The 288,358-nt window shown below is 40.0% G+C and overlaps 9 protein-coding genes across 17 annotated transcripts in view; 6 read left to right on the top strand and 3 right to left on the bottom strand.

Annotated features, from left to right (window-relative positions):
- The first annotated feature begins 87,964 nt into the window (after positions 1 to 87,964).
- On the top strand, positions 87,965 to 131,059 carry jak2b (Janus kinase 2b). The gene is made up of 24 exons (XM_047382122.1): positions 87,965 to 88,489; positions 90,444 to 90,679; positions 91,196 to 91,319; positions 91,412 to 91,529; positions 97,299 to 97,444; positions 97,642 to 97,933; positions 98,629 to 98,748; positions 98,865 to 99,022; positions 104,044 to 104,155; positions 104,924 to 105,110; positions 107,891 to 108,015; positions 108,140 to 108,274; positions 111,522 to 111,609; positions 115,021 to 115,148; positions 115,329 to 115,467; positions 115,836 to 115,987; positions 119,448 to 119,598; positions 120,075 to 120,208; positions 120,493 to 120,682; positions 124,894 to 125,018; positions 125,113 to 125,285; positions 125,571 to 125,688; positions 129,927 to 130,040; positions 130,468 to 131,059. The coding sequence occupies exons 2-24, from the start codon at positions 90,448 to 90,450 to the stop codon at positions 130,573 to 130,575; spliced, it is 3,369 nt and encodes a 1,122-aa protein (XP_047238078.1). The 5' UTR covers positions 87,965 to 88,489; positions 90,444 to 90,447; the 3' UTR covers positions 130,576 to 131,059.
- Positions 131,060 to 132,269: 1,210 nt separating this feature from the next.
- Positions 132,270 to 143,785, top strand: zgc:114041 (uncharacterized protein LOC574425 homolog). 5 transcript variants are annotated; one of them, XM_047381086.1, is made up of 6 exons: positions 132,406 to 132,546; positions 132,632 to 132,685; positions 134,025 to 134,270; positions 134,363 to 134,506; positions 137,765 to 138,550; positions 141,458 to 143,785. In XM_047381086.1, exons 3-6 carry the CDS (start codon positions 134,069 to 134,071, stop codon positions 141,664 to 141,666), a joined length of 1,341 nt encoding a protein of 446 aa, XP_047237042.1. In that variant the 5' UTR covers positions 132,406 to 132,546; positions 132,632 to 132,685; positions 134,025 to 134,068; the 3' UTR covers positions 141,667 to 143,785. The 5 variants fall into 5 exon arrangements, with proteins under 5 accessions (XP_047237044.1, XP_047237043.1, XP_047237042.1 ...); XM_047381085.1 differs by having other exon boundaries at positions 132,407 to 132,546; positions 133,978 to 134,270; XM_047381088.1 differs by lacking the exons at positions 132,406 to 132,546; positions 132,632 to 132,685 and adding an exon at positions 132,270 to 132,382.
- A 1,025-nt stretch (positions 143,786 to 144,810) lies between these two features.
- Positions 144,811 to 173,317, bottom strand: gldc (glycine dehydrogenase (decarboxylating)). Its single transcript, XM_047381083.1, has 26 exons — positions 173,183 to 173,317; positions 169,421 to 169,970; positions 169,182 to 169,260; positions 164,513 to 164,648; positions 163,978 to 164,142; positions 163,732 to 163,809; positions 163,417 to 163,564; positions 162,697 to 162,893; positions 162,508 to 162,604; positions 162,259 to 162,364; positions 160,719 to 160,858; positions 159,187 to 159,267; positions 158,932 to 159,029; positions 157,238 to 157,322; positions 157,111 to 157,152; positions 155,900 to 156,042; positions 153,886 to 153,961; positions 152,414 to 152,539; positions 151,821 to 151,970; positions 150,836 to 150,948; positions 150,514 to 150,655; positions 149,147 to 149,258; positions 148,977 to 149,072; positions 148,719 to 148,891; positions 148,518 to 148,598; positions 144,811 to 145,716 (listed from the first exon to the last, which is right to left on the bottom strand). The coding sequence occupies exons 2-26, from the start codon at positions 169,727 to 169,729 to the stop codon at positions 145,576 to 145,578; spliced, it is 3,114 nt and encodes a 1,037-aa protein (XP_047237039.1). The 5' UTR covers positions 169,730 to 169,970; positions 173,183 to 173,317; the 3' UTR covers positions 144,811 to 145,575.
- A 9,801-nt stretch (positions 173,318 to 183,118) lies between these two features.
- coq2 (coenzyme Q2 4-hydroxybenzoate polyprenyltransferase) lies at positions 183,119 to 193,363 on the bottom strand. The gene is made up of 7 exons (XM_047380264.1): positions 192,910 to 193,363; positions 191,154 to 191,320; positions 189,120 to 189,241; positions 187,093 to 187,178; positions 186,864 to 186,997; positions 183,634 to 183,822; positions 183,119 to 183,557 (listed from the first exon to the last, which is right to left on the bottom strand). The coding sequence occupies exons 1-7, from the start codon at positions 193,205 to 193,207 to the stop codon at positions 183,396 to 183,398; spliced, it is 1,158 nt and encodes a 385-aa protein (XP_047236220.1). The 5' UTR covers positions 193,208 to 193,363; the 3' UTR covers positions 183,119 to 183,395.
- A 1,211-nt stretch (positions 193,364 to 194,574) lies between these two features.
- Positions 194,575 to 211,914, top strand: LOC124878026 (zinc finger protein 462-like). 2 transcript variants are annotated; one of them, XM_047381756.1, is made up of 11 exons: positions 194,575 to 194,705; positions 195,009 to 195,069; positions 195,164 to 200,301; positions 200,391 to 200,677; positions 200,935 to 201,053; positions 202,256 to 202,393; positions 202,501 to 202,747; positions 202,953 to 203,095; positions 203,184 to 203,407; positions 205,213 to 206,422; positions 211,270 to 211,914. In XM_047381756.1, exons 2-11 carry the CDS (start codon positions 195,060 to 195,062, stop codon positions 211,395 to 211,397), a joined length of 7,644 nt encoding a protein of 2,547 aa, XP_047237712.1. In that variant the 5' UTR covers positions 194,575 to 194,705; positions 195,009 to 195,059; the 3' UTR covers positions 211,398 to 211,914. The 2 variants fall into 2 exon arrangements, with proteins under 2 accessions (XP_047237712.1, XP_047237713.1); XM_047381757.1 differs by having other exon boundaries at positions 194,620 to 195,069.
- Positions 211,915 to 214,344: 2,430 nt separating this feature from the next.
- On the top strand, positions 214,345 to 223,688 carry mfsd10 (major facilitator superfamily domain containing 10). The gene is made up of 13 exons (XM_047380436.1): positions 214,345 to 214,502; positions 215,955 to 216,127; positions 216,368 to 216,464; positions 216,596 to 216,699; positions 216,823 to 216,981; positions 217,158 to 217,349; positions 220,176 to 220,278; positions 220,370 to 220,481; positions 220,572 to 220,680; positions 220,763 to 220,853; positions 222,767 to 222,814; positions 222,910 to 222,999; positions 223,156 to 223,688. The coding sequence occupies exons 2-13, from the start codon at positions 215,978 to 215,980 to the stop codon at positions 223,257 to 223,259; spliced, it is 1,359 nt and encodes a 452-aa protein (XP_047236392.1). The 5' UTR covers positions 214,345 to 214,502; positions 215,955 to 215,977; the 3' UTR covers positions 223,260 to 223,688.
- A 1,605-nt stretch (positions 223,689 to 225,293) lies between these two features.
- On the top strand, positions 225,294 to 239,006 carry LOC124877979 (selenocysteine insertion sequence-binding protein 2-like). Of its 2 annotated transcripts, none has more exons than XM_047381672.1 (18): positions 225,294 to 225,480; positions 225,844 to 225,995; positions 226,089 to 226,206; positions 226,322 to 226,391; positions 227,068 to 227,276; positions 227,405 to 227,471; positions 227,583 to 227,677; positions 229,875 to 230,018; positions 230,091 to 230,177; positions 230,249 to 230,350; positions 230,470 to 230,602; positions 230,686 to 230,852; positions 231,979 to 232,105; positions 232,185 to 232,362; positions 232,456 to 232,676; positions 234,252 to 234,406; positions 234,514 to 234,706; positions 235,675 to 239,006. In XM_047381672.1, exons 1-18 carry the CDS (start codon positions 225,472 to 225,474, stop codon positions 235,785 to 235,787), a joined length of 2,340 nt encoding a protein of 779 aa, XP_047237628.1. In that variant the 5' UTR covers positions 225,294 to 225,471; the 3' UTR covers positions 235,788 to 239,006. The 2 variants fall into 2 exon arrangements, with proteins under 2 accessions (XP_047237628.1, XP_047237627.1); XM_047381671.1 differs by having other exon boundaries at positions 227,053 to 227,276.
- Positions 239,007 to 247,803: 8,797 nt separating this feature from the next.
- prlrb (prolactin receptor b) lies at positions 247,804 to 264,050 on the bottom strand. Of its 2 annotated transcripts, XM_047382565.1 has the most exons (9): positions 263,949 to 264,050; positions 260,219 to 260,382; positions 257,875 to 258,007; positions 254,318 to 254,487; positions 252,017 to 252,180; positions 251,428 to 251,569; positions 251,237 to 251,333; positions 249,899 to 249,977; positions 247,804 to 249,807 (listed from the first exon to the last, which is right to left on the bottom strand). In XM_047382565.1, the coding sequence occupies exons 2-9, from the start codon at positions 260,277 to 260,279 to the stop codon at positions 249,013 to 249,015; spliced, it is 1,641 nt and encodes a 546-aa protein (XP_047238521.1). In that variant the 5' UTR covers positions 260,280 to 260,382; positions 263,949 to 264,050; the 3' UTR covers positions 247,804 to 249,012. The 2 variants fall into 2 exon arrangements, with proteins under 2 accessions (XP_047238521.1, XP_047238522.1); XM_047382566.1 differs by lacking the exon at positions 260,219 to 260,382 and having other exon boundaries at positions 263,949 to 264,041.
- An 18,081-nt stretch (positions 264,051 to 282,131) lies between these two features.
- Positions 282,132 to 288,358, top strand: part of malt1 (MALT paracaspase 1) — a 22,540-nt gene continuing 16,313 nt past the window's right edge. The window contains exons 1-3 of one of the 2 annotated variants that reach the window (XM_047382701.1): positions 282,132 to 282,468; positions 287,296 to 287,462; positions 287,788 to 287,909. In XM_047382701.1, coding sequence (XP_047238657.1) covers positions 282,320 to 282,468; positions 287,296 to 287,462; positions 287,788 to 287,909 — 438 coding nt within the window. In that variant the 5' untranslated portion in view covers positions 282,132 to 282,319. The remainder of the gene's footprint in view (positions 282,469 to 287,295; positions 287,463 to 287,787; positions 287,910 to 288,358) is intronic. The other variant, XM_047382700.1, reaches the window with a different exon arrangement.

Here is a 288,358-nt window from a genome sequence, read left to right as displayed (position 1 = left end):
CGACATACGCTTTCTTTTCTCTTTATTGTCCAAGGAAACATCCCCATTTAGCTATTTCTCTTAAAATTATGTTGAATTTTTAAACGGTAACAGTTAATACACTTAGACTGACTAGTTTCTGCACTTATGATGCTGGTCCAATTGGTGGCGGGTATGCATAGAGTTAAAGGTACTGTTTAGTTTTTAAATCCAGAGGTTCCAAATTATGGTAAAAAACAAAAAACCTTGTTTGTACAACCACTGTTAAGAACCTGTAAATGACCTTTCATGAAGATCTAAGTGCATTTATAGTAATCTTTAAAGCGATTACTGCCTGAATTTATTTACAATTATATACAAATCAAATTTTTGTTTATGATGTTTAGTATGAATTTAGTTTGCATACTAGCAAAATTTGGAAAAATTGGGCCTAACTTCAAATGCTCCCAATACTTTCCTTCGTATGTGTAGAATATGCATCAGTCAGCATTGGTGGCATACGTCACCCTGGCTGCATTAAGACTGAAGTAGTTTGAGGTGAATTCATGACAATAGTTAACAAGGTTTTAAGAGTAGTATCCTTTTAGCTGTAGTTGATTTCATTCTTGCATGTAGTTGATAAATTTATTTTGTTACACAGCCATTTATGTCCCTTGAGCCAGATTATGGCACCAGGAATTAAGCATACGCAGAAGCCAACCGTCGCCTGTTATCTGGTTTACACTGCCACTAACCTTGCCTACCCAACCTGCATGGTGGGGGACCCACATGCAGAGGTCCTCCTGATGTTCTTTCAGACTAAGCCTGGCCAAGCCCAGGAGCTCAGGCTCAACCACCAGGTGCTAAACAGTGAGTTCACATGGTAGCTTTGGCTATGGCGCCCTGGCCATCCAAATCTGAGAGAACTTTGATAGTTTCTGCGGTCTTCCTTTATCAAGAACCTCAAATTGTCCTTAGTCAAACATCTTCTAAGATCATGCTATCATGGGAGAACCTACAATAGCAGGACAACATTGATTCCAGGATCAAAATGGGCTCTTAAACCCCTCCAACACACTGAGGTGGTAATCATGTGGAGGGGAAGAAAGAGCTGAGAGATAAATGAGCTTCCTCCACAGGGTAGCTTCAGCCTTAGAATTTGGCAGCTGTGTGGACAAAAATGACTGATATGAGAGGTCAGAGGAGAATGAGCGGACTGGTTTTGAGAAGTTAGAAAGGCAACAGTCACTCAAATAATCACAACCAAAGTATAAAGAATACCATCTCTAAATGCTCACCATCAGTCTTTTAGCAGGTGGGCTACAGCAGCAGAAGACAACACAAGGTGCCACTCCTGGCAGTTAAAAACAGGTAAGGCTGAGGTTGCCTGGTCTGATGAGTCTTGATTTCAGTTGCAACATTCAGACGGTAGGGTCAGAATCTGGCACAAAAAATGCCTAAAAGCATGGATCTGTCCTGCTTTGAATCAATAGTTAAGGCTGGTGGTGGTGTAATGGTAAGGGGGATATTTTCTTTAAACTTTGTGCATCATTTAGGTCTCACAGCCTACCTGACATTTTTACTGACCACGCCCTTTCCTTTGTGACCACAGTATACCTATCTTCTGCTGACTGCTTCCAGTATCTCAAACTGGTTTTCTGAACTTAAAAGTGAGATCACTGGACTCGAGTGGTCTCCACAGTCACCACTTTACAGTCCAATATAGCATTTTTGGGATGTCAATGGACAGTCATGTCATGCTTGTGGAGACAATAAATCTGTGGTAACTGTGTGATGCCATCATGTCAAAGTGGTCCACAATCTCTGAGTAATGTTTTTGACACCTTGCTGAACCTATGCCACAAAGATTTTAGGCATATTTGAAGTCAAAGGTGGGTCTAACTCAAGTAAGGTGTATCTAATAAGTGTCCAGTGAGTGTATGTCATTCCTCTGTATCCGATTGCTGTATTTACAGGATGATCTGCAGTTAAAATCCCCTTGATAATGTCATGATTTTTACAGCCGACTTAACCCACATGCAGAGACTCTCAGAGAACTTTGTAAAAGGAATACGTTTTTATTGAAAGATTGATCAGGAACAACAGGAGCGACGAGTCTAATCTTCCTTACTGTGAAAGTGAAAACACAAAGAGAAAGGATAAATAGCTGAACCTCAGAAACATGAACCAACATAAACGTATCTTACTGGAGATTCCGGAATAACCCGCCAGGGAGAGAATAAATGTCAGGAAAGGAGTTCAGCTTGCCATGCACAGACTAGATCAGGAAGTAGCCTTAGCCACTACGGAGGACTGGAACATATCAGGTAGGATTCACAACTGGAACAGGTAACAAAGCAAGTTAGAGTTCGCAACAACAGATCCTTCAAAAGATATCCATGGTAAAAATCATGCAAAGATTTCAGAGCTGGCCAGAAATTACCACGGAGGCAAAAACACTCAGGCGCCGAGGTGTTGGCAACCTTCCTCTCCATGCTTCCCAGCTGATGAGTAGATGCACAACACCTGTCGCCTCAGGTACACTCCTACTGGCGGCACCTAGTGTCGAAAAGGTGTAAGCAGCAGGCAGCAGAACTCCAAATCCTGACACCACCTCCCCCTCAACGGCCGCCTCCTGGCGGCCCAGAAGACGCTGCTTGGTGTGCCCGGAAATCCCGGATCAAAGAGGGATCAACAATGAAGGAACCCGGAACACAGGAGCGATCCTCCGGACCATACCCCTCCCAGTCAACGAGGTACTGATGTCCACGTCCCCGTCGTCGAGAGGCCACAACAGAGTAGACAGGGTGGCCCTGAAAGTCCCGGGCGGGCGGAGGGGGCAAGGCCGGAGGGCAGAGCGTGCTGGTCTGAACAGGTTTCAACTGAGAAACGTGAAAAACAGGGTGAATACGGAGACTAGGAGGCAGACGAAGGCGAACAGATGCAGGACCCACAAGAGAATCAATTACATAGGGTCCGATAAACTTGGTAGAGAGCTTTCTGGACAAGGACTTGAGTGGAATGTCCCCTTCTGACCAGGGAGGTAACTAGGAGCAGGCAGTCCTCGACGGTCTGCATAGCCCTTGTTTCGGGCAGCTGTCTGGTGAAGCGCCCAGCTGGCGGCGTTCCAAACCCATTTACATCTCCATATGTGGTGTTGTACAGTAGGAACCGTGATGTCCTTCTCCTCCGACGGGAACAACGGAGGTTGGTATCCCAACAAAACCTCAAAAGGTGAATAACCGGTGGCTGAGGAGACATGAGAGTTGTGTGCATATTTGATCCACCCCAGGTGGTCACTCCATTCAGCGGGGCAGGTGGACGTCACGCACCGCAGGGCCACCTCCAACTCCTGGTTAAGGTGCTCCTCCTGGCCGTTAGTTTGGGGATGATGACCGGAAGTTAGCGCCACCTTCGCCTGTAGGGCTTCACAGAAATGTCTCCAGACACGGGAAGTAAACTGAGGGTCCCTGTCGGACAACAGGCAAAAGGGGATGCCATGCAGGCAAAAAACATGTTTGACCATCAATTTAGCAGTTTGGAGGGCCGATGGCAGCTTTCTGAGAGGAACCAGGTGGCAGGCCTTGGAGAATCGGTCAATAATGGTCATAATAACAGTCATTCCGTGAGAACATGGTAGACCTGTGACAAAGTCCAAGGCCACATGGGACCAGGGTCGACCAGGGATGCTGAGAGATTGAAGTAAGCCTGCAGAGGGTCGATTAGAAGACTTACTTCTAGCGCATGTGGCGCAGGCCGTCACGTATTCCTTGACGTCTTTGTGAAGGGATGGCCACCAATAGCGTCTGGTGATTGCGGCAATAGTCCTACTGACACCAGGGTGAGCGAAGAACTTGGACGAATGAAACCAGCCAATCATTCTGGATCGCACTGATGCTGGAACATAGGTCCTTCCAGGAGGTCCAGTTCCTGGCCCAGGATCATCAGGGAGAGCTCACCGCACCAAGTCCTCTATTTCCCAGGTTAAAGAGCCCACGGTACAGCTAGGCGGCAGGATAGACTCGGTATGTTTCTCTGTATCTTCAGGTTCAAATTGGCGGGATCTGGTTTGATGTTCTTGGAACCTGGTCTAAAAGAAATAGACAGATTAAATCGAGAAAAGAAAAGAGACCAACATGATTGACGTGCATTGAGACGCTTAGCTGACTGAATGTATGACAGATTTTTATGGTCTGTCCAGACCAACACAGGATGTTCAGCACCCTCCAGCCAATGCTTCCACTCCTCTAGGGCCAACTTAATGGCCAGCAACTCTCTGTCTCCAACCTGGTAGTTTCGTTCAGCAGGGGTCAATCGACGGGAGAAAAAGGCGCATGGATGAAGCCTTCCATCCTGATCAGAAAGCTGGGAGAGCACCGCTCCCACCCCAGTATTCGAGGCGTCTACTTCCAGGGTAAACTGTTTCATAGAATCTGGATGGATTAGAACAGGCGCTTGGGAGAACAGTCTTTTCAGCCGGGTGAAGGCGGTCTCAGCCTCCGAACCCCAGCTGAAGGTCGTCTTTGTGGAAGTTAGCGCATTCAATGGGGCCGCCACCTGGCTGTAATTCCTAATAAATCTTCGGTAGAAGTTGGCGAACCCCAAGAACTGCTGCAACTTCTTCCTCGAGTCAGGTACTGGCCAGTCCATTACTGCTCGGACCTTTCCTGGGTCGGCACGAACCTGTCCCTCTTCCAGAACAAAACCCAGGAAACTGATGGTTGACTGATGGAAGTCGCACTTTTCCATCTTAACAAACAGTCTGTTTTCAAGGAGATGCTGTAGAACCTGTCTCACATGGTGGCGGTGTTCCTCTAGACTCCTGGAAAAAATTAAAATATCGTCCAGGTACACAAATACAAAAATATTCAAAAAATCTCTCAACACGTCGTTGACAAGAGCTTGAAAAACTGCTGGGGCATTACTTAGGCCAAACGGCATCACCAAGTACTCGAAATGCCCCAGAGGAGTCTTAAATGCTGTCTTCCACTCGTCTCCCTGGCGGATTCTGACTAAGTGGTAGGCATTTCTGAGGTCCAGCTTAGAGAAAACAACAGCGCCATGTACAGGCTCAAACGCAGAAGCTAGCAGAGGAAGAGGATATTTGTTTTTAACAGTAATAGTGTTCAAACCCCTGTAATCTATACAAGGGCGTGAACCTCCATCTTTTTTCCCCACAAAGAAGAAACCTGCCCCTAAAGGAGATGAAGAGGGACGAATAACCCCAGCAGCTAAAGACTCAGCAATATATTTTTCCATCACTGTTCTTTCCGGCCCGGAGATGCTGTAGAGTCGGCTGGAGGGTAAAGGGGCACCAGGAAGAAGATTAATGGCACAATCGTATGGTCGATGAGGCGGTAGAGACAGGGCCCGAGACTTGCTAAAGACCATCTTAAGATCATGATACTCGGGGGGAACTCTGGTTAAGTCTGAGAGTTCCTCCTCCATACCTTCCTCACCAGGGGTTGTAGGACAGATGGCTGACTGTAAACATGAATTGAGACATCCCTCAGACCACGCTTCTACCCGTAATTCTGCCCAATTTATGTGGGGATTATGGCGCTGGAGCCAGGGAAAACCAAGTACTAACGTACTCTGAGCTATGGGAAAAACAAAAAAAGATACCTCTTCTCGGTGATTACCGGACAAAACAAGCTCTAGAGGCAGTGTTTGATGGGTGATCTCATGAAGAGATAAACCATCCAAGGCCAAAACCTGACGTGGCTGGGTCAATCTTTCTGTGGAAATCCCTTTCTTTGAAACAAAATCAAAATCAATCAAGTTCAGATCACAACCTGAGTCAACTAGGGCAGATAAAACCTCAGAGTGATGGTTCACATACAAAGTAGCCGGTAACGTGAAGCGTAGGGTCTTACTACTGGAGGATCGGTCAGTCGGTTGCCCCATCACAGCCGACGGACCCGCCCTTCTGGCCGAACCGGACAACCGGAAATGAAATGGTCGGAAGCATCACATTAAAAGCACTGGTTGGCCTCTCGATGTCTTTGTTGTTCTCCAGGCGGAAAGCTAGCTCTGCCAATCTGCATAGGTTCGGTCTCGGGGTGGCTGATTTGAGGCCCTAATGACACTGGTAATGGGGACGGTTCGCTCCAACGCTCTCTCGGAGCGATTCCTCCTTCTTTCCCGTAGGCGAGAATCAATGCGGATAGCTAAATCAATGTACTTATCTAATTCTTCTGGTTCATCTACAAGGACTAGTTCGTCCTTTATGGGCTCGTTCAAAGACTGGAAAAACGCTGCCTTTAACGTGCTTGCGTTCCATCCTGAGGATACAGCTAATGTACGAAAATCGATAGAAAAGTTCGCTAAAGGACGATTCTGCTGTTTCAACGCCCACAATTTGCAGGCAATACAGGACTGATATGAAGCTACAACAAACGTCTGTTTAAACTATTTAATGAAATCCTCATATGACAACCCGAAACCAGTGCAGTTGGAAAACATTGCCTCCGCCCATCGGAGCGCCCTTCCAGTTAACAAACTCAAAACATAAGAAATCTTACCCTCATCATGCGAAAAAGCTCGAGGTGACCGGTTAAACACCAACCTACACTGAAGTAAAAAACCACGACATCCACCCATCTCTCCAGAAAACCTCTCAGGATGAGGAGAAGAAACATCTCGAAAAGGTGGTGGATGTTGGGCCTCCAGTGGCTCAGCAGCACCCCCAATGGGTGCGCCAGACTCAGAACTACAAGCACCTTGAAACAGTGATGCCAAATGCTCCAGCTGCTGGTTTGTTTGCAGCTGTCTTTCTAGGAGGGTTTGGAGAGTAGAACTGTGCATATGAATTTGCTGACTATGTTCAGCTAAAGTTCTCTGAAGGTTCTCCGCTGGGTTAGGCTGGCCTGAGTGTTCTGTCATGATTTTTACAGCCGACTTAACCCACATGCAGAGACTCTCAGAGAACTTTGTAAAAGTAATAGGTTTTTATTGAAAGATTGATCAGGAACAACAGGAGCGACGAGTCTAATCTTCCTTACTGTGAAAACACAAAGAGAAAAGATAAATAGCTGAACCTCAGAAACATGAACCAACATAAACGTATCTTACTGGAGATTCTGGAATAACCCGCCAGCGAGAGAATAAATGTCAGGAAAGGAGTTCAGCTTGCCATGCACAAACTAGATCAAGAAGTAGCCTTAGCCACTACGGAGGACTGGAACAGATCAGGTAGGATTCACACCTGGAACAGGTAACAAAGCAAGTTAGAGTTTGCAACAACAGATCCTTTAAAAGATATCCATGGTAAAAATCATGCAAAGATTTCAGAGCTGGCCAGAAATTCTCAGGCGCCGAGGTGTTGGCAACCTTCCTCTTTATGCTTCCCAGCTGATGAGTAGATGCACAACACCTGTCGCCTCAGGTACACTCCTACTGGCGGCACCTAGTGTCAAAAAGGTGTAAGCAGCAGGCAGCAGAACTCCAAATCCTGACAGATTATGAATAAGTCTAAAATTCAAATACAGTTTATAGTTTTTGTAAGTGTGGGATACAACCAACAACAACTCTGAACAAATTCAAATGGTATTAAATGCCATTTTGACACTAAAAGCCTTTTTTTTTTTTTTTTTAGATATAACAAACCTTTGTAACAGGGCATCATTATGAAGTGTTGAAACATTATGACATCAGTGTTTCTAAGGCACTGACCTGGAGAATCAAGCAACTTAGCTACAGTTATTGGTGTAACTGTTACTTTTTCTCTATTTTGATTGTTTTAAAGGCTGTTGAAAATAGATTTCAACCTGAATCTGAAGTCAAACTGAGCCATTGAGACACACAACCACACACTCACACACACACACACACACACACACACACGCACACTCACACACTTTGGTAAATCTCAGACAGACAGGGCTTTTAAAGGTTTAGGAGTGTAGAAGCACTTAAACAGATTACCTCCATCTCTTCACTTTAAAGGTTCTCCAACCCCCCCCCCCCCCCCCCTACACACACACACACACTCAGAGTCTCCCTAACATTCAATTACCTCTATCTATTCACTATACAACTCCGTACTATCACGCACACAGAAAGAGTATATGTGCACACCAGTGTCAATGAAAATCAATAAAGTCTGATGTAAAATTATGTGTGTGTGTGTGTGTGTGTGTGTGTGTGTGTGTGTGTGTGTGTGTGTGTGTGTGTGTGTGTGAGCCCTCAAAGAAGTGGAGTTATGTGGGTTTGTCCTGCATCGTTTTGGGAACCAGAGTAAGTGTAGAACCTTCTGACTGAGGACCTTTTCAATATCTGCCACATTTTACCATGCCTTTGAGAAGCTTTTTTTTATTGTGTGTATTATTACTATTAAACTTGGCAAAATTTTTCAAAGACTGATGCTACTAAACTTCAGTGCTGTGCTGAAAAATTATAAGGAAATCTAAAAAATGTGAAATAATACGGTCTTTAGTTTCTCACCAACTATGCTGAGAATGTTGATGAACAATTAGTAGTTAATGTTCCTGCAGTCTAGTCTATGTGAGGTCACCTACCTGGCAGATGTTGATATTTTTAGACTTTTATGGAAGATTTCTGCATTATTCTTTGTTCCAAGACATTTTTAATATTCATAGCACTGTATTCAAAGTCGGAAGAAATGTCCTTCTTAAGCTGCAACAATCTCATAAAATCCTGGTAGACGTTACGCCTGTGAATTTATAGAAGTTTTAAATTATAATTGCAATCACAGAATCATCAGTTGTAGTTTTACTGTTGAAAATAAATGCACTTTATTTTTGCAACAGGATCTTTTCTCCCACACAGTAGTCAGGGTAGGCACTGCTTAGCCTAGGCTCAGTTTTAAAAAAGGGCTCACTAGCAAGAAGACATTTCAGCTACAATTGCCTTTTTCAATTTTAATTTAAAGAATCAATGGACAGACATATAGGCTTTATTTTTCAACAAAGTAAGAAATATATCTTTATCTCAAGGCATCTCTCAGAAATGGCCCAGATTGTTATGTGCCACTTAATAATATTTTTGTAAACTATTAGCAGCATCTATGTGATGTTGTCACCAGGGCCACAGGGTGGTTTCTGTTCATTTTAGCTGATATAGGGGGACAATGTGTGGATGGCATCAATTAGGAGGAAGAGTTGTTGCATATTTAAATCAATTTCTTATGCTTCATTCTTTCTGTGCTTTCTCCCTCTTTAACTGAAACTGTATTCTGAGATGTAGCATTCATGTTTGAGTTTTGTTCATTTTTAAACTTGATTGATGCCATTACTATGACCATATAATGAAGGTATATTTGTGTTACATTAATGTAATTTTTTTGTGCTTCTGTATAAATACTTAGTAACAGAACTGCTTGTCTGCCACTGGTTACTTGACTCACCACATGTCACATGCTGAACAAAACAACAGTAAACACCTCTGTAGCAGATGATAATCCATCAGACTGAGCTGTTTTAAATTTCTAAAATAAGATAAGGAGAAGGAAATGTCTTACTACCTGCAAACCTTTCACGGTTCTGAAGATTTCTTCACTTTTCTACATGGCTGCACATGTTTCTACTACTGTCTATAACAGGTCAGCAAATTATTATTGATATTATTTTCCCAGATCTTCTGGAAAATGAAAAAAACCTAAAATAACCCAGTTGCATAAATGGGCACACCTTTTAAGGCAGATTTCTAGGAGAAGATATGTCGACCCACTTAAGGTGAAGATGGCAGGACATTGGTGTATGGCAGTGTTTCCTTCCAGGTTGGTGAAGAGGACTTGTGGCGCGTTGGAGGGTGGAGAGGCAAGTGAGTGAAGTGAGGATGGAGAAGGCAATCCAGATAGCTGTTACCAGGAGGGCTGCCAGGAGAGCACTGTAGGGGAAAGGACCACTGGAGCCTAGGACTCGGACATCAAAAGTCTGTTTTCACCGGAAAGACAAGGGACTTCCTTGTCCTTCCAACCAAAACCAGGGGTATCAAAGTTTCAACCAATGAAGAATACAAGATGAGAGCTTGATTACCACTCATGTGAGCAAAAACATCTGACATTTGCCTTAGGAATCCAGTTCCTCTTTAAGTTCTCCTGGTGAGCCTTGATGAGCTGCAGCTCTGGAACCTGCACCCGCTGGTCACACCCTAGAAAGAGAGGAGAAAAAGACGACACAAAAACACCGACCTGCACACAGTTATGTGGATATGACAATAACATAATAAAACCTACTGGGAGAAGGTGTTAAAATTTGATGAGTTCAAACATGAAGTTTTGAGCCATAATTTCCAAAGGTATGTTTGGCACAAAAACAACACTGTCTCCCCAAAAGAACACCATTCCCACCGTGAAATGTTGTGGTGGGAGAATCATCTTCTGGAGGTCTTTTTATTCTGATAGAACTGGAAGTTTTTTCAAGGTGGATGAAATTCAGTCGAAAAATCTGCGAGTTTTGATCCAAAACCATTAGGTGTCTGCTAGAAATCTAAAAATGTAGATAGATACAATTTGTCAGTATTTAAAGCTAGTTATAACAAGAGAAGAGCTTTACCTGGGTCTTTACATTTAGGGTTTAGATTGAGTTCACAACTAAATATGACAGAAAATCAATGGACTCACCTGAAGACGGCTGTGGATAAGAGATGTTCATACCATCTGACATACTTTTGGGGGTGGGCTAGGGGGTGCAAGGTAGAGTGGTTAAATATTACCATGTGAAGATGTGATATACTGATAGACTGCTACCGATGAAAACTTAATGCCGTTTTTTAAATTAAAAAAGCTGTTTTAACCCCCATGCAACATGATTATTATTTCCTATACCAAAGAGACCGAGAAGGAACAAAAAGCTTAAAAGCAAGAAAGATTCAAATATTCATCTTTACATATATAAACACCTGATACATTCTCCCTTTGGTTTTATATAAGATTCATTTTTCATTAAGACACTTAAGAAAATCATCAAGTTACACCAAATAAGGTGTAATAAAGTGATTATACAGCAGCTCTTCCACAAAAACACACACACACACACACACACACACAAGGCTTTTATTCCTGCACTTCTATTAGGATTTACTGTCATGGAAAGGTGTTGGGGTACAATAGTAGTCTGATCGTAATAGGAGCTGGTAACTGTCCAATCTGTCTTGGAAGGCTATTACAATCAAGTGTGTGCGTGTATGTGGGTCATTGCTCTCAAATCAGGTCCTGCTCAGCACCGCTTTGATTTCCCTACTGAAATCACCAGCTGTACCTGCTGAGTAGCACACACTTGCACACATATTGTGTTTAATTGTAATGGGGCTTTTTGGGAGCCACATAACGCAAGCTGTCCATTCTACCATCACAGCTCAAATGAAGGGGGAAATCAGATGTCAGCGTGTGTGAAAAGAAGTACCCATCTCTGCTGCATCAATGCCTTCTTTCTATCGCTCAACTTTACTCTGCTCTTTTCCTGCTTTCTGGATCTTTTTCACCACAATATGCATTATAAAAACTCTCTGTTGCCTTAGGAACGAGGGATTTTATTGAAAGTCTGACATATGTGAATAATAAAGTCTATTTCTAATTCCCACCATGAGAATATTTTAGACCAACATAAATCAGTGCATCATAGTGAAGTGAAAGACAATAATATGTAGTGCCATCAGTTACCTAGAGGTCAGGAAAAAAGTTGCGGAGAAGCAGGCTTGTGTTATAAAACTACACTCCAAGCTTTTAACATATCACAGAGCCCATTATCCAACAACAGAAAAAGTATGACACAACTCAATACTTACCAAGACATGGCTTTCCACCTTCCCTGAGCTAAATCAGATAAGCAGTCAAGACGCCGAAGTTAAGTCTCAAGGAGCTGTTGAGATCTACAGCTCAGGTGGAGAAATCTGTCGACCGGCCATTTATTAGTCCACAAAGCAGACCTTTATGGAAGAGTGGCAAGAATAAATAAGTTGCTCAAAAAAAGTCCCAAGATTTTTTTTTGTATTTGGCCAAAAGCCATAAAAAGTACTCAGTAAACACATGGAAGAAGGCACTCTAATATGATGAAGCAGAACGTCTTGATCAATGTGGAAAACTCCATGAGAAGGGAAAAACAAAACTGTGCAATGCCATAAACACACATTGCCCAGGGTGACACATAGAGGTGGCAGTTTATACTGTGGGGATTCATCACATCAGAAGCAACACAGACACTGGTCAGGGTAGATGAGAAGATGGATCATACTGTACAGGTCCTTTTCAAAAAATTAGCATATTGTGATAAAGTTCATTATTTTCCATAATGTCATGATGAAAATTTAACATTAATATATTTTAGATTCATTGCACACTAACTGAAATATTTCAGGTCTTTTATTGTCTTAATACGGATGATTTTGGCATACAGCTCATGAAAACCCCAAATTCCTATCTCACAAAATTAGCATATTTCATCCGACCAATAAAAGACAAGTGTTTTTAATACAAAAAACGTCAACCTTCAAATAATCATGTACAGTTATGCACTCAATACTTGGTCGGGAATCCTTTTGCAGAAATGACCGCTTCAATGCGGCGTGGCATGGAGGCAATCAGCCTGTGGCACTGCTGAGGTCTTATGGAGGCCCAGGATGCTTCGATAGCGGCCTTTAGCTTATCCAGAGTGTTGGGTCTTGAGTCTCTCAACGTTCTCTTCACAATATCCCACAGATTCTCTATGGGGTTCAGGTCAGGAGAGTTGGCAGGCCAATTGAGCACAGTGATACCATGGTCAGTAAACCATTTACCAGTGGTCTCCTGATAGCTAGCTGCATTGACCATGTCCTTGATAAAACACAGTGGACCAACACCAGCAGCTGACACGGCACCCCAGACCATCACTGACTGTGGGTACTTGGGACCCTTTTAATGATATGCTAATTTTGTGAGATAGGAATTTTGGGTTTTCATGAGCTGTATGCCAAAATCATCCGTATTAAGACAGTAAAAGACCTGAAATATTTCAGTTAGTGTGCAATGAATCTAAAATATATTAATGTTAAATTTTCATCATGACATTATGGAAAATAATGAACTTTATCACAATATGCTAATATTTTGAGAAGGACCTGTATTTCTTGTAATCTTTGTCTTTATAGCTTACAGACAATGAAAATCTGAAACTCAGTGTCTTGGCAAACTAGAATATTGCAAAAAAGTTAAATATTGGAAACTCATTCTGCACCCTTATCAGGTAGTTCACTCAAAACACCTGCAAATGTTTCCTGAGCCTCTAAAGGATCTCTTAGTTTGAGTCAGTAGGCTATACAATCATGGGGGAGACTGCTGACTTGAGAGAGGTCCAGTCAGGCATTACTAAAGAAGCTGATTATTTACAGAGTGTTGGATCTAAGCATATTCATAGTTGAGTGGAAGGAAAAAATGTGGGAGGCACAGCTGCACCAGTATCAGGGATAACAGCAGCCTCGAGAGGATTGTCAAGCAAAATCCTTTCAAGAATTTGGGGGAATCCTATACATGGGCTACAAGCGTCTTAACTAGGCTACGGAGAGAAAGAACTGGACTGATGCTCAGAAGTCCAAAGTTCTCTTTTCAGATGAAAGTAGAGATTGAATTTCAATGAAAATAATGAACTTTATCACAATATGCTAATGTTTTGAGAAGGACCTGTAGATGCTCTCCATCCAGTATGAATGAGCATGAGGTATCTGACAAATGAAGAATGGACAAAGGTTTTGGTCTTACATGTGTAAAGCTGGTAGAGACTAAGCAAAACACTTGAAGCTGTTATTGAATTGAAAGGGGCTTCTACAAAGTTTTAACTCTTGGAGGCTTAATTCAAATGCAAGACACACTTTTCTGATTTGCTTAAAGGATTTGAAAGCCATTTATTTTTTTTTATTTTTTTTTGCCAATTTTGCACCACTTTATGTTGGTCTATCACATGTAGCATTTGACCTAAACAGGATGTTTTCTCTCCAGCTAGCATTGATTCATGCTGCCAGTAAAGTCAGAACAGAATTTTTTCAGTTAAGGCTCATTACAAACACGGTTTGACATTTTTCAGTTACCTGGAAAAGTGCAATTTAAAAACTAATACATTTGTTTTGGAGTGCCAAATAATTGCTTTTATCTCCATTGTTCTTGCATACACACTGCACAATATTGCTTCATAATTTTATCCTTAATAGTAAAATATTAGAACCAGATTTCCTTGAGGATCCCTCCAACACTACACACCTGCCCACAATGTCTCAGCAGAAGATGCACTTCCTTCAAGGAGACATGCGTGTTTGAATTCCCCTCTCCATCATCACCTTTTAACAAAGCCCCCACAGAGGGCGTCCTGACAAGCCGCATCACATCTTGGCAGGGCACTGCTGTGCAACTAACATGAAGACTCTGTAGTGAGAATTGTCAAGAGAATCATCAGGGTCTCAACTTTGTCCTTGGATATAATTTTAAAGGAGATTTATAAGAAGAAATGGCTGTGTATCTTTTCTTCTTACATCCCAGCCATGGGCTCTTTCATCCCATGTGGTGGGAGATATGACAAAACAATTACAAAGAAAAACTATAATGAGAAGGTCAAGCTCAGGCTAATCGCCACTCTGAAAAATAAGATAAAACAATAAATGTTTCAGAGAAGTTACATTCAATCACCGAATGGAATAAATGCAACACCTTCCACATTTATCAGCACCTCTGATAAAGATGTGTTAAAAGCACTAAAATGAAATCACACTTTAGCATAATTTAGTGTAGTACTACAATTTCACACTGAAAAATGTAGAAAAATCCAACCAATAAACTGAGGACATTTACAGGTCCTTCTCAAAAAATTTGCATATTGTGATAAAGTTAATTATTTTCCATAATGTCATGATGAAAATTTAACATTCATATATTTTAGATTCATTGCACACTAAATATTTCGGGTTTTTTATTGTCTTAATACGGAAGATTTTGGCATACAGCTCATGAAAACTCAAAGTTCCTATCTCACAAAATTAGCATATCATTAAAAGGGTCTCTAAACGAGCTATGAACCTAATCATCTGAATCAACAAGTTAACTCTAAACACCTGCAAAAGATTCCTGAGGCCTTTAAAACTCCCAGCCTGGTTCATCCCTCAAAACCCCAATCATGGGTAAGACTGCCGACCTGACTGCTGTCCAGAAGGCCACTATTGACACCCTCAAGCAAGAGGGTAAGACACAGAAAGACATTTCTGAACGAATAGGCTGTTCCCAGAGTGCTGTATCAAGGCACCTCAGTGGGAAGTCTGTGGGAAGGAAAAAGTGTGGCAGAAAACGCTGCACAACGAGAAGAGGTGACCGGACCCTGAGGAAGATTGTGGAGAAGGGCCGATTCCAGACCTTGGGTGACCTGCGGAAGCAGTGGACTGAGTCTGGAGTAGAAACATCCAGAGCCACCGTGCACAGGCGTGTGCAGGAAATGGGCTACAGGTGCCGCATTCCCAGGGTCAAGCCACTTTTGAACCAGAAACAGCGGCAGAAGCGCTTTACCTGGGCTACAGAGAAGCAGCACTGGACTGTTGCTCAGTGGTCCAAAGTACTTTTTCGGATGAAAGCAAATTCTGCATGTCATTCGGAAATCAAGGTGCCAGAGTCTGGAGGAAGACTGGGGAGAAGGAAATACCAAAATGCCAGAAGTCCAGTGTCAAGTACCCACAGTCAGTGATGGTCTGGGGTGCCGTGTCAGCTGCTGGTGTTGGTCCACTGTGTTTTATCAAGGACAGGGTCTATGCAGCTAGCTATCAGGAGATTTTGGAGCACTTCATGCTTCCATCTGCTGAAAAGCTTTATGGAGATGAAGATTTCATTTTTCAGCACGACCTGGCACCTGCTCACAGTGCCAAAACCACTGGTAAATGGTTTACTGACCATGGTATCGCTGTGCTCAATTGGCCTGCCAACTCTCCTGACCTGAACCCCATAGAGAATCTGTGGGATATTGTGAAGAGAATGTTGAGAGACTCAAGACCCAACACTCTGGATGAGCTAAAGGCTGCTATCGAAGCATCCTGGGCCTCCATAAGACCTCAGCAGTGCCACAGGCTGATTGCCTCCATGCCACGCCGCATTGAAGCAGTCATTTCTGCAAAAGGATTCCCGACCAAGTATTGAGTGCATAACTGTACATGATTATTTGAAGGTTGACGTTTTTTGTATTAAAAACACTTTTCTTTTATTGGTCGGATGAAATATGCTAATTTTGTGAGATAGGAATTTTGGGTTTTCAATCATCCGTATTAAGACAATAAAAGACCTGGAATATTTCAGTTAGTGTGCAATGAATCTAAAATATATGAATGTTAAATTTTCATCATGACATTATGGAAAATAATTAACTTTATCACAATATGCTAATGTTTTGAGAAGGACCTGTATTCAATGTGGAAAAATCCAAAGGAAATAATTATTTTTTACAAAATCACTAGTCCTACAATTACTGGCACCAATGGCAATTCCTATAAAAAATAAATCCAACTGAATCCCTTTTTAATGCATACTTTATTTTTTTTATGTACAGCAGAGTGTGGTGTAGCGGTAAAGCGGATGCACCATGTATGGAGGCTAATAATGTTATGATTTGGGTTTGTTTGGTTTTTTGGTTTTGGGTTTTTTCTTTATGTTTTTCACAGTTAAGGTTTTGAATTATTCTTCTGTTTATTATTATTATTATTATAATTATTATTATTCTTGTTAGATTTTTGAATCATGTTTCTGTTTGTTTTTCTGGTCATGCTTTAGTTTTGTCGTCTCATTCATGTTTTGTCAAGTTTGGTTTTCGGATCTGGTTATGCTTTTGTTTCATGTTTTTCTAGTTTGTTAGTTTGTGTTCAAGAGTCTCTGTTTTGCTCCAGCCACGTTTTGTTCTTCTGTCAATTAACGTTATCCAGTTCACCTGCACCTAGTTAATCTGTCTTCTTGTTTCACCTGGTCACACTCCATATATACACACCTGTCCTGTCTATTCCTCACGGAAACATTCTCAGATCATGCTCATTTCTTGTTTTGTGGATCATGCCAAGCCTGTCCTGCCTGTCTGTTTATTGTTTTGTTCCTGCCTCTTCTGAGAGTGAGTTTTTTTTTTTGTTTTTTTTTTTATTAAATCGTTTTGCACTTACCGTCATGCTGCCTGCTAGTCTGCATTCCGGGGTCCTCTATCTCGCAAGCCATAACAAATAATATTTGATTGACCGTTGAGTTGAGGGTTCGATTCCTGACTGTAGAATCTTTGCTGCATGTGTCCTCTTTCTCTTCCTACCCATTCCCTGTCTAACTACTGTTAATGAAGTCCACTAGTGCCACACTATCTAAAAAAAGGCTGAATTAATTTGATCAGAATCAGCTTAATTGGCCAAGAACAGGCAAGTTTTCATGCAAACCACATGAGTAATTTACCCATTTTTTCACTGTCCTTTCCTCCCAGTTTTTAAATAATTGTGTCCAAAAAGTATTTTTATTCTTGTACCTGAATTGAACATCTCTTAACCTTCCATTTTATGTGAGCATTAAATCTCTTATAAAGCCTGGTTTTTGAAATCAAAGAGTAACTTATACCAATAACTGAAATCTTTGGGAAACTAATTTAATGTTGAGCATTAATGCTCATTAGCAGGAGGACAGTTTAAATTTGTCAATGGGCTCTTTAGTGCTCACGCATTCCAGTAAAATCAGACAGCAGATTTAAGCAGTCACATTTACACAATGTTTTACTAATACTGTTTTAAAAATATGTTTTACATTTTGTTTTTATTTAATTAGTTTTATAAGGTCACAAAGATTTTTAAAAACATTGAATTTGATTATTTTTAAATAAAATCCATCCATAACATGACTTTTATATGTGTATTTCATCGTTTTCACAACTGCTAAGATTTCCTGCACTGCATATTTCACACTTAATCATTTTTTCTTGGTCGCCTAAAGATATGTAATATATTAGACTTACATTGCATACAAAAATTTCAGACTACTTATGCTTCAACTTTGATTTTACTCTCGAACTCCAGATAAAAAAAAATCCAATTTATTTTGTGAAGAAATTTTAGGTGTACTTGATTATTAAGGCTGAGGTGAAAATGAGGCCATAATGCAGCATTGCCAGACACAAGGGAGGAGTTGGATGATTGGTAGTGGTGACAGTGAATGTGCTCTGAATTCCGGAGTTACTCAAGGTCGTAAACAGCTTTTTGTCGCCCTCTTTTTAAAACTTACTCACATGAAAGTGGGATAGAGAGAAATGAGTGAAGAAGGAAGAAGCAAGAGAAAAAAACTCACTCTGAGCTGCAATATTTACTCAAATAATGTCCCACTCAAATGCCTCTCAGTGTTCTTCACAGTTGTTCTGCACAAGCCTGAGCAAGCCCCTTGGTTTATTAACTTGTTTATTTATTATTTTTATTGTAGGCATTACAAAACACCTGAAGGTGAAGTAGTCAGGCGTTACACCTGGATCCAGTTAAAACCCCTTAGATTGTTTTTGCCTCTGTCCTTATGCTGTTACAGTATGTAGCTATGCCTTTATTTTGTATTCTCCCAACAGATGGGACAAAACGTAACAGGAGAGCCAGGGGAGAAAAAGAAGAGACAGGCAGGAATCTGAAGGATGAAAGAAGAAACAGCTTAGAAGACAGAGAGACATAAGAGAGGACAGCAAAGCCGCCTGGAGAAAACAGAGGCAGAAAGGCGAGAAAAGAGCTCAGCTTTGTTTATAATGTCCTCCAGCTATTGTTAGCGGGGAGCTTCAGCTGCCTCAGGTATAATTTTGCATGCACTGGTGAGTAGCAGTACAACCTGAGGGTGTGTGTGTGATTGAGTGTGAGCTTATGTACAAATAATTGCTGGCAGAATAGTGTTAAAAGAGCCTTAAAAAGGTTGTGAATTTACTGCATGACCTTCCCAGGAGGGCCACTCTCAGTATGTATTCCTCAATCTATTGCATCTGCAAAGACTTCTGCCTGTTGGTCAGTGTTGGCATCTTTTTGATCTCTGGGTGTACGCCATATCCTGTAGAGAGATGTGAGGTGGAGAGGACAAAAGGCAGGATGCACATTTGACAGGATACCTGTAAAGAGATGACACAAGGAAAGACATCATGAACACTAAACTAGGTTCGTATGGTGATGCCTTTCCTGTTGTTAGGTTTGCAACACTCCTTTTAAAATATGGAGCTATCCCCTGTTTGAAAATTAAATTCACCCAATTTGTAATAAACACAAGATGGAGTTTGTCCTTTATTAACGAACATTTTTCTGTCCATGTTTTCTACAAAAGTGCTTTGATATGCTAGCATTATGAATCTGAGAATATTATTTAATATTTAATATTCATATTTTAATATTTTATCAAATAATATTTCGGTCTGTTAAGGGTTGTCCTGTGAATACCAGCCCAGTAAGGCAATGGTATTAGGACAAAATAGAAAGGTGTGAGACAAGCTCTGACATTATTGAACAGCATAAACTCTGCACACACATGGAATGAATTCACACAATTTCTTAAAATACAAGAATTTATTAACAAAAATAAGTCAGCTCAAAGTCAAACATATTTCAATCAACAAACTCTTTACTATGCTAAAACAATCCAACTAAACTACCAAGCAGAATGAAAGAATAATGAAGACTAATGGGCTATGTACAATATAAACAAGTTGATTAAAGATGATTGAAAACCATGACCAAAAGAGTGATGCAACATTACCATGCAATGTTTATGTTTGAGAACCAAGGATTATCTTGAAGAATCTGGAAGTGAAGTTAAGTTAGTCTTGGAACCAACTTAAGCAATAATCAGCAAACGTTTAGACAACCACTCACAATGCAAGATCAGATAAAATATTATTTTAATAAAATAATGTTTTAAATAATGATCTGCTGAATAAAACCAACCTCCTGGATGACTAATTCTCAACGGTGTCTAATTAGCCGCTTTTATTTATTGACATAATATTTGAAGAAATATTATTAAGGGAGTATTTTGGAAAAGAGCCAAATCTTTCTGGAGAAATGGGGCTTAATGGTGTTTACTTAGTTATCAAATCTAGTAAATGATGTTCAGGGACTATTATTCACTAGCTTGAAAACTAACAACTTTTCTGTTAAATACTCTTTAGTAGCAAGCACGTGTTCTTACCGGTTAGCAGTTGAGCTAACAAAGAAGCGGATAGCTTAGCACCAGAAACAAACAAATACCTTTAAAGTACCTCGGTTAATATAAGGGTTAAAATGCATAAGCGCGGACGGCGCGTTATGATCAATGTTCTGTTTAAAATCATCCTTTAAATAAAGTTTGTCTTAACTTTAAAAACATACAAAGAACACAAACCGGCACGTGTGCTGCAGATAGCCTGCTAGCACTAAAATAGCCGAGTTTCACACAAACAAACCAAACTTTATAAAATGACAAACATTCAAATCATTCCATCCTAAAGCTGTCTCTGCCCAAAACACTTAACCTCATGAACCGTGGTGAGGAAACGTTGTCCAAGGGCGACGTTTGAAGAAAGTATCCACAGTCAACAAGCGGTTAGCTCGGTAGCTTCGCAGGGGGTTGAAGGTGCGTTCGCTCTGAACAAAAGGGTTAGCTTTGGAGCTGTAGCTGGGCGGCCCGTCCTGTTCGCTCCTACAGGGCTTGGAAAGAAAGTCAAGCAATGCTTGTACCTTAATTAGCTCCATTCATGAATGAAAATACCGGATACACAGACAGTATTTCATTCGTACTTATCTTTGCATATGATTGATGATCGTATGACACTCTTGGATCCAGTTTGAAGAGTTTATGTCTTTTTGCCAGCAAAGAGACATCAGCGCGCTGGGCCTTCCCTGACCGGTCCCACTAGAGGCCATGTGAAAAGAGGGCGGATGTAGCAACAGCTGTGCTTTTATTTGGGTAGTGGCGTCACAGGAAGTCCGCAGTTATCCCGTTTCCTGGCTGTGCCGGAAGAAGGTTAATGCACTTTATTTTGAAAAGTTCCAGAAGAGCTCGTACCGGAGTTTAATGTTGAAATCCATGGCTGTGGGTCCCAACACATAAAAGGGCTGTCCACTGTTGCTGTCAGTGGGAAGTGAGTAGGAGGATTAAAATGTGGAGTTAGAAAGTTTGAGTAACTAATTTCAAGCAAACTGTAAGGTAAATCGGATGTTATTTATGACTGGCCAGTGGCAACTCAGTGGCGTATTGTCTTTGTGAGTTAAAGAACTAAATATTTTGTGAAAGAGGCTTTTTAGTTTCCTCAAAGTGAACATGCTAAGAGAGCTATCAAATAATGCCTGATTGAGCTTTCTAACACAGCCCCACTTCAAAACATCCTAAATAATTCAATTTAATTAGTTTTATTTATATAGCACAACTTATATTCACAACTTATGTTGTCTCAAGACACTTCACAAAGGGTTTAGAATGGTGTAGGGTTATTGGGGAGGTTACAATAAAATACTGTGTTAGAGTTTGGCCATTTTAGAATGGGCAATGTGTAGGGGTACTAAGTAAAATAAAAAACTGATAAAGTTTGTCCATCTAGAGCCCACTGGTGGCCATTATTATACTAAAAACCACAAGGATTGTGGGTACCTCTCTCTGTCAGGCTTGTTATAACCACTGGAAAAGAGAAGGGGTCGCACAGGTAGCAGAAATGGAGGGTGTGTTTGCACCTCAACCATAACTGAGCCGGTTTAGGCTAAACCCGACTCCGCCTTACTCCATTCAACATGGAGAAAGGAAGGCAGTGGTAAAAATAATTTGCAAGTGTTGTTTCCTGTTGCATTGTGTGAAAGGTGGGTAACTTTAAAATGGGCTAAGTCAATTCAGTCGAATCATACATATTTCAAGTCAGGTACATATATTCCAATTAATCCTAACTATCGAACAGTGCAGTCAGATTCAGCTTATTATTCAAATTGGTTAACAAGTTTTTCTGTCTAAGGAAACCCAGAAGATTGCATCAAGTCAGTAACTTGTAGCAGTCACTCCTCCTGGATAAGGATAAGGAGTACCTTCTAAGGGAAGGAAAAGTAAATGTTAATGGATGTAGCTCTTTTAGTGGTTTCATCTGGGAAGAAAAAACAAATAAACTCTGAGCCAGTTTTCAAGTTTAGAGCATGAGAGAGAACACATACAGTTAGTCACAGTAAAGGCTTAGTCAGTAGCTACGTCTAGGAGAAAAATAAGGTTAAACACTGAAAGACAGTGCCAAGTGTATCATCGGTAGAAGGTGAGCATTAAGTTGTTGGCAGCAAAAGCTTGGACGATGCCTCCCCTCCAAAAAGGTGTCACGGGTAGACACAGAGTCAGGCCAGGTGTAGCTTCTAGGAAGAGAAAAAGAGAGAGAACATAAGGTGAAAAGCTGAAATAATAGCAAATATTGCAAAATTGGAGAGTAGTATGAGAATGTAGCAGAGAGAGTAAAAGTGGTCATTATGTCCTCCAGCAGCCTAAGCCAATAGCAGCATAACTACAGAGATAGCTCAAGATAACCTAAGACACTAACTATACGTTTTATCAATAACAAAAGTTTTAAGCCTAGCCCTAAAAGTAGACAGGGTGTCTGCCTCACGGACTAAAACTGGGAGCTGGTTCCACAAGAGAGGAACCTGATAACTAAAGGATCTGCCTTCCATTCTACTTCTAGAGACTCTAGGAACCACCAGTAAACCTGCAGTCTGAGAACGAAATGCTCTGTTAGGAAAATATGGAACAATCAGATCTCTGATGTATGATGGAGCTAAATCATTAAGGGCTTTATATGTGAGGAGGATCATTTTAAATTCTATTCTGGATTTAACAGGGAGCCAGTGAAGGGAAGCTAAAATAGGAGAAATATGATCTATCTTTTTAATTTTCATCAGAGCTCTTGCTGCAGCATTTGTAATCAGTTGAAGGGTTTTAAATGCATTTGGTGGACATCCTGATAGTAAAGAATTACAATAGTCCAGCCTTGAAGTAACAAATGCATGGACTAGTTTTTCAGCATCTCTCCTGGATAGGATACTTCTAATTGTGGCAATATTTCGGAGGTGAAAGAAGGAAATCCTAGAAACCTGTTTAATATGTGATTTAAATGACATGTCCTGGTCAAAAATAACACCAAGGTTTTTTACTTTATTACCGGAGGTCAATTTAATGCCATCCAGGTTAAGTGATTGACTAAGCAGTTTCTTTTTCAAAGACTCTGGTCCAAAGACAAAAACTTCTGTCTTGTCTGAATTTAGAAGCAGAAAATGTAAAGTCATCCAAGTTTTTATGTCTTCAAGACATGCTTGTAGTGTATCTAACTGGTTGGGCTCATCAGGATTTATGGATAAGTAAAGATGAGTATCATCAGCGTAACAATGAAAATTTATCCCATGCTGCCTGATAATTTTACCTATTGGAAGCATAAAAATAGTGAAGAGAATTGGCAGAAAGTACTGAACCCTGTTGTACTCCACAATTAACCCTGGAGTTTGAAGATGATTTATCATTTACATGAACAAACTGGAATAATGAGATTTAAACCAGCCTAGTGCTGTTTCCCTGATCCCTACAGCATGTTCCAGGATTTCTAAGACAATATTGTGATCGACTGTATCAAATGCAGCACTGAGATCTAACAGCACAAGTACAGACACAAATCCATTATCTGAGGCCATGAGAATGTCATTAGTGACTTTCAGCAGAACTGTTTCAGTACTATGATGAGCTCTGAAACCTGAATGAAACTCTTCAAACAGATTATTGCTGTGTAAATGCTTTCACATTTGATTACCAACCATATTTCTCAAGAATTTCAGAGAAGAACAGAAGATTGTATATATGTCTGTAATTTATTAAATCATTTTGATCAAGCGAAGGTTTCTTGAGTAAAGCTTTTTTTAGAGCTACCTTAAAAGCCTGTGGTACATATCCATTTACTAATCGTATCTAAAATGGGGCTGGTAATCAGAGGAAACACTTCCTTAAATAATTTGATTAGGATTGGGTCTAACATACAAGTTGAAGGTTTAGATGAAGCTAATATTTTTGATAACTCAGGAAGCTCCACAGGATCAAAACAGTCCAAACACAGATCAGGTTCTGCAGTTATTTCCAATGTTGTCTCGCTTGCTGAGGATGAAGTAATCATCTTCAGGAGTATGCCAATGATTTTGTTTTTAATAGAATCAATTTCATTTAAAAAGTATCCCATAAAGTGATGACTCCTGAGAGCTAAGGGAATGGATGGCTCAACAGAGCTATGACTCTTTGTAAGTTTAAGAACTTTACTAAAGAGAAACCTTTGATTATTGTTCTTCTCTTCGTTGGGACCCACAGCCATGGATTAAAACATCAAGATGCGGTACAGACTTTTCTGGAACTTTCAAAATAAATTGCATTTAACCTACTTCCAGCACATTTGGAAAAGGGGGGTAACAGCGGACTTCCCATGATGCCACTGGCCGTATAAAACCCCCAATTTTCCAATGGTCCGATCTCTTCCACGCCGGTGATCATCGAGACAGGAGAGAGCGCGCTAATGTCTCTTTGCTGGCAAACAGACATAACTGTCTGTTGGGTGTCATACGATCATCAATCATATGCATTAAGTTAAGTACGAATGAATCACTGTTTGTGTATCCGGTATTCATTCATGAATGGGATAATTAAGGTACAAGCGTGGCTTGACTTTTCTCTCTGAGATTTACAGAGATTAACTGTTTCTAGAGAGTTCCCAGCACGACGCCGAATGGAGCAGTTTTCCAAAGCCATGACAATGGAACGCATCACCGTGGTTATGGCAGTTAACGTGCATTGTGGTCAGCGGACAGAGCGAGCCGCCCCCAGCCACAGCTGCGGACGTTAGCTGTAGCTAACCCTTTGTTCACAGAGTTTCTTCAAACGTCGTCGTTGCCTGGACAACTCCTCCTCAACACGGTTCAAACGAGGTTAGGGTTTGGGCAGAGAGATTTAGGATGAAATGATCTAATCGTTTTTCATTTTATGAAGTTTGGTTTTGTTTGTGTTGAACTCAGTTATCTTGGTGCTAGCAGGCTATCTGCAGCACACATGCTCAGTTTTGTATTCTGTGTTTGTGTGTTTTTAAAGTTAAGACAAACTTTATTTAAAGGGTGATTTTAAACACAGAAAATTGGCCATAACACGCCATCTGTGCTTATGCGTTTTAACCCTTTTTTAACAGTATTTTAAAGGTGTGTGTTTGATTCTGGTGCTAAGCTATCAGCTTCTTTTGTTAGCTTTAACTGCTAACAGGTAAGAACACGTGCTTGCTGCTAAAGAATATTTACCCAAAAAAGTTGTTAGTTTTCAAGCTAGTAAATAATAGTTCCCTAAACATTATTTTACTAAATCTGATAACTAAGTAAACAGCCCCATTTCTCCAGAAAGATTTGGCTCTTTTCCAAAATACTTCCTTAAATATTTTACCATTCCCTTAATAATATTTCTTTAAATATTATTTTAATAAATAAAGGCAGCTAATGAGACACCATTGAGATTTAGTCATCCAGATGATTGGTTTTATTCAGCAAATCATTCTTCAAAACAATATTTTGTTAAAATAATATTTTACCTGATCTTACATTGTGAATGGTTGTCTAAAGGTATGCTGATTATTGCCAAAGTTGGTTCCAAGACTAACTTAACTTAATTTCCAGATTCTTCAAGATAATCCTTGGTTCTCAAACATAAACATTGCATGGTGATGTTGCATCACTTTTTCGGTCATGGTTTCAACCATCTTTAATCAACTTGTTTATATTGTACATAGCCCATTATCCTTCCTTATTCTTTAATTCTGCTTGGTAGTTTAGTTGAATTGTTTCCATAGTGAAGAGTTTGTTGATTGAAATATGTTTGACTTTGAGTTGACTTATTTTTGTTAATAAATTCTTGTATTTTAAGAATACAACATCAACATCTTCTATTAATGATGAAAAATAAGCTGTTCTGGCTTGGCTCAGATTCATAATCCCAACAGTTGTATAAAAAGACACTTCGCCAAGCCAGAACAGCTTATTTCTCATCATTAATAGAAGATGTGACTATGAGTCTGAATATATTATTTAATATTTAATATTAATACTTTAATATTTTATCAAATAATATTTTGGTCTGTTAAGGGTTGTCCTGTGAATACCAGCCCAGTAAGGCGGTGGTATTAGGTAAAAATCGAAAAGGGTGAGCCAAGCTCTGACATTATTGAACAGCAAAACTCTGCACACACATGGAATGAATGCACACAATTTCTTAAAATACAAGAATTTATTAACAAAAATAAGTCAACTCAAAGTCAAACATATTTCAATCAACAAACTCTTCACTATGCTAAAACAATCAAACTAAACTACCAAGCAGAAAGAATAAGGAAGACTCATGGGCTCTGTACAATATAAACAAGTTGATGAGAGATGATTGAGAACCATGACCAAAAGAGTGATGCAATATTACCATGCAATGTTTATGTTTGAGAGCCAAGGATTATCTTGAAGAATCTGGAAATGAAGTTAAATTAGTCCTTGGAACCAACTTAGGCAATAATCAGCAAACGTTTAGACAAACATTCACAATGCAAGATCAGATAAAATATTATTTTAATAAAATAATGTTTTAAATAATGATCTGCTGAATAAAACCAACCTTCTGGATGACCATTTATCAACGGTGTCTAATGGTGTTCTTACCGGTTAGCCGTTGAGCTAACAAAAGAAGCTGATAGCTTAGCACCAGAATCAAACACATACCTTTAAAATACCAGGGTTAATAAAAGGGTTAAAATGCATAAGCGCGGACGGCGCGTTATGGCCGATCTTCTGTGTTTAAAATCACCCTTTAAATAAAGTTTGTCTTAACCTTAAAACACACAGACAAAGAACACAAAACTGAACATGTGTGCTGCAAATATTCTGCTAGCACCAAGATAGCTGAGTTCAACACAAACAAAACCAAACTTCATAAAATGAAAAACATTTAGATCATTTCAATCTTAATTACTTCTATATTATTCTGCTCTGCCCAAATCCTAACTTCTGACCATGCTGAGGAGTTGTCTGGGTGACGACGAAGTTTGAAGAAGGTATCCACAGTGAACAGTGGTTAGCTACAGCTAACCTCCTTAGCTGCAGAGGGGTTTGAAGGTGCGGCTCATTGTGTGAACAAAAGGGGTTAGCTTCCAGCTAACCTCCATAGCTGTGGATGAAAGACGGCTCGTTGTGTCCGCCAACCACACTGCACGTTAATACGGTGATGCGGCCTCCTTTGTCCTCCTTGGGGAACAGCTGCACTCGGCGTCGTGCTGGGAACTCTCTGGAAATAGTTCACTTCTGCAGATCTCAGAGAGAACAGTCAAGCAATACTTGTACCTTGATTACCCCGTTCATGAATGACAATCACTGGATACGCAGACAGTGATTTATTTGTACTTATCTTGTGCATATGATCGCATGATCTTATGACACTCTTGGATCCAGTTGAAGAGTTTATGTCTGTTTTACCAGCAAAGAGACATCAGCGCGCTTTGTCCCCCTCCTATCCCGATGAACACCGGTGTGGAAGAGGTCGGCTTGTTGGAGAGGGGGTGCTCTTATTCAGACAGTGGCATCATGGGAAGTCTGCCGCTACCCCCCTTTCCTCAGTTGCTGGAAGTCAGTGAAATGCAATTTATTTTGAAAGTTCCAGAAAAGTGTGTAGCGGAGTTTTAATGTTGTTTCCATAGCTGGGTCCCAACAACAACAGTAGGCTATTTTTCCAGATTAAGTAGAACTCCTCTAGGTGTGTAGAGAGCCATTTTCTGTCCAATTTTTTAACATTGTGTTTTAAAGTACATAGCTCTAAATTAAACCAGGGAGCTAGCCTCCTATAAATAATTACCTTCTTTTCAAGGGGGCTGCATTGTCTAATGCACCACACAATGAGGAAGTAACACTATGAACAAGAGGATCAATTTGTGAAGTGGAAGAAACCAAAGTATTGCCCCTATCTGTGTTTTTCTGTGATAATGAGGAAATTAAAAGTGGAACAGATTCTTTAAAGGTTGTTACAGCAGTCTGATAATGATCTACTATAATGAAATTTTCTGTCAGTTGAATTAAACTCAAAGGTTATTAAAAAATGGTCAGGGTTATGAGAAAATATTGTTATTTCTTTACACTCAATGCCATATGTCAGCACAAGGTCCAGAGAATGAAGTCAAAGGTGGGTAGGTTTACTAATGTTTTGAGCAAAGTCAATTGAGTCTAAGATAGCATTAAAGGCTATATTTAGGCTATCACTTTCAGTGTCAACAGAAGTGGTTTTAGTGCTTTGCAATTTGGATGAGGAAGACTAAGAATTAAATATTCAAAAGAGTTGTAGCTATTAATTGGTCTGGGACTAATCAATAAATCTGACTGAACGAAGGTTGCTACTCCTCCTCCTCGCCTAGTATTTCGAGGTATGTGAAAATTTAAATAATTAGTAGGAGTTGACTCATTGATAGTAACATAATCCTCTTGCTGCAGCCAGGTTTCTGTGAGACAAAATCAATCAATCAAATATAACTTTCAACATCATTTCTAACTTTGTAAGGAAATCATTGCCCTTTCAGTAACTAACTCTTAGTATGCCTAAAAAAATAAAAAGAAAGCTGTCACATTTTCAGATCCTCAAGAGTTAAAAAAAATGTCATTCAATGACCAGATTTAGAGGCAGAAGGTACATTTTATCTCAGGCTCAGACAAGAATAAATCCTGTTTCTTCATCTTTATATCTTCTATCTTTAACTTCTGAAATGTACATTAGATGTAAGAACAGCAAATTATTCTTTTCTGTTCTTTTTTGGTTCCAAACAATCATCAGGCAGCATTTCAACTAACTAAAGAAAGAAATGAGCTCGTCACTGCGGCAAACAGGGTAGTTTACAATGCCAGCTATAGAAGATTGGTTTTTACATTTTCATTTCACTAAAACAAAGTAAAAATACACAAAAGAGAATTGTGTCAGCTTTAATAAGGTAGATATATCATTAATTAATTATTGTTTTAATATTCCTGTTCCAACATATAGTACTAGGCTACCCTCAGAAATTTTATTTTTAACTTCTCTTTTTCTCCTCATGTCAGTCAGACAATCTATTCTGATTCCAGCTATTGATTGTGTCACACTAAATGAATACAGTTAAGCCTAAGTTTCTTCATTCTCCTGGCAGATTTAGACAAATAAATCAATAATAATTCATCCATTTCAATTAACATTTTAAATGTAAAACATGATATTTTGAAAATTACTTATACACTTCTGACTAATCATTGGAAAAATCATTGCTGTCATTGCAGCAGGCTAAAACTCTTCCTATAACCGGCTTGGTATTTTCATGAATTACCTTTGGCGATGAGCTCCAAGTTTTTTGGGTTGAAGGCCTCTTTGCCATCACTCCAATCTTTAGCTCCCTCCACAGATTCTCCACGCCATACAAATTAGGGCTGAGCAGCTCCAAAACTATAATATTACTTTCATGTTGGTACAATTTGAAGATTAATTACACCTAAATCTGCCAGAGGCACACAATGATACATATAAAATCTAATAATTTTTTTCCAACAAATTATTTTTTTCCACACTGAATAAATGTGCCAAAATTCAATGTATGAGGTTATAACGGCTATAAAAAATATTTGTTTGTTTTAGGGCTTTTTATACACCCTTACCAGGGTCACCAAGAAATGTGGCCAATAAAGGTGTTATTTCACTGCACAGTAGCTATTGCACTTATTGCAAAATACAAGACAAGTGTTGTCTTACCACAAGGATTCGTTTGAAGACCCTTATATTTTAGTAGCGTTATGTCTTTATTTAGGTAGAAGAGAAGAGAAGAGAAGAGAAGAGAAGAGAAGAGAAGAGAAGAGAAGAGAAGAGAAGAGAAGAGAAGAGAAATATCCTTTATTGTCCCATATTGTCCCACATGGGGGAAATTCAGGTGTGGCTGCAGCAACAGAAAAGACAAATGAAAACAGATACAAACGTAAAAACCGAAAAAAATCTGAAAAGTAAGAGTAGACTATACATTTTACAATTTCAGTTACTTTTATTGTCTAAGAGCTAACCTTGAGCAGAAAAAAGTTTAATGTTTTCACAGAAAAGAGGTTAGGAAATCTGTTACACAGTAAATTAGATTGAAATTATTCTGCAAGTATGAATTAATATGAAAATGTGACAAATATATTTTTGCAGACAAACCTTCAGTATTGTAAATTGTGGCTTTTAGAAGTTAAAGGAAACCCGGATAAATGCCACTATTTGCTACTTGTATCCTGTAAGTACCTAAAAACACTGTCCTTGCTTTTATAATTTTTCAGGGGCAGTAAACCACTCCAGCCTTTCTATGCTTCAAATGAGTAAAATGTGCAGGTGCTGAACTTTTATTCAGAGCAAACACAAAACATTACACCCCTCCTATTCTGCCTGTATTGGCTCCCGGTGAAATACAGGAACGATTTTAAATTAAACTGCTTTTTAAAGCTCTAACTAGACTATAGTTTCACAAATCTTTACTGATTTGTTAATGCTACATTCCGCCTCAGGGTCATTGACAACTCTCCAGTCACTCTATGCTACCTCAAAACCAATAGCAACATAATTTAAAACACTCCTAAATTACCTGGTTTTTTTGGTCATTTTAGTTGCCTCAGGCCTCGTATGCTCAAGTCCTCTCTTAATTTGTTTATGTCCTAGAACTTGTTTTAATCTATCCTACTTTGATTTGGTTTTCAGTACTTGTGCGTCCTATTATACATTCCCTTGTTGTACTGTATTAATTCATTTTATTCTGATATTTTACACAAATATATTTTATTTTTACGTATGGTGATGATCTTCAAACAGTGCTGTGAAACATCCCTCTTACAAATTTCTTTTTTTTTTTTTTGTCAAACCTAATTGTTTAAGATCAAACTAATTTTAATATTGCTCTGGCTGTGCCATGTTTAGACATAACAAGTGCTATGAAGTGTTAACTGATAATGAGTGTTTTGCATAGCTGGGGAGGAATTTCGGCCCATTTGTTGCAACATTGATTTATTCAGGCACATTGCAGCTGTTTCAAGCAAAAACATCCTGTTTAACATCATGGCACAGCATCTCAATCAGATTTATGTGTGAACTTTGACTAGGCCACCCTAAAACCTTAATTTAGCTTTTTTCTTTTCTTATTTTTCTGCTAATGGGCTTTTATACTTTGTATTGGTGCATAATTCAAGCACGCTTGAGCTTAAAGTCACAGCTGATGGCTGGATTCATGGTTCAATCATGGCAAGTGATCCAGATTCTGAAGGACCAGTCACCCCAGATTGTTGCACCACGACTATCATTTTTGACTGGCAGTATGATGTCCTATTTCTGAAATGTTGTAATAGTTTTACACCAAATGTAGGATTCACACTTGCTAAAAAAAATTATTTTTTGTCTCATATTTGAAGATCACCAAAATGCTTTTTATAAAATGTGAACCAGGTCTTTGTGTCAGTTTGTCTTCAGATTGGGACATAATGTGTTCCTGTTTGAGGTCTTCTTGTCTACTTCCTGCTTTGAAACAGGTTCTATTTGTGCCAAATTTTGATTCTACAGGTCTTGCAGTAATCAGAAATAGGTGTGGCAAGTGAAATTGAACTCAGCTTTCCAACAAAGTTGTTCATCAAAGGTCAGTTTAAAAAACTTTTTTCCCTTAATGTATAGTCATCGTTTTAAAACAGACTTTAATTTTTCCTCAGCTTATCTTTGTGTGATATTTTTTTTTAAATCTCCTGGGAAGGTCATGCAGTAAATGTAAGTGGGACAAAGCAGAATAAAATTTGTAAGTAAGCAGACTTTTTCACTCTACTGTAATGTTAATTTCTTTTTATTTATTTGTTTTGTGTCATTTTGATTTCTAACATACTGGTTTGGTTGTTGTTGTATTTTGTGTTCAAATAATAATTCATCTAATTTATTCTCCCTCAGTTATTATAATATTGGATGCCTACATCCAATATAATAAACATACAGCCCAACCAGGATGCCTGGACCATGATGTAGTGTACCACAATTGTTGTTTGGAACTGCTCATGCGGTGCATTAGGACTGTTTTCAGGCAGCACTAATGTCCAATGATTACCATAAATATTATGTCCGCAGGGCCTGTCAATCTATCAGTGTTCATAGTTTCAGTGATTTTACATTTTGCCTTCATGTTTATACGCTTTTAATTGCTTGGCTGTTTAGAAGCAGCAAAAAGAAAGCTTTGATCAACAGGAAAACGACAGTAAAGGTAGCTTCAATTCTAAAAAGTGTGAATTAACCAACATCTTTGCCTTTATCAGATTTTTTCCATTTCTTTTTACTACCTGTCTTTCAGACTGTTCATCGGTCCTCTTACATCTCTATCTATTGTTTGACTGATCCCTTTTTTAGTTGCTTTGCCTGCCTCAGCTTGATCCCCTTGTGCTTGTGACACCTCTTGATCCCTCATCCAGTGGCACACATCACAGGAGCCAAAGTTGAGAAGAATAAAATCAATGGTTCACCTCCCATGGCAATTAAACTTTAGCATTGTCACAACTAGCTTCTTAACCATCATAATGAAAACAGTGTGAGGCAACAGAAGAAATAAAGAGGCAGGTGCAGAAAAACAGAGCAACACCATCCAAACAGAAAGTATTTTTGTTAATAACATATTTTAGTGCACATATTTACCATTCACATATGCAGTTTTGTCAGTGCCTGTATGGCAAATGAGTATCTCAGTGGGAGTTTATGTGATTTATTACCACAAAGTAGTGCATCACTGTGAAATGTAGGGAAAAGGATGAAGGGTTTTATTTTATTTTTATTTTGTTTTACAAATAAAACTCAGAAAAGTATGGTTTGCATTATTATTCATCCCCTTTAACTCTGATACTCACAAATAAAATCCAGTGGAGCAAGCTGTTCTCAGAAGGCACCTAATTATTGGCGAGTACACTTTTGTGTATTTCAATCTCAGTATAAATCAAGCTAATGAGGAAGCGTCCAACAGACTGAAGTCGGATTGCCGACTGATCCAAATCCTCAGAGGAATCAGCTGAAACTGTGACAGGAACACAAAGAGCTGTGATTGTCCTCTTGACAATAATTCCAGGCGGACTTGAGAGCCAGGCGGGCTCAGGCTGAATAAACCAGTGGCTAGGCTGAGGCATAAATCTAGGGACAGAAACAGGGTCGAATTCCAGGGCTAGAGGGGTCAGACAAGGGGCAGGCAGGCAGGCAAAATCCGTGAGGCAAGGCAAGGTCAGAGAACAAGATCAGTCAGGAAGGAACGCTGGATAACTACTCACAAATGTTTTCGAAAATCTGGCACCGTCTGCCTGTCAGAGGGCTGTATATAACTGCAGCTCCACAGAAGTGTGGCATGACGGTGATTGCGCAGCAGCAGACAGGTGAAGCAGATGAGTTGATTGCATGAGTGAGAGCAGAGCAGGCAGACGGGCCAGAATCATAACAATATATGGTTGAATTCATGGTACATTCTATTATGGTGAGCTGACCAGGTCTTGCTGCAGCAAAGCTTCCTCAAACCATGGCACTTCCACCTCCATGCTTCATGGTTGGTATGGTTTGTTTTCCCTTGAATGCTGTATTAGGTTTATGCCAAATTTGCCCTTGTGTTTTTGTTCCGGTTTCCAAATAATTCCGTTTTTGACTCATCTGTTAAAATAGTATTCCAGAAGTCCCAATCGTGGTCTACATTTCTCTGGCAAGTGTGGGCTTCTGTTTACTGCAGCCTAGCTCGCACCATTTCTTGTTTCTCCTAATTACCTGGTCTCTTTTTTCATTGGTTCTCCCTGCATTTCCTGTTTGTATTTAAGGTCCTTAGTTGCTTTTGTTCCCCGCTGTGTCCTGGGTCGTACTTATCTCTGTGTCATGGTCGTACCTGGTCGTGTATCCTATGTCCTAGCCTGGTTCTAGTTTCCCTGCCTGGTCCGTTAGTGAGAACAATAAATCTCGGACTTTCCATCATTCATCTGACTTCTGGCATCTCCTTTACTTCTCTTCACTTTACTTTGGTCCTACCCACAACCGCACAGCATGACAGCTTCACGTTTCTTGTAGATAGCAAATGTTTATTTCTTGCACACCTCATCAAAGGTTAACTTGTTCACTTTCTGTCACTTTCTGATTGTACAGACATTCACTTTTAACATCAAGCGTAGCACAATCCTGATTTAGGTCCTGTGATGACAAATTATGTTCTAATCATCTGAATGTAATATTGTTTACAATTTATGTTTACATAAATTATGCAGTTTTAGCCATCTTCAGTGGGAATGTATGTGGGGGTGCACTATTTTACTTCAACCAACAATTCTCATGATCCTTGTCATGATCCTTGAGTTTTGGATTTCTGTAGATGTCCGTTCTTTCCTTGTTTATATTCTCAGTTATACTATTTTAACTCACCCCATTGTTTACTTATTTCTTAGTTTGTTCTGTACATTTAGATGTCCTCTGTTAGATTTCTGTTCTGCTCCTGACCATTTTCTCTCCTCCATCAGTTCTCTCTCCCTTCATTGGTCTCAGCTATTTCTCATTTCTTCCTTATGCTCCCACCTGTTTCGACCTACCTTGCTCCACTCTTCCCGGTGTTTATAGTGCCTGGTGTCTAGTTCATTACTGGATTCTACTGTTTGCCTGCCCGTTCCCTGCCTGTCTTATCGCCCATGTTCCGTGTCCTGTTTACGCCCTGTAGGTTTACCTGTTTTATTTAGCATTAACTACTTTAACTCACCATGCGGCTCCAACGCTCCTCTTTGTGCTTTGGTGCCATAAAACACCATCTTTCCTTAACAAAAAAAACATTTTTGAGTAAATTTTACATAAAATGCTAAAACTCTTTTTTCTTCCTAAAATAAAATATCCTTATTTCCAACTATGTAAAAAAAAAACGCACACACAGGCTTTCATTGAGTGTCCTATGTTTTTCACATGACTACATTCTCTTTTTTTTTTTTTACTTATGTAATCCATGCTTGAGCTTCTTTATTTTCTATTCATTGGACTTGATGAATGAACGCCAAGCAATTTAAAATAATCACTATCAGGATTTTAAAAGAACCACACAACAGTACTTGCACATTAATTATTCAAAGACAATGTAACAAACAAATTGGAGAAACATCAGCATGGCCACTTATCATCTTTTAATTAAAGGGAACCAGTCAGCCAGCTAGTGATTCTTTTTTTCTTATGCGGATTCTTTTATTCTCAAGTCAGCATTGCCACCAAGCACAATGCCCAGGCTTCTGTCTGGCTCAATGGCTCTGACTTTCTCCTCTGATCCAACAGTTTGCTTTTCTCTGTCAGTTGTCGGCTTTTTTTTTTACCTCACCACAAGTACGAGCCAAGGGAAGCGGATGATCACATGTGTCTGCAAAATATTAATAACATTTGGTGGAGAAAAGAGCATGTATAAATAAAGATTTCAGTATATTTGACAGTAGAGTCAAATAAAACTATTGGATCGATTTACTGTTAAGAATATTTTTCCATGTATGCATTTTTCATTTCATGAGATTATGTAAAATACATCTTCGTTTTCAAGACATTTGTATTGTGGTGTGACTGTGGCTCAGTAGGAAGAGTAGTTGTCTTGCAATCAGAAGGTTGTGGGTTCAATTCCAGCTTCCTCCTGCCATAGGTCAATGTGCCCCTGGGCAAAGCACTTAACCTCAAGTTGCCTACTGATCTGTGTATTGGTGTATGAATGTGTGAGTGTTAGTGAGTGTGAATGTGGCTCTAGTGTAAAGTGCTTTGAGCGGTCTGTATGACTGGAAACGTGCTATATAAGTTCAATCCATTTATCAACAAAAGTCCAAAAAATGCTAAAGGGACACAGACAGTTCTGTTTGGTTTAAAAGGCATAATAAAGGAAAAATAAAACATTTTTCTCTTCCCTTTCACATCTGTTGTGTTTGTGGCTGAAATGAAAACAACTGCAGCCTGATGTAAAAACTGTTGCATCTGCTGGACTTGATGGAAGGGACTGCTCCTGCATGGTTTAGTACTAATTATTTTGTGAATCCAGAGCAAAATAAATCAATTAGCAGCAGCAAAAAAGCTGCAAAAAGTTTATTAGATTGCACTAATTTGTGAATTTTCTCCTGAGTCCATTATGATCTCTGCCTACTACATGTAAGATACTGACTACTGATAACTAGACCCAAGGACCCCACTTTTAGGAATCTCTAATCTCACATTCAAATTGCACAAATGTAAATGTTAGCGCACTTTTGTAAATAAACTTGTCTTTGCGTCAATAGTTGTTAAAACAATCTACAAAGTGGTACGTTTTAAAAGGTTGATGAAAACGTATTGCTGTTTAGGTGGGCATTTATTGCATCGTTTATCATTTATCATGATAATATTTTTTTATTATTGTGACAACAAATAATTCCAATTCATGATATTTGAAAACTCAAACAGCTACCTGTATTGTTGGGTTTGTTACTTTTACTATTTTCAATCAATCAATAAATATAAACAAAATAAACAATATTATGAAATTAAGTTGCTATGTGCAGTTTAGTGATAAAAATCACACTCCTTTATGTAACTGGGCTGCTGAAGAAGCCTATTTGAAAATGGGTATATTTTTCACGAGAAGTATTTGTGTTTATGGTGCTATGATTGCTGTGACATGCAGTCACAGCTGTACAGTTACATAAAAAAGACTGAAAAAGTTTTTATCATCACTCTTTTCATTATCACAATAGTAACACAAAATATCATAATAAAACTTTCCAAATTGTAGCTTGGTTGAATTTTGCTGATCCACACCAGGTAATGTCAGTGTTCTTGGTTTTAATTCTGCAATATGTCAGACAGATGTGACAGCTGGTTAGAAATAAAGTTTGTTAAAGATTTCTGTTTGCTGGCTGACTGACAATCAGTTTGGCACCATGAGTAAGATCACCACACGAACCCACAAACTCACAGGCAAAGAATCCTAAATTCACAAACATGGCACAAACTACAGGTCCTTCTCAAAATATTGGCATATTATGATAAAGTTCATTTTCCATAATGTAATGATGAAAATTTAACATTCATATATTTTAGATTCATTGCACACTAACTGAAATATTTCAGGTCTTTTATTGTCTTAATACGGATGATTTTGGCATATAGCTCATGAAAACCCAAAATTCCTATCTCCAAAAATTAGCATATTTCATCCGACCAATAAAAGAAAAGTGTTTTTAATACAAAAAACGTCAACCTTCAAATAATCATGTACAGTTATGCACTCAATACTTGGTCGGGAATCCTTTGGCAGAAATGACTGCTTCAATGTGGCGTGGCATGGAGGCAATCAGCCTGTGGCACTGCTGAGGTCTTATGGAGGCCCAGGATGCTTCGATAGCGGCCTTTAGCTCATCCAGAGTGTTGGGTCTTGAGTCTCTCAACGTTCTCTTCACAATATCCCACAGATTCTCTATGGGGTTCAGGTCAGGAGAGTTGGCAGGCCAATTGAGCACAGTGATACCATGGTCAGTAAACCATTTACCAGTGGTTTTGGCACTGTGAGCAGGTGCCAGGTCGTGCTGAAAAATGAAATCTTCATCTCCATAAAGCATTTCAGCAGATGGAAGCATGAATTGCTCCAAAATCTCCTGATAGCTAGCTGCATTGACCCTGCCCTTGATAAAACACAGTGGACCAACACCAGCAGCTGACACGGCACCCCAGACCATCACTGACTGTGGGTACTTGACACTGGACTTCTGGCATTTATGGCATTTCCTTCTCCCCAGTCTTCCTCCAGACTCTGGCACCTTGATTTCCGAATGACATGCAGAATTTGCTTTCATCCGAAAAAAGTACTTTGGACCACTGAGCAACAGTCCAGTGCTGCTTCTCTGTAGCCCAGGTCAGGCGCTTCTGCCGCTGTTTCTGGTTCAAAAGTGGCTTGACCTGGGGAATGCGGCACCTGTAGCCCATTTCCTGCACACACCTGTGCACGGTGGCTCTGGATGTTTCTACTCCAGACTCAGTCCACTGCTTCCGCAGGTCCCCCAAGGTCTGAAATCGGCCCTTCTCCACAATCTTCCTCAGGGTCCGGTCACCTCTTCTCGTGCAGCGTTTTCTGCCACACTTTTTCCTTCCCACAGACTTCCCACTGAGGTGCCTTGATACAGCACTCTGGGAACAGCCTATTCGTTCAGAAATGTCTTTCTCTGTCTTACCCTCTTGCTTGAGGGTGTCAATAGTGGCCTTCTGGACAGCAGTCAGGTCGGCAGTCTTACCCATGATTGGGGTTTTGAGTGATGAACCAGGCTGGGAGTTTTAAAGGCCTCAGGAATCTTTTGCAGGTGTTTAGAGTTAACTCGTTGATTCAGATGATTAGGTTCATAGCTCGTTTAGAGACCCTTTTAATGATATGCTAATTTTGTGAGATAGGAATTTTGGGTTTTCATGAGCTGTATGCCAAAATCATCCGTATTAAGACAATAAAAGACCTGAAATATTTCAGTTAGTGTGCAATGAATCTAAGATATATGAATGTTAAATTTTCATCATGACATTATGGAAAATAATGAACTTTATCACAATATGCTAATATTTTGAGAAGGACCTTTATGATTTTCAGGGATTTTGTTGGACAGCTGTCCATATTTTTACTGACAGGCACTGTGGCACTAATATTTTTCCTGAAACCTCTGAAATACAGAATTCTCTGGGCTTTACTATGTAGTTTTCTTTCCCCCAAAAATCTTTTTTCTGAAGCTTTTCGCAGTGACGATGACTACAAACCCTTCGAACCACAATCTAAGTGATTTTAGATACATTTTCCACAGGGCACCAATAACGCCTGTGACACATCTTAGCCTTTGGTATAAAGTTATTAGTATGATTATGTAACTATGTAATAAAGCAGTTATCATCCCTCAGAGAAGACAAAGTAAACAGAGAGACTGGGAAAAGAAAGGAATTTATCCATTAAGATACGAGTTGCTCCTGCTCCTCACACATGGGAGAGGCATAGACAGGAGGAAGAGAAGGAGGAGGAGGAGACTGATAAATGAAGAGAGGATAAAATGAAATGAGAGGACAGAACAAATAAGGTGGCTTTCTCTGATCAAAGTGTGAATATTCTCCGCACCCTCCTCTCCAAGACTAATAACTAATAACTCTCAACAGCTGCTCAGTGAGCTTGCTAACCCTCATTAACACAGTGTTCTACATGTGTACCGCTTTAGGAATGCAGATATTCATTGCTACTCAAGATGTTCACCAAGAGGAAATTAAAGCAACAACTTCAATAATTCCTTCAGGAAAACTAAAAACATTATTACAAATGTTCTGTGATAACTTTGAGGAGACTCCGATGAGACTTCCAAATAAGTATTTATTAAGAATTTGCTTTGCAGCTATTGGTTGTTATGCAGCTGAACGGTGGCACAGTTGGTAGCACTGTTGCCTTGCAGTGAGAAGGTCCTGGATTTAACTCCCGGCCGGGGGTCTTTCTGCATGGAGTTTGCATGTTCTCCCTGTGCATGCGCGGGTTCTCTCCAGCTTCCTTCCACAGTTCGAAAACATGATTTAATTGGCCTCTCTAAATTGCCCTTAGGAATGAATGGCTGTGTGCATGGTTGTTTGTCATGTGTTGCCCTGCGATGGAATGGCGAACTCTCTCCTGCCTCTTGCCCATAGACCACTGGAGATAGGCAGCAGCTCCCCCACAACCCTGTGCAAAAGAAGCAGGTCTAGAAAGTGGATTGACGGCTGTTATGCAAATCTTTCATCTGCATTTCTCAGATGCCTTGACCAGCATGGGAAAGGCTTAATAAAAACTGTGATTATATTTATAATAGTAACACTCCAATCGATAAATCCACCTCATTCCCATTACCCATGGTGCTTTGCATAAATTATGCTTGTGACTTCTGGACCAGCATTCTTAAATAATCCCACACAGAGAAAATGCACATAAAAACATATGCAAACATCTACTTTTACACCTTTAACATAATTATCATGCAATCATATACAATCTCTCAAAGTGCAAGAAGATGACCTAAGGAAATAGACTATATAGAGTCTTAGCATACTTAACTGTTTCTTTTACTCCATTTCTATGGATGGAAAAGCAAGAATAGCCAAAAAAGCTTTAGGCATATCAGTACTTTCACAGTAATAAGGTTGGTCCCATTCTTTTAAAGGAAGTCTTACTTACACCAAGTCATGCACTTCAAAGCAGATGTATATTGCCCAGACAGCGCCTTAACATCAGACATTACTGGGCTTAGTTTCTACTGTCTTTGCCAGAAGAAATAGAGATGGCTGGCTACTCCTGTGCTGTCAGCCCAGAGCGATCTTACAGCCATGCAAATATTACATTATAAAAGGTAGAAATGTATTTTAATATGTTTTTTCTTCTCAGATTTGAAATTAGTCTACATTCCATCAATGACTTCGAAAAAATAATTTTTCCTTTTTTTGTCAGAATTACAGCAACTTTCTGTGAGCTGGTCTTGATAAATCAGCAATTCAGTGGCTGCAAGCTGTAGATGACGCTGCCGCATACCTTCCGACAAGCACTTTAAGCTATGGTCACATCACGGCGGTTCTTTCCTCTGTCTGTACTTGGCTTCATGGTCATTTCAGGATCTAGTTCAATACTTTATTGCTTGTTTTTAAGAGTCTTAATGGCTTTGCACCACCATTTTTGTCTGTTGCACTGAACTGTTGCCCCTTTTCACTTCATTCAGACCTTTAATGTCTACAAATCAATTGTCACACACTCCCAGATTGCAGCTCAAAAGTAAAGGTGACCAAGCTTTTTCAGTATTGCCGCCTAACCTCTGAGATTACCTGCCTTTGCCCAATAGAGCTGCAAAAACTGTTGATATTTTAGGGCTCTTTTGAAAACCAACTTCTATACCCATGTCTATGAGTCAAATAGAATATTGAGGCTTTTATTGAGCTAATTGTAATATGTATTTAATCTATTTTGCTACTCCTTTTACTTTGTTGTGTTTTAAATATGTTATTTAATTATTTAAACTACTGGTGTTTTTTTATTTGTGGAAAAGGTTTGGTCTGCTATTGTTTGTTTTTTATTTTAAATGTACTATAAAAATAAACTTTACCCAACTTGACATGTAAGAAAGTAAACTATATTTATTAAGAACCTTTCAAAGACAAAAACCACAAAGTGCTTTGCAATAACATAAAAAGCAAGAAAGAAAAAAAAATCAAACCATAAAAATGTAAAGGACATACAGTATAAAAGTAAATCAATTACAAAGTGATAAAAGCTTGTCTGATTGAAATGTGGCATCATTTAAAGGGAAATAAACAGGCGCTCCTTCTATTAGATTTGAGATTATCTCACACAGAGTAAATGATATTTATTGTCAGTAAGCATTGTTGCTTGTCTTTTCTGCTAAGTTTAGAAGCTCCTGTGAACAGAAAAACAGGTACAGGGACATCAATAAGTAGATGGTTGTGAGAAAAGAGGAAGAAGAACTTAACTTAAATTGAAAGATTTACTTTAAAAACAGCTCACTAAATTTGGTTAGCTATGAAAACAACAGAGACTGAGAAAGATTTGGCTGTGGATTTGATCTCTGATAAAGCTCCTAAAAAAATAATATTTTAGTAGAAAGATATGACAATGTGCCTCAATTATTGCCGTATTTCTCTATGTGAGACTTCAAAAAAAGGGATCAAGCCTGCAGATTAACTCCATAGTGTTCTGGACATAGGAGTTATTAGGCCTGCCAAAGACGTTGCTGGAACCTCTAACAGCTAGACCTCTGTCTGCCAAACACCTAACAGCAACAACTCTTCTAGGATGCAATCTTGTATTCTCCCTATCATTCTTGCTCTTCTCAATTCTTGTCTTCTTCTCTCCCTTTTAACTTTTTGCCCCATCACTCTCCCATTCTTTCTTCTTTTTTCCCCATTCATTTCCATCTTCGTGTCCATTGTATTTGAGAAAATCCCAAAGCAATTTGCAATAAAGTTTTAAATATATTCTTGTTGGGACCACAGCCATGGATACAACATGAAAGATGCAGTACAAACTTTTCTGGAACTTTCAAAATAAATTGCATTTAACCTAGTTCCGGCACAGCCAAGGAAAGGGGTAACAGCGGACTTCCCATGATGCCACTGGCCGTATAAAACCCCCATCTTCCCAAGGAACCGATCTCTTCCACGACGGTGACCACTGGGACAGGAGGCCCAGCGCGCTAATGTCTCTTTGCTGGCAAACAGACATAACTCTTCAACTGGATCCAAGAGTGTCATATGATCACCGATCATATGCACAAAGTTAAGTACGGATGAATTACTGTCTGTGTATCCGGTATATTCATTCATGAAAGGGGGTAATAATTAACGTACAAGCATGGCTTTACTTTCTTCTCTGAGGGCTACAGAAATTACAGGGAGTTCCCAGCATGACGCCGAGTGAAGCAGTTTCCCAAGGAAGGACAACGGAACGCATCAAAGTGGTAACATGCAGTTGGCCGGCGACAGACCTGCTCCGAAGGGTAGTGTGGACATATATTATGTGTGTGCATCATTATTATTATGTTCATAACCAGTGTGAGAAATGAAATGTATAACCTGTGTTAGTATAAGACATTGTGGCCTGCAGAATTGTTATTGCACAAACTTGGCCTTGAGTGTGATGAAGCAGAAAATACTGAGAGCTGAAGGAGTGTGTGAAAAAGTAGAGACTGACTTACTCCCTGCTTATATCAGTAGATACGAGTGCAGGTGCCGGAACAATGACTGTCTAAATATGGTAAAGCCGGAAAAGTGTATATGTGACTATATGTGAGAAAATATTGTAATCAAGGGCGCTGCCCATTTTAATGTGTGTTTTAATAAAAGCAATGTGCCCAGTGAGAAGCTCTGAAGTCGTCTCGGTGTGTGTCCTGATCACATGAGAGCTTCCCTGGTCCAGGTACTTTGAATAACATACAGCTGTCTCCGTGTGATTTATTCTAATGTGTGTAAATTCCTCCAGGTTATGGTGAATAAACGAACGTGCAGAAGGCCTCTGTAAAGAGGTTCTTCAACAATTTGGTGACCTCCGACGTGGACAAAAGGAGAGTGTGACAGACAGCAACTTCTGAGACCAGGTCGCCCGTTGATTTTAAAGGTGAGGTAGAGCCTATTTTATTAAACTCTCCGATTGAATTTATATATGAGCTAAATTAACCAGGTCTCAGTTGATTCTGAATGTCATTTTACTCTGCAAAACTGTAAAAGACTGTGCGTTAACTGGACGTGTTAAAATGGAGTCAGATGAGATTTGCTGAAACAGTCTGCAAAATAAGCCAGCTTTAAAGTTTGTTTAAAGCTGATAAAAGGTTAAAGGCCTTCAAGGTTAAAGTCCTTATTTGCTGAGAGTGGCGTCTCCACTTATTAATTGACGGATTAATAAGAAAAAGCTAGGTTCAAGTCCTATAGTTTGGCAAGCTATAAAGTTTATAAAAACTGAGAGGTTAAACGTCCTCACAGAAAAGAGTTAGAGGCTCTTCTATAGGGTTAGAGTCCCATCTAGTGGTCACACGGAGAAATTACACAACTGACTGAGAGTGCAGTCAAATTTAAATCTTTGAACACACATTCTGACTTAAAAATGCGGTTGGATGTTTTATTATTTGAGCGAAAATGAAATGCATTTATTGAATATAGGGTGAAGTGGCTTGTAGTGGATTGTTTTTGCATATTTGTGCATATTTCCTGTGTGCGAGTGTCTGTCACTGACTGTTGTGTTGAATTGAGGAAATATGAGCTGAAATGTGTGTGTTTGCGACTGACGCTGGATGATTATTTGGGATAAAATAAAAAACAAAGTACTACATATGAGTATCTGTTGTGCGGATTATAGAAGAAATGTGAATGTTAACTGTTTTTGCTGATATTACACGGGATTGACTGTCACAAGCGCTGACTGTGTCTATGTGTATGTATGTCTGGGTGGCAGCCACCATTGCGGATTGAATAAAAGCACTGTGTTGTTAACAAAGGACAATACAGTGATAAGCGGATTTTATATGCATATTGTGAACCGTTATTTGAACATTTATTTCACAGGATTTTAAACAACATGGAAGGTAAATTTCCGGACACAACAGCATGGGTGGATTTAGAAACACAATTAAAAAACATACAAACACTGGTTCTCCAAACCAGGGGTAAAGACGAAGCTGAGAAGATTAAAAATAACATCGAAAAAAAGGTAAGACAAACGCATAAGGCAGATGGAATTAATTTGACGGACAAGTGCGATTTAGGTGATTGGTTTAGAAAGAAACTGAACACAGCGAAGAAGAACAGACAGGAAGCACAAAGTAAGTTGAATGACGCTTCTGTCTGGTCCAAAGGTAAGCACAACACAAACATACATAAATATGAAAAAGACGAGCGATTTTGGGGAGATATTCTTTTGATTTACCAAGGAGGAATTCACACGATGCAGCTGAAAAAACCCAGAGAAGGAGACAAGAAGGAGGGGTCAAAATCAGCTCAGGGGATGGGCCCAGACACGCCTCCTCCGTATGCACCCTCCTCCAAGTACAGCTCCCTCACTGGTGCACCCACACCGCCCCCTTGTGGATTGTACCCCATATTGGAAGTAAAAAATGGAACACTGGTAGTGCATGGATTGGAAATTCCAAAAGAGGGGAATGAATCTGTCAGTGGAACTTCTGGATTATCTATGCCAGCATCTAATGGGTCATTTCAGGATGCAGAAAAAGCAGCCTTTCAAGACAGAGAGGTAAGAGAAAGATGAGAACAACATCAAAGAAGCCTGAGCAAGACAAATCCCTTTCGCTCACCCCCACAAGAATCATGTCTAATTTCAGAGGCTGGGGCACCGGGGCCAGGCTCTGGCTTACAAGGAGCAGGGACTGATCCGGAAGGTTCAGTGGCTTTAATGCTAAGTGGATCCTGGAGGCCAGATAGGGTTTTGTGTCCTAATCCTTTTCTCACGCCCACACCTTGTTACACCTCTACCCCAGCTGTAGAGGTGCAGGTAAGCAGGCACAGCATGCCACAGGAAAGTGGAGAAGACAGAGCAGATCCGCAGCAAAACCATCCTGAGGACGGATCCCCAATACGTAATCACACAGTTGGACAATTAAGGGAACATTTACCCCGCAAAGCTGCAGCTAAACCAGAAGGCTTTAGTTATGCCCCAAAAACCAATTATCCCCTTTTACAGCAACAAGGCTCCGGAGCCCCCTGTAGGTATAAACCTTTCTCTTTGGGCGACATTACGGCTCTCTGTGACAAACTGCCCCCCGTAACTGAAGGAGCAGCAGTGTGGCTCCAGACTTTAGACACCTTGACGGCAGGCACCACGCTAGCATTGGGAGATTATAGAGCAGTGGCAGGACGGTGCATGCCACACCACACATGTAGAGAGATTGAGACTGCTGCTTTCACCTCAGGAGCCCCGGATTCTGACCTCTTCACCCAGCATGTCCACTGGCTAGGTGATGCATTGAGAAAAGCATACCCTGTAACCAGGGGACGCACCATTCCTAAGTTTGAATGGGACCCTAAAATTAACCCCAGGGAAGACCTGGACCAGTGCAAATCCATGTGGCAAACTCAGACAGGAACTAACCCAGCTAATGAGGGGGCACAGCGAGACTGGTTCAGAGATGCTGTCCTTAAGGGACTGCCCCAACAGGTGAAGGCCAGTATGGACGACAATCCTGACATGGCTGGAGCGGACACTGGAACTTGGGATCGCCATCTGATTCACCACCTGTCCAAAATAAGAGAGGACCATAAAAAAGATGAGGAGGAACTTAAGACCCTGCAGACCCAATTGCTAAAAATGCAATTAGCCGAAGCAAAGCAGAAAGCAGGAGAAAAGAAGAAAGACAACAAAACTCCCAAAATAATGTATGAAGGTGCGGTTTCTCAGAACCCCCAGACTCCTCCCTTTCCTGGCCATCAGGACACGATTGCACTGAGGTCTGCAACCTCTGGTCCTTATCATGCACAACCAGGATGGTTCAGGGGCACAGGCGGGCCAAGGTCAGCAAAGCCAAACTACAAATTTGCCGGAAACAGGTGGATTTCTTAGGCAGGGTAATCTCTCAGCCCGGGACAGGAATGTCCCCTTCACATCAATCTGCAGTCCTTTCTCATCCAAAACCGGTGCGGGTGAAGGACATGCTTTCCTTCTTGGGACTCACCGGATACAGCAGGTCATTTATTCCAGGATACACTGACCTGACTGCCCCACTCCGCAACTTAGTGAAGGAACAGGGCATGCGCCATTTGACAGCGCCTCTAGAATGGACAACAGAAGCAGAGGAAGCATTTATTGCTCTTAAAACCAGCCTTTCCCAAGCTGCTCACTTGGCACATCCAGACTACACATTGCCCTTTCACCTGGATGTTTCTGTAACAGCACATACCGCGAACGGAATGCTGTTTCAGAAAAAAGGGGGAGTAAGAACAGTGCTAATGTATATTAGCGTGATGCTTGACAACATTGAACAAAGACACCATGAATGTACCAGACATGCAGCAGGGTTGGCAAAAACAATTAAAAAAACAGCCCATGTGGTGATGGGACATCCACTACACATTTTAACATCACATGGGGTAGTGGCATTTGTCAATTCCAAAACTTTCACACTCTCACCATTGAGACAACAGAGATTGAGTAAGGTGCTGGAGGCGCCAAATATCATCTACAGCCATGAAGGGATCAACATGGCAGACAGAATGACAGAAGGAGAGCCCCACGTATGCGCCGAAAAAGTTGAGGTAAGTGAGAAAATCAGACCAGACCTACAAGGAGAATCACTGACAGAAGCAAGAAACCTGTACAAAGATGGCTGTTGTTTTAGACATGACACAGAGGGTCTGAAAGCAGCCTATGCGGTGGTGGAAGACACAGGAACGAACTTTGTGACTCTTAAGGCAGAAGGGCTGACAGACACCCAATCAGCACAGAGAGCAGAGGTGCTAGCAGTAATAGCAGCCCTAGAACTAGGGGAAGGACAAAAGTGAACATCTAGACAGACTCAGCTTATGTCACGGGAGCAACGCACGTGGAACTGAAGCAGTGGATGAGAACAGGGTTTAGAACAGCAGGACAGAAACCCATTAAACATGAGCCAGAAATGAGAAGATTAGCTGAGGCCCTACTACTTCCCCAAGAAGTAGCGGTCATAAAATGCAAAGGACATGATAACAGCTACACTAGGGTGGCTCAAGGAAATCAAGCTGCACACCAAGCAGCCAAAACCAAAGCTGGATATCAGCCCATACACATCTTGATGAACTCTGAAGTTGAATGGACACCAGAACCGACTGTGGAGGAGGTGAGTAGACTGCAAAAGGGGGCCTCACCGGAAGAGAAATCAGTCTGGAAGGCAAGAGGGGGAAGAAAATACCAGGATGAACTATGGAGAAGTCCAGACGGACGTCCCATCCTACCCCCAGGGTTGACCACAACAACGCTGGAAGAAGCACATGGACCGGGACATGCAGGAACTGCACAAATGATGAAGAGTCTTGAGCACTGGTGGCATCTATACCTGAAACAGACGGTAGGTCATTGGATAAGCTCGTGTAGCACCTGCCAACAATTCAATGTGAGACCCATTCTGAAGCCTGCACCAGGTAAGTTCCCTGTGGACCCGGTAGCAGGTAAGGAAATCATCATAGACTACACAGACATGACTGAGAGAGTGAATGGGTTCAGATATCTTTTGGTGTGTGTGGATGCGTTCACCGGTTGGCCAGAGGCCTGGCCAGCAAAAAAAGGAAGACAGCAGAACAGTGGTGAAGTGTCTGATTAATCGCTACATCCCCAGGCACGGTTTTCCTGCAAAAATCAGGTCAGATAACGGCACACACTTCAAAAATGAAGAACTTAGAGAGGTTGAAAAGTTCCTGGGACTGAGACATTCCTTTGGAATAGTGTACCACCCCCAATCTCAAGGGAAGGTGGAAAGGATGACCCAGACAATCAAAACCAAATTGGCTAAGATCTGTGCACAGACCAAAATGAATTGGGTCACAGCATTACCTTTAGCTTTGATGTCAGTAAGAAGCTCAGTGAGCCAGAGACATGGGTTGACGCCCCATGAACTACAGACTGGAAGACCTTTCCCAGGCCCAAAAACCAAGTTACCTTTTTTGACTGAATGTGAACAATCTATGTCTCACCGTGATTACTATAGATCTCTCCACAGCTTGGTTGCAGCATTCTCAAAACTGGTGGCTGCCCAACCATCCGAGGCTCAAGCCACCACCTCAGACGCGGGGTGGATCCTTCTGAAAGTCATCAAACGGAAGTGGTCAGAGCCCAGGTGGACGGGTCCATTCCAGGTCACAGAGAGAACCTCACATGCAGTGAGGGTCAAGGGCAAAGGAGACACGTGGTATCATAGGAGCCAGTGTGCAGCAGCAGAGGCACCACTGAGATCGCTGCCAGAGGTCCAGCAGAACCTGAGGGACAACACCAGCACACCAGAAGACTTTCACCCTAGGGGATTATTCTGCCCCTTGGATTGGGTGAGAAAGCGTTCATTTACACCTAAAGGTTAGTCTACACCTTAGGTGCACCATCAGATCAGTGGTCCCACCAATAGGGGCAGAATAATCCCCTGGTGAGACCACTTAGCTCCAGGTCAGTCTACACCTGTGAGTGAAGACCAGGACATCACACAGAAGAGGCGGATGTGATTGAGCTTTCCTCTCTTTCACTGGTGGTCGTAGCTGCACTCCCACCGAAGAACTGAACTGAACACTCTGAACTTTCAAAAAAAAAGAAACAAAAAGGTATTTTGTGTTTCACCATATTGTTAATCCTTATCTTCCTTTGCAGGTACCTTTGAAAAGGATGGGAGGTAAAAATCTAGGACCCAGGCCCCTTAAGGGTTGGGTCACGGGAGGTATAGGTGTTTTAGCATTTTTCATTGTCACATTGATTCTAGGTTTGTATTGTGAACTTCCATTCCAGACATGCTCTGACAGCCGCCAAACTGAGCAAATGTTCAAATGCGCAACCAATAAGGGAAAAGCAGACTGGTGCCTGGCTAAATACGAGGGGATAGAGCTCAATTATGTTTGTGGGGCCACCACCACCTTTTCTTTTGACCTCTGTCTGGTAGTGAATTGCGGGAATGGCGGAACCGGGTGGGAAGGTTATGCCATTTATTTATGCATGGACGAAAGATGGTCTAAGCACTGTAAACAATGGGGGGACTCCTGGCCCATACCCCTACCATGTGGCTCTTGGAGCGGGGTGACTAGTTGGACGGGCTCGGGATGGACTCCTGATAAAAAGGCAGTACCCGGTAATTTGACAATTATCAGCATCCAGCGCGGCACGCCAGGTGGAGCCATTACCAACGGACGTAACCCCCTTATGCTCTCCATGAACGTTAACTGCACTCGACCCTCTGTAGAGTATTTTACTCTTGCAGTATGGCAGTCAGGAACAGACACATGGGGACCAGTAAAAATTAATTTTCGAACACCGTCTGTGCACCAGGACAACACAATTACCGTCCCACCGACAGTCAGGCCAAAAAATAAACCCCAGGTGATGGAACTTGATTACTCCAAATTGAAACCTATAGAGGTAATCCAAATGGCCACAGGATATACCGAAGATAACCTTTGGCTTCAGTGGATAACACAAACAGCAAAAGAACAAAGTAGAGCTGAGTGTGTGGCCTGTGCCTTGGCCCGACCACATCTTACCACAGATCCCACCCCTCTGTATCCAGAGGACACGTGGGGTTACAATTGTATGATACAACTAACTAAGGAGGCCACACCAGCTAGCTGCGCCACACTAGCCAGCATTTTTCCTCCCATTCCCAATAACACCAAAACAGGACCATTTACCCCTCAAAAAGGGAATGGTACTTATACTTGTTTTAATTTTACTGCTCAGAACCCTAGAATCAATGTGGGACAGATCCTCTTAGATTGGTGTAATAGGACCACTTCAGGCGCGGGCATTGGACGTTGGGCAAGATCAGGGCTCTACTATTATTGCGGAGACCATAAACTGCTCACTAATATCCCACAAGAGACTGTAGGATTGTGTGCCATGGTTAGGCTACAGGCACCACTGGTCCTGATAGGACCTAATATAACATCTGCCACTACCACTCATGATAAGACCAGGGCATTAACACGTAGAAGAAGAAGGCACGTCATGAAAAGGAGCGCAGGAACCTTTGACCTAAGTCAAGGCTCCCCCACTTACATTGATGCCATAGGAGTACCTCGGGGAGTGCCAAATGAATATAAAATCGCGGATCAAATCTCAGCAGGTTTTGAAAATATTCCAATAATTGCAGCCTTTTTTCCGGTGACCCCAAATAAAAACGTAGACCGCATCAACTACATCCATTACAATGTTTTACGTCTAGCTAACCTAACCAGGGATGCAGTAGAAGGCCTGTCCGAACAATTGGCACCAACCTCCCTCATGGCTGTGCAAAACCGAATGGCATTAGATATGTTGTTAGCAGAAAAAGGGGGCGTCTGTTCGATGTTTGGGGATATGTGTTGCACGTTTATTCCCAACAACACTGCACCTGATGGTTCCGTCTCAAAAGCTTTAGTAGGGTTAAAAACACTTTCAGCCACTATGCATGAGCACTCAGGTATAGACAATCTGTTCGAAGACTGGATGACGGGCATGTTTGGACACTGGAAAGGGTTGATTATGTCATTGTTTATTTCCATTGCTGTTTTTGTAGCTATTATGGTTACCTGTGGATGTTGTTGTGTACCATGTATAAGATCTTTGATTGTTCGCTTTATTACTACAACCATTGAAGGAAAAAGCGCACCTCCTCCTTCCCACAGTAAGTTACAGGGCGTCTGATATGTATTACTGTCTAGGGAGCAGAAGGATAGTAGAATATTATATTGGCATATTTTGACAGACTATGAAATAAAGCACGGATAGACACCCTCCAGTTAGAGGGGTCAATACTCCCTGTCAAGACTTAGAAGGTTGTAAGCATCCTTGGGACTACAAAGGCCGGACAGGCAATAGTCCCTGGGCACATGGCATGGCACTGGAGTCAGGGTCAAATAGCATGATGACAAACATTTCCTTCTGCTCCACAGGTTGTAATGACTGTTCAAATCTTTTATGCAGTATCTCCAATTAGTGGTGAAGTCTTAGGAGACTTCAAAAGGGGGAAATTGTGGAGATATATTATGTGTGTGCATCATTATTATTATGTTCATAACCAGTGTGGGAAATGAAATGTATAACCTGTGTTAGTATAAGACATTGTGGCCTGCAGAATTGTTATTGCACAAACTTGGCCTTGAGTGTGATGAAGCAGAAAATACTGAGAGCTGAAGGAGTGTGTGAAAAAGTAGAGACTGACTTACTCCCTGCTTATATCAGTAGATACGAGTGCAGGTGCTGGAACAATGACTGTCTAAATATGGTAAAGCCGGAAAAGTGTATACGTGACTACATGTGAGAAAATATTGTAATCAAGAGCGCTGCCCATTTTCATGTGTGTTTTAATAAAAGCAATGTGCCCAGTGAGAAGCTCTGAAGTCGTCTCGGTGTGTGGTCAGATCACATGAGAGCTTCCCTGGTCCAGGTACTTTGAATAACATACAGCTATCTCCGTGTGATTTATTCTAATGTGTGTAAATTCCTCCAGGTTATGGTGAATAAACGAACGCGCAGAAGGCCTCTTTAAAGAGGTTCTTCAAGAGTAGCTGAGGCTAACCTTCGTTCAAAGTGGATGTTTCTTCAAACTTCGTCGTCGCCCGGACAACTCCTCCTTAGCACGGTACATACGAGGTTAGGGTTTGGGTAGAGAGATGTGATTTAGGATGAAATGATCTAAACGTTTTCATTTTATGAAGTTAGGTTTTGTTTGTGAAACTCTGGTATCTTGGTGCTAGCAGGCTATCTGCAGTACACGTGCTCAGTTTTGTGTTCTGTGTTTGTGTTAAGACAAACTTTATTGAAAGGGTGATTTTAAACACAGAAGATTTATCATAACGCGCCATCCGCGCTTATGCATTTTAACCCTTTTATTAACCCTGGTATTTTAAAGGTATGTGTTTGATTCTGGTGCTAAGCTATCAGCTTCTTTTGTTAGCTTTAACTGCTAACAGCTAAGAACACGTGCTTGCATACATAAGCCCATTTCTCCAGAAAGATTTGGCTCTTTTTCCAAAATATTTCCTTAAATATTTTTACAATTTCCTTAATATTTCTTTAAATATTATTTTAATAAATGAAGGCAGCTAAAGAGACACCGTTGAGAAATGGTCATCCTGAAGGTTGGTTTTATTCAGCAGATCATTCTTTAAAACATTATTTTATTAAAATAATATTTTATCTGATCTTGCATTGTGAATGGTTGTCTAAACGTTTGCTGATTATTGCCTAAGTTGGTTCCAAGACTAACGTAGCTTCATTTCCAGATTCTTCAAGATAATCCTTGGTTCTCAAACATAAACATTGCATGGTAATGTTGCATCACTCTTTTGGTCATGGTTTTCAATCATCTTTAATCAACTTGTTTATATTGTACATAGCCCATTAGTCTTCCCTATTCTTTAATTCTGTTTGGTAGTTTAGTTGAATTGTTTTCATAGTGAAGAGTTTGTTGATTGAAATATGTTTGACTTTGAGTTGACCTATTTTTGTTAATAAATTCTTGTATTTTGAGAAATTGTGTAAATTCATTCCATGTGTGTGCAGAGTTTTGCTGTTCAATAATGTCAGAGCTTGTCTCATCCTTTTCTACTTTGTCCTAATACCATCGCCTTACTGGGCTGGTATTCACAGGACAACCCTTAACAGACCGAAATATTATTTGATAAAATATTAATATAAATATTAAATAATATTTTCAGATTCATAATCACAACATTCTAATAAAGATTTCATTGAAGTGAAAATATTAAATAACAAACAAATTTTGCCATTTGGCTGTTTGTACAATTTCATAGTCACTTTACAAAGTAATATAAAATGCTCATTCTACAAGGGTTTGGCCAATGTCATGAAGTATGTATATTCTAAAATAGCTTCCCCCGAGTGTCTTTGTTAATTCTGTCTAAACTTGCTTTCTTAGACACAATCACACTGCAGATATTGTCTCCCACCCCCCTGGTCCTTTTCCAGCAGCAGTATTCTGTCTGTGTCTGGTGGTAGCAGCGATTGTGAAATGTCAAGACCGTGAAAGCAAATTAGATGGGCTGAAGAAGGAGTTTAATGTTCTTCTGCCAGACAGGTAACATGGTTAATAAATGTCTTCAATAGTCACTCATTTTAAAGTCATTAATTCATAAAAATCCATACATGAAAGTTCAGATACAAATTTATTCAAAATGTATACCAAACCACAACTAAGTAGTTTTTAAGGGTTAAGATGATATAATCGGCACTCTAAATTAACTGCATTGAATGTTCAACAAGGTGATGAGCTTAATTAGTAAGGGATTTCTATAATAATAATGGGTTTCCTTAGATAGAAAAACGTTTTATCCAATTTGAATAAGAAGCTAACTCCGACTGCACTGTTCAATTGTTAGTATTAATTGAAATGTACAGGTCCTTCTCAAAATATTAGCATATTGTGATAAAGTTCATTATTTTCCATAATGTCATGATGAAAATTTAACATTCATATATTTTAGATTCATTGCACACTAACTGAGATATTTCAGGTCTTTTATTGTCTTAATACGGATGATTTTGGCATACAGCTCATGAAAACCCAAAATTCCTATCTCACAAAATTAGCATATCATTAAAAGGGTCTCTAAACGAGCTATGAACCTAATCATCTGAATCAACAAGTTAACTCTAAACACCTGCAAAAGATTCCTGAAGCCTTTAAAACTCCCAGCCTGGTTCATCACTCAAAACCCCAATCATGGGTAAGACTGCCGACCTGACTGCTGTCCAGAAGGCCACTATTGACACCCTCAAGCAAGAGGGTAAGACACAGAAAGAAATTTCAGAACGAATAGGCTGTTCCCAGAGTGCTGTATCAAGGCACCTCAGTGGGAAGTCTGTGGGAAGGAAAAAGTGTGGCAGAAAACGCTGCACAACGAGAAGAGGTGACCGGACCCTGAGGAAGATTGTGGAGAAGGGCCGATTCCAGACCTTGGGGGACTTGCGGAAGCAGTGGACTGAGTCTGGAGTAGAAACATCCAGAGCCACCGTGCACAGGTGTGTGCAGGAAATGGGCTACAGGTACCGCATTCCCCAGGTCAAGCCACTTTTGAACCAGAAACAGCGGCAGAAGCGCCTGACCTGGGCTACAGAGAAGCAGCACTGGACTGTTGCTCAGTGGTCCAAAGTACTTTTTTTGGATGAAAGCAAATTCTGCATGTCATTCGGAAATCAAGGTGCCAGAGTCTGGAGGAAGACTGGGGAGAAGGAAATGCCAAAATGCCAGAAGTCCAGTGTCAAGTACCCACAGTCAGTGATGGTCTGGGGTGCCGTGTCAGCTGCTGGTGTTGGTCCACTGTGTTTTATCAAGGGCGGGGTCAATGCAGCTAGCTATCAGGAGATTTTGGAGCACTTCATGCTTCCATCTGCTGAAAAGCTTTATGGAGATGAAGATTTCATTTTTCAGCACGACCTGGCACCTGCTCACAGTGCCAAAACCACTGGTAAATGGTTTACTGACCATGGTATCACTGTGCTCAATTGGCCTGCCAACTCTCCTGACCTGAACCCCATAGAGAATCTGTGGGATATTGTGAAGAGAACATTTAGAGACTCAAGACCCAACACTCTGGATGAGCTAAAGGCCGCTATCGAAGCATCCTGGGCCTCCATAAGACCTCAGCAGTGCCACAGGCTGATTGCCTCCATGCCACGCCGCATTGAAGCAGTCATTTCTGCCAAAGGATTCCCGACCAAGTATTGAGTGCATAACTGTACATGATTATTTGAAGGTTGATGTTTTTTGTATTAAAAACACTTTTCTTTTATTGGTCAGATGAAATATGCTAATTTTGTGAGATAGGTATTTTGGGTTTTCATGAGCTGTATGCCAAAATCATCCGTATTAAGACAATAAAAGACCTGACATATTTCAGTTAGTGTGCAATGAATCTAAAATATATGAATGTTAAATTTTCATCATGACATTATGGAAAATAATTAACTTTATCACAATATGCTAATATTTTGAGAAGGACCTGTATGTACCTGACTGTTGTGAAGTGCCTGAGACAACATGTGTTGTGAATTGGCGCTATATAAATAAACTGAATTGAAAACTGACTTGAATAGTGCTTCATAGGAAGCAAATTTCAAGCTGTTTATCTTAAAATATTCATAAATCTTAAAACATAAATGACACTCTCACACTTAATGTTGTCTAGTTAAAGCAGATCCTTGCGTCAAGTCCTGGAGGGTCAGCTGTGCTCAAAGAATATGAAGAAACCAGAGCACTGAGTGACAGTAGAAGGCAGATAGTTAACATGCTTGCAGCATACATGGATGAGGCTGAAGGGTAAGTTTATGAGTCAAATGCTGTTAAACAGCTATTTGGGTTTTTAAATTACATTCCTTTCAAATATTCATAATTTTTACACAAACTTGGGTTTGTATGCAGCATGCAGTGGATTTGCTGTTTGTTTTGCTAGTAATGTTACTTGTAACTGGATAAAGTTATTTTAGCTGGATAATGGATTGATGAGTTAACCTTTTTAGTTCTTCTACAGGAGAATCCCCGAGTATTAAACTAAAGACAAATATGCACTGGGGGTTGTTACCTTGTTCCCTGCATTGGAGGATCCACTTTCCAGAAAAGGAAATCCAAGTTCTGACAACACATCTTGACTCACACAGTTGTTTGTCTTGTTTACTGTTATGGTTTGCAAGAAATAGGACCCCAGAATGCAGACAAGCAGGCAGCAGGATGGTAAGTGAAAAAGGTTTAATAACAAAAACTCACTCTCAACAGGAGGCAGAAACAAAACAACAAACGAGCAGGCGAGACAGGCATGGCATGATCAAAAAACAAGACATGATCTGAGAAATGTTTCAGTGCCGAATGACAGAACAGGTGTGTATTTATGGAGTGTGACCAGGTGAAACAAGAAGACAGATTGATAGGTGCAGGTGATCCGAATTAACAGAACAAAACGTGGCTGGAGCAAAACAGAGACTCTTGAACACAAACTAACAGAAACTAGAAAAACATGAAGCAAAAGCATAACCAGATCCAAAAACCAAACTTGACAAAACATGAACAAGATGACAAAACTAAAGCATGACCAGGAAAATAAACAGAAACATGATTCAAAACTTGAACTGTGAAAAACATATAAGGAAAAAACCTGAAACCAAAAACCAAACAACCCCAAATCATAACAGTTTACTATGTTCATTTTGATTACAAACAAACACAAACTGGATTTAAATGACTCTTTAAATTTTCTAACGGGAAATCTTATGTTCTGTATTCAGGAATGTCATTGTGACTGCCAAAGCAGCTCTGGATTTCTTTCACAGAAAGACAAAACTTGTAACCAAGGAACTTAAAATGCAGACACCTGGAGGAGGTGGTCCAAGAGAAGAGAGAGAACTGCCTCAGGCCAATTTTCATTTTCAATTTGTTGGAGTGTTGTAAAGCAGCAATATCCTTAATGAAGCTCACCAACAATCCGGAAATCATCTTGCTGAAGATGAAGGAAACAGACACAAAGTACAGACACTGTCTAATCCACATGAATCGCACAACATACTTTCTGTGTTTATAAGGTTTCTCAACACAAATGGACTGGTATATACTGTATGGGTATGTACTTATGAAACCATATTTTGTTGTCATTGCATTGCTTGTGATTATCAAAATCTCATTGTTGCTGCAGATATTTCAAGATTTTACACTTCTCTTTGGACAAGAGAAGTCTACCAAACTGCTGAGAAGTGGCATCATGCCAGAATTTGCTCAGGTCTGTCAGAAATCATGATGTAGTATAGTTGAATCATCAGAATACCTACCAGGATTGGTATGAACAGTATTTAACTCATCTGGTCATCATGCCTTTAGGAAAACAAGAGAATGTGGCCGGCAGGCTATGATACATAAGGTTTTTCCTTTTAGTTTTGTCATTTCTTTCAGAGTTGGACTGCAACATGGCATAATTTTTGCTGCTGCTGCATATTTTGCCACCTCAGCCTGTTAAGAAGAGATTGCATAAGATCAGTCCTGCTCAGCCAATGAAGCATCTTGTTGTGTTTCACAAGGTAAATGTGCAACTGAGTTTCATTTTGTTGCATTACATTTGCATTATGTGGTTTCTTGGTGCAGTTGTGTAAGAGCTTCAATGAACACCTTGTGTTTCAGGAAAGACAAAGTCCACTGTACAGATCTATCCACATTCAAAACACATCTTGATTTTTTTAGTCCTGTGTTTGGAAATGTCTAGTGTGATGTATTTAGGTGTTTTTCTTTTATGACTTTGTTTGACGTACTTAAGAGTTTTGATCTTGTAATTTAGTTGACTCCTGTAAAGCGTCACATGTACACTTTTCAACAGACAACTGCCTATGGCGTTGGTATTGATATCCGTATGCAATGGTTAGGTATGATGTTGACAGCACAAAAAAGTCAAAAAATTGAGGGGTTAAGAGCAAAGTCCATGATCAGGAGATAAGAACCAGGTTCAAATCTAGTGTTTCTGTTAAACCTGCAGGATAATGGATTGTGAACAAATTCCAGTTCAACACTTTTTTGTTTTGGTCAACAGTGGGAAACCTAATAAAGCAAGAATGTAAAAAATGCATAGGTGTCATATTTGTAGATCCACAATGCACCTAGTGCATTAATCTGGCATATGGGTTATAGCCAGGCCAAAAAAATGTTTTTCTTTGTGCCCAATATGAATGTTTATTACAATTAGCATGTTTTGCAGGTTTTAGAAAGCATTTAAATAGTTATCACAGTATTGCCAGCAAGTGAGGTATGATTCAAAGAAAAACAAAATATCTGGAGTAAATGAACAAGTTCCTGTAAAAAGATACTTTTGTTTATGTACCTCACTGTAAAACAGAGTTTATTTTCAAATATTCTGAAGTTTGCTGTCAAATGAATAAAACATCAACTCCAGATAACTTGCATAAGGATTTTTGTGTGTTACAGATATTACCAACAGCACCCTTTATTTTCTAAATGCACAGGTGCTTTAGAAATTGAAGTTTTTTATGATTACTTTAAAACATCAAATCTCTTGGGGTCAAAACAAGGTATTCATAAGCTTGGATGTTGGTATTTTACAATGTGAAACTTCCCAGCAAGTCTATATTCCTCATTGATGAACATACATCCAATTTCTTTGTTTTATTTGCAAGATGCAAAAAAATAAAATAGACAAAATACTTACTGCATTGATAGATGATGTCAAAGTAGTAGAACAGAGTGATAATGAAGTGTCATTTATTCAACAAAGTCTCTTTGGCACCATTTCCAAATAACTGGAGATAATTTAGGTTTGAACTCAATTCTTGGTTATGTTGAATCTGTCTCTGCAAACTACTACTGCAGAAAGTTTATGCTCAATCATTTTCAGTGAAAATGATCCATGACTGAAGTTACATACAAAATTAACTAATGAGGAGCACTATGGACGTCTTGTGGACAAACGCAAGAGCATCCTTGACTCCTTCTTTTATTTTATGGTGCTATTATGGTGTCCAATCTGTGGACTTTTAACAATAATTTTGTGTATTTTTAGAACTCTTCTGTTGTTGATATTACACACCACAGCACTGTAGTTTTAACACTTATGGGTTTAATAATGTAAACTCTTTCGAAAGTGTCAATTTAACACTTTAGTAAGGGTTCCCATTTAAGCCCTACATGAGTGTTGATTTTACTCTGATAGGTTTAAATATGCACTTTCAGGTTTGCTGTGTGAGCACGCAGGCAGTAGGATCTTTACTGTATAAGACACAGTTGTACCAGCCAAAGTTGATCTCGCTTCCTTGGGGTTGAGAGACTCGCAAAAACAAGGCTAATATTCTTTGTCATGTTTCATGCATAACTACGGGTAGTCAAGAAGTATGATGGTTCGCTCCATCTCCACTAAGTGATCCACAGTAGACGCAGTGTTGTTGAAGATGGTGAAGGGAGGAAGTGTGAGAGGAGTTCTCCGGTAGTCCACCATCATCTCCACAGTGTTGAGCGGGTTAAGTTCTACGTGTTTGTGACCTCATCAGTGGACCAGCTAATCCACATACTGTGTCTATATTAAGTTTATATGAAGACTCGTCACTGTTATGGAACAGACCAATGACAATCGTTTTAAATGCAAACTTCAGGAGTTTCACAGACAGATCCGCTGAAGTGCAGTCATTTATGTACAGAGAGGAGTGGGTAGTGATTATTTCCAGTTATATCAACCACGCAAAGTCCTTTTACACAAGCATTCATGCATCGATATGAGGATCAGTAGTCAACATGCCCAGGGGCACATCGACCTACAGCAGGGGAGGAAGCTGGATTATAAACTAAACAATTTTCCCATTGTGTCACAGATTCCCCACAGAGCTCCACATAACTATGCAGCAACTCTTTGTCTTATCTGATGCCATCTACAGATTTGTCTTCCAGACATCAGTCATAACCAGGGAATTCCAACCAAAACACAAAGCAATGTGTAGCCATTCAGGAAACAGATCACCAAAGCCATCAGTCATTAAAAACATCCATATATTATGAAACCATTTAACAGTGTTAGCCATTTGTGAGAGATGCCATGTAATAGGCAGCTTTTTTTACTTAAAAAAATAAGTACATAATCTTTTCTCCAGATTTTCTTCAAATAAACAGTACAGACCAAAGGTTTGGACACAACTTCTCATTCAAAGAGTTGTCTTTATTTTCATGACTATGAATATTGTAGCTTCACACTGAAGGCATCAAAACTATGAATTAACACATGTGTAATTATATACTGAACAAAAAGTGTGAAACAACTGAAAATATGTCTTATATTCTAGGGTCTTCAAAGTAGCCACCTTTTGCTTTGATTACTGCTCCGCACACTCTTGGCATTCTGTTGATGAGCTTCAAGAGGTAGTCACCTGAAATGGTTTTCCAACAGTCTTGAAGGAGTTCCCAGAGATGCTTAACACTTGTTGGCCCTTTTGCCTTCACTCTGCGGTCCAGCTCACCCAAACCATCTCGATTAAGTTCAGGTCCGGTGACTGTGGAGGCCAGGTCATCTGGCGCAGCACCCCATCACTCTCCTTCTTGGTCAAATAGCCCTTACACAGCCTGGAGGTGTGTTTGGGGTCATTGTCCTGTTGAAAAATAAATGATGGTCCAACTAGACACAAACCGGATGGAATGGCATGCCGCTGCAAGATGCTGTGGTAGCCATGCTGGTTCAGTATGCATTCAATTTTGAATAAATCTCCAACAGTGTCACCAGCAAAGCACCCCCACACCATCGCACCTCCTCCTCCATGCTTCACGGTGGGAACCAGCCATGTAGAGTCCATCCGTTCACCTCTTCTGCACCACACAAAGACACGGTGGTTGGAACCAAAGATCTCAAACTTGGGCTCATCAGACCAAAGCACAGATTTCCACTGATCTAATGTCCATTCCTTGTGTTCTTTAGCCCAAACAAGTCTCTTCTGCTTGTTGCCTGTCCTCAGCAGTGGTTTCCTAGCAGCTATTTTACCATGAAGGCCTGATTCACACAGTCTCCTCTTAACAGTTGTTCTAGAGATGTGTCTGCTGCTAGAACTCTGTGTGGCATTGACCTGTTCTCTAATCTGAGCTGCTGTTAACCTGCGATTTCTGAGGCTGGTGACTCGGATGAACTTATCGTCCGCAGCAGAGGTGACTCTTGGTCTTCCTTTCCTGGGGCGGTCCTCATGTGAGCCAGTTTCTTTGTAGCACTTGATGGTTTTTGCGTCTGCACTTGGGGACACTTTCAAAGTTTTCCCAATTGTTCGTACTGACTGACCTTCATTTCTTAAAGTAATGATGGCCACTCGTTTTTCTTTATTTAGCTGCTTGTTTCTTGCTATAATACAACTTCTGACAGTCTATTCAGTAGGACTATCAGCTGTGTACTGTATCCACCTCCTGCACAACACAACTGATGGTCCCAACCCCATTTATAAGGCTTGAAATCCCACTTATTAAACCTGACAGGGCACACCTGTGAAGTGAAAACCATTTCAGGTGACTACCTCTTGAAGCTCATCAACAGAATGCCAAGAATGTGCGGAGCAGTAATCAAAGCAAAAGGTGGCTACTTTGAAGAACCTAGAATATAAGACATATTTTCAGTTGTTTCACACTTTTTGTTTAGTATATAATTCCACATGTGTTAATTCATAGTTTTGATGCCTTCAGTGTGAAGCTACAATATTCATAGTCATGAAAATAAAGACAACACTTTGAATGAGAAGGTGTGTCCAAACTTTTGGTCTGTACTGTAAGTCTACAAAATAACTTTAGCCATGACCTTTGCAAGCGAGCCCACATTTCAACTCAACTATAAGATTATTTAGGCATCATAAGAGTCAGTTTAAAAATGTATGCTGCCTTTCTGCATACTTTTTACAAGTCTTCCTAACAGCTTCTGCTGCTCCAACAAATCTGTAGTATAATACGAGATGCAAATGCACAACTTAGCTGCGACTGGCTGAGTTAGGCTATTAAGTTACACATAACTCTAGGGAGCATTCCCTGCCTACCTGAAGTGTACGCCACTCCTACCAAATGATAGAGAACACACAAAAATTAAACCTTGCTTGCAGCTTATATAGTTCAAGTACAATGTTCTGGCCTGTTTATTCCGAAACACATGTCACACTGGACAGAAATCGCACTGAAATCTTCTATGAAGATAATCAATTCCCCTTTTTTGTTGTTTGACCCCAAAGCAGTGGAAAGAGTAGTTTCCCAAAAAGAGGTATTTAATGAATAACAAATCAAAAACTTTGATGGGGTATCCTCAAGGGAAGCAGGAACCACCAGAGAACAAAGAAGGCAAGACAATAGCTGACGAATGTATTTAATAGCATAGGAAGCTGTGAAGGAAGTGCACTGTGCTGAGTGGAATTGACTAACTTAGGAAGCAGCTAAACAGGCTAAGGTTCTAAAACCCAAGGACCAGTTTTAGGACGGGAATCCAAACCAAATACACAAAAAGCACAACACAAGAAACAGCCAATAATAATCCAAATACCAAAACAAGTGACACCCAAAACACAAAGACATTTGAAAAGGCTGTATAAACATTTAAAATTCTATATAATCAAGAAAATTTTTAAATCCCCCAATAATACTGAGGCATTTTTATACATTCCTCTTTAGCATAACATTGTTAAACACAATAACCTAGGTGTTATGTTCAACAACTTATAGTATGTCAGGAAAGGCTCTTGGAGTAGGAACCAATTGAAATCAGGCAGGCGCAAGTGGCACGGTGAGTAGAAAGGATTTCATGATTAAAGAACAAAGAAACGTACAAAACAGGCATGAGAACGAGGTTTGGGGCAAGAGCAAAAAAGCAGGCATGGGAAGGCTAGACATGGACAGAAATGGTACAAACCAGCGAGGAGCAATGAGAAATGGGAAGCAAGAAAACTCCAAAAAATAATGAGGAGTGGAAAAAAACAAAATAATGCAATACTTAAAGAGCACACTAACTCATAAGGGGGAAAAGCCAAATAATTACACTGAAAGAAAACCAGAATATCAAAAACCTCCAAATCATGAAACTATATTGCCAAAAGGATTGGGTCACACCACATTAACAGCTGTGGCACTTTTATTGGTAGGGACAAAACATCACCGAAATGCTCTATATTGGCTATAACTTGCCCATACCATTAGCACAGCTGCAGAACACAGTCAATCTTAAGCTTGAACAACAGTACATGTGCGGGGGAGGGGTGTGAGCAGCGCGTACACGAGTGTGAGTGAAATTGCTAAATCCTCCTGGCTCTGAATTGTTGCTTCTGACCGGAAGTGGTGTATTTCTACAAATTGCAGTAGAACCGCTGGGAGGAGCCAGATGAGCTTAATTTTTTCACAGATAATTTGTCTTTTATAATACTGTCAGGACATAGCGACACATTTAACAAATACACTACTGGTCAAAGGTTTTAGATACACTTTCTCACTTAATGGTTCTATTTAATTTCATGACTGTTTAAATTTTAGATTCTTACCAAATGCAACAAAGCCATGAATGAACACACATGTAATTAAAAGTGGCTAAGGAATCTAAAATATAAAACATATTTAAAGTTCTTTTACAATTTTTTGTTTGCTACATAACTGCAAATGTGTTCATTCACTTTTTTGATGGCTTAAGTGAGAATCAACCCACAATGGAAATAGTCAGAAACATAAAGAAAACTATAGAATGACAAAGGCATTCTGAAACTTTTGACCGGTAGTGTATGTAAAAAAAAAAATATTTAGAAAAAAATACCCACTGCAGTTTTTTTTTTCTGTTTGTTTACTTGTCCTGTCCTGCAGAGTTTCACTCAGAATTGTTGTCGGAGTGCCAAGAAGAAGCATAACAGATTTACTTTCACAAGCGCAGCATTACGGCTTTTAGACCTTGAACTTGATTTACTAAAGCAAACTTTGTTTTCAACTGAAATGTGAAATCCAAAATAACTTTCCTTTTAGTAATCATGCATGAATATATTATGGTCATTTTGTGCGAATTTTATTACCTGTTGAGAGCACTTAATATCCAACTAAGTAAAGCATCTCCTAATCAGAATTTGTTCTAATGCCCCGATGTTCAGAATTGCCCTAACATATAAACAACAGTAAAGGAGTGTAGCAGATGGCGAGGGTGTGTGTGAGACAACTGCAGTATGCTTTAAGGACCAGAATGAGCAGACTAAGACCATGTGGATAAAATATCTGACAACAGCAAATGAAGTTCGAAACAAAATTAATGAAGGTAAAACAAAGGCAGCAAACAGCATTGATAAAGTTACAAGGACACCTAAAAATGTTGTTAATTTGTCGGAAATAAAAAAATTTTGTCTAAAACGTGTGCTCCCACTCTCTCTGCCAATTTATCCAACTGAATTAGCTGCTTGTCATGCTGTTGTCCATGGCTGTGACACGTATCCTGAGTGGATAATAGCTGCAGAGCACATCGTTTGAGCATGTGTGCATCTCAGCTTGGCACATCTTGTTTGTTGTCTGTGCGTCTTGTAGTTGGGCAGCACAGGAACTGGTGGTTAATCAGTGCAGCAAGTCTTAATGGGCTAAAATGCACACACAAATGCACTCCAAACGCACGCACAGAGGCACAGCATGAAGCATAATTGCCTATGATTGCGTTTGGATACCCATCTATACTCATGATGATTAGCTACGCGATGCTAACAGAGAAAATGAACTGGTGAGCAAAGGAGGGATGGAGACATAGGGAGAGGATGGGAGCAGAAGACTTCTTAACTAGCACAGTTCTCTCTATATTACCATTCAAGAGAAGTTTTAAGCAATTAAAAGTCAGTCTGAATCCTCTAGACCAGTGATCCCCAACCTTTATATCACCGCGGACCGGTCAACGCTTGACAATTTTACTGCGGCCCGGGGTGTGGGGGGTTGAACCGTCATGTTGGTGTGCCCGCTGAGACTCACAAACTCAACAACATGCAGCTGCTCTGTTCTGTATATTTCTGACGTTTTTTAGGGAGAAATATTATTGTGAGAGCCAAGAGCAGCTCATTGTACACAGATTTTGCGGCCTTCTATTTATACTTTTGGAACGGCGTCGACCAATGCGTGCTACAAGCAAGAGATGGCGTTCCCTCCCACAATGTGTTGCTAAGCAACGCCCAGCTGAACAGGTATGATTTTATAACTTTATACACCTTTGATACCAGCGACAATGGCTTGTTAAGTTCAAAGAGAGGATGGGGACCACTGCTCTAGACAGCAGATATTTATGCTGATGGTAAATAACCATAGTTACTGTCAGATTTACAGATTAAATAAAGCTTTAACCATTTTAAAAGCTTTTTTTTAATACCACAATTCTGAGGCTCAGTAAACACCAATCACAAAATTTTAAAGCATCATGTTAATCAATCATCTGTCTTTAAATTTAGCATCTTTAAATGTAGCTTTAAACATATCACAAGGATAACAAATGATTTTAATATGGTTTGGGTGTGGTTGGATTAGCGTTGATGTCATTTGCATTTATTATGTAAAAGAATAACATTTTGTAAGATTAGCTAGACCACAATTGTTAACACGACCAAATATTTGCATATTTGTCTAAGAAGACCAAATAATAAGCAAGAGGGGAAATCCAAAGGGACATACTATCACACAGGAACATAAACACATGCAAACCTTTCTCAAACAGGATTAACAGCAAATTCAGTACAGGAACCTGCAAGGATTTGCCCCACATTAACTGGCCTAGTCCTCTAAGTGTGGTTTTATGTTTGTTCTGTTACAACCTCAGACTTCAGCCATTACGGATTGTTGCTGGATTAACTTTTTGAAAATGCTTAACAAAAACATTTGGACGTAGAATTTAAATGAAAAAGAAAGATACATGTTTTTTAAACATTTTACAAGCAAAAAAATCAAAGCTGTGGCATACATTAGTATTTCACCCCCTGTACTTGGATACCCTTAAATAAAATCTATTGCGACCCCAAGTCCCATCGGAAACAAAGCCCAACTCTGTGTGATTTATATTAATCTAACTCTAGGTCTGGTATAAAGCTATGGAGAAGTTTGAGCAGCAAGAGGACTATGGTAATTCTGGGTTAGCTAAAAAATCCATAGCTCAGGTGGAAGAATCGACAGAATGTCGACAGAACATGCATTCCACAAATTTGGCCTTTATGGAAGATTGGCATAAAGAAACCTGTAATAAGTCAGATTGATAATTTTCCACAACCCAAGTAGGAGATGGAGCAAACGTCAGAAAGAAGGCCCTCTGGTCAGATGAGCTAAAAAAATAAACTTTGTGTCCTACTTGCAAAATGCCATGAGTGGCACAAAACTAACACTGCACATAACCCAACACAACATCCTAACTGTGAAACATGACCGTTGTTCTCTGGGGATACTTTTCTTAAGCAGGAACAAACAAATTTGTGAGTAGATGGAAAGATGGATAGAGCTAAATATTTGACAACCAAGGAAGAAAAGCTGTTAGTGGCTTAAAATGACTGAGAATGGAGCAGAGGTTCCGCTTCAAGGACAAAAGCACTAAACGTACTACTAGAGTGGTAATGGGATATTTGATGGATCCAGTCAAAGTCCAGACCTATCTCAATTCTAAATCTCTGGCAAAACTTGAAAACTGCTGTTGAAAGACATTTTGCCATCCATTTTGAAGAATGAACACAAATTATTGTCTCTACATGTGCAAAGCTGGCAGATACACACCCCCCAAACATTGCCGATGTAACTGCAGTGAGAGGTGCTTTGAAAATCATCTCTCCCTTTGCTTCCATCTAGTAATTATACTCTACTTTGTGTTATAACACAAAATCCAAATGAAATACATTTCAATTTATAATGTAGTCAAGTTGTCAATACTTTTGCAAGGCACTGTAAAAGGTTAAAAAAAATAATGCAAGGTATCAAGGTAACTTTAATGCCAAACAAGACAACAGGAAGCAAGCAATTAGACAGTTTCCTTGGTCAACTAAAGAACCATGAAAGACAAAATAACATCATGGTAGATGCCGGGCAGAATGGTGATTTATTTTTTTGTGTTTCACAGTTTCACAGTTTTTCTCACTCTCAACCTGCTGTTGATGGTTACATCACAAATAAATCTGGCAGGCAATCCAGCCTTCATATTCACCCAAATTAAATCGTCAGTCGGGTCCTGGGGGTTCATGTCTGAATGTGAGAGGCATATTGGAATGCATCATCAAGGCAGATTTAAAGCTAATTATCATTAATAAGCAGATCCTGCATGTCGCATTTCTATGAAAAGATAAACATTTTTCCCCACAGTTACTCATAGTGGGTTGCATGAAAAGACTCGAGATGTCTCGTTCTTTGAGACTATGCAGATGGTGCAACGCAGGCGAATGAATGAGAGAAGGGGTAGGATCGAAAGGAAACAGGAGAAAGTGGAAGCGAAAGGCATGAAGATGAGAGTTAGGATGAGAGGAGGAAGGGGAACATCGAAGATGAGGTGAGAAAAAAAAGAACAGACAAAGAAGTGGGAAGAAGAGAGTGAACGGCAGCCTTAATATGTGTGCATGAGTGACAGCTGTGTGCAAGTATTGACAGTGTGACTGCACAGCACAAAAAATGGGGGGTGAAATAGCTTGTTAACCAGGGCCCTAAATACTGGCAGTATCATAGAAATGGCTGTAAGGAGTGGAAATAGAGAGCAAGAAGAAGCAACCACAAAACTCACAGAAAACATGCTGAGAGCGTGGGAGGAAGAAAGTAAGAGAACATAAAAGTACAGGAAAAAAAATTTGCTTTATTGTTTTAGGAAGAACAAGGAGAGAAAGGAGGACTGAGTGAAATCATTTTTCCAACTGCTGTTCATTGTCCTGGATGTCATTAGTGTTGGAGCATCACTAACACATTTATACTGATTTTCTTTTATTAGGGCTCAGAGTAGAGCCGCTGCTTCTCCACATCGAGAGGAGCCAGTTGAGGTGGCTCGGGCATCTATACTGGATGCCTCCTGGATGCCTTCCTCGGGAGGTGTTCCAGGCACGTCCCACCGGGAGGAGACCCAGGGGACGGCCCAGGATACGATGGAGGAACTATGTCTCTCGGCTGGCCTGGGAACGCCTTGCCCCCCAAAAATGAATCCACCAAGCCAAAGGAATGATATTATCTCACTATTACGTCCTAGGTCCAACCCGAGTCGTCCTCCCAATGGGTCACCTCGGCAACATCTCCCCTCAGAATATGTCCAGAAGGCATTTTCCCAAGTTGCCAAAATGAGTGTTTAAAGTGGGTCAAATTGCAAAGCTTGACAATAGAATAGCAGGTTGTCTTTTGTGTGGAGTTTGAAAAGTAAAGAAGATACAAAAACTGTGATTTAAGGGGTTTCGGCTTAGGTGATTACGTTTGTGAATATTCTTTTAGGTTTTCATATGTTTTATATATTCATACTTCATATAATTATTTCAACAACTAATATATAGCAAACTTGTAGCATAGCTCTTTCAACATAATGTTTTAGATATCTTATATAGCATCTCACTTTATTAGGTCAATGATGGTGTTGTCTAATGGCAAAATATAATATAATCTTGGTGTTTATTTATTATTATTATTTTTGTCTTCCACAGATTAAAACTGGCTTTTCCTTTTATCTCATTAGTTTGTTTTGCTCGTTTGTTTTAAACCACATTTTCTTTTGGTGCCACCAAAATCTGGGATTTGAGAGTGTCCAAAATGAAATCTTTTAAGACCACTAATTTTCACTTAATTATCAACATTTGTGAATGCTTTTCACAACCAAAATATGCCAAGAAAATTTGTCAATGGTCCAATACCATAACAATGGTGATCACACACATCCAAAAGGATAATTTTTGAGAGGAGAATAGAAGAATTTATCAGCTAAAACAAATAAAAACACTTGTTGAAAGAAAAGGGTCACCAGAAAATCCTTCTTTGTCTGAGTTTCAGTAATTTATTTGAACTTGTTTAACAATACATTTAAATACTTCTGAAATCTCAAATAGTTCATTACATTCAACTAAACTAATACTTTTTTTATTGTTCACAGAATGTCTGACAGGTTTTTGGCACTAAAAAGTGCTATTTTCAGCATCTTAAACTTATTTTTGTTAATATGGAGTTTTTTTCTCATTACTCTCAACCAGTTTCTGGCAGTACTACAACTGTGATTGGGCAGTGTTGTACCATGCTAATAGAAAGTGGCTGCATACCCACTTTGGCTCCATGTCACATATTGACAGAGCAGAGGACACTTTCTCAAATTCTTGCTGCAGGACTTCTTCTGGCAGAAGGAATTAACTTTCCAAGCCAGACAAGCAGACACACACACATGCACACACGCACATACGCACACACACACACACACTCACACACACACACACACACACATTTGTATGAGCAAAGTGACTCAAAAAATGTGTGAGCAGAAAGAACAAATGAGACGCAGACTTCATGGGGGTGGGTGGTTTATGTGTGAACATGTAAATGACAGGCGTATGGGCAAGAATAACCAGCCAGCATGTCCCTCTGTTTTCTTCCTCTATCATCCTCATGAATAAAAGATTGACAAGGCTTGTTTACATGCATGCAGATTGATTTAGTCAAATTACATGTGAAAGATGATGCACCTAATTTAGAGCTTTTCGATTCTACATTTAGTCTGTTACGTGGTGGGTACTATCAACCACCCCACCACCACCACTACCCACCCATTGGATGTCACACTAGAGCTCTATAAGCAACAAACCTGAACCTGAATTGAAATCCTGAAGAAGGTATTAATTTTACTACTTATGACTTGATTGGGGCTTTTGAGTTTACCAAATAATTTCAGTGTGCACAGTGAGACATTTATTGCTTTCTGGTGAAATCATGTCATTCATCAAACCTATTTTTCTTCCAGCTCTGCAATTAATTATTCACAAAGTTTTAAAATGTTACCTACTGATGCTCATAGACATTTAATCAATCTAAAATGGACCAAAATGTGTGCCCCAAAGTGAGAAGTGAGTTTGCATAATTTGACCAGGAGATAAAATTGTGCAACCACATGTGAAAACACAGATGTGGCACATGTTTCATCCTCCTGCCAAAAGTCATGTCTTTCTAACAGACCCAGATGTATGCCAAAACTGTCAAACTACTTTCCTATTTTGGTTCATTGAAGCCTAATGAAGTGATTCAGTAATTCACAAACCCCTCTTCCAAACCTCGGTGATCTGGAACCATATATTAATCAACATGTTACAAATTTTGTTGTGACCCTGGATTCAAGTTTCAAGTTCAACAAATAGGTCAGCAGTGTTTTCAGAAAAGTTTCTTTCAGTTACGTGAGGTTGACAAATTCACTTTCTAGGATCAATCAGGCCTCTCTCACCTTAAGCTTGTTTAGAATGCTGCTGTTCATCTTTTAACCGGTACACTCAAACATGAACATATTTATCCTGTTCCATCATCTCTCCACTGCTGCCTGTGTGCCAAAGAACTGATTTTAAAACCCTTCTCTTGTCTTTTAAATGGCCTTGCGCTGCTGTACCACTCTGACCTGCTTGAGCCATGTTTCATTTTAGATTAGTTGATTAATCTAAACTAATCTAAGCTTCTGTTGGTTCTACCAAAAATTAGGCTGAATCTCAGATGAGATTGGGCTGTCAGGGCTCTACAGTTATAGAACAAACCATATGCCATGCCATTAAATTTTAGACAGGCTAATTCTCTTGCTGTTTTTAAGTCTCTCTTAAAACACATTTATTTTCAGTGACTTTTGATACAGTGTGAGTCGGTTTGTTTTTGTTTCTCTTTTTATTTTACCACAGTCTTTGTAGTTTCTTTTTATTCTGCATTCATTGTGTTTGCTATATTTTATTACCATCTTTTGGAAAAACAAATTGTTTTTTTAAATGTGCTATATAAATTAAAGGGATTTAAATGTGGAGGTGTGGAGAATGACATTGCATACCGGTGTATTAATCAGGAGATAACCTGAAGTGGATGGTAAGCAGGGGAGCTGAGAGGGAGAGACTCATTAACAAAGACACAAGGACACACTAGAGAATGGGGAAAAGACAAAAACTAAGGTGAATAAACTAGAATACACAGGAAATGGAACACAGGAATAAACAAGGGAATAACTAATAAGGCAAGAATACAGAACATAATATACAACAGGGAATAGATGAAAATAAACACAAATGGGAAACAAAAGCTAACACCTAAGTGTCCAAAACCAGTTAAAAGCGGTTATAAGACCTAAGAGGTTTGTTAAGGAACATTATTAAACATCCCAGGGTCCTGACCAGGAAACGGTCATAGTTTAACACACCTCTCTGCAGCTTCTCTACTGTTTTCACATTCCTCAAAATACTATACAGGAGTCAGATTTATGGATTAATACTAGGCCAATTGATAGCCGCAATTCTGGTGAATATTTATTCCTTCGTTTTTCTCATTCAAATTGCTAAAATATTACTAAAACAGGGTTTCCTACATGTAATTGATGTGGCGCACCTCCACGTCACACCTTCACAAATAAGTTTTTTTTTTAAATACACACACAAACACATATATATATATATATATATATATATATTCCTGTTCTGTTGTTCCGACCGATGGAGCGTCTCCGTTGTTTTGTTAATTAATGAGAACGGTTCCACATTCTCCGTGACTACTTCGAACGTCACCGTCAGCGGACCCGCTCTCCGTCGTTCTGCGTCAAATTACGGAACAACTCCGATTTTCTGTTTCATTCTGCTTTCTTCGGGCTTCAAAGAACTTGTAGCGGCATATGTTGCATTTGAATCACAGCAATCTAGACAACTAAATACTTTACTTTTTATTGTACCCCGAGATTACTTGCTGTGAATTGGCGTTATATAAATAAACTGAATTGAACAAACTGAAGACGAAAGTAACAGAGGAGACGGGTCATGGAGAAAGTAGAGAAGTTTAAAACCGGGTTAGCTTATAAAACAATATCCCAGCCTTTGAACATCTCCAACAGAACTGTTCAATAAGAGTATGGGACAAACTGCAAACCTACCAAGACACTGAACTTACACAAACTGCTAAGTAACAACACAATTAATCAGAGAAGCAGCCAGGAGGCCTATAGTACTTCTGAAGGAGCTGCAGATATCCACACCTCCTATTAACTGGGCTCTCAATCAATCTGTTCCTTATTAGAGTATTGGGAGTAAAGTCATTGTTGAAATAAAGTAATAGCAATTCCCATTTTAAAGAAAGGTGATCTGGTCAGATGGGACTGAATTTTGAACTTATTGGCCTACATACAAAATGCTATGTGATAGAAAACTAACACCACACTTCAACCTGAACATATCTACAACATAGTGACAAATGGATCATATAAAATCTCAGTTAAAGACAATAAATATTGTGGTTACATTATGGGCATGAATACATTTGCTTGACAATAAGTGTTCCTATAGTGTGTGCTCTATATAGCTCACAGAAATGTTTCAAGTACACATAGTTTTGCAGAACTCTGTCACTGATAATATCAGCGATGGTATGACATTTCCAAGTAGAATCCAAAAGGCAACAGATGATGTTTAAGCAGATGTTTGAGAGCCATTTCTAAAGAGGAAGGGAAGGAGCAGAGAAGAAACATGAAAGACAAGATGAAGGAAAGTCTGTAAAAAAGAAAGGAGGTGAAAGAATTAGGTAAATCATGGGGGAAACAGTGCTAGAGCACAGAAGTAAAAAAAGACAAACAGGCAAGGCAAAACAGACATATTTTTTATGGAAGTAGCCTGCTTCAAGGAGCTTATAGCTCATATGATAATCATCACCCAATTTAAATGGCTAGCAGATAGAAGGTCAAGATGGCAGCTACTCATAATTGCACCTCCCAGCTCGGCCCAACTGAGCCGTTTCAGGCACACAGGTATCACTTCCATCTCTGTGTGTGTGTGTGTGTGTGTGTGTGTGTGTGTGTGTGTGTGTGTGTGTGTGTGTGTGTGTGTGTGTGTGTGTGTGGCAGTAGAAATCTGTCTTTATGAGGGCTTGTTTGAATTTTAGACTTTGATACATGGACACTAAAACTGACTGCACTATTGTGTTTACAAGTATATTGATGAAAAAATATCTGGGTGCATGAGAGTGGCATAGATATACAGGGGTTGGACTATGAAACTGAAACACCTGGTTTTAGACCACAATAATTTTTTAGTATGGTGTAGGGCCTCCTTTTGCGGCCAATACAGCGTCCATTCGTCTTGGGAATGACATATACAGGGGTTGGACAATGAAACTGAAACACTTGTCATTTTAGTGTGGGAGGTTTCATGGCTAAATTGGACCAGCCTGGTAGCCAGTCTTCATTGATTGCACATTGCACCAGTAAGAGCAGAGTGTGAAGGTTTAATTAGCAGGGTAAGAGCACAGTTTTGCTCAGAACATTGAAATGCACACAACATTATGGGTGACATACCAGAGTTCAAAAGAGGACAAATTGTTGGTGCACGTCTTGCTGGCGCATCTGTGACCAAGACAGCAAGTCTTTGTGATGTATCAAGAGCCACGGTATCCAGGGTAATGTCAGCATACCACCAAGAAGGACGAACCACATCCAACAGGATTAATTGTGGACGCAAGAGGAAGCTGTCTGAAAGGGATGTTCGGGTGCTAACCCGGATTGTATCCAAAAAACATAAAACCACAGCTGCCCAAATCACGGCAGAATTAAATGTGCACCTCAACTCTCCTGTTTCCACCAGAACTGTCCTTCGGGAGCTCCACAGGGTCAATATACACGGTCGGGCTGCTATAGCCAAACCTTTGGTCACCTATGCCAATGCCAAACGTTGGTTTCAATGGTGCAAGGAGCGCAAATCTTGGGCTGTGGACAATGTGAAACATGTATTGTTCTCTGATGAGTCCACCTTTACTGTTTTCCACACATCCGGGAGAGTTACGTTGTGGAGAAGCCCCAAAGAAGCGTACCACCCAGACTGTTGCATGCCCAGAGTGAAGCATGAGGGTGGATCAGTGATGGTTTGGGCTGCCATATCATGGCATTCCCTTGGCCCAATACTTATGCTAGATGGGCGTGTCACTGCCAAGGACTACCGAACCATTCTTGAGGAACATGTGCATCCAATGGTTCAAACATTGTGAGTAACTACCACTGAAGGCTAACATTCGAGCGCTGACATGCTGGCTGCCTCCTGCTTAAATACTCCAGGACTTATCATTGGTGAATGGAAAACACCTGTCTCACCGCTCATGCTCTCCAGCGCCCTCTAGAAAACCAAACACAAACAATACAAGACACAGAGATCTCCAACCCCGACACTATTGGCAAAATTAGACATCTCAGGAATTGGTTTTGGTTTGTGAAAATTGATTTTTTTTTTCACATGTTTTGCTCAGTAAAAATAAATGCATTTCTTATAAAACACTATGATAAGAAAATAGAGAAAATTAAATGACTAGGTATTGACAAATTCTATAGGCACTGTTCTATATGTTAACAAAAAGAAATTACAAACAGCCACAAGATGAGAAGGTCTTCTATATTATTAGAAACCAACTGATAGAGCGCAGAAAGGGGACAGGAGTTTTCTGTCTGTTCCCAATTTTGATGGAATCGTTTTTGTCTGAAAGAAGACTTTGACTGACACAAAAGCTTGATGCTGCCCTCAAGTCTCCAATAACTCCAACAAGTTATTTAAAGCTCTTGGAAAATAAAATGGCACAAATGGCGCTGCAAGTGTGTTTCTATCTGTTCGTGTGTGTGTCATGTATGTGTGTGTGTGTGTGTGTGTGTGTGTGTGTGTGTGTACTTGGCTGGGAGAAAGAGGCGCAGGTGGTGAGTTACAGGCAAAGAAGGCCTTTGGAGGCTCTGTTCAAACCATCAGGGACAGAAAGACAGAAAAATGTTGTACTTCTTTTTTTCTAGCTCCCCATTACTCCATCATTTCAACTTATGTATTTGTATTTAAAAAAATTTTTATCATGTGCTCCCTCCTTTTCTCTCACCCTTTTCTCTCTCATCCCCTACACAAGTTGTGTACAATTACCTCCATCTAGTGGTAAATTCTGTAAAAAGCACTTTTCTCCCTTGTTAAATACCTAAGACACTTGCACAGTCTACCCAAATTTGCAAAAAAACATTTTAAAGCAGTAAATGTACAAGATACGGTACAAAAGTATTAATACCCCTTGAGGTTTTTGAGTGCTTTTTAACATTTTGTCACATTGCAATAAAAGAATAATTTATTTTACTTGAATTTTATTTGATAGAGTAACACAAAGCAAAACATAATTGTGAAGTGGAAACAAAATAATACATGCATTAACATTTTTTACAAATAGAAATCTGAAAAGTATGGCATGCATTTGTCTCAAGCCTCCCTTTTACTAATTACCAATTACTTTTAGAAAATACCTAATTAAGAGTCCATCTCGAATACAGCAGAGAGGTCAGGGACATGGTTGTGAAGAAGTTAAAAGCAGGGTTAGGTGAGAAAAAAATACCCCAAGCTTTGCACATTGTACTACAGCAAATCTATCAAGACATGGCCACCAACTTAAACTAACATGATATGCAAGATCAATCAGAGATGTAGGCAAGAATTCTATGGTCGGGGATCCACCAAACAAGTTGGAAAGATGTTTTGGTCAATTGAGACCAAAACTGAATGTTTTGACCTACATCCAAAATGATATGTTAGGGGGTAAACGAACACCCTGAAAAGCCTGTCCCCTCTGTGTAACATGGTGGTTGTAGTATCATGCTGTGGGGATGCTTCAGCGGGGACAGGGAAGCTAAATACAGGGCAATCCTGGAATAAAACCTCTTATAGGCTAAAAATTACTTGAGGTATGGGTGGAGGTTAACCTTCCAGCTGGACAACAACCATAAACAACCATGAACTTGATGTTCATAGACAGCTACCATGCAATCTAACTGAACTTTGGCTATTTTGCATTGGTACATGGGGGGAGCATTTCAGTTTCTGGATGCACAGAGTCAAACCCTTGAAACCTCTAATTGAAGGGTGGAGTGGTAATACAATGTTTTGACTCAGAGAAGGCTGCATTTTCCAGATTTGTGTTTGCAGAAAAATATGTAAAATATGGAAAGTGTTTGCTTTAACAGATGCCATTCAGAAAGAAAGAGGAAATGTAAACAATTAAGCAAGAAACATGTCTCACTTGACCTATTGCATTCATGTGAGTCATGCCAGATAAAATTTTATAACAGACTTGACATGAGGGTTTTGGTGTCTGTGGTATTTGTGCAAAAGCAAAACAAAGGCAGTCAAAGCTGATGCTTTCACATGTGATAAACAGTGGAATGACATGTCAGCGAAAAAGGTAAGGCTTTTACTGTTTATTGACAATGTTTACAGACCTAAAAGCCATAAACACTAAGCTTTCTTCAGGCATGAAACTTTAAAATATCTAGCCAAGAGATTACTATTTCTTTCAAATTTTTTAAATAACAGTTTACTCCCCTACTTTTGGAATTAATTATGTTAAACTACTGATGTCAAGAATTAGGTGAGGATGCAAATACACTAAAGGCCAAAGTATATTCATCGTAAATCATCATGCAGAATTTTTTTAGTATCTTTCTCTTGGTCTTCTCTTCCAACTTCCTTTTCTTCCACCCCCACCCTTGTTTTCTCCAATTGTGTTTCTTTCAGTTCCTCTTCCTCAATATTTCTCTTGTGCTTTCGTTCCCACCTTCGTCTGCCCCCCCTCCCTCTCTCTTTTTCTCTTTCCCTCTCTGTGTCTCTGTATCTCATTTTTCTCCCTCAGCCACTTCTGTCTGCCATGGGCAAACTGGCTGTGCTGCTGTTGTAGATCCACCGCGGGAATAAGTGCTGGAGCAGAACAGGCTCTGCTGTCCCTATAGGAGTGTGTGTGTTTGTCACCTGAATGCTCCAAGACCATCCAATTCATCCCAGTGTGTGGGAGGTTTTATGTGTCTGTGTTAGGTGCTTGCCAATGGGCTTTTACTAAAATAAATGCATCCTTGCTTGACAGCAGGTAGGTGACTCTGTCTGTCTTTCTGTCCAACCTGACATCTAATTGCTGCCATTACTTTAGCATTATTGCTGCAAACCTTTGGTTCAATATATGTAGGAATATGAACCCTGCAAAGGTGATATTCATATCCACTTTTTGTTATAAAGGAGAAAAACAATTTGGTTTTTAGTTTCATAATAACTTTGCTAAGGCAATCATTGGGTCACACATTAAGAACTCTTGCAAACAAATAAACTGGAAGATTACGTTTTGTTCTGTTACTTTAATGAAACTTTGCCATGCTGGTTGAAACACTGGCTGACCAAAAAGCAACTCAAATGCATATCCCACATTTGCCAAAATATCCTGATGATCCCCATAAAAAATATTCTGTAAACTGAACAGACAAAAGTAGCACTGTTTGGAAGGTGTGTGTCCTCTTATCTGGTGTGGTGGTGGTCAGATCTTTGTCAGAAAACGCTGAAGGATGAATGTTCGGCCATCAATTTAAGGTCTAATTGTACACACTAAAAAAGCAAAAGTAAAATTAATATTTTACAGTGGCCTAGTCAAAGTCCAGATTTAAATCCAGTTAAAAGAAGGCTGTGGTATGACCCTGCAATGTGGTTGAATCACAAAATAACTGCAATGAAGAGTGGGTGAAATTTCTCAACAGAGATGTGACAGACTCATTGCCAGTTACTGCAAACATTTGATAGCAGCCGTTAACGCAAGGATGCAAGCATGCATTTTGCATTTACTCAGTTTGTCATTTTCTGTTCTTAAAATTTGTTTGACAGTCTGAAAAATTTAGGTGTGACCAAAAACGAAAATAGATTAAATGTGTAAGGAGTAAATAGTTTTTTTTTTTACAGCATTGTGTTTTTATCTTTTGTTTGAGGAGATTGAGGGCTGTTTCTGACCGTCGATTCTTATGTTGCTCAGGACTGTGTGTCTGAAAGCTGAAAGCACATACAGCCCTATATTTAAGCTGATTCAGGAGAGGGAGCAGCATAAAACTCAACCTGGCACATAAACAGGCGCACACAGTCACAATCACACATTCGCAGCCTCATGCATACACATAAAAACACTCACATCCACACACCCCACATAAAGACACACAACAATGGACGTCGCACACTCACTCACGCTCCCCATACATAATCTATACTCCCAGGTCCAGGTCCCAAAACCCCAAAGGGGCAACCAGCCCCCGGACCCAGGAGGTGGTCCCTTCATTCCGGAGTGGAGACAGGCAGACCATCCCAGCACCAGCCCAGACTACTGCTGCCACTACCTGAACAACCCCGGCCCAGACCCCAACCCCCTGCTCCGGCCCCAGCCCCCATCCGGAGAGGGGGCCACGAACAAAAGCGGATACTATCTGGTCCAAATGAGCCCACCAACCAGAGCCGCCCCAGGACGAAACAGTCCAAATCCCCCAATAAATTCCCATCTCAGCCCCGTGAACCCAAACATGAATTTCCCCACAGGGCCACACCCAACAAGACACAGATCAGAATCAGAATCAGAAAAGCTTTATTGCCATGTACGTTTTTGGACATACAAGGAATTTGTTTTGGCGTAGTCGGTGCAATACAGTACAAATTAAACAATATAAACATATCTACAATATAATATAAATATATGTGCACAGTTTTAAGTGAGTGAGAGTAAATATAGAGCAGTATAAGATGCAAGAGCAATACAACACAGTGCAGGTGATCATTGTGCAAGTATGGCAGTGCAAGTAAAGCAGGAGTCCGTGCTGAGCGTTAATGTAACGCATAGAGTTACAGGTTACAGGTGTCCTGTCAGCAAAAAAGGGGGGGGTGTGGGGGAAAGGGAGAGTGTCAGGGTGGTTTCCGGGCTTTGTTAACCAGGCTGGTGGCAGATGGGGAAAAACTGTTCTTGTGGCGTGAGGTTTTGGTCCGGATGGACCGCAGCCTCCTGCCAGAGGGGAGAGTCTCAAAGAGTCTGTGACCAGGGTGTGAGGGATCAGTCAGAATCTTCCCTGCCCGCTTCAGGGTCCTGGAGGTGTACAGTTCCTGGAGCGACAGTAGACTGCAGCCAATCACCTTCTCAGCAGACCGAATGACACGCTGCAGCCTGCCCTTATCCTTGGCTGTAGCAGCGGCGTATCAGATGGTGATGGAGGAGGTGAGGATGGACTCAATGATGGCTGTGTAGAAGTGCACCATCATAGTCTTTGGCAAGTTGAATTTCTTCAGCTGCTGCAGGAAGAACATCCTCTGCTGGGCTTTCTTGATGAGGGAGCTGATGTTTGGCTCCCACTTGAGATCCTGGGAGATGATGGTTCCCAGGAAGCGGAAAGATTCCACAATGTCAATTGTGGAGTCACAGAGGGTGATGGGGGCAGGTGGGGCTGGGTTCTGCCTAAAGTCCACAACCATCTCCACTGTCTTTAGAGCGTTGAGCTCAAGGTTGTTCTGGCTGCACCAGTCCAACAGATGGTCCACCTCCCATCTGTACGCGGACTCGTCACCATCAGAGATGAGTCCGATCAGGGTGGTGTCGTCCGCAAACTTCAGAAGCTTGACAGACTGGTGACTGGAGGTGCAGCTGTTGGTGTACAGGGAGAAAAGCAGAGGAGAGAGAACACAGCCTTGGGGGGAACCGGTGCTGATGGTCATGGAGTCAGAGACGTGCTTCCCCAGCCTCACGCGCTGCTTCCTGTCAGACAGGAAGTCAGTGATCCACCTGCAGGTGGAGTCGGGCACACTCAGCTGGGAGAGCTTCTCCTGTAGCAGAACTGGAACGATGGTGTTGAAGGCAGAGCTGAAATCCACAAACAGGATCCTGGCATAGGTTCCTGTGGAGTCCAGGTGCCGGAGGATGAAGTGAAGGGCTAGGTTGACTGCATCGTCTACAGACCTGTTGGCTCTGTAGGCAAACTGCAGGGGGTCCAGGAGGGTGTCGGTGATGTCTTTTAGGTGTGAGAGCACAAGGCGCTCAAAGGACTTCATCACCACAGAGGTCAGGGTGACGGGTCTGAAGTCATTAAGCCCTGTGGTCCTTGGCTTCTTGGGAACAGGGATGATGGTGGAGGACTTGAAGCAGGCTGGCACATGACATGTCTCCAGTGAGGTGTTAATATCGAACACATGCCCTTGAACCCAACTGTGAATCCCCTCCCCACAGGGGCGCACTCCCACACATGATCTCCACCCCCGAAAAGCCGATGAAGACACACCACACAGTGCAAGCTTCACACACAGCCCCGCTCCAAGCACCCCGCCACTTCCCTCCCTCCACCACACAGTGCTCCGCAATGGCAAGGCAAACCCACCCAGCCTCCGCCCACAAGAGCAACAGGGCAGACACCCCCGAACACGGTACTTACAGTGGACCTCCTCCAACTCCACACCAAGACTGGACAAACTCACACAGCAAGCAGTCTCCAACCAGTGGCACACACCCAGGGCCGACGGCCCCCACCATGCCTCCCTAGAACCCTCAATGTCGAGGTGGACAAAGGCACCACAGGTGAGGCTAATAAAATACACTCTCTTCTGGATGCCATTAAGCGTGCCTACCCCCAAGGCCGTACATGTGAGGGTCATACAATTGCTATAAGTGAGAGTGTCTAAGTTGTACATAAAAATTTGGGCTCAGGGACCACGGAGATGGAAAACCCTCAAGGCACTCCAATAACGCACCCACACCCCAAGACCCTACATAAGTGGTAGCGTGATGGAGCGGGATGGGCAAGGAATGACTGGGGGCAAAGTGCTCTCCCAGGGAGCCAGCTCCCCGGCTGACCACCATAGCACCCCATTCGTCGTGTTCCAACAATGGAGGGAGGCACAGGCACATCCACCTAGCACAAGGGATACCCACAGCCCCCCTGGAACCACTCAAACCCTCAAATTCCGATCCCCAGCCCCGACATCCTTTCCCTCGACTGAAGCAGCCACCGACGGATCAAGACTGAAATGCGCAGCAACAACTAAGAACTCCAAAAAAAGAGCAGACGCAACCTAGTGCAACAAGAATACCCACACAAAAGAGGGCACACAATCAACATTCCCATCCACCCCCGAGCCCACGGCGCAGAGCCAATAGGCCACACCCGACCCAAAACTAACAAACAAAATAGGCACACGCACCCCTTCATAGCCAAACAAACCACAACCTCCAGCGCCAGCCAGGCAGCCAAGCAGACCCTGCAACGCACCATCCAGCAAGCCAACAATAAAGCCAAGCCAAGCCGCAGCAACAGCGGAACCACAAATCCTCTCAAATGTCCGTAGGGACATGATGAAAACCACCAACAACAAGCACACACCACCCACTAGGATCCACCCAGCAGGCAAGCAAACCACACCCCAGTATAAGGCCGAGAAGCCCGATGCAACTGCGAAGCCCAGTGATGTCCGCCCTGCAGCACCCACACCAACGGCCAGAGCCGCACCGCACATGACCACCACCCCACCACACTATATAGCGGAGAACAGTATGCAGCAAAGAGCACCCAAAGCAAAAGCCATGCACAAAGCCCACACTGCACAAATGTGGCCCCACCAGCCTCCCAAAAATAAAGCTCCCCGCGAAGATGACCCACAGCACCCAACCCCAAGAACACATGCCCGACACCATACACCAGCCAGAAGCATCCACACAAGAAAACTCACACCGAAGCCCACAAGAGATAGAGAGCCTACAGAGCCAAAACCCCAACCCACCGAGAAGCCTAGACCACTCCACCCCAAGAACAACTCCAGCCACCCTTCCCGCCAAACCATGCAAACCCCTACTTCAGACAAAAACAATTGTCAAGTTACCAATGTGTTGCAGTTAAGTTTGGGCTCAGTTTAATTAATTTGGTTAACATGAAAAAGAATTCCTAAAGTTATCCAAATAAAAACTGTGCAACCAGAACAAAATCCACTAGTTTATTTAGTTTTGTCAAAAAAAAATCATAGACATTTCTTACTGGTGTCAGTATGAGAACACAATTGTTTATAAGTACACATAGAGGTCAGAGGAACTCATTAGCTCTGACCCACGATACTGATAATAAAACAGTACTCGTACTCGTACTTGTCGTCTTCCTAAACCTAAAAGAATATTCACAAAGGTAATCGCCTAAGCCGAAACCACTTAAATCACAGTTTTTTTATCTTCTTTCCTTTTCAAACTCCACACAAAAGACAACCTGCTATTCTATTGTCAAGCTTTGCAATTTGACCCTGATAATAAAACAGTACTCATACTCGTACTCGTACACGTCGTCTTCCGCTTTATCCGGGACCGGGTCGCGGGGGCAGCAGACTCAGCAGAGACGCCCAGACGTCCCTCTCCCCAGACACCTCTTCCAGCTCCTCCGGGTGGAGCCCAAGGCGTTCCCAGGCCAGCTGGGAGACATAGTCCCTCCAGCGTGTCCTGGGCTGTGTCCTGGGCCTCCTCCCGGTGGGACGTGCCTGGAACACCTCCCGAGGAAGGCGTCCAGGAGGCATCCGGCATAGATGCCCGAGCCACTTCAACTGGCTCCTCTCAATGTGGAGAAGCAGCGGCTCTATTCCGAGCCCCTCCCGGATGGCCGAGCTCCTCACCCTATCTCTAAGGGAGTACCCGGCCACCCTACGGAGGAAGCTCATTTCAGCCACTTGTATCCGGGATCTCGTTCTTTCGGTCATGACCCAAAGTTCATGGCCATAGGTGAGGGTAGGAACGTAGACCGACCGGTAAATCGAGAGCTCTCACCACAACGGACCGGCACAGCGCCCCCATTACTGTGGCAGCCGCACCGATCTGTCTGTCGATCTCCCGCTCCATTCTTCCCTCACTCGTGAGCAAGACCCCGAGATACTTAAACTCCTCCACTTGAGGCAGGAACTCCCCTCCAACCTGAAGAGGACAAGCCACCCTTTTCCGGTTGAGAACCATGGCCTCGGACTTGGACGAGCTGATCTTCATCCCAGCCGCTTCACACTCGGCTGCGAACCGCCCCAGTGCATGCTGTAGGTCTTGGCTAGAGGGGGCCAGCAGGACCATCTGCAAAAAGAAGAGACGAAATCCTCTGGTCCCCAAACCAGATCCCCTCCGGCCCTTGGCTGCGCCTAGAAATCCTGTCCATAAAAGTTATGAACAGGACCGGTGACAAAGGGCAGCCCTGCCAGAGTCCAACATGCACCGGGAACAGGTCCAACTTAGTGCTGGCAATGCGAACCAAACTCCTGCTCCGCGTGTACAGAGACCGGATGGCCCCTAGTAAAGGGCCACCGATTCCATACTCCTGGAGCACCCCCCACAGGGCATCACGAGGGACACAGTCGAATGCTTTCTCCAGGTCCACAAAACACATGTGGACCGGTTGGACAAACTCCAATGAACCCTCAAGTACCCTGTAGAGGATATAGAGCTGGTCCAGTGTCCCACGGCCGGGATGAAAACCACACTGCTCCTCCTGAAGCCGGGGTTCGACTATCGGCCAGACTCTCCTCTCCAATACCCTGGCGTAGGCCTTACCAGGAGGCTGAGGAGTGTGATCCCCCTGTAGTTGGAACACACCCTCCGGTCACCCTTCTTATGAAGGGGGACCACCACCCCAGTCTGCCAATCCAAAGGCACTGTCCCCGTCCGCCACGCAATGTTGAAGAGGCGTGTCAACCATGACAGCCCCACAACATCCAAAGACTTGAGGTACTCAGGGCGGATCTCATCCAACCCCGAAGCCTTGCCACCGCGGAGCTTTTTAACCACCTCGGTGACTTCAGCCTGGGTGATGAAAGAGTCCAACCCCGAGTCCCCAGCCTCTGTTTCCACCAGGGAATGCGTGATGGCAGGATTGAGGAGATCCTCGAAGTACTCCTTCTATCGGCCGATAATGTCACCGGTCGAGGTCAGCAGCTCCCCACCCCCACTGTAAACAGTGTTGGCGAAGCACTGCTTCCCCCTCCTGAGGCGCCGGACGGTTTGCCAGAATTGCTTCGGGGCCAACCAGTAGTCCTTCTCCATGGCCTCACCGAACTCCTCCCAGGTCCGAGTTTTTGCCTCTGCCACCGCCCGGGCTGCGGCACGCTTGGCTCCACGGTACCCGTCACCCGCCTCAGGAGTCCCACAAGCCAACCACAGCATCCCTTACTGCCGGTGTCCACCACCGGGTTTGGGCATTGCCGCCGCGACAGGCACTGCAGACCTTACGGCCGCAGCTACGGGCAGCAGCATCGACAATAGATGTGCAGAACATGGTCCACTCGGACTCTATGTCTCCAACATCCCTTGGAATCTGGTCAAAGCTCTCCCGGAGGTGAGAGTTGAATACATCCCTGGCCGAGGGCTCTGCCAGACGTTCCCAGCAGACCATCACTGTGCGCTTGGGCCTGCCAAGGCTTTCTCCTCCTCCAGTGGATCCAACTCACCACCAGGTGGTGATCAGTGGACAGCTCAGCCCCTCTCTTCACCCGAGTGTCCAAAACATGCGGCCGAAGGTCTGATGATACGACAACAAAGTTGATCCTTGACCTCCTGCCTAGGGTATCCTGGTGCCAAGTGCACTGATGGACACCCTTATGTTTGAACATGGTGTTCATTATGGACAATCCGTGACTAGCACAGAAGTCCAATAACAAAACACCGCTTGGATTCAGATCGGGGAGGCCATTCCTCCCTATCACGCCTCTCCAGGTGTCACTGTCGTTTCCCACGTGGGCGTTGAAGTCCCCCAGCAGAATAATGGAGTCCCCAGGAGGGGCACTATCCAGCACCCCCGACAGGGACGCCAAGAAGGCCAGGTACTCCGCACTACCACTCGGCCCGTAGGCCGAAATGATAGTCAGAGACCTCTCCCCAACCCGAAGGCGCAGAGATGCGACCCTCTCATCCACTGGGGTAAACCCCAACACGAGACGGCTGAGCTGGGGGGCAACAAGCAAACCCACCCCAGCCCGCCGCCTCTCCCCGCAGGCCACTCCAGAGTAGAAGAGAGTCCAGCCCCTCTCAAGGAGATGGGTTCCAGAGCCCACGCTGTGCGTGGAGGAGAGCCCGACTATTTCTAGTCGATATCTCTCGACCTCCCGCACCAGCTCAGGCTCCTTCCCCCCCAGCGAGGTGACATTCCACGTCCCTAGAGCCAGCCTAAGCATCCGGGGATCGGGCCGCTGAGGTATCCACCTTCGTCCGCCGCCCAATCCTCTTTGCACCGGTCCCTCACGGTCCCCCCTGCAGGTGGTGGGCCCACTGGCCACAAACAGGGTTTTTTTCTAATGATCTCTTTCATATAAAAACAATTGTCTTCAATTATTTGAACAAAATTCAAAAAGTGTCTAAAAAGAGGATAGAGAAAATATTAAATATAAAAAATAACAACACAAAGGCTTATTTTACAATCTCCACAAAACAGTTAATTGGTTACAAAGTTAATATTTGTTACTAAACTCTTTCAGGTCTAAAGAGATAATCTACTTTCAGGATGTGTTTGTTTTTCTCCCCTTTGTTGCTGCTTTGTGGTAAATTGTGCAATATGCACCCACTCCAGTTTCGGTGGCTGGTTGTTGGTCACGTTGGTGGTTTGTTTTTCAGTGTGAACATTTTCTGTGACAATGTTTCCCTCCTGGCAGCTTTGTTATTTAAGACACAAAACTTGTAGTCATTATGTTTTTACTGCCTGTAATTCTAATTTGGGAGAAACAGTGGTTGCTCACCTGGAGCACCCTCTGCAATTCTTTCACTCTTGGTAAAAATATGTTTAGATTCCTACAATAAATTCATGTTTTATTCTTATTTTGTAATCCAATTTAAGTGCATTCATTAAGTATAGATAAAACACTCTACATTAATAAATGATTGATTTGTTTTGCTTTGGGTTCTTTTTAACAAGATGATCTGTGCAAAACCTAATGGCATCACTGGTATTAATACCTTGACCAACCTCTATGTGCTGATAGGATAGCAGTTAATCTCTATTAACATTTAATGGGGTTGGTTTTGATCATTATTTTGTTGAAAACCCGTTTTTACCAATGTCAGTTTTGTTGACTAAAGCTATCCAATTTCTATTTAAAATTTCATAAAATCATTGTGCTGTAACAAGTTTCCTAGGCCCTTCGCAAGAGAAACAGGCCCATAGCATCACAGATCCTTCATCTTACCTGATTGTGAGCTTTTCATATATTCGTATATTTAGATTCTGTGTAAAATTCTCTTCACATGCTTGTAAAACCTTTTAATACTGTGCTTAAGTCCAAAATATACAGAGATTCACTTGCTTTTAGCTAAATGCTCCAACTGGCAAACATAACCACTAAATTGTATCCAAAAAACATAAAACCACGGCTGCCCAAATCACAGCAGAGTTAAATGTGCACCTCAACTCTCCTGTTTCCACCAGAACTGTCCGTCAGGAGCTCCACAGGGTCAATATACATGGCCGAGCTGCTATAGCAAAACCTTTGGTCACTCATGCCAATGCCAAACGTCAGTTTCAATGGTGCAAGGAGCGCAAAATCTTGGGCTGTGGACAATGTGAAACATGTATTGTTCTCTGATGAGTCCACCTTTACTGTTTTCCCCACATCCGGGCGAGTTACGGTGTGGAGAAGCCCGAAAGAAGCGTACCACCCAGACTGTTGCATGCCCAGAGTGAAGCATGGGGGTGGATCAGTGATGGTTTGGGCTGCCATATCATGGCATTCCCTTGGCCCAATACTTGTGCTAGATGGCTGCGTCACTGCCAAGGACTACCGAACCATTCTTGAGGACCATGTGCATCCAATGGTTCAAACATTGTATCCTGAAGGTGGTGCCGTGTATCAGGACGACAATGCACCAATACACACAGCAAGACTGGTGAAAGATTGGTTTGATGAACATGAAAGTGAAGTTGAACATCTCCCATGGCCTGCACAGTCACCAGATCTAAATATTATTGAGCCACTTTGGGGTGTTTTGGAGGAGCGAGTCAGGAAACGTTTTCCTCCACCAGTATCACGTAGTGACCTGGCCACTATCCTGCAAGAAGAATGGCTTAAAATCCCTCTGACCACTGTGTAGGACTCTTACCCTGCTAATTAAACCTTCACACTCTGCTCTTACTGGTGCAATGTGCAATCAATGAAGACTGGCTACCAGGCTGGTCCAATTTAGCCATGAAACCTCCCACACTAAAATGACAGGTGTTTCAGTTTCATTGTCCAACCCCTGTATATGTCATTCCCAAGACGAATTGACGCTGTATTGGCCGCAAAAGGAGGCCCTACACCATACTAATAAATTATTGTGGTCTAAAACCAGGTGTTTCACTTTCATTGTCCAACCCCTGTATTTCTTACAAGGATCACATGCTGAAACACCAGGGAGCGCTATTTCCCATAAATACCTTATTTATTTATTTATTTCTTTCTTTCTTTCTTTCTATATACTATTTCAATCATTCACACATAGGCATTTGCCTAGTAACCGCTGCTAACATGTGGCAGAGCTGCATACAATGAGCAGACATTTTTGCTTTCGCAATACATGCGTTTGAAAATGCCTTTTTTTTGTTTTAGGAAGGGGCTGGTATGAATGAAATTTTGCAGTGTGAGTCAATTTGCGGTTTTGAGTACATTTAACACAAATCAACACATTGAAATGTACTAAAAATGACATACACTGTACAGTTAAACACAGCAAGAGTTTTACAGTCTATAACCTAACCTACATACATAACAAATCACTGTGGATTAAAAAATTGTTTATCATAGAGATTTGTATTTTAAAAAAGTCACAAGTGTGACTTTCCTGAAGAAGAAAAAAAGAACTTCTTGACAAGGAAAATGGTCAGTGTTTCAGATCTTTTCATTTTGATTGTGTTGCAATCTTCTGACCTAATAATTAGCCCTGGAAGCCTAATAGCTGACTGGAAATTAACCAAAATTTCACATATAAATAAGTATATTTGAACAAAATGAGATAAATGAATTCCGGGTAAGGGTAAAAAACCTCGAATTCATTAATTTGACAGAAAGCAATTTCCTCTATATTTTGTAACAAGCAGATGTTGCAGTTGGTAGCACTGTTGCCTGGCAGCAAGAAGGTGTTGGGTTCAAACTGGCCTGGGGTCTTTCTGCTAGGAGTTTGCATGTACTCCCTGTTCGTGCTTGGGTTCTCTGGGTATTCCAGCTTCCTCCCACACTCCAAAAACATGCCTGTTAGTTTCATTAATTCTCTCTAAATTGTTCTTTGGTATAAGTGTTTGCGTACATAGACGTGTGTTTTTGGGTTAGGGTTATTAGGGCATTGATGTTTGGACTCATCCAAGCGGAGTTTTCTTTTTTGTTTAGAATTCCCACCGTCTTCAAACGCACCAGGCAGTATGGTAGGTGAGGCAGGTTTGTTGACTCAGTTGGAGCTCGGGATTGCCCAGAGCAGTCGCTGACTAAGTAGGTAGTGTCATAGTTCGAGCTGCCTTTTCGGAAATATTGCAGTTATGTAGTTATATGTACAAGCACTGTTCGAGCTTAAGAAGATGTCTGCTGGCAAACGGATTTCGCGTGACCGCTGCAGTTTATGAACAAGCCCGGTGTTAGTTAGCATTAGCTTAAATTAGAAGATTGACGAGATAAACGTTTGAAGTTCCCCTGTAAGGGTGAGATGGCTAAAGCTAGGCTGACCAGAGGTAGCTTCAGTCAGCTGTAGTCAGCTGGCGAGCCGTTTGAGAGATGGATTTACTAATCGTTCTGCAAGGATTCAGACCGTAACTAAATCAGCGAGTTTATCCGGTGAGCGACAACAGAAAGCAGCGGTATCTCGGCGCTGCTGTGAAGCTCTCTTGTCCAGGCTTCGCTGCTGGCCTTGGAAGTTAGCAGACGGCTAATAGCTGCACGTCTGGCTATCCACCAGGGTAAGGGTACACTCACTCATTAATATTACTTTGGCAGCTTCATTGTTGTTTATTCTTAAACGTGTATAACTCTGAACCTCACGGATCGATTAGAGCTGCAATTTATTTACATATATAATTAACAGTAGCATTTAACGGTGGCTGAATGAGGTTGCTAGCGACAAGTTGGAGTCAGCAAAGATCACGGCCTTGATGAGTTTTAAAGCAAGTTTTTATTCTATTACTGGTCTGCTGTGTTTAAGCGTCATTATCGTTCTGAAGGCAGCTTTAAGTCTGCTATATCAACAGGTAGCCTCTAGAAAATACTTAAGTGTTGAAAAGGTATATTACCTGTTACTTTAAAGCATTGCAGCGATAAAATAGCCGGCTTGTAGCACAACTTTCAGGATGGAAAGTATATATTAAATCCATTAGTTGTGTTTAGGCATATCTTGTCTGATATGTTGTGATTAAAATGCATTACTGGAGAAGCATTTTATTTAAGCTGCATGTAATGATTGGAGCAGTTGTTTTGGGAAAATATTTGGCATTTGAATGTCACACATATTAGAATTGAGATCCTGAACTATACTTTTGTCACAACCAATACGAAATGAAAGTATTGGATTCGTTTTAAATGATTTTTTTTTTTTTTTGTATTTGTTTTCAGTAGTATTTATTTTGAAATTAACTTAAAAGACCTGGCCTTTGAAATTGAATAGAATAATGAAACCATTCAATCAGAAAGAACCTCAGATTTACACAAACTTTCCATCCTAAGTTTTTTTTTTTGTTTGGATTTCTGATTTGCTTTTGAGTCTATTTTTTGATTTAAAAATGCAAAACCTTGTCCTTTTAATATTGGTGGTGTTTTACTAGGCAGTTATGCATAGTGCATGCTGTTATTTTGGTCAGTTCTTAGTAGAACAGCAGACTATTATCTAATCCATTAGTTAACATATCCTCTTTTTATACTTCTGTGAAAAATGTAGTTACAATGTGTGTAAGACAAATCTTAAGACTTGTGAAGTACACGTAATATGGAAATGCTTCTTTGTTTTAGTGGCCTTGTTTTCTTTTTAAGATTATCTATGCACTTGTTGGTGACTTTAATAACAAAAGTGCTCGGTTTTGGCTTCTCTTTAAAAAGAAATGTACCATTTTTACTGGAACATACAGAGCTTTATTCTGTTGATCAGGTTTACAAAATGAAACTGAACTGATTAAGGTTATCTCTCCCCATTCAAATAAAACAATTTTTTTTTTGTGTTTTGTTTTAATGTATGCACATGAAGGGAGTTTATAACACTAACAGAGATTGTAAAGATGACTCCTTATCATATATATGTACAGTTTAAGCAGATACAACAAAATATGTGCAGATCTTTCGCAGTATTTGGCTTACGTGTTGGAAAATCCATCTTTCATTTGTTCCTTGACCCAAAACCTTGTCTGCAAAAGAAGCAGATTTCCAAAGTCTACTTTTGTTTCATGTTTTCTCCACATTCTCTAGTAAAAATTGGGTTTAGGATAAAATGGGAAACATCTAAACACTGATTCATTCTTCATCTTAGTCTCATGTAATGAGCAGCACCATTTAATTATTCAGAAAATTTGAAGCAAGGTCAGATGTTTTTCACAGATGTTATGGATAATCCAGTACAATAAAATAATTAATTATTGAAAAAAAAATATGTATTCAGAATTTCACAAAATGATAAAATGGTGGGATAAAAATCTCAATGCTCCACTTAGAAAAAAAACCCATGACTGTGTTTCATAACTGTCACTCATGGTATTAGATTTACAGATTGTATAACCTTTTTCTAGGCAATGGTTTCTCTGTGCTGCAGCTTTATGCAACATTTTCCAGCATTGCAACATTTCATATCATGTAGCCTCTACATGATATTAAATTAATATGTAGGCCAAGTGGCAGTTATCAATCCAGTCTCGTTTTCTTATCACCGTTTAGGTGCATGCTGCTGATGGCTTCTCTGTTAGCTATGGGCACTGTGACCGACGCATGCCCCACGGTGCACCAAAACGGGACTGCCCATCGAGAATCTTCAGACGCAAGACCAGCTGCTCCTGTTCTAAGGCTTCATTTCTACCACAGTAGCCAGGGGGCAGCCGACAGCAGCTTTCTCAGCTACCCACCTGGGGAGTATGTGGCTGAGGAGCTGTGTATAGATACAGCCAAGGCGTGCTGTGAGTACTCCAAACTGTGTGGACCCGCATAAAGCATTCAATTTGTGAAGAGTTTTGTAACTTTCAGTACATGAAATTAATTTTTTTGCTCAGATATTGTCTTAAGTCTGTTTAAGTATATACAAAAATATGGAAGCTTAGCTTTTCTTGTTGTTTTTTTGTAGAAGTGCAAATGTGGCACTACTTCTCCATTGTAGGGCTGTCCTGGGGGGGTTGGGGGACAGGGACTTAGTTTACCTGCATCTCATGTGTTTAAGGATAAACCAAAACACACCTGACATTTTAGATAATCGTTACTGACCGTTTTTTCACCTGTATTGGTACTTAAAACAAAGAGTTTTCTTCTGCATGTCTGGACGAATATTCCAGTTTGACTCAAAGCATCTCATTGAATTGGACCCCTACAGAAGCTGTGGTCTGCTTGATTATTTGATCTTACATTATGAATTGTTGTACAGTTTTACCAATAAATGTTGTGGTTTCCTGTTTTTTTTTTGGTTTTTTTCAACACTCCAGGTATATCACCTCTGTACTACAGCCTTTTTAGCCTTTATCGCGCGAGAGACAACATGTGGTTTGCTCCAAACCACATCTTCCAGCTTGATGAGTCGTCCTCTGAAGATCTGTTTTTCAGAATACGGTAGCACACTTTATTTACATTCGCTTGTCCTTGTAATAGTTTTTCCATGTTCCCTGACTATCATTGTCTCATAATTGTATTGCTCACTGCAGGTACTACTTCCCTGGCTGGTACTGTAGTGGTGTATCACGGGCATATCGATATGGGGTCAAAAAGGGGTCAGAAAGTCCTGTCCTTGATGATTATGTAATGTCCTACCTCTTTTCTCAGGTAAGTGCCTCTGTAGAACAATTTATATTACATAAACTGTTAAACGAGTGCTTTCTATACAAGTTAAACAAATATATGCAGGAGCATGGAATGTTGTCCTATAGTCCAGGATTGTAGATTTAGCTTGAAAAAACAAGCAGTACAACTTATTCAAAATGTCATCGGTAACAATAGTTGCTTCACAGCTTTACATTTAGTTTAGCAGATAAGTATCCAGTTAATACAGTAAAAACATTTGGTTTGCTTCTTTGCTTTTGGATTCTACGGTGTTGCAACCCTTTGGGCTGTATAAAATTTAAACTAGAGAATTATCTGTTACTTGACTTGGACTCAGGAACCTCAGCTTCTACAATAATTGTTGATACTTTCTTGGAAAAAGTACCTTAGTTGGTCCAAAAGCTGAACACATTACAGTCAAATCTCAACTGTTTGTTGTATTCTAAACTTACTTTGTTTGGCCATTGTCCAAATACGTCACTGTTTCCTGTTTTTGTTTGAGACAATTAAGACATTTAGCTCATACAGGAATTGGGCAAACAGTTATTTCCAGGGAGTGTCGGTAAATGATGAAGCAGAGCAGGAAGCCTCTCAAGGCTTGATCTTACACGCATCAAATGTAACTTTGCTTTGGCATTAGGTTGTGAGACCTTATGCTCAGGTTCCCTAAAATATAGATTTCATTATCATAAATTGCAGGTGTCAAAACAAACATTTTTGCCCGAGTATAATATGCACTTTAAAGATAAACCAGCAGAACCTTTACTGGCCAATGCCATTTTTTTTTTTTTTTAGTTTGATAGCTGACCTGTGGGTTCTGATTCTCTGGCGATAACACATACAGACTCACTTGTGGAAATGTTGTTTTTAATTGAACAACTTTGTTTATACTTTGTTTACCCAGGAAAATCATCGTTAAGATTAAAATCTTTTTTTTTTTTTCTAAAGAGAGCTAGGCACAGAGACAAACGTAACAACATAAACCATAATATAAACAACATTCTCTGATACAAGTAGTAGTTTTAAATCCAATCCACTAATTTAAACCCATTTTTGCATCAGAGCATATATCCCTGACAGTTTTACTAAACTTAGCTTCAAAGAAAAGGCTGTTTGTTAATACATTTATACAGAAAGAAGAAAAACGTTTTTTTGCTTTGGTACATTTAATGAACAGGAGGGGTAAAAATGTGTTTGGCTTATTAAACAAGGTAAGACTGGCAGATTTTGAATACTGACTTTACAAACCTGGGGTCCTGAATATGATCCGCTTGGTTGCCCATGGGACAAAAATCAGTTGAGCGTGTTTGTTTCTTCACATGTCTTTGACCTATGCAACGACATGGGTGTTTTTCTGTGTGTACAACACGCAGAATGAACACTGTGGGAGGTAATTCCCCATCCGCCGCCTGTTGCCCCTACTCTTTCTGGCTGCAGCTAAGACTAAAGAGACTTAAAACCTAGCCTTGATGCATGCTGTTCAGAAAGGGCATATTTCTCTCTGTTGAACTAGCTACCACCATGTCAGATTTATTGAACTGTAAGTTTTGTAGGTGAAGATCTACTTCTACTTGGCCAAAATATTACTAGTGAGGCATTTTGCCTTAAGCAATGCGACAATCGCTGGTATTTTTTTCAAAGCATCAACACAGCAAATGAGCTGAGAGCACTTTCTCACCAGAACTGTTTGGTCGGCTTGGAAAAAAATTAATGTCTGGTTCGCAGGTAAACATCTTTATAGTTTGGTTCAAGCCACCAATAACACTAAAGTTGACCTCTGCATAAACGTTAGGAGTGTGTGATGTTGTGGAATGGATTTTTCTTTAACTCAGTTAGTCTCTGTTGGCAGAATATTTGTCGTTTTCTCTCAGGCTACCGTTATAATGTGCAAAACATAACAAAAATGGCAATATTTCAATAAAAAACAGCCATTAAGTGCAGATGTTCAAAAAATGGACTAAAGCTGACCTCCTTATGGGCTGAATTATGTGGATTTAAGTCTGTGGAAAGCTACCATGAGAGTCTAAAAGTAAAGATATTTTTTGGAGGTTGTGATGTAATTATTACTTTGTGGATACAGCAGATTGAAACAAAGGCAGTCGTTTGGTTTCTTGTGCTAAACCTTTTATTTCTTACAAAAGGCATTTTTACACACCAGCATCCTGACTGAATAAATTTATATTTGAATGTTATAGGAACAAATTACACTGTAATCTGATTAAAATAAGAGATTTTATTTAAAATAAACATGAATAAATTTATTTCTTTCAACCTAAGTAGGGGCTAAGCTTCCTTGTTTGTGATGAAAGCAAGTTTATACTCGTTACAAAAGGTTTGTGTTTGCATTTGAACTTAAAAAGAAAAACAAACAAGCATAAATGAAAGCAGGAGCTTTTATTAATTATAACTGTTTCTTTAAAAAAAAAAACACTCCACATTCCCTGCAAAAATATTTTAATCAATTGGTTTATTATCCTTGTGTTAGGAGTTACACCCTCAGTCTGAAATCAAGACCAGTGTAGGTGTGAAAACTGAGACAGGGATGGAGAATCCATTACCCTTTAATTCTGGTCTGTTTAGTGTTCACAATGGCCTATTAAAGCTGAAACAAGAGTTGCAAATGTGTCGTCACCTAAACTGATAGAAGGCTCGTTCATTGGTGAGGTGTGGTTAGCATCCAACCTACAGCTTCATGTGGGCCTGCAGGGGAAACATAAAAATAAAGTGTGTTGTAGTGACTGCAAGCACGTCATGATGTTCCTCCTACCAACAGTCATTTATTCTCTCCTGAGGTCAAAAAGGTCTTAAAAGGCTGCAGAGAAATCGTTTTAAGGACTTGGTAGAAATGTTCATGAATAAATAAGAGCTTGAGTAAAAACCCAACATGGTGGTAGAACTGATTATCAAATAAAGACATTAAATATCCAAATTCATCACACTTTACATAGCTTCAGTCAACAGCAGTTGCTGTAACCATAATAATAGCATCAGCTTATGTGGAAGCCAAATGTGACAAATATTTTATGCAGTCCTGGTTTTGATTTTGATACATTTTGGTTACTTGTGAATTCAATTAAATCTTCTTTATATACAAAATTACTTGCACAGTATTCAAAAGTGTAAAATTTGTTATAATTTGTCCAGGTCAGAATAATTATAGGGGGAAAAGATGAATGCTCACAGAGTGTTTCCTTTCTACAGCATACAGTTTTTGGATTTTTAACAGAAATAGATTTGCCTATAAAGCGCAGGACTTTTACATTGTTTTTATATACAGTAAATGGAGAACTCCAAGCACCCTAAACGAGAAAGTTCACCCTTAACAAGAACTAGTACCACGTTCAGTTCACACAGGGTGAACCTAAATAAATTAATATTAATAGTTCACCTAAAATCACTGTTGCTTTGATAGCTGCCTTCAGGTCTTCTGTCCTGTTGGGTCTGATGTCTCTCAACCTCCTCTTGATAATTCTCCAAAGATTCTTTATGGGGTTAAAGTTAGGCCAGTTTGCTGGTCAATCAAGCACAGTAACACCATGGTCATTGAACCAGCTTTTGGTACCTTTGTCATAGTTGGCAAGTCCCAAGTCCTGCTGGAAAATGAAATGAGCATATCCATAAAGCTTTTTAGCAGAAGGAAGCATGAACTTCTTTAATATCTCCTGGTAGATTGCTGTTGTGACTGTGGACTTTAGAAAACACGGTGGACCAACATCAGTAGGTGACATGGTACTTCAATTTATCACCGACTGTAGAAACGTTACACTGGACTTCAAATAATGTGGATTCTGCACCTCGCTGCTCTTCCTTCAGACTCTGGGACATTGATTTCCAAATGAAATTCAAACTCTACTTTCATCTGAAAAGAGAACTTTGGACTTCTGAGCATCAGTCCAGTTCTTTCTCTCCTTAGCCTAGTTAAGACGCTTGTAGCCCATGTATAGGATTCCCCCAAGTTCTTGAAAGGATTTTGCTTGACAATCCTCTCGAGGCTGCTGTTATCCCTGATACTGGTGCAGCTGTGCCTACCACATTTTTTCCTTCCACTCAACTATGAATATGCTTAGATCCAACACTCTGTAAATAATCAGCTTATTTAGTAATGCCTGACTGGACCTCTCTCAAGTCAGCAGTCTCCCCCATGATTGTATAGCCTACTGACTCAAACTAAGAGATCATTTAGAGGCTCAGGAAACATTTGCAGGTGTTTTGAGTGAACTACCTGATAAGGGTGCAGAATGAGTTTCCAATATTTAACTTTATTGCAATATTATAGTTTGCCAAGACACTGAGTTTCAGATTTTCATTGTCTGTAAGCTATAATCACAAAGATTACAAGAAATAAACTCTTGTAGCCTATTGAATATTTCATCTCATGGTGTTGGCAGCCTGGTGTTTGCCAATTTTATCAAATGTATTAAAATTTTTTCTTATTTACTTATGCGTTCTCTTTCTTTCTCGTCTGCTAATATGGCCAAATTCTCAGTAAAGCTGCTCTCATTTATATATTTTCATGGTGTAGTTTTCAGAAAGCACTGAGTGAAATTCTGACTGAAATGGGGGCAATAAGGATGTTTTAATTGGAGCCATTTTCAGTACACTGCAGTGTTGGTGATCCTGTTTGCTAAAATCATGATTAAACTAATACTGAAACAATTAATCAGATGAATCATGATTAATCAATTACTAAAATAACCGTCAACTAATTTAATAACAGTTAACTTGAATATACAGACTCTAAAACATGCCATTTGGTGAAAGAACAACCCACTCAGAGCAGTAATTAGGCCGATATTGTGTGAAAAATATAACCATTTTGCATTTAAAATGAAAAATCTTATTTGTCTGTAAATATGCTCTATCCAAAACTCCTCAAGTGGCATAGCTTTAGCTTCACCTGGTTCATTTTCTGTAACAATTATCCTATCATCTTTTGCTATCCGATTATTAATTGATTATTCAAAAACAAATTGTCGACACATTAACCAATTAGCAAAATAATTGTCAGTTGCAGCACTAGATTAAACACACTAAGCTAGATTTGCCTGCAGAATGGTTGAAGAGAAAAGTTTGAATGCATTAATCTGCAGGTTCTTTCCTCTGGTTATCTCCCTCCCTGCCAGCAGCAGGTTTCCACTCAGTAACAACAGTAATGGAGCGCAGAAATACCTAGAACTATACAACATTTGGCAAATTTATCATTATTGTGATATCGCTGTATGCATTATGCTTATTGCGAAAAACTACCTGGACTGCAATTATGTTAGTTTGAACTACCATGCATTACCGTGCATGCTTGTAATATATTTATCCTTCCACTTGATTAGTTTATTGTAAAAAGTATTTGAAGTTAAAGAGGTGGTAACTTGGTCAAGTCTTCAGATGTTTCCCAGAAGCAAATTTTACAGTACAACCTTGTTCTTGAGATAGAAATGTTACATTTAATTTTTTTACGGGAGCTGGATACCCTACTCATTATTTGGGATCTATAGTATGTTTACTGTAAAACTATGGTTGTTTTGGGCTTTGTGAAATTATAGAACTGTGAATTATAGATCGAAACATTTTGACAATATCTGTGATAAGACACTAATGAAAGTGTAAATCTCAAAGCAGAAAGACATTACAGTTTTTTGTTTAGTCAAATTTTAGGTATTTTGCCAATGAAAATATACAGAATGAATTAATATTTTGGTAGGCCTGTTCACTGTAACATGCATTAAGTACAAGGAGAAGCGTTTAGCTGTGTTTCTCTGTCACTACTGTGTGCAGTGGAGGAATGACTTTGTCAATGGAGTGGTGAAGATTTCCAGCTCTCATGAGTCACAGGAAGAGTGCCTTGGTATGGCTGTGCTGGACATGACGAGGACAGCTAAGGAAAGACAGATGTCCCCTTTAGACATCTACCACCATACAAGGTACTTCAAAAACAAAAAGCTGCTCTTGATTTCCTTCTCTTTATGAAACATTTTATTTTCCAATTGTAATGCAAACCTGCATGGAAACACCTTTTCCATTCATTGTGTATTTTTCTTTGGTTACAATGTCCTTTATACATTTTGAATTTTAAGAGTTTAAGACAAACGTTGATTCAAATCTGTTGAATCTCTTCTAGTTACAAGTCCTTCTTACCGAAGGATATGAGAAATCAGATCCAGGATTGTAGTTTTTTAACCCGTAAGAGGATCCGCTTCCGCTTTAAGCGCTTCATCCAGCAGTTCAGTCAGTGTCGGACCACGGTCCGCGATCTGAAGCTCAAGTACCTTATCAGCATCGAGTCACTGGAGAAAGCCTTCTACACAGAAACCTTTGAGGTTAAAGAACCAGCTAGCGGACAGCTCATCATTCTGGTTGCAGCAGACACTGGGATACAGTGGTGTCGAGAGAAATTAAAAGATTCTGATGAGGTTTGTACCCACCATTAGGTTTCTTTTTCTAATTCACGGTGCAGAATAACTTGAATGGAACACGAAGAGGCCTGTATTGACTTTGTCATGAATATACAAACGCAGTACCTTGGAAAAGTATTCATACCCCTTAAACTTTTTCACATTTTGTCATGTTACATCTGCAAACCTCAGTGTATTTACATGTCATGGATCACGAAGAACACCCAAAGGTTTCAGTCTTTAGGTTTGTAAACTGGTTGAGCCATATCTAAAAAGACTTGAAGCTGTAATTGCTGCAAAAGGTGGTTCTACAAAAGAATTACTAAGCAGTGCTGGATAAAAAGGCCCACCACAATTGTTCCAGACCTTTGTTTTGTTGAAAATACTTTTAAAAAATATGTATTTTTTTCCCCCTCGATTCATAATGTGAATTGCAGTAGTTTGCATTAGCCAATCTTGTAAATTGCATATAAAGTACTACATTGAAATATGTGGTTGTAACTTGACAAGATGTGTTAAAAAGTTGAATACTTTTACAAGGCGCTTTAAAATATACAAATAAATACCTGTGTTAAAACCCAGAAAGATACTGTCATATATCAATAAAAAAAATAACATGAAGACCAAACAAACGGCTAAATTACTCTGAAAGATGTCTTTATTTCATAATGTCTGTTGTTTTCTGTAATAGTGTCTTTATGTTGTTTGTTTAGGAGCTGCAGACATTATGCGACTTCCCTGATATCACTGACATCAGCATCAAACAGGCCAGCAAAGATGGCGCGACAGAGAGCCGGTTGGTCACCATCAATAAGCAAGATGGGAAGAATCTGGTAATTTCTCTACATAAATCTGTTGTGTCTTCGAGAGTGAAACCTTAGCTGGATTTCATGATGTCTCACAGAATCAAGTAGATGTTGACTGTCCTGGGCTTTTTTTTTTTTTTCAGGAGCTGGAGTTTCCAAATCTGTTTGAAGCCCTCTCCTTTGCGTCTCTCATTGACGGTTACTATCGACTGACCACAGATGCACATCACTACCTTTGTAAGGAGGTGGCACCTCCCAGGCTTGTTGAGGCCATATCTTGTCATTGCCATGGCCCCATTTCGTAAGTATTATGTTTCAGCAGTTGATATATGTAATATGTATTCAGATATAGCAGTTATTGTTTTAAACAAACACCTACAACCTATCTGCTAATTTTGCGTTTGCAAGGCACAAATATTTAGAGCTTTTTAACATTTTCGTATTTTTTCATGTAAAAGCTACAAATTTTATTGTATTATGATATGAGTTAGACCCATTGGGTGTAATTCTGAAGTGAAAGAAAAATTATACATGGTTTTCAACATTTTTATTTTTACAAAATTTGAAAGCTGTAGCATGGATTTGGATTAAGTTTCTGTGCGTCAGATCTTTGTAGGACCATCTTTTACTGCAATTACAGCTTCAAGACCTTTTGGGTAGTCAGATTTTCTTTTGCTCATCCGACTTTGCAGAACAGCTAACGCTCAGTCCGATTGGATGTGAACAGCAATTTTCAAGTCCATTTATTGAAATGAAGTCTGTACTTTTACTAAGCCTTTCCAAAACATAAATATGCTTTGACTTGAACCTTTCCAGAGTACCTCTGGATGTATGTTAAGTCTCTGGTCTTGCTGTAAGAAGAACCTCCACTTCAGTCTCAAGTCTTTTGCAGCGTTGAAAAGTTTTTTTTCTAGGATTAGAAAGATTTATCCATCTTTCCATCAACTTCGACCACCTTCCCTGTTCCAGAGCCGTCCCCACTGCATGATGCTGCCGCCGCCATGCATCACGGTGGGGCCGGTGTATTCAGGGTGGAGTGCAGTGTTATTTTTTGCCACAGATATTGTTTTGCAAATGTTACATTTTTGTCTCATCTGACAAGTGTTGGTCGAATACACACAATACCAATAATATACACTGATGCACTTGGTTGCAATGTGACAAAATTTGAAAAAGCTCAAGAAGTATGAATAATACAGTTACTCTCTTTTGAATAATGGGGTGATCCCACATACAGCCTTATATCCCTTAGAATCAGAATCAGAAAGGCTTTATTGCCAAGTACGTTTTTGGACATACAAGGAATTTGTTTTGGCGTAGTCGGTGCAATACAATACAAATTAAACAGTATAAACATATCTACAATATAATATAAATATATGTGCACAGTTTTAAGTGAGTGAGAGTAAGTATAGAGCAGTATAAGATGCAAGAGCAATACAACAGTGCAGGTAATCATTGTGCAAGTATGACAGTGCAAGTACAGCAGGAGTCCAAGCTGAGCGTTAATGTAACGCATAGAGTTACAGGTTACAAGTGTCCTGTCAGCAAAAAAAAGGGGGGGTGTGGGGGAAAGGGAGAATGTCAAGGTGGTTTCCGGGCTTTGTTAACCAGGCTGGTGGCAGATGGGAAAAAACTGTTCTTGTGGCGTGAGGTTTTGGTCCGGATGGACCGCAGCCTCCTGCCAGAGGGGAGAGTTTCAAAGAGTCTGTGACCGGGGTGGGAGGGATCAGCCAGAATCTTCCCTGCCCGCTTCAGGGTCCTGGAGGTGTACAGTTCCTGGAGCGACAGTAGACTGCAGCCAATCACCTTCTCAGCAGACCAAATGACACGCTGCAGCCTGCCCTTATCCTTGGCTGTAGCAGCGGCGTACCAGATGGTGATGGAGGAGGTGAGGATGGACTCAATGATGGCTGTGTAGAAGTGCACCATCATAGTCTTTGGCAGGTTGAATTTCTTCAGCTGCCGCAGGAAGAACATCCTCTGCTGGGCTTTCTTGATGAGGGAGCTGATGTTTGGCTCCCACTTGAGATCCTGGGAGATGATGGTTCCCAGGAAGCGGAAAGATTCCACAGTGTCAATTGTGGAGTCACAGAGGGTGATGGGGGCAGGTGGGGCTGGGTTCTGCCTGAAGTCCACAACCATCTCCACTGTCTTTAGAGCGTTGAGCTCAAGGTTGTTCTGGCTGCACCCGTCCAACAGATGGTCTGCCTCCCATCTGTACGCGGACTCGTCACCATCAGAGATGAGTCCGATCAGGGTGGTGTCGTCCGCAAACTTCAGAAGCTTGACAGACTGGTGACTGGAGGTGCAGCTGTTGGTGTACAGGGAGAAGAGCAGAGGAGAGAGAACACAGCCTTGGGGGGAACCGGTGCTGATGGTCAGGGAGTCAGAGACGTGCTTCCCCAGCCTCACGCGCTGCTTCCTGTCAGACAGGAAGTCAGTTATCCACCTACAGGTGGAGTCGGGCACACTCAGCTGGGAGAGTTTCTCCTGTAGCAGAGCTGGGACGATGGTGTTGAAGGCAGAGCTGAAATCCACAAACAGGATCCTGGCGTAGGTTCCTGTGGAGTCCAGGTGCCGGAGGATGAAGTGAAGGGCTAGGTTGATTGCATCGTCTACAGACCTGTTGGCTCTGTAGGCAAACTGCAGGGGGTCCAGGAGGGGGTCGGTGATGTCTTTTAGGTGTGAGAGCACAAGGCGCTCAAAGGACTTCATCACCACAGAGGTCAGGGCGACGGGTCTGAAGTCATTAAGCCCTGTGGTCCTTGGCTTCTTGGGAACAGGGACGATGGTGGAGGACTTGAAGCAGGCTGGCACATGACATGTCTCCAGTGAGGTGTTAAAAATGTCTGTGAAGACTGGAGACAGCTGATCAGCGCAGTGCTTCAGGCTGGCTGGTGAGACAGAATCCAGACCAGCAGCTTTCCGGGGGTTCTGTCTCCTGAAGAGTTTGTTGACGTCCCTCTCCTGGATGGAAAGAGCCGTCCTCGGCGTGGGTAGGGGGCTGGTGGGGGGGAACTTCAGGGTGGGGGTTGGAGGTGCCAAGGCCCCTCTTGAGGTTGGGGAGGTGGGGGTGGTGGATTGTGGCTGCAGCTGTTGGGGGGCGTCGTGGGAGATGGTTGCAGGACTGTCCCTTTGTCTTTCAAAGCGGCAGTAGAACTCGTTCAGGTCGTTGGCGAGGCGTTGGTCGTTGATGGAGTGGGGGGCTTTCGGCTTGTAGTTGGTGATTTGCTTGAGCCCTTTCCAGACAGACGCAGAGTCGTTGGCTGAGAACTGGTTTTGGAGCTTCTCAGAGTACAGTCGTTTGGCCTCTTTCACTGCCTTGCCAAACTTGTACTTCGCCTCTCTGTATATGTCTTTGTCCCCACTCCTGAAGGCCTTTTCCTTATCCAGTCTTAACCTTCTGAGTTTAGCTGTGAACCAGGGTTTGTCGTTGTTGTAACTCACCCTGGTGCATGATGGTACACAGCTGTCCTCACAGAAGCTGATGTAGGAAGTCACAGCCTCTGTGTACTCGTCCAGACTGTTGGTAGTAGTCCTGAATACACCCAGTCTGTGCAGCCTAAACACGCCTGGAGATTCTCCACAGCCTCACTGCTCCACTTCCTTGTCGTCCTCACAACAGGTTTGCAGAGCTTTAGTTTCTGCCTGTATGCAGGAATCAGGTGGACCATGATGTGGTCGGATTGGCCCAGTGCAGCACGTGGGACGGCGTGATAAGCGTCTCTGATGGTGGTGTAACAGTGATCCAGAATGTTGTCCTCTCTGGTCGGACATTTTATAAACTGTCTATATTTGGGGAGTTCGTGGGTGAGATTACCTTTGTTAAAGTCACCAGCGACGATTACTAAGGAGTCCGGGTTGGTCCGCTCCACACTCAGTATCTGGTCGGCGAGCATGCGCTGTGCGACCTGCACGTTAGCTTGCGGCGGGATGTAAACACCGACCAGGATGAACGAAGCGAACTCACGGGGGGAATAGAAAGGGTTAGGGTTTATGATGAAGGATTCCAGGTCTGGAGAACAGTGCTGCTGAATCACTGTCACGTCGTTGCACCAACCACTGTTGAGGTAAAAACAGATTCCTCCACCTTTCGCTTTGCCGGAGAGTTCCGTGTCTCTGTCCGCTCTGTAGAGCTGGAATCCTGCCAGCTGCAGCGCAGAGTCCGGTATTAATCCACACAGCCACGTCTCCGTGAAGCACAAAACTGCCGATGAATAAAAGTCCCTGTTTTTCCCCAACAGCAGTTGTAGTTCCTCAATTTTGTTGGGAAGTGAGCGCACGTTAGAGAGAAATATTCCAGGTAACGGTGTTCGTAGTCCACGCTGGCGAAGACGTACCAGCACCCCAGCCCGTTTCCCTCTCTTCCGGCGTTTCACTGCGTGAACAAAGGTGAGCGGAACCTTTGACCAGAATGTCCAAAAATTCCAGAGCAGTAGGCAGAAAAGTTGGAAATAACTCCTCTGGTGTAGTAGCCCTGATGTTCATGAGTTCTTCTCTGGTGAGAGAGCTCCGGGTACCATCACAGAAGACCGTTTTAAAGCAAAAAACAAAACAAAACAAAACAATGCGCACCAACACGCCGAGGCGACCATCTGCGGCGCCATCTTGCGCGCCAAGATGTGCTGAAGTTTAAAGCAACTTGATTTATCCTTTTTGTTTTATTTTAATGAACCCTGAATAATATATAACATAGATTATACAGCGATGGAAAAATATAAGTTTCTCTTAAGAAAGCTCGTACAATAAAATTAACCTATTTAAAACAATATGAGCTAAAAATGGAATAAGCCATTGTGATTAAATGTTGAAATCAGGTTGCAGTATAGCCCAAGTATCAGTGACTGATGTAAACAGACACTAAACTTTCCATGAACCTGGCTCCCAAGTTTCAAGTTCCAGGGCTTCCAATCGTCTTTTAAAATCTGGTATTTGCTGTGGGACCTAACAGTGTGGAGTTTACAGAAAAGAATGTATAATAATATGGGGTTAGTTTATGGGAATGTCTCTCTCTAGGCAGAATAGATTCTGAGAAGATTTTCTGATGTTTTCTGTCACAAAAGAGGAATAGTCGGTCAATGAGATGTTCTGGACTTGTTGCTGAGCTGGGTTTCTTCATGTTAAAAGGCATAGATGTATGAAACAAAAATGTTTCCTGCAGAAAAAAAACATTGCCTAGCTAAAAATTCTCATTCACTGCATGTTTCAAACCTTTTCCAAATCAAGCAAACAAAAAATCACTGGGTGTATTCTCTGCTAGTTGGTAAGACCTTTTTTCAGTTTTCGCTTTTGATTTATTTTATTTTTATTTTTTTGCAGGATGGAGTTTGCCGTCAGCCGTCTTCAGAAGTGTGGAAACAAGCGGGGATTGTACATTTTGAGATTTAGCCCAAAAGACTTTAATAAGTATTTTCTAACATTCCCGGTGGAGGTGAGTTTTTGTTTTACTTTCTACAGCAGTATGACTCAAAGTGAAATTATTAAATAAAACGTTGTGTTCCTAAAATTTGTTCTAGAGCTGTTTGTCTTTGACGTGTATTTTGTCATTTATCCATTGTACTTCTACCCCCTCTGTCTTGTTTGCTCTCAGTGTGTGGGAATTATGTTGTTAGTGATGCCAGAACAACCATTTGTTATGCAATACATTGCAAAGGCAGAGCAACAATAATAAGATTCTTGTAATTATTTTCTCCTTAATTAATGGGTTTTCGCAATAATCGTGTTGGGAAACCTTTTTAAGTCTAGAGCAACAGACTTTATATCAAACATTTTATTTTAGACTTAAGTAAAACAAATACATTTTCATCTCATTACTTTAATCTCTACATGAAGCCCAGAAAGCATCATTAGATTTTTAATGCAGATTGAAACACTAAATAATGGCAACTATTTTTTAAGTACAAAGACGTTTTTGGCCATCTGCGTTCATCGCCATCCTGCTGATGGTCTTGTAATCATCATCTGCTTCAGCTGTCTTTTTAATCCTGTTTGATACTATGACATAAAATCCTGCATAATCACAGATTAAAAAAATATACAGCTAACATTCTTATGAACTTCATAGTTTTTTTTTTCTCTGTTAAACTGATTGATTGAATTGATGTGAACCTTAAAATGATGTCGTGTTCCTGAAGATTCCCTGACTGAAGCAGTAAATCTGTGGATCTGCGCTGTCTGAGCTCTGCTTTGTGTCTGCTAGATGTTTGATATGGTGGACTACAAGCACTGCCAGATCACTAGGTCTGCTACTGGTGAGTTTAACCTCAGTGGAACCAAGCGAAACTTCAGCACCCTGCAGGAGCTGCTCAGCTGCTACCAAAAAGAAACCGTGCGCTCAGACAACATCATTTTCCAGTTCAGCAAGTGCTGTCCTCCTCAGTCCAAAGGTAAACCCGCTACATTTTTAAGTAACCTTTGAAGTAAAGGTTGGGCAATATGGCAAAGGTATCATTGCTAGATTTTACATGGAAATCATTAAATTAATGATTTCCATATGCATAAACAGACCCTAATAAAAGAAACCTGCAACAGAGCATTTATGCCAAATGACATTTCTAAACAGCTTTTAATCAGTTTGTACACCTTTGTGTACTTGTGTCAGACACAGCTGACATTTGAAGTACACAATGACAAGACGTCTCAGGTAAAGTGCACCCTTGCACTATTAGCTGTTCACCTTCACCATAAATATTTTCAACATAATATGAATAACAAGTGGCATAGTTTCAGCTGCACCTGTTTCAAATTCTGTGAAATATCTCCTATTAAGCACCTTTTGCTATCCACTTATTAATAGTACTCGAACTTGTCGTCTGCTACTTATCGGGGACCCGTTTGTCCTGGGCCATCCCGTGGGCTTTCTCCCAGTGGGACTTGCCTGGAACTTCTCAGGGAGGCGTCCTGGGGGCATTCGAAACGGATGCTCAAGCCACTTCAGCTGACTCGTCTCGATGTGGAGGAGTAGCAGCTCTACTCAGATCCTTCCCAGATGGCCGAGCTCCTCGCCTCATTTCTAAGGGAGAGCCCGGCCACCCTGCAGAGGAAGCTCATTTCAGCCGCTTGTATCCGGGATCTCGTTCTTTTGGTCATGACCCAAAGTTCATGCCCATAGGCGAGGGTAGGAACATAGACGACCCGTTCATTGACAGCTTTGCCGTTCTTTTCAACTCTCTTTACCACAATTATTATTTGGTTAATTAAAAAAAATATTCAACAGATGAATGGACTAGCCACATAATTGTTAGTTGCAGCCCTCAATTATTCTAATACTATACTACTATCATAACCATTTCATCTCTGCTGTATTACCACTAGTTTATGTAGTTAAAGGCAGAAAAGCAGAAGGCAGAAATATAAACAGATGCATCAAAGCAAGAGCTTAGAACAGCAATGCGTACAACGTTCCCTATTTGCAATCCTACATTTTTCTGCTCTGGCAGATTGTTTACAGTCTAATACTTCATGATCTCATATCGACATATCGCTCAACCCCAAATCGGTAGAAATTAGAATGGGATGTGTGTGGTACCATTAAATGATGCCTCAAAAAGGATAGATGTTATTAGGTTATCTGTTTTTACATTTTTTCCAGTCATTCCTAAGCAGTTTTTAATTTGCAGAGCTGAAGCATAAAAGAAAGAAAGATTGTCCAGATAGGATGATCAAGTTAGTGGGCCATCCACCAACATATAGAGCAGTTTTATAACATATATGAGTCCTTTTGTTCCTTTCATTCCGATTTGCATAATTAAATATTTTAAGGTAAATATTATAAATCATGTAAGATTAAGCAATCTTTGTCACATAATGTATATTGTTGGTGTTTTTCTTTTCCCTTTCCAGAAAAGAAAGTCACAACAGATATGAAATGCTCTTCTAATGTCATAAGATAAACAGGGATCTGTGCACAAAGTTCATCTTACACCAGAGTCTCTCCCTTTGCTTTCTTTGTTGGCTCTTTAGCCTGTTTTCTGTTGTTAGGTACAAAACTAACTTTATTAGCTCTTTTTTTTCCCCCTTTTTTAAAATTGGATCATGGCAATTGTCTTTTAAAAAAAATACTTTTCCTAAATAATATTCAAAAAGTCTTCTCGAAGCCTAAATTTGATTTGGCAGGGTGTCGGTCAGCACTAAAAAGAGCATAATTGCTAAGTTATGGATTCAGTTTTGGATCGATGTGATCCAGTTCAAGAAGCATTTAAAGAATTGGAATGTAATTTTTACATTGAAGCACAGAATAATGCGTAACAAAAAGGCCCTCTTATAAATGCTGATCAAGTATAATATTATGACCAGTTAATGGTGAACTGAACAAGGCTGAGTATCTCTCCATTGCGGTGCATGAGTGAAATATATTGGGCAGCAAGTGAACGTTTTGTACTCAGAGTTGATGTGTTGGAAGCAGGGAAAATGGGCAGGCTTGAGAATTTAAGGCAGTATGACAAGAGCCCAATTCTAACGCAAAAACAACCGAATAAGATCATCACAAATAATTTAGCTCTCGTTGGGTGTTTCAGGTCAAAAGTGGTCAGTGTCTTTCAAAAATGACTCCTGTAGAGAACTAGTGACAGGGTCAGGGTTGGCCGAAGTGTTCTCCTCTGGCTGACCCATACAGTTTGGTCAAAACTGACTGCTACTACTACTGCTGTTCTACCTCAAACGACAGAATTTGTCTATGCTGTTTGTGACAGAAACACAGTGGTTGTCCCATATCGAGCTTGATAGCTGCAGACCAGTTGGGCTGCCCATGCCAATCCCAGTCCACCGCCAAAAGCACAGACAATGGAATGTTTCCTAGGGAATCGACGCACAGGGCACCCTGCCATCCTTGTTGTGCAGAAGAAAAAGTGATTCATCTGACCAAGCTACCGTTTATCCAGTGCTCCATTTTGAAATCAATTTTACGTTATTGTGAGCAGCAGAGAAACACAATTCATGGGAAAATCACCAATAGCCAGGAACGTTTTTGAAAGTGCCTTCTTTCCTGTTTTCTTTCGTAAATTCACTGTAAGTGGTTTCCGCTGAAAGAAATGGAGTAATAGTCTACACTGTTTCCCTCCAACCTCTGACTCATGACCAGCTCTAGACTACAACTTTTTTTTTTTGTCTCAAACAACCTGCAATTTAAAAATATTTTTTTATTTTCTTTGCTATTTCCTCCAAACAGAAAAATCCTGCCTCCTTGTCTGCAGGAGCAACAAGGGTTCAGAAGTGCCCCTATCTCCATCCCTACAACGACACAACATTAGTCAGATGGTGTTTCACAAGATCAGGAAAGAAGACTTGGAATGTGTAAGCCTACTGTGCATGTTAAGATCTGTACTTCCTCATTTGTCTTTTAATTGCATAAACTCTCATTAAACCTGAAATTTGTGTGTATCTGCATCTTCATGCACTATTGATGTTTATTTGTCAGCTGGAGAGTCTTGGTCAAGGAACATTTACAAAGATCTTCAAAGGGGTCCGAAAGGAGCTGGGAGACTACGGACAAATGTATGAGACAGAAGTTGTGATGAAAGTTCTGGACCTGGCCCATAGGAATTACGCTGAGGTCTGTGGTTTTAAAGCCGTCTATTGTGTTATAGCTAAAAGGCCAACATAATAGAAGCTGCTTTTTTTTATTTTACAAACTAGGCGCACACCCACTTGCTTTGACAGCCATTCCAAAAATTTTGTGACAATCCATTTTCTTGCAATCAAAGGCAAGTGTCCTGCAACGTTTAGTCTGGTCCAACACACCTGAATCAAACGCTATAGAACGTGATGATCTGCTGAGGAGGTATTGAAGCCATTCAGGTATGTTGGATCAGGGACACATCTACAGGTCCTTCTCAAAAAATTAGCATATTGTGATGAAGTTCATTATTTTCCATAATGTCATGATGAAAATTTAACATTCATATATTTTAGATTCATTGCACACTAACTGAAATATTTCAGGTCTTTTATTGTCTTAATACGGATGATTTTGGCATACAGCTCATGAAAACCCAAAATTCCTATCTCACAAAATTAGCATATCATTAAAAGGGTCTCTAAACGAGCTATGAACCTAATCATCTGAATCAACGAGTTAACTCTAAACACCTGCAAAAGATTCCTGAGGCCTTTAAAACTCCCAGCCTGGTTCATCACTCAAAACCCCAATCATGGGTAAGACTGCCGACCTGACTGCTGTCCAGAAGGCCACTATTGACACCCTCAAGCAAGAGGGTAAGACACAGAAAGAAATTTCTGAACGAATAGGCTGTTCCCAGAGTGCTGTATCAAGGCACCTCAGTGGGAAGTCTGTGGGAAGGAAAAAGTGTGGCAGAAAACGCTGCACAACGAGAAGAGGTGACCGGACCCTGAGGAAGATTGTGGAGAAGGGCCGATTCCAGACCTTGGGGGACCTGCAGAAGCAGTGGACTGAGTCTGGAGTAGAAACATCCAGAGCCACCGTGCACAGGCGTGTGCAGGAAATGGGCTACAGGTGCCGCATTCCCCAGTCCTGGGCTACAGAGAAGCAGCACTGGACTGTTGCTCAGTGGTCCAAAGTACTTTTTTCGGATGAAAGCAAATTCTGCATGTCATTTGGAAATCAAGGTGCCAGAGTCTGGAGGAAGACTGGGGAGAAGGAAATGCCAAAATGCCAGAAGTCCAGTGTCAAGTACCCACAGTCAGTGATGGTCTGGGTTGCCGTGTCAGCTGCTGGTGTTGGTCCACTGTGTTTTATCAAGGGCAGGGTCAATGCAGCTAGCTATCAGGAGATTTTGGAGCACTTCATGCTTCCATCTGTTGAAAAGCTTCATGGAGATGAAGATTTCATTTTTCAGCACGACCTGGTACCTGCTCACAGTGCCAAAACCACTGGTAAATGGTTTACTGACCATGGTATCACTGTGCTCAATTGGCCTGCCAACTCTCCTGACCTGAACCCCATAGAGAATCTGTGGGATATTGTGAAGAGAACGTTGAGAGACTCAAGACCCAACACTCTGGATGAGCTAAAGGCCGCTATCGAAGCATCCTGGGCCTCCATAAGACCTCAGTGCCACAGGCTGATTGCCTCCATGCCACGCCGCATTGAAGCAGTCATTTCTGCAAAAGGATTCCCGACCAAGTATTGAGTGCATAACTGTACATGATTATTTGAAGGTTGACGTTTTTTTGTATTAAAAACACTTTTCTTTTATTGGTCGGATGAAATATGCTAATTTTGTGAGATAGGAATTTTGGGTTTTCATGAGCTGTATGCCAAAATCATCCGTATTAAGACAATAAAAGACCTGAAATATTTCAGTTAGTGTGCAATGAATCTAAAATATATGAATGTTAAATTTTCATCATTACATTATAGAAAATAATGAACTTTATCACAATATGCTAATATTTTGAGAAGGACCTGTATAGGTTGTGGGGACACCACCTCTCGAGAATTGGAATTTACGACCCTGGTCTAAATGTTGTCCTTCTGCCTTTCCTTCCTCCTTTTATGTGCTTATGTCTATCCTTCCTTCCTTCCTGAAGTCATCCTTTGCTCTGCTGTATGTTGTGTCTTCTGTCTTTTCATATTTCTTTACTCCTTTACTTAATCTTTTCTCCCTTATGTTCTTGCTTAAGTGAGGAAGGATCCTCCTGTGTCCATCTTTTCTTGCTTTTTTCCTTTTCTGCTCATATTCTTAATTCTTACTACTGTCTCTCTTTCCTTACCTCTGTACTTTAATCCTTTCATTCTTCTTCCCTTCCCTCCTTCCTCCTTTACTTTTCTTCCTCATTCTTTTACCTTTACATTCTCCCTCGTGTCTCTAAATCTATCCATTGTTCTTTCCATACTTGTTTTTTTTACCTTTCTTCCTTACTTTCTCCTTCTCCTTTTCCTCATACGCTTACTTTTTTCCATTGCGGTCTCCCTTCCTTCCTTCCTTCTTTCCTTGGACTCCTGGGAATTTTGTACATGTAAAATTAGCAGGAACCCTGTTTTAGCAAGCTGATGGACCAAACCTATCACCAGAACAATTTAATCCACAAAACGATTTTCATTGAAAGTGTTTAGCTACATTTCTCTCTGCATGTTCGTTGTTTCTTTCTTTCTTCTGTTCCATCTTTAAAATTCTCAATCAAACTGGGCCTCATTTCACTAAGGCTCCATATTTAACTGAGTTTTTTGCTTTTGTGTGTAATACCGTTATCCAGTACAGCTTTCATTTCTTCGACTAATCATGATACACATTGACAGAAACAATCCGTATGAAGTTGACCAACAGTACGTTTCTACATACTGGGGAAGCTCTTATTTTAAGTTGGAGGCTAATCGAGACAGTGTTTAAAGAGCTTCAGAGATGTTCCTGTGGGTCTAAAAGCATACATTAATATTTTAGATATGCCAAACTAGAAGCCTTTTGATACAGGTTTATATCCTTTCTTTAGCTGGAAGCATGAGATGTGTTTTATTGTTATTGTTGCTTAATGTGTTGTATATTTTACATGAAGCTATGGAATCCATAAGTGATGGCTCTTTCAAAGGTCACTGCTCTTATATGTGAAAGATGAAGTAGCTCTTCTACAGAGATGTTAGACAGATAAATAAATTACCATCACAGTTTTAAAAAATACATACTGATACTGTTAAAAACAAACGTGTGTTTTTAAATAAAAACATGTAAAGGATTTGAGTAGTTACTGGTTATGTGATATTTAAGGTGTCAAACGCTGCCTTATGGTTACAATAGATAAATCTCAGCTAGCCATGTCCATTAAGTCTTAGATCGACTTCAATTTTTTAACTTTTTTTTTTTTGTCTCCTTCTGTTTTTCCAGTCTTTCTTTGAAGCAGCCAGCATGATGAGCCAGTTATCCCATAAACACCTGATCCTGAACTATGGTGTGTGTGTCTGTGGAGAAGAGAGTAAGTCTGATTTACATATTTTTAGCCACTTGCAGCAAGATAGGTGCATATCTTCTATAAGTCTGTTGTGGAGAGCTTGATCTCTTCTGTCATCATCTGCTGGGGAAGCAGCATCAGAGACAGGGACTTAAAAAAACTCAACAAGCTGATAAAGAAGGCTGGCTCTGTTCTGGGGACTCCTCTGGAACCTCTGGAGATCATTGTATGGATTCTTCATAAAATGAAGAACATTATGGAGAACCCTGAGTGTCTTCAGTCAGAGGCTTCTTCAGATCTGCTGTAAGACGGAGCACTACAGGAGATCCTTCCTGCCCACAGCCATCAGCATCTACAACGGCTCTTTGAAGAAACCTTCATAATATGAGCTACAACATCATTTAATTTCCCTTTGGGATTAATAAAGTATTTTTGAATTGAATTGCTGTCTATTGAGGCAGGGTTGTGATGATGTTTGACAGGGATTCTTATACAGGTCCTTCTCAAAATATTAGCATATTGTGATAAAGTTCATTATTTTCCATAATGTCATGATGAAAATTTAACATTCATATATTTTAGATTAATTGCACACTAACTGAAATATTTCAGGTCTTTTATTGTCTTAATACGGATGATTTTGGTATACAGCTCATGAAAACCCAAAATTCCTATCTCACAAAATTAGCATATTTTATCCGACCAATAAAAGAAAAGTGTTTTTAATACAAAAAACGTCAACCTTCAAATAATCATGTACAGTTATGCACTCAATACTTGGTCGGGAATCCTTTTGCAGAAATAACTGCTTCAATGCGGCGTGGCATGGAGGCAATCAGCCTGTGGCACTGCTGAGGTCTTATGGAGGCCCAGGATGCTTCGATAGCGGCCTTTAGCTCATCCAGAGTGTTGGGTCTTGAGTCTCTCAACGTTCTCTTCACAATATCCCACAGATTCTCTATGGGGTTCAGGTCAGGAGAGTTGGCAGGCCAATTGAGCACAGTGATACCATGGTCAGTAAACCATTTACCAGTGGTTTTGACACTGTGAGCAGGTGCCAGGTCGTGCTGAAAAACGAAATCTTCATCTCCATAAAGCTTTTCAGCAGATGGAAGCATGAAGTGCTCCAAAATCTCCTGATAGCTAGCTGCATTGACCCTGCCCTTGATAAAACACAGTGGACCAACACCAGCAGCTGACACGGCACCCCAGACCATCACTGACTGTTGGTACTTGACACTGGACTTCTGGCATTTTGGCATTTCCTTCTCCCCAGTCTTCCTCCAGACTCTGGCACCTTGATTTCCGAATGACATGCAGAATTTGCTTTCATCCAAAAAAAGTACTTTGGACCACTGAGCAACAGTCCAGTGCTGCTTCTCTGTAGCCCAGGTCAGGCGCTTCTGCCGCTGTTTCTGGTTCAAAAGTGGCTTGACCTGGGGAATGCGGCACCTGTAGCCCATTTCCTGCACACGCCTGTGCACGGTGGCTCTGGATGTTTCTACTCCAGACTCAGTCCACTGCTTCCGCAGGTCCCCCAAGGTCTGGAATCGGCCCTTCTCCACAATCTTCCTCAGGGTCCGGTCACCTCTTCTCGTTGTGCAGCGTTTTCTGCCACACTTTTTCCTTCCCACAGACTTCCTACTGAGGTGCCTTGATACAGCATTCTGGGAACAGCCTGTTCGTTCAGAAATGTCTTTCTGTGTCTTACCCTCTTGCTTGAGGGTGTCAATAGTGGCCTTCTGGACAGCAGTCTGGTCGGCAGTCTTACCCATGATTGGGGTTTTGAGTGATGAACCAGGCTGGGAGTTTTAAAGGCCTCAGGAATCTTTTGCAGGTGTTTAGAGTTAACTCGTTGATTCAGATGATTAGGTTCATAGCTCGTTTAGAGACCCTTTTAATGATATGCTAATTTTGTGAGATAGGAATTTTGGGTTTTCATGAACTGTATGCCAAAATCATCTGTATTAAGACAATAAAAGACCTGAAATATTTCAGTTAGTGTGCAATGAATCTAAAATATATGAATGTTAAATTTTCATCATGACATTATGGAAAATAATTAACTTTATCACAATATGCTAATATTTTGAGAAGGACCTGTACTTGATGCTCAAAGGTCCAAATTGAATAACTTGATACGGTCAAAGATCTGAAATGGCTAGTGATGGGCAAACTCTTTTTGTTGAAGTCACTAACAGCCAAAGTAAATTGCACTTTATGCCCCAAGCCACTCTTAATTTTTGACAGTATTGTCTAAATTTAACTTCAATTTCATTGACTACATTGACAACAGAAAAATCCTTTACCCACAACCATCAGCAAAACAAAAAACTGATGTTAAATTGCAATAAGACAGTATAGCATCAAAACCACTTAAAACTTAGATTCCCAAAGACAGCTATAATACACAACAGCCTATCGTGAAAAATTCCACTTTCTTCATTGAGCTGCCAACACCCAGGGCCTTATGTAAGTAGAACTTATTTTAGATGTATTTATTTTAAATATTTAGCTTAATTTCTTTTTCCAAGTCCCATTTTATTTTTCACAATTTCAGTCTTTTTAATATTTAATTCCATGTTTTACAAAGGAAACACATTCCTCAACCTAGAAATCTGGGTAACACACTGTATAAAAGATCAAAAGTTTAACAGAAAAATAAACCAAATTTATTAGGATTAATTTAATGTTTTTGTAACATTTGTTTGTATTTTTCATATTAAAGTAAGAAAAACTGTTTCACATTTAATGTCATCAGTATTAAATGGTCTGCAGGAGTGCTGAGATTGTGCTCTACCTAATTCACTCATCATGTTCGTGATGCGTTTCAGTGCTAACTTCCTCACCAAAGACTGTTGTTTTTGGGGCATAGGTGTGGTCCATTCATTGATTGGAAAAGATCAGCTTTTTGCGTTTCAGTCCAGCTGGTAACTGGTCAGGGCCTAAACAAATCATCTGTCGATTATAACTGTGCATCTTTAGTATTTATTTCTTTGACTAGCAATACGAACCATGGCTTTTCCACTACTGTGCTAAACTAAATACACTCAATATCTTTGTAGATTCTTTTTGCTACTTAATATATCCAATTTAAATTATAAAATTCTCTTAACCTTTAAAGTATTACATCCAACACTTCCCAAATGTGAGAAATCCTTTACGGCTTGACCAAATATTAGTAGTTTTAAATCTATATCGTAGCGTTTACACCTATTAATAAAGTGAAAACTGTTGGTTTACTGAAACAAGTGGCTGCTCTGCTTCTAATTGAAACACTTGATTCCTTCACCACGGTTATGGCTCATATGTTGCAACAAAGTGCAGTGTGACTTTAAATGCAAAACTTTGCATTGTGATATGAAAAAGCTTGTGTAAATTTTTTTTTTTTACTAAATTCTGAAAAAAAATAAAAAATGTATTGTTCCCTTCCAGACATCATGGTGCAAGAGTACGTAAAGTTTGGTTCGCTGGACACCTACCTGAAGAAGAACAAGAACTTTGTAAACATTCAGTGGAAGCTCGAAGTGGCAAAACAGCTGGCCTGGGCCATGAACTTCCTGGTACAAATCCATATTTTGTTGCAGGTTCTTGGTTTATTTTGTAGACTTTATGGCATTTGTTAAACTCATCATATTTGGTTAAGTAGACATTTTTTGTATCTAAAATCTTGGGAATATATGGAAATAAATGCATGTTATTTAAAGGAAAATATGTACAAGCTTCTGTTTTTGTACCTGCAGGAGGAAAAGCATCTTGTCCATGGAAATGTCTGTGCCAAAAATGTTCTGTTGATCAGGGAGGAGGATCGGAAAGTTGGGAATCCCCCTTTCATCAAGCTTAGTGACCCTGGTATCGGCATCATCGTCCTGCCTAAAGAAAGTGAGTTTGTTTCTAACATCCCATTTTTAACAGCAGGGAGAGCTTGTGGGTCTGTCAACAAGCATAACTTGGACGTTTTGCGTTGTGTACTGCTAAATTCAGAGAAGCTGTTGGGGCAAGATTTAGTTCTTTTTTGATAGACGGCTCCTTTTTAATTAATGTGCTGTGTTGCAAGCACCCCTCTTTCTCCAGCACAATCTACTCCTTTGTTAGACTAGAGACTTTGACTTTTACAGCTGATATGACATTTCTAGTCATTTTAGAGATGTATTCAAATCAAACTGAATCCAATTAAATTTTGTTTACTGATGTCAGTACGTGACCTGAAGAGAAGCGATGGTTCATCAACTGTTTTTGTTTGTAATCAGTCCTGATTGAAAGGATCCCTTGGGTGCCACCTGAATACATAAAGGAACCTATCAAACTGAGCCTAGATGCAGACAAGTGGAGCTTTGGCGCCACATTGTGGGAAATTTGCAGCGGTGGAGAGAAACCACTTGCAGTCCTGGACAACTCTAAGGTATGACTGAGTTTATGGCCAAGAATATATATGGTATCTTTTAAGCTGTGGGGAGAAACGTTTTCGAACATTGACAAGAATGGGATACAGAATTATTTTGGATGGTTAATAAAAACATGATACTGTAATTATTTTGTAGTACTTAGCTTTAAGAAACTATTTGATTAGCACTAAAACCTGTTCTAGGTGAAGGTCATACTTCAACTGAATCCATTGTTATTAAAATGACAATAACTGAATGTAATGTTCCGCAGCATCAACGTGTCCATCTTAAACCCTGCGTTTTCTGCTTATTTATACTAAATTATGTATCTGTTAGGCATGTTTTCGCAAAGATTATTTAGATTTACTTCCAAAAATTGTTTTGAGACCCCAAGTCTTCTCACTGGTTTGAAGTACCTTCTTTATTATACCCTTTTATTCCTGTCTGTTGTAGTAATTAAAATGTTACTAATATCTGATATGAACTCAATAACTCTTAATATAATTTCTGGTTATTTCTACATCATACAGCTGCAGGTTACCCACTAGAACTAGATTATTTATCTCAATGGTAACATATGCTCAGATTAATGAACATGCCATGCTACAAATTTGATCAGTGTGCAGTCATCTTAAATAGTGCCCTTTTCTGAATGGACGTCAGAAATAAAGGTCACCAAGATTGTTGGAAGCATTATAATGGCTGATAAAAAACCGAGAATTTCATTGCAAGTTTCAACAATATGGCAATCAGAGCCCTAATAAAATCCACATGTTTTTAGAAGTTAGTCCAGAGGCCAGAAGACCAGTGTATTGACCATTTACCATATTCCGAAATCAGAATCCTAAAACAATAGGATAGAAATCTAGAACGTACGATCTTTTTGAAATGAAAAATATGTAGGAACTCTGCGGGACATTATTTGTCTGTAAATTAGTTGTGAAATCCAATAATATTTTATTGTGGCATTGAGATGTTGACAGGAATGGGGATCAACTCTGTTCACAAATGGACAATCATCACTAATCTATGCCATAGAAATGGATTTTGTATGCAACTGGCACCGCCATTACAACTCCACCATAGGCTCTCCTACTCTCAGGAACTTTCGTTGGAGCTTGGCTGCTTTTTACCTGAGCGGGCCTACGTGCCACTCCATACCGAGAGCATACCCCAGGAAATACTTCAGAAGAGCAAACAAAGGAGAACAAGAAGGAAAAAAGGCTCCAGAGGATAGTAATTCTCTCTGTTAAATGTTGTCGTGTTAATACCAGCCCAATAGGGCGTTGGTATTTATGCAGTAGAGAAAAGGGTGAGTCCAAGCTCTGACATTACTGCACCGCAAAACTCTACACACATATGGAACAAATGAATTTATTAACAAATATAAGTCGACTCAAAGTCAAACATATTTCAATCAACAAACTCTTTACTAGAACAATCCAACTAAACTATACAAATGAACAAATAAATTAAAGAGGGTTTAAAACCAAAAGATGGATGCAACATTATCATTTATTGTTATTTATGTTTGCAAACCAAGGATTATCTTGAGGAATCTAGAAATGAGGTTAAGTTAGTCTTGGAACCAACTTAACCAATAATTGGTATACCTTCAAACAACCATTCACAATGCAACATCAGATAAAACATTATTTTAAAAAATATATCTATTTCAGATAATGATTAGCTAAATAAAACCAACCTTCTGGATGATTAAATCTCTATGGTGTTTAATTAGCTGTCCTTATTTAGTACAATAATATTTAAGGAAATATTAAAATATTAATCAGCCGGCCGAACTATGGTCCCGATTCCTCTCCTCCATGTCGTGGGGACAACCGCTTCCATTAGAGACGGGGGCTTTGTGTAGGCTTCAAAAAGAGAAGTGAAGCCGCCATGTTGGAACACAGCGCTTTTGTTCAGACGGTGACATCACGGGGAGTTAGCTATGACCCCTCCTCATCCTGGGCTGGGTTAGGCGTAGGTTAGTGTGACACTGAAAGGTGTAGAAAGGTTTATACCGGCAAGTGTGCAGTTCAGAGTCCATGTTCATCCATGTTCAACCATGGCTGGGGTCCCAACACCACACTACATAACTCAAGAATTCTCCTAAATAACGGTTATTTTAGTGTTTTATGCCCAAACTGCGGCCCAGGGGCCATTTGTGGCCCTTGGAATAATTTGGTGTGGCCCCCAACCACAATTCAAGAATGATGCAAATTTGACCCTCCAGCAAATGGAGCAGAGGGACGAGAGTTTCAATGACAAATTTATATTTTTGATAAATAGAACAATTTTCCAAATACGTTTTTTTTCTTCCATTTGCATAATTATTTTGCCTTTATTTTAAGTATGGCCGCAAACATCTAGCGACTTTTTATATATAAAAAAAAAAAAAAAAAAGACTTAGGCACAGAAACTACTTTTAAATATAGGACTCCCTTAAGGATGTGTTTTATCCTCTGTTTTCTTCTCCATTTATACAAATTCTGTTTCATGTAGCAGTGAAGGAATGGCTCTTTTTAAGTATGCGGATGACATGGTTCTGGTGCCTGACCTGACCTGACCTGCCGCTCTCCTCAGCTACAAACAAACGGTCCACACTCTTCTCCAGATGTTCTCTCACAACTCGCTGGAATTGAACTTTTCAAAAACAATGGAGCTGTGTTGTGCAGGCTGAACTAAAACTCCAGGGCCTCTGTTAAGCCCTCAGATCATTCAGGGCCAGCAGGTGGAGTCCTTTAAGTACCTTCTCACGTCACACACACATCGACTTTTCATGTTGCCAGGAGCACACAGATTTTGGTCTACAAATCTTTGCTCGAGTATGTTTTAGCTCTCAACATTACATCCTGGTTCAATTTTCTTAAAGTAAAACAAAAATATAATTTACAAAAAAATCAAAGAATTCAGCCAGAATAACTGACTCACCTCAACCCCTTTCATTAGATCTTTATAGTCACTCAGTGACCAGGAAAGTCCCCCTGATCACTGAGGACCCTTCACATCCACTACACAACTTTTCAGATGCTGCCATCAAACAGATGTTACAATGTCCTGCTGGCCTGGAAGAACATTTATGATAAATCAATTGTACCATCTGCAGTAATAAAACCAAGTAGACACAGTGTAATGGTTTGTCCAGGATAATGTTAATGATAAAAGTAAATGATGTGTAAATTTAGGAAAATTTATCTCATCTTTTCCGTGCTGATTAATTATGGCGAGTACTTCTTGTTTTGGGTAACTGCAGAAAGCCAAGCGTAGTTTGAGTAATTGCCCAGCCTGTTGATACATGATCAGGTTGTCATATTCTGTAAAAGCAGCCATTGAGGTTTCCTGTGTTAAGTATTGCCTGAGGTGAAAGGCCTTGTTGTCTCACTTCACCTGAAGGATGTTGTTGATGTTCTGTATGAGTTTGGGTCCTCACATTGCAGTTGACACTAGTCCTAATTTATAATTTTTTCACCACAGAAAGTCCTGTTCTACGAAGATCACCAACATCTCCCTGCGCCAAAGTGGACAGAACTGGCTAACCTGATTACCAGTTGCATGGAATACGAGCCCACATTCAGGCCCACATTCCGGGCAGTTATCCGTGACCTTCACAGCCTCTTCACACCAGGTCGGTGTATATTTCTTCTCCTCCAGACAAAGTCCTGTGGCGTTTCAGATTAAGGATTCAAACGCCCATGTGGATTTCATAAGTCTTTGAACACATCCACCTAAACAGTCATATGAGTAATGGTTTCTTGAGAAACTTATGGGTAAAGCTGACTGGTTCTTTGCTTATAATGCCTTGCGGTGATTTACTGATTCTGGGGAAGAGAAATTAGGAACAGACTAAAGGAAGTGTGTTTAAGCAATGTTCTCCCTGTAGAAGTTAGACAGTTGGTATGCTTTTTTTTTTTTTTTTTGAGTTTATCCCTTCTGACAACTACAGAAATCGGCCGCAGACATGATTATTATGAGGAATGGGTTGTTTCACTTTCAGGTTGAAAAAAAATATTAAACTTGTTCAGTCGATGCTGTTATTCCAGAGACATTTATGTGCATCTTTACTGTAAACAAAATATAGTATTTTTTTTTTTATGTTCTTAGACTACGAGTTGATCATGGATGACATCCTGCCAAATCGAACAGCAGGTGCTGGCTGGACAACTGGTGGTTTGGAGAATCAAGAGCCAGCTCTGTTTGAAGAACGGCATCTCATATTTTTACAGTTGCTCGGCAAGGTATTCATTCATGAGGACGATGCTTCAACCTCTTGAAGCTATGCAAGGCATCTCTAGATAGTACTGTAAGATGATCAGTGTTGAACTGAGATGATTATATATCTATTAGATTCATTATCATTATTACAAATCTATGCACTATACCTTTATATGTGTTAAATTGACAGTTTCCTTCATTTCTGTTATAATAAATAAACATAATAAATAATAGGTGTGACAGATTACACTATAAAATCAAAGTGCATAAACAGTGGTGTCTCACCTGGAGTTGATTTGTCTTTAAGGGAAACTTCGGCAGTGTGGAGATGTGTCGCTATGACCCACTGCAGGACAACACAGGAGAGGTTGTTGCCGTGAAGAAACTACAGCACAGCACAGCAGAGCACATGCGAGACTTTGAGCGGGAGATTGAAATTCTCAAATCTCTCCAGCATGAGAACATCGTCAAGTATAAGGGTGTTTGTTACAGCGCAGGTACTTCTGGCATTTTAGTCTTTGTTTTTCATCTGTATTGTTATTACTGAAGTATATCTCCTTAGTACAATATGTAGGGACATCAAGCCCAGTCAAGCTACAAAACAGCTTCAGCTCTCTTGGGAAGGCAGTCCACAAGGTTAAAAAATGTTTAGAGAAATATTTCACTGTTCTTCCAGATAACTTTTATGGGGTCAGGCACTACAGTTGGACGGGAAGGACCTTGCTCCCAATCTCTATCTGATTAAGTTGCTCTATTGGGTTGAGGTCAGGTCTCTGTGCAGGCCAGTTCCTCTACATCACGCTTGCTCATCCATGTCCTTATTGACCTTGCTTTGTGTGCTGGTGTGTAGTCATTTTGCAACTGGAAGGGACCTTCTCCAAACTCTTACAAAATCTGGAACATGACAGAAATATTTTCATATGCTATAACATAGTGTTCCTTTCACTAGAACTAAGGTTCCAAGCCAAACCACAAAAAAACCAACGACACAAGTCAAGTTTATTTATATAGCGCTTTTCAGCAACACACTCAAGGCACAGTACATAAGGAAAAACATTACAATGATCCAGAAAATCACACAACAGAAAAACAAATCAAATGACATTAATAATCCTTGGGGGTTTACTGGTAATATCTGGTTCTAATCCAATCTTTCTAATAATCTAAAAATCTATGAATCCTAAGCTGGATCACTGGTATAAAACAGTTGTAGTCCAAACTTTCAAATACTAATAATGTTTGGCTTTTACTGGTATGAAATACACTGCTCAAAAAAATAAAGGGAACACTTAAACAACACAATATAACTCCAAGTAAATCAAACTTCTGTGAAATCAAACTGTCCACTTAGGAAGCAACACTGATTGACAATCAATTTCACATGTTGTTGTACAAATGGAAAAGACAACAGGGGGAAATCTTTGGCGATCAGCAAGACACACTCAATAAAGGAGTGGTTCTACAGGTGGGGACCACAGACCACTTCTCAGTACCTATGCTTTCTGGCTGATGTTTTGGTCACTTTTGAATGTTGGTGGTGCTTTCACACTCGTGGTAGCATGAGACGGACTCTACAACCCACACAAGTGGCTCAGGTAGTGCAGCTCATCCAGGATGGCACATCAATGCGAGCTGTGGCAAGAAGGTTTGCTGTTTCTGTCAGCGTGGTGTCCAGAGCCTGGAGGCGCTACCAGGAGACAGTACACCAGGAGACGTGGAGGAGGCTGTAGGAGGGCAACAACCCAGCAGCAGGACCACTACCTCTGCCTTTGTGCAAGGAGGAACAGGAGGAGCACTGCCAGAGCCCTGAAAAATGACCTCCAGCAGACCACAAATGTGCATGTGTCTGCACAAACGGTTAGAAAGCGACTCCATGAGGATGGTATGAGGGCCCGACGTCCACAAATGGGGGTTATGCTCAAAGCCCAACACCGTGCAGGACGGTTGGCATTTGCCAGGGAACACCAGGATTGGCAAATTTCCCACTGGCACCCTGTGCTCTTCACAGATGAAAGCAGGTTCACACTGAGAACATGTGACAGACGTGACAGAGTCTGGAGACACAGTGGAGAGCAATCTGCTGCCTGCAACATCCTTCAGCATGACCGGTTAGGCATTAGGTCAGTAATGGTGTGGGGTGGCTCTTCTTTGGAGGGCCGCATGGTCCTCCAAAGATGAAATCCTCAGACCCCTTGTGAGACCATATGCTGGTGCGGTTGGCCCTGGGTTCCTCCTAATGCAGGGCAATGCTAGACCTCATGTGGCTGGAGTGTGTCAGCAGTTCCTGCAAGATGAAGACATTGAAGCTATGGACTGGCCCGCCCGTTCCCCAGACCTGAATCCGATTGAGCACATCTGGGACATCATGTCTCGCTCCATCCGCCAACGTCATGTTGCACCACAGACTGTCCAGGAGTTGGTGGATGCTTTAGTCCAGGTCTGGGAGGAGATCCCTCAGGAGACCATCCAGCGTCTCATCAGGAGCATGCCCAGAGGTTGTAGGGAGGTCATACAGACACGTGGAGGCCACACACAATACTGAGCCTCATTTTGACTTGTTTTAAGGACATTACATCAAAGTTGGATCAGCCTGTAGTGTGTTTTTCCACTTTCATTTTGTGTGTGACTCCAAATCCAGGCCTCCATTGGTTAATAAATTTGATTTCCATTGATGATTTTTGTGTGATTTTGTTGTCAGCACATTCAACTTTGTACAGAACAAAGTATTCAATGAGAATATTTCATTCATTCAGATCTAGGATGTGTTATTTGAGTGTTCCCTTTACTTTTTGGAGCAGTGTAGTTGTGGTACAATCCTTCTAAGAAATCTCAAAATCAATGAAAAGTAATAAAATCACACATTTAGGTAAAGTAAGATACAAGGAAAAAAAATATTTCAGACTTTATTCTGAGCAGAATAGAGTGAAATATTACAAAAAACCTCTGCAGGGGTAAGCAACACACACATAAGTAAAGATGTAGCAAGGGTACGGTGGAATCTTGAGGGTGTGAATATATATAAGTCTGACGGTGTTTGCAAGAATTAGACTGTCAACACTGATAGAAGCGCCATTGTTCTTGAGAAGAGAGGTGGAAGTTTTATCAATCGGCCGCATAGTCCCATCAGCACACAGCTGGTAGGGGAGTGCTGGGGAAGAGCGTCATGTTTATATAACATTCAGATATTTTGTCGATAGCAGGTTAGCAGACGTTCCCAAGGCCACATTGGGGCACCAGATTTAGAAAAACAAAAAATGTTGTGGTTCAGGCAGTAAAACTTGAGAGTTTTACTGGTATGTCTCAGTTGCAAATCCAAATAGCCAAATTTCCGGTACTTTCCGCAGATCTCGAACCACTCGTACAACTTCTCCAAGATTATATCCTTTAACCTCTGAGTCCAACTGCTGCCAGGCTGCGATTCTGCTCTCTTAACATTTCAATCTAAGAGTTGATCGCTCCACAGACTCCATCTAACATTGCAGGCAGGTTTGGAATCCAGGTAACCACCAACTCCAAAAAGCAGAAATCCTGTTATCAAAAGTCCAAATATGTACACATCTTCTACATCCACGACCGACATCGTAGTCAGGCACATAATCAATCTTCCACTGCTGCCAAGAATCCATTGTGTTTCCAGAGAAGAACGTCCTGCCTGGACAAGAGGGTTCTCCTTTACCCTGTCTTCCCGTCAAAAAGATTTGATCAATTACGTTGAGAGACCAGCTAACCAAATCCATAGGTTTGGAGGATATGCAAAGCGAGGCTCTGAGAAAAACACAGGCAAAAAGCAGAAGCAGGGATCAGCAGGGAAGGAGGGAGAGAAAACTGTGTGTCTTCCACCGAGAGCAAGAGAAAAAAAAACAACGCAAATCCCTCCAGTGAACTTTACACTTGACACAATGCAGTCAGACAAGTGCCATTTTTCTGGCAACTGCCAGGCCAAGCCTTATCTCTGACTGACAAGAACTGATTCACACCATAGTAAGTTTGGGTGCAGCTCCTCACCCTTGAAAACCTGTTCCATGGAACTCGTCACACATTGTTCATTAGCTAACCCGGTGGCCCCGCGAAGCTTGCAAGTTTGTGGAAACTGCAGAAAGTATGGAATTTCTGCTCACTGTGAGCCAGACCATGTGCTTTACCAGCTCTATGACTTTAAATTGTGTACAGCACTATGACTTAGATGCAATATTACTAAAAGTTGACATGGAATGTTAAGTAGAAAAAGAAATTGTGAGTGGACTTCGTGCCCAGGTATTGAATTCATTGAGCTCCAGGGAGCAACCCATTCTTTCCCAAATGCTTATTAAAGGGGTCTGCATGCCTAGGTGCTAGATCTTATAAATCTGTGGCCAAGGAAGTGATTTGAACACCTGAATTTGATAAGGACGAATGTTTTAATACATTAGCTGATATGGTGTCTTAACTAGCTGCGGTTTTTTATTTTTCTGTTCAAATTAGTGTTTGTGTTCTTAAATGAATGCTTTAGCTGTTTATGATGCAGAGAGTATCTCTATTGATTGGAAGCTCCATTTTTGCAGTTTTTGTACCTATCCACAAGAGACTACAAACTGTTTAAAATGAACTAGCCAGAAATGTTTAAGCTTTATTTCTCTGAGCATCAGTAAAGTCATTGGTTTATGTTGAGTATTTTTTGTGGATGCCATTTGCAATTTTCCATGTTGTTGTTTTTCTTTCATTTATTCAGGTCGACGGAATCTTCGCCTCATCATGGAATATCTTCCCTTTGGAAGTCTTCGAGATTACCTCATAAAAAACACGGAGCAAATCGACCATAAAAAGCTGGTCCATTATGCCTCTCAGATCTGCAAGGTGCTGTTGCCTAGCCTCGTCATTACAACATGCTACTGGGAGCCTCTAACCAGCGACTGAAATTCCTGTTTGTCGGTTCTGTGTTTTTCAACAGGGAATGGAGTACCTGTCAAGTAAGCGGTACATCCACAGAGACCTGGCAACACGGAACATCCTTGTTGAGAGTGAGCTGAGGGTAAAAATTGGAGATTTTGGCCTCACCAAAGTTCTGCCTCAGGATAAAGAGTATTATATGGTCCAAGAACCAGGAGAAAGCCCCATATTCTGGTTAGAGCCTTTTTTCTATATAGTGGTTTTTTGTTTTTTTTTTACATACAGCACATATACACTTCCTTTGACATACTAAGTAATCTGAGTATATATGGCACAAACGTTGACCACGAGTAAACAACAAATTCAACAAACACATTATTCATGGTTAATATTCATTTGCAATTTATTTTGATTTGGTGTTCGGACATTACTTTGGCGCTGAAACCTTGATACTGATTTGTGTAACCAGCTCTAATATGGAGTGTGTGTAAAGCCTGCCTCTTGATGTGTGTTTTGTAGGTATGCCCCTGAGTCATTGACCGAGAGTAAGTTCTCCGTGGCTTCAGATGTGTGGAGCTTTGGAGTGGTGCTGTATGAGCTCTTCACCCACAGTGACAAAAACTGCAGTCCTCCTGCAGTGAGTAACCAAACGCATTTGTTTTATGTGGATTGTATTTTGCTGTTTAACCGGGGGGGGGTCTGAACTCCAGGTTGGTCTACCAGAAGGATGCCACTGGTGTTAGCAGTTTCTCCCAGCTGACTGATTATTCCACTGCTCTCTTTCCGTGTTTAATTTGCTTCTTTTCTCTGAACCTATTGTGGTAAAAAAAAAAGAAACTCCCAAAAACTTATAACAACTAGCATTCAGAAGCAAGAATCTTGGAAAGATGAGGTTTATAAACGATTGCTGTGTTCACTTTTTTATTAAATATGCAACTAACTCAGGTGTATACCAAAAAAAGATATTTTTTCGGCACTAGTGGCCTTTATTTTTTGAATGTAGGCAGACAGGAAAGAGGGGTAGAGAGGGGGGGAGACATTCGGCAAATGTCGCCAGGTCCGGGACTCGAACCCGGGACGGCCTCTTTGAGGACTGTAGCCTCTGTATATGGTTGCGCGCTTAACCCCTACACCATCAACGCCGCGCCCCCAGAGAAGTATTGTTTACAGCTTTAATAATACATCCTTGAAAAATTACTGATTAACATACTCCAGAAACTCACTTATGGAAGACAGCTTTTTTGTAATACACGTTGATTAGCAGTTAGTACTTTTGCTGATGTACTCCTGCCATACTAGGCCTGTGAAATTCCTGTCTGCCATGTCTGAAAAAAAGTGTTAAATTAGTAATTACCTGTAATCCAAAACCAGAGGCCACCCTACCTCAGCTCAGACAGAGTGATTGATATCAGTGCCTTAGCCAATCGGTGTGTCTGAAGACAGGTCACAGATGTAAGTGAAACAGGGATGAGAAGATGTGCTCCTGAGCATTTAAGGGCTGTCTTTGCTTCCTTTAACCTAACTATTAAAATTTGAACCTCCAAGTGGCTGCCTTGTTGTAAAAACACTAATCTAATATCCTGTTAGTGGATGCCTGGCTCGGCTGGTAAGTTTTAAATATAGTTACTGACAAAAAAAAGGTTCAGTACCACAAATTTTGGGTTCACAACACGGCGTGGGTTTTCCCCTGTAGGCACTATTCCAACACTGGGCCCATGTGAGAGATGTATACGCCACATGCAGGGAACTGCAGAATACAACTACCAGGTCATACATAAATCTTCCTTTGACTTTAACTTAGTAATACTGGGAATTGCAAAATATCTGGGTTTTTTCGCATATTTACAACAAGCACACTGTCACCGCAAACTAGTAGCTCTTAGTATGGTGCATTCACTGACTGGAAAAACGATCAGATTTGTGAGGTTCCGGCTGGTTACTACTTGATCAAGCTAAAAAACAACGTTCAGATCAGTAGCCAATTTTTTGCTGCATCCTTAATATACACATGACTAGTCTGCATGAACATCAAGTTGTCTTAACCTTCCATTCCTTCTTGGTGTCTAACTTGCTTTTGTGAGTGAAGGTTGGCCTTAAGCTAGGAAAATTAGCATGTGTCAGGAAGTAATGGGCAATGATATGATACAATGTTGGGAAGCTTTCTCTAAATTTATTTTTGACCTAAAGTTGGAGTATATTTCATATGAGAAACATTGGCTGTCAAAATTACTACTTCATGTTTGTGTCTGAAGTAGCAGACCTCAAGTGAAGATAAAAATATATATTTCTTTCTCCTGACCATAGTCTTCATGAAGCTTATCTTCATGCAATTATATTGTCAAAGGTTAAGTTATTTTTATCTGACCTGTGTCACAATCTCCTATTTCATATGTTATGTCATTTATTCCCCACATATGTAAAACAGGATTTGATTCACAGGCCAAGTCGCAACTAAAACGTCTCAATCAAACATGGAAATTGTGGAAAATTGTTTTGAAACAAAAAACAAATGTCATCAAATTATATTTGCAGTAAAATAGAAGTAAATAGTCACCACAGACAGTGGCTAATGGAAATGTTGGTCTTCATACGGTCTGCTTATAGAAATTCTGCACCTTGAGCAAAGTTTATTTATGACCCCTGCTTCATCGTATGGTGCATATGTGAACAGACCCATTCATTGAAAAACCCACTTCTTAGCTCTAATAACTTAAGCCTACAAGCGCAACCTTTAACCTGAATTCAACATCTGTGTGGCATCCACCCAGAGCCCTTCCTGCAGTTTTATATACAGACTCTGAGATTTGCCAGTAAGTTACATCATAGGTGGATTTCACCTCCCTAGAAGTAATATTTACCCTTGAGGATTGTCCAGTCTCCAAGTGTTGCAATTTTCAGCACGTTTTTTTTTTTTTTTTTTTTGGAAATGTCTAAGGAAGTTGGAGCTTTTTTGGAGTGAATGTGAAATTAGGGACGTAAGATAAGACCTTCCATAAATGATTGAGTGAATCAATTTGAACTGAAATTTCTAACTGAATCAAAAATTCAGTTTGGTACGGTACCCATCATGGCTTTTGGTGACTAACGCTTCAAGGTGCTATGGTCAAGGCTTGGGCAGGGGTGGGTTCAGCAAGGTTATGTGACCAATGAAGGTCATCTGACTACCTGATAAATGACCAGGTTATTCATTCGGTGAATTTCTTGTTCCCTAATGGCACAGACATATTCCAAGATTGCAATGCTAGAATCAGTCGGGTTCAAAGTGTGCAGGAGTGGTTCAAGGAGCATGAGATGTCATTTTCACACATGGATTGGCCACCACAGAGTCCAGACCGTAACCCCTGTGAGGATCTTTAGAATGTGCTGGAGAATCATCTCTACAAAATTTGGTCAAAAATTACTGACTAATGGTCCACAAAATGTTAGCGTGTGAGACTTTTCTTTAGACAGGCAGTATATTTTATTAGAAACTAAAATTCTACATCATTTGTCTTCTCTATTTTCTATATAATAGTAATTCACTCTTTTGTCAATTACACTATTGACACAATTACACTCATTGTTTATTGGTCTTCCAAATATGTATCATTATAGATTATCTGTTTTTGTCTGTTTGCTTTAAAAAAATTCATTTAAAAAACTAAAACTGATTGAAATTAAGCACAAAAGGTTTTTATGAAATGCCTCTGCCCAAATAAAATGACTCAGACAGGTTTTTGCAGGGCCTCAAGACTTGAAAAGACTTGTAGCAGAAATTATGTTGAGCAAACACATTAAGGAGAAATATGGACAGTGTTGACAGTATCTCCATTTGGCATCAGAGTATAATGTTTCATGTTGTGTAAAATGGCAGAAGCCAGCTCTGACGTGTGAGTCATGATAAAAGTTAAAGGATGGTTTTACTGCCCGAGGAGTGGAGTCTTCCACCCTCTCTCGCCCGAGCAGACTTGACTCATGATGTTCACTTGAATGCTTGATGTAAAGGCTTTCAGCACTTTTGAGAACATTGCGTACATTTGCAGGCAGCAGTTAACTCTGAGCTTCAGTTTGATTCATGTAGGATGACAGCCACTAAACATAAGTCCTTTCCAGACATGCACTTCTTCTCATTATTCTGACAGAAAAGGAACGTTATCTTCATGTCCTTTTGCGGCTCAGTTCCCCCAAAACACCTTCCAAAGGGAGTCAAGTCTGAATAAATAATGTAAAATACTCTTATATTTTTCGTTTTCTCAGTAAATATTAAATGTGGCGTCTTTTTATTTTTTTTAGAGATTCTTTCCTTCAGGAGGGACAGTTAAGCTGGTCAGAGTTGATAGGAAAATGGATGGAGCTAAATATAGAGAAAAACCTGTTAGTGGCTATAAAACACTTGAGACTGGGGTGAAGGTTTACTTTTAGAGCAGAGCAGCAACCCAGAACTACAATGGAATGGTTTAGAACAGTTATTTAGTTTTGTTTTAGAAAGGCTAGTCAAAGTTATTAAGCATAAATTACAAACATTTCAGTCTAGATGCGCAAAGATCTTACATATCCCAAAAGACTTGCACTTTTAATTGCAGTGAATGGTGGTTCTATGAAGTATTAACTCATGAGGGATGAATGCAGGTGTGCTCTACAGTTTCAGATTTTTATTTGACAAAAAAAGGTAACATTTTCTTTTTTTTTTTTATCAAAATTGTAAAACTTTTTGTTATTTTCACCTGCTCAACAATAAACCGAACACAAGATTTTAATAAAACAGCAACGTAGTTTGATTTTCTGTAATATAAAAAAAAAGCTGAGAGTATATAAATGCTTTTGCAATTAACTGTACACTAAATTCTTTCCTACTTGCCCTCAACACTCACTATCTTTTTCTACTTATTTTTTTAGGTTTTTATGTCAATGATGGGTAACGATAAGCAGGGACAGCTGATCGTCTATCACCTCATTGAGCTCCTCAAATCAGGCAGCAAGCTGCCTCAGCCCCTGGGTTGTCCTTCAGAGGTATACATTTCCACATTTTTTGTTTTTCTTGAAGCTAAAGCTCGGTTTGTGACAGATTATTGTTACGACAGCACTATTACTAAGTTGTACTAAATGTTAATTATTTAATTAGACTCAGGTGTATCCCTCTGCAATGTACAGCAAGTGCCACTAAAGTTCTCAGAAAACTAGTTTAGATGTATTAGCTATCTTGCTTAAGAACTCAGATATTTTATAGGACATTTCAGCCACTAGGAATGATAATCTGTTGCTGGCTCTGCTGAAGAATTCATCAGCCTTTAATAACTTCTTCTGAGGGCTGAGCTTCGTCACGCTAGAAAAACCGACCTGTCGATGTAAATGTTTCCAGATTACTTAGAATCCAGCTCTGTATTTTCCTTTAGTTTCCTGCTGAAAACATTGTTCTTTTTCCTGTTCTTCATCTCAGATATACGAGATCATGGAGGAGTGTTGGGATAAAGACCCCACTTTACGTCCATCTTTCAATGAACTGGCTCTGCGCATCGACCTGATCAGGGACAGTGAGGAGTTTTAAAAATCAAGTGCCCCCTCACTTTGAACCAAGACACTTAAAATACTTGCTCTGGCTCTGGCTGTGGCTGAAGGATGAAGACCAAAGCAAGGACCCTCTGCCAGCATGCTGTGCAGCAGTGGGACTTGAAACGGGGTGTGTTGGAACGAGGATCTGCTCGAGAGCTACTGCCGAGGTGCCTTCTAGCAAGGGGCCTTTCTAATGTGGAGTTGCTCAGTGGCCTGAATGAAAATGTTTGGATGGTTAAACTTTTGAAGCTGATGTTGCTGAAAATGAGCAACTGTATTTGGTCAAAGTTTTAAAGAAAACTTGAAGCATCTATAGAGACTGTGATGAGACTGTTGCCAGACCTAAAGCTAGAGACACTTGTGAACAAGTTCTCTGTTTGTGTGGGTGTGGGTGTGTGTGTGTCTGTGTGAGTGTGTCTGTGAGTGTGTGTGTGTGTGTCTGTGTGTGTGTGTCTGTGAGTGTGTGTGTGTGTGTGTGTGTGTGTGTGTCTGTGAGTGTGTGTGAGTGTGTGTCTGTGTGAGTGTGTGTCTGTGAGTGTGTGTGTGTGTGTGTGTGTGTGTGTGAGTGTGTCTGTGTGAGTGTGTGTCTGTGAGTGTGTGTGTGTGTGTGTCTGTGTGTGTGTGCGTGTGTGTGTGTCTGTGAGTGTGTGTGTGTGTGTCTGTGAGTGTGTGTGTGTGTGTGTGTGTGTGTGTGTCTGTGAGTGTGTGTGTGTGTGTGTCTGTGTGAGTGTGTGTCTGTGAGTGTGTGTCTGTGTGAGTGTGTGTGTGTGTGAGTGTGTCTGTGTGTGTGTGTGTGTGTAAGTGTGTGTCTGTGAGTGTGTGTCTGTGTGTGTGTGTCTGTGTGAGTGTGTGTCTTTGTGAGTGTGTGTGTGTGTGTGAGTGTGTGTCTTTGTGAGTGTGTGTGTGTGTGAGTGTGTGTCTTTGTGAGTGTGAGTGTCTGCTCATCAGTATGTGAGATCCATACAGCTAGCTGGGCTAGCTTGCCATCCCCTTTTAGGTCACCTGACAAGACGTGGACCGATAGCTTCTTTTTTAACATGTCTGTGTTTAACTGTATTATAGCCGTAAAATTGTGTACATATGTCCAGAAAGATTTTATAATTTTATAAATTTTAAAAATGTTAAAACTATATTTGAGATGCAAGCAACTGCCACTGTAAAGTATGTGCATACAAAGGTGATTTAAAAATCTGTCGTTGTCATTGTGAGAGGTGGCGTGAAAATTAAACATATCTGTGAAGCGATTTCTTTACATGTGTTCCCTTCATTTTCCAAAAAACATGCGCTGCACAGATTTAATATATGGTATTTAAATCACATGATCCACTAGCAAATTAAGAATCAAAGTTCTGCTTTTAATTTTTTTTTATTTAAACATCCTTATAAGTTTTGCATAATTAAAAGATTAACTCCATGAATGTGACATTTCTTATGTATTTGCAGATGCAAGGGTGTCATTTGCAGGGGGGCTTGGAGGGTTTTAAAGTGGTTATTTGCGCACATGCTGCACCGCGACTGCGCAACTATTAAGCCTATTAATTGCTGAACTGATGTGGAACAGAAAAACTGCAGAATAAATACAAAGAAAACAGGAAAGATCAGTAAATCACGTTAAAAAAAAACAAAAAACATTTGAATAAAATTCTAAAACAGGAACGCCAACTTTGTCTGACTTCTTTTACAAAGTAAATGATTCAATAAATAAACAACTAGACACAGAGCTTAACTCCCCCAATGCTAGAGCCAAAGTTCCGCCCTTGTGCAGATGCATGTAGGGGAAACTGACATGTGAAACCATGCAGGTAGGAACCTGGTAAATCTGGACTCTGGTTATGTAACTTCAACAGGAGTTTGTTTTGAAAATCGGATGTGACGTTCGACACGTGTTAGCTTTAGCTTCATCAAAGGTCGTAGATCTTCGCTGGCTTTTTATCAGCAAGGAAAGCTGTCGGCTGTTCAGCTAGTCGTAAGTTTAGTTTTTCTGTTCCGTCACATTTGTCCAGAAGATACATTAGAAGATGCGTCTAATTGTGAACGTGGTTCTGTTCGAGGCGTTCAAATAAACGTACCGTAGACATCCGAATATGGGCGCAGAGCAATTTAAGGTGAGTTGGAAAAAAAAAAGAAAAACTGTTTTTCTGTAAGTGCTTTTGAGAGGGATAACAAATGTCAAGGACGGAAAATAGCGTGGAAAGATGTAAGTTGACACGTTATGCTTTACTTTCTGGAAGTCGGTGTGTTTAAGATATTTTTTTTTAAGCTATTTTTTAAATTATCTTTCGGCTCTTTTTGAAGCAGCCAAACGGCTGCTTTTAAATGTCCCATTTAAAACAAGTGGGACATCAGTAATTTTCAAACTTTAAATTTAACATTAACTTATTTAATTGTCAGGGCGCAGTGCTCCACATCATTTTACCTACCTAATAATCTGTTCATTTTTTACATTTTTATTGTTTTCAGCATCAAAAGAGAAAGCAAGATCATGGGTCAACCTAAAACCGGACAAATTCAGCCAAGTCCAATTAATCGTTTTGTTGTACTTCTTAATGCCTTGAAGATGAATGGACAAAAAAACCCAAACATTCAGTACAGCCAGAACATTTCATAATTTATTTGTTAGTGATAAGATACCTAACCGCAAAGCTTCAGGGTCAAGTGGTGGGATGGGGATGTTCTGGATCAGTACTCCAGGAACCCCTTACCGAACACACCAGGCTCCTGAACTTAATGGTATGGAATCGGACTTTATTTTTCAGGTCCAATAATCAAATCTTATATTTTCATACTGAAATCCATCATTCTACGTCTTCCCTTCCACACTCAGGACTCTGCTCAACACCAACAAACATATTTTCTGATAAGGGTCCATCTCAGGGGTAGGTAACCCAATGACAAGCTGAACAGCACCAAGCAGAGTTACCATTTCTGCCCGCTAGAACCTTTCCAGTTTCTGTGGTGTAATCAGACATGACATTCAGCATTTAACCGTAGAACAGCTTAGTTTACAAAACATACGCGTAACGATTAGAGATTTGAGAGACGTCCACTTGGTCAAAAAGCTTGATCCTGAGTCTTTTATCTTGTCCAGCTATTTAAATCATCCATGTTTTAGAGTCTTATCTTTTTTTACAGGTTTCAGGTAGAGGGAACATAAAGACAGACCTATATTATTATAAAATGAGGAGATGATAGAAATTACTGCCTGCCAATAAAACAAGTTCTCGATATAGTAGAATTACCTTTTTTTTTTAATATAATAATAATTGCTTGATTGATGAACTGAACTGCAGAGTTACTGTGCCCTGGTAACATAACAAAAAGCAGAAAAAAGATCTTAAACCAAGAAGTACTAACTGTGTTTGTTCTTACTACTGCTGTACATCTGTACACATTGCAGACTCAGTTTCATGAGTCCTACCCACTTGGGTGATTATTACATAACAGCCTCCGAGCAGCAGCCGGGAGAGCAGCCTGCTGAGTAATTGGAGATGAAGTCCAGGAGAGTTGGACCTCCTGACGGGGGGTACGGATGGGTGGTGGTCGCATCAGCCTTTTTTGTTATGGGCCTTACCGGAGCTGTCCTCAAAAACTTTAGCCACTTTTTCCTGGAGATCCAGAGTCACTTTGGAGTCATGACCAGCACTACCTCCTGGGTTTCTTCCACAACTATTGCCATGTTTCACATAGGAGGTAAGTGTGTGCTTATCTGCTACAGTGTCATTTCTTTAAATCCAGTGTGTGTTTCATTTTTTTCTTTCCTTTTGCTAACTTTTGTTAACTAGCTCCTGCAGCCAGTGCTCTGACGTTACAGTTTTCTCAGAGAGCGGTCATCATAGTTGGAGGTCTTCTGTGTACTTTGGGCATGTTACTGGCATCTCTGGACCTCAGTCTGCCTTGGCTCTACCTCACTATGGGTGTCCTAGAAGGTTGGTGAACATAAGAATAAATGAAGATGTTCTGACAGTATTTTATTGCTCAGTGAACTTTTCCAGATAAATGACTTCATTAGTAGCTTTATGTTTTCATCGTATTAAAAGCCTCTTTCCATACCTTCATTGGTTTATAACATAAAGAGGAAGACTAAAGGTGTTTGATCATTGTTGCTTTCACTAGACTGACTGGCTCATCACTCCCTGCCTTGTTGTAATCTGTGTGTGTTTGGATTTTTATGATGTTGGTCTGACTTATGAAATTAAAATATTGCACATAGGCAGCAGACAAAGAAACAATATCCAAGGTAGTAGCACAAATAAAGAGCTACATTTACTGACCAGACCACCTTGTTTTTTCATTAAAAGTAAATGGAAGAATGTAAGCTTAAAATGGACCTCATAAGCAAAATGAAACAGATGGGAGTATTTTGATACTGAAAAAGCAAAAGGCAAACACTTTAGTGTTTTTTTCCCCTCTATTAGTGAAGTTTGAAGTCAGGGTGGGTACGTTTCCCATACCGAGCTCGCCACATTTTATGGCAACCTTGGTAAAGATGATTAAAAATCCCATACAATAAAAAAAAAAAAATCTTTTTAAAACATCCAACCTTAAATTTGAAAACATTGATTCGGTGGACAAAATAAATCCCGTGTTTAGAAATAGTTGTGTTTTAATGAAATCACTAAATAAAATAAAGTCATAACCTTGTTTGGCAATAGTACAGCACTTGGTCTATTCCTATAGCATTTCACAAGGTTGGAGCTTATAGATAGAGCGATGTTTGACCAGAGCCTCTTCTCTTTAGCTCACCTCACAGTTTTTCTCTTGAATTTATGTCTGGGGACGGAGATGGTTCCTTTTGTGTCTTGTAAACAATTTCTGCGCTGATTTGGCCAAATGTTTTCTATCATTATTGTTCTAAAAGATCCTATTGCTGAGCTATTTTCAGTTTTCTAGCAAAGGCAACCAGAGTTTGATTTAAGATGTCCTGGTGTTTCAAAGCATCCACAGTGTCATGCACCCTAACAACAATTACAGGACCTTTTGAAAGAGAATCAGGCCCACACCATCATGGGTCTCCCACCATACTCACTGTAACAGTGGACATGAGGTGTTGTTCCACATATCCATCCTTTCATTCGCTCCAAACCCACCGTGTATCTTAGTTCCACCTTAGTCTTGTCTGACCAAAGCGCACAGTTTCAGGTCAAGTCGTTCTAAAGATTTGATCACCCCAAGATATTCTCTGACGGTGAGCTATGGATTTTTTTTTTTTTTACAATCCCCTTCACGATCCCACTCACTGTGTCGGGTGGGAAGATAAACTGCGGTCCTGGTCCAGCCTTGCAGTCAGTATTTAAAAAAAATAAGCTTCTGCCTGAGTCATAAATGTTCAGTATGCCATTAAGCTACTGCAATACAAGATTGATCTATTTTAGTACTTTTTACCCATCTTTGCCAAGGGGTCCAATGAATACGACCAGCACTCTAATTGGATTTCATAAGCATGTTTATTTTATGGTTTTTTGTTAGGTTTTACAACATTAAGACTATGACGTCTTATTTTACCTACGACAAGCTTTTATGTTTCCTGAAGTGAATCATGTTTCTTGTTTCTGAGGAACAGTTAAGATGACGTTCTATTTCTTTTTATTATTTAAGCTGTAAGACTGTAAGAAAAAAACACTCCCTTCTGCTCGATTACTACATTCAACTGAATCATGTTAGTAAAAATGTTAAATAGGTGTTTGAAAAAAAATGTGTAATTTTAGCAGAAATAAAATAATATGCATGTAAGACTTTCGTTGATGTAAGTTGGAATCCCTTAAAACTTTAGATTGTTTTATTTTGTTAATAATGTTCTGGTTTATAACTGAGAAATACTGAACCATTTAGCCAAGACAGATCTGCTCAAATACTTAGAAATGGCCCAAAGCATCTACGTGTTTTTGACTCTGGGAAAGCGGGAACAACTTTTAATTCCCTGATTATCTTCAGACTGTCTGATGTACAAATAGTGGCTTACCAAAGTGTACACACCCCTGATAAATGCCAGGTTATTGTAATGTAAAAAGTGAATGTTAAACCATTTTGAACTCTGTTCTACAAATGACGCGGTATTTATCCTGCACATTTTAACTGAAAAAACGATCTGTTAAAAGTAAGAGATAAAAAAGATGTATGACACGTCTGGACTTGACAGTATTTGGCCACTTTACTTTACAAAACATTTTCCAAATCAGCTGTGGAGGACATGTCTTGTTTGCAGCCCTCGTCACAGATGTTCTGTGGAATTTTGTTCTGTCCTTCGGCATTCCTTTAAAAAGCTTTAACATTCCTCCTATGAAGACCTGAACTCACCAGATACAGAAAACTATTTGGTACTGTTCAGAACTTCATATAAATTGACAAAAACTTAAGTCCGTCTATATAAAAGTAACCCCAGAACATGATACTGCCACCACCTCCATTGGTGGTTTTTTGATGATGTTCAGTGCAGTTCTTGTACCAAACAAAACTATTGAAATCATGTCTAAACGTTCAAGTTTCATCAGACCATAACACACAAGGTTTTCACGTACTCCTGAGTCCAGACAAACAGAGAATACAGGACTGTTGTCGCATGTAAAACGCAAGTCCTTGTTGGAAAGTCTTGCAGCTTCTTTGGTGTTGCTGTCAGCCTCTTTCTAGCCTTCCTGGCCAGTTTCAGTCTCATTATTTTATCAACTTTAGAGAAATGACCAGTCCCTGTTTTTCCATATTTTGTCCAAGTGTTGGTAATTTTTTTATAGCATTCTCCTGACCTATACTTTTGTAAAATGAGATCTTTTTTAACCTTGGTGCAAACTATGGCTTTAGCTAAAGTATGTAAATGAGCAAAGGTCTGGATAGACAAACTGGGACCGCTAAGTTTTATTTCTTGTTAATTAGATTCACTGTAATTGGTGTCAGGTGTGAACTGAAGAAGACTGAATTGTCAACAGGATTATCGTTTCGTTAGTGTTTCAACAGAGTATTTTCTCCAGCTTGTTGCCGTTTTTTATTCTTCATATTTTTCTAGCTGAAAGCCTTGTTTTTCACATGAATTGCACAGGGGTAAGTGTAATAAATGCGCAAAAAGCTTTTGAAATAATTTGTTACCGTCGGTTTTTTGTCAACAAATGTGGCATTTTACCAGTGGCGTGTCCACTTTTGAGAGCCAGTGTGTGTCCAGATTCTTTCGTTTAAACAGTTTTCGTTTCTGCTTCCAGGTACAGGTATATCCTTCTCATGGATTCCTGCCATCAGCATGGTGAATCACTACTTTTCAAGGTGGCGCCCCATTGCCTATGCCATTGCCAGCTCGGGGGAGTGTGTCTTTGCCATTGTTTTCAGCCCTCTGTTCAAGTGGCTCATTGAGATGTACAGCTGGCAGGGCGCTTTGCTCATCATTGGAGGCCTTCAGTTTAACCTGTGTGTGTGCGGTGCGCTCATGAGACCTCTGGAAGCAAATTGGGGCGCTTCACCAAAAACTAGCAAAGAGGACGCCGAAGAAAATGCTGCTGCACTCCCATCGAAGAAGAAAGCAGTCTTCCAGTGCTGCCTGCTGAAAAAACCTGAACTTCTTCTCTACATTCTGTTTGCAATCTTTGCAGCTGCAGGGTTTTTCACCCCAACTCTGTATTTGGTGCCCTTTGCCAACAGCTTAGGGATAGATAAGTACTGGCCAGCCTTTATCCTCTCTGTTATGGCTGTAGCAGACCTGGCAGGCAGGTTGTTTTGTGGGTGGCTCGCTAATATGAGGTTTTTAAGGAACCTGCAGCTGCTCCCCACCGTAACCACTCTGCTGGGGGTTGTGCTGCTTCTACTACCCATCGGTCACAACTACTGGTCCATCCTGGTGTTTGCATCACTCTATGGCTTCCTGTTTGGCTGCATGGTGGCCATTCACGTCACCTCCATCGTTGACATTGTGAGCTTGGAGGGCTTTGACAGCGGACTGGGGCTCTTTATGCTATTCAGGAGCATTGGAGGCTTTATTGGTCCACCTGCTGGAGGTAAGGAGTTTGTGTGAACTTTTTATAAAGTTTTTTATTCACTTTACCTACAGCTGTAATTATCAGTAAGTCAGCAATTGCCACGGCATCATGTTTTGTAACCTTGATACTATCACCCGGGCGTACCCGTAGTCTTCATAAAATAATATATTTTATTCTATAATTGTTTGCCTGCCATTAAATCTTAACCATACGTGGAATCCAGCAGTACAATGTAAGTATTCCTACTCCGTAAACTTTCAAATTGTTTCGTGTTTATTTTTATAGACCAATACAAAGTGAAGCATAATTGTGAAGTGGAACAAAAATCTGAAAAGTGTGGTGTGCAGTTGTGTTCAGCCCCATTTGAATAGGGCTAAACAAAGTCTGTGTAACCAGCTGTCAGAAAGAGAATTAATAAATAGATTCCACTTGTGTGTAAAATAATCAGTTTAGATCCATGTTTTCAACACTATGTGTAGAGGAAAACAAACATGCCATCCCCATTGTTAAACATGGTGGTGGCAGCATCATACTGTGGGGATGCTTTACTTTAGTAAATACAGGGAAGCTGATCAGAGTTGATGGGCTCCTTGAAGAAGACTATTGGAGGGAACACAATATTTAAGACCAGGTGAGGTTCACCTTCTAGCAGGACAAAACCACCAGGTTATAATGTGTTAGATTGGCCTACTCAAAGCCTAGACCTAAATCCAACTGAGAATTTGCGGCAAGACTTGAAGATCGATGTTGGTGGCTCTAATGTGAAAAAACAAATGCATTGTGTGATCTACATAACTCCAGACACTAAATAGCTGACCCAATGTGTAGTTAATGAATTTGAAAATGCAACACCTTGTAATTAAATTTAAAGGAGAACTTGTAAGGATAGTTTAGCTTTATTTGCCTGACTGTAGCTCAAAGAGACGGAGGTTCTCTGCAGGAAAGGCTGGGTAAAAGCAGAGGACAAAATAATGATGAGTTGAACTGCTAGTTAGCTTTGACTGCACTTCACTCTGCATACAGTCTTGGAAGGAAAGGGGAGGTACAAAGGATTGTGGAGATATTCACCTGGTTTGGGATTTTTTTTTTTCCCCTGCTTTTTGGGGTTTTTGGTCAGTCAGTCAGTCATTTTCTACCGCTTCTTCCATAGTGGGTCGCGGGGGAGCTGGTGCTGGTGGTCTCCAGCAGTCTATGGGCGAGAGGCGGGGTACACCCTGGACAGGGGTATTTTTTGGTATTAAACTGAAATTATATAAAGAGCTCTTTAATATATATCATTAACTTATTGTTCACATTATGTCAGGGCTCTGTCTCAATTATATTTTAAATGATTCCAGAGGGAAAACAAATTAAACTTGAATTTAAATTGTTTCCATGAAATGTTTTAGAGAAGTGATGATTCTCCTATTTTAAATGCTTAACGTTTCTCCTAGAAAATGTCATTTAAAGAGATTGGAATATAAAATATACGGCTTTGAAAAGCATCTAAGGAGACAGCACTTCACATTGAAACAGATATATCCCTGCATTTAGTCAAATTCCCGTACTTCACTACAATTTACAGAGGAATAAATGAAGGGGAGAAAAAGTTAAAATTAAATTCAGTCACTGACCTGAATCTCAATAGTGTCGATACCATTCTTGAAAGATAGATCTGTTTATGTGTTCATTTCTGGTCTCATGGTTTCTGCTGCTGTCAGACATAAAACTCATTTGAACCTGAGAGGATTACGAGCTGAAACTGGCCTTGCATCAAAGAGACCTCAGATGATCTTAGGTTTTAATCACCTGCAGGTTTTCTCATCTTGGAGCGACTCAACCTTCATTCTTTGTATCTCCTCAGACTGATGCATCACACGAGGATCGGATGTGTGGCAATACATTTTTATTAGAGAAATCTTGATCAGTTTTTGATCATTTTGATTTGGAGAAAACGGTTGCCAAATAAGGGAGAAATAAGACATTTTTCATTACTATACCATTTCAGCTGTAGTTAGAAAGAACTATCCTGAATAGATGAAAGTTCGATTTGTTGAATTCTTCCATATTTGGTTTTGTAGAGATTTGAGTTTATATTTGTAGACTGATATTGATTTTTATGAGTCCAAGTAAACTGCGTTAATAAGTGCCCACTGCTTTCTCCAACACGAATATTACATTTATGAGGGTTTGTTTGGTTATTTGTGTGGGGAGAGGGGGCTATGAATGGTTGAAGACCTCTGTTCAACTGATGCTCCTGATGATGTTATCGGAACAGGATTTTCTTTGTCATGTACACTGAGGGTTTTGACTCTAGAGCTCACATCTACATGAGTAGGTAATCCCCTTATTAATGTCTGTGATGCAGACCTATGCTAATCTGTCAGCAATCTTACAAGCTGTGGCTTGTAAAATGTTTATTTACCTTAAATCTTTTTACATTTTGTCAAGTTATTACCCTAAAATTTATTGCACTTCATTGGGATTTTGTGTAATTGACCAACGCAGCGTAGCACATTTAGAGAAGTTTAAAAAAGGTCAAATCCAAATATCTTTCCATCCAGTCTGACTGAACTTGGGCTTTTCTACAAAGAAAAATGGGCAAAGATTTTATGTTCAAAGCGGGTAGAGACTCACCCTAAATACAACTGACTCAGTGGGCCTAAACATATACAAGCCACACTTTTCAGACGTTTAGTTCTAAGTAATTAAATTAAATATTTCTTCCACTTTACAATTATGTGCCACTTTATGTTGGTCTATCATATAAAACCCCCTGAAGCTTGTGGTTGTAACGTGACAAAATGTGAATAAGTACAAGGGTTATGAATGTTCTGGCAAGGTACTGTATATATTTTGCTCCAGTTAAAGGGAGTTAAATTAAAAGGGATTTTGAAGCACTTGCTTTGTATGTGATGTCTCGTTTTCACTTCGTTTTCTGTGCAGGCTGGTTGGTGGACCAGACAAATGACTATAGCGCTGCCTTCTACCTCTCAGGCTTCTGCCTCATTACGTCTGCAGTGTTTGTCGTCCTGGTCGACTTCCTGGTTCAGAGGAGGAAGTCTGCGGAGTTATCAGGCCATCAGACGATCAACCAGCGGGGCGACGGGGAAACGGGAAAAGTCAAAGGACACACGGTTACACAAGAATTTTAACTTGAGCTCAGGGTGTGAAGACTGTGTGCTTGCTGCTGGATGATCTGGCTTGGATTGAGTTAGAGAAGTCTTGAATGTCACAGAATTGTCTACAGACCTACAAAAATACAAAGATTTATAACCTCACATGATGTTTCCTTTACCTGAAAGCGGACGAAACTATTGAATGAAAAACAGGGCAAAAGGTAGTCGGTAGTATTTACAGTATCTGTGAGTGGTAAAGCATTTCTATCGTTTTGTGTGATCTGCCACAACCTTTCATCGTTTTTTTTTTTTTTTGCTTAAAGATGTTGATAGGTTTTATTTGGTCGTTCCAAAGCCTTTCGTTTTTCACAATCTAGAAAAAGTGTAGCGGTGACACCCAAACCATGGTACTGCTACCCCCATGTTTTATACACAAGATTTTTAATCTGGAATCCACTGTTTTAATTTCCCCAAACAAGTCTTTTATTTAAAGCCTAGAAGGGTAGTTCTGGCCTAAACATTCACCAAAGTTATTAAAATTTCAGATTTTTCTGTGTGATCTTCAATAAACTGTAGAATGAGCATCACGGTCATTTTGTGAGCAGCAGCCTTCCAGTCCTGCTATCCATATCATTGCTTTTTGGTATTCTTGCAAAGATTCACTCATAGTTTTTCAAATGATTGTGTTACTTGGCTTTATTTGAAATAAGGGCATACTTTAAACTCCAAGAGGAACCTACATCCCCCTGTTTTCTTAATACTATAACTTGTGCAGTTATTTGTGTGTCTCCACCAGAAAGGACCAAATGTGTTGTCCAGACAGGCTTTACTTTTATTATACCCAGAACAGACTACCTCCGGGACCAGTGTTCCCATTAACGGTCCGTACAGATGGAAACTGGAACCATAACAGTTTATTCAACTTTTTCAATGGCACATGTTTTTCTGTTCTGTATCTAAAAATAAACCCAGGATTAGCCTGCTGTCAAGTTAAAAGCTGGTCAGACTTCAGGGTCCAGGTTCTTTTTGTCCTGAAGCATCGAAGCTTTACTACAAATAAACAGATCATATCTACTGAGCACAAATGCTAAATGGCTTCAGCTGTAGAACTGTTGCATAAGTTCTCGTCATCTGTAAGACTAATCAACACTGGGGTTCTAGTGGGAAAAAGCAAAGATTATGTGGTAGTTATTAAGAGGAATGAGCTGACAGTAATGGCTAAGTCTTAAGACTAATGTTTGACAATTTTCTCTGTTTTGCTGCCAACAAATCCCATCAGAGAACCCAAACCAAAAAGGCAGTTATCAGGAAGTCACGTTTTAAATACATTGGTTCCCGATGACTGTAAAGCTTAAAAAAGGATACTTGTAGTGGAATTTCAGCTAATAGAAACTAGTTTTGCACATTGGGTTTGTTCTAGATGGTTTATTTTAAACTTTAAACACACCAGGATATGTTCAGCAGGCAGCAGCTATGGACAGGGTCTGAAATGAATTCAGATATCATTTGCAAACCTTTAAAAATGTTCTCATCTCATTCAGAACAAAAGTGACTTTCTTATGCATTTATTCCTCTGAAAAGAAGCAATCTTGTACTTCCAGATTTTGTTTTGTGATGACCTGCTAAGGATTAGAAATCCTCAGGATTGTCCGTTACATGTCCTGAATAGTCTGTGAATACATCTTTATATACAATGTTTTTAGTTAACTAAAAACATATTCATTGCTTCTGTCATCTTCTGCAAGAGGTATAACCAAAGTTTCTCCAGATCAAAAATTGTAGTTAATACTTTTTAAAAATAACTTGATGGACCTTCTGCAGGTCCATTCAAACAAGATACCTCTTTATTTTTTATGAGATTTACTTGATACTCTTGCTCAGTCAAATCAAATTTATTTTGCAATAGAAACCCAAAGATGGGGTTCATTTTATGTTACAGGAAACTTGAAAACTCGATAACCTTGTATATTTTTATATTTCACTCATTCAAAGCCACTTTACTGAGTTCGTTCGAACAGCTTCTAATTACCTCCACACCGTTTTAATGCCTACATGTAACAACAAAATGTAGTGATTATGTTTTATTGTCTCCATATATTGAATATTTAAACCAATTGTAGCAATGTATCAAATAAAAATAAAATAGCTGCAGTGATTTTTAAATGCCTGACTTGTTCATCCTCCACACCCTGCTGTCCCGAAGCTGAGAGCCCTTCCCAAACAGTCTGCTGAGCCTCCTCGGGGGGGGGCTGCCAAGCACAGCATGAAACCAACACCAGGACGTAGACGTGCTCCGTGTGGTATGTGTTCTACAAACTGTTCGGAGTGAAGTTACGCAATAAGCTCATCGTGGTCACATGGTGTAAGTGCTTGGGCTGAAACTAAAATAATAGTTATAACAAAAAGGAAAATTGATCATCAGATCATTGTTTCCATGTGAGATCTAAGGTTAAATTAGTTTCAGCTCTGAAACTACATTTCTTCCATATTTTCTCACCTCCTTGATAGAGCTCTTGTCATTTTATTTTATATTATTTTTGGAGGATGGGAGCAAGCAGAAGAATCTGGTCTCACACTTCAAACAAAAGTAATGATTCATCCTTACGTTTTCTAAACAATCATCCTAAAATTGGCTTTTTGTGGGTTTTAAAATGGAATAAATAAAAAAAACTGACCTCACCGTTTTCTAAAATATATGTGATTCAATAAAATTGCCTTGGCTATAATTTGTGAAGATCTTAAATCGCGAGGGTTTAAAAATCTCAGATTAACTCGCAAGCCAGAACAGAAGGAATCTGCAAGGTTGTGAAAATCCATTTTTAAATGGTACTGTAACTTAGCTGACATCAGGACTATTTGCTATTGATTAACAGACTAATCTGTTTCACATCACTTTTATGTAAGTTGTCTTTCTGGAGCAAAAACATATTTCCACTATAGTAGCAATACTTTTAACAACATTTGGATGTTTGCTGTTCTTTGCTATTAGGAGTTTTACTGTGGATTTGTGAATACCGTGAAGGACCGGAAAACAAACTTAAAGTAGATAAGATTCAGACTTTTTTTTTTTTTAAATAGAAGGCATCAAAGATTAATCTTTTCTTTCAAAACAATTTCTTTAAAAAAAAAAAACTCTTAAAATGTGGGGAGAATGTAGGACTATATGACATCACCCCGTGGCAGGGTTAGCTTATTTTTTTACTTATTTTAAAACACGTAAACACTTTACCATAAACATGTTTAATACAGACATTTTCTTTCCAACATAAAAAAAACTATTTAGATTAGAAAATGATTCTTTAAGCTTCTACTACGTTGACATTGTCACAACATACTTAAAAACAGCTTACAAAGACAGATGCATATTAACAAAAGCCTACAAAAACTAAATCTCCAAGCGTTCTTAGGAATCTGGAAGCAAAAGGAAGGTAAAATTTCCATTTTATAGAAAAACAAACAGGCACAGGGGGCATTTCTATAGATGTGGGAGTTTAAAACACATCAAATGTTTGTCATGAGGCAGGGTATTTGCTGGGGATGAACTTAGTTATTCAGAAAGTGTAAAGAAAAAAGCTGCACCCTTTGGTCCTTTTAAACGGTTCAAGTCAGAATGAGCCTGACCCTACCCTGGTGCAGTCCTACAGCACCCTGCCCCAATGTCTACCTTTCAGACTATAACAGCTCTGGCTTCTGATTCATTTTAGGTGACCAATCACGTTTGGGGTAACAGAGTGTACACTGAACTGGTTCATGTTTGGTTAGAAGGAATTAACCACAATCGATGAGCTGCTAAATCTCAACACCTCTTTAAAATGGGTTTACATCCAGTCTTTCATCCTTCGCCATGCAGGTCTCACATTAACACAGAGTCCATAGGTGTTGGAAGTCTGGGCTTTTAGTATTGTCCCCTATAGCTGGACATTGAGACAGTGCTGTTGAGTGTGTCTACGAGGAGGCCCTCTTCTCTTCGTATGGGGACTCGTAGACCTCCATGGGTGGGCAGGTGCACACAAGGTTCTGGTCGCCATATATGTCATCAATCCTTGAAATGGTTGGCCAGAATTTGGTCTCGGGTCTTATGAAGGGCTGTTGAAAGACAAAGACACATCTAAATCCGACTCCATGAAAAAGGCTCAAGGTTTATTCTACATTTTCTTTTGTTAGGGTCAAATTATTTCACAATCAAAGATATCGTTAGACCCTCACTAACATTTGTTTGAATATCTCTTTGTAAGTCGGACCTTGACCATATGCTTTTTGTGGTGAATGATCACTTTTTAACAGCCTTCTGAAATTGGACATTTGCCCTTGTTTTGTGGGGTCAGAAATGTTTAAAAGCTGGGTCTGTGACACAAAACCTTTCAATTTAAATTAATTTGAACATTGTTCACACATTTTTAAGCAGGGCTTAGGAGAATCCAGATGTTAACCCGCTTTATCCGTTCCAGAACCAGTTCTAGATGTGTTTGGTATCATTGTCCTCTGAACACCCAGTCGTGTTCAGCTCAAATCAACAGCTAGTTCGCTAAAACTGAAGTTGAAGGATTTGGAGGCACCTCCTCCATTATTCCATCTACTTTGTGCAGTGCATCAGTACTACTGCATAAGAAACAGCCCCACAGCTCAATCTCATCTGACCATAAAACTGTTCTCCAGAAGGTATTTGGCTTGTCCACATGGGAAGCATGTCTGCTTTAAAAGCTGCAGTAGGAAGTTCTGAGAACACTGTAGACATGACCTGAAAATTTGAACAAGCACACCTTACAAGCCCTCCCCGTTGCTCTGTGCTGTGCTACAGCTCTCCCTCCATAGCTCCTCCCCCTCAGCGGAGCCTATCGTGAACTCGCAGCTTGCTTTTCATCATTGGCCTCCTTCTATTTACCAGTCTGTGTTTTCTGAGCAGGTGCCACTTGAGAATTTGGCAGTTTTCCTGTAATGTTGTTGTTTCTGCGCCATTAGCACACCTGCAGCACACCTGTAATCTTTAGCATAAATGACGGTACGTGTTTGCGAGGGAGGGGTGTGAGCAGCACGTACACGAGCATGATGGACACTGATAAGACATTCCTCCTGGCTCTAACTGGTTGTTTCTGACTGGGAGCGGTGTATTTCTACAAATAGCAGTGGGACCACTGGGAGGAGCCAGAGTAGTTAACTTTTATTTGGTTTATGTGATGTCAGCCTATCACTTTGCAAATGTAACAGCTTAAACTGTCCTGGGAAGGGTTTTCACCAGGTTTAAGTGTTTTTCTGAAAATTTCTTCTAAAGTGCATTTGTGAGTAAAACACCAGTGTTGGACGAGAAGGCCTGGGTCACAGTCTGCACACCAATTCATCCAAGGGTGTTCCGATGGGTAGAGTTCAGGACTCTGATGTTATTCCACCCAAAACCCACTGATCCATGTCTTCATGTACCTTGTTCTGTGCACGGGTGTGCAGTCATGTTGGAACAGGGAGAGGCCATCCTCAAACTGTTGCCACAAAGCTGGGAGCATGAAATTGTCCAAAATGTCTTGAAATGCTGAAACATTTAGAGTTTCTTTTGCTGGAGGAAATGGGCTGAGCCCAACTCCTGACCAAAAACAAACCAAAATGCAAGGCTTGGATGCAGCTGCTCAACCATGAATACCAATTCAATAAAGCCCTCTATGTACTATTCTTGATCTACTCTGAAGGCTACACAAAGTTTGGAGATGTGTAGCTGTTGACTCTGCTGACCTCTGCACCTCAGCATCAACTGACCAGGCTCTGATTTACGTGGCCTACCACTTTTTCGCCAAGTTGCTGCACTTTCACTTTGTCATAATACCACCAAAGGTTAACTGTGGGATATTTGGTAGCAAGGAATTATTGCATAGGTGGCATCTTATACCATGCCATCCATTCTTTCACAGATGTTTGTAGAAGCAGACTGTATGACAAATTACTGGACTGTATACCCACTGGAAGACCTAAATTCATCAAATATTTGGCATTTTAGTGTATTTTTCACAGCTGAATTGGCTTCCATTATTACTTAATCTGTGTATTTACATTTGAGGAAGTCGATATTTTAAAATACTTACAGGACATCCACTATCAAAAGTAAACAGTTCAATGAACAATGATTGTTCAACTTGACAAGGACAAATTTACTAGATCACAGTATATTGATAAAACCACGGTGGGTCGAAGCTAATCTGCTGAGTATAACTAAGAGTCTTCATAAAAATCTGTCAACATGTTTACAATAACTAGAATAATTCTGAATCACTATTTACAAACATGCCTTATACCTTATGGAGTCAAGCAGTTCAGAAGTCCAATATGTTATTTAAGACAAGTAATTGGAGAGCCTAAATTTTACTTGAATGTCTCTGAACAAATGTGGACCAGCAGTGCCTCAATAAATGATTTTAATCCATGCATGTTCGCCTGCAACAAACTACAAATAGGTAGGAGTGTCCTGAGAGTCAACAACTCCTCTGTTTATTGATTTGTTGGTTGCAGGCTCTTTCAAAATGGACATTATAGCTACACATAAGATTAGCACAGATGTTAACAAAATAAAAACTGATTAAATGTAACAGGAGCAATCCAGCTTTACTAAATATTAAAAATTAAAGTTAAGCCTAGAAACTGAAAATGCTCTCCTATGTAGTTTGTAATAAAAAATTTGACATTTCCTATGTTTCAACACCAAGTGGAGCCAAAGTAAATGAGGTTTGTTGAAATAAGCTTCAAGTTCTTAGCAAAGAAAAGATAAAGCAGCTGAGTTTATGTGGCTTTGGGTTAGGGTAATAGTGACTAAGATCTAAGGACTGGTTGTCAGTTCAATACCCAGCTGCTGCTATACGACAGGCAGGGATCACTGCATGTCAAAAGGTCCATGACATGAGGACACTCACCAGTGGGAAAGCGGCATACTCCCTGGAGTAGGGTCTGTCCCAGTTTGATGAGGAGATGCATGCCAGAGAGTGAGGTGCCATCTGCACCGAGAACAGCATGCAAACAGACATTGATTGAGCTTAATAGGATACATGTACAAGCTCTGCATTTCTGCCACTATAATGCAGTTTTTCTTCCTTACTTAAATCAAGCTAGAGTACCTTGAGTGGGTTTATACGAGAGTCCATCCTCCCCTCTTCGATGTCTGCAATCTCCTGTCGGATAGCAAGCAGGGCATCACAGAACCGGTCTATCTCAGCCTTGTCCTCAGACTCGGTGGGTTCGATCATGAGTGTACCAGCTACTGGCCATGACATGGTCGGTGCATGAAAACCTGCAAAAAAAAATAATTTGAGGCATATTCTTTTCTATATGCACTTTTTTTCTTGCAGATGAACAAAAATGTGCACAATTCACACCATAGTCCTGCAGTCTCTTGGCCAAATCGACAGCCTCTATATTTGCGGTCTTCTTGAATGGCCTCACATCCAGGATAAACTCGTGAGCAACAAAACCTGCCCAGAGCAAAGCAAGTTTATTACTAAGAACTGGCATGTCTTAAGGTTGCTTTTTTGTGGACATGCTTTACCTTTTCTGCCTTTAAAGAGGATTTTATAGTGACCTTCCACCCTCTTAGCCATGTAGTTGGCGTTGAGGATGGCCACTTCTGTAGCGTGAGTCAGTCCCTTTGACCCCATCATCTAAGCAGAACATGACAACCAGAAAGTTAAACTTTTGCACCCTAAATTGACATCCAAACAGAATTTGGCCTTAAATATTAGTACGATCCAACAGAAAAAATTAAATATTGACCAAACCTTTTAAGCACAACTTTTGGAATGGGCCATAAAGTTGCTTCAAGGGCAATTTTATATTAAATGTTTTCTACAGTTTGAGTTTTACTCATTTAACCATAAACTCATAATTTTAGATACACTTAATGTCTGAGACCTTTAAATCTATTATAAAATTGATACTTCCAAAAAAAAAAAAAAAAATTAAAACTTGATGATATGATATAATTGTCTTGTACCCTTTGGCGGATGATCAGAGTACTGCAGGAGAAAAGTACCAGTTTTATTAAAAGTCCAAAATGTTTCTTTATTTTTTTTTTTAAAGGTCTGAAAGTAAAACAACTGAAACATTTTAGAGTTTAGTCTTCAATACGGTCATGTGGTAAATAACTATAGTATCATTAAATGCTAATAAAACTGGTGAAATTGTGTAACATTTCTATTTCTTCAAGGATTCATGTATACTTTATTTAGTGTATTTTCATTTTATTTATTTACATTTTTTTATTTGTACTTTAAATACCAAAGTTAGAACTGCAGTACATATAAAACTTCATTTAGACTTAAAATATACCGGAAGAGAATTTGTATTCTGATTGTACTGTAAATTGTCAATCTATAATCTATTAATGTAATAATTAGGGGTGTAATGGTAGACATAAGTCAAGGTTTGGTACATATTTTAAAGTCATGTTTTCTGTACGCTTCATTCATAAAAAATAAATATATGATTTTTTTTTTTTATTCAGTCAGCAGTAAAAAAAAAAAAAAAAGATTCTCTTCAATTTCTGAAATTAAATTTGATTTTATAATATTCTAAAACTTAAAACAAGCGGAAAGTCCAGATAAATATGTGTAAAGTAACTGATATTTCATCAAAAGAATCTAATTAACAGCTTTAGTTTTAAAGTACTGTGTTTTCTGTCTTGCAGCTTTTAGATCTCTGCTTCATCCAACCTCAATCAAATAATTAAAGTGATTAGGAGGACTTGATTCCATGCTGAGGAGGTAATCCAGCAATTAGATTCAGGTGTTTTGGACAAGGGACACATCTTAAAGTTGCATGATAGCACTGGAGGACAGGTTTGAGACCATGCTTTAAAGGGCTTCATTAATGTTTGGGCTGTTCAGAATCTGAGCACCGCTGACAACCCGTGCCGACCTTGATGTAAGCCCACGAGATTGGCAGGATGGCGCTGGAGCCCCACGGAGCGGCACTGATTGTGCCCAGCGAACTGCTGGTGTTGACCGACTGCATGGCGACCACCGGGTGGCTGGGGAGGAAGGGGCCGAGGTGTGCCTTCCTGATGGTGAAGACATGCAATTAGGTTCAGCATTTAAAATAAGTGAAATCACAATAAAACAGACACGCTTTTGCCTGAATGTAAATTCTATAGCGTTGTGCCCATGCAGAGAAATCCCCACCTTACTGACATTCACCCCATGTGCTTTAACACTAATAAAAAAGTTCAGCTGTGACTCACACTCCGATGGGTCCCATGCCGGGTCCTCCTCCGCCATGAGGGATGCAGAAGGTTTTGTGCAGGTTCAGGTGAGACACGTCAGAGCCGTAATCTCCAGGGCGACACAAACCCACCTGAAGCCCAGAGTGAGGAGAAACTCTTTGGAAAAAAATCTTGTCTTAAACACCAAATTAACTGCTTTGTACTAATTTATGATATAACAGTGCCCCCCCTCCTTCTTTGGAAGTTCTGGTAAAGATGATTAAAAAGTATTGCAATACAACCATCTTTAATTGCAGTAGCAATATCCATCGGTTCTCCAACGGACGGAACTTTAATAACTTCTTCCTCCCTGTGCATAGTGATAAAGTAAACCTTGTCTGTCATAGATTCACTTTAAAACTTTTTAATTATTGTTATTGACAAAATTTGGGCAATTTCACAACAGTACAGTCTTGCAGCCATTCCCAGACAAATTTGTTTCACTTGAATGATACGTTTTCTAGTGACTCCCATTTTAAAGAGTGATTTAGAGAATTGGTCACATCATCTTTATGTCCCAGGGAAATGGGACGACAGAAGTAATAAAAAATAGATAAACCTTTCTTATTTAAACGAGTAAAATACATTACTCTTTTAGCACATGAACCCAGTTTGATGGTAGGTCAGAAATATAAAAAGCTAGTGCTAAAACCAGTATGGTCAAAACGAAAAAACTGTTGAAATCTAACTGGATTTGATTTAGCTCCACACTCTCCAACAATTATATTCTTAATTTTTTATCTTTGTCTCCTTAACACAGACCCAACTCTTCATACACAGCAATTTAATAGCAACAGCACCAGTCAATACCCAAATTAACCATTTTGAGCCCCCCCCAAATATTATCTATTATTCATTTACAGCATAACTCACTCCCATCAACCTTAATCCTAAAAGCGTTCAATTCCCTGCAGCCATAAACAGTAACATTTTTCTCATCACACCAGAAAATCAATCTACTCACCTGAGCATTCATGTTGGCACCATCCAGATACACTTGTCCTCCGTTTTCATGGATGAGGTCACAAACGTCTCGGATATTCTCCTCAAACACTCCAAATGTGGATGGGTATGTGATCATCATGGCTGCCAGGCTCGCCTTGTGTTTGTCCACCTAGGAGACACCAAACAACCAGTGACACGGGTAAATATTAAGATATTTTTATGAAAATCTATATAAATCTTTATCACCAAACCAGCTGATATAATGATCTGTAGACTCAGTCTGTGCAATCAATCTTGAGGTGCTCAGAGTGCCTTCCTAAAGCATTCAACTTGCATCAAAAGGTGGTTCTATTATTTACTCAGGGGGACTGAAAATGTAAGCATTTATATAAAAATTAAAAACCCATGTTTTTACCTTCCACTTCACAGTTCACAATACTTTGTGTTTGTCTATCACATAAAATCCAACTGAAATACATAGTGGTTTGTCAATGTAATGTGACAAAACATGAAAGAGTACAAGGTGTAAGAATATGTTGGCAGGTAAATCCCTGTTCAATGCTGTTAAACACTTTTCAGAGCTCTCATTATCCATCTGTGATCATTTCTCACCAGAGTCTTGAGGTGTGCCAGGTCAATGTTGCCGTCTTTGTCGACCTCCACCACCTGAACCTTCATGCCCGCCATCTGAGCGCTCGCTGGGTTGGTGCCATGAGCGGACTTTGGGATGAGACAGATCTGGACCGACAGGGAGACCAGAAGTGTCAAAGTGAAGACAAGCAGATGAAAAATGTAAGATAACTGTGGGTTGGTTAATCTACTTATTTTAATAATAATCGAAAATCTTTCTATGTGGGCTGTGCCAGAAAATCTGAACAAAAACTTCACACATGACCACAGGATTTTAATAAATGGCAAAAATATCCAAAACATATTTGATTTTTGTTACAACGACCGCAGGGCTTCAGAGGGTAAACTCTGTAGCTTGTTTTCCACTGCACAGCACTGACTAATGAGTAACCTGCCTGTTGACAGCTAATTGATTTGATCCCTTATTAGGAGGACACTTCTGGCATTTTGCAACTTGGTCACAAAGAACAGCGGGGCACTAAGACCTGTGGGTCAGCCAAAGTTAACAGACACCTGTATGGGGGAGTCTTAAAACATCCAAATATGGAATCTTGAAGGTGGATGGCCTGTGGTTGGATCACATTGCCTTGAGCTCTTTGTTTGCACTGTTGTCAGATTGGACCTTGACTGCTAGCAGGGATCAGTCCACTATCTAAGATGTATTTATGAGGAAGCTATTGAAAACAAAGGCGAGAAGAAGAAAATTAAAAAGAAATCCTCGAATCAGCAATTCTTTAACCTGTGTTTTATCAAAGTCCTGTCCCGAATGCAGCCAATCAACATGTTGGGATACTGAAGGCAATCTTACCTAAAACACGTTAATCTGTGATATCAACGTGACCTGCTGTAGAAGGCAAAAGTAAATCTAATGTTCAGGAACAACTTTCCGCAAAAATATCTCCTAGTCAGCAGAGATCAGTGAATCTGAGAAATTAAAGGTGACTGGAAATCTTTTCTAATCAGATATGTTATCATTAAACGTGATTTACATTTTACATTCATATTTTTTGTTTATATGTGTGCAGCAGCTAAGTAATTATTTTCAGTTAACTTGTACAAACGGTCCTTTTAATTATTTTTTTTCTGAAGGGGTGAAATACAGCAATGATGAATTTAAACTCACCATCACCGTGATAAGACAACAACTCCAATTTCACCTTTGGGCATTCAATCTTAACAGGAATGATTGTCTTATCTGCGCATACAGACGTCTATCCTGGCTCTGCTGCACTTTTATATGCAGCTGTCTTAAGAGTCGCTGTCAGTTTTCTGAATGTTTAAACGTTAGCAGTGACTGAATAGTTTCTTACTATATCTGGGATTTAATATTTATTCAGGCTAATTTGTGTTAATTGAATGAAAGCATTAAGCAGTATTAAATCCTGTTATTCTCCAGATATTCACACTTAGTTTTGTCTGGTTAGATAGATCTTTCTTTCCATAGGCACACTTACACTTCTGGAAAGCTCTCCCTTTGAGTTAAGGTAGGCTTTTATGGCAGCCAGGCCAGCGTACTCCCCCTGAGCGCCACTGGAAAAGAGGGCAAACAGTTCGGTCATGCATCTCACACATACTTGAGCCCAGCAAAGTACAAAGAGCAGTTTATTGTACCAAAAGAGCAAAAGACAGGACGAAAAGCCAGCTTCATGATAAACTCTCTTGGCCAACACTGCTGATAACAGTAAAAGGTGGGTGTGCACTTTATCAGGGGAAACCTGGGAATCCATGAAGTGCCTGATGTTTGATTAAAGAATAGTGGCTGAAACCAGCTATAAATGTGTGATTCAGACTTAAAACTGGTAATATGCAACTAAAGATTAGTAATAAACTAATTATAAACTCAGCTCTAAATCAAACAACATTTTTTTAATTGCCTACCATATCTGCAAACTAGATACTGAGAGCTTTGCCTGAGACTATGCATGTAATGCCAGTAAAGTAAATTATTTATGATGAGACACAAAATATGAGTACATCTAAATCCTTTCCTGGCCTATAAATTATGTAAAACCACATTTATGATAAGAGCAGATCTTAAATCTGCCAAAAACAACTAGGAAGTTAGGAACAATGCTTATATCACGTTAGTGCAAAAAGTAATAAAAACTGTGTCTAGTTGGCCATTTATTTGTGGCAACAATGCTTTACAGCAATAGATCTTTTACTGTTTGTCTCACTTTAAATGATGCTACACTAGTACAGAAAATGTTTGTGGGCTAAGCAGTGGACTAGAGGATGTAGGTTGTGCCTTAAAAACAGCTTATGCTAATATTGACTGACGTTTACAGTTTATTGGATTAGCTTGAAGTTTGAAGAAACGAGACATATTGACAGTTTAACAATCAATTTATTCAACAAACAGGGCCTCAGTAGTGTGTGGAAGATCTAAATGCAACCACAGCAACCTGGGACCTCCACATGCTGGCCACCAGCTTGGTCACACTCTGTTGTGGGAGGCATCCCATTTCTCAACCAACATTTGTCACAAGTCAGCCAATGTGGTTCCATCCCATAGATGATCACACAAGTGTCCTATGGGGTTGAGGTTAGGACTGCAGGCTGGCTATTCCATCCTCTCCACCTCCAAATGTTGAAGCTTTCAACAAACCCTCCTCTGTGTCCTCTGTGGGGTCCAGCTTTGACGTCTTGTGGGATAAAGGTTTGTCCCCAAAAGTGGAGATAAAGGATCGCCACTAGCTGCAGAATCTCATCTCAATATCTCTCAACAGTGAGATCATCTCCAGTGATGACAAGGCAACCTTTTTTAAGAAGTTAAGAAGATACCTCTCCACATCATCACACTACCTCCTCCAAACGTTGTTTGATAATGGCAGACAGAAATTGGCAAGTTTTTCATGGGTGCATGCAGCCCTCATCCTCAGCTTTGCTGCTCAACCCATAAATGCATTTTCCTCACAATTGTGACCGAGTCCAAGATAAATTAACAGGCATTTTCAACAGCATAGGTTAAATTGCCAAGAAGCATTGTAACAATCAACAAAAACACATATGTTCTTACTTTATGTTGCAGCTTTATTTAGGTTTCAAAGTTCAATTTAAATCCTGGTATCAGCTTTAATCTCTTTATCTTCTAGAAAGGCCAGAGAACAAGAAGACCCAATAAATTCAAACTTTGAGGACATGAGGCCTAATATCCCTTATTAATAGACACTGTGACGAAAATGTGCGGTTTTCTAAATTGAATTTGATCGAAACCTGCTAAATGTTATAGCAAAACACTTCTCTAGGAGCCACCTTCATTGATGTCCCACCTTAAATACGCTACCTTGCCCTAAACAGCTTCCAAAAAAAAAAAAGCTCTTTGGCTTATAAACTAGATGGATGATTCATTTATTTTGTGGAACTTGAGATGGTGGGACGCCTTCCAAATTAAAACAAAAGCTTGGGTCAAAATGCTATACATTTAGAAACTGCAGAAAGCTAACGGTGAAAAGTTTGTGACATCACCTGTTCGGCTGGAAAGAGATCTTATCGTAACCCGTCACCTCACAGAGATCCTTCTCCAGCTGCCTGAAAAGTTTCTGGTAACCTTCAGCTTGATCCAGAGGCACGAAGGGGTGGATATGGGCAAACTCTCTCCACGTGATGGGCTGAGGAAGGAAAACTCAGTGAGAGAAGTAACAAAAAACAAAATCATTTTAAACTAGTCAATAAGATAAGAAAACAGACGGTAAGAAAGTTCTAATGTCATTTTATGAAGACGCTCATTGGCACCACCTGTAAAGATGTGTTGTGAGCCTCAAAATGACCGTAGTCAATGTAACAAACTTTCACTAAAAGTCTGAATACATTTTATTTCAGTACATTTCTTCAGAGTACAAAAGAATCCAATTTGCATTAATTTGATCAAACTTCATTTGAAATATAATAAAATATATATCTTTATACTTTTATAGTATTTATTATATCCATTATACTTTATGATGTACAAAATAATGTGTTTAATCTGATTGCACAAATTCATTTTATACTCTATAGTGACAAAATAATTTCCTTTCTGAGTACAACAAATCTATCTAATCTAAAATAGTAAAAAAAAATACTATAGTTACATTTAGTTTAAACTTAAACCTTGAACCTTTTTTGGAGCTGATCAGGATGTTGAGGAACTTTTAATTAGTAATCCAGCACTTCCTGTTTCCTTGGGGTATACATAGGATGGGATACAGAGGTCAGTTTATCTAAGCTACTCTTCAAAATGGGAAAAACATGCAATTCCCTTAAGGCGGACCTGAATGAGTCGATATTAATAACTGGTTAATAAGTATTTCCCGACGTAAGAAGGCATCTTCTCTCGTCTTTCCCATTTTGAAAAGGTCTAAAAGAAATGGACCTCTCATATTTATACGCCAGGGAAACTGAAAATATTTGATAAAAAAAATTACCCAGATATTCCGATGACAAAGTGAAGAACAGTTTTAAAATAATTGAAATTACTTTTATTTTAATAGGAATTTTTCTAGGTGAAGACAACTATTTTCTAACAAAATATTGTTTTCTCTGGGAATAAATTGACTCAAATTAAAGCTACATTTTTCCCAATTTTATGTGTGAAATGATGATACTGGGATAAAATATGAACATTTTTTCAGGTTCAGTTATTTCAGGCATCTTTACCAGGGGTCCTAAAACCACCGAGGGTTGCCAGATCAACTCACCATGAGCTCCGATGAACTGTTGAGCTTCATGGTGCAGGAGCCCTAAAGACAAAAAAAAATGACTTTAATTCGCCATTAGAAAATTATAGGCATTCATATCTAAACTTCAATGTCTTGTAAGACTAACCAGTGGTATCATGCTGTGCACCAGGGAAATGTCTTTGTTTTCCAGGCGCTTCATGTATCGAACAATGTTGGTCTCAGAGTGGTAACTGAATAAATAGATGAAACAAAAACACAAAGATATAAATGGGGACACAAACAGCCAAACATAAACTGGATTAAAAGCAAAGGCTTTATAGAGATGGATGACAAAGCGGTTTTGCACATATCTCAGTAATTACATCATAGAATAAATGGACTAATACTTTATGGCTCCAATAAAAGTTATACGGTCTGTTTTTAGACATGCAAAGTGGAGCGTTTAATCAGCCATTACATCATAACAGAATGGCTCCTGCAGAAATCGGTTAATTTCAGAGCACCAAAGTAAATCTATGAACAGCAGGGTTTCGTCTTCAGTCACATTCTTCCTGCAAACAAGTGATCATTTTCAACTATGAAAGATACCAAAATACTTTTGTTTAACATCAGTGGTGCTTGGTGAGAAGATGCCAATATTGCCAAATAATTTATGATTCTATAAAGGGCCAGTGATTGTACCAGAACACCATTATTGTGAAGTGTTTTATAAAAGGTTTTCATGGCCCTCAATTATTTCCTGATTTTGTCACATTGCAGACACCAACTTCAGTGTATTTTACTGGGATTTTATGTCATAGACCAACCCAAAGTAGCACATAGTTGTGAAAGGAAAGGAAGGAAACTGTTCATGGGTTCCAAAGTTTTTTATAAATGAAAATCTCTGGCATGCATTTATATTCAGTCTCCCTGAGTTCATACTTTATAGAAGCAACTTTGGGGGGGATGTCTGCCAGCTTTTTACCTCTAAACGTCAATTTTCACATTTTGTCACATATCAATTGAATGTGTGTCTATACTTTGACTGGGCCATTCTAACAAATTAATTTAGGGTCGATGTCCTGTTAGATGGAGACCCTTGGCCCCAGTCTCTAACTTGTTTTCTTTCAGTATTGCCCTGTGTAGCCAGATCCTCTGCCAGTGAAAAAAAGCATTCCTACAGCATGATGCTGCCACCACCATGTTTCACTGTGGGTCTGATGTGTTTCAGGTGACGTGTTAGTTTTCTACCACAGTGCTTTGCATGTGGGCCAAAATGTTGAATTTTTGTCCTACAAGAGCACCTTCTTCCAGATGTTTGCTGTGTCCGCTACGTAGCTTTGTAGAAAATGGCAAATGAGGCTTCTTTTTGTTGCTTTCTTTCAACAGTGGTTTTCTCCCAGCAACTCTTCTGTTAAGTCCAGATTTGTGGTGCTGTGTGGACAGCTTCTCAAGCTTTCTCCCAGACTTGTCCTGTGTTCCTTGGTCTTCATGATGCTGTTTGTTCACTTATGTTCTCCAACAAATCCTTGAAACCTCCACAGAACAGATGGATTTATATTGAGATTAAATGTCACACAGCTGGACTCTGTTTACCAATTTAAGGACTTCTGAAAGAAGTGTGGTTTCACTGGATTTTGTTTTGGGGTATCAGAGTAAAGGGCACTGACTCCATATAAAACAGCACACTTTTCTGATCTTTGTGAAAAACATTATCCTCCTTCACCTCACAATTATGAACATTGTTCTGTAAAATAAAAGCCAATCCCCCAAAAAACACATTGAAGTTTGTATTTGCAATGTGACAAATTCCTTTCTGGAAGGCACTGCATGAACCAGAGAAATAAGCTGGTCACCAACCTGTTGAAGACCTGGTGTGTGAGGAACTTGCTGGTCCTCTTAAAAGGACTTCCCATGATCCCCATCACCCGCTCACCCATCTTTTCAGCAATCAGCTCCTGTAAAATAGAAAATATTACAAATTACAAAAAAAAAAAGAAAAATCACATAATGGGTTGAACTGTACCTGCAATTGTAAAGAACTATTATTTCAAAAACACGAATCACTAATGAATGAAAGAATAAATAGATGAATAAATTTCAGGTGCAACGTACAGCTGAAGATTCACAACCGAAGACCCAGAGCAAGTCATCCAAGTCCCGTTCAGTCACCGTTTCATCCAAAGAGACACCCAGCTGTGTGTGGAGAGGCGAGAATTTATAACATAATAAAACTTGGACAACAGAGCATCCGTCTTAAACAAATTACTACAATAAAAAAGCAAACATACACACACTGAGGTAAAAACGTAGCTCACACTTTCTGTCCTAGCGTGTTTGATACAAATCAAAAACGGAGTATGTACAGACCCATTCAATAAATTCGAATATTGTTGAAAAGATTATTTCAGTAACTTAACTCATTAAGTGAAACACATTATTTAGATTACACAAACTGTACATAAACTCATGTTTTAAAGCCTTTATTTTTGTTAAATGAGGATTTTGTGCTTACAGCTAATGAAAATACGTAATTTAGGATAAGAACATTACATCACACCAATAAAAAAAAATATGTTTTTGATATGGAAATGTAGGCTTTTGAAAAATATGTATTATACAAAAAATTAGTTTTTTTCAAAACATTCTCTTAATCTGTCAAACAATCCTCATTGGAACACATTCTAATTTATTGAGTATGACTGTAGAAGATAAATCATGACAGATTCTTATTATTTTTCTGCTTTGCCACCCTCTATCCATATTACTTCATACTAAAAAAAAACTAAAAAAAAAAACTTAGTGAGTGTACTTGACTTGAATGTTTAGCTGAACTGAGGCCAAAAGTGTTACGTTTTCATATATTTGCATATTCATCAGATGAGGTGCAGTTATAAATTCATGTGTTCTTGGTTGCCGTTTTCATTCAGTATTTGCTGTTCTACTGATTAATGACAAGTTGTACCTCTTTCTTTAACATACTAAACAGACTTTTCGGATGAAATCAATTTAAAAACGAAAGTACCACCGACCTGACTAACTGCTTTTTCAGTGGTCTTTTACGATCTTGACATTTCCATGATCCTGTCACGTAAACGTTCATTTCCACCATTCGTTACAACGGCAAATACCAAGAGCATGTTGAAACTGGAAACCTTTTTGACTTCTAATGGTTTTGGTATTCAGTGTTGTTCCACCTCCGTGATTAAATCACTGGCTCAGTGCTTTTAGTATGGAAGCAAATCGTTACCATATTTCAAAAGGAAATGCAAATACAAATAGGATGATTGATTACTAATTTTATTTATGGGTCAAATAATGCAGTCACATTCTTAAAATGAAAAAGCATTTCTGGAAATGCTTTTTCATTTTCAAATTTAACATTTCAAATTTAATTTTGGTATCCATTTGCTGGGCTACATTTTGAAAAATAAATCTCAAATGTCTTTTTCATTTTAATTAAGTGAAAGAATGAGCAGTCTTGAAGAAGAAAATTAAAATGCAAATAGGATTATTGATTACTAATTTCATTTATGAGTCAAACAATGCAGCCACATTCTTAAAATGAAAAAGCATTTCAGAAAATGCTTTTTCATTTGAAATATGGTACGATTTGCTTCCATATTTCAGAGAATATGGGGACTCACCACTCCCTCAGAGTAGACTCGCAGGTTTATTTGTCTCTGCACAGCTCTCTCCAGGATGTCTTTGGCAGCCACGCTACAGTTTACCTTCAGGGTATCAAAAAACATGTCGCTGTGGAGCCGATGGCCTGCTCTCTTCAGACCTGACACAAATGGAAGCGAAGAAAAGTTAAATCACTGTTAAATTTGTTTTTCTAATAGTTTAATGCTCCTATACAGGGTCCCTGTTCAGTTATTTTAAAGGAAAATATACACACACACACACAGAATCATAAAATAGTACATTATCTAATAAAAGTGTAAATTTAAAAAAGAAAATATAAAAACATTAAGAAATAAAAGTATTGCTACAACCTCCTGGATTTTTTGTGGTGTATATATATATATTTAAAAAAAAACACGAGATAATGTATTTAGTCATTTTTATTGTTTGTTTTGTTTTATTTAAATTTGTGCAATTTATCAACAGTATAACATTATAGATTAGGTATTCAAAGGAGTAGGTGGAAGTATTAATTTATTTAATCCCACTCCATGCATCACCATTATCATGCCTTACTGTTCTAATTTGTATAGCACGTAGATTAAATATTAGTATGCTACATTATACATCCAAAAAATATTTAGAAACTTGTCATTCTTATCAAATGCTTATGAAGTCTATAATAATAACTACAGCCGCAGCATTATCAATAGTCATTCCTTGTATTATAGTCAAACTATTTAGGTAGTAACAATGATACTTTCATTTCCAATAATAGTACTAACAAAATAACAATTATTACATCTTGTATCTCATAATGACCCTATTCTTGTATAAAGATTTGAACTGTTGAACAGTTTTGTAGATTATATACACAATTACACTAAACAAATAACAAAAGGTTTGCGAATTTTTCTCAGTATGAAATGAGATAAACTTATGCAATAGTAATTTTTCCAGTTGCTGCTGATGAATTGTCCCTAAAAAACACCAGTTCCAACTCTTGGATCTAGTAGTAGAAGTGTAGACTCTGAAGCAGGAACGTGCTAGAGTTCTAAGATGTAAAAACTAAGAGAACGCCCCCTGAAGTTGTAATTGTTGTAATTGGAAAGTCATAGTATCCAAGCTAACCCCGAGTTCAGATTCAGTATAGCTGAATATAATAAGAAACAAAGCTTCAGGGAGCGTTCGGTTTATTTTTACATCTTGGAAGTCTAGAACGTTGTGGCTTCCAATGTCTACACTACTACATCCAAACGTTGAGCTCTCCGCCATCAACTGAACTCCAGTCTCATGATCAAAAAACACCACTGCATTATCATATCACATTTGAATGAACTTAAAAAAATGTAACTCTGAAAACATTGCATCATCTGCATAATTCTTTGCTCTTAAATGAAAACTCAATGGGATCTTAGAACCTATTTTTGATGAAACATAGAAGATGATCAAGATGGTCACAAACTCCATTGAATAAACATCCTATAGCAGTTAATGATTTCTAACAGTTTATCTGCATCCAACTAATGCATTTTCATCACAATGGAAGTGAAAAATTACCTTCAGCAAGGATCAGAGCAGCATTGTGTGTCCTCTTAGCAATGTGTCCAAGTCCTTGTGGGCCGTGATACAGGGCATACATGGCTGCCATGTTTGCAAGCAGAGCCTCCAGGAAATAAAATGATTATTTGCCCACAGAAGACAAAAATGGCAACCTTTGTTTAAAAATCCACCATGACAGCAATAATTGATAAACCTCATAAATTTCTCACAGTAAGCAAGACTGAACAAACATTAGTAGGGTCATACTTGTGCAGTGCAAATGTTGCTGGTCGCCTTGTCTCTGCGGATGTGCTGCTCTCTGGTCTGTAGTGCAAGACGATACACTTCCTTGCCTGCTGCATCCCTAAAATAACAAACACACAAACATTCTCAGAACAATATTTTTATACTAAAAGAAAATCAGCCATTTTTTAAAGTGCGGCTGTAGATTCTTACCTGGTAACTCCAACCATTCGGCCAGGCATCATCCGGACCAGGTTGTCTTTAACTGCAAAGAAGGCAGCGTGTGGGCCGCCATAGCACAGGGGAACCCCAAACCTCTGGGAGCTGCCCAGTGCAACATCAACTCCGAACTCTCCAGGGGGGCGGAGAACACAGAGTGCGAGCAGGTCAGTGGAACAACAGGCCATGGCCTGAGGAAAAAAAGCTGATTTAGACATGGCCATTGCTGACTAAAATAAAAAAAATAAAAACTCCTTTCGCTGCAACTGTTCTACATTTTCTACTTATAACACACTCTCTATGGGGTTTACTCAGCAGGGTTCCTACACAAGTTTTTCATTCCAAAAGTCAATGCTTTAACAGATAAAACCCAACAACTCTCCGATACCAAGACAATTCTTCCCACTATGGCACAGCTGCGATGGATGGATGGATGGATTAGTAAAATGACATAGTAAATTAAGTCTGGAGATACATTTTTTTGTGATGTTGCCTATTAAAGTATAAATGTGTGTCATCGGTAAAAAGCATTATTCTAAAAGCTGGTTAAAAATACCCAGTATGTTTATAATGACCGTTTTTAATGAGCTTTTAGAATAATGCTTTTTACACCCACATGAAGTAACAGACCAGTGTTTTGTCTTTGCAGCTATTCAATTAAAGACTCGTTACACGATATAAACCTGTGTTTTTATGCAGTTAAAGCTCTCTTACCCCTCCCTTGTGTGCTCTGTCCACAAGGGCAGTAAAGTCCTCCACTCTGCCATCAGTGTCTGGATACTGGAAGAGCACACCACTCACATCCTTCCCACTGAAATCCATCTCATGAGGCTGCTTCAGAACAGTTTTTACTCCAATGTAGCTGCGAACAACAAGGAGAGCTTGATGTAGATTTAATGTTTAGGACTTATGGTGAGCTACACATACGTATTAACACAGGATGGTTCATTTACTGTCCTTCATTTACAGTTTTTTGTATTTGAGTTTACTCACAAGATCAAACATGTATTTTAAGTTTATAGGACATACTTCGCTCTGGTCTGCACCACGGCAATGGTCTGAGGATGGCAGCGTGGGTCAATGTAAAAGGTTCGTCTTTTGTTCTGTCTGTGAAAGACAAAACAACCGAGGCTTCCATTAGCAAAACTAAACCTCCAACCAAAATCTATTTGTTATGCACTGAGGCTTCAACAGTTTCTAATGGCGATGAATCATCAACACATATAACTTCACATTCTGAGTATATTTATGTTTTCCTACAAGTTGGAGTTATACCTGTGGCAGAGCTGCATGGCCTCTGCTGCAGCCGTCCCTTCATCCAGCAGTGAGGCGTTGGCCACAGGCATGCCTGTGATGTCACAGATCATGGTCTGATAATTGAGGAGGGACTCCAGGCGGCCCTGAGAGACCTCCGGCTGGTAAGGCGTGTACTGAGTCACCCTGAGGACAAAAACTCGCAGTGAATCAAGTGAACGAGTTTGGACACGAGGACAATAGGCCAAAGCTGTTGTTAATCAAGGCAGCGGGACGGCCTGTGGAATGCATTGTGCGTCTCCTCATGGCCAGGGAGTTCAGATAAAACATGGACAGGGATGGCTGGCTTGGACTTGGGTGACAGAGAATCGTGTCTAGCAGAAAGCTGGACAGAAGTAGATCATCTATTTTTACATGAGTCATATTACAAGGCCTCAGATTAACTGCAACAAGGAACCCAAACTCATAAACCAATTAGTCATCCATGACCGCAACACAAGATAACCTCTTCATGGGACTTTCACTTTTCCATAAGGTTTCACCTTAAGATACTCACCAGCCAGCATTCTCCAGGAGATTGCGCTGGATGGGTGGCGGTACTGAGCAGTTGTAGTAGCCCATCCCGATATAGGACCTCCAAACTTTGTTTTTGGACGCAATCTTCTGTAAAGCCTCCAGAACCTCATTTTCACCTAAAAAAAAAAAAAATTAAGTATTTTGTTTTCTATAAAATGATATGTCTGTAGATTTTAAACACCTGAAACTATAAGAGCACTAGTTTTTCAGTACTACATTTTCTTTGTTATTAACTAAATCTGAAACATTTAAGTAGACAGACTGAAGAGCAAAGTCAGACGAGCCTTGTGTGAATATGTGATGAAAAGCACTTAGTGTCACATGCGAAAGACCGACTGCTTCACATGATAAAGACAGATCATGTGTAGCAGGGCTGCAACTAAAGATTATTCTGCTAATCGATTAACCTTTTAAATATTTTTCTCCATTAACCGATTAATAATTGGATAGCAAAAGGTGCTTAATAGGAGATTTTTGTATAAAATTTGAACCAGGTGAAGCTGAGGCGATGCCACTTGAGTTCTGGATAGAGCATATTTACAGACAAAGAAGGTTTTTTATCTTAAATGCAAAATGTATATTTTTGTATAGTTTTAGTTTAATTAGCGCTTTGAGTGGGTTGTTCTTCAAATATAGAGTCTGTATGCTGCATTTAATTATTATTACTAGATTAGTTGACGATTATTTCAATAATCGATTAGGCACAATTGATTGTAGTAGACCACAGTGGTGAGATGATGAAAATTTTGCCAGAAATTAAACAATTTACTGTGTCCTCCAAAATTATCCATACACCTTAGAACTTTTCACATTTTTGCCACATTACAACCACAAACGTCTATGTATTTTTTGGGGATTTTATGTCATAGACCAACAAACCCAATCTGAAGTTTTAAGAAATTTACAAAAAAAATCTGCTTAATATTCTGGCATTTAGAATCAGGAATGTTTATTGTCATTATGAACCCATAATGAAATTTAAATTTGACACTCGGCTCAGAATGCACATATAGAACAAAGCAAAATTTTGCAAAAAGAAATAATGTTGCTAATCCTAAGTTACATGAAACAGGAATGTCAGGAAGTTTCTTCGCATAATATGCAAATGTCTGATTTTAACTGTATGTGTGAAGAGGAAAGAAAAGTATGCATAGTTTCCCACATTTTTACAAATATACATCTAAACGTTAAGTGTACATTTGTATTCAGCTCTCAGAATTAGTAATTTGATATCAGTATAAGTCCAGTTCTGTAAAAGAATGAGAGATCAGTGAACAAACAATCATTAAGATTGTTTGGTGGTGGCAGCATCATGCTGTGGGGATGCTTTAAGTAGGTACAGTAAAGCAGGTCAGAGCGGATGTGAGGGTGGATGGGCTATACACAGGGTAATCCTGGAAGAAAACCAGCAGGAGGCTGCAAGAGTATTTAAACTGGAGCAAAGGTCCATCTTCTAGCAAGGCAGCAGTCCTAATCATGCAACCAGAGCTACAATGAACTGGTTTACATCAAAGCATACCGATGCGTTTGAATGGCCCAGTCAAAGTGCAGACCTAAAATCCAACATGTAATCTGTGACTATCCACCCTAATGAGCTTTAGCTGTTTTGCAAAGAGAACAGGCAAAAACGTCCATCTCTAGATGTTGCAAGGCTGCCAGAAACATACCCCTCACTTAAACATTGGCCCATCACATAAAATCTCAATAAAAGCATTGAAGATTTTGTAATTTTGAATACTTTTGGAAGGCATTGTATTGTTAAAGTGAACTTATACGCCTGAAAATTGCAAGCAACATTCGCCATGGAGGGTTTAGCTAGTAATAAAAACGAAATGACAAGTTCTAACTCAGCAGTCTTGAAATAGAAAAAAGGTAAACCATGCATACAGAAACAAATGAATCATTCTAAAATAATAGGTAACCCTCTGCTGAAACTGAAGCTGATGTTTTTATTCATGCTCGTGGTGTCCCGCCTTGATCTGTCTCATATGCACCAACTCATCGTCCACAAAAAGAAAATACCCGTGGCTTCTTTCCTGATATTGTTTTGCCTTAATCTCAGTTTTTGTCTATAAGTTTCTACGAATGCACAACCAGCCGTGGATTCCTCTGGCCTTCCCAGCTGCCTAGCAACTACAAGGAATGGATAATACTGCCCGGCTGTACCAAGAGCTCTGACTACTCCTGTTTTTCGGAAAAGAAATGTACCCCAAATCCTCAGTTGTGAGAGTGAACAACTGGATATTTATTTACAACTTCATTTTTTCCAAAAGTGAAATAGTGCACATTTCTCTCCGCAGATTTGTTATGAAACAATATTGTTCTAAAGATTATATGTACATGTTAAAATCAGGCATTGTATTTCTTTTAAATAAGTGTATGCTAGCTCATTTTGACAAGACAAACTGTTTTCCCATGGTCCTAGAGTTTTTCAGGGCAGTAAAAAAAAAAAAAAAGCCTGATTCAGGAGCATCAGGGAGGTCTATTGTTGGACAGAGAATCCCTAACTGGCTTTGCAAAGCAAAGCCCTTCAAAGCTGAACAAGCAGAAAACCCAGCACAACCTCCAGTTTATTTCTTCAGCGTGGTTTGCTGCATTATGAAACCTAACAGAGTGAGGATAGGTTGGCAAGAAGCCAAATCAGGGTGACCGGGTCATTTAGAAAAAATTTATTAAATCCAACTAAAAGGTACTCGAGATTTGAGCAACTTTTAAAAAGTTACTAAATACAGCACAGACTACTTGCGGAGGATGTTACTGGAGTTTTTGATTTTTATAATTTGTGACACATTAATTCACACCCACTTAATCTTTAATTGAAAGTGATAACTGTTATTTTTGGGCTTTTTCAGACCCAAGATATTATTCTGACTCTGTTCACAGGGAGATATGGAACAAATGAGTCATCAGATGCATTTTGAAAAAATATATACCAAATATTTACACAAGGTATGATAAAAATGTACATCAATGTAAAAAATATATTTACAGTTTCAAAAATGGTAACATTTTCCATTACATAATTTCTAAAGTTTAAAGTACTTGGAAATGTTGGATCTGCTGGAATCTTTTCAAGCTGTGTGGACCAATGGAATGTCACCCCTCCCCCACACGTTTCTGTGCACTGCTGCTCAGCTGACTAAAGGACGGCTACTACACGTCACCTTTGCTTACAAGGAGGATAAATTCAGTGGTTTGGAAATATTTCCAGTCACGAAGGACACAGACTGTCTTAGTGAAAATTAAAAAGGATTACTCTCCCATGGTTTGAAAACTAAAGCCGGTATGCTACAAGCAGAAGACTCCAGGCTGGCTACCAGAGGTGACACCCCAACTGATTTACCAGCTAATATAAGCTTGTTAAACTTATGTTACTCTATAAAGAGCAGAACAGCAAAAATGAACCATCTGCGCAATAAGCATTTAAAACTAGAGCTGCATTTAAATTATGTTTTCTAAACTTTCACCTCTACATATCAAAACCATTAAATAACTGTAATCATCCCAATGTGTTATGTTTTTTACCAGCAGCAACAAAATATATATATATATATATCTGTTTATAAGCAAGAGCAGTTATCTGAGATTTATCTCTTTTGTCTAGAGTAATTCTAAGAAATTCTCACAGCATGATGCAGCCACCACCATGCTCGACAGTTTGAATAATGCTGATGAATGAAAGCTTCATCTTGGCACCTTTGTCACTGGCCAAATAGCTCAATCTTTTTTGTCTTATTTGACCAAGAATTGTGTCCACAAGTTAATGTCCTGAGTATTTTATTTGTTCTGTTATTATGTTTAGTTTTTGTATATTTTTAGCTTTGTGCTATAGTACTGTGTATTATTGTATGACATAAAAATCATCTTGACCAAGACTTATTGGCAGAAGATTCAATCAGACATTCCTAGTTAAATAAAGAAAGTTAACCTAGTCTTTTTGCACATCAATGTTAAAATATGGTGTTTTCATATTCAAAACCTTATTTGTGTATGAAAACAGGTTTACATGCATTCACCCGCCAGTTAAAAAGTGAATGCATCCTTAAAAAAAGATCAAGCTACTTGCTTTTTAATCGTTTGTTGGGCTTTATAACGTGTTATTTCTTTGCAAAGAAACTTTTGCAAATAAACCGCATCCTGATGTAGGAATATTGAGCAGAAGAGATGAGAAAACATGGAGGTCAGTCTGTAATGCAGATCACACTGAAGTCACCTTATTAGGAACCCCCTCGGCTGTGATGTAATGAGAACGCTGCAACCAGATTGAACTGGACTTGGGACCGGAGCTCAGGGCTAAACTTTACACTCCAGTTGCCATCCTATGAGCATCGGCTTCCCATCAGGAGATTGGTGCTGCTCGCTGAGTTTCGCAAAAACAACTCCTAATATGTTCAAAGGAAGACTTAACGAGCAGAGCGCTCCGCGGCACACAATAGAGGTGCAACCTACATTTCAGCCACAAACTTGGCTTCATTTAGCGCTCGCTGGATGAGGGGAGACTGAGCCGTGCACAATGACCGCTGCCGAGTGAGACAAAGAAGACTGCAATTTCTACACCGTGTTTTCAAGTTTTTGCTTTTAGGAAGGTCACAAATGCTGAAGGTGTTCAAATTCTAGAGACAAACACGATGAAATAAATCTAAACTTACAAATGGGATCATCCATCTTCAAACTGCGCTGAAGGCGAATGGAGGGTGGAACTGTGTTTTCGATCAACTGGTCGACTGACTGTAAACAAAAAGCATTTCAAATTATTAAAATCGCGCAACAAAACCCCCCAATAGGTTTTCAGATTGTAACATGCAATTATTTTATAGTGAAACTTGATGCGATCAATGCAAAAGCACAATGAATGAAAGGGAAAATATGATCAAACAAATAATCTTACCTCGAGTGCCAAAACATCCAGCATTTCCCTCTTCTCCCGCTCACCTGGACCGATGTGCCTCTCTGCAAAGTCATCGTGCCTGGGTAAAATCCGCTCGATCTGCCTGGAGGCGGCGGCTGCAGACGTCCTGAGACCCCGGGCTGCCCCTCCTGCCGCTGCTGTTGTCAGGGACGCTGAGCTGCGCTGAAGCCGGATCCTGCTCTGAAGTTTCCAAACCACACCGCTCCTCTCGCTCAGATGTCCGCACGGTGCACTCGGGTTCACCGACTTGGCCACAAAGAGCCGCCAGGACTTGGCGCAGCTCTGCATCTCTAACTCACTGTGCGGGACGAGTGGGCCGAAAAACCAGTGAAGCTTTATTCTCCTCCCTTCCCCTCAGGAGAGGTTCCCTCCACTGTGCGGAAAGATAGCCTATTACCAACTCTTCCAAACAGCACACTTTATACTATGGCACAGTTGCACAAGAGCGGACCAATCGGCGCGGAGATGCTGCGTGACGCAGTGACGAGCCCCAGCAAAACAGCTGCTGAACTTCCACACGTGCCTCCCCCTTTTGACCAAAAGAAGAAGAAAGAGGAAATTGGTCATTAAAGTGATTTTTAAACTGGATGTCAATGTCTAACGCTCTGCTGGACTTTGGTGCGCTCACTGATAATGACAGATGTGCGCAAAAGGGGTTTAATCAGAATCAGCTTTATTGCCAAGTTCGTACATACAAACATATTTACAATTTACAATGTACAATGTACAATATACACATATATAATAAAAAGGTGCATTTGCACAACATCTGTATGCTGTTGTTTTATACTCTATTGAATGTTCATCAGAGAAACAACCTGGGGGAAGAAACTGTCTCTGTGGCGCCTGGTTTTAGTGAACAGTGCTCTGTAGCGGCGGCCTGAAGGTAAAGCTCTGAACAGTTTATGTGCAGGGTGTGTGGGGTCTGCAGAGATTTTAGCAGCTCTTTTCTTGACCCTAGACCTGTATAAGTCCTGGATGGAGGGAAGGTCAGCCCTGATTATTCTCTCTGCAGTCCTGATTATTCGTTGCAGTCTGGACCTGTCCTGTTTTGTGGATGAGCCAAACCACACTGAGATGGATGAAGACAGGACAGACTGAATGATGGCAGTGTAGAAGATAACCAGCAGCTCCTGTGGAAGGTTGAACTTCTTGAGTTGCCTCAGGAAGTACAGTCTCTGCTGGGCCTTCTTTCGAACAGTGTCTATGTGTGAAGACTATCTCAGGTCCTCAGAGATGGTGGTTCCTAAGAACCTGAAGTGGTCCACGGCCGATACAGTGTTGTTGAGGATGGTGAGGGGGTGTATGGGGGTGGTGTTCTTCGAAAGTCCACCACCATTTCCACAGTCTTGAGTGGGTTCAGTTCAAGGTAGTTCTGACTGCACCAGTATACCAGCCGATCCACCAGCTGTCTGTATGCAGACTCATCACCATCCTGGATCAGTCCAATGACAGTGGTGTCGTCTGCAAACTTAAGGAGTTTCACGGACGAGTCCGATGAGGTGCAGTCATTTGTGTACAGGGAGAAAAGGAGTGGGGATAGAACACACCCCTGGGGGGCACCAGTACTTATTGATCTGGTGCGGGAGAAGATGCTCCCCAGTCTCACCTGCTGCTGTCAGTCCGTCAGGAAGTTGTTGATCCACTGACAGGTGGAGGCTGGGACGTTGAACTGGGTGAGCTTCTGGTGGAGGATGTCTGGTATGATGGTGTTGAAGGCCGAGCTGACGTCTACAAACAGGATCCTGGCGTACGTCTCTGGGTGGTCGAGGTGTTGCAGGATGAAGTGTAGACCTAAGTTAACAGCATCATCTGCCGACCTGTTTGCTCGGTAAGCAAACTGCAGGGGGTCCAGCAGGGGGCCTGTGATGTCTTTCAGGTGCTTCAACACCAGCCGCTCAAAGGATTTCATGACCACAGACGTCAGGGCTACGGGCCTGTAGTCATTTAATCCTAGGATGGTGGGTTTCTTGGGAACCGGGATGATGGTGGATCGTTTGAAGCAGGAGGGGACCTCACATTTCTCCAATGACTTGTTGAAGATCCGGGTGAAGATCAAAGCGAGTTGATGTGCACAGGCATGATGGGGAGACGTTATCAGGTCCTCCAGCTTTCTTTGTTTTCATGAGCTGAAAGAGCCTGTTTACCTCTTCCTCGGAGATCTTTAGTGCAGGCAGAGGATCTGATGGTGGGGGGTTGGTTGCTTTATGGGAGGAATTTGTTCCTGAATGGGATGTGGAGGAGATAGTTTGAGGTGTGAATGGCTTCTTGTCATGTCTGCATTAGAAGCCATTCAGACGGTTGTCCAGGAGACGACTCTGTTCAGGATGGGTGGAGGGGCTCTTGTAGGCAGTCAGGTTTCTCAGACCAGTCCATACAGCTGAGGTATCACCAGTAGAAAGGCTGTTCTTAAGCTTCTCACTGTAGCTTCTCTTAGCTGCTTTGATCTCCTTTGTTAGTTTGTTCCTAGCCTGCCTGTACTGCGCCCAATCTCCACTGCTATGAGCTTCTTCCTTTTCCCTGCGCAGATTCCTGAGGTGTGGAGTAAACCATGGCTTGTTATTCCCAAAGGTGCAGAAGGTCTTGGTCTGCACACACATGTCCTCACAGAAACTGATGTATGATGTCACCACATCAGTTAGTTGGTTTAGGTCAGTGGCTGAGGTTTCAAAAACAGTCCAGTCTGTGCATTCAAAGCAGGCCTGTAGCATCTGCTTTGATTCCTCAGTCCACTTCTTAACAGTGTGAACCTTGGGTTTGGAAGCTCTTAGTCTCTGTCTGTAGGTTGGGATGAGGTGGATTAGATAATGATCCGAAAAACCCAGAGCAGCCCTGGTAACAGCATGATATGAGTCCTTTAAAGCTGTGTAACAATGGTCCAGTGTGTTTTTGTCTCTGGTGGGACACTTAATATGCTGTCTGTATTTGGGGAGTTCATTTGAGAGGTTTGCTCTGTTAAAATCTCCCAGTATTATGATGAAAGAGTCCGTATATTTTTTCTCCATGTCTGTAATCAGCTCAGCGAGATGTTTTTCAGCGGCAGAAGTGCAGCCATGCGGTGGAAAATATGAGCCGATTATTATAAACGAGGAAAACTCTCTCGGTGAATAAAACGGTTTACAGTTTATGGAAAATGACTCCAGATCAGGACTACATGTTTTTCCCAGCACTTTTACGTCTCTGCACCAACCTTCATTTATATAAAAGCAGATTCTGCCTCCTCGCTTCTTCCCCGATAGCTCCGCGCTGCGATCCGCTCTGAACAGCTGGAAGTCCAGCATCAGCAGTGCGCGGTCCGGGATGTTTTCACTCAGCCATGTCTCAGTGAAGCAGAGAATCGCTGATCCGCGGAGGTCCGTGTTTTTACCGGTGAGGAGAAGCAGCTCGTCCATCTTGTTGTTGAGAGAGCGGACATTTGCCAGGTGGATTGAAGGCAGTGGTGTGCGAAGTCCTCTTTTGAGGAGCTTTACCAGTGCGCCAGCACGGTTTCCCCTTCGGCGCTTTCGGCGCAGTATCCTGTAAAGCGCCGCAGCTCCGCTTGCCAGGAGCTCAGTGAACCTCGGATCGATGAAAGATGGTGAAGAAAACCCAAGAGAGGACTCTCTGATGTTGAGAAGTTCCTCTCTACTGAATGAGACCACAGGATTGTGGCTCGAAAAACATAAAAACACACAAAATACAAAAACAAAGAGAGGCTGCCATCGTCGGCGCCATCTTGGTTGTAATAGCGCCAATACCCACCTGCTCGTCAAATGTTTTCATCATCTCATCACCATCCCTTCCATTTTACAAACAAGGTAGATAATGTTTATGAAAACACAATAATCCTTAGTGATTTTTTAGCTCTCCCTAAAGGTTTCCGCCTGTACAGTACAGGGGTTGGACAATGAAACTGAAACACCTGTCAATTTATTGTGGGAAGTTTCATGGCTAAATTGGACCAGCCTGGTAGCCAGTCTTCATTGATTGCACATTGCACCAGTAAGAGCAGAGTGTGAAGGTTCAATTAGCAGGGTAAGAGCACAGTTTTGCTCAAAATATTGAAATGCACACAACATTATGGGTGACATACCAGAGTTCAAAAGAGGACAAATTGTTGGTGCACGTCTTGCTGGCGTATCTGTGACCAAGACAGCAAGTCTTTGTGATGTATCAAGAGCCACGGTATCCAGGGTAATGTCAGCATACCACCGAGAAGGACGAACCACATCCAACAGGATTAACTGTGGACGCAAGATGAAGCTGTCTGAAAGTGATTTTCGGGTGCTAACCCGGATTGTATCCAAAAAACATAAAACCACGGCTGCCCAAATCACGGCAGAATTAAATGTGCACCTCAACTCTCCTGTTTCCACCAGAACTGTCCATCGGGAGCTCCACAGGGTCAATATACACGGCCGGGCTGCTATAGCCAAACCTTTGGTCAATCATGCCAATGCCAAATGTCGGTTTCAAGGGTGCAAGGAGCGCAAATCTTGGGCTGTGGACAATGTGAAACATGTATTGTTCTCTGATGAGTCCACCTTTACTGTTTTCCCCACATCTGGGAGAGTTACGGTGTGGAGAAGCCCCAAAGAAGCGTACCACCCAGACTGTTGCATGCCCAGAGTGAAGCATGGGGGTGGATCCGTGATGGTTTGGGCTGCCATATCATGGCATTCCCTTGGCCCAATACTTGTGCTAGATGGGCACGTCACTGCCAAGGACTACCAAACCATTCTTGAGGACCATGGGCATCCAATGGTTCAAACATTGTATCCTGAAGGTGGTGCCGTGTATCAGGACGACAATGCACCAATACACACAGCAAGACTGGTGAAAGATTGGTTTGATGAACATGAAAGTGAAGTTGAACATCTCCCATGGCCTGCACAGTCACCAGATCTAAATATTATTGAGCCACTTTGGGGTGTTTTGGAGGAGCGAGTCAGGAAACGTTTTCCTCCACCAGTATCACATAGTGACCTGGCCACTATCCTGCAAGAAGAATGGCTTAAAATCCCTCTGACCACTGTGCAGGACTTGTATATGTAATTCCCAAGACGAATTGACGCTGTATTGGCCGCAAAAGGAGGCCTTACACCATAACTAATAAATGATTGTGGTCTAAAACCAGGTGTTTCAGTTTCATTGTCTAACCCCTGTGTTTATATCAGAACCCAGAGGCGTTTTTAGGGTCTCAAAACATTGGGGGCTTTAGCCCAAATCCAAAATATTTAGATTTCAATAAGACAATTTATAGGTAATTTAAAATTAAAATAACATAGGACATATTGTACCAGTTCTATGTATCGGCTGGTTTTAGACTGCATGTAAATGATTGTGAATCAAACAAAAAAGGTTTGCAATAATTTGACTTTTTATTTTTGTTAGAAACTGATTGAAGGACAAGGAGAAACAGAGTTTAGGCCTGATGAAAAACCATTTTGCTGAAGCAATTTAGAAAAGAACTTAATCTGAATTTTCGCTGACAAATGTTTTTCTTAAACTCAGAGATGTTTACTTTGGGTCAGTTAAATGTGCTTCTTTTGTCATCTGCATAAATTACCTTTTTTAAACGTTACATTCTCATCAAAGTGTTCCACTCCTGAGGCTCAATTGTCTTTATGCTTATATTTAAAAAAAGGAAAGTGGTATAAAGTTGATTTTCCGAAATCTTAGTCAAATGGTAAAATCCTAAAACACATTTATTTTACTATGCCAAGAGCTTTCGAAACATTTTATTAAAATTGTTCCTTCTTTTATAAACCTGTTCTCTTTTACATCTTTTCAGTCCTTCCTTCCACTTCTGAAGAAATGTGTCCTGCCAAGAATAATAAATGAAACATTTTCAACACAGTCTTTTGTTCTGCACTGAGCATGTGAGACATTAGTGCAGTTCTTACTATTAAACACTTTGAGAGGAAAGGTTGTTAAATTGTGGTGTTTAAAATAAAGCATAGAGCCTCATCCTGGACCTTATCAGTACTAATATTACAGTTATTAATAACTGTATACATATGGTATGTATGTCTCACCTTCAGTAAAACTGTATGCTTGTTTAATGAGTTTAGTTTATATAATATTACATGAGTAATTCAGAAAAATTAAATAGTTAACTAATCAATGGTCCACCTGTGATTAATTGCTATGATTTATTTCTTAATTATACTGCATCTTTAAGGCCAGAGCTTTATGTTCAGAATCAACACAGAAGATATGAAAGAAAAGAGGGAGGTTTACATTTGCTCTTTCTACTACATCTTACTGGAACCAGGAGATATTTCCCTGGTTTATTGAGCAACACATTTTTCTGTCTACATGTAGAACTAGACTTTAAGACTTGCTGCCAGTCTTAAATCAATGTGTTGATCTAAAGGACTTTTAATGTGTTCAGCTACATTAGGATTAAATGCTTTTATTTTGACTGAATTAAAGGACCAGATATTTTCACATTATGATGCAAATCCAGCTAGAAGGTCACAGAGAAGGTTGCTGCTGTTTTCTATCACAGATCATTTAACTTCACCTGTAGCTCAGGTGAAAGTTCTTCATCATGACCCTGATGATGCTCTTTAGAGTGAACCTCCACCTCATGTCTTGCTGGATAAATAAGTGATTAGCTGTAACTTACAATTAGCTCTTTCCGAGTCAGCAATCAGATTTTACCGTTATCTTCATCTAGGTTATACCGCTCGGTGTCCACCTGTTCCTGAACACACACCCTCCAGGCTCCCTCTCTTCGGTTGGCTCCGTGGTTGCTCTGAAATGAGCCCTGTTCGAGCCGCTCAGTGTAACTTTTCACGTAATGAAGGAGGCAGGTCGACCTGGAGTGAACTGCTGTTCTGGCTGTGCGCGTAGTTGCGCATTTGTGGTGCTGCGAGTGCACAAATAACTATTTTTTGTCTTCTCCTTTTAACTCAGTGTCAGGTTAGGTGGAGTGGGACGTGATTATATGGAACACAATTGAAAAAATCTGACTGTTTTTAAATAAAAATGTGAAGTCCAATACCATTTTGTGGCTGCATCTTTTCAATACTTCTAAATTTCTTCTATCAAGAAGTCTGGGGCTATACAGAAAACATGCGTCTGCCAGAACCTATTACTGCCTTATTTAAAATGAATCCTAAGTTGAATCTCAGTCATTCTATTATTCGTTTTATGTGTGACCCAACACCTTCTCACGCTTGTTTTTTGATGTTGGGTAAAACATTTCATTACCAAACCTATAGCATCTTCTGATATGAATATGCAATTCACTCATTCACCGACAAGACAAGAAAGCAGCCCCACAGCATGACACTTCCTCCACTATGCTTTAATATACCTACCACAGGAGAGATTCCCTCCACTGTATGGGGAGAGAGGCCATTGCTAACTCATTCCGGCCCAACAATTTATACTTTTGCACAGTTGCACAAGAGCAGACCAATCTCCACAGAGATGCTGTATGATGTAGTAAACCCCAGCAAAACTGCTGGTATTTCTTCTCATGTTCCACTAAACCACTGAAGAAAAAAAATGAGAAAATGTCTCTTTAAGGGGCTGCGATTTGAAAATCTGAAGTTCTCATGTTCTCACAAAAAGGGTTTGATAAGGTCTTTTTCCCACATGCTAATAAAGTGAGATTTTCATCATTGATGCTTTGCAGCATTTTAGAGTAAAGACTGGTGTCTGTAAGAGTATAATAGCAATAGTAGTTATTTGTGATTTTCAGCAAGTAAATCAGTTTGTTCATTTATTCTCTACAAAGATAGCAAAGTAGCCCATCAAATGCCAATTCCTCCACCGTGCTTTATCGTACAAGGGTGTCTTTCACCCTCAGGAAAGGTTCCTTTCACTGTGCAGGAAGATCTTCTTGATGTTCAGCTCCCTCCAAAGGTTTCCACGGGTATTCAGAGCAGAACTTACTAATGGATTGTTTCAAACTAATCCACACTACCTTCTCAATCATTCTTTTATTCTTTGTTTTGTGTGTGATCCAACATAATACAACATTATAAATTTTCTGACACCAAGGAACATATTTATATTTCACTTTCTAAAAAAACAGCTAAGTCGCCCAGAAGATGACACTCCCTCCTCCTTTCTTCATGTAGGTGTGTGTCCTTTTTTCAGCTTTATATTTTTTATCTACAGTTCTGGTGAGATGTTTACACATTTCCAGCTGGGCAGAAGTCAGTGCTTTGCGAACTGCACTTTATAAGGTTCACGTAAGACTACTTCATTGTTTTCACAGGCCGTTTTGATGTGTCTTGGATCATAGTCCTGCTGGAACATGTAAGTTTGTCCAAATTTTAACCATAGGACTTCAAAATTGAAGCTGATGCACGACAGCTAAGCTGCACTCTTATCAATATATAAAAGAAAACCTGAAAATAGCCCGTATCATCAAAACATACTTCTGACTTTGGTTGTTGAAGTAGGTCAAGTTTTCAGATGCTATGTGAACATAAACTTCAGTAAAGTCTGTAATTGATATAGTCTGAGCTTTTACTCAAATAAATACATTTATGTTAACCATCAAATTACATTTAAAATGCTGCTGATTCTACTTCCCTCAAGCAAAAGAGACAAAGTATCATCAGTGTTGCAACAGAGGCACAGAATCAATTCTTTAAGTCAGGTAGTCAAATATTTTCACACTGCAAGTGTCTAAGCTACATTTCTGTTTCCTAGTATGCAGGTTTGAAATGTATTGTGTATCAGTGTAAAATGTTGAAGCCGTGAAATATAAATAAGAGAAGATGGCCTTACATGTCCTAAACCATGTGTTTTCTGCTGTTGTCAGCAGAGAATTTGTCAGAAAATGTGCAGAAACTCCTGATCCAACCTGGTTCGACCTCGACTGCTCTCTGTGAAAAGGAGATATTGAAGAATGGAACAAACTGGCAAGACACCAAAGCTTAGATTTGCTGCTGCCTGTTGTCTTATAACTGCTTCTCACATGAGTTAGAGCTGATGAAATTGGGTCAGGGACAAAATGTGTTTCCACTTAAAGAACACACTGTACCGTTTTCAGTCAGAGCTGACTCATGTTTTATTTTTTTATTCTCTAGTAGAACTTGTTCAGCAATAAATGATGGCTCCCAAACATCAGCATGCACATTTTATGTGTCTTCTACTTGTGTTTGTGTTTTAATGCCTTGGTATAAAATCTGTTCAGCACTTTTGTTTATAAAACATTTAGGGATAAAGTTGGTTTGGTATTAACAGGAACAGGGTGTTCCAGCACAACAATGACTCCAAGGAGATGTGCAACCAGGAATGGCAGTAGACAAAAGCATGATTAAAAGAAAAAATTTTAAAAAACTCCCAAATTGCAGAGCGTGCGACCCACGTATGGAGGCGTTAGTCCTCAATGTGGCTGTCCCGGGTTTGAGCCCTGACGTTTGCTGTAATTGCCGTCTCTCCACCCCATGTCCTGTCTGCCTACTTTCAGAAAAAAAATATATATAAGGCCACTAGTGCTGCAAAACAAAATATAAAAAAGAACAACCTCCCAAATTAGTATGACATTCATGCCCATCATGAGGGTATGTGGTTGTATTATCCTGTTTACTGCACAACTAGCTTCTAATTATTGTAAATATATGCAAATTTTAATTCTTTGTAATTATTATGGCGAGACTCTGTCTTTAGGCACTTACTAGCTCTGTTATCACAGTAACAACTCAGACCTCATCTGCATGTGAGCAGTTCAGTGTGGCATCCTGTAGAGAGATCACTAGAGGATGAAATTACAAACTTAGATGTGGAGGCATGTAAAATTTAGAGCATTAACACATGTTCCAGACCAGCATGTTGTAGCTTGACCTCTTTACATTATTTGGTCTGTTTGGTTTGTTGCATTATCACATACAGTACAGACCAAACGTTTGGACACACCTTCTCATTCAAAGAGTTTTCTTCATTTTCATGACTATGAATATTGTAGCTTCACACTGAAGGCATCAAAACTATGAATTAACACATGTTGAATTATATACTGAACAAAAAGTGTGAAACAACTGAAAATATGTCTTATATTCTAGGTTCTTCAAAGTAGCCACCTTTTGCTTTGATTACTGCTCCGCACCCTCTTGGCCTTCTGTTGATGAGCTTCAAGAGGTAGTCACCTGAAATGGTTTTCCAACAGTCTTGAAGGAGTTCCCAGAGATGCTAAGCACTTGTTGGCCCTTTTGCCTTCACTCTGCGGTCCAGCTCACCCAAAACCATCTCGATTGGGTTCAGGTCCGGTGACTGTGGAGGCCAGGTCATCTGGCGCAGCACCCCATCACTCTCCTTCTTGGTCAAATAGCCCTTACACAGCCTGGAGGTGTGTTTGGGGTCATTGTCCTGTTGAAAAATAAATGAAGGTCCAACTAAACGCAAACCGGATGGAATAGCATGCCGCTGCAAGATGTTGTGGTAGCCATGCTGGTTCAGTATGCCTTCAATTTTGAATAAATCCCCAACAGTGTCACCAGCAAAGCACCCCCACACCATCACACCTCCTCCTCCATGCTTCACGGTGGGAACCAGGCATGAAGAGTCCATCCGTTCACCTCTTCTGCGCCGCACAAAAACACGGTAGTTGGAACCAAAGATCTCAAACTTTGACTCATCAGACCAAAGCACAGATTTCCACTGGTCTAATGTCCATTCCTTGTGTTCTTTAGCCCAAACAAGTCTCTTCTGCTTGTTGCCTGTCCTCAGCAGTGGTTTCCTAGCAGCTATTTTACCATGAAGGCCTGATTCACACAGTCTCCTCTTAACAGTTGTTCTAGAGATGTGTCTGCTGCTAGAACTCTGTGTGGCATTAACCTGTTCTCTAATCTGAGCTGCTGTTAACCTGCGATTTCTGAGGCTGGCGACTCGGATGAACTTATTGTCCGCAGCAGAGGTGACTCTTGGTCTTCCTTTCCTGGGGCGGTCCTCATGTGATCCAGTTTCTTTGTAGCGCTTGATGGTTCTTGCGACTGCACTTGGGGACACTTTCAAAGTTTTCCCAATTGCTCGGACTGACTGACCTTCATTTCTTAAAGTAATGATGGCCACTCGTTTTTCTTTACTTAGCTGCTTTTTTCTTGCCATAATACAAATTCTAACAGTCTATTCAGTAGGACTATCAGCTGTGTACTGTATCCACCTCCTGCACAACACAACTGATGGTCCCAACCCCATTTATGAGGCTTGAAATCCCACTTATTAAACCTGACAGGGTACACCTGTGAAGTGAAAACCATTTAAGGTGACTACCTCTTGAAGCTCATCAACAGAATACCAAGAGTGTGTGGAGCAGCAATCAAAGCAAAAGGTGGCTACTTTGAAGAACCTAGAATATAAGACATATTTTCAGTTGTGTCACACTTTTTTGTTCAGTATATAATTCCATATGTGTTAATTCATAGTTTTGATGCCTTCAGTGTGAAGCTACAATATTCATAGTCATGAAAATAAAGAAAACTCTTGAATGAGAAGGTGTGTCAAAACTTTTGGTCTGTACTGTAATAATGCACCACAAATAAGCCACATAAAAAGAAACTTTCTGTGTTGTTTGGTTTGGAAAATGGAAAAAGACGACTTCTTTTAGTTGCTACAGATGCGGAAATATGAACTGACAAGCAGCTCAGCTGATCACACAGCGTGACAACAGTGGAAGACAGGAAAAAAAAAACCTATACAAATATATATAGTTAATATTTATGCATTTGTAGCAATAAAAAGAGGTCGTCTTTTTTAATTTTCCAAATACATGTAGTGGCTTGTGAAAGTATTCATACCTCTTGAACTTTTCCACATATTTTCACATTACAACCATAAACATAAATATATTTTATTGGAGTTGTATGTGAAAGACCAACAGAAAGTGGTATACAGTTGTAAAGTGGAACAGAAATTATATATGATTTCTTTTTTGTTTTTTACAAATAAAAAACTGAAAAGTACGGTGTGCAAATATTTTCAGCCCCCTTTACTCTGAGTGCAACCAATTGCCTTCAGAAGTTGCCTGATGATTGCTAGTGACTAAATAGAGTCCACCTGTATGTAATCCAATCTCAGTACAAATACAGCTGCTCTGTGATGGCCTCAGAGGTTGGTTAAGAGACTAGTGGGGGGCAAACAGCACACAATAAAGTCCAGGGAACACACCAGACACGTCAGGGGTAAAGTTGTGGAGAAGTTTAAAGCAGGCTTAGGCTATAAAAAAATTCCCAAGCTTTGAACGTCTCACGGAGCTCTGTTCAATCCATCATCCAGAAATGGAAAGAGTACGACCCAACTGTAAACCTACCAGGACAAGGTTGTCCACCTAAACTTGCTGGCCGAACATGGAGAGCACTGATAAGAGAGGCCCATGGTGACTCTGGATGAACTGCAGAGATCTACTGCTCAGGTGGGGGAATTTGCCCACAGGACAACTATTAGTCGTGCACTGTACAACTGTGATCTTTATGGAAGAGTGGCAAGAAGAAAGCCATTGTTAAAAGAAAACCATAAGAAGTGCAGTTTGCTAGAAGCCATGTTGGGGACATACCAAACATGTGGAAGAAGGTGCTTTGGGCAAATGGGACCAAAATTGAACTTCTTGGCCAAAATGCTACAGGGCAATCTTGGAAGAAAACCTGTTGGAGTCAATGACCCTAAACATAAAGCCAGGGCTACAATGGAATGGTTTAAAACAAAACATAATGTGTTAGAATGGCCCAGTCAAAGCCCAGACCTAAACCCAATCCAGAATATGTGGCAAGATCTGAAAACTGTTCTTCACAAACACTCTCCATCTAATCTGACTGAGCTGGAGCTGTTTTACAAGGAATGGGCAAATATTTTAGTCACTAGATGTGCAAAGCTGGTAGAGACATACCCTAAAAGACTTGAAGCTCTAACTGCAGCAAAAGGTGGTTATTGACAAGTATTGACTCAGGGGGGTTGAATACTTTTGCACAATGCCCTTTTCAGTTTTTTTGTGTGTAAAATAAAAAGAAATCATGTATAATTTTCGTTTCATTTAACAAGTGTTTACCACTTTGTGTTGGTCTTTCACATAAAATTTCAATAAGATATATTTATGTTTGTGGTTCACTTCAATTCAGTTTTATTTATGTAGCGCCAATTAACAACACGTCGTCTAAGGGATTTTGCAGACAATTCAATCAAATCATACGTATTGCAAGTCGGATGCACCAATTCCAATTAATCCTAACTATCAAACAGTGCAGTCGGTTTCAGTTTATTATTCAAATTGGTGAAAAAGCTTTTCTACGGAACCCAGCAGATTGCATCGAGTCACTGACTTGCAGCATTCACTCCTGGTTGTAATGTGACAATATTTGGAAAGGTTCAAGGGGTATGAATACTTTTACTATTACTGTACATTCATATATATATAGATTTAGATATACAGTATATTTATAAATGTAATATGCAGTAAAAAGCTTTACTCCTAAAAACAAGACTAATTTAAGTACCTACCTGTTAATAAATATTAGAAGTCCTGAGATATTTCAACTACTTTTATAGCATTTGTTTGTAAAAGCACATCAATGCAATCAAATGCAATTAATTATTCAACGCTTGTAACATTTCTCCTTTTAACATCTGATTACTTACTGAACAAACTATAGAATAACAGTTTAGTAAATGTTTTAACCAATGCTGCCTTTCAATGACGTTTTACACAAAGGAAAACCTCTTTCAAAGCACAATACAAGCTTGTTTTAGGATTTTTAATCACAGTGCTTTAATTCTGCAGAGTAGATCTCCAGAAAACCCCCAGCAATGTTTCATTTCTATTCCATCATGAATAAACAGAGAATCATCATAAACCAGGGATTTGTTAAGCCCACATATTTTATTTGTTTTGAGCTAAAAACAAAGCAAAAAGCCCAATTAATTTACCAGTTAGCGTCCTTTATGGTACAGTATAAAAATTATGGAATTTTTGATCATCAAATAAATACATTTCAGTATTTAAAATACATTAAATATGTTAAGTGCAGACTGTCTCATTTATCTGGGTGCTTCCATTATGTTTAGATTCTTTCAACAAATTACCAGCAACTATACCTAAAAACAACAAGAGTCCCAAGTTTCTGTTTGAGCTAAACTGTTTCCAGCAATCTTCTGCTTTGTTGATGTCCACTGTGTAAATCTAGGAGAGAGAAAAGTAAATGTATTAATGGGAAATCCACACTTATAGCAGCTTTATGATTTGGAAAGTACCTCACCTGCCGTGCGAGGTGAACTGCCACAGCGCTGAGAGCAGCGTAGTAAGGAAGGGTCTGCTCATTGTTGACCCCGGCTACAACCAGCCCGGACATCATGGCTACCGTGAAACCACTCAGCCAAAGTTTGGTTTGCTCCTGGAACATCAGTGCTGTGGATTTTACTCCCACCTTAATGTCGTCCTCTTTATCCTGGTTAATAAGGACAAACAGGACATCAGCACTCTACTTTAAAATGTTAGGTATTACATCACAGAGTCTTGATAAAAAGAAAGTACACCCTCTGTCAGCTGTATATTTTTAATTGTTTAAATGATCTGCCCTTTACCAGTTTCTGAATTATTTACATCTATTTAAGTGAACAAAACACACACCTCAGATTCCACCATTTTAATGCCTGTTATTTAAAAAATGAAGGAAATCGCCTGTATTTTCTTTTTTACCATAACTGTATACCATAACATAAACGCAGAGTCTGTTTTGACTACTCCTTTTGGAGAATTTTGAGAACAAGGATACATCAATGTGTTGTATAACACATACATGTTTTTGAAACCTCAGCCACTGACTTAAACCAACTAACTGATGTGGTGACATCATACATCAGTTTCTGTGAGGACATGTGTGTGCAGACCAAGATCTTCTGCACCTTTGGGAACAATAAGCCATGGTTTACTCCACACCTCAGGAATCTGCGCAGGGAAAAGGAAGAAGCTCACAGCAATGGAGATTGGGCGCGGTACAGGCAGGCCAGGAACAAACTAACAAAGGAGATCAAAGTAGCCAAGAGAAGCTACAGTGAGAAGCTGAAGAACAGCCTTTCTACTGGTGATACCTCGGCTGTATGGACTGGTCTGAGAAACCTGAGGGCCTATAGGAGCACCCCCACCCATCCTGAACAGAATCCTCGCCTGGCGAACCGTCTGAATGGCTTCTACTGCAGACATGACAAGAAGCCGTTCACACCTCAAACCATCTCCTCCACATCCCATTCAGGAACAAATTCTTCCCATAAAGCAACCAACCCCCCACCATCAGATCTTCTGCCTGCACTAAAGATCTCTGAGGAAGATGTAAATAGGCTCTTTCAGCGCATGAAAACAAAGAAAGCTGGAGGACCTGATAACATCTCTCCATCATGCCTGAAAGCCTGCGTACATCAACTCGCTCTGATCTTCACCCGGATCTTCAACAAATCACTGGAGAAATGTGAGGTCCCCTCCTGCTTCAAACAATCCACCATCATCCCGGTGCCCAAGAAACCCACCATCCTAGGATTAAATGACTACAGGCCTGTAGCCCTGACGTCTGTGGTCATGAAATCCTTTGAGCGGCTGGTGTTGAAGCACCTGAAAGACATCACAGGCCCCCTGCTGGACCCCCTGCAGTTTGCTTACCGAGCAAACAGGTCGGCAGATGATGCTGTTAACTTAGGTCTACACTTCATCCTGCAACACCTCGACCACCCAGGGACCTACGCCAGGATCCTGTTTGTAGACTTCAGCTCGGCCTTCAACACCATCATACCAGACATCCTCCACCAGAAGCTCACCCAGCTCAACGTCCCAGCCTCCACCTGTCAGTGGATCAACAACTTCCTGACGGACCGACAGCAGCAGGTGAGACTGGGGAGCATCTTTTCCCGATCCAAATCAATAAGTACTGGTGCCCCCCAGGGGTGTGTTCTATCCCCACTCCTCTTCTTCCTGTACACAAATGACTGCACCTCATCGGACTTGTCCGTGAAACTCCTGAAGTTTGCAGACGACACCACTGCCATTGGTCTGATCCAGGATGGTGATGAGTCTGCATACAGACAGCAGGTGGATCGGCTGGTACACTGGTGCAGTCAGAAAAACAAAACAAAAACCAGAGAGCAAAGTGTACCGGAGTCAAATTCCTTGTTTGTATGTAAGAACTTGGCAATAAAGCTGATTCTGATTATCTGTAATATAAGTGTAACTTACGGGTTAAAAGCTCCATGACGGAAACCTACACATCCCTCTACCCTAGCAACACTTTCCATCTCATTCTGGGAGATCATATGGCTTTCCCAGGCTTAAAGGAACATATAGTCCCTCAAATGAACCCTGGATCTTTTCCAGGATCTCCTTCCAGTGGGACATGCCTAGGAAACCCCCAAGGAGAGATGTTCGGAAGACATCCTTATCAAACGCCTGGATCATCTCAAGTGACTCCTTTTGATGCGAAAGAGCAGCAGCTCTACTCCCCGCTCCCTCCAGCTGCTGAAGCTATTCTGCCCATCTCTACAGCAAATACTGGTTACCATATGGATTGATAAGTGGACCTAAGCGATGCCCTCATTAATGCAGATGAAGCCGTAAACTTTTTTATTCAAGAAATGACCAGTTGGCTCAGTGCAACACTTGCAGTAAGATTATATCGTGCAAAGGAGGGAGCAGGACCAACATTAAACACCTCCAGATTTTTAGTGTAGAAATAACAGAGTGATCCATCTCTGCTAACGTTAGCCCATGTATTTTTTCACAGACAAATGAACTGAAGTTGCTAATGTTAGCCAAACCGTTGACCAGACTGTGATGTGCTACTCCGTTCACCATAGTTTTCAAGGGGAAGATGTTGGTGCAACAAACTGAGGAGTAAACCATGCAAACTTTTTTGACTCTGCCTCTTAAAAGAATCAGAACGGAGAATCGCTAGTGACCGAAATTGAAACAAGGAATCAGAACTGGAATCGTTCAAATTCAAACGATTTCCATCCCAAACGTTTGTTTCACATTTCCTTCATTCATTCAATAAGGTTTAAATAATTTTATTGGTTTCATCTGTATTGTGATTCTGAGTGCTGGTGAGTGTTTTTAAATAACAGGTTTTTCTTTTAAACAAATGTCAGAAAGTTGTAGTGTTTTCCAACCAGTGTGGAGCCATATTTATTTTTAAATGTAATGACGAATCATTCATCAATCAGCATAAATTAAAAAACATCAGGAGATTAGTATAGTGTCTGTAATTCAAGATGAACTCTTGGGACGGTGTCATGACTTCAGTTGGCCGCCAGGTGTCACTGTTTTAAATTTTCTCAGCATGGGAGCTTCCCCACCATTATTTTAAGATGGATGACAAATTTTATTGAATAAAATAAAAATTATGAACTAAAAACTAATGATGACTCCAGTAACGCCTAGTGTGGTCCAACATCACAAAAAAAACACACATCTTTTTTTTCTGGTAAAATTTTAAGATTTCTTCACCTGATGAGCATAGATTGTATCATATATCAACGTCCACATCACTCCAGAGAAATACAAGGGAAGGCACACGGACCAATCACAAGAGCCCTTCACGGCCGCCCAGCCGAGGAGAGCACCCCAGTTAAAGGTGAGCCCTGCAGAAAGGTGACACATGCAGGACTTGACTAATGTTGAGAAGTAACAGCTTTAGGATGGAGGACCTCACTGATTTACCTCCTACAGCACTCACCCAACACAAGCTGTGGCCAGTAAGTGATCCTCTTCATTAGTGGGTATGTGATGACAAGAGATAATGAAGAGGCACCCAGAGCTATGCTGTCAAAGCAAGATAAACATGCAGCCAGAAACGTTTAAAAAGAAATGTCTTAATAGCATCAATAGTCATATACAGCCCAAAATAGAAATTTGTTGTTAAATTACAGAAAATTCCTTCAGTAAAAAAACCTGTATAATTTCTGCCACTAACAATCTTCAGCCTTTGACCGATTCTGCATAAATGGAGCTTTTAGCAACCCTAAGAGGGGCTCATAGTGTGCCTTCCCATCCCTTTTTTTACCATTTGCTTTGGACTTGAATTGTGAGCTTTCTGACTCTATCCTTCCAAACCTGCCCTGGTCAAGGACACACAGTGGGTTTTTTTATTGTAAAAATTAATGCCTCTCCTTTTTTTTCTCTTTGTTTAGACTAGTTCGAACCTCCCGTTGAGACATGGTGTAACTAGAACTTCTTTGGACTGGCTTTTCTGCCAACCAACTCTTTGCTCCAAACTAAACCTTTCAGACTGCTTCTTGTCCTTGATCAGTCTTTTTGCAGCGACAGTGAGAAGTTTATCTCCACCCATGAAGGATATGAATGTCATATTAATTTCTGGCTTTTAATGATGCATTGGAACTGTTTACAGTTTCCTGGCATAATGCTATCTGAACATTTAACCACTCTTCTTATCAGAATCGGTAAACATCGTTTCAATTGGTTTTCTCTCACAGACCCAGTTTTTAAGAAATGTCCATTAATTGTCAATAGGGCCAAGGTCAGAGTCGTTCCAGAAGCTTAAGGTTAGCCTGCTTTATACGTCTCAAAACCAGCTTAATGTGCGTTAAAAATCACTGGTTGCAACACTCGACTGTGACAAAGTTGTACTCATGTGACCCAAATTGCCCCCTTCGATGAAAATAATCTGGTTAAGAACAACTCAGCAACACCCCAAGTTTGAAGCTCATTAGAAACCCAAAGATGCTGGAACACCAGTGTGACTTTTAAGTGAGTTTAATATAAACTGAGACTGAGAAGCTGCAGAACAAAAAGAAGAGCCTGCTCTACAATCTTCACCCGTAAGCTTGACTATATTTTCCTGTCCACATGGTTAGGCTGAATGGGCTCTGGAGAAATGCTTTATACTTAGAGGAGACAATGACTGAGACATTTTGTCCTAGTGACAAGAAATCTGTTTAAAGGTGTGAGGCCTTTAAACAGATTTCTTGTCACTGTTTAAAGGTGTGAGGTCTTCAAACCTCAGACCATTGTAGCAACTTTCAAGCATTGTGGTTGTAGCATGATGATGTGGGTGTATTTCACTGTCAGTGGTAGAGGTGGAGTGCACAAAGTCAGTGGAATAATGATGGAGGACAACCTCCATCTTCACTTCAAACCTCCAATTAGATGGCTGATAGCTGGTGTTCCAGGAGGACCATGATCCCAGAAACACATCAACCCTGTTTTGTAATGGATGAAGTAGGGTAATGGTGAGCTTCGAGAATGACCCCAACCGCAACCCTAATGAAAGATTTATGGACTATTCTTAAAAGCTGGGTTTGTGAAAGGAAACAAAACAATCAATCTTAACTCCACCACTCCTGCCAATACGAGTGGTCAAATTATATTTATGCCAGGAACTCCGCGATGAATGCAGAAAGTAGCAGGTATAGATGCAACTTACTAAGGGACATTTAGCCAAATGTTAGTGGAGGTCTGTGTATGTATTGGAGTCTAAATGTATAATTTCAAACTTGCATCAATTCTTGTTTGTAAAACTCATAGAAATAGTATGCTGTAAAAATAATTTGATGCTGGATAAAGTATGGTCCAAACGAGTCATTAAAAAAGCCCCAAATTAAAATTTAATTTATAGCCATGATCAGCATGTGTAAACTTCTCATCAGCGCCGTACGTCCGTTATCAATAACGAGATAATGAGCATTCTTTCTCTTGCTCAAAATGTTTGCAAATAATCATTTTGATTACACTTCATCTGGTTACCTGTAGTAGTTGAGACACAAAAGAACTCCAAGTGCAAGGGACAGCTGCCCTCCGAGGAAAACAAGCGCCTGCATCCGTGAAATCTCCCCCGATGCGATGGGTCGAGAGGCTGTCCTGGCTACCTGCACAAAAACATTAACACTTCCCAACAGACTGTGTTAAAAATGTAATGGATGCATGAACTCTTTGCAGTAAAACTTGATTGTTTTTTTCTTATATAATCATTTAATCACTGCTGATGCAGATCACAACATCGTCTCAAAAGCCTATGTGGTTATTGTGACATTACAAATACTGTGTTTGCACTTTATACAAGAGCTGCAAAATATACTGAATTGTGCTTGTCATCATAACAATTAAATGTGCAATATTACAATCACAAACAACTGATTGAATGGTAGGTTATTATCTTTCATGTTCCACGGATTCCTGATCTGCATATAGATTTATATAGTTTTGATCAACTGAAATTTCGTCGTCTTCCGCTTCATCTGGGACCGGGTCGCGGGGCCAGACTCAGTAGAGACACCCAGACGTCCCTCTCCCCAGACACCTCCTCCAGCTCCTCCGGGGTGGAGCCCAAGGCGTTCCCAGGCCAGCCGAGAGACATAGTCCCTCCAGCGTGTCCTGGGCCGTCCCCTGGGCCTCCTCCCGGTAGGACCTGCCTGGAACACCTCCCGAGGAAGGCGTCCAGGAGGCATCCTGTATAGATGTCCGAGCCACCTCAACTGGCTCCTCTCGATGTGGAGAAGCAGCGGCTCTACTCCGAGCCCCTCCCGGATGGCCGAGCTCCTCACCCTATCTCTAAGGGAGTGCCCGGCCACCCTTCGGAGGAATCTCATTTCAGCCGCTTGTATCCGGGATCTCGTTCTTTCGGTCATGACCCAAAGTTCATGGCCATAGGTGAGGGTAGGTCCACTTGGACTCTATGTCTCCAACCTCCCCCGGAATCTGGTCAAAGCTCTCTCGGAGGTGGGAGTTGAATACATCCCTGACCGAGGGCTCCGCCAGACGTTCCACGCAGACCCTCACTATACGCTTGGGCCTTCCACGTCTGTCCGGCTTTCTCTTCTTCCAGCGGATCCAACTCACCACCAGGTGGTGATCAGTGGACAGCTCAGCCCCTCTCTTCATCCGAGTGTCTAAAACATGCAGCCGAAGGTCTCAAGACACGACAACAAAGCAGATCATCAACCTCCTGCCTAGGGTGTCCTGGTGCCAAGTGCACGGATGAACACCCTTATGATTGAACATAGTGTTCATTATGGACAATCCGTGACTAGCGCAAAAGTCCAGTAACGAAACACCACTTGGATTCAGATCGGGAGGCTGTTCCTCCCAATCACGCCTCTCCAGGTGTCACTATTATTCCCACGTGGGCGTTGAAGTCCCCCAGCAGAATAGTGGAGTCCCCGGGAGGGGCTCTATGCAGCACCCCTGACAGGGATGCCAAGAGGGCCAGGTACTCCACACTGACGCATGCCCTGTAAGCCAAAACGACAGTCAGAGACCTGTCCTCAACCTGGAGGCGCAGGGATGTGACCCTCTCATCCACTGGTGTAAACCCCAACATGAGACGGCTGAGCTGGGGGGCAACAAGCAAACCCACCCCAGCTCGCTGCCTCTCCCCGCGGGCTACTCCAAAGTAAAAGAGAGTCCAGCCCCTCTCGAGGAGATGGGTTCCAGAGCCTATGCAGTGTGTGGAGGGCAACCCGACTATTTCTAGTCGATATCTCTTGACCTCCCACACAAGCTCGAGAGATATTGACTAGAAATATGGTTTCCCCTGCAGGGGATCCATGAGGGACATATTTATTTAACAATAAACTGTAATTACATGTTTCGCTACATTAATGCAGCCCTGCTTTATGGTTTATATTTACTTTATGCTATTGTTAACTAACACTTTAAAGAACGGCATTGTACCATCTTTCTTTACTCCAAGGCTCGATATGAATTGCTTTTCAACTCTACATCAAGGATGAGGAAATGTCTGAATATGTTATATGCATTAAATATGTTAGTCTGTTCTACCTGTTTGTCAAAGTCTTTGTCCCACATATCATTGATGGTGCAGCCTGCACCCCTCATCAGCAGGGCGCCAGTACCAAACAGGGCGAGCATCCCAAGATCTGGAAGGCATTCAGGCTCTGCTGCCAAGGCAATGCTCCATGTACAAGGAAGGTACAGTAGCCATGTTCCTGAAAGCGAGACAAAACGGAATTGAATAGGGGATTATCTGCTAAATATAAATAAACAGCTGCCTAAAAATAAATGTTCAACCAAAAGCAAACTGTAACATGTGGGAGGATTGACTGTGGTCTGGTTGAGGCTGTTTGAGCAGGGTCTTAATGCCACATTGGAGCCTGAACTAAATTCTTCTGTGAAAATATGTTTCAGATTACTGTCTTATCTTGTTTACTGGCTACACAAAGCTTTAGCGTTTACAAGTCGTACAGAATGCTGCAGCCAGGTTTGTAACACATTCTAACAAGCAAGCTTGTATAATCCATTTTAAATGCATCACACTCGCTTCCTATGGAGTTTAGAATTAGTTTTTTAATGCAATAAAGGGCGACAAACACTATATCTCTCTCTTCTTCAATCGAAACATTATGTTCCATCAGAATCTAAATTTGGTAATTAATCCTCTCATAAGGCTGATAACTAAAGGAAACAAAGCATTTCAGGTTTCGGTACCGAGGATGTGGGACAACCTGACTTCACAGGTGCATTTATTTGGTTAAATAAATTCTTTAAAAAACAAAACAATTAAAGACCTACATCTTTATTAAGACATTTGCCTAGATTTTATACAAGCATTAGTATTTCTTTATATGTAAATCTTGTAAATCTTCCAGCAAAAATAGCATCAATGTCTCCCAGCCCATGCATGAAACTGTTGCAGCAGTGGAGAGCTCCTTAAGTGTCAGACTGCTGGATCCAAGGTCACAAAGAAGTGTTATAATAGGTCCTTCTTACCAGAAGCTGTAAGACTTTATAACCACCAAACTCAAGCTAGTTGTTAAATTCCCAGCTGCAGATATTAAAGTTGTGCAAATTGTGCATAGAAAATCTAATCTAACACACTTACAGTCATATTCAACAAATTAGAATGTATGTTTCAGTGAGGCTTGTTGTATTAAACATGCTTTTCATTAAGCCCATGTTTCTGTATTACAAATATTTTTTTAATTGGTCTGATGTAATATTCTAATAAATGTCATGTTTTATTAGCTTTAAGTGAAAAATCATCATAATTAACAGAAATAAAGGCTTGAAAACATCAGTCTGTGTGTAATTAATCTATATAATGTATTTTACTCATTGAATTGAGTTACTGAAAAAAATGTACTTACAATATTCTGTTTGATTGAAAATGCCTAAACAAAACGGCTAGTAAGTCTCTAAACAGCTCATTCTTTACAATTTAAGAAAACTGATATCATAGGGTTACATAAAATACATTAAACTCAACTTTTGTTTATAATAAAAGAAGAAATGTATTCTTACGAGATACTCTTTTAAAAACACACGGGCTAATACCTCCATTTAGGAAAAGCTAGACATGGTGAATTACAACAGCTGTGATAAATTGACAGTTTTGGCAACGAAAGTTAAATTTCTTATTTTTATGTTCTCCGGTGTAAAAAAAAAAAAAAAAAAAAGCCACAAATCGATTGAAGAAAAATTTAGGGCAAAAAGAGTAACCATACTACTTATGTTTGACGGATTCAGATAAATGTATTAACAGTGAGGTGTGGCTTTCATAGAGAATAAATGCTGTTACCGATGGGTTTGTCCAGCCTCATCAGTCTGAGGTAAGGCTGAACATGAGCAGAAGCACCGGAGAGACTGAACGACCTGCTCCCACAGCGCTGGGTTTTTCTGTACCTGAACCTAACCCGACTCTGGCTGCACAAAGCTCGTCTCGACTCTGAATGGACACAATCTTTACTCCTTGCTGTTTGGTTTTGGAGGAAGCAGCTGGACAGGGTGGACAGACAAGGTGGGGGACACGTCCCTCTCCCATCGGTCCACCTCATGGCGGTCAAACTTAACCTGCGGCTCAGCCTGGCACAGAACATGGCGTTTTTCTTAGGTCAAACACAACTCTCCCTTCTTTAAAAATAAAAATCCCCAAGGTAAAAAGACTATACTGAAAAGAAGCCCACTAACGCAGCAGATTGCTCTTTACTGTAGTGGTCCGTTCGGTATTATTGTCCGCGGGAAACAACAACATGAAGCGGAACAAATTACGTACTACTTTAAATTCCATTTGTCCTTCACAATCGACTATGAAATCAAACAAAAAAACAAAACAAAAAGAGGGTAGAGATTAAAATGTGATGTAAAATATTTTTGCTTCTTTGATGTGCAACGAAGGTAGCCTAATTGCTAATAAAATAGAAACTTTTTGGACTAGAGTGGAGATGCAACTGTGAAGCTATCTACAAGAAGGGACAGAGCAGACTGTACTTCTTGAGGAAGCTTAGGTCCTTTGGTGTTTGCAGCAAGATGCTGCATATCTTCTATAAGTCTGTTGTGGAAAGTGTGATCTCTTCTGCCATCATCTGCTGGGGAAGCAACATCAGAGCCAGGGACTTAAAAACGCTCAACAAGCTGATAAAGAAGTCTGGCTCTGTTCTGGGGACTCCTCTGGAACCTCTGGAAATCATTGTGGAAAGACAGATTCTTCATAAAATGAAGAACATTATGGAGAACCCTGAGCATCCTCTTCATGAGACTGTCCTACAACAACAGAGTGTCTTCAGTCAGAGGCTTCTTCAGATCTGCTGTAAGACGGAGCGCTACAGGAGATCCTTCCTGCCCACAGCCATCAGCATCTACAACGACTCTTTGAGGAAACCTTCATAATGAGCTACAACAACATTTAATTTCCCTTTGGGATTAATAAAGTATTTTTGAATTTAATTGAATTGACATATTTCTGACCAGGCCACATCTCACAGCAAGAATAAAATTAAAGCACAACTTGTGGAGGTCCAATCCTGCCATAATTAACAATATATGTAATTATTTCATGCCGGTGAATAAATAAAGAAGCCAATAAAATTAAATATAGTAATAGCAAATAGTTTGATTGCTGCCTACATTTATTTATTTACTGCATTGTTGTGTATTTCTTCGTATGCTTATTTATTTATTGATTTCTGTATATATTCTGAATCATGGCACGAATTCTCGCCATCCATAGAATTGGTCCTCCGTAGTCTCAGCAAAAAGGACATTAAACACAGCAGCTTTACTTGTATCTGTGTGTGTATTTTTCTTCTTCTACATAATATAACAATTTAGTATCCCGAATAACACTCCATTCCAGTTGGAGCAGTAATGCATCTAGACGTTGCATGTCAACCGCCATTATACAAGAAGAAGAAGAAGAGTCTAAGACGGCATTCAACCCTGAAGAAGAAGAAGCTGAGGAGGAGAGTGAAGGGGGAGGAGGAAGAAAGCAAGAGGTACTCGCGGGAAAAAATGGCGGAAACGTGTCGGCCTGCGTTTTCTGCAGCAGCGCTCCAAAACATTGACTCGTAGGCCCTATAATCGTGTTTACTTTCATGCGTGAGTATAAAACAGTTGCACTAGGAGTCCCAACACGTTTATTTCTGCCCTGTTCACTGTTTTTGAGGAGGCTTTGTTAGGGTACTGACAGTTTATCGCTCCTTTTCTGCCGAACGTAAAGGACAGAAAAGTTTAAAAAAAAGAGGTGGGCTTATTAGAGATTTTCTAAAAGTCGCAGAAGAGAAGTGTGCTTATTTTTTTGAACCTCTAACTTGGCCAATCCTGATCAAAATACAAACTCATCTATGTAGAGCAATAACTGCAGCCTCATTAATGGAAACAATTCCTCCTGTTAATCTTTAGGTGTGGTTGTGGGTCTCATTTTTCTGGAAGCAACTGAATGAGGAATGCAAGATGCAAAGTGGTATGTATTATAATAACAATCCATATTGTTTATTATGTAAACCTATTTCAATTCAGGCTGTGCACTTCACATTTTTTCCCTTTATAATTTTTAGATTCGGTGCAGTTTTCTGCCTCTGGACACATGAATGAGACAGCTCCACAAGAAAGCCTGGCAAAGTCTTTCCATTGCACTAAATGTACCCTAATCTTCAAATCCAAGGTGTTCCTTTTTGAGCATCTCAACAAGGTACATTGCTTGGACATAAATGCTTCCCTCAGAGATGCTGGCCTAAAATTTGCTGAGAGTAAAAGGGCCAACACCGAGAACAGCAGAGGTTTAGGAAAGAGTTTTTTGTGCAGGAGCTGTGATTTTAAGACTTGCAGTCGAGACATTTTGACAGAGCATGAGGCACAGTGTCGGAAAACTGAAAGCCCCAACTTACCTGAAACTATAATCATTTCTGACCACCCAGATACAGAAACACCTGTCACACTAGCAAACCAAACCAATGAAGCTATAGAAGCTCCTTCATCGAAGGATCTCAAAACATACAAGAGGCCATCACAAACCATCACCAAGTATTTTACAGCATCATCTGGATCAAATGGAAACCTCATGTTAGCCAATGATACCAACGAAAGTTTGATATTACTGGATACTTCTCCGGACCCTAGCCTCCACTGGACTGTTGCAAGTAAAGCCACTACAAAGCCTGGGATCGATGTATACCATCGAGGGACAGATTGCTTTTTGCAAAGTGACCATCTTTATCATGCCAAGGTTGCAGGATCCGATTCTCAGAAAGAACAAACAAATATAGCTATTAACGAGATTGGCAGGAGGACCAATCATGAAAGTTTGAGAGTTCCTAAAACAAAAATAGCCAAATTAGAAAAAGAAAATAAAGACCAACTTACAGAGACTGAAATTACAAAGAGAAAACCTTCAGGCAGTGCAGAGTTTTCATTTGAAGTCAGTGATGATGAAGAGGAAAAGAAGGTTGATTTTGGTAATGGTGACTCAGCACGCCCAAAAGTTTATTTCTGTAAGCACTGTGACTTCAGCGATGTGAGCTTCAGGCTGGTGGCCTCTCATTATCAGCGCAATCACCCTTATGTCAGATGTACCACTGGCTACATTCAGCAGGCAGCTGATCAGAGTGCAACCTTTCGCTGTCTTGAGTGCCCAAGTGAGTTTCTAAGCACTGTTGACCTCAAGTGGCACTACACAGAAGAGCATCCAGAGGCTCCAGATGTGTTCAATATGAAAATGAATGAGCTCAGGCTGGTCTTTAAATGTTTTACTTGTACATTCACCTGCAACGAGGTGAAGGCCCTAAGGCACCATTACAAGGAGAATCATCCAACTTGTGAACTGGACAATTATTTGTTGTTCTGTCAATATTTAGTGAGAAAATACCAGGAGGATCCATCTCAACAGGAAACGTGTGAAAAAACATCCAGACCAGAAAGATCAGTGGAGCTTTCCCCCAACAGAACCAGCACACCACGTAAAGACGTGGAAGTTACACCTTCACGCCAGCCTCCTACTTCCACAGGACCAGACGTGACCCTGTATAAATGCAGCAAATGTGAGTTTGAGCACAAGTCAGCTGTTGTCATGCATGTTCACTACCAGAAAAAACACCCAGAAAAAACTGTTACATTGGATGAAATCAAACAGTTAGCTCGTGAAACACCACAGGTGACACCTGAAAAAGAATCTGCACAGAAAGAAAAGGTCGAGGTACCTCCACAAGAGAATGCCACAGCATCCGTAGTCAAGCTCGTACCCGAGGCTTCAAGAAGTTCCTCAAACTTTTTGAGAATTGAGACTGTGAGATCTCTAGAGGATGACACCGAAAAAGGGAAGTTGCCTTCTAAACGTTTAAGAAAAACAACAGACAGACTGGAGGATTTGGAAATGGATGAAAAGGTACCATCACAGAAAGCAAAACACAGCCCTGAGGAGGCTTTGCGAAATGATAGCATATTATCCCTACTTGAGCATGCATCAGAAGCTAATGAGAAAACTTCAGAGCCTTCCACACCCAAGCATGTGAAGTCTGCAAAAAATGAAAAGAGAACAAAGATCTCACCTTCTAAACCGAACCGAGAAACATCAGAGTCTAAATCAGATAAATTCCTATGTAGTTCACCGCTGGAAATGCACTACTGTCAGTTTTGCGACTACACAAGTCCCCAAGTTAGAAGTGTTATTGGTCATCATAATGCAAAACATGCTGCCAATACACTCTTATCAAAGGAAGACATCATACAGTATAGTGCCGAGGTGATAGAAAATAAGCTTAAGGGTCAAACCATTTCAAAAACAGGTGATCACAGTAAAAAAAGCCACAAAATTGAAGCTCATCTTAAAAAGAGCGATGCCAAAAAAGTTCAAGTCTATTTGAATGCAGATAAATTATTTTACTGCCATCTGTGCAATTTCGGAAATCCATCAGCACAAGGAGTGATTACCCATCAAAGCAGAGTCCACAAATACACCCAATCCAGTCGGGAGAGTATTCTTGAATATACCGCCTTGATCCATGAGAAGATTAAAACATCTAAATCTCAGGGAAAGAACACCACATCCCCTGCACATTTACCTCTTCCAATAATAAAGGAAGGTGACAAAGATATGTTTTTCTGCCACTTTTGTAACTATAGAAACCAAGAAATGGCTCTAGTAATGCACCATTACTCCAGAGCACACGAAAAAGATTCTAATAGCGCTGCTGACATCCGTTGGTACACGTCAAAGGTCCTCGAACAGCTGCAGAAATCTCCTCCTGAATCATCTGTAAACCAGAAGCTGATGGAGAAACCTGAGGGCAAAAAAGAAAAGGCAAACAGTTCTTCCAAAACCTTCTCCAGCTCAGCCCCCCTTTCAGTCACAAGCTCCGAAACTCAAAGAAAGCTTCCGTGCAAATACTGCACATTCAGTACTCAGTACGTGTTCCTTTTAATGTCGCATATGCGGAAAATCCACTTTTCAAAACTTTCAGTTGCAGGCGTTCTAAGGCTGTGTTTCCGTAAAGGGGCATTAGAGTCAGGCTACCACTGCGAGTGGTGTGTTTTCAGTCACAAAAAAGCAGAGGCCGTCCAAAAGCACTACCAGGAATGGCATCCAGGGTGCAAGCATATGAGCCTTGGGACTATAAAGGCTCGGTTATTTGTTGGGTCCAATAATGTGCATTCAAAGGACAAGAAAACTGAACTAAAATCGATCCATCAAGGTCTGACATACCAAAGTTCAGGAATGAACAAAAATAAAGATGAGATTTATCCATGCACAGCGTGTTCTTTTAAAAGTAACTCAAAGTTTGCTCTTGCACGCCACTGCAACAAGTTTCATCCTTCGCCTGCAAAAGATCTCTTAGACCTCCCAAGTGACACAGGGACAAGAGAGAAGAGCCAGTTGGAAGACCTCAGCAAAATGCCAGGGTTGTTTGAATCTTTCCAAGTGTCTCTTGAAGATACAGATGAGGAAACTTCATCTTCCACAGTGTTCCAGTGCTCTTCATGCCCTGCGACGTTTCATAGCAAGCACGGTCTGAGCGTTCACAGTGGAATTAAACACCTCAATGTTAAAAATGTGAAAGAACCGAAAAAACAACCAGAAAAAAATCAAGGACGCATGCATGTCTTTAAGTGTCCATATTGCAGTTATATCAATACCAGTTATCAGGGGGTCCTCACTCACTGCCAGATGAGGCACCCTGTCTCCACCTCCAGGGCCGACAGTCTTCATGTGGATCCAGCACATTTGCAGGATTTGGATGACTGCATTAAACGAAACAATTCTGGTGAGATTTTAAAATTTAGCGGGTACATTTGTAAAACCTGCAAAAAAATCTGTGCAACGCTGGATAAACTGAACAGGCACTGTGAACAGGACCACAACGAGACTGCAACTAGCATGGCCAAACCAGCCAATAAACCGTTTTTGGGCCTTAAAATAAAGCTAGCTAAGCCCCACAGAACTCATAAAGCTGCCTCCATGCCCTCCATCCTTACCAAGAAGGTCTCCGTCAGGTTGAAGTGCCAGCAGTGTTCTTATGTCTGCAGCACAAACATTGCACTGAGTAAACACATGCTTAAGCAGCACAGGAATGCTGCTCTGAAGGACTGCGTATATAAATGCATGTTGTGTCCACAGATCTATTCTTATAAAAAGCGGCTTGCAAAGCATTATGCTAGGAAACATGGAAAGAGTGCCTATTTGAAATACTACGTTTCAGTTTACCGGCCAGTTCACAAGAATCAAGAAGCGTCATTCCAGCGGCAGCAGCAACATAACTCAAAGGACAAACGGTTAATCTACAGGTGTCCCAGCTGTCCATATGTGAATACCACTTACCATGGGACTCTCACTCACAGCCAAATGAAGCACCCAAGCGTTATTGTTAGAGCAGATGCGCTGGAAACGGGTGAAATACTCGTGTCCAACATTGTCAGGTGCTCGAAAGGAAAAGGTTCCTATGAAAGAGGGTATCTTTGTAAAAGATGTCCACAAATTCACCCGTCCATCAAGAAACTAAAAACCCACTATCAACATGACCATGGGGATGCAGTCGCTTTTGAGCTTTTCCCTAAATCGGAAGTAGATAAACAAGATGATGGCAACTCTCTGGTCATGGATGAAGCAGCCACCTCCTTAAAAACAGCATCGCAGAACTCTGTCCACCTTCAGAGGGAGCACGGAAAAGCAGCAGTTTCTGACAATGTCGTTTCTCGAGTCCCTGTATCAAAATCAGCCCTCATTAGAAACACATTGCTGAGAAAAGACTTGTTTTACAAGTGCCAGCTGTGTGTTTACTCAACGTTCTCACGAAAAAACTTACAAGCTCATTATAAAGGTTCTCACAAACTGGATGCCCTCAGTACCTACAAGATGTTGGAAAGGTATAACAAGCGTAAGAACAATTTCCTCTGTAGATATGCCGACTTAAAGAAACCGTTACATTTCAAGTGTAAGCAGTGTCCAGAGTCAGCATTTGACTCGTCCCAGTTGCTGATTGATCATTATAATACTTTTCACCTCTTGGGTAGCAAATCTGACTTCACAGTTTTGTCTTTTGGAGTGAAAAAGGAAAGCACGGGGCTCTACAAGTGCAAGTCCTGTAAAGTACACTTAAACGGAATTAAAAAGCTCTGCAAACACCTGGATCGCCACAGAGACCAGATGAAGGCCTCGCAAAAAAGCAATTCCCTTGACAGTGCAACAACAGATCCCCAGTCTGAGGTAAGTTAACTTTGCCAGGCTGCTCTTGATCTTCTGCCCCATCCTGGAGCTGCAGTTGTGGATTTGATCACTGTGACTTTAACTTGCAGGTCTCCCAACAAGATGAACTGTCCACATATGAAAGCGTCGAGGAGCTCAGCCAGTGGATGGGCGCACCGGTAGAGGTTGCATCTCTCCCTTCCAGCCCCAGACCGTCTCCTTCAAAACTCCCAGATGTTGAGCCAGAGGCTGAAGCACAGGAGGACAGACACACCTGCAAGCGGTGCCAGAGGACGTTCATGTCGCTCAAAGGTCTGCGTTCACATGAGCGAAGCCACGCAGCCCTTGGAGCCATCAAGAAACTGGACAATCTGGTAAACACAGCGTTCAAACACAAGTAAGAAAAACTTTCAGTTAATATTCAGGATTTTTAATAAATTGAATATACTACAAATGTTTTTTTTTTTTTTTTGTTAGATTTTAACTGAGCAGAAAAATAAAATATAAATTTTTTTAACCAAAGTAAGAAAATGACATGTTCAGCGTATGAATTTGTAAGGATAAACCATACCACAACATTTTAATACATTTTCTTTGTAATTAAAATAGTGATACATTTTCTTAATAAATGTATGTTTTTCTCACTCTCACCAGCATAAGAAAGTACCTCCTCCACAAACCTGAGACTCTGAAGCCTTTCCGGTGTGGCTGCTGTGCTTACCGGACGAATTTCATGGCACTTTGGCAAACTCATTTTCTGAAAAACCACCAAGGTCAGAAAGCTGTCAGCGATCTGTCCAAAATGTCCACCTTGATTGGGGTTTGCTTTTCTTTATGTAACAATTTAACTGCAACTAAGCAAGTTTTAATCGCCAGTATTTGACACCCAGGTTAAACAGGCGTTTACAGTTTATGAAAAGTTACGTGCTTTATTTGAAGTGCGCATTAAGCGGCAGGTAAATTAGTTTTGGCTGTTGACTGTTTACCAGGAGAACACTGAGGTCTAAATTTAATCAGCATAGTGCTTGCCTGCTAATGTTTGGTGAAGTAAAGGTAAATCTGGGCTGCTACTTGCACAGTGTAATTTGATAGTCAGTTGCTGGAATGTTGTTGTAAAATAAAAATGAACAGACAGTGAATGAAAGAGAGGCTGTTTTAAACTGACTATAGTTTGCTGTTTCTGATCAGATGATCCCAGATGTACCTAAATAGCACAAAGTGAACAAAGACCTTCTAAGACACATTTAATGTAGAGCTGCAACACACTTTAAGAAGCTTGCAACTTATTGTTGGATGTTTTCATGACGATATAGGTTGCAAGTAACCCACATATTCCTCTCTAGTTTTATATTTTCACCATATTATAATATATAATATCTATTCCAGGTGTTGCCGTGGAATTGACTGAAACTATTATTGGCATGCAAGGTGTAAATGCAGGGCGCCTAAAACAAAAACTGCATCAGAAATTGCTTCCAGGTGGTCTCTTTGTGATTGTGATGCTGCAATTCAGTAGGGTTAAAACAATTAATCGGATTAATCGTGATTAATCGATTAGTGAAATAATTGTCAACTAATATGGTAATTGAATATTCATTAAATGGAGTACACAGACTCTAAAACATGGCATTTGCTCAAAGAACAACCCACTCAGAGCAGTAATTAAGTCAAAACTGTACAAAAAATGTATAGGTTTTGTATTTAAGATGAAAAACTTTTGTCTGTAAATATGCTCCATCTAGAACTCTATGGCATAGTTTTAGCTTCACCTGGTTCAAATTCTGTATAAATCTCCTATTGAGCACTTTTTGCTATCCGATTCTTAATCGGTTAATCAAAAAAAAATAGTCAACAGATTAACCGATTAGCAAAATAATCGTTAGTTGCAGCCCTACAATTCATTTTATAGTGCATCTCAAATGTAATATCAGGCTTGTATGTTTTCTGTGTTTACATTCTGATGCTAAACTCCCAGACGTCATTGAGATGGATATCGTAGAGACCGACAATAAAGACGAGGAGATTTCTCAAAGTGCAGACAAGGAGGTTCCAGATTCATCTGAGACAATTACCAACCTGCCAGAACTCATTGGAGAACCAGAGGATGTAGAAGGCAAGTTATTTGCCCTGTTTGATTGTAACATATTTTAATCTTTGAAAATTAAACCTTTTGTTTTAGGAGCTTTGGTGGTAACAGAGTTACTTATTTTACTCCAACAGAATCCACTGAATCGTACTCGGAGCCCCCAAACGTGCAGCGGCAGCTGACACACTATAGCTTGATGGCCCAGAAGGTGGACAAAACTAGCATGAATTTGCATGAACTCAGTTTGTTGGACAGTCTCCTTCAGTGCGAGATGTGTAACTTCAATACTGAGCACTTGTCAAGCATCCGGCGGCACTATGCAAACCGGCATGGAAAGAAAATGCTCAAGTGCAAAGACTGTGACTTTTTCACGGGTTTAAGGTAAGCTACATATGGGGCATCTCTATAAAAGGGAGGACCAGAAAGGTGACTCATTAGATTTTGTGAAATTTGTTGAATCTGACCAATATGAGTGTTTTAAAAATATTAATTTTGATGGACAAGTTGAGATACTTGAAAGGTTTATGTAATTTAGTATACTGTGAATGCAGCCACCAAATATTTTGTATTGACATCTTTGTCTAAGAAAAAACATGGAAATGCACATAGAGTCGGGCCACTCCACCTGCCAGTCCAAGCCGACCCACCTGAAGGACCTCCGTTGCCCGTTCTGCCTCTACCAGACCAAGAACAAGAACAACATGATTGATCACATCGTCCTGCATCGAGGTGCGTCAATTGCTCCACGAGATTCAGTGTCTCACCCTCATCTTATTTTCAACCCAGCCTTCATATTTTTTTATTTTTTTTATTTCAGAGGAGCGTGTCGTGCCCATCGAAGTGCGCCGCCCAAAACTATCTCGTTATCTACAGGGCATCGTTTTCCGCTGTCACAAATGCACTTTCACCAGCGGTAGTGCTGAAAACCTGTGCTTGCACATGATGAGGCACGATGACGTCAAACCTTACAAGTGTCGACTTTGCTACTTCGACTGCACTCGACTCACAGACTTGGAGGCACACCTGAGTGATAAGCATCAGGTGAGGAGATGTCTCTAAAGCCTTCTGTACATCACTGAAATTCCTTAGGGTCCAAGGGCACAACCAGCTGTCCACTTTGAAAGAAAAAGTTACTGTTGGACAGTTTTTGGTCTTGCCACTTATAGTAGTTGGAATTGGACTGGTTTTAACCTCTAGACTTATATTAGCGCACCCAGTGTTGGAGGACCCTCTAGTTCAACTAAAATATAAATAAATGTTATTAAAGCACTTGGAGATCAGCATTTGCAGCTTTATTTTTAGATGCCGTACAAATATGCACTCATTTCCATCACTGTTGAAGGCATTCATACAGACAAACACTTGAGGGAAACAGGGCGTTTTCTTTTAATAACAGCGATATGACAATTCATTGCTTCAATAAATATAGACAAAAATTGAAAGTATTAAAAAGAACACTAACAAAAATGTTAACATTTATCAGTTATCTATATAGTGTACAGCTTTGTCATAGCTATCTGCTTCTCTCCATCTGTTATCTGTTGTAAATGTATTTACATACTTACCAAGATCAGTCTTGTACAGCTAATACAAGACTAATACTCTGGCAGCCAAGCTGGGTCTGAACTTCTCACCGGTGACTTGTCGCTTGGTGCAGCTTCTAAGGGGCGGGGCCTGAAGCACTTAGGCTTTTTCCTATAGTTGGAAACAGAGTAAGAGAGTCAGTCCAGCAATCTTCACAACTCTGGGGCCGTTTAAAAACGCAGATATTTTAGCTTGCTATGCAGGTGGTTGCAACAACTTTTCCCGCGCGGTTTCTGTAAGTATGTGGTCACGCAACGTGGAACTCTGCTGCAAAACAGCCAAATGTTGAAGAGGGGCGTCCATGTAGAGGCAGAAATGACTTGTTGGTGGAACAATTTGTAGATCTGTTTTATGTAGGAAAGGTAACTCTAAATGACTTCTGTCGTGAGCTATCTTTTTTACAAAATACATTTGATAACACTGGAGAGGAATGGAGGTTAGCTGGAGAAAGACATGAGAATGTGTGTGTATGAGAGGGACCTATGTGGAGCCATGAGATTCTAGGGTCCAGAGATAAATAAGGTGGAGGATTTTAAGTACTTGGGTTCAACAGTCCAGATCACAAGTGAAGAGGTGAAGAAACGTGTCCAAGTAGGTTGTAACGTGGAGAAAAGTGTCAGGTGTGTTTTATCATAAGAGGATCAGTGAGAACAACAGGAAAGGTGCCAAGACGGTGGTGAGACCAGCGATGATGTGTGGTTTAGAGACAGTGGCACTAAGAAAGAGACTGGAGTGAGAGCTGGAGGTAGCAGAGATGAAGATGATGAGGTTCTCTTTGGGAGTGACGAGGATGGATAGGAATGAGTACATCAGAGGGGACAGCTAATTTCAGATGTGTTGGAAAAAACCTCAGAAAGGCCAGACTGAGCTTGTTTGGACATGTAAAGAGGAGGGATAGTGAATACATCGGTTGCTAAGGCTGGAACTGCCAGCCAGGGGGCCTAGAGGAAGACCAAAGAGGAGATTTATGGAAGTAGGACATGAAGGTAGTGGGTGTGAGAGAAGAAGATACAGAAGATGAGGTTAGATGGAGGCTGATGACTCGCTGTTTCCAAAAAAAGAAAATCCAATTATCTGTTCATTCATTCATGCCTGTCCCATCTGTTGACTGCGCATGTTGTTCATCCTCTAAATTGTATCCATTCATCCATCATCTGTTTGTCTGTCCGTCCATCCATTTGTCAGTTTGTCCGTCAATCCATCTGTAGTGGAAATGATGTCTACATACTCTGGAATGAGGTTATTTAAATACCTTTTTGCAGGTTTTGAGAAACCATGAGCTTGTGGGTCAGGTGAGCCTGGATCAACTAGAAGCATGGACGGGTACCAGGCCAGAAAAGAATAATGACCACAAGTCTGACAATGAAAAGATGGAAGCTGAGGAATTTAATGCCGACTGTGATGATGTTCCACAAACTGACAAAGTCTCAGAATACCACTCCACAGAGAACATGATGCTCCCTATAAAGGAAGAACAAGGGACTCAGGAGCAGGAGGAACATGAAACAATACCTGCCAACAGTTCTGTGGCTGACTTTACGCAGGACCGTACTCAGCAAAACACCACCGTCCTGAAGAGACATCAGCAGGGCTCACAAACTCAAGAGCAGAATGTAGATTTGCATCACTCTTCAAAAAAACTGCTTGAAATGAATACTGAACCAAATGCTGATGAATGCAATAATGCAGATATCAAAAATGATGATTGCAGTTTTGCTGAGAAAGAGGGACAAACAAGTAAGAACCAAACCAGACTGACAGACGGACAAAAAGAAGTTACAGAGAGGAGTTCGACATCTTTCAAAATGGCAGATGTACAGACTGACAGGCTGCATTTTAAGGAAGGTCATCATAAAGCACAGAGCATAGAGGCAATGGTTGACGATGATATAGTCCGGCATGTCCAGCTGCTGGATGAAGATGGGAGCATGTCCAAATCACGCAGGAGGCCAGATCCAGAGAGAACCGTTAAAATTGGCCAAAACACTGAGGCCATTGGTGAAGATAAGGAGAAAAGTGAAAAATCATTATCAACTGATGTTTGCGGCACATTTTTTGCCCAGAACCTAACATTTCAAGACGACGTTATCGCCAATCCAGCCACAGCAAAGATGAATTCTGCACAGGGGAATAATTCAACGTTTCGAGAGGGTTTCAGGTTTGAGCCACATATGCTGACACTTTTGCCCAATTGTACACGACTCAAATTGGGCCATAGGGAAATCTTGGGCAGGTTTTTAGCAAACTGTAAACGGGAACAAAAACAGAATGCAAAAATCCCTAAGGATGAATCAGAACCAAACAGAGAAAAAGGCGTACTCGAGTGTGTCGAGGAGCAACGGCCCCATCTGGAACCGTGTGAGGAGAAAGAGGAGGCGGATCTACTGGAGCTGAAGCTGGACGGAGAAGTTGATATCAACATGAAGGACGAGGACGAGTGCAGGGTTCAGGATACTCCACATGCCCCTGATGGTAAGATTATTAATCTAATGTTTTGTAATCTACCAATACAGCAGGTTCCTTTCTGATTAATAAACCCAGCATGATAGCATAGTTCTTAAACTCTGCAGTATTACCACTAGAACTCCCAGGGCCGTCAATTTGACGGTTTTGAAAGTTTGACATGCCATAACTCTAGTTTATTAAAACTCTTTCCTGGCATCCTGACTTTTTCTAAACCTGTGTCTTTTGTATTCCTATGACTATTTAAAAAAAATTACAAGGTAAATAAAAGATCTAAGTATTTCTACCTCTAACTACCACACCCGCTGTTTTGACAGCACTATTATTTACATCGATATTTATTTTCCCACGGCTGAGTATACACGTGAGCGTTGCCTAGCAACCGCCACTCTAGAACACGGTCTGAGAAGGAGATTGTTGGCATCCTACAAATGGCTTCTAGGAAGGATGTTTTCTGCTCAAGAGACATTGGAAATGCTTCAAAAATTACATGATTGTGATTCTGGGGTCGAGAGGGATTCTGACGGTTCTTTGTCAGCATTCAGTTCCAGTGACAGCAGGTCAGAGAGTGAGCCTCCCCCGGCTAAAAAACACGAGTCGTCCCGTTAGCAGGAGGTTGTGGCGCATTATTTCAAGGTAGTAAAAGACTAGCCTATGTAACGATTTTATCATTTTAGGCTATAGTTTATAGATTAGTAAACTAATAATCTATAAACTATAGCAACAGTGCCACAATCAGCGCAGGTTCAGAGACAGGGAGACGAGCCTGGTGCCCAGTGCCCAGCTATAAACCCAGCAAACCAGCTCACTGGCAGGAGAGAAACTAAAAAACAAGGTACTGATAATGGAAAAAGAAATAAACAATAAGTTCGGTCATAGATATAGTAGCCCAGTAACAATCTATTCTGCGCTTTACAGCGTTTTCATCGCAAGACGAGCGTACACCTGGGAAGGAGGAGTAGATAGGGAAGGAGGAGTAGATAGGGAAGGAGGAGTAGATAGGGAAGGAGGAGTAGATAGGAAAGGATGGAGCTGTGTGGACAGTAGTAGGGGGAGGAAGAAAGTAGATGGAGGCGTCAGAGCCAGAACACGTTGACAGAGCGCCTGATCCAAGATGCCCAGACCGTGTTCCTCTGCTTGCTGGACGCCGAAATGCTCATCCATGTTCAGGGCTGCAGGGTGGCTGAGGCCCGCAGAGTTTTAGGAGATAATTCCTCCTGAGACATGGATGAGTTGAAGGCATTTTTAGCGCTAGTTTATGTCCATGAAGTGAAAGGGGGCGTAACATGGAGCTGTCCAGCTTTTTGTCAGATTAGTAAAGCTTTTTTTTTTTTTTATGTAGCCACTACTCTGTATTATTTTTCATTACTATTTATAAATAAAACATAATAGGTTTTGATCAAATACTATTATTAATTCTTGTCAAAACCATAATTTTATAGCGTGCAAGAAAACCTGTAGCATTCTGACCAATGTAATGCAATGACGTCATCACCGCCTCGCATCCAGAATGCTCACCGTCAAATTGACGGGCTTGGGAGTTCTAGTGTTAAAGGGCTTTGATCATTGAAAAATGTGTAATTTGACTTTTCAGTAGGCTGAAAATATCTCCACACTAAGAAAAAGTTATCCTTTACAGAGATTAAGACCTGTCTGAATGTCTCCAGGATATGTGAAACTGTCCTAATATCCATGGATTGCAGATAATTGTGAAACTAAATTTAAGTGTGAGGACAAGCATGCTTTCCTGGCCACCCTACCACAATGCTACATTCACAGGAATCACACCTGCACAAGGATGGTTTCTGACAATTTGTGGATGTTTTTCCATGAATATGGGGCATCTCTGTGAGTCCACTATCAGATTTACCTTTACAGTGGAGGAGAAACACCACCAGGGCTTTCAATAGCTTATCAGCAACATAAGGAGGATGAATGCAGGTGAGGATTTTTTTCTATACAGAATGCTGCTCACTTAGGATTTTGCCATTTAGTCCAATATTTTAACCTGTCCTGGTGAGTGCAGTCAGGAGGAATCGTGCACACGGACTCTGTAAGATAATCCAGACTCTGAAATCTTGAGTTGTTTCTTTATGTCTTTTAATAAGTTTGAACTGCAGCCTGAAAAACTCACAATGTCCTTCAGTCTCCCAGCATCCGTCCTTTTATATGCAATCTTGAGACAAGTATCCCATTTCTGCAGCTGGGAACCCTGCCACATAAATCAAAGTGAATTTTTATGTGAAAGGAGCTTGCGAATTTTTTTGTGTTTGGAGAGAATGCATTGTTACTTTCAGCTCCTTATTGAGATCCTTTTGGTTGCAGCGTAGAGTAGTGGTAGGACACTATACACGCATCAGATGCACTGTGAGCCACATGTGGGTGGGATTAGGTTCTTTAAAAATGGATAATTACCAACTGCTGCTACCAGACTCCATCATGCAGCACCTAGGAACCAGATATGCTGCTGCCACCATTACGAACCACCATGATCTCATCATTGAAGATTTGCAAATGCTCAAAAATGTTGAGGAACTATCATACTCCATAACGGGAGCACCCAGTGTTCTTCATCCACCCTCAAAGGAGTTTTCATGTTCCTGCAAGTTCATCCGAGGCTGATTTTCAGTATTGCTATGGTCTTCAACCGGCGTGAATGCTTCCAGATCTTAAATGACAACAATGGTATCCGCTGAGGATATATAAAGTATTTACATTTCCTATTTGGAAAATATGAAATATTATCATTATTCCAAGAAATCTAGAGCTTAGATCTTACCAGATTAATCCAAATTCTCCTGAAATTTAAAATGAAATCGCTCTCCTTAGTACGTTGTCCACATGTGAAGCACATTTTAATGAATATTATTAATAATATTATTATGAATACGTCTGACATGTCTGCAGGAATAAAGCAATTTTTATTTTGTTTTTTAAAGTCAAAAACTGACCTGAACTTAAGAGTGACGCTAATATTTGTTACCACAAAATATACAATTGAATAAGACAAAATGTACAACGAAAACTCTTAGTTTAAGGGTATACACTGTTCAAAAAAATAAAGGGAACACTTAAACAACACAATATAACTCCAAGTAAATCAAACTTCTGTGAAATCAAACCGTCCACTAAGGAAGCAACACTGATTGACAATCAATTTCACATGTTGTTGAGCAAATGAAATAGACAACAGGGGGAAATCTTTGGCGATCAGCAAGACACAATAAAGGAGTGGTTCTGCAGGTGGGGACCACAGACCACTTCTCAGTATCTATGCTTTCTGGCTGATGTTTTGGTCACTTTTGAATGTTGGTGGTGTTTTCACACTCGTGGTAGCATGAGACGGACTCTACAACCTACGACGTGGAGGAGGCCGTAGGAGGGCAACAACCCAGCAGCAGGACCGCTACCTCCGCCTTTATGCAAGGAGGAACAGGAGGAGCACTGCCAGAGCCTTGCTAAATGACCTCCAGCAGGCCACAAATGTGCATGTGTCTGCACAAACGGTTAGAAAGCGACTCCATGAGGATGGTATGAGGGCCCGACGTCCACAAATAGGGGTTGTGCTCACAGCCCAACACCATGCAGGACGCTTGGCATTTGCCAGAGAACACCAGGATTGGCAAAATTTGCCTCTGGCGCCCTGTGCTCTTCACAGATGAAAGCAGGTTCACACTGAGCACATGTGACAGATGTGTCTGGAGACACCGTGGAGAGCGATCTGCTGCCTGCAACATCCTTCAACATGACCGGTTTGGCAGTGAGTCAGTAATGGTGTGGGGTGAAATTTCTTTGGAGGGCTGCATGGCGCTCCATGTGCTCGCCAGAGGTAGCCTGACTGCCATTAGGTACCGAGATGAGATCCTCAGACCCCTTGTGAGACCATATGCTGGTGCGGTTGGCCCTGGGTTCCTCCTAATGCAGGACAATGCTAGACCTCATGTGGCTGGTGTGTGTCAGCAGTTCCTGCAAGATGAAGACATTGAAGCTATGGACTGGCCCGCCCGTTCCCCAGACCTGAATCCAATTGAGCACATCTGGGACATCATGTCTCGCTCCATCCACCAACGTCACGTTGCTCCACAGACTGTCCAGGAGTTGGTGGATGCTTTAGTCCAGGTCTGGGAGGAGATCCCTCAGGAGACCATCCACCGTCTCATCAGGAGCATGCCCAGGTGTTGTAGGGAGGTCATACAGACACATGGAGGCCACACACAATACTGAGCCTCATTTTGACTTGTTTTAAGGACATTATATCAAAGTTGGATCAGCCTCTAGTGTGTTTTTCCACTTTAATTTTATGTGTGACTCCAAATCCAGGCCTCCATTGGTTAATAAATTTGATTTCCATTGATGATTTTTGTATGATTTTGTTGTCAGCACATTCAACTTTGTACAGAACAAAGTATTCAATGAGAATATTTCATTCATTCAGATTTAGGATGTGTTATTTGAGTGTTCCCTTTATTTTTTTGAGCAGTGTAGTACAAATATACTTTCATATAATCTGCAGTACACTTAAAGTTTTTTTTTTTTTTTGCTTTAAAATCTAAAGTATTATACCTTCTGCATAAACAAAAGTTGACTCCACCAAAACAATAATTGTTGCTTCTTTCAATAGAGCAGAAGATTTTATAGATTTGTGTACGATTAATTCTCCCCATGTGATGTAGAAGTTTTTTAATCTTCCATAGAAACATCCCGTTCCATAAAAGTTTTTCTTACTCTTTTAGCTTTTATTTTAATATCGTAAGATAACATTCATAAGATAATGGCTGGTTTCATGATAAGTGATATTTGTAGCCTTGGTAAATGTTATAGGAGAATGCTTAAAGCTAAGTTGTCTTGGTCTTTAGATGCACTCACCACCATGGATGGAGCTGCTGAGCTTCAGCGTGAGAAGCTATTCACTTGTGAGCTGTGTGGACGAAACCTCATGAACATCTCTGAACTGAATCGCCACATCATGCGTCATGGGATATAACAATTTCCTCGGTGTTGATGCCTGAGGCAGGATCTGTTATATGATAGAAGTATTTTACTGTTCACTTTATTCCTGAACTGTTTCAATGTTACAAATAGATTATTTACCTTTTTTCTTTTTTTTTTTTAGATTTTTAATCCTTTTCTAATCAAGTATTTTTTATACATCAGCTGTTCATACATTAATGCAGTAAGCAAATAAAACTTCCAAACACGATAATTGTATGTGACCGGTCTTTAAAAGGTAAACTCCAAAAGGTTTTCTTTTGTTTAAAAACATGGCTATCCTTTTTTATATTTTAACTGCCGTTTGAGAAAAGGTGTTACCCAGACGCTATTGCTTTAAAATGTACACACCATAACACTGTGAACCTTGCTTATATTTAAAACTGACTTTAAATACTAAATTGTAGGTAATGCTACTGCTACGTTCAGGCGCTTTGGAGTATTTGAATTTCATTGAGAACACATGTATTTGGTTTTCTGTTTATTTCAATAAACTTCTGTTTAGGTTTAAACCATTTGTTTGTGTTTCATTAATTTAAATTTGTGTCTGTGTCACTGGCATTGTACTAATTAAAAGGAAAGTGAAGATTGGAGTTGATGCTGCATTTTCTTGTTTGAAGTTAAGTTTGGAAGTGAAACTGGTACATAGATTCATTACACTGAGTGACATTTAGTGTTTCATGTTTATTTTGATGATTGTGGCTTAAATGAAAACCCATAATTCAGTTTACCAGAAAATTGGATGATTATAGAGGACAAATGAAAAACTTTTTCTTATCAAGGAATGTCAGACTACTAAAAATATGCCCATGTACTGTACAGTATAAGCACGCTAAACATGGTCCGGGGTCCCTTTGTGGGTTTTACCGCACCAATGTAATGTTGCATATGGTTCTGAGGTGGTTGCTTGAATAGCGCCCTTCAACTCATCTGTGTTATTGCATCTAGTCTCATTTACCTCTTGACAAAACTTCTTATATTTTCTTTAGCGTTAAGGCATAGTGATTTTCCTGGCCAATCAAGCACAGTGATACGATTGTTCTAAAACTTGGTGATGGTACTTTTGGCATTGTGGTCGGGTGCTGAGCCTTAGTTGAAAATGGAGGATCAAGATCTCCAGAGGGAAGCATAATCCGCTTAGTCATTCTTATTAAATAAAGTGGCCTTTTACTCAAATTAGATCATTTGTGTTAAACTATTACAGCTACAATTTTAGAATAACAATTAAAAAACATTTGGGTTTGTAAATTGACGAACAGTTGTGTGCTAGCATGCTAACGTCTGATGTAAAAAATGTTCTACCTTTGACGGAATTTGACTAACCTGCTCAGTCTATATAAGCATGTTCTGATATGCGTTTCCTTCCGACTGCTGCCATTATTCTAACAAATTCAAAAATTATACAGAGGTACTTAGATAATTAAGGGTAATAATAAGGCAAGGCGAGTTTATTTATGTAGCACATTTTAGTTGGACAAGTTGGACTACGGACTGAATTTAATGAGGCATGGCATCTCACCCTTCTTGAAGGACGTCCCTCAGGTCATTGAGGTTCTGGGGTAGAGAGTTATGAGCCCCTAGACGGCGACTCAGCTGATCTTATAGGTTTTCTATGGGTTTCAGTTCTGGAGAAAGTCCTGGTTACTCCATTCAAGGTACCCCAGTCTCCAGCAGCAATTCCCTTATGATGAGACCTTGATGAGCTGAAGCATCGTTGTCCATAATGATGAAATCAGGCCTGTGTTGCTCAGGCAGGCGCACAATGACTGGATTAATGATGTTATTTAGGTAGTATAGGCTTGTCACTGTGCCATTCACAAAGTGTAGAGCAAATCTGTATAGACACCTGACCACACTGTAACATCACCACCACCAAAGGTTTGTCTGGTGACAGCAGTGGCTGTTTCATGGCATTCTTGACATCTCTAATATTGATGGTGGTCATCATTTCTGCTCAATGTCAATTGAATTTCATCAGAGAACAGCAGAGGCCCATTCTTCCCTCATCCAATGTCAATGCAAGACAGTGATGCCTGTGCCTGGTGGTGTGATCAGGTACCCTCGCAGGTTGCCTAGCAGACTGCGTGGTTTCAAATGGTCTGAAATGACGCTTGGGTTCCTCTCACCTCCTTAAGTGTGCCTAGAGGTGGGTGGCATTCATCATTGGGTTCTGCAGTTCACTGCTCAAAGTAAGCGGTCCTCAGTGTGGGATATGGCCAAAGGAAACTCACTTCTTTACCTTTCTGTGACTCTTCCAGGCTCTATATCTCTATTGTGACCTGCTGATGACACCGAGCTCAGTGGCAATTTCCAGCTGAGAACATCCTATTTGAAGCCTTGCAAGGGACTGTTTCTCAATTGCTAGGTGTCTTCTTGGTCTGATGATTTTAGAATGTGAACAGCATAATGAAGAGGACTGTTTAAATACCAGTTTTGATAGAACCAGGACGTTTATTGGTTGATTAATGGATCAAACAACCTGCTGTAAATGTTGCTGTTAAGCTTCCTGCTAGAGAACAGCAAGTTCTGCAAAAAGTAGCCTACTGAAATATTGAACAATTGGGCGTGTGCATTCAAACATTTAGAGAAGGTCACAGTGAGTTCACCTGTAAAGGTTAAAGTGCATTTTAGGTACATTCTGAAATTTCACCCGAAAGCAGAATCTCCCCAACTTTCTGTGAGTAGGATAACTGTAGATGCTACGACATGCAAAACGTATAAAATATTGAGACAACAGGAGGAAAAAAAACAAGACAGATTCAAAACAAAGATCAAACGTCACTTAGTTTAAAAAATAACTCTTAAAAGGATCACCATAACCGAATAGACAAAAATGTATTTTCAAAGAATCCTAATAATATGTATAGCACACTTACAACGGTTGTGTTGAAACACAAAATAACGAGCATACGAGGCTGCCTTGAAAGCAGCGCGTTCGAATGGGTGCGCTGATTACGACACGTTCTTGTCATCCAAATGAAAAAGGACTCCAGTTCCTGGTATGGACTCAGCGGTGGATCGAGGAGGTGGAGAAGGTAGACCTTATTGACTCCTCTGAACGGGATCAGCTACTCCGATTTACCCAGCTGCCGGAAATACCGTAAGTAACGTCGCCGTTTGTGATTCTGTGGTTCGAAAGGTCCTGGAAAGGTGATGCTGATATACATTATTTGCTCTCTTATTCTGCGAAAACATAAACTCAATTAAAAATATGTTTTGGCGTTAGAGCAGATAGTTAGATTTATGTGATTGTGTGTGAATGAAGAGTTCAGACAGCGTGGTTTACAGCCTGTACAGAAATTGTTTCCTTCTTCCTTGATCACACATTATCTGCCTCTTTCCTGATAACTTACTGGAAGACTGAATAATAAGCGCTGATTCACAGACAATTACAAATTATTTTCTAAACTTGCCAACGTTTCTGGGTCTTAGACGCAGCTTACTGTATCGCCAATTTTACATTTAGAGTTTCTTCCTTGACAATTTATACTGTAGCTTTTTTATTTTCGCATTGTTACAGCAGGAGATGCACTGGACAATTACAGGCCCATCTCAAATCTCCTATTTATTAGTAAGGTTGTAGAAAAAGCTGTGTTTCAATAGTGACATTAGAAATGCTTCTTAGATACATCCATATAAGCTTTAGATATAAATGAATGTTGTCTCCGTTCCAGATATTTAGATGTCTTTATAAATTATCAAAGTGATGCCCTAATGCTTTTAGTTTGGTTATTTTTCTTGTGATCCAGATTTTTTTCTTTTTATTGTCATGACACTTACATTTTCTCCTTTCTTTCAATGTGCATTTTAAATAAATGTCAAATATAAGTTGCTTTGCAAAAGTATTTGCATCCCTAGAACGTCAAGCTTCAGTATATTTTGTCTGGATTTTTTTTGACATAGATAAACACAAAGTATTTTATTGTTGTTAATTGGAAATACAATTATGTTTGATAGTTATTTGCTTATTTCTTTATTTTTATTTATTTATTTTTTTACAAATAAAAATCTAAAAAGTGTGGCATGCATTCAGCATAATTCTGCCACCACCATAACCCTGCTTCAAACTTCTCGCTAACTTTATTCCTGACCCGTCTGGTGTTCGCGATGGTTTTTGTGATGCTATTTATTTACAATGTTCAAACTTCCGAGGCCTTCAGAGAATAGGGGGAGTGAAAGGGGACAGGGAAAAAAAATGCAAGCCCCACTTTTCAGATTTAAATTTTTTGTGACGAAAAATGAAAATCCTTGTATCTTTTTTATATTTATTAACTATGCACTAATTATTGTTGATCTACCACATAAAATGCCAATAAATGACGTGGAAGTTTGTGACAAAATGTCAAAAAGCTTAAAGGGGTTGAATACTTTGGTAATGAATACTTTCCTAACTAAGACCTGGGTTGATCTACAGTTTTAGGTGGGTAGAAGATACATTGTTAAATATATAAGTATTGCAAGCCACAACTGTAAGAATAACAATTAATTTTTGAACTGCTTATATCTCAATTTTTTCTTCATACTTTTTTTTTTTTTTTTTTTATATGAACAGTGGAAATAATCGAATCATCAGGAATGTCCGCTATGAACAAATCTGAAGATGGAGGTTCCTTCTCATCAAGGGTCATTGGCATTGTGTTTATCATCCTGCTGCTGGACCTGCTGGGATTTACCCTAATTCTGCCACTGCTGCCTTCTATTTTGGACCATTATGCTCAAGCAGGGGTTAGTACGACCAGAATAAAAATAATTTAGCGTTGTTTTAAAGTACATGGATTTGAATGAGAGTCCATGTGTTTGCTGGTTTGAACAAACTGTTTTTTGTGTGAAGAATTTCTTTCATTCAAAACCATAACCAGCACAAGTGATTAGATTAGTTTTGGAGGTCTGTGTGCTGACTCACCCTGAAGTGGCCTCTTTACTAGTTGGTCTCTGTGTATGTTTTTGTGTTTCTTTCTGGACCAGGATGTCACGTATCAGTCTCTGCAGAGTGTGGTGGACTGGTTTAGGGAGGCTGTTGGGATTCCTATGGAAAAGAAATACAACTCTGTTCTGTTTGGGGGTATGGTAGGCTGTTCCCTTGTTCTGTAAACCTGATATGCATCCATATTTGGTCTCAGACATTTTAGATGAATAAAGATGAAGAAAAGGAGTAATGATTCCAAGTTTATTGTCCCTTATTATGTCTTTCAGGTCTGATTGGGTCGCTGTTTTCTTTCCTGCAGTTCCTGTCCTCCCCAGTAACAGGGGTTCTGTCTGACCGTCATGGCAGACGACCTCTCCTCATTCTTACCACAGTGAGAAGAAGACTGTAACGCCATGAATATTCTTTGTTATCTATGATGAAGTTCATGAGTAATATTCCACTTGTACCACCGGTGCTGGTCAGTTTGGGTCTAATTGGATGCCTTGTCTGTCAGTTAGGGCTGATATCCTCCTACGCGGTCTGGGCTGTTTCCCGGAGCTTTGGTATGTTCCTTTTGTTTCGGGTAATTGGGGGCATTTGTAAGGGAAACATCAGCCTCTGCACTGCCATCGTTGCAGACCTGCCATGTCCAAATGCACGGAACAGAGGGATGGTAAGCACAGACGTCTATGGTGTTCAACAGTTCAAGCAACATTTATTAATATCTGTATTGTTCACCTTTCTTTGTGAACAATACAGAGTTTGCTAATTTATGCAATTGCTGTTGCAAGTCCATCTTTTTATTACATTTCATTAAAGTGGACTCTTTGTAATTTTATCCTTGACCAGGCAATGATTGGTGTTGCCTTTTCCTTGGGCTTCACCGTTGGACCTCTTATGGGTGCTTACTTTGCTGTCAGCTCTAAAACAACAGAAAATGTCTTCTACGAAACACCGGCTCTGCTTGCCTTGGCCTTCAGTGTCGCTGATCTTTTGTTTATTTGGCTGATGTTGCCAGAAACACTACCACAGGGCATTAAGGTGAGTTTCAAGTCATAAGTGTGGGGGAAATGTGTTTTACGTGGACAGATGAGGTGTTTCACAATGTTTTTGAAATGTCAGCAGTTGGGGAGATATTTCACACAAAATAATTAGAAATTGCAGATTAATCATTTTGAACTTGGATCTGAAGTTTTTCATTCCATGAAATGCTTCCTTTAAATGCCAAGTTTTAGCAGAGATTATGTAAAATGTTTTGCATTACTTGATTGGTAGGATCTTGTTTCCCATTTAGAGAAAAGTGGTCCTTTCCTTACAGGAAACATTTAAATCTAGAATAAACCTCACAAGCTGTTTTATGGAGACTTTAAGTAGCAATATCACATTGCAAATTGTGTAGTTGGATTCAAAAGGTAGTGGAAATAACAATATTTCAGAAGACTGTAGTCAAATATTAAAATTCTCTTATTGGAAATTGTCCCAAATTAGATTTTAAAAAAAATATTTTACCATTGTAGCAGAATATTAATATCACCAGAATGGTTGGATAATTTAACAGTTTTCGCCTTTTTTCCACCCCAGAGGTAGATTAAAAGTTTATACTGGCATCATGTCTGTATGTGAATAAAGTGACAGACAGACAATAACCGAACAACCTAAAGACAAATCCGATCTCTGGATCTGTTTTAGTGTAACGTTTTTACCTACTAGGAAAACTAAGCTTCCATGTTTTAACACACTGCTTCTTAAACCTAAGCTAAAGTTTAGCAAGCCTAGCAACACACTCATACAGAAACTGGTTCACCTAGAGGATGAACAAAACCAATCACTAGCTGAGCATCAGGGTGTCTACTGTGTGTGCTGCTGCCCTATGAAAACCTGGCTGTTTTTCTAACATATTCGGACATACGGATTTTTTATATCAATTTTAACAATGCTAAAACATTCATATAATGTAACCATGGAATTAAAACTGAAAGAAAAGGCCATTTAGAAAGAAAGGGGGACACTTAAACATTTGCTCTCACCTAAAATGGCTAAAATTACACAGAGGTGAATCACATATTTAACATATCATTACTCATTACTCAGCATTTTAAAGGAGGTTTAAACCTCAGACATTTAGTTAGGTGTGCTCCCTATTGTTGAAATTAGAGTGAACACCGTAGTGAGATCAAAATAGTTTACAGAGGGCTTCTGAGTCAGGTAAAGGATTTAAACAGTCTTTTGAAAGCCGCTTCCCTGTTCACAAAATTGTCTATAAGTCGAGGACATTCAAAACAACAACCAACATTCCCAGGCCTGCCCATCCAATCAAGTTCACCCAAAGAGCAGACAGCAAGATGCTAGAAGAAGTCTCCAAAAACCCTAAAATGTCATTGCAGGACCTGCAAGTGCCGATATAAAAGTGCTTGCCTGTACAATCAAAAAGAGACCGTACAAGTTTAACTTTCATGGGAGGTGTGCAAGGAAGAAATATTTACTCTAAAGAAAAGTAGAAGGGCCAGACTGAAGTTTTAGGCCAGACTGAAGAGAGCGCAGACAAAGACCAGAAGGTATTCTTTGGAGAAATGAGTCTAATATTGAATACGTTGGACACAAGAACAGAGAACATGTTTGTCACAAACCAAATACAGCATCCCAGGAAAATAACCTCATACCATTGCTGCAGCATATCCTGATTAGGTCAGTGTCATAGAATCATTCATGAATTTTACCATATAGCATGCCTGACAGTTGAGACAATGACCCCCAACACACACAGATGGGTCAGAAACCCGTAACCTTAGTGAAGAATCTTTTCAGGTGAGAGTTGTCTGTCCTGCTGCCTCCTAGTTGAATCTGTTGGAATACACTTTTGGTACCCATTTGTTGCCCAACAACAGTAACCTCCTGGACTGTCATGGTGATGACACTGTTTCAGGAAGTTTCTGCAATGGGTCAAGAACTTGTTTCAGCTTTCTACATTGAAGCAAAGCGGCACCAAGTTTACTGTTTGACTGTTTTTCGCCTGCTGCAGCACCATCACAGATGGACACATAATGCTTTAAATGTCCCAGAACTACCTTCTTCTATGTAATTCTGCGCTTTTTAGATCTCATCAAACTGTTCTGTCTCCGTAGTGAATTTAGGGCAGAATAAAAGATATTTTCTTTTTCAATGGAAAACTTTTTTTAAGATTATGTTAAGTAACTAAGGCCAGATGAAGACACCTCGATGTATCTAACCACATGTGGTGGCTCCATGTGGAGCTGACTTTCTGTAATTTTATCAGGCTGGAACCGGTCGAGCCCTAGGAGCCAAGGCTCAACCACAAGGTAACAAGATAATCCGTCTGGTTATCTTGTCGTGAGATACAGCAGGAGATTGTGACCTCATACTGTATGCAGTAATGAAGTGGTTGCTTTGCTGTAGTAAAGAGCAACCTACATTGAAAGGTCTTACAACCTTGATTTATGGTCTTAAAATATGGATTATGACCTAAAGTGGTTGAGGAAGCTTGGAGGAAAGAAGAATGTTTTGCTTTTAGCGTTGTTAGCGCTACAACATTCTCTGGAATAAGCAGAAGAGGCTGAATAGAAGTTTTTCAAACCATGTATAATTTAATATATATGGTAGCAAGTATTGTATTTTATCTAAAGAATGAAAGTGGATTTATATGAGAAGACAAAGAAAACATTTTTTAGAAATATAAAGGGGAAAAAAACCTTTAAGGTATGAAGACAAAGAGTCAGTCATGCTATGTCAGATTTCTGCGATGTCACTTTGCCTCTTTGTTAAAACAAAACACCACATGAGCTTCTAAGAGAATATTTGGCATTAACACTGCCTAGTCACAGATGTCAAGGTCTTCCTGTGATGTTCCAGGCTTCACTTTCTGGCCGTGGGGACTCCTGGGACCTTCTCAGTCCTCTTTCCTTGTTCCATTTCACTGCAGTCACCAAGACGAGGGAACCACCTTCAAAAGAACGTGAGTGCTGGTCTTACACCATTGAACCTTTTAATTAGTCCATAAATGGACTGTGGCCTGCTGATCCGAAGTGGGGCTGTGTTTTTTACAGGAATGCAGAAGCTCCAAGTGTTGGGTCTGGTTTATTTCTGCTACCTCTTCCTGTTCTCTGGTCTGGAGTTCACCCTGAGTTTTCTGACTCACCAGCGCTTCCAGTTTACAAGGTATGAGCCTGAAGCTAAGACTGCATATGTAAACAATCGTAGGAGAGATCAACAACTTTAAATGTTTAGATTTTTTTTTTCTCTCAACAGCATGCAGCAGGGAAAGATGTTCTTCTTCATTGGTGTCATCATGGCTTTAATCCAGGGGGGTTACGCTCGAAGAATCAAACCTGGGAAACACATACGTGCCGTTCACTTGGTAACAATACAATCTGTTGGAATAATGAAGATTAAGCCAAGCGGGCAAGAAAATGTGCTAAAATCAATCTTCTTTTTTTTAGGCAATAATGATGTTGATCCCAGCATTCATTCTGATTGGGTTGTCATGGAATATAACAATGCTTTATATTGGCTTGGCATTATACTCCTATGGTGAGTCATGTTTGAGGTTAACAAACCTAAATGCATTTTCTTTCTAATTCCATTTTAGATAAAGCAGCAATAGTAGATTAAATTTCAAATTTAATAACAGAGACCGTCATCAGATTTTACAGTCAATTTAAATCGCATCAGCTTTTGTTAGTAGTGTTAATATAAATAACAAATTAAGCTTTTAAATAAGATTAGCATTAATGGTGTAAGTACCACATGTGACCAAGGAGGTCACAGTTGATCCTTACTCAGAAGTCACAAGAAGATTGAAGTGGTTGGAAAATAATTTTTGTGTGTAAAGTATTGGTATGTAAGTGTGGAATAAAGGTAAAAATGCAAACCGAATTAGCTGAACCCAGAGAACAACACACTGAGGTTGTGAGTGTAACTGATTTTAATTGGACAAGTTCTATTTTTATTTTTTAAAGGGCAGAACATAGTTGGGTGTACTGTGAGTCTTCCTGTAGTCCTTTGAAACCTTTTAAATGTCAGCAGTTTTTTAGGCTTTCTGAAGATCTTTCAGATTCTATTGTGGGTTTTATCTGCATTTTTGTGCATTTCCTGTGTAGTCAGGTTAAAAGTAAACTGGATTTAAAAATGGCAGCATTCGACCAAAGTGCTGTTCAGCTCATAAAATATGACCGGGAGAAGGTTTGTTACCTTGTTTTGAAAATGTCTAATATTGGAGAGGTCCTGATGTGCATATGCAGTTTATTCCACAGTTTAGGAGCAGCTACAGCACAGGCCCAGTGTCCTCCAGGTTTTAGCCTGGACCTAGGAATAACAAAAAGTATGGAGTTAAGAGATCACTGAGGTGGTGAGGTGCCTGCCCATTTAAAGATGTAAAAACAGTTGCATCTTATAATTGCTTCTCAAATACATAGAAAATATGTGTTTAAAAACAAAACCCCAAAAAAAACAGCCAGTGTTAGTCTAATGTGGACTCGTTTGTGTTAAAAGTCGTACCATGCCAGTTAAAAGTCGAGGTTCAGTGTTTTAAACCGACTGCATTCGACCGATTCTTACCCCGTTATAAAAGCTGTTGCAGTCACCCAGGTGGGATTAAATGAAGTCATGGGCTACCTGATTTGTCTTTACAATACTTCTTCATTGAAAAGGGCTAGCTTTAAAGATAGCATTGACCTGTTTGTTATAGTTTAAAATGTTGCTGGGCATACCAATTTCTTTTCTTTTTTTAAAGATATTTTTTTGACACTAGTAGCCTTTATTTTTGGCAGTAGGTAGACAGGAAAGGGGGTATAGAGAAGGGGAGACATTCGGTAAATGTCGCCGGGTCCGGAACTCGAACCCGGGACAGCCGCTTCGAGGACTTATGGTCGCGTGCATACCAATTTCTGACAAAAGATGTTATATATTCCTTAAAGGGCCAAAATTTGACTTCCAAGACTTCATAGCTTTGTCTTGATTTAATTTTGGAACGTTTATTGCCATTCACTTCTTAACATCTTCTTTGAATACCTTTAGGAGTCCTGGTATCATGTTTTATTGGGAGGTAAACTTGTGTCTCATCCACATTGCATTGAAATCCATTTTCTAAAACTTAAAACTGTATCCAATGGGAGAATATAGAGCAAAAAGAGCAGGTCCAAGAATTGATCTTTGAAGACACCACAAGAGAGAGATGAGCTTTTGAAGATGAAATATCCCCCACTTTGAGTTTTAAAGTTTGGTTGCTCAGAAATGATTTAAACCATTGCAATGCTAACCTAGGCCCTTAGCTGATCATGACTGCAAATCGTGAGGTGTTTCTGCTAGACACAGATCTCTGTGCCCCGTTAGGAATTAAAAGATTTGGAAGCAAATGGAAGTATTTTTCCTCAATATTTATGTCTTCATTTAATTTACTGATTTATTTATTTACACATTTGTGTTCATATTTTCCATTGTTACAGCTGCAGCAATTGTAGTTCCCTGCCTATCGACCCTCGTTGCTGACCACGGTGAGTATCCTCTTTTTTTCCCTAGCCGATGCTTTTTCCATATTGTTATAGTGAGATCCCTTTTGCCGATTGTCTTCTGTTGGATGTTTGATCAGGTTCAGCTAATCAGAAGGGTACTGTGATGGGGATCCTGCGCAGTTTGGGTGCACTGGCAAGAGCATTTGGGCCGGTGGTGTCATCCTCCGGTAAAGAATCTATTAAAGGAGAAAAAATGACCCGTTTAGCTTTGTAGACTTGAATGTAGCTTTATATAAATTAGCCCTGACTCCTGGGAAACTGGAATTATTTTAAAACGCCTGTATGTCGTCTGTGTATTCAGTTTTTCTGTTTTTTCATTTCAGTTTACTGGATTGCAGGAGCACAGACCTGTTTCCTCATCACATCGGCCTCCTTCGTGATTCCACTTATTCTCCTGAGCAAAGCCAGGAGGTTAAAGGAGGAGTGAGCTCCTCAGACTTCAAATTACATTTTTTTTTAAAGATCACTGTTTTGCTGCCTTATATTCTAAGATATGAAACAAAACAATGCAAAAGGACCAAATGTATGCCAAAATGGATAAAATAGGTACAGAAAGTTTTCATTGTGTAAGTAGGAAACAATGCTGTATATCTGCACATGAAGACGTCTCCTTTTTATAGAATACATATGTTTTAAAGATTATAAATTGTGTTAATGTTAGTGGGGTTTAGATATATTTTTTTTATAAGAAAGTATTTTATCAGTCATGCAGATGTGTTTTATTATTCCTGTTATTAAAGATGTTGATGTTTTTTTATGAACATATGTAACAAAAAAAAAGACAACATCATCCATTGAAGAGACTTGAAAGATGGTAACAAAAAGGTATCAATAAAACTCTACATTAATGCCTTCATTAAACTAATTTATTTCTGACTGTTGTTAAGCACAAAGTAAATAACATTTCAGTTTTACTTCTGTTCAACGTTTTCTTTTTCTCCAACCACGTTTCTGGTTTACATTTTTTCATATTAAAGTATATAAAGATAATATTTGAGGCAAAAAGGAGGAATTTTTAGCCCACTAAATCATAACAGTATACAAAACCTCAAATTTAACCACCTACGTATTGATGAGGGCATCCCTAATATGGGAAAATATTGAGAAAGTCCGAATTTAAGGCGAATTTACTTATTCATAAACTAATAAACCCTTTTTAGTATACTTTTTATATTATTAGTGCACTACAGATTTGCTATTTTTGACAAATACGATCGTTACTTTCAGGCAGTCGGTCCAACATTTGACGGAAATATTTAATTTGCGTTGTCATGCCAGAAGATGTCGCTGTAACCCAGTTTGTTTTGCTGTAGACAGCTGGTTCAATCAGCTAGTGATGGGACTTCCCACTTTGATCTGAGAGCCTGATCATTTGGCTCAACTCACACACAAGACCCGACCCCTTCACCTCCCCAAAATACTATTTACTTAGCTCTACATCTACCCTTTAAATTTTAAAAAGTATTTTCATAGTTGGATGAGAAAACCTCAACTGCAACCTCCGCTCTAATTCATCCCAAAGGTCTTTAAGAAGGTTGAGGTCAGGACCATTTTCATAAGCGACACAGAATATGAAACTACTGTATTTACACAGCCACCTCTACTTTGTCAACTCAGCAACTTTATTACCACATTTTGCAAGTACTCATTTCACACTACTTAAAAAAAATTGTGACCAGCAACATTTTCTGATGTCATTGGTGACCTTGAGGCCATCTATCATTCCAGTCCATTTGTCAGGTCCCAAGGTTGAATAAAAGGGAGAGCTGGCATTGTTACAATAAAAAACAAAACAGAACAAAGTTCGAATGTAGTTCTGAACTTATTTGTGGTGTTTCCTCTCAGTATTTGTCTATCTCACTATGTCATACCTCTGTCCCTCAGCATCCAATATATTTACACGCACGGAACCAATTGTGCAAATTAAGTGATGAGGCTATTAAGGTACTTCTAGCAATTTTAGGACAGCCAGTTAAGTGTTGTTTGCTGGAGTAATAGTTATATTTAATGCTGCAGTTGGTGATTTATATTTCTCTTTTATTTGTTTTATTTTGCTTCTATATTACATATAGTAATATAGTATGGTAGTTTTGTGTGCATTAAAATGCTATCAATGCACACAAAACTTGAAGTAAAGTATTTGATAATTATGTTTCGATATTTTATACTCATTTTTCTGGAAAGTAAATACACAAAGAGATTTTTTTTTTTTTTTTGCATGAACATACTGTGGTTGTATGAGCTCCTTTTAAATAATATTAAATGTACTTAATACAGATAGTTTAGCTATAATTGTATAGATTTGTAAGGGTAAAATGGCTTGTTCTTCGAAATATGCACATTTTCGAAAACGGATCATTTCAGCGGCTCTTTGAAGTGGACGGATCCTGAAGATTCGGATCCCTTTAGAGAACCAAAAGTCCCATCGTTAGTTCACATCGTTCATGTAAAAGAGTCAGCAGATTTCGTCGGCTCGGCCGCGACAGACACACTTCACTCAGCTAGCTGCTGCTTCTCATGCTAAGCTATCAAACAGGTTGTTCATGATTAACAAACGTGGAGTGGACTTTGACAACACGTGGAACCTTATGTGAAAACACGAATATGTGACTACATGTAAAAAAAAAAAAAGCCTGAAGATGGAGAAGGTAATGGACACCAAGTTGGATTATGACAGCCTCTTTAGCTAGCCGTGAAGCTAACTCATGCTAATGTTTGCAGGAAAGCTTTTAAGCCTTAAGTTGAACAGATACAATTGTTTATAATAAGTGTAATGAGAAAGGCAACTGATATAATGTCAGACAAATATTTTAGTTCCGAGGACGTCATTTCGTCTGACAATACAAATGTATTTCTGCCATTAAAAGCTTTGAGATGGTAGGAGGTTGAAGTGTCCAATAGGACGCGGTTCTCCGCATGTTTATTTGAATAATTCTGGTACACGATTGCCAAATGTGTGTTTTTTTTTTTTTTTAAAGCTTATTGTTGACATCACTCTTGACTTTTTCCAGGAGAGCAAACTGTCATCTGCTGCTGCGGCTCCTCGGGGTTTGGATCAAAAGCAGCAGAAGCAACGAAGCAGAGAGACTCCTGATCCTCTCACAGCTCCAGCTCCTCCTCTAGTCTTACCAAATCCTTACGTGTTCAACCAAACCTCTACAAGGTATGATTCTTACTGTGGCCCATGTGATCAGTAACTCGACTCCTCACCTTTCCTCAGCGTTTGTGTGTGTGTTTTTTTTTTTTTTTTTTAAAGTAAGTGGACAGATTTGAGCCAAAAACAAGGAGGAGATGTTTCAAGGAGCCATGGCCACCGCAGCCGACGTCCTGTGAAAGAAACCAGTGACAAAGACAAGTCCCTTTGGGATCCACAAGTAAAGTTTTTTTTATTTTTATAAAATTTTTATTTTACTCTGATTAAAGTCACAGTGATTTAGATGGCCTTAGTTCATGTAGTAGATTTCAATCATTTTGTTGGTGTCTTTGCAGACATCAAAAAGCAGCAGTGACTTTCAGGGCCGAAATGTGAGCAAAAACTCAGCGGATGAACAGAAAAAAGGTAGCTTTCACACATCAGATCACGGTTGGTTTGTTAGTAGATTTTACAAATAACTGGGTTATTCTTTCCAAAAACACTTCTTTATGTGATAGCTTAAATAAAACTGTGATACCCACATTATGTATTCAAACATGCATCAATATGTTTAAATCTGTCAGTAATAAATTATATACACATATCAATAAATAGATACTTAGAACTTCAATTCATAATATGTTCAAAATCGTATAAAACTATTTCCTTTGCGACAGTCTACCATGGAATAATTCATGCTTTCAGTATAATTAATGAAAAAGACCCTGCTGATTGGTTAACATGTACAGCAGTGTTAGCCCCGCCCACTGCCTTTGATCTATAAGGCTGACAGATAAAATAAAGTTCACCATCTGGTGCAACAAATGTCTACGAAACACTTAAATACTGAAATATTTATGTATGTCTGAAATTTAAAATGAATTCAGATTTTAATTATTGATTTGCACATTCAGTTATTTTACATGTATTTCATATATATTATTGATACATATAATTATTTGGGTAATGGATATATTTCCAATTCTTGATTATAACTTATATAAATCTTTATTTAACCATTTATGCATTAAGTGAGTTGTGGCACTTCTGACCGCTGATTGTGTGTGTACTTTTCTTTGACATTTAGTTGTATCACCTTCAGGCTTTAGACATGTTAGGTCTGCCCCGGCCTCTGGAAGGAAATCGACACCAGCACTGGCAGATTTTGTCCCGTTTGAAGTTAAGATGGCTGATTTTCCAGAGTTAGCTGTCGTTTTACAGAAAACGGCTGCTCATGCTGAAGCTCAGAAAGACCTCAGGGGTCCTAGTCTTCATTGTACAAGCCCAGAAACTCAGACAACTTCCTGGAAGGTTAGTTTCTGTATTTATTTAAAATCAGGTGAGATAATGTGAAAATTAGGCTTGTGCATGCATGCTGAACTAATGACTTGGATCTAGCTGTACACTGAACAGTTTTTTTTTTTTTTGTTACATATTAGGCTGGGAGAAATGGACCTCCAGCAGTACTTGACCCCTTGCAAAATATCACCCCTGTTAACCCACCAGGTATAGGGTGAAAGCTCTTGCAATCAGTCTTTAAACAACAACTTTAGTACAGTTTTTTTTTTATGCGTCAGTCACTTATTTTTCCTATTTTTTAAATTTCTTTTTTCACAGCTCAGTCGGTATTAACATCCTGGGCTAATATTGCCTCTCAGCCCCCAAAGAAACCTGCTGTTACAGACGAGATAATCCGCCGCAGTGACATACGGGTATGGTTTTGTTTTTTTCTGGTTAGATTCTTTACCAAAAAGGTTTCCCTTCTTATTGTTTACTCTTCCTCATGAGGAGTAAGTAGGATATTTAGACCTTAGAGTTGGGTTGTGGTGGAAGATAATCAGCCAGAACCTCACCAAGGTCTTCCGGGGTGTTTCAGCAACGCAATAGGATCTCGAGTACGATTGACGGAGAGTGAAAGTTCTCCAACAGTTTTAAGCATAAGCTCATCAGTTTGAACTGGTTTTTGAGAATTTAAAGCAGGGCTGTAAGATGGTCCTACCATCATGGTGGTAGCGCCATGGCTATGTGGTGTAATCTCCTAACAGATTGCTGCTAGCTTAATGCATGTTGAGCCGGTGAGAAGTTTACATCCATTCATCATAGGCATGACTATCACATTAATTTGGGGCTTCTAAGAATGCATTTTATCTATTTCAGGTTGCATATACAACACATTTTAACAAATTGGGTGTACAAGTGGCATCCAGTATAGATGCCCGAGCCACCTCAACTGGCTCCTCTCGATGTGGGGGAGCAGCGGCTCTACTCCGAGTCCCTCCCTGGACGCCTTCCTCAATAGGTGTTCCAGGCACGTCCCACCGGGAGTAGGCCCAGGGGACGGCCCAGGACACGCTGGAGGGACTATGTCTCTCGGCTGGCCTGGGAACGCCTTGGGCTCCCCCTGGAGGAGCTGGAGGAGGTGTCTGGGGAGAGGGACGTCTGGGCGTCTCTGCTGAGTCTGCTGCCCCCGCGACCCGGTCCCGGATAAAGCGGAAGACGACGAGTACGAGGTGTACAAGTGTGACTTTGGGATTTTTCAGTAAAAAACAAAAAGGGAAAAGAAATGCACATAAAGGGTTCAAATATGTACATACATCCCCGATTAATTTAAACTGCTGATCCTCCTGGCATAGACCCCACTTTTTAGGCATAGTCTTTGTCACCAACGCTGACACGCTGAGTTACATGCGCTCGCACGCAGATGAACACACGCTCCAAACAGCGGCCACGGAGCGCACAGAAAAACATGCTGCTAAAACCTGGAAAAAAGCTAAGGATATCTGCGGTTTTTAAAAGCGCCGAATTTCGGTTTGATGGCACCACTTCCTCTCCTGCGAGTAGCAGCAGGGATAACTCTCCTACCCTTGGCACATATGGTGATGGTACAGGTACACAAAAAAGTGTTTCATGCCCTGCCTCTGAGACGCAGCTAAAGTCCAGTCACCACAGAATAAAAGAAAGCTCAATCTTTGTCTTGTCTGTCTATAGAACGTAAAAGTCAAACTTGAATGTGTTGATTTTTGTTAGGGCTTCATTTTTGGTCAGCATCCACTGAGTTCACAGTGCTAGGTTGTTTCTGAGCATCCTAACCAATTCTCTTTCACGTACAAGGAACAGTGAGTCAGATGCTAGAAAATTTGACAAATGTGGGTTTTCCAGCAGGTACCAAACAGCGCATGAAAAAATGTTTTAGCTCTGATGTTTTCATTAAGTTTTTTTGTTTTGTTTTTTTATTTCAACTCTACTGGAAATTGGTGGATTATGGTTTAAATCTGAGTCCATGCCAGGAAACTGATTAATTTAAATGGACTCTATGAATTCTGCTAAGAAGAGAGGACAAGTATCCTGGTAAAATCATGTCAGAAGCTTGTTGATGGTCGCTGAATGTGTGCAACTTGCTAAAAGGATTTTATCTGTATATTAGTGGTGGTGTGAGTATGTATCTTTGAACCTGTAAGGACTACAGATTGTTCACAATAAATAGGAATCTGAACATCCCATTCTTGATATTAAATGTCACTAAGGTTGTATGTATGTGTTTGTTCATTTCTCAACAGCTTTGTTTTAGTGCCTGATACATTTTTTGTGTTTTTTATTTGAATCAAAGTCACAGAAATATTATGCTAACCAAGCTAAGATAACCAGGCAGGTAAACTGGGGTTTCTAGTTGAAAAAGCATTACTTGTACCTTGCAAATAGAAGTTTCCATATATTTTGCATGTGTTTGCAATTATTATGGAAGTGAACATTCTGGCCTTGCTGTCAATTTTAGGCACTTTCCCTAAACTATAAAGACTTAGCCTATTTTCTTTCTTGTTTTTCAAAGACCTGTGCGTGCCTTTACGAGGAACACATATTTATTTTCTTTGTGGTTTTTTTGTCTACGGGCTATTCTGTGTATCTTACCAGACAAAAGGCATCACTAACCCAAAAGAAGAGGGAACCCCAGGCAAGAAAAAGCGAAAGAGGAAAAGGAAATCCAAAAGCAATGCTGAAGAAGCAGAGGCCGAGTCAGAGAGTCCACTAATTCATCACGAGCCACCAAAACTTGAGGTAAAATTTGTTCTGAGCTTGCCCTGAAAGATTAAAGTTCAAGAAATGTAACTGAATGTATTTTTTTCTTAGGATGAAGAAGAATTCCCTGACTTGGCACTGGGTTTAACCAGGAACGATAAGTTAATAACCAGCATTAAAACAAAGCTATGCAATGAGGTAGATATCTTGAGTGTTTAATGCATCAACATAAAGAAGTTATGTCACAGTTATGTCTCATGTCATTTAAGGAAAACCAAAGAGAAGGAGGATGGCATCAGTCTACTGACATGAACAAGGAAAAGTCACCAGCAGGAAAAACTCAACCACCTGAAATGGCAAAGAAAGGACAGGTTTGTGTTTATCACTTGCTGAAACTGACTTTTTGAATTTATGCTTGTAAAACACAGTTTCAGAGCAGGTAGGTTTTGTCTCTATAATCTAGCTCTGATCTTGGTCACTTGATTTTTAGAAAGCAGACAAAGTGCCCGGGAAAAAGAGCAAGGCCCCAGTCCAGCTGGACATCGGAAACATGTTGGCTGTTTTGGAAAAGAAGCAACAAACACAAAAATTGAAGCAGGACACCAAACCGGTCATTCTTTCTGGTTGGTTATCGGCTAACCTGAAATTTAATATTTAAAAAGACAGTGTTTCAAAACATAATTAAGCAATATCTTCTTCATTGTAGTTGGTGGAGGACTACCTGTAGTCCAGAAGCAATCATTGGCTCTGAAGAAGCCGCCCTGGCAGCAGGATAAAATCGCACACAATCCGTTGGACTCGACCAGCCCTTTAGTTAAGAAAGGAAAGCAAAGAGAAGTGCCTAAAGCCAAGAAGCCCACGCCTCTAAAGAAGGGGAGTCAAGCTGTCGTACACTCTATGTTTATCATCACAGTAGTTAGATTGTTTTCTTTGAAGAACATATATCATCATTTTTACAACTTCTCCTTTTCAATTCTGTTTAGGCTTGTAGCTCCTGACAGTTATATTAATTTCCATGACTGAACTGAAGAACGTGCAAGGCAGAGGAGAGCACAGAAAAAAGTTGATTAGAAAGTGACGATGCTTCATCTGGAACGCCAAATTCGGTCATTAATTCATAACCCAATGGCCAAAGTATTGTTAGAAAAGTCAACAGCTGGAGTTTGAGTCATAAAGTGAAGATTTAGTTGGAGATTTATCCAGTGAGGAGAAGAAAGGCAGAAGAATTGTTGTATCTACTTGGAGACTTTGCACACAGGCACAGTATGGAGTTTTTTAAAAGCTGTCTGTGGTGAACCCAGACTGCCTGTAACTCACTACAGTGGCGAATGAATGTTTGAGACCGAAACTGTGATTCGAAACACTACAAGTCTGGCAGCATTCAGATGGAAGTTTCTGGTTCTGACCATGATCCCCACCAGTGTCAGCATTCCCATTTCTCCAAACATCTGTGTCACCATTATACTTTTTATTAAGAATCCATGCAGAGTTTGTGCAAGTCTCACATTTTTCCACATAATCAGGCTTGTTGAGAAGGTAAATCTGTGCTACATTAATGTAGCTGTCAAAATATTATTCTGTTAGTCTGTCTCAGCATTCAGACTCTATAATTGTGTCTGTGGTTAGTTTCTCTCAACATATTGTTTCGCCCTAAGAAGTTACTTCAAGCAAGTGTTACACATGTAGAAGTTGGAAAAGACGTTTAACTTGCTTCTATTAAAAAGGCCTATTTTCTCAAGAAATGCATCTGTTCTGTGATTAATGTGAGAGATTTCCAGATAATGCCATTACCTACGCTCCCTCATCATCCATATATGGTAGTGACTCAAAAGGCTCTTTTTGTTTCAGAAAAGTACGTTTTAAAATTACTCACCAGCTTTGAAGAGCATGGAAAGGCTGTTTGTGATTTATTTATGTTTCATATGTTTGAACACTTTTAGGATTTCTGGTTCTAAAATATGAGATTTGCTCTGAAATCTTTATTCTGTTGGATATTCAGGTCATTTTAAAAGAAAGGGAAGAGAGAAAACAAAGACGTCTGCTGGAGGAGAGAGGACTGCTGCCTGAAAATGAGTCAGAAATGGCTAATGATGCTTCAGAAGGCCAGAACGACTCGAATGACACAGGTCGGATCAAACGTACATAATACAGGAAGAGTCTGAGTTCAGCTTTACTGAGTAACTATTCATTTATTTTGTCTTTCAGAGGAGATTCAAAGTTTTACGCAAGGATTTGACGAACAGCTGAATTTAAATGGTACGAATTCCTACATGGAAGAGGCAGAGGAAGAGACTGACAAAGACGGAGGCATACAGCAAGAATTCACGTCATCTGAACCCCAACAGAACAATGTCCCGAAAATTCACAGCAGGAAGTTTAGAGAGTAAGGCCGCAATGTATTCCCTGCATAGCCATATGTAGCTCTAAAGACTTCAGTTACTGCTCTTCTAACAAGTTCTTCTCGTTCACATTGCAGTTACTGCAGCCAGATGCTGAGGAAAGACTTGGATGAGTGCGTCACTTCACTGCTGAAGGAGCTGGTCCGCTTCCAGGATCGCCTGTACCAGAAGGATCCCATGAAGGCCCGCATGAAGAGGCGGGTCGTGATGGGCCTTCGAGAGGTCCTGAAACACCTCAAACTGAAGAAGGTCAAATGTGTCATCATCTCGCCAAACTGTGAACGCAGCCAGTCTAAAGGTACTTTCGGACTCTATGAATCTTCATTCTATGGCTGTAGATTACTTAAGTATGGGGAATATTTTTATTCTGTTTCATCCCATAAGAATCTTTGATCTCAGGCGGTAAGACTTTTGGGTGTTTGCGGACAGCCCAGCCAAAGTAGAGACAATTATTTTTTAGTTTCTGTCAAAAGCCTCAAAGTCCTTGAATTATTATGATTATTTTCCATTAAAAACAGTGGATCTCTATATTTTTTATATAAGCAGGTAATTAAGAAAACCCTAAAAAAAAACTTAAAAAAGACCCGTTTGGCGACCCATTTTCAGTTTTCTAACAGAGGCAACCAGTTTTTTATTTAATGGGACCTGGTATTTTAAAAAGTTCATGATGTCATAAACTGTGACACAGTTCCCAGGGCCTTTGGAAGAGAAATAGGCCCACAGCATCACAGATCCTTCACCATACAATGGGCAGGTTTTTCCTTTGTTTTATGCCAAACCCACCTGGAGTGTTTGTCAAAAAGGTGTCCAAGCAATCTAATTGCTGTTATAAAGACAGCACTCTGCGTTGCAGTTTTGCAGTAAACTTTGAATATTTTTTATCTCTTCCTTTGCATACTGGCAAGATAAATATGAGTTCCTGTCCGACCTTATTGCTTTTAAGGAATTTGTAGGGGTGCAGAAAAGATGTGTGAAAACACATCAGGTCTCAGTTGGAAAAAAAATCATGTTGGATATCCATACTGATATGGAATGGGAAATGTGTTAGCAACAAACGGATGCCACACCTTATGAGATGACAGATGAAGTTCTGCGGTACCTTCTCCGAGACCCCAACCGGGGCATCTCTGAACTCCTGGACTGAGGTGCAACCTGTTGGTGTCTGATGGACCTAAATATGATGTCTCAGAGATGTTCTATTGGATTTAGGTCAGGGCAGAGTGGAGGCCGGTCAGTGGTATCAATCACTTTCATCCTCCAGGAACTACCTGCATACTCTTGCCACATGAGGCCAGGCATTATTATGCACCAAAAGGAACCCAGAACCTATTGCACCAGAAGAAATCTCTGTGGCCTCCGCCTGCAAAGCCATTACTGTTACTTGGGGTCATCTCATTGTTGCCCCTTTAGTGCACCTGTTAATTTCATTAACGCCAAAACAACTGACACTGATTAACAACCCTCTCTACCATTTATTAACCAGATCAGTATTCCAGACGTTTAACTGACCTGACATTATAATCCGATTAAAAACTGTTTCTTTAAATTGTTTAGCGGTGAATATTAACCTGGTAATTAATGTGGCGGCAGCTGCATAGAAGCACTTTCAGATTTCTATTTTCCACTTTTTTTAATATCACAAAAATAAAAGAAAACCTGCAAAGTATTTTGTGCACGTTTTATTTTGATGGGGAACCACATTTTAAGGCTGAAACAAAATCAACAGAAACTTTGTTTTCGGTTTAGTTTTAGATGGAAATAAAAGACTGCATCATAAATGTTTACAAATGCAACATGGGTAGCAGAGAGGTTCAGACAGACACTCTTTTGCTGAAGCTGGAACATGTTGATAGAAAAAACATTTTGTCCACAGGTGGCCTGGATGAGGTTCTGCACACGATCATCAACATGTGTCGTGAACAGGGCGTACCGTTCGTATTTGCACTTTCCAGGAAAACTTTGGGCCGGTGTGTCAACAAGGCAGTGCCCGTCAGCCTGGTGGGCATCTTCAACTATGACGGTGCACAGGTCAGGGTTATCATTTGTAGATATGTGTGCTAAATCCTAAACAGTGAATAGTTGTAACGGATAATTACAGTGTTTTAAAAAGTGATGAGTCACTTTGATGCCTACAGGACTTCTATCACCAGATGATTGAGTTGTCATCTGAGGCAAGGAGAGCCTACGAGGTGATGCTGTCCAGCCCGGAACAGAGTGACCAGGTTGATTCAGAGCAAGATTCAAACGCAAGAGAGCTGCAGATAAACAGCCTGGCTTGTGAATGTAAGCCAGGACCTGACCGTAAATGGTCTGAGAAACCACAGTACTGTAAGTTAAAGCCTTTTATTTAAAGCATAACATTGATAGGGATGCCAGTTTTTTCATTTAACTAATCGATATGAGATTTAAGCATTAGAGATCAACCAACCAGAAGTCTGTGGCCGAAATCCGGTCTCCAGTTTTTGTAAAAAATTATGACCTGCCAAGAATGGTTTGGACCGATACTGATTTCTCTTTAAGGATTATACTATAGGAAGATATAAGGACACCTTCCAAATGGTTTAGTCTGGCCTTCTGGTCACGAGCTATCATTAATTACTTATAGTAGGAGCAAAGGTGACGGCACATGGTGTGACTGAGGGAACAATTCCTTTCAAACAGGATTTTACTCTTTTAAGTCAAAGGTCATTAATTAAAGAGGCTTAAAGGCAATTTAAACTGTCTTTAGCATCTAATATGAGTAATTGGTTCAGTTAGCACTGCTATCATTACCGGAACTGCAATTTCAATGTGAATTTCATAGAAAGTGAAAACACTTAACTCTAAGATTTCCGAAATGCTTAAAGATTAAAGATAAAAAGGAGCAACTTTGCTTTACTCTGTGAAACCTTCTTATTATCTGTTAAAAGGCCCGCGGTCTCTCTCGCTCTCATTCAACTGACATGTAGAAAATATTCCTTTATATTACTTACATTTCAGTGCTCCCTCTGATTTCATTTTAAACAGTTTTAAAAATATTGAAATTGGCTAACTTTGAGTTTTCTTAACTCTGTAACAACTTTCACACCAAAGAGTGTTGCCAATAGTGACCTAGTTGCGCTTAGATATGGTGTTTTCACCCGAAAACTGTCGGACTTTTTCAGACTTCAACTGAACGATTAAGCTGAAAATGGGTTGATTCCTTTAACGAGCCAATCATTAGATGCATCTCAAAAAATGTTGTAGATATAGACCGATGTAGACCAGCAAAGAAACTCTCCTCAGATAATCACACGTTGTCTCCATGTGCTTCTCAGTTCAATTCTGGGAAGAGATTCTGGGGGATGAAAACAACCACGCTTTTCTGAGCCATGCGGAGCAGCTCTTGGACAGTAAATGTACAGAAAACGCTGAAGAGGAGAGCAGTTGATCGCAGCAAATCGTTTTGTGAATAAAAAGGAAGAAAAAATTAATTTGGGGACCAAACCCACACAAGTCTTTGGTTAGTTTGTTTTTTTTCATTTTGATTACATTTCCTGTGAATTATGAATCCCTTGAATTCTTTCAGGAAAGGAACCACTTACCAAGCCTCACGATGTAAACCATGTTGACTCTGACCCTTCCTGCAGGATGTGTTTTTTTTGCTTGTATTACTAGAATTGATAAAATAACACTATATTTGATCATCATGTTGACTTAATAGTAGCTATATTTGATCTTTGGAGGGATGATAGGAACTGAAGTGGATGCCACTTGAATTAGAAATAAAACTGTTAATCTAGTTATTATTTAAGCTGTAAACACTTCATAAACCATTAACAGGCAGTCGGAGGGCATTGCTTAAAGGGTGAGGGAGGTGTTAAACGTGACCAGTGCCTTGACAAACAGTGATTTTGCATCAGTGTATGAAAGGTCTTTCAGAACTGCCAATTAGAGGTTGGTAAAGTGTTAACATTTTAATTAATAACAGGTTTGTTAATTATTTTTAAGTCATTAATAAGGTTAGTCTTCTTGGAAGGTGTTATTCTCACGTGTCAAGGAAAGACATGGGATGAAACAAGATGAGAAACACCAGCAGAAGTAATTGTCCTTTGGAAACATGTGGAAAAGTCTACATAGGAAAAATATAAGGCCAGTAGTGTTTATAGAAGACGTTATTGTGCCTTAAATTGATCATTTTATGATATGATATTATCCTTGTCGCTGTTATTCTAAATGAAATTTAAATTCAGAAAGACTTCAGACAGGGAAAGAAGATACTGATTCTGTTGTGTTGAGATTTGTATGTTCACATCATACAGATTAGTTTCTGCGCTCTGATTTGTCACAGTTGGAGACTGTGTGAGCTACACATTTCTTACAACTGCTCCGTAACATAAGCACATGTTGTCACACAGTACATTCAAGTCAGCACCTAGAAATAGCCAGCAACAAATTCATACATACTTGTAGACAGGAAGATTGTAAAAAACCTCAATACTGCATATTCATCTGTTGTTGCAGTAGCACAATCATTTCTTTGTTTTTCAGTTCTTTATTTTATTATCTTCTCCTGTTTAAGGCCACCGAATGTCTAAGAGTTGTTTCAAAAGTTGCCAGGGCATTTGGAAAACAAACAGGCCCTCAGCATCACCGATCCTCTGCTGTACTCAACAATGAGCATGACATTTGTTTTACACCAGACCCAGCTAGAGAATCGTAGTCTCACTTGACCAAAGAGCACAATTCCACCTTTAGTCTTAGTTGCATTCAGCAAACTCCATGTTTATATTTGTGGTTGTGGGTCAGAAAAGGCATTTTCCTGGTCTGTCATCAAAGCAATTGCTTGGCATAAAGATACCTTTCATTTGTCCAGCTCTTACCAGTGTTACCATCCTCCTCACTCTTTGTGATAGCAAGATAAATAATGGGTTCTTGTCCGGCCTTGTCCATCACAGTTCCAGTTGTTGTTTTAAACTTTTCGTTATTGCTCTGACAAGCGAGTAGCTGGTGTATGTGGACAGCACATTTTTGTAGATGTTCCCTAATTTAATAAGATTTCATGTTCTCTTATGTTTCCCATTTTGACAACTTGAGATGAGATATCTGCTTCTGCATGATGTAGACGTCAGGTAAGCAGTCAGTCATGGATTACTAATGAAAGGTCACAAGACGGTCAAATCAACTTAAAAATTTAAACTGTAAATTAAAAAATGCATCAGGATTTTTTAGGGGTGGCACGAATTATGGCGTTGGTGATTTAGTTAGAAACAACATTTTCTTTTTGTGGGATTTATTTTCCCCAATAAATTAATGCATTCAAAACCCAAAAGTTGGATTTCTCACACTTTTTTTCAGTGTAAGATTGTACTACTAAAACTGAAGATATATTTATTTACATGTTTTTTTTAGGGGTGCCAATAAGTAATGAGGATGTTTTATAGTTTCAGAACAAATATGATCGCATTAATTTATTTCACCAAAATGTTAAATCTTTCTTTATTTGTTCACAAATCTATTTTAAGATATACCAAGGATGATGTACCAACTACATTCATTCATTTTCTGTTCCTTTTTTAAGCTAAAAGACTTAAAAACACAGTGTAAATAACATTGCCAGCTGATTGTCTTCTATTGCTGCACATAGAAGACGGTGTGAAATAATATTATGATAATAATTATCAAGATTATAATAAAACAGAACAAATTACTGTGACCTGGAGTGCAAGTTGACAATCATGTTAAAAGAAGCAATAATGATGCCCTTAAGAGAGAAGACGGCTTCGTTGGTCGTTTGACACGAAAGTACTAATATTCCTCACATGTGAAAGTTGATAAAAGATGGTTTGTAGCGATCTTGTCTTTTTTTTTTTTTATTTTGTTTGATTTCTTCAGCTGCTAAAACTGGGGCAGGTTGGTAAACCATCAGACTGGAGGAAAGGTAAAGTAACACTCACTTAAAATGCAGATCAAACCGAGGGATTCCCAGAAGAGCCATAGATGTTAAACTTGTTTACATGGAGAATATTTATTGAAATAATTTTAGGAGGCTGGTATTGATGGTGCGTTCAAGGACATAGAGATAAAAATAAGGTTCCATCATCTGAGCTTGAACTGACATGTAGGAATCTTTGGCCAATCTGTAGCAGAAATCTGATTTTAATTTGAGTTTTGCCTAAAGTTCCACCATTATTATTTTTTTGTGTGTTTTTCTTTAATCATATGTTTAAATGTTCTTCAGGTATAAGATAGTGTGTTATATATGATTTTTGTTTTGTTTTGTTTAGTCATTTCTTCCGATGATACTTCCCCCTCACAGTGAATGGTGTGTTTTTCAGGGAAGAGCACCTTGTCTAGCCTCTCTACAGGAGCTGAATAAAGAAAACGTACTTAATGTTTTTACACCCGGGCGAGTTTATATGGTTCGTGCTACTCAGATATCATTTGAATGCAAGATTCCCAAGAAATATGACAGTCTCATGATTTTCATCATATGAGTTTGAAGCTAAAATCAGAAGATTAAGTTTTCTTCAATGAACATATATATTTAATTTAAAGGTTCTGTAATTAGTTGCAGACACCTTAGATTCCACTGATATATATATTTATTTTTAGTGATTCAAATGATATGGCTACATTTTGTCCTGAATAAAGAATGTGCATAAAACTATTTGATATTCTTGTTGTTTTTTTTTCTGAAGAAATAAATGATCTTCCAGTGTGGAAACAGAAAATAGAACATGGAGATGGATTTCCAGACATTATTCCTGATCCTATTGTCTTAAAAGTTGCCATTATCGGTCGCTAGTTTTTGCAGTTTTTACAATAACTTTGACTTGTGTAGAAACATCTTTCATAAATTCATACAGACCTTTTGTATTGTGTTCGTATGTACAGAGGCATCTCAAAATATTGGAATATTATGAAATAAATTTAATTTTAGTCACGTTTTAAAAAGTAAAGGTCATGTAGAGTCATCCCACAAAAAGGGATATATTTCAACGGTTTATTTCTGTTTATTTTGATTATTTAAAACCCCAAATTTTTCAGAAACTTTGAATATTCCATACAGTAAGACCAATGTAAAAGAAAAAAGGGACAGCACTATCTGCACTTAATACCTGATCTGGGCTCCATTTGCATGAATTACTGCATCAATGCAGCATGATGTGGCGGCAATCGAACTCTGTCTCTGCTGAGGTGAAGCCGAGTATGCTTTCATGGCAGCCCTCAGTTTACTGGCCAATGAAACGCAAAATATGGTGATTAAACCAAGTGAAACGAAAATAAAGTCAAGCACTGACTGAAGCTGTAGTCCTTGTGCATCTTCCCCCTAACTCTTAAATGAGATTTGATACATAGTCCTCTTATTCCTCTTCTACCACACTTTTTCCTTCCACTTAACATTTCATTAACAGACAACTTCTTTAGCAATAAACCTTTGAGGCTTACTCACCTTATGAAGAGTGCCAGAGTGTGTCTGTAGGACAGTGGTCACGTCAGTATTTTTCCCTGTGTTAAGTAGGACATAACATGACCATACCTTAATTCTGTATTAAAAATGCTTATTTTTCAGCTAAACTGAATTTTGGTTTTTTATTAGCCGTTACTCTTAATAGTAACAATAAACAGAAAAACACACTTTAAACATATACCTCTGAATGATGAGTCTTTATATGAGCTTTCTTCTGAAATACCTTAACTTTTAGATAAAATACTAATTTATAAAGATGCACCTGTTGAGTCAAACAAGAAAATCTGCAATAAAAAGGACAAAGGAGGAAATTAATGAAGCCATCTGTAACCTAAAGTCTAAAAAGGATTTATCCCACCGTTATGGACAAAGGCTTTTATATCAGTTATTTCTAAGGATAATAATAATTGGGTCCATTAGTGTTCTAAATACAGATTATATGCTTCAACGTTGACCCAAAGCATGCATCCTGTAACGTCTTTCTCCACAAATGAGCACCAAACTGGATTCATTAAAAGTAGACTCAGGAAAACATTGGAAGGGCCCTGCATATCACTGAGCAGATCAATAGGGGACAAAAAGGAAATAAACACTTGACATGTATCACAGAAATTAATGTGCAGGAGTGTTCAAAACAATAGTTTTCTTTAAAAGCAAGTCAAGCTTAAATTAATAATTTATAGCTTTTCTTTCTGTACATGCAAATGAATTTGGGAACATCTCACATTCTTTTCCAAATGAAAGAAAAATGTATCAGATTTGTTCTGGCTCTACAAAAAGTAAATCAAAAAACAATATTGGGCTGTTCAGAAAATAGAAGTGCAGTTATTTAGCTCGCATATTTACTGTATAAAAATGCTTGAAGATTTCTGAACTTACTGTTTTGTAACGTGTTTGTAAGCACTGATTTATATCTGTTGCATGGAGTCAACCAACTTCTAGCACCTGTAAAACATAAGCCAGCCCCAGATGATTGGTCTACTTTTTTCTGTTGCTCTACATTTTTTTGTTTTTGTCTCAGAAACTGCATGGTTGATGTCCCCCCATACGTTTTCCATTGGATTAAGGTCTAGGGATGGGGCTGGCTGCTCCATTACTTACCACATTTCAGGCTTCAAACATAAAGATATAAAATTCAATTTATTTGTGAAGAATCAACAAGTTGGACACAATCGTGAAGTGGAATGAAATTTATTGTATGTGTCAAACTTTTTTAACAAATAAAAAACTGAAAAGTGGGGCGTGCAATATTATTCGGCCCCCTTGCGTTAATACTTTGTAGCGACATCCTTTGCTGCAATTACAGCTGCAAGTCTCTTGGGGTTTGTCTCTATCAGTTTTGCACATCGAGAGACTGAAATTCTTGCTCATTCTTCCTTGCAAAACAGCTGGAGCTCAGTGAGGTTGGATGGAGAGCGTTCGTGAACAGTAGTCTTCAGCTCTTTCCACAGATTCTCGATTGGATTCAGGTCTGGACTTTGACTTGGCCATTCCAACACCTGGATACGATTATTTGTGAACCATTCCATTGTAGATTTGGCTTTATGTTTTGGATCATTGTCTTGTTGGAAGATAAATCTCCATCCCAGTCTCAGGTCTCTTGAAGACTCCAACAGGTTTTCTTCCAGAATGGTCCTGTATTTGGCCCCATCCATCTTCCCATCAATTTTGACCATCTTCCTTAAACGAGACTTTTTATGGATATCTTTGAGAAATGGCTTTCTTCTTGCCTCTCTCCCATAAAGGCCAGATTTGTGCAGTGTACGACTGATTGTTGTCCTATGGACAGACTCTCCCACCTCAGCTGTAGATCTCTGCAGTTCATCCAGAGTGATCATGGACCTCTTGGCTGCATCTCTGATCAGTCTTCTCCTTGTTCGAGATGAGAGTTTAGAGGGACAGCCAGGTCTTGGTAGATTTGCAGTGGTCTGATACTCCTTCCATTTCAATATGATTGCTTGCACAGTGCTCCTTGGGATGTTTAAAGCTTGGGAAATCTTTTTGTATCCAAATCCGGCTTTAAACTTCTCCACAACAGTATCTCGGACCTGCCTGGTGTGTTCCTTGGTCTTCATGATGCTCTCTGCGCTTTGAACAGAACCCTGAGACTATCACAGAGCAGGTGCATTTATATGAAGACTTGATTACACACAGGTGGATTCTATTTATCATCATCAGTCATTTGGGACAACATTGGATCATTCAGAGATCCTCACTGAACTTCTGGAGTGAGTTTGCTGCACTGAAAGTAAAGAGGCTGAATAATATTACACGCCCCACTTTTCAGTTTTTTATTTGTTAAACAAGTTTGACACATCCAATAAATTTCATTCCACTTCATGATTGTGTCCCACTTGTTGTTGACTCTTCACAAATATTTATAATTTTATATCTTTATGTTTGAAGCCTGAAATGTGGCAAGAGGTTGACCAGTTCAAGGGCGCCGAGTACTTTCACAAGGTACTGTACGAATGTACACTTCCAGATGGGAAACTCACACACACCCACTCAACACAAACACACCTATTTCTACACATATGCTCCCACAGCCACACACCTACGCAACAACACTTGATTACTCAAAATGGTTGAAGGCCAGACAAACACAGGTTACAATAACATTTATGTGGCCTGCATACTTTGATCCTGGATTGAATCCGTTCCAATAAATGTTTTCTGTTTTCTTCCCCACATCTTTTAGGTTTTGTTTTCCATTTTCTGCAATTTATTTTTTCTCCTCTCCATTTCACTTGTACGCCGTTCTTCTGAATAGTTCCTGGAACAGCCTATTTCACTCTCATGTTCTGAGAGGGATGCACTGAAACCCGCATGCACTATGCAATATTTGTCGTCATTATCCCTAAATAAGGGCCAACTGTTTGACACCGTTTTTTTTAAATAATAAGTGACCTTGCTGATTAAACTCCAAACTGATCAAATTTTGAGCACACCTTCTAAATTAATGATACAGTTACACAGTAGTGTAGATGTCATGACTGTAGGATCGATTGATTTTCTTGTATTCTACTACACCTTCTACTAAAGTATTTGTTATTTCGAAGTATGAGATTGATCTGGTCAGGGATGTTGGACTGTTACTATTTTGAACACACTTGTATATGCATACATTAAAAACGGGTTAAGAGGCCTGAGCACTTAGGAAATCTGAAAAATTGTGTTGGAACATGCAAAATCTAACATAGCTTCCAAGAGTTTTGTTGATCTTCTGGTGATGTCCTTAACCAGAAGCTATCAAAACAAGATAAAAATGCACAAACAGGAAGAAACTTCATCAAATCTTTATGTCTCATCTGAAATGATCTCGGCTGCATGCGAAAGCATAATGGAAACTATATCTAGACTTCAAACTCTGTGTAATTTAAATGTGAAAACAACAGTGACTTCAAAATAATTTAGAATCTCATTCTAATTAAAATATATAAAACAATAAAGTTTTTTTGTTGCCAGCAAAAAGTTTCAAAACAAGCTGCAAAATGCATATTTTTCACTTTGTTGCATCACGTTTTTTTAATTACATTGCGAGCATCAGGATGCTGAAAAGACCTGTTTGACAACAAAATGTTTTCCTTTTTTCACCTATTAGTCCTTCACAATCCTAGTGTTCCCGATGCTGATTTCGTTTTTAATAGGTGTTGCTATCTGCACTTTAGACAAAATGCTGTTTAGGTCGTGTGTATTAGTTGTGGCTCTCATGTATTGCTGATAATGGCTCTATGAAATTGCACCAAACATTTCCCATTGATTAAATCATTTTTTTGCCCATGCTATATCTCACAAAGTGACACACTCTTTTCCTATCTTTACAACTGCTTCCTTTTTCTGCTGTGCAACTGGTCATGTAAAGAGTTGTGAAATGTTTCAACACAAAGCTTTTTTTGCATTTCACAAAATTTTGACATTTGCCGCACAGTTTGGTTTCCAGCAGATTGAAAATGTGCCCATTGTAAATGGAAACAACTCAGGAGGCTAAATGCTTTTATTTTTATGCTATTTTAGTTTAATTGTAAGGGAAATAGGTGGGGAAAAAAAAGAACTGCTGAAGGTGAATGAGTTTATGCACTTGACAGAAGGATAGCTGATAGAGTCAAGATGGCAGTGAGATCTGCAAGGTTATTGTTTCTAGATGGGGCCGGCAGCAAAAAGACAGGAGGTGTTAGAGCTGAAGATGTTTGGATTTACATTGGGAGGGAAAGATGGGCACATTCACAAATGAGTAAATCAGAGGAACAGCTTAGGTTGAGCAGTTATACAAAAAAAGCTAGAAAGGCAGGGCTGAGATGTTTTGGAGGTGTTCAGAGGAAGGATACGGATAATGGATCTGCCAGGAAGGAGAAGATAAAGACCACTGAGGGTTTACCTCAACATACAGAAGGTTGCTGTGAAAGAAGAGGATGCTAAAAGTGAAATTGAAGCAGATCCTCCATAGTGACGCCTAAATGCATGAACTGAAACAAGTTTTGTTGTTTTTCTTTGTAATGGGGTTGTACTGACCCACAGTCCAGGAGTGAGACTCTTTGATATTCAGTGCCCATCCGCCACCACCTTGTCCTCAGAAAAGGAGACAGAGTCTAAGGACGAGTATTCCACCCAGCTCACCAAAGGTTGCAGAGGCAGCTACAAATGAGTGAGACCTTTACCCTAATGGAGTAACTGTGGGAGTGCTTGGAGTTTTGTCCTTAAGTCCACATGTGTCTTGTGGGTCTGAAGAAGGCTTATGACAGTGTACAATGCCAGTTTACAGCCAAATGTAAAGCAACCACGACGAGAGTCAGCTCCTCTTGGTCAGCTCCTCTGAGGCTATGGTTCTCAAACAGAAAAGGGCAATTTCTCCCTCTAAAGGGGGGGTTAATGTCTGCCTGAAATGGAAGAGCTTAAGTATCTAAGTGTCTGTGATGGTGGGATGGAGCGTGAGATAGAGATAAATTTGGGGCTTCATCTGCAGTAATGCGAGTGCAAACCTAGTCTGTCAGGCTGAAGCAAGAATTAAGCCAAGAAGAAAAACTCTTATTTTACTGGTCAGTCTACATTCCAACCCTCAACTACAGTTATTAAGTGTGGTTCTTGACTGACAGGATGAGATCCCAGATAACAGCAACTTAAATAAGCTTCCTCTGTAGGGTAGCCAGCTTTAGCCTTAGAGACAGGGTGAGGATCAGGGGCAGCTCGAAGTATAACCGCTGCTCCTCCGTATTGAAAGTAGACAGTTAAGGCAACTTAGGACCCTCTTGCAGATGTAGCAGATGCTTCCCTTTGAAGGATTTCCCAGGGACATACCACGAGGAGGAGACCCTGAACTTGCAGGAGGGACAACAACATATTTTTACATTCATTGTATAAAAGTACACGGATTCTTTTTTTCTTACTGTCTGAAATTAAATAAAACTAAATTTTTTATGTTTTAGGTCAGGAAAGATTACCAAAACACTTTCCATTTGCTAAATGCTAGAGGGAACCTTTTTAAGATTATACCCTTAAGATTTTTTAACCTTCTTTAAAGTCAGAGGTTTACATAAACTAAGATTGCTATATTTTGGAAATGCCAAAATGACGATGAGATGATGGCTTTGTAAGCTTCTGATAGGCTAATTTGATGCACATCTGTAGATGTATTTTCAAGCCTCAAACACACATTCAAACACACTGCTTCCTCGTGTGACATCAAGGCCACTCAAAGGAAATCAGAAATCTATCTGTGGACCTCCTCAAGTCTGGTTCATCCTTGGCTACAATTTTACAATTGTACCCTTCAGGTGTCTGAAGGTGCCACGTTTATATGTTAAAACAATTATACACAAGTATAGACCCCAAAGGCATGTCCAGCCATCAAACTGAAGTACGGTTTGGTGTCCTAGACAAGAACGTGTATTGGTGCAAAATGTGTGCATCAACCCCAGAAGAAAGCAAAAGACCTTCGCAAGATCCTGGCTGAACTGATATTATCCACAGTGAAACGAGTCCTATACCAACATGCCCTGTAAGAGCTCTCAGACATGAAGAAGCATTACTCCAAAAGAACCAAAAAAAGCATTAACATATGCGATGCATTCAGGGACAAAGCCCTAAGTTTTTTGAAACATGCTGTGGTCTGATGAAACTAAAATTAAAATGTTTGGTGAGCATTACATTTGGAGGAAAAGTGGTGAAGCTTTCATGTATTTGAAGGCCACCCTAACTGTGATGTACAGAGGTGCCAGCATCACACTGTATGGCTGGTTTGCAGCATGAGAGACAGTGCATTTTCCAAAATAGATGTGATCACGAGGATACAATATTATAAGGAAATATTGCAGCAACAACATCTCAAAACATCAGCCAGGATGTTAAAGCTCTGCAAAAATGGCTTTTTAAAACAGAAAATGACCCTAAGCATACTGCCAAATCTTTTACAAAGTGGCTTTAGGACTGCAAAGTCAATATTTTGTAGTGGACATCATAAAGTACTGATCTTTGACTCAAGGCAGCCCACAAAATGGACTCAATTATACCAATTCCTTAAGTTCAAGCATCTTAGTTATTCCGTAGGGGCATCTGCATGGAAGCAGCCTAAATTAATCATGCAGTGGCAGGGCTGGATCTGCCAGGGTCAGTTTGGCCTTTTTTACTGACCTCTTCTTGTACAAGTCAGTGAGTTCACCAGTAATTCTGCTGGACAACCTGACCTTTCCCAACAGTTTGTTCTTGTTTTTGCAAGACAAAAGACGAAACCAACAGATAAAAATGAATATTAATAGAGACTTTATAAAACAAGAATAAAAATTGGCATAAAAGTAGAATTCACATTAAAACCCATGAAGCTTCCAATAAAAATTCATTCGCTCACCTTAATACAAAGTGAGTCCACATGGGCTTCAAATTTCATCCAGAACAGTTCCCAGGTATTTATGCTGGTTCAACATTCTCACCGGAGATGCCCACGGGCAGGTTTTCTTAAAATCATTTCCTTTGTCTTGAAAACATGTAGTTTTAAAAATGTGGCCTAACACCACTTAGTGAAGTCCCTGACCACTGGTCCATGATCAGGACCATTGCTTCTGAGAATGGACAAAATAACAGAATCAGCTGCAAACATTTAAATGTAACAGTGCAGGGTTATGATGGTGTAGGGGTTAAGTGCGCGACCATATACGGAGGCGCACAGTCCTCAAAGCAGTCGTCCCGGGTTCGAGTCCTGGACCCGGCGACATTTGCCGAATGCCTCCCCCTCTTTCCTGTCTGCCTACTGTCAAAAAATAAAAAAGGCTACTAGTGCTGAAAAAATATCTTTAAATGTAATAGTGTACATGCTGGTTGTGACAATCGTTGGTGTATAAAATACAATGGGTGAAAGGACACAGCCCTGGGGAGACCCAGTAGAGAAGAGGATATCAGAGAGAACCCTGTCAACACCTGCTGAGATCTTACATTTAGTCCATCACCCAGTAGTTGAGGCCAGAGCCAAATCCAGAAAAACACTGTGATTTCTTAGCTGAAATATTGAATCCATTCCTTTGTTCAGGAGGAATAGGCCAGAATTGAACTGCTGTGAGAAGGTTATGGAAGGGTGTTCAAAAAGTGTGACCCAATTCTACGGATTGAAATGACAATTCAGCCAAATACTAACGAAACCTGTTAAAACGTCAGAATTTCAAGAAAGTAAAAAAAAAGGTTAGTTATCTTAAGTGACCTAAAATAGGACCAATATAGTCTGATTTAGACTACATTGGTTTCAACTGTATATTCCCTCTAGCCTGGGAACGCCTTGGTATTCTCCAGAATGAATTGCATGATATCGCTGGTGAGAAGATATCTGGGTTCTCCCCATGGACCTATTTACCTCCACAAACCTGACCTTGGATGGATAGACAGATGGATTTCTATCCCTCTATTTACATAAATGCATCCTGAAATGCTTTACTGTAGTCAAACAGAATTAAGAAAATAAGTGACAAAACATAACTTCCTTAGGTCAAATTGACATTTTAAATTAGTCGAATTTCCTCATGCAAAAATAAACTCTTTATTTGGATTAGTCAACAAAAATGTGAGAATAACCTGTTTTTATTTGTGATTTGACAGAAATAAAAGACCCATCCAGTGGGCAGAAAAAAATTCACATTAGATTTTGTCACCACAGTGAACATGTTAGTGCTGTCGATAGTCTGATGTAGACTCTGAAACCAAAACTAGGCAGACAGGTATATCAGGTGCACACTTCTCACATAAACCAGACTCACCAGGATTTACCACACAGACAAAAACAACAAAAAATATTTAATAAGCTCATCAATTGCAACACTTTTCCTGCTTGTGGTGGTGAAGATCTGTATTATCACTTACTGCAAAAAATAATCAGATAGTTAAGCTAAAATGTATTTTTGCAGTCTGACATTTCTGTAAAGTGTTTGAAGGGTAGTTAGGAGTCCACTTGCAACTCTCAGTGAGAATGCACTGGCTCTCTACGTGTTGGCTGAAAGATTTTACTTGATTGTTAGCTTTTGTACTAAACACGGGTTAAATAACTACATTCAGGAGCAGCAGATGAGTGGTAGGTGGGTTTTTAGTGTTTCAGGTAGGTCATTTTGACCTGATGGTCCTCTTTGGGTTAAAGCAAGAGTCTGAATTCGTGATGGAAACTCAATAACAAGCCACTGGTAAAAATCACACTGCCAGAAAAATGTCATCCAAAGTTGTTTTTCAAAATCCATTTAACAGATGTACAGCTGAACCACTTTCACAATAAAAGTGGAAACTTAAAAACCCAGAGGGTTGTCAAAGCAATCTGATTTCTTCAGTCTATGGTAGATAAATAAATTACACTCTGGAGATCAGCTGGTGCATCCCATAAATAAGTCTGTCCCATCCAGTATTGTTCCATTTGTTGCCGATAGCAAAAGTAAGAACACATTGCATCGACTGTGTCCCATGACTCAACAGTAAAGGCGACTGTGGCTCAGTAGGAAGAGTAGTTGTCTTGCAATCAGAAGGTTGTGGGTTTGATCCCAGCTTCCTGCTGCCATATGTTCATGTGCCCCTGGGCAAAGCACTTAACCTCAAGTTGCCTACCGATCTGCGTATCAATGTGTGAATTGATACGGAGCTCTAGTGTAAAGCGCTTTGAGTGCTCTGTATGACTGGAAAAGTGCTATGTTCAGTCCATTTACCATTTAAATCATGACCAATGTGACTGTCACACCTCAACAGATCATTTAACAGAAAAAGCGGGAACAGAATCCACATATCCACTTTCAACCATTTCTGAGCACAATCCTTTGCTGTGCTCGCCTTCATGAGGCGTTGTCGGTCTCTGACTGATCCACTCTGTGTAGTGGTCTTCCTTTTTTTTACAGTAGGAGTCAGCTGAGTCATGTTTCTGCAATAAAACCAAGTCACTGTTCACCTCTTTGACCCTACTGTAGTCATCTGGTGGGTTCACCTCCCCGTTCATCTCCTGCTCCTGAACGTCTGAGCCAGGAAGGATGTTTTCGTTGTTGAGGATGAGGATGGTCTCGCCGTTTACTTCTTTCACCCTGCTGTATTCAGCCTGTGATGGACTATTATCCCAGAAGTTCTCTCGTTGCTGAAAATCCACATAAGTGGTGTTTGCGAGGGGCTGGATGACATTCGTTAAGGCTGCTTTTTCTGTGCTTGGACATCCCTGTTCCTCTATAAGCAGCTTCGTTGGCTCCATGTTCGATAAGTTGCTTTCTGACTGGGAAACATCGGAGCTTTCCAAGTTGCCCGTTTCATCCTTACTCTCCTCAGTCTTTTCCCAGGCATTCTGGCCAGGGGTCGACTCCCTGTGTTGGATTTTTGATTCCAAGTGTAATTCAATAATAAAATTTTCCTTCTTTTTATGAAATTTGTAGGGATCAGTCAGCTGCCATGCATCACTGTCTGACACCAGCAGGTACTCCTCCACCTGGTCCGTCCACGGCATCATAGGAGGAAAGTTCTGATTGCCGATGAGAACGTTTACGACATCTTCTGGTTGGCCACTCTAGACGGGTTAAAATCCGTACATTGTTAAAAAGGCCAAATAAACTTTTTTAAGCGTTCTGGTAAAACAAAACAAAATAACACAGTGTTACCTTGAAAAGCTGAACATCAACTCCTCTTATCACTGGACCAGGAACAGGAGGCAGAAACCACTGCTTCAAACTGAGTAACCTTAAAAACAATCATAGGAGGCATTTAACAAAATTACATCAGTAAGAGAAATTCAAGTTTATTTTAAGCTTAATTAAATTGCGCAAAACACACTAGAAGGGTCCAATATAGTTAATATTTTACTAAACAAAGATGAACCCAAATGGCAAAGCTGTGTTTAAAAAATTTGCTCCTAATTGTAAGAACTAATTATAGGAAAGTGTGATTCCATCTATAAAGGCAGGAGTTTTGTCAATTTGCTGGTCTGATGCAGGTTTATATTAACACAGTGCCAATATGGAAAGACATCAGCAGTGACCTCATTAAAGTAATTGTTGCTACCCATCAATCTGGGTAGGGTTATAAGGCCATTTTAAGCCTATTATGTTACATTGAGAAAACATATTCACAAGTCAAAAACATTTATCACAGAAGCCAATCTTTCCAGAAGTGGACACTTCAGCAAATGAACTTCAAGGTCAGACTGTGCAATACTCAGACAGCCAAGAGATACATCACTGACTCTACAGGCCTCCGATAACATGTTAAATGTTTAATTTCATGATGAGACGAAGAAAAAGACAGAATCTGTATGGCTGGTTTGGAAGAAATGTCAAGAAAATAAGAAAATAAAACCAGGTGGCAACACAACTTAAGTTTCATCTGAACAACTCCAGGGCTTCTGCAGCTGCTCTTTGGAGAAAACCAGATAAAACACGCTAACACCTCCTATCAGTTGTCAAAGCCCAGTAATGGAAATGGCATGATCAGGTCTTGTTTTAAAGCTACAGGACCTGGGCACCTCACAGTCATTGGGTCAGCAATGAACTTTGCTATATAGCAAAGTCTTCAAGAGTCACATTTATTGCTATCAGTTTGACAGCTAAAGCGAGGCCCAAACTTGATCCCAAACACAGCAGCAAATCAACAGAAGAATGGCTAAAAGAAAATAAAAATCTTCAATAAATGTGTTGCAAATGGTCCAGTCAAGTTCCAGAACTCAATCTTGAGCTGTGTATCGGCAAATGTCTAAAAGCCTCATTAAAATGAAACACTGTGGTAAGAAAAATTATATTTTTTTACTTCCATTATTGCAACTTAAAGTGGTTCCAGAATCTGTTGAATCTTGAGGTGGACTTGGTAGCTTTTCTATTTAATCTTCATCTTTCTTTGATGAGCAATGACCATGCTGAATCTATCATTTCTTAGAACAAAGCCCAGATCATTTTTATTACAGCTTGTCCTGATAAACAAAACCCAAAACTTGATCTGATACTTACAGTTTCCTCTTCAGCACTAAGATGCATATTGTTGCCAACAAAGGAATCATAGCAAAAGCAAAGATCAGAATCCAAAAGCGGTTCTCAATCTGATGATCTAAATAGAGAAAAGATAAAAAGCACATTTTCACTCCCAATAAGCCAAGTGGATCCAAGGTCCAAGAAGGAGGAATCGAGTTTCAAAGACTTACGTTTCGGAATTTTAACAAATGTGGTGTTGCTCCACTCACTCCAGTTGCCGTGGTCTAGCTTACAGCGCACCTGAACCATGTAGGAGGCCCCGGGATCGACACTGTACAGGTTTAAAACATTTTGTGCACCTGTTTCTACATTCTGGATAGAAGGACAGAATAATTTCATTTTACATTTGTTTGATTTGATTTTTTTAAAACATCAACAGCAAAACACGTTTCACCAGAATAAAGTCTCAATTTCATCATACTGATTTTTCAGTGTATACCAGCTTTAACAGCAGTTCATTCCAATACTTGTGCATAATCCAGTCAGTTCGCAAAATAAAGGTCCTGCAGCTGAAGGTAAACACCTTTAGAACTTTCTCCTTAGCTGACTTAAGGAAGAAAAAAAAAAGTTCAACAATATTTGATTATAACCTGTTAGGGTTGCTTTAGTTTAACCCAGAGACCAATTTGTCTGTAAATGATTATGAGACAGATGGCAGACCTTCACCTTGAGGGCCAATTGTTTGGGGAACTAAAAATTGTACTGAACTCGCTCAGCTTTAAAAGGTTCTGCTTGTAGTGTATCATATCAAACACTCACCTTCCACTCCTTGCCGTTTTGTTTAATCCTCAGCTCATAATTTGCAGTGACCCAGCCAGATTTGACGTCCACGTTTGGAGGACTTTTCCATTGTATTTGCAGATATGCACTGGGAGTGCTGCTGTTTGCCAGCACTGTGACATTTACGGGAGGATAAGGCTTCACTGCCAGGCAAAGAAAAAAAGAAGCGAAGTCAATAACTGCATTAACTGGGGTTCGGTTCAAAAATAGTTAGTAGGAATGCATCTTTGTTTACAGCCTCACTGCCAATTATCAAAGTAAATCTGAGACTAAATGGAATTGGATAAACTTTCATCTGAGTTTGAAACAAATATTGGCCCAAACCCCTGTGCTTTAATCATCATCAGTGAGCTACAGGGAAGGGGAACGAATAGGAGGAAGGACAAATATTGGCGTAACAATCTCTGCATCAGCCGAGAGCTGAACAGCGGGAAGTGTCTCAACCAAAAAAACATCTGATAACAATACCAAAACACTCTTCCAGTATTGTGGCAAAAAACTGAATCATGAACTAAAAATTGCAACCTGACTTGTCAGACACACTGTATTGTTTTTTGCCAGTGTAGCCACTTCCCATATTTGAATAGGAGATCCATTTGTTTAGCTCCACTTTTGGCTGTTTGTTATTGCTCTGTTTTATTTTTGTAATTATTTATTAATATAGCTCAAACTTTATGCCCTCATCAGTCCCTTAGAAAAAGGGAAACATTATAATGTTCCAGATACAGACACTAATGCCCATGAGAAGTTTGGAAGGTTGATCAGACCCTCCCTAGAACAACAAACATGATAATCATTTGAAGCTGCAAGTGTTATCTGCAGCAACATGCCTGTTTCTTACTCACTTCTTACTACTTGCCATATGAAAGTATTCTTGCCCTCAAAACCTTTCTACATTCTCTCACCTTACAACAATCGGTCAGTACTCTATAAAATCACCTTTTGCAGCAATCACAGCAGCAGGTCTGCTGGGGTATGGCTCTACCAGCTTTGCACATCAAGAGAATTACCTTTTAGCTCTTTCTTTAAAAAACAACTCAATCTTAAACAGACTAAATGGTGTTTCTGAAAATCAATTCTGGGCAATTCTAAGTGGGTGCTTTGGATTTTTTTAAGGGTAAATGGGCTTAATACATACGCACGCCACACTTTACTGTTTTGGTCTATTACATGAAATCCCTACAATCTACATTGAAGTTTGTGACTTTAAGGTAACAAAATGTGAACAATTTGTATACAACATAAGGCCCACAAAACACTAGATATTTAATTTAATTCCTTTTAATTCAAGCATTAACTTTAAATTTATTGTTACATTGATCACTGTAGAAAAGAAAAAGATTTGACTCAACAGAGCTGCGGTTTGCTCTAATGGGACAGAACTGAGATGCGTAGCCGCCTTCATAACCAAAAAAGGCACATGAAATTTGATCTGTGATTGTACACAACACGTAGAGAGTGCTTGAACCTGTTCTACCTCATTCTGTTCTAGTTTTCTTTGCTGTCTCTCGCTCGTCTCCCAGTACTTTTCCATTCCTCTCTAAGCTCAAGACGGCAGGGCAGCCAATAAAACCAAGCCAATCATTAGCTCGCTATATAAAGATAAATCTCGGCTGTGTTGATTTCTTCCCACACAAACATGTAGCGGAGGTCAACTTGACTCCAGAACTGACATTTTATGTTTTTGATTCATAATAATTCAAGACTTATGTACAAAAATGGCTCTAGAGTCTAATTCTTTTAATCGTGAGCCAGGAAATAACCCTAAAAACAAACATTTTTAGAAAACAAACGTTTACTGCGTTTCCACTTGTTTCCACTTATTATCTATAATTTTCTTTATAGATAAAATATATAATTTTCTATTCTCGGCCAATAATATACAGAGCATTCTAATAAGGTGTTTTTCCCACTCTATACCTATTCTGTTCATGAAAAAGAGCAGACACATCAGCCATTGTTCTCACTGTGTGCTGCAAAAAGCAAATACTCTTAGCCCATCTGATTTCAGACTGATAGCTCATTGTGTGTGTTGGCTGCTACCATTTTGGTAATTTCGGTTGACTCCATGTTTACATAGTCATGTCTTTCTAATTGTCCTTGGTAATATGATTACTCAGTGTATGTTTGGTTTGTTATGTAAATGTTCTATGCTCTTATAGCCCCTTACTGTATCCCCATTTCCCTCAAAAGGCCCTGTCTTCTGACCAGCACCATATTTTTGTTTTTCAGTTTTCTTTTTTCTGTCTAGCTTCTACTTCGTAGGCAGTTCCAACTTACCATATTTCATCACATCATTTATGAAGAAGTCTGACGAGGCGTTCCCCAGGGCGTTTGTGGCCACCACTCTCAGGTTGTACTCAGCCCAGATGGAAGTGTGTTCCTTGTCAAAGAAGCAGGAGTTTTTCCCTGCAGAGACGTAGTCCGGACATTCGTGGACTCCCCTCAAACTGTAAAAACAAGACCTTTACTGAGGAGGAGGAGGAAGTTGGCACTGTAAAACAAAACTCTGGTAGGCAGTAAAAACATAAAGAATCAAAGAACTTTTTGCTTTTAATCGACATGTGAGTTATACAATATATTATCTACTACAATTTAAACAAAAATTCATGCATAAGCATTTAATCAACGAAACCAACAAAAGAGGTTTAACACAAATCTGCTTCATGTACTGTTCTAAAATACGCAAGTTTGTATCTGTAACCGCTGATAAAGCCATACCAACATTATTTATAAAGCACTTTTAAACCAACTAGAGCTGAAACAAAGTTCTTGCATGACTGCATATTAAAAATATATATTAAAAGAAATAGCAAAAATAAAAATATGACATATCTGACAACAAAAAAATTACAACAATAAAGCCAATTAAAACAAATAAAGTAAAACTAAGTCCTGCTGAGGTTGAAATGAAGGACTAAAAATGGGTTTAACAAGTTTTACGTTTTTTCCCTCATTCTTGAGGAATAAAATTTGGCTAGAGCCGTAAAACCCTACGTGACCCTTTAAAAAAGCTAGCTTGTCAAGTTTAATAAACACCTACTGCATAAACTGTTTATGTTTCAGATTTGAATACAATAACTAAAAACGTATGTCACAATTTTTAAAAGAAGACAATAGAACCATTTTCCTGAATCAATCACCATTCTGTTGTGGAAATTCTGTCCAAATGAATCAGAACAAATTCATTAAGAAAAATCTAGAACTAGCAACTTTTTTGTCTTTGTATTTAAAAGCATACTAAAGGGGGACCTTTAATATTTTTGACCAAAGATATAAAAAGCTGCTGTGGAGGGCCTAAAGTGCTGCAGGTTGCAGCCCCCTGTCCTAGACCTCGGTACTTGCAAAAGACAGGGAGGCCGAGCAGGTCAGCAGGGGTGAAGAAGCTCAGCATGGTATGGCATAGCAAGATCATTAAAACATTTTAAAACAAAAACAAGAATTTTAAAATGAACCCAAAAATACACAGGCAGCTACTGAAGTAAGGCCAGAACAGGGGGGACTTGTTCAGGTTTATGAGCACCAGTTAAATGTCTGATCCAGCTGCAGATATGAGAGCAAGGACTCACTCACTGACCCAGTAATCTAAACATGATGAAATGAAAGCGTGGATCAATGTATCACAGTCCTGCCTGGAAAGAAAAAGAATCACTTTTGCCAACCGCCTTAAATGACAAAAACAAGATTTTACAACAGCTCTAATTTGGCTGTCCGATTTAAACCGAGTTGGTTTAAAATATACTGTAAGGGGTCCCAAATTTGACAGAGGTGGGCTCCTGGGGGCCTCTTGGTCTGTGTTTTCTTTTAATTAAAATTCAAGAAGTTTAGGGCCAGCCAAACTTTAATATTGTCCAAATAATCCATGAGTGGATTTTTGGAGAAATTTGAGAAATTATAAAGCTATATTGACTAAAATACTATAAGAACTGAACATTCTGACTTTATAAAGCAGAACGTTACTTTTTTAATCAAACTGAGAAAAAAAATCTGTTTTTCCTTTTTCATTTCTAAAAGCGAAAGCTTCTCTAAATGGGAACATTGAGTCTAAATTACAGAAATTCATTGACCTTCATCAGATGTTGCTCTTGTCTGATCACCAGGAAACACAGATCTTATCAAAATGTTCATAAAAACCTTTAAGTATATTAAAAGAGGTAATATATGTCCATGGGTGGGAGCTAGTGCAAACAACACAGGAACATTGTAAAACAGGGGAAATTAAAAGGTGACAAACAAGATTAAAAGCATCAGAGCAGTAAGCCTCAAGAATATCAAACATTCAACAAAAAGATGGGAAAGGCACTTAGCAGAAACAGAAAGCAATCTCTGCTTCTGAACATTTAGAAATCTGAGAGAGAAATGGGGAAGTCATGACGTGTGCAGTCAATAGGCAATTGGACATTTATTATGGACAATGACTTGATCATTATTGGAGCAGGTTTTAAAATGACATCATTTTTCAGGGTGATCAGATATTTTAAACCAGGCTAACAAGCAGCCCTTACAGGCGCTTTGCTTTGCCAATTCATATCTAGAACTATAAAATCAGATTCATCCAATCAATCCAATCAACTCAAATTTCACATTGAAATAATTTGATCCTAGGTATAATACAATGCACATCATTTCAGTCTATAATGCCAGTTGGTAAAAAGCTCTCTACAGAAGCCCAGATAAAAGTATCAAGTCATTGATTTTGCAGCAATCCCTCACTCTGAGCAAGCATGTGGCGACAGCAAAAAGGAACTCCTCTTTGGCAAGAAAAGTGGATGTTGTCATAAAAACTGATCGTAAGAGTCCATGCCTTAACATAAAAAAGAGTTTATGACGGGGCAAAACCCTTCTGTAATCTGCAAAACAAAAAGTTGGAAGAATAAGGTTAAAGGAATAAAGAGAAGTTTTCTGGTTAGTTGGTCCTTGTTTCAAATCATTCAGTCATTAGCAAGAGATTTTGAAGCAACAAACCAAATGTAATTTTTTGGGGGGGGTTCATGACTTAATTTATCAGTTCCTCACGAGGGATTCTCTAATTTTAACAGAAATGTTAGTCAACGGTTTCAATTGTAAGTAGTCGTGATCAGTCTCCAGTCTTTCGGATGGTCTTTTAAAGTTTTTTTCTAGATTTTGGAAACTTTTCCACTAATTTTCTGTCACATTTTCAGAGGAATGTTTTATATGTTAAGATGCACTATTATTCAAACATATAAAGATGCCAAAACTCAACAGATGAACCAGTGTTAATAAACAGGAAATGATGTCACCCAGTTTGATATATATAAAATATTAATTTAGGATAATGAAGATGATTAATAAAGGACTATTTGCTGAAACTTTGAAACATTATGCATTTCATATGTCTGTGTCATGTCTTTGCTGGATTATTAGATACACTTTATTTGCTTTAAATAGTATTTTTAAACTTGATACTTCCTTTGGCCTCCATTTCATGATTTTCCTCATTTAAAAGCTCTAAGATCTGAGCAGCAGAAGCTCTCACAGGTGAGTTATGACTTTGGAATGAGGAGTTGAACTCATTCATCAATGAAATTTGTGCTCACTCGTTACCCACAGAAGGACTCAGTAGTTTTCCATCAACGCGTCTGAGGAGCATGTTACAACTCTAAACGGGTTTTACTCTCATCAGTGTGGCTGATAAACTTATCAGGAACTCTATGGGCCATCTGGTGGCCTTGTAGCTAAAACAAACAAAAAAATACAGCTGAGTCCAACTGAGGAACTTTGTCATATGTCAATCCCCTTTTTCCCCTGGTACTACTGCGACCTGCTGAATCAAGACAAAAAAAAGTCAAAAGACTGTAGATGCAGAATAAACTTACTTTTCTCTCATGTAGAAGAGGCGGTATTCAGTTGGCAGCCCTCCGTCGGAGCCTGGCTCCCACCAACAGGAAAACGTCTCCTTCTCTGGGGAGCGGCAGCCAAGTAGACTTGGTCTCCCTGGTGCAGATGTACCTGGGCAACATGAGACAAACACATTCTGAATGCAAATTCTCCTTCTGGGACCAGTGTTATGAGTACAGTAAGACCGCTGATAGCATGAAGTGATTCTAAGACTTGTTTTGATTTAAATCTTAAGATTTGCTGAAGAGCCCTTATATGGTATTATAAAATGTAGTAAAATAAAATGTAATAAAAAGCCAAATAAACATAAAAATATAACACAATAAAATATGACAAAATAGAACAAAAAAATACAACAAGTAAAAATGTGTTAAAATAAAATCAAACAATTCTGCAAAGAAGATGGGACCAAAATGTCTCTACAGCGATATAAAATGACTCTTTACCAAGAAGCCCAGTTGTTTTTGATTTAACTTATTGTCCATTAATAATTTTTTTAATCATTGTGATTCCTTCTGCTTATCTTACAGACAAAAATCTAAAAATGGGCAAATTCTCTCACAGTACCGCACATCAAACATAACCGTTATTTTAGTTGAACCATTTCCTTTTTCCTGTTTTAGTTTACGAATAGAAAGCAACATCAGCCACACAGAACCCAATTCTGGTTCCTATTTAAATCTTTTAAACATCACGAGAGTGTGTGTTGAAAAACAGGTTTTACTGAAATTCTGTGTTAGCTTCAAAAGCAATATTATTTTATGTATATTGTTTTTTGGGGGAACCATTTAAAGATTCCAGCTCTGTCTATCATTTCGCTGAGTGGGTTCCTAGCCTTCCTGGCCGATCATTAATGTCTACATACTAAAGTTTCCTTGAAATTAACAGCAGATATTTATGCAGATTTTTATACCTGCACTTAGAAAACCCTGAAAAACCCAAACTGCAAAACAAAGTAAAGACAATTGGGAATAAGATTAATTTGAAACAGTAAGCTGCTTTCCTAAAGTCTACAAAAAACAGGGTTTAACTTTGTCATCACCAAGCGATTGACATACGAACTATACATATGACTTTCTGTTTTTAAGCCTCAGGATTTTTTTGTTCTTTTCGCCTTAAACAGAGAAAAGCATAAATTAAATACATGTCAAGCAACAAACAATTTAGTGTTACAGTGACTATGCAAGAAGCCACATAATAGAGCAAACAAACAAAAAATTTAAATGTGAGATAAAATAAAATCTAAAACATAAAACATCCTAAAAAATTAAATGAATTCCTTTGGTATGACACTTAAAATAATAAAATAAAACAAACCACTTATGTATTATGGGTAAATTCTGCTTCCAGGCAAACAATGTCTATTGTCAAAAAAAAAGAAAACAAATTCTGGTTTTGTATTTAATTAATTCGCCACACTAAAATTTCCCTTCTGGATACTTTTAACATAGTTGTACCTGCCTCGTAAAAACTATGTAATAAACACGAATTTTTTAATCTTCTTTTAATTTTTTAGTAGTTACCTTACAAAAAAAATGTATTTCTTCAGGCCGCTACTGGCTGTGCATTTTGGTGCAAATGTTTTTACTGTAACATATTTTCACATTTTATTAGTTTTATTTAACTTTGTTGGAAATCTGTTGTAGGGAATACAGTCTAAAAACACAAACGCTTTTCCATTAGGGTTTTTTCTTTTTTCCAATACTTTTCCAGACTGCGTACACACCCTGTAAGTAACAAGTTGCACTGCAAGAGTGTTTGTTTGAAGGCTGAAAGGAGACAAACTCTAAAGAGATAATGTCAAGGTAGTCCTGAAATAATCTCCATAAAAAATGAAAACACCAGCCTTATGTGATGCTGTATTATAACTAAAAAAAGATGGCTACATTCAGTCCCCCTTTGCTCATCTTTCTGTAAACCAGGATTCAAAAAGTCCCATCCAACGCTTTTCTGTTCATTCAGTCACACGATGCATCACGTTGAACCCCAACCCTTTTATTTTTCTATAGCTGTGTTCTTTTGTTTGCTACAGTTTCATCGCAAGAAACTAAAGCGTTTTGCCCTTGAGTTGCTCAGTAAAACAGATTAAATGAAACAAAAGCTCCAATGCATGTAAATGGACAGATTTAAGATAAACAATTTGCCCTTAAGTTAAAAATTAAATCTTAGGTCCCAGAGTAATGTTTTAGGTTACTTATACAAATAAAATTGCTTAATCCCTACCAAATAAAGTCAAAACTAATCAACTTTCAACAGAACTGATCTTTTAAAAAGCATGTTCTTATATATTAAATTTCAACCATTTAGGAATTTTTAACTTACTGCTGCAAACTCCGGCTGCAGACAGCACACAGAGCATAGCCAAACTGAGGTGTGTCCTCATCCTGGCACAAGCAGTCACACACTGACACAGTCAAGAGGAATCAACTGCATGTCCTTAATGAAGTACTGTAAACATGGAGCTCGGCTGCATGTTTTGTTTCCATCTAAAACAGAGAGATATGGAGGAAAAACATCATATTTTAACCAACACTTAGACACCAGAACAAATCAAGATATTCAAACTAAAGATCTGTGATGTGACTGGATTATTGGATGATTATACATTTAAAAAAAAAATGAATGTAAAGATTTAAGGCTTGGACTGCTTACTGATATCTGGTTTTAAAACGGACCACTTGACGTTTTCTGTTATAAGTTCTGCTATTACAGTTTAAAATACTTTAAATAAGACACCGCAGAAAGTTCCAGAGTGACTAGAGTAGGGAAGTAACGCCTTTCCCCAAAATGCTGCTGTGCACTGCTCTGTTAGCTGGCTAAAAGAGGGCTATTAAATCTTTTCTCATAAGCAGAGAAAAGACAAATTAGGCTAGCCTCTGGGTGGTACCCCTATTTTATACCTATGACTGGCCATTTTATCCCTTCCTATCTTTATTCGTATCTTGGTACATAAAACATAGCACATCAGTATAATTAAATAATATATTACCATCTGGAAATGCTGCATTACACTCTGTTTCCATTTATTTTGATTCTGCTGCTTGAGCCATCAGACTCATGTGAAATATGACACAATATAACCCCTGATCAAGACGCTAAGTGACCTCCTGCTTGTAAAGATACTTATATTGGAGTCATATAATAACATTTATTATACATAGAATCATGGAAAATTACTTTATATTGTCAAGTGTCAAACCAGGTGGGCGGGTACGAACTGATGTAGAGTTGGTAAAAAAAAATTTCCACAGTAGATGCCGCCATTCAAGGTACAGAACCACCAGAGCTGGTAAGGTACAAATATAAAAGGGCCAAATGAACCAGAATCCACGCAGCAATTTAGAAATGTTCACGTTTGCAAAAAAAACACTGGCCATCCGTGTTTTTCGGAAACTCAAGATGCGCCACACATCCCTGTGATAATATGGGTAGTGCTGCTGGCAAGCTGTTTTAACTATATCCAGTTTCAGAGCTATGAAACGGTATTTTTTTCTCTTTCAGCTGTCTTGTCAGACTTAAATGTTTCTGATCGTCAAAGAAATTTTAATATCAGACAAAAAGAACCTGAGTAAATACAAAACTTACAAAAAAGGTTTTAAAAAATCACTTCATTATTTAAGGAGAAAGAGCAATCCAAACCAACCTTGCCCAGTGTCAAAACATAATTGCCAAATAGTTTTAACTCTGGAGGATCTCTAAATCTAGAGGATTTTCACCTATTTATGGTAATATCATAGTTTCTCAATCAGATTTAATCATGCACTTTGACTAGGCCACTTCAAATCCTTCTTTTTGTTTTTTTTCAGAGCCTTTCAGAGATGGACCTGCTAGTGTGCTTTGGATCACTGTTCTGCTGCATAATACAAGTGTGTTTGAGCTTAAGGTCACAAACTTATGACATATGACCTTCTCCCTCAGGATTTTCTTTTAGTGAGGAGAGTTCACGGTTCCATCCATTTTCGTTGTACACCCCAGTACAATAAAAACTTTTCCATTTATATTCTACATCGAGTCACCCAGATCCTGAAACAGCCAAACCTTCATCAACAAATAGACACTTACACAGGCACCACTATGTTTGATTCTCCTTATTTTTGGCAAATGTGAGGTGGGCTCCAATGACCAGTCATTTTATTGTCGAATCATGAGGTTTGACCTTAATGTTGTTAAGTAAGACATGCAGTGCTTTGGATATTTCTTTTGGGAGACCCCTAAGGCTGACTCGCTGCACTTTTGAAGTAATTTTGATAGGCCGACCACTCCAGGGAAAGTTCGCCAGTGTTTCACGTTTTCTCCAATTGTGGATAATGGCTGTTCATTGGAGTCTCAAAGCCTTAGAAATTGCTTTATAACGAGTTATAAAGCTATTTCAAGACTAATAGATGAATTTATTTAAATCGGAGCATGATGTGTTGCTTTTTTAAGGTCTTTTAAGTCTACTTCATGTTGTCAGACAAGTTCTATTTAAAGGATTTTTTCATTTGCTTAATCACAGTTAATTCATGATTTCACTGGGGGCGCAACTAATTTTACACATAGAACCAGATTGTTTGGATAGATTTTTCCATAATAATGAAATCATCCCTTATAAAATAACTATTTTATTTAATCGGGTTATGTTTTCTGATATGAACATCTGTTTGATGATCTGAAAAATGTATGATTTACAGAAAGAAGAAGTGTGTAAGACAGCAAACAGTTTTTCACAGCACTGTAGATCAAGCTATATACGTTTGTTTTCAGTTTTTGTGTAAATACTGGGATACAATTAAACTGTGGTATTTTTTTAGTCCAGGCTAAAACTACACCGACCACAATTATGAGTAATTTTATGTTAAATTCAATTAGAAACTTGCTTTAGGGAAAGTTGCCACACTGTGTAGACGAACAGAGATTCACTTCAGATAACATTATGTACTTCCCTATTCCCTATAAGTTCATGTTTATTTAGATGTTTCAGGTTCAGATAAAGACACACAAACAAACACAATATGTAAGCTCTGAAATGCCGACATTCAATCTCCGAGTTCATTTCAGAGTGACTGCTCTGCAGTTTGCTCCACATGTTTCTACACTTACTGGAAATTTACTGACTCAGGGGGGACATTCAGAACTCCTGAGTAGCTTTTTCATGGACTGACAACCCTGAAAAATGTAATTTGTTTCTTCCTGGAGAAAAATATAAAAGGGGGGGAGGGGGAGGGGGGGTTACCTTTCTGGACAGTTTATTTTTCTCTGTGCCACAAACACAGCGACAACAAACTCAGTTTCGTGCAACTACACCTGCTCTGGCAAGTTTCAACAGGATGGCTTCCTGGTGCGTTAGGCGGGCCCTGCATGAGGCTTTATTTCCTTATTTCCCAACTCTGGGAGCAGACGAAGGGGACTGCATGGTAAAAATAAAACCAACTGTTAAATACTCAGCTTTATTAAAGCTTGTCTGAGTTGGGCAAATAATTTAGTCAGATTTAAAAAATATATATAACAAATTTATTTAGTGGAGACCCAAACAGCCAAAGCAGTAAACCATTAAATTTGACATTGAAAAGCACATACTAAAAATATTGTTAGAGAAACGGTCACCAAGGAAACGGCTGCTCTATTTATTAACCTCACTGCAACACAGCAGCCTTTTACAAGAGTACATTTTTTTTTGCCTTTTTAAAAACTACCTGATGGAAAATATGCTCAGAGTCTCCATAATAATGCACCCAGCTTCCTTTAAAGCATTTATATTATTAATTTGTGCTCTGAGAGAAGCATTTTTAAAAATCAAAATATGAATGTATTGCAACACAAAATGATTACAGGACACTCAGTTACAGGTATATTGCATGTCACTACAGGGTGTAACATTACATCGCACAATTAAGTGTTGTTTAGACCTGCACACACACACACACACACACACACCACTTTTACAGAAAACCATCCCAAGTGAATGATAAACAGCTTTTTATCTAACTATTTACAGATGCGATTCTGCTGCATCATCATAACCATTAAAATTGCAGCTTCTCTGTCACATTTAAATATTTAAGGAGGGACTCACCACTTTAGGACCCTCGCAAAACTGTGAATAATCTCTGTTAAGATCTTCCTCAGATGTTACATTGCAGCAGAAGACAACCTGCTCACATCTGGCAACCCCTCTATGCGCCACACGGCACAGGTACGACCGTTTATAAGGAGCTGGAGAGGTGAATCACCGGGAGGGGAGGAGCTATTCGCGAACGACCTGCCCACCTGACAGGCACTCGACAGAGATAGCAAACATAGCAAGATGCGTCACTTCACAAGGCTAACCAAAGAACTCCAAACACTCGCTTTAATCGTTCATGCGGTGGTCTCTGTCCTTTATTTATTTCTAGTTGTTAAAGAAAAAATACATATCTACAAATATAATATAGTAACAATATTTTCTCGAACAACCAATCAGACATGATAGCCTTAGTCCAGGCCGCGGAGGAAATACTGACGGCTTCGAACGCACCATGGCAGCAACAGAAGAAAGGTGCGAGTTTTACCTGCGTGACTCTTAAAAACCATTGCAACCAGACGGGTTGTAATTACAAATTGTAATGAGCTCATTAGTTAAGCGCAGATATTACTTCCAGTTTTTCTTTTAAACCCGCTAAGAATTTAAAACACTTCCACCTCCAGGTTCAAGCATTTCACAGCTAAAATAATAATAAGAACAATAATACCAATCTGATAAAATATGCATTTGGAATTTAATCTGACATTTTGTCAAAAACACGCATTTTTTTTTCACCAAATTTAGATTTTTAATAAAGTATGTTAAATATTCCCTTTGAATAATAAAATGATTAAACTTAATTTTAGTTTTTGTTTATTTATTTATTTACTTATAGTCACTTTTGAAAGCCCCTCACTCACTCCTCGGAAATAAAAAAAACATGCAATGATAAACAATTTTTGCTAAACATAGGCTTTGAATATATAATTGAACAAAATTATTCATACCTCTGACAGATTTAGGTTTAAGTAATCCATAAATTTTACCAATATGTTTCTTCTGACTGAACGTGATATTAACCTTTTGAATTGAATCTAATTCAGAATCTGTGGATGGAGTTAAAGTTTAGGGGGATGGCAAGGAGGGATTCCATCCTCAATGACATGGAGCTCATCACCAAAGATAAATCATAAAGATACCAGTGGAAACATGCATGCAAGAAACTGGACAGCATTTAGAAGAAGGGTTTGATTGCTTTAATAGAAATGAATTTTTTTATATTGATTACTGAGAAGGGGGTATGTAACTTCTGACATACCATTTTTAATTAAAATGTAAATAAAAAGAGCATGAATAAATATTTTTCCAATATTGCTACTCCTTTTAGATTATTTAAAGTTCTTTTGAGACATGCCTGGACTGTACAGTGATGGAGTAGTTAGCAATGTTACCTTGCATCAAGAAGATCTGGGGTTCAATTCCCGGCCTGGGGTCTTTCAGCATAGAGTTTGCATGTTCTCACCGTGCAAGCACGAGTTTTCTCCTGGTACTCCGTTTGTGTGTGTGTACATGTCCAGTGAGTCTCTAAGTTGCCTTCTGATTGACTGTCAACCTTAGCTCTCGACTAATGACTGCTGGAGATAGGCACGACTCACCAAGGATAACCAGGTATAGACGATGGATGGAGAAATGCCAAATACCACTAGGCCTAAAAAAAATAAGATTAAATCTCAGTCTGCAAAAGGTGCAAATAATGGGTTTAACTGTATATAATGTAAAAGATCACTGAATTAAATAAATAAAATAAGAAATAAATAAACAAGTATATGATTTAACTACAGGTATATATATCAGTTCACTCAGTCCAACATTTAGTATACAACATTCAGAATAACAATAAAAGTTAAATACATAAATGCAGAGATATAAATGGCAAAATGATAATGTCAAATATAACATTAAATATAAATTGTGTAAGTAATGTTACTTTCATAACTCAGCTACAAACCGTAAAAAAAAGATGCATTAGAATTAAAATTTGAATGAAGAAATTAAAATAATTAACAATAATTTACTATTGAAATCCGATGCAAGTCAATTGAAAAGCCTGGTAAAAATCTAAGTTTATTGGGCAATTCAGAACTCACATTTGTGTTTTCAGTTTGGTTTTAAAAATGGCAGCACTCTGAATCATCGTGAGGTTTTCAGTTAGTTTGTACCGAGACAAGGATCATTACAAAGTGTGCTGTGCTTGAGCTAATCTTGAGAAATAGCTTTTATCTACTAATGAAATCAAGAGCAACAAATAAATGTGAGTTTTCTCAGTCTGTTCTGTTGCAGATTGACTTTGTGATGTTGACTTCATGTGTGAAATGGACAATCTGCTGCAGAACCTGTTCTTGCCTCTGTTCAAAGTACCTCATTTGTACATTTATATGAAGAATGTTGGTTCAGTTTTAACTTTGAAAATGCTCTAGGTCGCATTACTGGTGTGATTTTGCAGGAAACATGAACAATTTTTATTTTTCTATACAGCTAGGTGCATCTTATGTTAAGTAGGTACTACTCTAGTACCTGGAAATATTTTTACCCTACGGCAGGACTGCCGCAAACATTTTCAGGTTAATAAAATCAGCGTAAACATTATTGTTTTTAATACAGCACATGTTAAGCAGTTTGGATTTCCCATGAGCCATGCCAACCAAGACAACGCTCCCACTACATAGATTAAATGTGGAAACCCTCGCTTCTTCTACACTCTGCTGACTAATCTCAGTCTCTAGCAGACTTACAAAACATCAGAGGACCTTTGCTTAAGAAGCATGTGCCTAAAGAGTAATGCCAATGTTTTGAAGTGGAAAAAATTATTTTCTGCCTTGTAAAAAATTTTATAATTTCAAGAAACAAAATCAGTAAATTTCTTTTTTCAATCTCAAGTGGCAGGAAAAAAGAATTCTTGACCTGGTCCAAAATCTTCTTAAAACTTCTGTGGGTTGCTGTGGATTGTAGTGGAGTGCTCCTTACTGGTAACATCTCAGGGGGTCATCATATGGGGTAGACGATTTGAGCTGATCAGCTGGCATTAGTAAAAACTATGATAGAATAGCAAGTTTTGACAGATTTCAATACAGATTCTAAAGCATTCGAGTTGAAATGAAGCCAATAGTGACAGTGACAATGATCATCTTCAAAACCTTATTGAAAATGAATCTGTTTATATTCCTGTTTGAATTTTTCCTTTCAAATGGTTTCCATGCATGTTTGCCTCTGGTAAATTAAGAAAGTGCTGAATTTTGCCTGTATTATCTAAAACAGTAGAGTGATGTGCCAGAAAGGTGACACTGCGTGCAGTCTAAATTTATGCTACTTAGCTTACCTGAACAGTCACTTTCTTTTTGACTGCTATGTATTTTTCTTATCTCTCTCCTCTGAAGTTGACCAGAGTTATGGTGATTATAGACAATGCATGCATGGTGAGAAAAATTGGTAGGACTGGACTTATTATAAGGTTGTTAATTGGTTTACATGTGGAAGTCACGGGTGATGCAACATCTTTGTTGAAACTTGAAAATCAACTTAAAATACCACATCAAACAGGCCATTTGGGTTTTGTAACAACTTGGCCCGAAATGATCACTAAAGATTTTTTATAACGAGCTCTCGTCGCAAATTGCTTCCAAGTATTTAACCGTTACCATCATAAAAAGAACATCCACAAACTACAATTAATACAGAAAAGGTTGGCATATGTTCAGTAACAGAAACGAGTAGTTAAAGTATGCATGTTTAGTGTGTTTTTACAAACATATAAATAATGGTTATACAGTACGTTTTTCGTCTTAGCAGCCGTAGTCGTTGCTTCTGCTGTCTGCAACTTCGACCCGCCCACGGGTGACGTTGCAGTTCGTGCAGAAAAACCAAATATTCTGCTGTGCCTGAGTTGAACCAGATTTTATCAGTGGAAACACATGTTGTGGTGTGAAGCATGTCTGGTTTAGGAACCTCAGGATCTCATTATTGCTTCATGCGGCTGATGTGGTTCTATTGGCTTCTTCAGGCCATAACCTCCTGTGTTCACTGGAGCACTTTGCTGCCGAGTGTGAAATGGCTGGGATGAGAGTCAGCTCCTTCAAACCTGAGGCCATGGTTCTCAACCGGAAAAAGGCGGATTGCCCCCTCTGGGTTGGGGATTGGTATCTGCCTAAAGTGGAGGAGTATCTTGGTGGTAGGATGGAGCTGGAGATAGACAAATGGATTGGGGTTTCATTTGCAGTAATGCGGGCACTGCTACAGTCAGTTGTGGTGAAGATGGAGCTGAGCCAAAAAGCAAAGCTCTCGATTTACCGGTCCGTCTTTGTTCCATTCCTCACCTATGGCCGTAAGATATGGATCATGACCGAAAGAGTGAGATCCTGGATACAAGCAACCAAAATGAGATTCCTCCGGAGGGTAGCTGGACAAACTATTGACCTTAGAGATAAGCCGAAGAAAATGTATGGATGAATATATAAATAAGCCTCATAGTGTTCAACCTTTGGGTTTCACATTAATACATTTAAAATTGACATTTGACTGGGTTTTGCTTTACAATCCCCTCAAGGCAGCAGTCATTCTTGTTGCTTGTGCACCTTTTTACTTTCACATTTTTTCTTTTCACTAAACTTTTCAACAGTATACTTAGATACAGCGCTCTGGGAACGTCCAGCTTTACAGTATCAATGTGTGCAATTTTAAAATAACAATAGAGTCCTTGGATACAATATTTGATAGGCTGACTATTTCTAGTGCCATTCATTGTATTAATGTCACTACCCTATATGTCGGTACTTGACATTGATTTTGGTGACTGAGATGGTTGAACTCGTGGAGAAAGATGTATCTCTGGTGGTGAGGAGAGAGAGTACAGGACCGTGCTGGACAATTTTGTCACATAGAGCAGGAAGAACCACCTACAGCTCAACGTGACAAAGATGAAAGAACTGTTGCTTAACTTAAAGAGGACCAGGTGAGCCCTGTTAACATCCAAGTGGTCAGCGTGGACATGCTGGATGATTATAGGTATCTGCGGGTAGACTGGTCCAAAAACCTGGACCTAGTATACAGAAAGGGACAGAGCAGTCTCTTTTTTCTGAGACGGCCAAGGTCCTTCATTGTTTGTTGAACAATACTGCGGATGTTCTACGAGTCTGTGGTGGTCAGTGCCATCCTGTATGTTGTTGTCTGCTAAGGCGGTAGCTGGAGGGTGAAGGCCACTGACAGACACAATGAGATCATTAGGAAGGCCAGTCATGTTGTAGGTATGGAACTGGACTCTTTGACAGTGGTGGAGAGAAGGACACTGTCCAAATACAGATAATCTTAGTCTGTCCTTCCCACCTTCTACATGAGGAGCTCATTAGCCACAGGAGCATGTTATGTACATACTTCATACTTCCACGCTGCAGATACAGGAAATCATTCTCTACCTGTGGCAGTCTAGTAGTACAATGCCACTGTATAACTATGAAACACAATCTCACCATGTATACTGTGTATACTTTAAAATCAGAGGCAAATCATATATACAGTACAGACCAAAAGTTTGGACACACCTTCTCATTCAAAGAGTTGTCTTTATTTTCATGACTATGAATAATGTAGATTCACACTGAAGGCATCAAAACTATGAATTAACACATGTGAAATTATATACTGAACAAAAAGTGTGAAACAACTGAAAATATGTCTTATATTCTAGGTTCTCCAAAGTAGCCACCTTTTGCTTTGATTACTGCTCCACACACTCTTGGCATTCTGTTGATGAGCTTCAAGAGGTAGTCACCTGAAATGGTTTTCACTTCACAGGTGTTCCCCGTCAGGTTTAATAAGTGGGATTTCAAGCCTTATAAATGGGACCATCAGTTGTGTTGTGCAGGAGGTGGATACAGTACACAGCTGATAGTCCTACTGAATAGACTGTTAGAATTTGTATTATGGCAAGAAAAAAGCAGCTAAGAAAAACGAGTGGCCATCATTACTTTAAGAAACGAAGGTCAATCAGTCCGAACAATTGGTAAAACTTTGAAAGTGTCCCCAAGTGCAGTTGCAAAAATCATCAAGCGCTACAAAGAAACTGGATCACATGAGAACCGCCCCAGGAAAGGAAGACCAAGAGTCACCCCTGCTGCGGACGATAAGTTCATCCGAGTCACCAGTCTCAGAAATCGCAGGTTAACAGCAGCTCAGATTAGAGAACAGGTCAATGCCACACATAGTTCTAGCAGCAGACACATCTCTAGAACAACTGTTAAGAGGAGACTGTGTGAATCAGGCCTTCATGGTAAAATAGCTGATTGGAAACCACTGCTGAGGACAGGCAACAAGAAGAAGAGACTTGTTTGGGCTAAAGAACACAAGGAATGGACATTAGACCAGTGGAAATCTGTGCTTTGGTCTGATGAGTCCAAGTTTGAGATCTTTGGTTCCAACCATCGTGTCTTTGTGTGGCACAGAGGAGATGAACGGATGGACTCTACATGCCTGGTTCCCACCGTGAAGCATGGATGAGGAGGTGTGATGGTGTGGGGGTGCTTTGCTGGTGACACTGTTGGGAATTTATTCAAAACTGAAGGCATACTGAACCAGCATGGCTACCACAGCATCTTGCAGTGGCATGCTATTCCATCCGGTTTGCGTTTAGTTGGACCATCATTTATTCTTCAAAAGGACAATGACCCCAAACACATCTCCAGGCTGTGTAAGGGCTATTTGACCAAGAAGGAGAGTGATGGGGTGCTGCACCAGATGACCTGGCCTCCACAGTCACCGAACCTGAACCCAATCGAGATGGTTTGGGTGAGCTGGACTGCAGAGTGAAGGCAAAAGGGCCAACAAGTGCTAAGCATCTCTGGGAACTCCTTCAAGAATGTTGGAAAACCATTTCAGGTGACAACCTCTTGAAGCTCATCAATCAGAATGCCAAGAGTGTACGGAGCAGTAATCAACATAAAAGGTGGCTACTTTGAAGAACCTAGAATATAAGACATATTTTCAGTTGTTGCACATTTTTTTGTTCAGTATATAATTCCACATGTGTTAATTCATAGTTTTGATGCCTTCAGTGTGAAGCTACAATATTCATAGTCATGAAAATAAAGAAAACTCTTTGAATGAGAAGGTGTGTCCAAACTTTTGGTCTGTACTGTATATATATACGGTATATATACAGTGACTTGCGAAAGTATTCGGCCCCCTTGAACTTTTCAACCTCTTGCCACATTTCAGGCTTCAAACATAAAGATATAAGATTCAATTTATTTGTGAAGAATCAACAACAAGTGGGACACAATCGTGAAGTGGAATGAAATTTATTGGATGTGTCAAACATTTTTAACAAATAAAAAAACTGAAAAGTGGGTCGTGCAATATTATTCGGCCCCCTTGCGTTAATACTTTGTAGCGCCACCCTTTGCTGCAATTACAGCTGCAAGTCGCTTGGGGTATGTCTCTATCAGTTTTGCACATCGAGAGACTGAAATTCTTGCCCATTCTTCCTTGCAAAACAGCTCGAGCTCAGTGAGGTTGGATGGAGAGCGTTCGTGAACAGTAGTCTTCAGCTATTTCCATAGATTCTCGATTGGATTCAGGTCTGGACTTTGACTTGGCCATTCCAACACCTGGATACGTTTATTTGTGAACCATTCCATTGTAGATTTGGCTTTATGTTTTGGATCATTGTCTGGTTGGAAGATAAATCTCCGTCCCAGTCTCAGGTCTCTTGCAGACTCCAACAGGTTTTCTTCCAGAATGGTTGTGTATTTGGCCCCATCCATCTTCCCATCAATTTTGACTATCTTCCCTGTCCCTGCTGATGAAAAGCAGGCCCAAAAAAATTAGACTTTTTATGGATATCTTTGAGAAATGGCTTTCTTCTTGCCTCTCTCCCATAAAGGCCAGATTTGTGCAGCGTACGACTGATTGTTGTCCTATGGACAGACTCTCCCACCTCAGCTGTAGATCTCTGCAGTTCATCCAGAGTGATCATGGGCCTCTTGGCTGCATCTCCGATCATTCTTCTCCTTGTTCCAGGTGAAAGTTTAGAGGGATGGCCGGGTCTTGGTAGATTTGCAGTGGTCTGATACTCCTTCCATTTCAATATGATTGCTTGCACAGTGCTCCTTGGGATGTTTAAAGCTTGGGAAATCTTTTTCTATCCAAATCTGGCTTTAAACTTCTCCACAACAGTATATTGGACCTGCCTGGTGTGTTCCTTGGTCTTCATGATGCTCTCTGCGCTTTGAACAGAACCCTGAGACTATCACAGAGCAGGTGCATTTATACGGAGACTTGATTACACACAGGTGGATTCTATTTATCATCATCAGTCATTTGGGACAACATTGGATCATTCAGAGATCCTCACTGAACTTCTGGAGTGAGTTTGCTGCACTGAAAGTAAAGGGGCCAAATAATATTACACGCCCCACTTTTCAGTATTTATTTGTTAAAAAGGTTTGACACATCCAATAAATTTCATTCCACTTCACGATTGTTTCCCACTTGTTGTTGATTCTTCACAAAAAATCAGAATTTTATATCTTTATGTTTGAAGCCTGAAATGTGACAAGAGGTTGACCAGTTCAAGGGGGCCGAATACTTTCGCAAGGTACTGTACATGCATCTCACAGACTGTCGGATGGCAACAACAGTCCCTGGGTTCTGCAAAACACAGACTGCCCTTTTGCAAAGGGCAAAAACAAAGAAGGTATGATGTTAACACTCCACATTTGAAGCTTTCTTTTTTTTTTCTCAAGTTGCTTTTTTGCTCTTTACTGGGAAGCGCTCAAAAAATAAATAAATAAAACCTGTAAGCAGACAGAGCTGCAGGAGGCATCTCTGGAAAGCGGGTGACACCAGTTCTTTATCTTTAGTTTTATAGTGGCTAAAAACCTAAAATGAATTCAGTAAGGTTTTTTGATATGTTCACTTTAAAGTTTAGATTTGTGGAACAAGGTTAATATTTTTTTCTTAAATGGGTTATGAGATTGGTAAGTGTAATTGCAAAGATATGAAATGTGACATACACGTTACACATACCAGTTCCTCCACGTTCTCTTCAGGTTTGAACCCTAATCCTTTCACTCTGTACTTTTCCATCCTGCTGTCAGCTCTGGACAACAGGAGGCCTAATAAAACGTTGCACATTTCAGCTCAGATTTTCTGTCCTCTGTTGACTTCTTATTGATACATCTAGCTGAGGTCAACAGTTCGGCATGTTAATGCCAGCTCTGACATGTTGATTTTCATTTAGAGTCACAGTTAATCATTAGCACATTATCCTTTTTATAGCCTCTATAGTTCAGTGTTGTAAAGTAACCTGCAATGACAGCAAAGAGAGGTCATCATAACCGTTATAATAGTAAAATAACACTCAATAAGAAATAAAACATTTTCAAAGTGTAGAAGCTTTGCTTATAGAATTTCTCATTTAGTGGATGTAGGTTTTCCTGTTTTTTTTTTTGCATGTCTTGTATGAAATGGAAACATTTGACTGTTTTAACAAACTACTGGTGCATCTATAATAGGTGAGCATTTGTCTGTCAAACACAAGGATGAGCATTCATTTCTTGACTCTTGTTTCTTAAAGAGAGCTTTTAAGGGCTAAATCCTGGTCTTGTCTGTGCATTAATTTATTTCAGTAGTTTTAAAGGCCTCTCTGGCATGACTTCCTGTCATTCAACATGAGATGTGTCATTTCTATGATGGCGCTCTTGACTAAAATTTCTCCAGTGCGAAAATAGAGCTTTTCCTTGTTTCATATTTGTGATATCTACGACTTTATCTTCACCTCTCACCAGGCAGGAGTATCAGTCCGAAAACAACGAGCTGTTCTTGTTAAAGAGACCATGTCACATTTCTAGCCAGATAATTGGGAAGATAGTTTCTTAGCTTTGTCATAAAAAGACCTCTGAGCACTGATTTAATATTTTGAAAAAATATTTATCTGAAGATTTGTGTATATTTGAGTAAAATCTATAAATATAAAAGTGTTGTTTTACAATTAATTAAGCAATTTTTTGTTCACATTTTTCATTATTTTATGTTGCACTGGCCCACCTTAAACTTTGTATCTGTTTTTGTTATTAACTTTAATAAATCTGATTTGCTGTTGGACTGTTACCAAGATATTTCAAGGTCATGATTCTACAATGAGAACCATTGTTCATAAGTAGAAAAATACTTCAGACAATTGCAATCTTCATACCAATAAAAGAAAGAAAATACCCCCAAGGTCAGATCGTACATTTCTAAGGAAATTACACAATAAAAATAACATCAACATCTCCATCCCAGACGCTACAGGCCTCAGCTAGCAGGTTAGATGCTGTAGTTCATGTTAATAGAATTGCGCAAGAAATTGCCTCTTCTCCTAAAATAGAATATGGGATCATGACTTAAGTTTGGGCCTGCATGGTTGTCAGCACGATTGGCCTGCAGCAAGAAGGTCCTTGGCTGAATCCTGGTCTCGAATCTTCCTGCATTGAGCTTGCATCTTCTACTCTGCCTGTCCGTGTGCGGATTCTCTCTTGGTCCTCTGGAGTCCAAAGTCCATGAACATGAAAGGTGGATTAATTTGCCACTCTAAATCGCCTTAAGGTATGAGAGTGTGCGTGAATGATTGTTTGTCCTTTTTATCTCTGTGTTGCCCTATGATATTCACCTGTCCAGGGTGTACCCTTGTGCCTCTTGACTGCTGGAGATAAACAGCAAACCAACCCCCGCCCAGGAGATTTTACAAAAAGAAATTCACATTTGGGTTTGATCAACAATTGGTACAAGATGGATTAATTCACTCGTGTTTATAAGGTAAGGCCTCTGGAACAATATCTAGTGTACAGATCTGATCAAAATGGTGAGACACCAAACTTGGTGGAGGGATGATGAGTTGGGCTTGTTTGGCAGCGACAGGGCCTGCGCACCTTGTAGTCATTGAGTCGACCATGACCTCTTTGTGTATACTGACATTTTCTAGATACAAAGTTTGATCAGCATTGGGTCATTAATGAAAAATGACGTATTGTTCTAAAGCTTCTCCACTGTGATATCTGAGACGGGTAGCGTAATGCAGAAAACAGAGCATTATTCCTGTTAAATGTGACATGACAGGCTGTTAAACCATGGTTACTTATTTTATCAACACAGCCTTTCTTTGGCTTCATGCTTGAATAATAAAAAAAAACATTTTGGACTGTGTTGTGAGTTTTTGTACCTTTGAGGTTAGATTTAGAATTTGTAACCTGGTACGGCCTAGATTATTTTCTAGTAGGTTGTTATAAAAACAATCCTAGAACTGGAAGAGGGTGTACTTTTTACCATGGCATCTAGATGAATTAATAAAAGCTGGTTTCATCCCATCAATCGAAAATTCTTTCTCTGAGCTTTCTTGTGTTTTTTTTTTCCAGAGAAACATCATTGTAGCCAGGAGGTCATCTGGAAACTATTGCCTCGAATCTGCAAGCAGTCAAAACACAACCTTTACTGACCAGGTTGTGAGTGAAAATGCTTTTTGCATACACAACACAGAAGTCAGCATTTTGAAGTGCAGCTGTTGTGTTGGCATTAAATAAATGTTATACCATTGTACAATTAGAAAGCTTGAGTCATCAACACCAAGGTCTTACTTCATGGGCACCGCAGCATGAATCCAAATACTACACAATGGGAAACTAGGTGGAGACAGTGACATTTTTCAGTAAGTGCCCATCATAAGCTGTTTCTTTAAAGTGTTATTTAAAAAGGTCAATGTGGTATGATTTGCTTTTAGATTTTTACACAATTTTATTTAAAATTATAGGAAAAAGATTTTTTTTAATTATTTTCCAACTTTAAATAGACTGATCCTGTTGATAGTTTAAAATATTTGATTTACATGACGTATGCAGGTGTAACTCAGTATTTAAAAAGGCAAAGTTATTTGTGCTTCCTCTCCACCAATTTTATAAATGCACATTCTAACCTGCATTATGAATCATTCTACAGGCACTTTTACAGTCTGTGCAATGTTTGCTAGAAAGCCCACAGTCTTTCATGCAGACAAGGAACATCTGTCTTTTTAATGTGTTTTTAAGAAATGTGAGATTACAGATTCCTTCATAAATCTTCTGAGCGCAAACCAAAGCAGCTAGGAGATTTTCAGCCAGCAGGTGAGCGTGTAAAACAACCAAAATTTAACCTGAGCTGACTGAGCCCAGAAGACACTGTAGTTTTCCACTCACAGGCCTGTTAGGTCACAATTTAGTTATTATGGCCAGCGGATATTTAGTGAACTGTGAGTAGCGCACGTACAGATGTGTGAGCGTTTTTCTGTCTGTAACTTAATGCAAACATCCTCCTTTGGGTGAAACCCTATCCGTGCAAATTGCAATATGTATCTACTGTATGTTATTTGAATGAAATGACAATATGTTTTGACAAAACCTCACTGAACACATTACTTAGTTAAACAAGCATTATGTGGGAGGCAAAGAGTGTTGCACTTTAACCAGAAATTAGAGATCTGGTGGATTTTAACAGATATTAATTTTGCTGAATTGTGCAAATTACTTTACGAACTTAATCTTTTTCTCAGATTAACACAAAAAAGTTTCTGTGTGAATGAGTGGAGAACACACATATACAGGTTTATTGTAATAATTCTGAACACAAGAACAGAGTAGGTAATTAAATCAAAACCAAAATATTGGATTTTTCAAATACTATTTAATGCAAGTGTATCTCAGTCAATCAAAAAACAAATTAAAGCCTTTATTTATCTAAGTGATTCCGTTTAAATACAACCTGGACAGACTCATTACATAGACAATGATACATTTCAAGTGTTTATTTCTGTTGATTCTGATGATAAAGATTACAGCTAATTTTTATTTTTAACTGACAAATTAAAATACCACATAACCCCAACAAAAATTTATTTTAACAAACAGCGTGGTATGTGGTTTGGAGGCGATCAGCCTCTGTCTCTGCTGTGGTGTTAAGGAAGCCCAGGTGGTTTTAATAGCAGCCTTCAGCTCGTCTGCATTGTTGACCTTAATGTCTCTCAGCTTCCTCCTGACAATAGCCCATTGATTCTCAGTGGGGTTTGTGTCAGTCAAATTTACTGGTCAGTGGAGCACATTGTTACTATGGTTATTAAAGCAAGTTTTGCTGATGGAAAATGAAATCAGCTTTATCCATAAAGGCTGTCAGTAGAAGGAAACATGATGTGCTCTTCAATTTCCTGGTTGACCACTGTACTAACTTTGGACTCCTTACAACACTGTGCATCATCACCAGCAGATGGCATGGCTCCCCATCTTAAATGCCTTTTCATTAGCTGTAAATGGAAAAATCAATACAATTAACAGAATTAAAGGCTTAAAAACATTGATCTGTGTATAATTAATCTATATTATGTGTTTCACTTATGGAATTGAGTTACTGAAATAAATCCACTTGCAAAAATATTCAAAGTTATTGAATATGAATATATAAACTTCTGCAACAAAGATTACACAAAGTTGCATTTTACCCTTCACCTACAGCGGGGAGAACAAGTATTAGATACACTGCTAATTTTGCAGGTTTTCCCACTTACAAAGAATGTAGAAGTCTTTAATTTTTATCATAGGTACTGTAAGTGTTCAATATTTTCATAGGCCGGAGTAAGATTTGATACTATTGAAGAAAGGTTTTCACCCAACAATAACATGAGAAATAAATACTCGTACTCGTACTCGTCGTCTTCCGCTTATCCGGGACCGGGTCGCGGGGGCAGCAGACTCAGCAGAGACGCCCAGACGTCCCTCTCCCCAGACACCTCCTCCAGCTCCTCTGGGTGGAGCCCAAGGCGTTCCCAGGCCAGCGAGAGACATAGTCCCTCCTGCGTGTCCTGGGCCGTCTCCTGGGCCTCCTCCAGGTGGGACGTGCCTGGAACACCTCCCGAGGAAGGCGTCCAGGAGGCATCTGGTATAGATGCCCGAGCCACCTCAACTGGCTCCTCTCGATGTGGAGGAGCAGCGGCTCTACTCTGAGCCCCTCCCGGATGGCCGAGCTCCTCACCCTATCTCTAAGGGAGTGCCCGGCCACCCTACGGAGGAAGATCATTTCAGCCGCTTGTATCCGGGATCTCGTTCTTTCAGTCATGACCCAAAGTTCGTGGCCATAGGTGAGGGTAGGAACGTAGACCGACCGGTAAATTGAGAGCTTTGCTTTTCGGCTCAGCTCTCTCTTCACCACAACGGACCGGCACAGCGCCCCCATTACTATGGCAGCCGCACCGATCTGTCTGTCGATCTCCCGCTCCATTTTTCCCCCACTCGTGAACATGACGCCGAGATACTTAAACTCCTCCACTTGAGGCAGGAACTCCCCTCCAACCCGAAGAGGACAAGCCACACTTTTCCAGTCGAGTACCATGGCCTCGGACTTGGAGGAGCTGATCTTCATCCAAGCCGCTTCACACTCGGCTGCGAACCGCCACAGCGCATGCTGTAGGTCTTGGCTAGAGGGGGCCAGCAGGACCACATCATCCGCAAAAAGAAGAGACGAAATCCACTGGTCCCCAAACCAGACCCCCTCCGGCCCTTGACTGCGTCTAGAAATCCTGTCCATAAAAGTTATGAACAGGACCGGTGACAAAGGGCAGCCCTGCCGGAGTCCAACATGCACCGGGAACAGGTCCGACTCAGTGCCGGCCATGCGGACCAAACTCCTGCTTCGCTCGTACAGGGACCGGATGGCCCCTAATAAAGGGCCCCCAATTCCATACTCCTGGAGCACCCCCCACAGGGCATCACGAGGGACACAGTCGAATGTCTTCTCCAGGTCCACAAAACACATGTGAACCGGTTGGGCAAACTCCCATGAACCCTCGAGCACCCTGTAGAAGGTATAGAGCTGGTCCAGTGTTCCACGGCCGGGACGAAAACCACACTGCTCCTCCTGAAGCCGGGGTTCGACTATCAGCCGGACTCTCCTCTCCAATACCCTGGCGTAGGCCTTACCAGGGAGGCTGAGGAGTGTGATCCCCCTGTAGTTGGAACACACCCTCCTGTCCCCCTTCTTATGAAGGGGGGACCAACACCCCAGTCTGCCAGTCCAGAGGCACTGTCCCTGACCGCCACGCAGTGTTGAAGAGGCGTGTCAACCATGACAGCCCAACAACATCCAGAGACTTAAGGGAACTCAGGGCGGATCTCATCCACCCCCGAAGCCTTGCCACCGCGGAGCTTTTTAACCACCTCGGTGACTTCAGCCTGAGTGTTGAAAGAGTCCAACCCCGAGTCCCCAGTCTCTGTTTCCACCACGGAATGCATGATGGCAGGATTGAGGAGATCCTCGAAGTACTCCGTCCACCGCCCGATAATGTCCTCAGTCGAGGTCAGTATCCTCCCACTCCCACTATAAACAGTGTTGGCGAAGCACTGTTTCCCCCTCCTGAGGCACCGGACGGTTTGCCAGAATCGCTTCGAGGCCAACCAGTAGTCCTTCTCCATGGCCTCACCGAACTCCTCCCAGGCCCGAGTTTTTGCCTCTGCCACAGCCCGGGCCGCAGCACGCTTGGCCTCACGGTACCCGTCAGCCACCTCAGGAGTCCCACAAGCCAACCACAGCGATAGGACTCCTTCTTCAGCTTGACAGCATCCGTTACTGCCGGTGTCCACCACCGGGTTCTGGGATTGCCGCCGCGACAGGCACCGCAAACCTTACGGCCGCAGCTACGGGCAGCAGCATCGACAATAGATGCGGAGAACATGGTCCACTCGGACTCAATGTCTCCAACATCCCCCGGGATGAATACATCCCTGGCCGAGGGCTCCGCCAGGCGTTCCCAGCAGACCCTGACTATGCACTTGGCCCTGCCATGTCTGTCCGGCTTTCTCCTCCTCCAGCGGATCCAACTCACCACCAGGTGGTGATCAGTGGACAGCTCAGCCCTTCTCTTCACCCGAGTGTCCAAAACATGCGGTCGAAGGTCTGATGATACGACAACAAAGTCGATCATGATCTCCTGCCTAGCAAGTCCTGGTGCCAAGTGCACTGATGGACACCCTTATGTTTGAACAGGGTGTTCATTATGGACAATCCGTGACTAGCACAGCAGTCCAATAACAAAACACCACTCGGATTCAGATCGGGGAGGCCATTCCTCCCGATCACGCCTCTCCAGGTGTCACTGTCGTTTCCCACGTGGGCGTTGAAGTCCCCCAGCAGAATAATGGAGTCCCCGGTAGGGGCACTATGCAGCACCTCCGACAGGGACACCAAGAAGGCCTGGTACTCCGCACTACCGCTCGGCCCATAGGCCGAGACGACAGTCAAAGACCTATCCCCAACCCGAAGGCGCAGGGATGCGACCCTCTCATCCACTGGGGTAAACCCCAACACGAGACGGCTGAGCTGGGGGGCAACAAGCAAACCCACACCAGCTCGCCGCCTCTCCCCGTGGGCCACTCCAGAGTAGAAGAGAATCCAACCCCTCTCAAGGAGATGGATTCCAGCAGAGCCCACGCTGTGCGTGGAGGCGAGCCCGACTATTTCTAGTTGATATCTCTCGACCTCCCGCACAAGCTCAGGCTCCTTCCCCCCCAGCGAGGTGACATTCCACGTCCCTAGAGCCAGCCTAAGCATCCGGGGATCAGGCCGCTGAGGTCTCCACCTTCGTCTGCCACCCAATCCTCTTTGCACCGGTCCCTCACGGTTCCCCCTGCAGGTGGTGGGCCCACTGGGGGATGGCCTAGCATCTCTCGTTCGGGCTTGGCCCGGCCGGGTCCCGCGAGGAGCAACCCGGTCACCAGGGGCTCTCTGGCGAGTCCCGACCCCAGGCCTGGCTCCAGGGTGGGACCCCGGCTCCGCCGTACCGGGCGACATCACGTGCCTCGATATTTGCGTCCTCATGAGGGATTCTTGAAAGATTACACAAAGTTGCATTTTACCCTTCACCTACATCGGGGAGAACAAGTATTAGATACACTGCTGATTTATCAGGTTTTCCCACTTACCAAGAATGTAGAAGTCTTTAATTTTTATCATAGTAAGTTTTCAATATTTTCATAGGCCGGAGTAAGATTTGATTCTATTGAAGAAAGGTTTTCACCCAACAATAACATGAGAAATAAATACACTGAGAAATATTATTTATATGCATCACTTAAATAGTTCAATAATTTGCTATGTGCATTTAAATAAAAAAAACGTTGAATAAACAAAATGTATTTGATTAAATGTTATTCATAAAATAATGCATGTATTTGTTTCCAGTTTAAATTAAATATTGAAAATGTATTAATTTAAATTTTATTTCATTAATCCTGGGCCTTTAAAGCTCCATACTTTATGTCAGATGGGATTAGATGTGAATGAGAGGTGTTATGAAGTATGGAGAGCCGTTTCACTGAAAATTAAGTAAATAAATAAACAAATACTGCCATTGATAAATTATTGATAAATATTCCATGAAATAAATAAATATCCCCATGAAATAAAACAAAATAATTATGTTAAAATAAATTTTCATCTTATTTTATTTAATTCATTTGAAAATTTATTTAATTTACTTAGAGATGTATTTATTTATTTATTTATTTATTTCATAATGCAGTTTTATTTTGTGACACTTTTATTTTGTAAAGCTACTTTACGTATTTCAGTGACTTTTACTTTTTAACCACGTTTTTCATTTTAAGCTCTTTTTATTTCATGTTCTTATATTCAAATGAGGGTGCGGGGTTTTATCTGCTGGGCGGCGCTGGGACAGCAGGACCGAGCTCAATTCGTGAAATATTTATTTTTGAATGAAACGGCTCTCCATAATGAAGGAGGCTCCCTTCACCTTCTAAATGATTACAGCCAAAGAGCGCACTGACAGCTAGATGACTCACTACATACATTTTAAAGATAAGAAATACTGACGCGTACATGACAGCCTTTATATCAGCGCAATTATGTCCTTTTCCTCAGACATATTAATCCATAAATACACACGCAAAAAAAAATTTGGTGCCAATTCGCCGGTGTCCAGTTAGGAAGCTAACATTCGCAGCAATCAAGCTACGTTTCAAAGCCGTTGGGCCAGCAGTGTTAGCGGAAATTACACTGATGTGCTTTTTTTTGGGAAACGGGTCAAATAATGACTACAAATAATGAACAAACGTTTGAAACGTTGCTAATACTATGGAAGTAAATTCCCACACGCTGCTCCATCTCAATGAAGAAACGATCTTTGGCAGTAAAAACAGGCTGCGGCTGAAACGGGGAAACCCAACATGGTGCCGTGGGTGTGTTTGTATCACTTGTGTTTCTTCCAGGAAGGAAGTTAAATGTATCTGTGTGAGAGTGTTTTTTTTTTTTTTTCTCGTTTCAACCTTTCTGTCTCGATGTGACTTCTTGTGAACTTTAAAACTAATGTAAATAGACCGGTAGTCACAATGTCGGAGTCTCTGGAAAGATCTACAAAGATCAACTTGTTAAAAGAGTCGATTGTGAAGAAACTTTGTGAGTTGTTGGATAAATCAAACAATAAAGGATGGCGAAAACTTGGAGAGATCGTGGGCAATGACAGGCGATTTAAAGTCAGGTATGTTTAAAATCACTTTTAACTACTATACTTTTTTTTTTTCAACTTAAAATGGGCAGATACATTGAATGCGTATGTGTGATTTTCGGAAACGTTAATTGCAGTGTGTTATATGGATATAACTATCCTTTACTGTGAAAATGGGGTATTTGTGAATTTGTCATTTACATTACACCATGTTTTCAGTTCATTACAGTTTATTTATATAGCGCCAATTAACAACACATGTCTCAAGGCACTTTACAAAGTCAATTCAGTCAAATCATACAGATTTCAAGTCGGGTACATACATTCCAAATAATCCTAAGTATCAAATAGTGCAGTCTAATTCCTTTAATTGTTTAAACTGGTTAAAATTTTTCAATCTAAGGAAACCCAGCAGATTGCATCGAGTCAGAAATTTGTAGCATTCAGTCCTCCTAGATGAGCATATAGAGACAGTGGACAGTCACTGGCGTTGACTTTGCAGCAATCCCTCATACTGAGCATGCATGTAGCGACAGTGGAGAGGAAAAACTCCCTTTTAACAGGACGAAACCTCCAGCAGAACCAGGCTCAGTGTGAGCGGCCATCTGCCACGACCGACTGGGGGTTTGAGAGAACAGAGCAGAGACACAAAGAGAACAAAGAAGCATTGATCCAGGAGTACTTTCTATAAAAAAGAAAAGTTCAATTTTAAGGCAGTAGTAGCTTATTTAGTGGCTTCAACTAGGAGAGAAAAACAGCTAAGCAGATGAACTCAGAGCCAGTTTTCAAGTCTAGAGTATGAAAGAGAGCACATAAAGTTATTCACCAAAGGCAACAAAACTATGAATGAACACACATGGAATTATGTAGTAAACAAAAATTGTGAAATAGCTCTTAACATTTTTATATTTTAGATTCTTCAAAACCACCCTTTGCTTTGATGACTGCTTTGCTCTCTTAGCGTTCTCTCCATGAGCTTCATGAGCACCAGAAATGATTTTCCAAAGAGTCTTGAAATAACTTCCCAGAGGTTTAAAGACAGATGGCCAAAAGTTAATATTTCAGTCATCACAGCAAAGGGCATCTAATTCAAAGAATCTAAAATATAAAACATATTTGAAGTTATTTTACAATGTTCTATTTGCTACATCATTGCATAGGTGTTCATTCACTGTTTGATGCCTTCAGTGAGAATCTACGTACAATGTAAGTAGTCATTATCATATAGAAAACCAATAAATAAGAAAGGCATTCTAAAACTTTTAACTGGTAGTGTAGGTCTAAAAGAGAGACAGGGTTAAACACTGACAGATAGGGCCAGTGTATAATTTGTTTAGGAGAACGTGAAGTTGTCGGCAGCAGTAGCTCAGCCAATGCCCTCTCGAGGAAGATGTCACAGCTAAATACAGAGCCAGACCAGGTGGAGCTTCTAGAAAGAGAAAAAAAGAGAGAGAGAACATCAAGCCAAAGGTTGAAATAAAATAAAATAATGCTAACTTAGAGAACAGTAGGAGAATGTAGCAGAGTGAGCGAAGGCGGTTACTACGTCCCCCAGCAGCATATGCATATAACAGCATAACAGCAGAGATAGCTCAGGGTAACCTAATCTACTCTAACTATAAGCTTTATCAAAAAGGAAAGTTTTAAGCCTAGCCTTAAAAATAGACAGGGTGTCTGCCTCACGGACTAAAACTGGGAGCTGGTTCCACAGGAGAGGAGCCTGATAACTAAAGGATCTGCCTCCCATTCTACTTCTAGAGACTCTAGGAACCACCAGTAAACCTGCAGTCTGAGAACGAAGTGCTCTGTTAGGAAAATATGGAACAATTAGATCTCTGATGTATGATGGAGCTAGATCATTAAGGGCTTTATATGTGAGGAGGAGAATTTTAAATTATATTCTGGATTTAACAGGGAGACAATGAAGCGAAGCTAAAATAGGAGAAATATGATCTCTCTTTTTAATTTTCATCAGAACTCTTGCTGCAGCATTTTGAATCAGCTGAAGGCTTTTAACTGCATTTTGTGGAGATCCTGATAGTAAAGAATTACAATAGTCCAGCCTTGAAGTAACAAATGCATGGACTAGTTTTTCAGTGTCAATCCTGGATAGGATATTTCTAATTCTGGCAATATTCCAGAGGTGAAAGAAGGAAATAATAGAAAACCTGTTTATTATGGCATCTAAATCTGCACCACCTTGCTCCTTGATCAGCAACTTCCTCGCCAACAGGCCCCAGATGGTGATGATGGGGGGAAAATCACATTTGCCCCACTGATCCTCAGCACTGGCATGCCACAGAGTTACGTTCCCAGCCCTGCCCCCTTCACCCTATTCACACACGACTGCTCTACTATTCACAAAACAAACACGGTTGTGAAGTTTGTTGAAGACACCACTGTGGTGGGTCCCATATCTAAAAATGATGAGACCCACTATAGACAGGAAATGATAGTGGATTACAGGAAGTCCAGGAAGACTGAACACTCCCCGCTCTACACACAGGAGGAGGTGGTGGAGTGTGTAGGGAGCTGCATGACTCAGGAGAGAAAGGACTTAGCATGGATAGTGAGGACAGCACAGCGGACTATGGGATGTGGTCTACCGGATCTGAACTCGGTTTATGCTGCACTGGTCCAGAAAAGGGACAGATGCATTGCTACAGACCCCACCCACCCGGGTAATGCACTGTTTGTCCCACTTCCATCAGTAAAACGATTTAGGAATCACATCATAAACAAATAGACTCAGAAACAGTTTATTTCCTAAAGCTGTGAAGGCAATTGTCCCCCTGCCAGGCAGACACTAAACATCCCTGATGAAAATCAAACAAACCACCAGCCCATCTCAGACTGTTTCAGCACAAGCTGCACTTTATTTAAATAATAAATACTAAATGCCACATTCCATGTACATATGTTCTCTTGCGGTGTTTTTAAATTTTGTGTGTGTAACCTACATGTGTATCTTTTGACCCGGGTCTCAGCTAAATTTCACAGGCTCCGCTGTGGGGGTGGACTGTAGCACAGCAGAGAGCAAAGGGGAGGGACCTGTAAGGTGTGCTTGTTCGAACTTTCAGGCCAAGTCGTCTCAGAACTCCCTACTGCAGCTTTAATGTGCGTATTTGTTAGAATAAGTCAGAGATGTCACAATATAGAGGATTCAGATCAAATCATGTTTCAAACATAAATAACAGCGGAGATACAAGTAAACAAAACATTGAGTTTAAATATGAAGTTTTGAGCCAAAATTCTAAAACAGCACAAAGCATGACCAAAAGAACACCATACCCACAGTGAAGCATGGTGGTGGCAGCACCATGCTCTGGGCTTACTTTTTTAGATTTATCAGAATCAGAATCAGCTTTATTGACAAGTTCGTACATACAAACAAGGAATTTGACTCCGGTACACTTTGCTCTCTGGTTTTTGTTTTTTGGATTAAAGAATATACATGTATACAATATACACATATATAAATAAAAAGGTGCATTTGCAACATCTGTATGCTGTTGTTTGCTACTTAAATGTTCAACATAGAAACATCATGGGGGAAGAAACTGTCTCTGTGGCGGCTGGTTTTATTAAACAGTGCTCTGTAGCGGCGGCCTGAAGGTAAAACTCTAAACAGTTTATGTGCAGGGTGTGTGGGGTCTGCAGAGATTTTGGCAGCTCTTTTTCTGACCCTAGACCTGTATAAGTCCTGGATGGAGGGAAGGTCAGCCCTGATTATTCTTTGCAGTCTGCACCTGTCCTGTTTTGTGGATGAGCCAAACCACACTGAGATGGGTGAAGACAGGACAGACTGAATGATGGCAGTGTAGAAGATGACCAGCAGCTCCTGTGGAAGGTTGTACTTCTTGAGTTGCCTCAGGAAGTACAGTCTCTGCTGGGCCTTCTTCCAAACAGTGTCTATGTGTGAAGACCATCTCAAGTCCTCAGAGATGGTGGTTCCTAAGAACCTGAAGTGGTCCACAGCCGACACGGTGTTGTGAGGATGGTGAGAGGGGTGTATGGGGGTGGTGTTCTCCGAAAGTCCACCACCATTTCCACAGTCTTGGATGGGTTGAGTTCCAGGTAGTTCTGACAACAACAGTGTATCAGCCGATCCACCTGCTGTCTGTATGCAGACTCATCATCATTATTTGGGGTTTTGCCAGGATTGATGAAACTATGAATAGTTCAAAATACCAGTCAGTTTTGACCCAAAATCTCCATAAGTTGCTGGGAAGCTGAGAACAAAAAGGGATTGTATTTTTCAGTGTCACAGTATGTCCTAGCATACATCCAAATCAGCTAAAAAATGGCTTCACCAGAAGAAAGTAAAAGTTTTGGAATGGCCTAGCTAGATTCCACAACCATTCTCATTGATAATCTGTTTGGGTACCTGAAGAGATGACCTCATAATGGGAAAGATTTGGAGAACCTTTGCAAGGCAGAGTGATATTAATATTATCAAGTCAAGATGTGGGATGGCTGTAGATTCCCACCAAAGAAGGCTGAATGCAGGTTTACATTCTGATGCAGCCCAGTGATTGCACCTTTTCTACTCTGATATTTATTTTTCCTTTTCCTTTTCCTTACTTCTTTGTTTTTCAGTTGAACTGTACAGGGTACAAAATACATCACATTAAATATAGAAAAATGATTTGATATGATCTGGCATGGTCTCATTTTCTTAGATCTAAAAACCTGCCCTTTTGACAGGGGCATGTAAAGTTTTGTGGGCCACTGTGAATATTGTTTGTGATAACTCAAATGCTGAATTGCATTTTTATGTAGATGACACATTTTTATGTTGTTGCTCTGCGTTAAACACCATCGTTGATCAGATTTGAACTCTTGTCTATCATCCTTCAGCTCAGACGACATGGAGATGTGTTCTCTCAGGGTGCTGGAGATTGAAGGCAGCCCAAGCCTGATGCTGCTAAGGCTGATGGGAGAGCGAGGCTGCACCATGGGTCACCTGATGGACTACCTCCAAACTCTAGGCAACTTGGAGGCCCTGCAGTGCCTGAAACCACCACGTACTAAGAAATCCCCTCTAACCTTTTATTACTGTTTGTTGTAAAGTATTCAGGAGCTCTTTGTTGTCATTATTTAGTTTAAAGAGGAATTTATGACTCATGTAGCAGCACGCAAGCTATGGACAGTACTGCTCTGTCAGTTTGGGGTTTCAAAAGAGGAAACGAGATAAGTGTTCTTAAAGAGATATATTGATGCTGGGATCAATAGTAGCAAACCTGCATGAAAAGTTCTCATGGGAAATAAAACACAATACTTCATGTAATGCCTTTAAAGTGTTGACTAAAAGTAATTTCCAATGAAATCTTCCTGCTTTTTGTTCCATAGCTTTGCAGATCCTCATTCAGCCCCAGTCAGTAGCGCTAATCTGTGGTCACAATCTGCGCCTTAGCTGCCATGCAGTGGGAAAAACTCCAGTCCAGTATCAGTGGTTCAAATCAAGAGAAGAGGTGAGTTGAAACAAACATGGAGGCAAACTATCATCCCTGTGACTGTAAGGTAAAATATATATGTCCCAGGAAAGCTAAGCAGTTCTCATCAGGAGTCTATATTCCCTTAAATCGTCTCGTCTCGTTTGTTTTGTGTTTTTTAAACACAAAAAGCTTTGTAATCAGAACGATATTAAGAGTTCAGTAAATAAACACAGGATGGTAAGTGGAAAGTACACCCTCTTTCACTTCTACGGTTTCATGTATCAGGAAAAAATGAAAATAAAGTCTTTACTAGGTTCTAATTTTAATTTAAGACCAACACCAAGGGTACAAAAACACACATTGAGTCCATTCATGGCCATTCAAGGCATCTAGAACCTGTGACCAAAAAACAAGCCCAAATCACCACCCCTCTACCACCATGCCCAAGTGTTAAGATGAGATGTTTGTGCTGATATGCTTTGTTT

Source organism: Girardinichthys multiradiatus, chromosome 12 (genome assembly GCF_021462225.1).
Source record: "Girardinichthys multiradiatus isolate DD_20200921_A chromosome 12, DD_fGirMul_XY1, whole genome shotgun sequence".
Taxonomy (NCBI): Eukaryota; Metazoa; Chordata; class Actinopteri; order Cyprinodontiformes; family Goodeidae; genus Girardinichthys; species Girardinichthys multiradiatus.
Note: the sequence above shows the minus strand (reverse complement) of the source record. Positions and strands in the feature narration are given on the sequence as shown.

Coding starts and splice junctions, on each gene's coding strand:
- zgc:114041 (XM_047381088.1), top strand. CDS start 134,069: ATGAAGTCCAGGAGAGTTGGACCTCCTGACGGGGGGTACGGATGGGTG. Junction 134,271..134,362: donor TGCCATGTTTCACATAGGAG/GTAAGTGTGTGC, acceptor TTTGTTAACTAG/CTCCTGCAGCCAGTGCTCTG. Junction 134,507..137,764: donor CACTATGGGTGTCCTAGAAG/GTTGGTGAACAT, acceptor TTCTGCTTCCAG/GTACAGGTATATCCTTCTCA.
- LOC124877979 (XM_047381671.1), top strand. Junction 230,019..230,090: donor ACGAGCCACCAAAACTTGAG/GTAAAATTTGTT, acceptor TTTTTTTCTTAG/GATGAAGAAGAATTCCCTGA. Junction 232,677..234,251: donor TGAACGCAGCCAGTCTAAAG/GTACTTTCGGAC, acceptor TTTTGTCCACAG/GTGGCCTGGATGAGGTTCTG.
- jak2b (XM_047382122.1), top strand. CDS start 90,448: ATGCTGCTGATGGCTTCTCTGTTAGCTATGGGCACTGTGACCGACGCA. Junction 105,111..107,890: donor CTGTCCTCCTCAGTCCAAAG/GTAAACCCGCTA, acceptor TCCTCCAAACAG/AAAAATCCTGCCTCCTTGTC. Junction 108,275..111,521: donor CCCATAGGAATTACGCTGAG/GTCTGTGGTTTT, acceptor CTGTTTTTCCAG/TCTTTCTTTGAAGCAGCCAG.
- coq2 (XM_047380264.1), bottom strand. CDS start 193,207: ATGTTCTGTGCCAGGCTGAGCCGCAGGTTAAGTTTGACCGCCATGAGG. Junction 191,321..192,909: donor GAGGCTGGACAAACCCATCG/GTAACAGCATTT, acceptor TCTCGCTTTCAG/GAACATGGCTACTGTACCTT. Junction 187,179..189,119: donor TTGTGTCTCAACTACTACAG/GTAACCAGATGA, acceptor TTGCTTTGACAG/CATAGCTCTGGGTGCCTCTT.
- LOC124878026 (XM_047381756.1), top strand. Junction 202,748..202,952: donor GACTTTTTCACGGGTTTAAG/GTAAGCTACATA, acceptor TCTTTGTCTAAG/AAAAAACATGGAAATGCACA. Junction 206,423..211,269: donor TACTCCACATGCCCCTGATG/GTAAGATTATTA, acceptor CTTGGTCTTTAG/ATGCACTCACCACCATGGAT.
- mfsd10 (XM_047380436.1), top strand. CDS start 215,978: ATGTCCGCTATGAACAAATCTGAAGATGGAGGTTCCTTCTCATCAAGG. Junction 217,350..220,175: donor CACTACCACAGGGCATTAAG/GTGAGTTTCAAG, acceptor GTGATGTTCCAG/GCTTCACTTTCTGGCCGTGG. Junction 220,681..220,762: donor ACATACGTGCCGTTCACTTG/GTAACAATACAA, acceptor TCTTTTTTTTAG/GCAATAATGATGTTGATCCC.
- gldc (XM_047381083.1), bottom strand. CDS start 169,729: ATGCAGAGCTGCGCCAAGTCCTGGCGGCTCTTTGTGGCCAAGTCGGTG. Junction 157,323..158,931: donor ACACACCAGGTCTTCAACAG/GTTGGTGACCAG, acceptor CTATTTATTCAG/TTACCACTCTGAGACCAACA. Junction 149,073..149,146: donor CCTCTTTAAAGGCAGAAAAG/GTAAAGCATGTC, acceptor TGCTCTGGGCAG/GTTTTGTTGCTCACGAGTTT.
- prlrb (XM_047382565.1), bottom strand. CDS start 260,279: ATGAGGACACACCTCAGTTTGGCTATGCTCTGTGTGCTGTCTGCAGCC. Junction 254,488..257,874: donor CTCTTCTACATGAGAGAAAA/GTAAGTTTATTC, acceptor TTGTTTTTACAG/TTTGAGGGGAGTCCACGAAT. Junction 251,334..251,427: donor ATTTGTTAAAATTCCGAAAC/GTAAGTCTTTGA, acceptor TTCTCTATTTAG/ATCATCAGATTGAGAACCGC.